This window comes from Falco cherrug, chromosome 15 (assembly GCF_023634085.1).
Source record: "Falco cherrug isolate bFalChe1 chromosome 15, bFalChe1.pri, whole genome shotgun sequence".
Taxonomy (NCBI): domain Eukaryota; kingdom Metazoa; phylum Chordata; class Aves; order Falconiformes; family Falconidae; genus Falco; species Falco cherrug.
Genome location: NC_073711.1, coordinates 7036082 through 7324439, shown reverse-complemented (window position 1 = coordinate 7324439; position 288358 = coordinate 7036082). Strand labels below are relative to the sequence as shown.

The 288358-nt window shown below is 41.5% G+C and overlaps 2 protein-coding genes and 2 long non-coding RNA genes across 12 annotated transcripts; 2 read left to right on the top strand and 2 right to left on the bottom strand.

Annotated features, from left to right (window-relative positions):
* The first annotated feature begins 50210 nt into the window (after positions 1-50210).
* GRIA3 (glutamate ionotropic receptor AMPA type subunit 3) lies at positions 50211-204280 on the top strand. Of its 5 annotated transcripts, none has more exons than XM_055727411.1 (16): positions 50214-50897; positions 51590-51748; positions 85188-85427; positions 118619-118806; positions 137277-137330; positions 138835-138996; positions 142623-142790; positions 146208-146312; positions 147672-147779; positions 148889-149095; positions 158742-159118; positions 166431-166629; positions 181998-182245; positions 182807-182921; positions 201841-202058; positions 202715-204280. In XM_055727411.1, exons 1-16 carry the CDS (start codon positions 50807-50809, stop codon positions 202725-202727), a joined length of 2652 nt encoding a protein of 883 aa, XP_055583386.1. In that variant the 5' UTR covers positions 50214-50806; the 3' UTR covers positions 202728-204280. The 5 variants fall into 5 exon arrangements, 4 of the variants coding, with proteins under 4 accessions (XP_055583387.1, XP_055583386.1, XP_055583385.1 ...); XR_008735233.1 differs by lacking the exon at positions 202715-204280 and adding an exon at positions 199568-199682 and having other exon boundaries at positions 50215-50897; positions 201841-201979; XM_055727410.1 differs by lacking the exon at positions 182807-182921 and adding an exon at positions 199568-199682 and having other exon boundaries at positions 50215-50897; positions 201841-202088.
* LOC129737410 (uncharacterized) lies at positions 182932-196969 on the top strand. Its single transcript, XR_008735235.1, has 2 exons — positions 182932-194167; positions 194430-196969. It is a non-coding gene; the product is annotated as an uncharacterized LOC129737410 (long non-coding RNA).
* Positions 204281-205155: 875 nt separating the features above from the next.
* Positions 205156-212861, bottom strand: LOC129737409 (uncharacterized). Its single transcript, XR_008735234.1, has 6 exons — positions 212728-212861; positions 212448-212623; positions 211276-211361; positions 210946-211181; positions 206297-206385; positions 205156-206039 (listed from the first exon to the last, which is right to left on the bottom strand). It is a non-coding gene; the product is annotated as an uncharacterized LOC129737409 (long non-coding RNA).
* A 2587-nt stretch (positions 212862-215448) lies between these two features.
* On the bottom strand, positions 215449-270968 carry THOC2 (THO complex subunit 2). Of its 5 annotated transcripts, XM_055727151.1 has the most exons (40): positions 270811-270968; positions 263864-263922; positions 261550-261641; positions 260316-260367; positions 258218-258288; positions 257398-257519; positions 256444-256577; positions 254599-254765; positions 253885-253977; positions 251232-251387; positions 247596-247768; positions 247249-247444; positions 245435-245476; positions 244698-244739; positions 243356-243486; positions 243167-243268; positions 241853-241937; positions 240829-240922; positions 240273-240353; positions 239899-239995; positions 238072-238189; positions 237117-237296; positions 236282-236446; positions 235319-235594; positions 234727-234868; positions 232197-232354; positions 230725-230853; positions 230100-230231; positions 229834-230018; positions 228917-229101; positions 228525-228627; positions 227705-228141; positions 226814-226872; positions 225245-225280; positions 220913-221050; positions 220494-220563; positions 220256-220413; positions 219543-219619; positions 219395-219442; positions 215449-216308 (listed from the first exon to the last, which is right to left on the bottom strand). In XM_055727151.1, exons 1-39 carry the CDS (start codon positions 270870-270872, stop codon positions 219415-219417), a joined length of 4827 nt encoding a protein of 1608 aa, XP_055583126.1. In that variant the 5' UTR covers positions 270873-270968; the 3' UTR covers positions 215449-216308; positions 219395-219414. The 5 variants fall into 5 exon arrangements, 3 of the variants coding, with proteins under 3 accessions (XP_055583126.1, XP_055583127.1, XP_055583128.1); XM_055727152.1 differs by lacking the exon at positions 245435-245476; XR_008735190.1 differs by lacking the exons at positions 215449-216308; positions 219395-219442; positions 219543-219619; positions 220256-220413; positions 220494-220563 and having other exon boundaries at positions 220948-221050; positions 226083-226872.
* Between the last annotated feature and the right edge of the window lie 17390 nt (positions 270969-288358).

The following is a 288358-nucleotide window of genomic DNA, read 5'->3' as shown; positions in this document are numbered from 1 at the left end:
TGGAAATGCACACACAGGAAACTTTAAATCAGCTCAGCCATGTATGTGTTTTTGCAAACCTCTGTTTCTCTTATTTAGCTAGGAAATTATACTGTTTTTTTCCATGGGCATATGTATTTTTAGTATTTCATGTCTTAAGAAAACCTGGGAAGCAAGCATTGGATGTATCAAATTAACTGTGGAGTACAAAATCAAGCTTACTAATACTAATAATGAAGTAGAGGCTTCAGCCCCACATTTATACGCAGCAGCAAGGCAGTGGAGTGGTCTCAGAAACTTCTGTTAGGCGATAAAACATCTGCAAAGGTGGCTTTGGCTATTCCTCAGAACCGTTAAATATTTATGTAGGGCCAGTGTCTCCCTTCACTAAACTGATCAAAGTAAGTGAGATCAATAATGACCTTTCCTCTGATCCAAAGCCCTTATCATATTGCAGAAAACTCATAGAGATGTAAAATGGAGACAAGGTCTATGAGGGACATAAAGAAGGCAGACAACAGTAGAACATAATTTGGAGATTGTGTTATTCACAGTGCCCGGTGCAGCTGCACGCGGGGAGGACCTGCTGTTGCTGCACCTGGTGTACGTAGCAGCGCATGCGCTGCCTCCTCTCCCACATGAACCAAGGCAGGTCCCACGTGCACCGGTGGCCAGAGGATGACTCAGGTCCTGCACCTGCACGCAGCTGGGTAGAACTGTAGTCCTGGCCCATCCAGTCCAAGGCTTGCCAACCCCCAGAGCATCGGAGCTCTCAGCAGGTGAATGAGAGTGTGTGTATAGGAACGAGTCTCCTGCTGAAGCCAGTGCAGAAGTAGCCCCGCAGAGGAAGGCAGGGATGCTATGAAGGCCAATCTTTTCCTCACATTTCCTGCTCTCTGCACAGTTATTCTTAATGCTCCTTCTTTTCAAAAGGAACCAAACAAACCCAACAACAAAAAAGGTTGCTCTGAAGAGAGAACGACTTCATTCAGGGCAATTATTCAGAACTTGGGGATATGAGGGAGTCTGTTTAAATTTTCAACTTTTCTGGGTTGGAGTCTCGGTATTCATTCTGTTTCCTGAATGACGTTTGTGAATCACCAACATAAAAAATGCAGAGGAAAAAATCATCCATAATAAATAGATTAGACAGCAGTGAGAACTGGAAAGTACTAATGCTGGGAGAGACCTGCTGGAGAAGGCAAGCAGCAAATTACATTTGCGTTTGTAATTGATATAGCAGCATGAAAGACAAATGCAATTTGGGGCAGGATATGGAAAAACATCATGTGACAGAGCATGATGAAATGTAATATTGTATTTAATTCTGGGCACCAAATAACCAGAAGGGTCAGTTAGGAGTTAATTAGGATGCAGTGTATTGGTTCTTAGAGCCACATTCCCCTGGGACTCTTCTAACTTTAATGAATTTAGCACCAAAAAACATTTTCTACCTCTTCAGTTTTCTAGTCTTGCCACAGATTTTGCTTCATTAGAGTCTTTTTCACAACTGAAATTCCAGCATGATTCTCTCTTTGCACTTCCTGCATTTCAGTCTCTTCCTGGAAAAGCAGGTGGATGGTGACCACCACACCATCATTCCAGGACATTAGACCTCCGTTTGATCTTTGGGGGCCAAAGGTGCATATTCCTAAGTCCCCTAAAGTTTTTCAGTCTTTTTCATAAGCGTTTCCTGTGCTATTTAGATCGATGTTGGAATCACAGCAGTAAAGGAAAAAGAGGCTCAGAAGGGTTAGCAGCTTAAAAATGATGGTGCTGACTTTGTACAGTCTCTCCATTACAACAATGGCAAAACTGCAGTCTGAATAGCCCTAAACTTCAATTTTAGTTGACGTAACATTTTTAAACTACTTTAAAAAGCCTGCTTATGTTAACTGACAAAATCTTTGTACTTCTATACCAGATGGTAACTGTCACCTTGAAATTAGCAAGGAGATAGATAATTTGAAGGTACAGATTGAGTGATTTATGGGCTTCCCCTTTTCATTTCAGTGCTACTGCAATCTCACTCGAGATCACGGCTGTAATCTAGATGAATGTGAGAAAGGTATTTGATAAAACAGCGTATGGAATCTGTAATTATATTTTGCCAACGCATCTTCAAGAAAGTGTTATTTTGATGGAACTTTAAACCAACCCTATTGGCTGTGAAATTATAAAGGAGGTGCTCAGGGCTCATCTACAAGAAAGCTGAGTGATACAAGGTTCTCTTTGTTCTTTTATTTATTGTCTCATCATACAATCTCTAGAAAAAATATGAGTTTATCTTAATAAAATATGCTAATCTGAGGTAGTGAGTGTGGTGTTAGAATACAGATGAAACAGATATGTGTGCCTATGACCCGCAGCCCAAGCTTGCTTCGGTCTATTACCAAATGTACTGTAATGTTCCAGCCTGATTATATACAAATACAGGTTTTTAACAGGTCTGTATATCCAGTTTGGGTATCTGATTTTGCTTGATTCATTTTTGAAATGTATGCTCTTCTTCTTGAACCAGAAATACTAGTTTATGAGTCCTTGCGAGTACTTTGTACTCAAGAACGTAGTTTCAGTTTTCTATTTCTGTGTATCTACTTTGTAAATTAAAAAAAAAAATGTGTTTATTTAAAAACAGTAGCACTTAAAATTTCCTTTTGGACTCCTGGGATAGGATTTAAACAGGAACTAACGAAATATTGGAAATCACTTGGGCATGAATTCATGCACACACTAGTTAGTCCTCTTTAAGATCTTCTCAGGTCTTAGCTGAAATTTCAGGCATATTACCGAGTCTGTAGGTTTAGACAAATTATCTTTCCCTTTTCAGAAATCTCCAATTACTGTGAATGAGTGCCAGCACCGTAACATTGTGTAACCCCTGTGCTTTTTTACTGGCCTTTCTTGAAAGCTGAATACCTAAGGAAATAGAACATTTCCGCAAAATGATCAAATATCCTCCTCAACTATAAAAAGTACTTTTGAAAAATTATTTTAACCCAGCATTTCATTTTAGTATAGTTATAACTTCCTGGTATTTAGTAGTCTAACAAGGAGAGAATGAAAAGGGGTCAACAGCTGAACCTAGATCAGCTTCATGACAATGGAAATTGTTGCTCTTTTTTTCTTCAATTAGAGAACAGTTTCCCAGGTCTGTGGAGTATAATTCATTTTTGCAGTTGAAGTGTGATTATGTGTTTTACATATCTGCGAAGCCGTCATCTTATTTTTTGTTTTAAAAGTTCTTTTATACCAACCATCAATTGAGAAATCGCTCTTCTGCCCTGTGTTCTCTTCCTCTTTTCCAAATCTAACTACTTTCAGGTATAATTGGAAGACCTCTCCACCTTTCTGTTCCTCTGAAAGAAATTTAGAGTAGGAATAAATCTGTCAAAACTCCCATCAAATGACATAATAATTTTGCCCATTTACTTTTCCATACCTGCGCTCAGAATATATACAGCAGAGTGTATGTTGCGTGATAGCTCCTCCTCTGGAGACAGGCCATTGTGATTATATTGGCAATCCTATTCCATTATAGTTGATCTCATGCATACAAATAAAAAATAATCTAATTAAATTTTTCATTAAAGTAAAAAAAAAAAAAAAATTTAAAGGAGGCATTACAATACAACCCTCTAAATTAGTTTTTCTCAACTGTAAAGTTCTTGTGTCTGTATTGAGCCTTAGTCTTCCAAGACGGCATTATCCAGTGATAGTTGACATGTGGAAAACACTGCAAGTGTTGTTGTTTTGAAATGTTTTTACCGTCATCGTAGGATTAAAATTGTGGAGCCTCCACAAATAGGTACTTTTGAAAGATTTTTCAAAAGAGAGCAAGTACGCATGTGACAAAGTGAAAGACTTTGTGTGATCCCGGAGTTTTCCTTCCTTCTTCCCATGCACATTAAGCAGGGAGTAGGCTGGCTCTCTGTAGAGCAAGTAGCAAACAGGGTTTGTGAGAAGGATCACAGATGTCTTTTCCTCAAGAGGAGAGAGGGTGCCAGGCATCAGCTGGTGTGTATGTTGAGACCATCTGGGATGCGATCAGGGCCCTGGTTTGATCCCCACATCCTTGACACAAGGATGAAGAGGGAAGGTCAGTCACTGCCAGCCTAAGGAAGCCTGTGACATGGAAGGAGCCAGGAGAACAAAGATTTTCCTCCTCCCTAATCTGAAGTCCAGCACAGAGCACAGACACCTTCCTGTGCCCACAAAATTCAAGGGCAAACTCACTAAACATGCAGATTTTCAAACACCTGGAGAAACAGCCTGAAGAAGGGAAAAAAAATTCAGCTTTCACTGCAGCACAGCTAGTGCTGTCTTGTCGTACTGTAAGTGCTGGTGCACTAGGGAAATAATTTTCTTTCTACAAAAATGTCACAAAAACGGGAACATCCCCATCTGACTGGTATATTTGTCATGGCTGGAGATCAAACAGCAGCTGCCTAAAGAGCTGGCAAATTTCACCAGACAAGCGCAGAGATGATTGAGATCCACGTTGTTTGCATACAAGTGCAAAACTGGGTACGGGACTGCTGACAAACTGCTGTTGGGTCTGCTCAGGTGCTTTTTCCAAGGTTAATGTAGAGCGAGCAGATCAGGTCGTGTTTGCCCTGCATCCCAGGAGGCCAGCGGTCCAGGGCAGGGCATTTGGGCTGGATTCAGCAGCCCGGGTCCCCCCCCTGGCCCGAGGCTCCAGCCAGGGTGCTGGCAAGGTGGGTGCGCATGGGGACTTGCCAACTGGTGCAACTCGCTGTTCCTTAACATGGCAAAAGGTGAATTGAAGCGTGTAGGTCGCCACTTTACACACCTTTGCAAATACTTTTGAGCCAGTGCACATTAACAGCACAGAGGAATATCTGACAGTAACAACTAGTTATTCTCTTTTTCCAGTGAAAACGTGAAGGAAAAAAAGGAGGATGTATTATCCTATTGTTGGCTACACAAATGTGTATTTGTGTTAGGTAGAAAACATACTTGCCAACTAGAAAAGATCTTTCACTTGTCATGAGGGTGGCCTATGTTGCCAACGTGTTTTTAAAATCAGATATTGCTTTATGTGCTGTATATCAAATTGCTGGCTAACACAGCTGATCACTTACCAAACAAATACAGTGTTAAATGATTCCTAATGTAATGACATTCTCTGTTTACACCATAAAGATTTTGCATAAAATTCACCGGAGGACTTATTGTTCTGGTTTACCAGTTTTCCCCTGATAAACAACATTAGGGATATGAACAGCAAGGAAGCCTCAGAGTGCATTTGCGTTAAAATGAAAGAGTATCGGCAAACATTCATCATAGATAGCTGAGCTGATATAAAAGCACCTATATCCCAGACAAAAACGTTTTATACAACCGCTGGTATCAACTGACACTTTTTAAAGATACTTTTTTCTTGTTGTAAACAAAGCATTAGAAATTACCATTAGTGGTGTATGATATGTGGTAATTATCAAACCATAAGTCAATTCCCTTTAAAAAATGACAGTTTTGCTCAACCACAGAGTTTGCCCTACGAGCATGCACTGAGGAGAACCTGTTCTGAACCAGGACACAGTTTTACTCAGCTTGCTGATTTCAGGAGAAGCCGGGACTCAAAATCAATGAAATCAATAGAGGCCCTTCCTTTGACTGCAATATTTTTCACTGTGGAACTTCAGTGATGATTGAAATATGTCTGTATTATTGAGATGTATTTATTTTTAATTGCTGTGCACATTTACTAGACATGCGATCCCCTCGTTAGCCTAAGTAATCCTCCTCTGAAAGAAGGAAAGAAAGCAAAAAAAGAGAGATCAAAGGCAAGGAAACTTGCAGCTGCACTGCTATGGAATAAGCAATAAAGTACACAATGATACGTAAAGAGTTAGGGTGACAAAGTCATTCAACTTCTAGCATTATAATGGAAATAGTTTATCTGCAATTAGAAGACCTACTTGTTTTGCTATAATTCCAGATAGGTTAGTAATGAACCAAAACAAATAACAGCTATGCCAAACAGGTAATGTTCAATGGTATCACGGCAGAAAACAAACAGTGCTATAAGTGCGTTATTACCCTTAGTAGTCTAAGTGCTTTATTACCTGATTTAGTTCTCCTGTAGCGACCAAAGCATTATTTAGTAGAGCAAGCCCAGAAATAAAGCGACATCTTAGATCCAGAATGGCCAGAGAGGTCCCCCCAGTACACAACCTGGAATGCGAAATACACCTGTCCTACTGCTGATGCCAGTCATTTCAACAATGTAAGGTTCAAAGCAGTCAACCATTTTCAGTAAGATATATCTCCTTCCGCCAGAGCTTCATATTCCTGTTCATGTATTCAGCACAATAAAACACGGGCTGTGAATCCTTAATTATGGATACATATGAGCACTGTTTGGAAGATGGTGCATTGTATTGATTTTCCCTTCTACTTACCTAAATGTTTAATAGGAATAATAAAAAGAAACACAATAATTACAGCTGCCGTGACATTAAAAACTCTTCACACTCTGCTCTGTTAGTCCCAGATTTTCTGATTTTTTCTTTAGAATGACCCCAGTTCATTACGTGGGAGCCAGGGCAGAGGGAGCTTTTGTTAAGCTTTTTATTTGAAACTATTCATTTTGATTTAAGAGCCTGCTTTGTAACAGAAAATTCATTGGGTTTTTTCTGTGTTCTGGGGCAGGGACACGAGTCTGAAAAATAAGTGTCTTGCTGCAACACTGCTGCTTCACGTACGAACTCTACGTGCAAATGAAGTCAAGCATAGTCAGTGTAAGAGGAAAATTAACTGAAAGTATCTATAGGTTAGTCAAACAGAATCTGGAAATTAATCTGTTCATCTGAGCATCCCAAAGCCCAACCTGAGACAACAAAGCTGTTGCATATATCAATGTGGCTGTAAACAAGCTGAAGAACATTTTCTGCAGGGGCTGCAGCTGGAAGAATCAACACTTCATGAATGTGATGGCTGGTGGAAGGTGTCCCTTATCTCCACCTCATCGTCCTTTTTTAGTGCTCTGAAATTCAGAAGCAGTATGATGATAGGAAGGCAAAGAGTGCTCTGAACCTGATTCAGCAGCACTTGGTTCTTGGAGCGGTAAATAAACGATAATCCCTCTGTTTGTACAAGTGCACAAAAGAGATGTAGGCACTGCAGCCAAAACAAATGTAAACTGCACCCTTCCCCAGAGACACCTGAGTACTAATGTGTCATCTAGTTAATAAGGTCGTAGACTACAAGGCCAAGAGAAACCTCTGTGCTATTATTATCTAGCCGTGTTAAACAGCCTTGAACTTATTCGTGTTTGAACTGGAGTTCTAAGAAAAACATCTGCTTTTGATTTTCAAATTACCATTGATAGAATTCTTCACAACCTTGATTAAATTGTTGCAAGATCTAATAACTCCTGCTGTTAAAACTGTGCATCCTATTTTTAGCCTGAATGTATCTGTCATCCATATCTAACCACTGAGCCTTTGTTAAGGCTGTTTGTGGGTGGAAGACAGCATTATCAGAGTTCTGTTCTTCACATCGGTCCTGATACACAGTTGTCCTCTTTCCCCTTCATCTTTTCACCAGTAAACTAAACAAGCTAAGTTCCTTGTGCCTATACATTCTCCAGTCTTCTATGCATTCCTGCGTCTCCATAACATTTAGCAAAAGCCTTTTGAATGGTAATTTTCCCCTACAGGTCTCACCAGTATCAAATAGAGAAACAGTATTTCCTCCTAATCAGTACTTCCCTATTTATACATCCAAAGATCTCGTTAATCCATTTGGCCTCAGCATCACATCGTGATGGTTAGCTACCAGTATCAGCCAGCTATTTTACTTCCACACTTTTTTTTTTTTACAAGTGCTTCCACCTTGGTCTTCTATCTTGTAAATATAGCTTAACTGTATATGTAGGACTTCTGTTCGTGTTATGATTTTTGTATCTTTGGAAGTCCTAGGATGCAAACTAGCACACTTAGCTAAGTAATCTATTTACACTGTGTATCAGCAATTTATTTCCACTTCACTTTTACTCACCATTACAGTATGTTCATTTTGTATTAGGTCTTAACTATCCAAAGATGTAGTCCTAGTCCCTGAAGATACTCGCTGAAGATACTTGCTGTGCTAAGGAGTCACAGTTTGCAGAGTTAAAAGTTAAGGGACAAGCCTTTTAACACAATTGATTTAAAGTGTGCAGCATTTACTTGGTATTTTCTTAATCAAGAAGCAGGATTGTATCTATTGTAGAGATGCTGTGGCTCAAAGAATGGTCTTTCTGCTCGGTTTCTCACAAGTTTTCCTCCTTGTTTCCTAAAGCCAGCATAGGAAAGTGTGTGTTTCTGGCCTGTGCTGCATGCTCTGGCTGGTAGTTCCAGCTGTGTGGGAAAAAAATGTCTCTGAATATAATTACTTGCTTTCTGCTAGCATGAAATTACAAGAAAATAGAGGAAAGTGTATTTGTAAGGTTCATCACCAGTCATTAGTGCCTACTCGGTTCTGGATCTCAGACGTTTGGGCTAAAGGAATAACCTCACTACTTCCTCTGCTACTGTCACTCTTGATTAGCTATCCCAGGAAGGGAGAAAAGAAAGCATGAGGAAACTGTCCCGATAGTCACAGAACGTTTTATTATCTGTATTAAATCTATCATGTTAAACCCACCTTAAAAAGCTAGCAGTGTCAGCTTGCCTCAGAACCTCAGAGGCAACACAGCTCAACTGTTTCTCCTGTTTCAGGAAGAACCTCAGACCACCTGAGCTCTATAGAAAAGTCCTTCAGCACCTCTAATTGCAAAAATCAGTAAATGATCAGCCAAGGCAAAGGGCTGAATGCATATTTTCAAGTGTACTTAAAACCTTTTTAGCGTATAATATTAAGTGATCTGTGCTTTGTGATGCGTGGTGGGTTTTTTTTCGTTTCAAGAATGAATTCATGATATGTAGTGAACACCCATATCATTGTGCAGCTCATTGGTCCACTGTGCAACAAAGGCAGAAGATTTTCTCTTTAGTTACTAGAGTTTAGCACTTCGAATGTAATTGATGGTAGCTCTCTGGACATCTATTCTTCCCTTTAATGTTACTTACTTCCAAGCTATCCTCCTGCGAAGGTTGCTTCCTGGCAACTCCTTTTCATGTAGACTTAAACTTGTGGCTAAAAGTCATTCCTATGAAAACGGTTCATTTCAAGGGTTCAGGTCTTTGCTCATTTTTCATTAGCACTGTGTAAATGTCATAACACTATCCTGGATAATCTGATGAGGAGCTCATTGGCTTAGGCCCAAAAAAATGACAAATAAAACTTTTATAGTATATTTATCAATTTTAAATGTTTTCTGACAATATACGTTCTTGTCTCTCAACATTTCATGATGTCAGTTGCTAGAATAGAAGGTGAGCCGGGACAAGAACATGCTGTGGAAATGGAGTCAAAGCAGGATATACAAGATGAGGTTTCCCCATTGCACTGGCCCTTCACAGACACCTGCACAGTCTCTTCTGCTGCCTGGTTGGCTTTACAAGCCCCACTTGGCACAAAAGAGTTAAATAACTTTTGTGTTCAACAGAGATCTATATATCGGGGGGTGGGAGTGGGCTTTTTTTTATGGCAGCGTGTGATTTAGGGATTGTTGAGGCCACAGTGGCAGAGGCTCTTAAATCATAGCAGAGCTTGGTGTTAAATTACACAGTGCCGAGTTCTGTGCTTCTGGGTAGTTTTTCTTAATTGTGCTTGTTAAAATGTACTTTAGAGTTACATGCCTCACACAGTGATTTACGGGTACAGATCTTGCTTCTGTTCATAAATAAGAAACCTTGCCTCTCCCTGCAGCTGCCTGGCCCACTAAATACCTGTAAAGGTATATACCGTCCCAGTGAGTCACGGAGCTCATTCCCTGAAGGCCGTTACCAGAGGCTCTCTCAGTGTCTGCTTTAGGGGTTTTGTCTAATCTGTTGCCCTAGTATCGCCCTCATTATCCACTAAATTAAACCTACATGAGGAGGTCGTCAGCACTTTCTTTCTGGCCAGTCTTTTATGCGTTGTGCCCCAGGCCAAACCCTAGCTGCAGCCAATGAAGTCTGTATGAAATTGGATTTGCACCTTTTCTTCTGCCTGTTTTTTGCATGCTCCCACGGCTGCTCCGTTGAAAGTTTGCCTTCTCCTTGTTGTTACCCAAAGAACTCAAACTCTAAGCCAGCCTTCATAAATTTGGCATATTAACCCTCAAAAAGATCAGTCTTAGAGACTGTTCTCCAGCTCAAATGAAAACCAAACACTGTTCTCATTTGCTCTGGCAACCTAGGAACAGGCTATAAGAGGAGCTTTTTCATATTTCTATCCAAAATTTCTATCCAGATGTCTAGTTCAGAATTCAGTTTCAAGGTTTTGTTTTCCTGTAGAATTTATTCCTTTAGTATGTTAGTGCAATTAAATTCTCCAGTGGTTTCTTTTTTCATTGCATGGAATGAATTTTGCCTGCCCAGTGATTTTTCTTAAATACTCAGAACTCCAACAGAAGTCTGATACCAGCCTTTTAACAAAAATATGTGCTCACTAGGACATTTGGTGGAACCACTATAATGTTTTTAATTAAATATTCTACAGATGCAAGTTTTATAAAGAACATTTGACTGGTAAATACTACATTTCTACCAGTGCCGGAGGAGTCTAAGCTTTCCTAAGCCTCTGCTTTTCTCAGATTTTAAATTAAGCAAAGAAGCTGCTGCTACCTGTTACTTTCTTGTTTGTTTTAGAATATTTTTTTGTCTCTGAGGTGGGTGTTTACATGCTATAGTATTTTACTGCTCCCGACCATGCATGCACACATTCATAGCAGACCAGTTTGGAGTGCTATTGTTCCCAATATAGATTTCGAGAGATAAGGCACAGGAAGAAAACAAGACAACTTTAAGTTGCAGACCAATGCAGAGATACTGGAGCCAGCTCCAAGGAAATTGCTGAGATCTGCATGGTACAGTACAGCAGCACAGGCTCAGGTGCAAGTAGAAGGACTAAAATGCCTCATGCTTCAGAGCCAGCTGGTTCAGCAGTAGCTCCAGGTTTTCTGCAGGACACGGCATCACCAAGTATAGGCATGCTGAATAAGATTTCTCCAAGGTTAGACAGGAAAAAAATCCGTGTCTCCTGTAATAACAGTAGTCGTGAGACCCTCCTTCCTCCTGTTATTCATCTCCTGGGTGTACAGATCTCTCCACAGAACAGGAGGACTGAGAATTTCAGACTAAATGTTCTGCAAGCTTTGCAAGTTCATAGCTGGCAGGGAAATAGAGATAGTCAATGCTATACAGTATTTCAGAGACGAGTGGAAGAAAAGATACCAGTTACACAATGCTGCTGTAACCATTAGACTATACTGTTTCAAAAATACATGATTATTATTGTTTTTCTGTCTATTTATAGTTTTTAAACAAGCTTTTCTTAGCTGCAGAATATGTAAATTCTTGACTTTCATTTTCAAAGATCCATATTATTCTGTTCTACTAAATATCTTGAAATACTTCACTTAAATGAAAACTTGCATATAAATATTCAATGAGTTCTGCTGACCAGAATAGATATGCTCATTTATCCTTCAGGCAGACATTTTGGAGAGTCAGGAACAGTTATGCTTACTTGGAGTTCGGTCCAGAATGTACATATCTCCATCAACGTCAAGCTTTCCTGTTGCTCTGAGGGCCAGTATCCACTCAGCCCACCTAAAGTTGACGCAAAATATTGTATATGAATCCTGTTATATAAACTCATTCTTTTTTCATCCCGTTCACTATGCTGAAAAAATTGTCCTTGCCCATGGCAGGGGGCTTGGACAAGATGACATGTAAAGATCCCTTCCAAGCCAACTATTCTGTGATTCTACGATTACTCCTGTCTTTCAATTCCCTGTAACGTTTCTGATCTTGGTTTCACATCTCCCTTCCACAATCTCTTTTTTTTGTTGTTGTTTTCTTTTTGCTCACAGGCTATGTTTTCTAGGCTTGTTTTAACATCTCTTCTCTGAGAGGACAGGACAAGGTCTGTAGGGAAGCTACTGCCAAGAATCCAGGACCCAGAATTCCTAATTTCCTACTCACTGTATATCAGACTATCGCCGGGACACTAAACAAATGGTTTATACCACATCACGTGGGTGAATAACACTTAATAATGCTAGTATTGAATGATACATATTATCAATGAACATTGAAATTTCCTAGAATCATGCATATGGAAGTACAAAATATTCTTTGATAAAATTTATTTATTCTTTGGGAAGCTCGTTTACCTTGTTTTTATAGAAAGAGACCTGGGAATCTTAAAAAGAACAATGTAATGATAGAAGAAGATAGACTACAAAGAGGCCAAGTTAGATTTATCTCTGACCAAACATGAAAACCATCAGTGGATGGTAGGTCTTTAAAGAATACAACACAAAATGAAACAAACCAGGTTACAGTCGTTTCTGTATTCAGCTCCTGTAGCTGCAGTCATGGTTGAAGTCCACCATTTTTCCTGGATATCTCCATAAATTCTGTTATTCTAGATAAAATTTATTTTAATCAGGATTGTTTCCATTACCAGCAGGATCTCTGACCTCTGTATTCTCTCTTGCTTCTTACAGCACAGCACTTTCAAGCAGATCAGCTCCGAGGCTGGCAATATTGCCTCCTGAGATCATCAGGTTTTGCCAGTAGTTTTCCTGAGTATGAACTATAACACAGCAAATAGCTTCCATGTTATTGGAAAGACCTTACATATTTGTGATCAATTCAGCTTTTACAAGAGCTCCCTAAATTCAGTATTTGCACAGTCAGCCTGAAATTGCTTAACTGTAATGAGCAATGAATATCAATTAAGTGATTACTAACCTAGCCTAAGCACAATTAATTTCTGTTGAAATCTGAACCCTCAAAATGTAAGTAAATTGACTTGGTTCTGTTTTAACGGAAAGATTTTCTTAAAATTTAAATATTTTAACAAGTCATGTCAACTTGATAAAACAGGCTGTCCAATTGCAAAAGCTTCCTCTTTCATTTGCAGATGCATACATCTCGGAAAGTTAATACACCATATGTAATGAGAAATTTCTGCAAAGCAATTTAAAAGCATAGAGAACTATTTGTACCCAATGGCCCCACCTTAAAAGATGTGAAATACTGATTGTAATGTCCCAGGTGTACTCTGTAAATCAAAAGGCTTGATCCTTCAAGTTTCTAGAGAATTATGGCACCTGATCTCCTTACCAAGATCCCTTTAATGAAGGGGATCCCCTTCCCTAGAGGATGACAAAGCCCACTGCCGAGAGAGAAGGCCAAGAACAGAGGACCATGACATTCAGTGTCTATGGAACTGAGGTATTAGTGCTATAAATCCTTCTCAAGACACGACAAGGATCGGAGCGGCTCTTCCTGTTGCTTAGCCTGATCTGTTCTGCATGGTCCTCTAGAGTTCAAAATATGTGAAGTAGGTGACACAGATGTGAAATAAGTGGAATAGGCTTGTTCATTTATCTCAGCTGCCAGTGAATTCATTGTATTTCAGTAGGACTGTCGTACCAAAATATCTGAGATGACTTGGGGCTATTTCTTAGATCAGAACTGAATTTTAAAATTTACTGGCCACACCAAGCTGAACAAGAAAAGTTTGCCCTGCAAAGCTTCACGACCCATCGAGCCATTATGAGACATTACATGGGTTACCAATGATTTCTTGGCTCTTGTATCTGGTCATTCACCAGTTCCAGCATTTCAGCTGAACATCAAAGACCGGTTTCAAATCCCTTGAGAGGGGCTTGGCCCCACAATTGGGATGAATATCGCAATCTCGAAGGCCTGAGGTCTCTCTTCTTTAACTCTTCCAGGTCTGTGAGGAGCGGGTAGAGCCCCTCCTCCAGCAGGGGGGCTGGGGACACTGCTCTGGCCCAGCAAACACTGAACAGCTTAGGACAGGTTGGGACAGTCAGGTAGCAATGCTCCTCAGGCTCCCATTGCCCAGTGCCTTGTGCTAACCACCGGACCACTGACTGACCGCTAGCTGGTTGTAAATTTACCATTTTCATCTTCTTCCAATTTACAATGATTTGTTGCACACAAATTAAATTTGCGGATTTTGATTAGCAGTAGTGGCCAGCATTTTTGGGAATGAATAGTGATTCAGTGGTACCTGTTCCAGCATGTTCATTCATTCTGTGCTTGAATTTAACTGATCGCTTCACTTTGAAAGGAGCTCTGAAAATCAATCCAATAAATAAATACCAGAATTAAGCTCTATACTTGTTTGTTATGAAATCCATTGTTTTAAATGAAAATTTCAATACTCACGCATACTACAAAGTAGGATCATTGTAAATTTTAACCCAACATTCACATACTGCAGGGTAAACCCATAAAATTTGTAGAGGTTATTAGATGTTTTTACTTGTAGGTTTCTTTATTATTGATTTAAAACTTGTTAGCCAGAAGGCTTGCTGACATCAAGCTTTTTTCTTTTTTTTACAGTGAGGAAAGCAAGTCGGGACTCTAAGTCTTCAGACACTGATAATATGAATAATTTTATGTGCAGCCTTTTAATAATACAGGAAAATGATATGTAAATATGCTGATTTCATTTATAGAGTTGAAATCTGCTTCAATAATTCTTGTGAGATAAGAAGAGATAAACTATATGTATTCATTTGCATCAAAAGCTCATGGACAGCCAGCTTTTAGTCTTTAAAAAAATATTCTAAATAATAAATTCTAAAAAATAAAAGCTCTGGTGCTTTCTTTGTCCTGAAGTACAAGGTGGGATTTCTATTTTCTAATAGAAACAGAACATACAAATGAAAATGGGCTATTATATACTGGATGCTTCCCATACCACGCAGCCTGCACTGGTGTCTAGCTAGATGTCTATCATGCATCCTCTTCAAGAGCCTAGAGAAAGTATTTTCACACCAGTCATCATTTATGTAGTCCTTCTCCCACATCTATCAGCCATTTGGAAGTAACAGTCAATGTCGTATAGTGGGGATTATAACCTATATATTTAAAATAAGCAATTTGACTGACTTTTCCTCATGAGATTGGTCCCAAGAAACAACTGAGATGCAGTTACTGCTGAGGTGGGCTGCCACACTATAGTGAGACGGTCCTGCAAAAATCTTTGACTCCTTCAAGGTGACCCCCTCAAAAGTACACACTGGTAAAGCAGAGATAGTATATACATTTTAGGACACTCTTACAAGCATGCCTGGCACAAAATGGCCTACAAACCACTCTCTGATACCCAAGTTAATTGACATCTACTGTTAGTGTTCAAAAGGCTTGTAGCAGCAAAAAGGATAGATTATTAGTGAGGTTGTTGTGGGTCATTAAGGGCTTTTTTGCTGTGGGAAAATGAGTCCGCCTAACTGTACTGGTCTAGAGATTAACCAGCGAGTGTGAAAGAGACTTTTAGCCAATTTCCTTGAATCAGTCTAGTTATTCTCCAGAGCGTAAGTGTACCACTATTCTCATGAGTAACAGTGCCACTTTTGCAAGCTAGTTGTAGCAGTACTTGTATCACCAGTCTGTTCAGCACGCTCTCAGGATTTCAGCACAGCAGCAACTTGGAGGGACGAGGGACAGCTACAAACCCTCGGTGCCATTCCTGTGGGCGATGACTATGAGCCCAGGGTCTCCACTCAGCTGAAGATCAGAGGACAGTGCTTGCCTAGTTTGTCAGCTCTGATAAAATCCAAGGAAATGTGTGTGTGTTATCTGAGACAGGCAAATCTCTCTAGGCAATAAAAAGTCTTGATTTAGTCTTGCACTTTTTTCTTATTATAAGCAAAGTGTTCTTCATTAACACAGATCTGTTGTTTTTGAAAGGAAAAAAAATTCTCCTGTTCTAAAACTGCTAGAAACTGCCTGTACATATTTATGCCAGAGGATTAACGGAGGCCAGGCCAGCTATCGTTGCTGAGGTTTTGTTCCACATTAGTTTCTTTAGATGTTACAGTGGTTGAGTTTGCTTAAAACAGGTAGGCAGTCACAGAATCCCTAATGTTATTGGTATTTACCATCCAAACACACAGCTGGGCATTCACTGTGTGCTACAAATGGCTCTGGCCATGCTCTTTGTCTGCGAAAGGATCCTGAAAGTGACATTTGCTAGAGATTTCGCTGTTTAAAGTAAGAGAAACCTGGGGGGTTGGGGGGAAATGACATGAAAAAAAAGAAGTAATTTTCAATGCCTTTCTAGGTAGTGTCATTTTCATTCTTAAAAAAAGGCATAAAGGCATATCGAGGACAGGAGGAGTGACTGGAAAATTTAAGAGGAGACCATGAAGTTTAGCAGATTCTGCCTAGGTTTACTGCTGAAGCCGCATAAAATATTTAAAAGTACTGTAAGAGGCTAGAATAAAGTACCTCTAATAGTGCTGTTTAAATCTGAGTTTATGGAGAATTAACACCTGGCAAAACTGTTAAAAAAAAAAAGAAAGGAAGATTAATAACTTCTGGGTCTTGACAAATGGCAAATAGAAACAAAAGATTTTTCCATGCCCTCGTTCTGATTGAAACCTTTATTTCCCACCCCATTAAAGCTGGGCAGTAGAACAACCGGAGCATTGAAAACAAAGATCTAAGTAAAAACAGACAGTGAGTTACCTGGGTTTGATCCTGTATTTAATATAAAATGAGGAAGATGTTCAAAATAGTGACTCAGCTTTCAGTATTCAACTTGAGACAAAAGTGTGCATGTAAGATAGTACTTGCTGAAGCTCTTGACCAGCTGAGATGCACAGTGATTTTGATTAACTAATTTCCTTGGTCATAGCAAGGATCTTGAATTTGAAGCCTTCAGAACTCAAGTATGCTCTGAACAATGAGAACTCTGACACATGTTGCTGCAGCAGTTAAAATTACCATTGTTTTTTATGTGCCATCACTACAAGTTACCACTTCCTTAGAAAAATACAGGGGGAGCATCTGCCAGGGCCTTGTCCTTGCCTGTACCTAACCAAGCGTCTTAGAGTAACCTTATCAGAAATGGAAATGGTCCAGGTTGGCCAGATCTGGACTGGAGCCATTGAAACACGAGTGTCATCAGCTGACTACCATGAGGGTATTATCTATCAGCAAAATACCACAAGTGGACTGCTGGGAAAAACTCTTTCTTAAACTTACTTAAAAAAATTATCTACAGCTCACGTCATTGCCTGGTTTTAATACTTAAAGTTTCTCCCAGGATTACCTAACCCCATGTTTGATTATCACATTAGTATCTCAGTCTGTAGAAAGCAGCAATCTTCCCCAGACTCCATCAAACAAAAAGGCTTCTGGGAAAACTTCCTGATGGATCAGCATGTGGTTTTTCTTTTCATTCTCCTGCCTCCCTATATTGGCAATACACACAAGATCCTTCAACTGATTTCACAGAGGGGTAGTATTCACATAAATATGACTGCTATTCTATACACATAAATGTCCTATTATATGCGCATTTTAAAGGAATATTGCCTGCAGGTGTTACCCAAGAATTGAAAATGCATCAATTTGGGATATATTTAAGCAATAATGACTGATGGAGAGGCTGTTTCTTTTCAGCTAAGTGTGCCAAGGCAGCTTATCTGGTAATTAACTGCTGGTCCTCCCTGTCAGTAATCACTGCTTAAATAAGTATTAGATGGGGGAGGGGAGAAGGCATGTCATTAATCACCAGGAAATTTAAGACACCTGCTATTTTGCTGTTACAGAACATGCAAGAATTAAGAAAAACCAACAGTTACCTTCCAAGGTATTATATTTATATGTTGGCCTGCAAGTTGTCTTAGATAAGGCTCATTTATATATAGCATTTAGAGATCAGCATAATATTTGATAAGAAAATAGGATTTTTTTCTTATATTATTTATATATATAAATATATTCATATATATATATAAAATCTTGCATATTATTAAAATATTTTTATATATTAGATAAGAAAATTGGTATTACCAAATCTGTAATTTTCAGTACAGACACTGTTGCACTTGGTTGCTTTCACTATGCTTTCAAGTGAAAAAACAACAGCATTTGCTAGGGACAGGCACACATCAACTTTCAGAGACTGGAAAGAGCTAAAGTTATCAGCCACACATACAGGCAGCAAGGTGCCTGTTCTGAGCAAGGAGCGGGATGCTCATTTGGTATTTCAGGCTGGTACTGTGCTTCATTGCAATGTATAAGAAGCATAATAAATAAGAAATGTAGCAGTAATTATAAATTACTAACAAAGTAAATATAGATTTCATATTTATATAAATATCTCTTTCTTAAATGTATTTAAATATAAAAAATTAAAATGTCACTTATACAAATATGCCAAAACACAATAAACAAATAAATATAACCTAACACGTAAACAAAGCATGACAAATTATCTCTCATTTCCACATAGGCAAAGGGAGCTCAGTTCATGATTGGTGGTCCTTTAGCTCCAGCTTGCACAGGAACAGTTGCATGAATTCCCTCTTCCGTCTACAGCAAACGCTCTCATACAGTGCTATTAAGATAGAACTTGACCTCTCCAGCCCTGTGTTGCTCTGTAGACGTACTCCTAAGAGCACAATATGCCAAGATACGCATGCAGTCCTGCCCCTCAGTTATTTTGCTCCTACTGTGAAATCAATGTGAGCCATTGGCAACTAATCCCAAGTTACAGCAGCCCTAAAAACTCTTCTATACTCAGTCAAGTGTCCCTACACCTGAGATTAAAAGGGACATTGGCTCCCTCTATCACCCTGTGTACGTTTGTGTATCTCAGGAAGGGATAAAAGTGAACCCCATCTTTCCACAAAACAGCACATACAGTTCATTGCTGTGTCGGGGGGGCTCTTAGTTTCTGCCTGGCACATACTGAAGAATTGCATGCAGGTTCTAGTGCTTTCACATTAGGAACTAAGTCACAAAAAGGCTTTTTTCCATATTACTAAGAGAGTGATTCATGCCACTTTTCCCGTTCTAGGAGCAATATTCAGTACCAAGAACCTTCAAAGCAATAGATTCCAGGATGAGCGATCACCTAGTATAGTTTACCGTGGATGTTATAAATATTACTAGCTTTTCATGACGGTACACATATGGACTGAAGTCCTAACCTCATTGAAATGGGTGGGAGCTTTGCCAGTCACTACACTGTGATCAAGATTTCACACACTGCATCTTAAAATGTAAAATATCACCATATGTGACAGATGCAGAACCCTGCCTATCTGCTGTACCTTTGGCAGGTATTCTATATAACAATGTTAAGATCATTTCTACATGAATTATTTTCTTAAAGTCATGTAATTTCAGTGGAGTTATGTGTATTGATGATACCCAGATGAGATTAGCCGCTTCTAGATACATTACCAAATATATCTAGTGTAAATCCTAAGATTTCAGAAAAAGAGATCTAATAAGCCTTATCAGAGAATCTAATAGCATAGCAGGCTGCCCTGGGGCAAGGAAGAACTAATGAAGCCACAGTATTGGTATTTTAGCCCAGCCACAACGCAGACCTCATTTGATGCAGACATATTCCCCTCTGCAGCAGGATGGTGAGCTCGCCTATTGTACAGCATTTATACATCGCGTGTTACACAGCTCCCTCCTGAGAAAGTCAGCCAGGTTGTGTGCACGCTGCGGAACACCCACAGACAAGATTGTACCCCGGCTGGGAGAACCGCCCTCACAAGGAGACAGGAATGGGAGAATATTTAGCAGAAAGACAGCCCGCGGCAGGTAACGAAGATCAGTGATTCAGAACTTGGGTTTGCAACACTGAAGACTGATCCTAAGGCCAGTAGAACAAAAGCGTACGCTTGTTTATGGTACACGTGAATGGGAAAGCACGCTTTTTTTTCTGGTAACCACAAATTGTCATTTAGGGTTAAGAGGAAGAGAGAGAAAGGGGCATTCCCACTGAGAAAGTTCATATATTGGTCAATATTTGTTGAAAGTGTGTGATTCTTTTAATAACTTTAGATCTTTACAGACTTATGTATATACATACTACAAATTATAACAGAAATGCTTCACCCTAAGTTTAAGGCTGTCTTGGATTAAGATTCAGCCAGGTGAGCTACCAGCTCTGTCCTGTCACCAACTTTCTGTGATTTAGGGCAAGTCCAATTTTCAGTCTCAGCTTTTCACCTGTAAAATGGGAATAGCAGTGATCGTACCTTCGCTTGTCTCACCTAAGCATCTCGCTCACATATGCACAGAATTCTGACTTTTTAAAAAACGTGATGTTATAGATATATATCAATTTAAAAAACGATCTTACAAACAGTAAGATGCCTTGGTACCTTCTCTGGGGAAGTATTTGTTTTCTTTCTGGATGTACTGTATATCCATTTTCCTAGATCTCATATGACCATACTGCTATTGTATAAATGTGAAATAACGATCATTTTACAAAGTCGGTGTGTAAATAAGGTGTTAATAAAGGTGTCCAAAAAAGAAAAGTTGTTTCTGAGGCAAAGTTAAAATTTAAACAAATACAATAAGCCAGGCTTATGTTTAAGCACTGCAGAAGAATCACTGTCTAAAATTAACTTATGTATATGTCTATACATTATGCATTTCTCTGGTGTCTGGTTTACCTGTTTATCACTTTATCTTGAAGACTTCTAGTTATTTTTAATTTTGTTAGGTTCTAATTTGAACTAGGACTTAATTCAAAATTATATCAGCTGCTTCTTCATGCCACAGTTGTATAGTCTTGGTTTCTACCATCAAACAACTCTTTTTATTTTTTCTACTGTGTTAGGAGTACATTATTGATGGTTGCTTTGGATTGTCAAAAATAAGTAAAGAAAAGGATATGCTGCAGTTATTTGTAAACTTCTGGTTTTAGAGCTCTTTACTAAAGGGAAATTGGAATAGAAATTGCTGGTTCAAAGCAGAATAGTTAAATGAAAAGATCTGTGTTTGGTTTCAGTTATCCTCAAGATGTAATCACATCATTTATCATTTTATCGATACTATAAGCATTTTTAAAGTAAGAAGCACCTGAGAAAGTACCACTGTAATTTTTTTTGGTTACTTTTTTATTGGTTTTGTTACAAAAGCCTTTCAGGCATTAAGAGTATTTCTGCTGAGGGTTGGGGTTTTTTTGTCATTTACAGCAGCCCTTCAGAGACTAAGTAATTTTAGTTGTTTTATGTTGGGCAAGTGCTTAGAACGCAGTTTAGGAAGGAGCTGGTTTGCTTTAAAGCTGGGCAGGACCAAAGTGGGGCTGGTAGTCACCAGAAAGCGCTCTGACGGACCTGCAGCCCCCGTGGGTGGAAGGCACCAAGCCACACCGGTTCAGCTGAGAGCTCAGGAGTGTGTCCGCTCAGCGGCTAGTGCTGCTGTCCCACACTCCAGCTTCTGTCCGTGCCATTCTCCAGCACCTCTACGCCTGCACCTGATGGCCCACACCACAGAAGCACTGCTTCCTTTGTGGGTTTAACAGGGGAGCAAATTAGGTAGCCATCAGCGCAACTCAGTCCACAACACAGTACCTCTACCAGCAGAAGGCTGTAGGTATCTATTTTGCCTGTTCTTATTTGTGAAGCAGCCTCAAATTGCCCGAGAATGTCACAATAAGCAAATGAAAGACAAATTAACTCAATTAAAGATAAAGGGGGAAGGAGGAGCCGGCTTTTCAAAACGGCTTATATGATTTAGAGCCATAACTCCCGTCATAACTCCCAATTCACTGGGAATTGACTGTCTAAATCTCTCAAGCTCTTTTGAAACTACCACCCAATAATTTTTCCCTGGGCAGATATCACTAGCTTTCGCTTTTCCCCAGTGAGATAAGAGTATCATAAATAACATTCAGAAAAATAACTCCATAATACGCACTTTTTTATACACTTTTATACACTTTCACAAGGGTAAAATACTGTCTGTATAAAAAGTTTAAATGGTTTAGTTCTGCCATGGATTAATACATATTTAAACTGTAAAATATTGATTCCTCGCCAAATCTCATCTAGGGTAGTGCCTTCCAAGTCTGTCTTCCATTTCACTTTGGTTTAAAGGATCAAAGAAGTTCCATTACCCAATAAGCCAAATAAATCAGGATGACTGGAATCTTAGATTCAAAATGAAGTGTATCTAAAGGCTGAAAAAAAATTGTATTATGTTACAGGTAGGTAAATACTGTAAAAATGCATTCCTCTCACTGAAATTAAATCCATGCCCCACCTCTATGTCCTACAAAGTTTATTTTCGAGTGCACGTGAACAAGAGGCTTCTTCCAAGCCACGATGAACTTCATTGAATATTCTGAGGAGTGTCAGCACTTGTGTTTGTGCAACCCAAACTGTGTATGGGGGTGCTCTCCCCCGCTGCAATGCACAGCTGCACCCAGTGTGCAGCTCCCAGTCAGACCTGCTCCCCTTGCAGATGTATGGAATGTATAGTATTAGATGTATCACTTTTTGTTGCAAGATTTTTCCTGTTCTTTGGTTTGACAATTTTAAAGTATTGAGTGTATAAAAAAAAAAAAAAAAAGCAAAGAAAAAAAGAAAAACCAGCTAAAACGAAACTGTAGAGAATATCTGCTCCAGGCTGATGGGGTTTTGGGACATTTCCACTAAAACAGTATGAATGTGTCTCAGAGAAGCAAAACAGGAGAAAAATATCGGTGAGTTTGATAATGTAAACATATTTGTGGTCATTTCACTGAGTAACACTACTAATTCCATGGTTTGGAGAAGATATTTAGCATGGGGTTCATCTCACTTGACTTCATCCACCCAGAAACTAGACAGTCCAAACTCACCTAAGTTGCATATTGGCAAGAAGTGTCACAAAATCATTCATCCCATCTTTTGGGAACCCTTAATTTAGGGGAATATGGGTTGCCTTCTGGTGGTACCTATCTCTTGGCAATGCATGAAGCAGATCATCAGATAATTTAACTTTGACTGATGCTGATCTTTTAGATGTCTAACACTAGGTGAGAGGAATTCTAGCTTTAAAATTTGCTCTGGGAGATGGCTTACAGGCTGGAAATTGCTTCCTATCATTCTCACTGTTTCACACATTCCATGGGGACTACTTGTGATATTGAAGTTTCCAAAAATTCTGTCTGTAGCTCCTCCATACTTCTTAGTTCCTTCATTTTCTCTGACCACCACCTGTGCCTGTCCCATCCAGGCAGTCCTGAGTCTGAGTTGGGCTTTCCTACAGTTATTTTTTGTGCTTACAAGAGCTGCCATGTGCAGAGCACAGAATGGTTCCGAAGAAGCAGATAAGATAAACAGACATTTGGCAATGTGCGTTGGGGATCATGGCATTCCTGGTCCCATCAGATGTGTCGGTCATATCAGATCACATCATATCCTGTTTTGCTCATATTTATAAAAAGCAATTCTCCTCACAAGCTAGGGAGGAAGGAGAAGGCTCAAAAATATTTTGAACAGTCTTCTGCTATCTGGTCTAACATTCTGCATACACATGTTGAAGAGTTTCCATATCCTAGACAACCTGTAGACTAGTATATAGTGTTGCACGTTAGAAAAGGTAATTGCAATAAATCATATTCTTAACAAAGTATCTAATCTTGTTTTGAAGGCTCCAGAAATAATGAGTCTACCACCTGTTTCAGTATTTAATTACCCTGCAATAAGAGGGGCTGGGGTGGGTGGGTGGTTAGCGTCCTAGTGCCATGGCTTCCCTTCACTTTCTTAGGTGGTTTTAGCATTTCTGTATCTTTTCTCAAATGTAGATGCTGGGCTTTAATACTGCTTTTGCCATTGCTGTTAAGAAGGATAAGATAGTTTGATAATTCCTCCTCCTTTTATTCATCCAAGGATCATATTAGACCGTACGACTACAGAACAGCAGTAAGAGTTCATTTGAGGTAACTCAAGAGCTTCTCTGCATCAGGTGGACAGTGATGAAGCTCCTAATCCTTAGGTATCACTTTCATCCATGTTCTGGATAGTTTGCTGCATATTTGTATAAAATTAAAAATATCGTGTTCGTTTGTGATCATGTTATCAGGTGACTCAGATCGCCCTGTAACATCAGCCTCTCCTTACCGCCAACTTTAGTGTTAATAAAAACACTGGAGTTTGTTGGAACACAAATTAGTCCTAAGTGTTACCAACAGAAGCAAGAAAGTTGATATCCCCTCAGTAAAAAATACCTCCTGCGATCTGTCAATAGGCCAGTAATCCATCTAAATTGTCCCGTTTCATTTTGCTGTTATAAGCATTTTAACAGCAAAATTTGATGTGGTTTTAAGTCAAATGCCTTGAAGAATTCAGTACCCCACCTCAAGAGAGTTGCCATTATCAACCAGGCACACACCCCTGCCAAAATAACACAATCTGCCTTCTAAGGATGCTGACTGGCATTCATTATGGTTTTAGGTTTGCGTGCTTTGCTGACACAGGCCTGAATGAACTGTTTATTCTTTCAGCCAGTATTGAGACCAGACTAACGAATCTGTTATTCACTACATCGTCCTTCTAATATATTGGGAGCATGCTGTCAATCACCCGTTGTTTGATATTTTCTCAAATTGCCAAAGTGTGTTAAAATTAAGATTACTGGTTGTGAGACAGCTCATTCACTGTAAGATTCCTTGCATGGAGTTATGTGTGTATGTCGGTCTGAAAACATTTCTGGTTTGGAGATCCAGCAGATGTGGTTTCACATTTTGGTTTGCTTCATTTGATAAACTTTTGTGAATTTTTCTGCTTTTTAAGCATACTGTATGAGGTATTGCTATCTTACTTGATACTAGAGCATGTATTTTGAGCTTTTCCTTAAGAAATCCTGCACATCGTTTGCCTTTCTTATTGGGGAATACCATTTAAATGAAATGAGAGCATAAATATTAGAAACATTTGATCAAGACTTCAGGTTGTATTTCCAGAACAAACAGTACCCAGTTAGAAAAGCTGGATGTGATTTATCCGTGAGCTATCTCCAATTTGCAGGTGCATATACACAGGGCTCTGATCTGATATACTGATACAGATGGTTACGCTATTCATTTTAGTATCTGATCTTCCTTAGATCTTAATATATTTGAGCAGGGCCAAGTTCTAATTTGTACCAACAACTAAGACCTTTCTGGCTTTCCGTTCTTATCTGCTCTGCAGGAGAAATAATATATGAGAGTGTGTGTATATATATATCATATATACATCAGAAACTAAAGCAGCAAAGAAGAGAGGGAGACAGAAGCAACGGCCACAATAACTTGTGGAATTCTGGGGATGATCAGAAATTTTAGAAAAAGAAATGGAAAATGAATCAAAATTCCATCCCACATCAGGACATATTTACAGAATAAATAGCCCGACGACTGTGGCCATAAGGCAAAGCAGGTGTTTTGTGGAAGTGGGAATGTTCTAATGTTCTCTGAGTGGATGCAGATTTCTCATGTGTCATCCTTATTGCTCCTCAGCCTTAACACAATGTGATATTTTAAAGGAGAAAGCAGACAGATCAGAAATAACAGCATTCCAGCTTGAACATAACAGTTGCCAAATGATACTGTAAGATTTACATGTGTATGATAACAAACCAAATATGTCCACTCAGTCATGAGAAAAGAATATTAGAAAGGTTGATATATTGTTGTTATTATAAAATAAAGAGTGAAAATACATCTGAAAGTAATTTTTCCCCACTTCATTATAGTTCACCATATGCACACTCAATACTGGGCATTAGCCCTGTAAACTATGATCGAATAGCTTCCTACCTAATCCTAAGCAGTGCCATTACGAGCAATTTTAGCGTATTTTATTGGGTCAGTGGAAATTTTATTCTCTGAAAGATTGTAAGAGAATAAATTGCTTTATGAAAAAAAAAAAATAATCATAGTACCATGTGCAGTTTGGAGAGCTAATCCACAACCAGTGAGATTCCCTGGCTTTAATAAACAACCCCAGTTCAGAAGCTAAGTGTTTCTCTGTGTCTGGGTGGCTCTTTGGTGTGCAGTAGCCAGGGAAGGCCACCTCTGGTAACAGTGTCAGACCTGTTGCTGAAGTTCACGGTCTCTAGGAGTCTTAAGAAATAGGTTCTTCTGCAATTGAGTATTTTTCAAACAGGTTAACTTGGTAGCTACTGCTAGGTAAACTATTTGCTGGCAGGTTATTTCCATCGGAGGAAGGAGGCAAGCAAGTACTAAGGAGAGCTTATGTCCTTTCCATTTGAACATTGATCAAGATATGGAGGGTTTTATCTCCCTAGCTGTAAGTCCCACATAACGAGAAGAAGGGAGATGCAGGTGTTAATGGCAGATTGAGGGGCTGCGGCGTGCGTGTGCTCCTCTGCAACCTGTGCAAGGCTCCTCTGCCCACGGGATCTCACGGTGTGGCCAGCCTGCAGGCACAGCACATTGCTGGGTCTTCTCTACTCCGTGCTGTACTACTGGGAGTGGAAGCAGGCTAGGGCGAGACTGGTGTGTAAGCCTGTGAAGCAGTAACTAGATATACAAACTGATGTGTCCCAGGGTGTTATAAATTATAGGCTTGATTGCGGCAACCCATATGCAATGCTTTTCAGGCTTTTTCAGTATAGAGGCCCTAAGCACTTTCCAGAGGAAGCAGAGATCTGTGGGAGGTGAAGTTAAGCCTTTTTTTTTTCCCTTAGTTACCATTCCTGGATCCCTTATAGACCACTACCCTGTGGGGCTCACAAACCATAAGCTGAAACCCACGGCTGTAAACACACACACCAACCAAGCAGTGGTACTAATGCTGTTCGTGTGCTGCCGCTCACTTCACGTGTGTTTTGTCTCTCTGGACCGCAGGCTTTTCAGGGCAGGACCTGTCATTTTCTGTGCATAATGCTGTACACAGCAAGGACTTGGTTTCAGGTGACAATACTGGCACCCCAACAATGAATAGAGGTAATGAAACAATGCTTGTCATCTAGTGTCGGGAAGGATTCCTCTACAGAAACCCAGCAAGTCAGAGGCCTGATTACAATGAGGCAGAGAAGAAGGTGAAAGTTTTCCCTTTCACTACTGACTGACTAATTTTTCCAACTATTCCATTGTTACAGTAGGACAACGAGGTTGGGTGAAATGCGCGTTTCTTCCTACAGCTATTGTACTTGCAAAAAAGTGCAATATAAAATGTTGCAGCCATGCCTGCTCTCTTACATGTGGCTGTCTAAATACTGACACAAATATTGTACCCGTGCTGTTCATTCCAGAAATCTGACATTTCTGAAGATGAGGCCAAATATGTTTACAGATGGATTTCTGAGTTTATTCAAGCTGAAAGGTGCTTCTCATCTTCTGAAATGTCAGACTGCTGCTCCAAGAAAAATGAGTACAAGAGATAGGGCCACTGTTGCACAGCTCCATTTTTAAATGAGCAATATCTGATTGAAGTTCCCAGCACTCATACAGCTCAGTGTTCCGCTATGATATATTGGCTGCACTGCCAGAGTGTAGTTACTTGAGCCCACTGATTATTTGCTTCAATTGAATGCCCACAGCAGTCCCACAATTCTAGTATCCTTTACAACCCTTATATCTGTTTCAACATCTGTAATATCACCTCAATTTTAAATGAGTGATTTAATAAGCTAGAGGGCACGGGTTTGCTATAGAGCTGCACTGTAGATAGGTAAAGAGAGGCACGCAAGGAGAGCCCAGCGTAGTTAAGAGTCTCACTGTGAATCTGCAGTGGGAAGGCTCCCCGTGCATTGCAGGAGCAGACTGGGAACAGCAGTCCTGAGAATGTCAGAAAAATTACGATCTAACGTCTCCTGATTAAACTCCCAATACCTATAGCTTTCATACAATTTCTCTGTTTCTCCTCTATACTTCTCTCTATACACTGAACTTTATATAGTTCTCTATACAATATACGTGTAATACCTAAGCCCTCATACCATAGCTTTGTGTATTTTCTGTACATATATATATATATGCTGGCTGGAGATGTTTTTAAACAGAAAGCATCTGTTGAGCGTATGGAATGTGCCATTTTATTTTCATCCTAGATAAACTCAATAATTAACTCTATTTGCCTCAAAATTGCGTGGATTTAGAGAATGTACCACACCAGAAAATCAAACAGAATAGGAAGACATTAAAAATGGTTAACAAATCATTTAACTGTAACAAAAAACCATTCTGGTTCCTCTGGTAGCACTGGAATCATGTTAAGAGCCTGCTGTAAGATAGTAACGTGGATTTGCTAGTGCTGTTGAAGCCTTGATTGAACCTCTGTGCCGGAGTAAAAATTACCTAGGCTGCACTTAGCAGTGGAACCACTCTGACCCAGCTTTCTGCTACAGCAAGACGACTTTAGTTTAATATTGTTCAGTACAAAATGAAAGGTTAGAATATATGTAACAGGTGCAAGTTTTAAGTGTGGCAAAAGCACTGTGAAGGATTGGGTCACCTAGCTTCCATTAAAAGAAAGTGAAGCGGCTTGGAAAATCTGCCTGTAATTTTTTGATGTTTATCTTTAAAGTTTCCCTTTCCCTTAGTGAAGGTGACTATTGTCAGCACATCACTTATTACGAACCTCAGTACTTGACATAAGCTGTTTTATTTTCACTTGTCCCTTCAGACAATTTGATCATAGCCTCCCTGCTTTTTTCCCACACCGCACTTTTCTGAGAACAAATATCAACATTAGACATTTTCTGCTTGTAGGGAGAAGAGAGATATAATGATATTTAAATGACTTTTAAATAAATCTAGTACTGTTGCTTCAGACATGCTAAGGGTATGTGGAATTTGTTCTGAAGAATCTACTTTATGGAGAAGTTTATTAGATAAGATTTGTACAAACAGGCTGTAAATAATACCTAGCTGTAAATAATAATAAATAAATAATAACAGTCCCTAAATAGCACTCTATGAAAAAAGATCAGGCTAAGTCAAGGAGAGTAAGGTCCATAAGAAATCTCTGGACATCCCCAGTGGACATGGGAGAAGAAACCCAACTTGCAGTCCCTCTGTGGTGCTGGTATATCTCTACAAAGACCTCAATTCTTCCAGCATCTTCTACATACCTGACTTCAAATGTCTTCCTCTGGAGACACCCATGAAACTTGCTGGGAAGTTCAGCTTTATGTAAAATGCTGCTTTAAACAGATGCTAGAGATGGTGGAAATGTTGTTCCCTTCTCTCCCTTGATTTTCCACGCAAAGAGGGAGGCTGAAGGCTGTTACCCCGTCAAGAGGTGTGGCCTCTTAGTCCAACAAATTTCTGTCCAAAGGAGCAAACAATATTCCCTGTAACGAAGAGCGAAGACAGCAGTGTGGGGCTGGGTACTCCCCAAGGCTAGGTGCTGGTATGAGACCCATCACAAACCTAGGCAGGAAAACCCAGGCCTTCCAGCCTCCCTCTGGTTAATACACCCACGTGTTTAACGAGTTCAGATGATGTTTATTAATGCAAACTTGTGGTCTCATGTTGAATTTGTAAAAATTACTATGTTTTAAAAATCTGATTTGAAATAAGGACAGTGTTGGAGGAAAGGGATTAAACTACAGAGTCCTCAATGCAGTACCGATGCCTAGTAATATTTTCTTAGTGCATTTTTTTTAATAGAGACTATGATAGTTTCATATAAGATGGAATAGATTTACTAAATACATCAAATCTGGTATTGGGTAGGATTTGGATACACATCCCCCCCCCCCCCCCCCCCCAGCCTCTCAGAGGGCCTCAGTGTCTCCCATTTATGAAGCTGTGTGTGGTAGGCTGAGTCTATATTTGCTGCTGCAGCAAACATTTACACCTAATGATGACAAGTGTATCCTCTTTATGCCATAAACAATTGATTTTCAAGCAAAGATAAGAAAATTATACATTATGTATTCCATCTGTAAAACTAATTAACTCCTTTGACTTAGCTGAGAAAGGTGATGTTTTCTGAAGCTCAGCTTTACTGAAAATTGACCTTTCCATCTACAAACATACCATTTAATTTACAAGAGAAACAAAACCTTCGGAATTGTATTTACTCAGTAACTTTAATAAAGGTCAACCCTTTTCAGAAACAATTGTAAATGTGGCATTTAGCCTTTCATATTTTGGAAAGTGTTACTTGAATCTCCACATCCAAACAGAACATTGCCTTTGAATTAAAAACAACTAAATAAATACAAATGAAGAAATTTTACAAAATTGCCTAGATCTAAGGTGTTGTAATTAACCCTTAGCTTTTATACTCCCCCAGGACTATTTTCTTGAGTCTTCTGTGACTAAGGTCGACTAATGTTCAATACCTATAGTACATATACTAAGGATGAATATAATGTGTTTTACAAGGTCCACCAAGTTCAGCAGGAGATGGAACAGGCTTTTTCTCCTACCTTTAGGAAAGAGACTTGGCAAATTCATTGAAGAAAAGCTTGTTCATCTGAGATATGGAGGCCTCAGTCCAGCAAAGCACTTTAGGATATGATCGACTTTAAGTGTGAGTCGTCCCACTGCAGCCAACGGGTCTACTCCTGTGCTTGAAGGCAAGCAGCACTAGTTATTTATTATATGTGTTGTAGTTGAGCCCTGGGATGTCAAGCTGGAGCACAGCCCTGCTGTGTAATGAACTAAAAAAAAACAACAACAAAAAACAAAAAACAAACAAAACCCAAACAGTGGACTATGCTAAAAAGCTAGTAATTTCAGTGTTGTGAGGTATGGGGGTTTTTTTATTTTATTAAGACCTTTCTGAGATCAAAGAATCTAATTGCTCTGGTCTTCAGGTATAGAAAGTGGCATCCAGACAGAATTTCCTTGTTCCTTCTGTCTCTCATTGCTTACCTGTATAGCTGGAAGGAATGAGTTTTTTCATCTGCCAGTTCTCAAATAGAAACTACAACAAATGAAAGCATTGGGATAAGAACCCCTTGAAGTTTGTACAGTCTGAAGAGGAAATAACCAAACAAAAGAGCTAAGACAAGCAGGGATTTAAACCTGTTCTTTTCACTCCTCGTTTCTCTTTGCCTTCTTTCTGAAGAGTAGACAGTGCTAAAGATACTGCTCAGATGATTTCTGCCATCTCATGTGATGCTGTAAAAGGAAAAAAGGGTTGGAAGTCTGCAGTGGACCTGAAATAGTCGTTCTAACTCTTGGACTTTCTGAAGAAAAGCCAGTCTCTCACAAGGTATTTGTGATACTTCTCACTGTGTGGATCCTACAAGCACCCACGGAACCCTTCCAACAGCTTCAGTGAAGAAAGGATTTACATAAATCCAATAAAAAAGCTTACATTTGTCATCATATGATAACATTTCAAACTAGCATGTGGAAAATTCTGCCTAATAGAATTAACCAGAGAAGTGGATGGCTCAGGACATTTCAGTCAGATTAATACTAATCTTACAACGATTTACAGTGTGAGGAAACGTTCTCTACAGAATAAACATACTGAAGTCAGTTCAAAAATGTTATAATTGCTGACTTCAATACTCTTACACCTGGGATGTATTAAAATTGTCCTCCTAAGAGCCCTTTTCAACAGTTTTTAACCAATATTAAGTCCCATTGCCTTTAAGAGCCTAAAATAATAGTGAATGTATCCCAAATCGTTGTTTCTTTGATCTTCTTCAGAGTTGCATGCTAGTCCTGTGTTTTGTGGACTAAGTGCTGTAGGCTAAAATTTAAGTTCAGGAGCTGCTGGAGCAAGAAATTGTTTTGCAGAGGCAGCACAAAAAAATCCTCTAAAACAAACTCGGTGTACAACCTATAACAGGGCTTAAGTCATAAATATCTTGCTAGGTGCAGAAACTGTTCTTGACTGCTGACGTTCCTTGTGGGTTCAGTAATAGACAGGTTCAAAAAGCTTCTTGCCTGTAAAAAGTTTGACCAAAGGGGAACCAGCTTCCAGCATCGCTCATTCAAGACTAGCACCATAGCCTTCAACCTTACCATCAGCATCTGACCTGTGCTTCTACATGCTTGAATCTCACGAAACATCTCAGTTAAGAACCAGTCTCAACCATGCAACTCCAGTGCGTTACCTCGTGTGAATGATACCAAGAAAACTCTTCACCTCACTACACCAAGCAACCCTGAAGAATGAGCCATGTGAGCTTACTCAGAAAAGCAGAAGGGAGCCTACTTCACAGGACTCGGCAAATAAGCCAGCTAACATAAGTAAAAGTGTTATTATGTCCTGATAGAATGAAACAAAACACATCTAGACTGGGCTTGGGGGTTTTCTAGCAGCTTTTCACAGGGAGACCAATTCCATTTTGTTACCGAGCATAAGCACCTTCCCAAGCTGCTCGGATCTTGCAGGCATACCTACAAGAGTAGGTGGGCAAGCCAGAGCCCGGACAGATGAAAAAGGACAACTTCTGTTTCCTGGTGCCTAATGCCTTATCTAACTGAAAGAGGACGGAAAGCATGCTCATCTTTCCCTTTGCTCCTGACGAGGAAAAGCAGCTTGTTGGGGTTCTTGCAGCACAGTGCAGGTTCAATCAGATGCTTTTTGTGCCATGTTATGTTCCTATTGGAGGTTACTTTAGGGAGATTCAGTTGATTCCTACATGTGGTTCCTAAAATGTCTGCAAGCCTTCACCGACTACAGAAGTCAGTCTCACTAGATTACTGTTAATTGTGTTAAGTATGGTAGGACCTCCAGGATCAACTAGAAATAAGGTCCCGTTTTGCTAGCCTCTTCAAAACACAGGGATAGTGTGTGTAGACAAGGCAAATTGGAAGAAAGTAAAGGTCCAATACACAAAGTGAACAGTGTCAATGCAAAACCAGACGGGCTGGAAGTGTTGCTTTGTTTGGCTTTGGGCTGGGGAAAAGGGACAGGCTATGAGAAAAGGAAAGAAGGCACCACCTAATACTAAGTATTAATCACTGAATGACCAAAGGTCCCTTACTTCAGCTGCTCTATACCTGCTTTATTTAGTTGAAATTCCCAGAGAACTCTCTCTCTCAGAGTTTTTGACAAAAGCTACATAGAAAGAAGGGGTGTTTGCTGCATCTTACCTAACCCTAACTCTGTATAGTTTTGCACTCAGAGGATTTTGAAGTCTTGTTTGAATTCAATTCCTTACTCTTACTATAACTAAGAGTACCAATTGTATCCTCTCAGTACTACTAGAAACTGTCATCTCTTAAGCCATCAAAGGTGTTAGATTCTGGATGAATTAATAGCCAGAGTAACAAAAAGGACTAAATGAAGTACTTGACAGACTTCCCTGTAGCAGAGATCAGTAACGTATTGGCTATACGAATTATTTCTCTCGGTACCAAAAGAGCCTAAATTCCATCTCATTGTGAAATGGTTCTAAAAATGTGAGTTGATGGTACAAGTTCAGTTATTCCCACACTTACAGCAATGCATGCCTCACCTCCATAAACTGTGTTCTTTCAAATCTTTCAGAGTCCTTTGCAGTGTTTTGACTAAAAATGCAGCTTCTCTCAACAGAGTAATAAATCTCAAAGCTAGCTAGAGAACTCTTTTTAGTGTATTTCAAGTGACACTTCTGTCCTGTCATGTGTCATTTGGACATAATTAAATGGCAATTGTTGGCATGAAGCTATAAGAATAAGACTGTATGTATTGGATCAGGCAACATATACAGCTTTGTTACAGAATAAACCCATGCATTTCTAGCTAGGAAAAGAATATTATTTTGTAGAAACTATAATGCTAATAATAAGGCAGACAAATCAGTCTGTTCTAGTCAAATTCTAAAATTCTGTTAGCATATACTTTCCCTTTTCTAGAACAAATTCTGTTCTGGGCTTAAAAGGTGAAATTGTGACGTTTGAAAGCCTCATTGCTTTGGAGATGAAGTATGGTGCAGCTTAAACATCAGAGGGAAACAAAAAAAATGTGTGAATATGAAATGTGGGTTTAAAAAGGTGAATATTAAGTCAATACATTCAGTTGTCTAAAAGAAACACTACTAACTGCATAGTTACTTTCTGACTTTAACTCTGAAAACAAATATTTATTGCTTTCACCGCTAACCATTAAAATTTGGTGGAACTTCCTATGTTGAGAACATATTTAGTAATAAGCACTGCCTTGAACCAAGTAGTAAGAGCAATCTGAGAGTGAATACTAAAAAGGTTCTTTTACCAATGAAGGAATCTCCTTAACACAAGATTCCAAGAGACAAATACATCCACTGTCAAGCACCAGCTGTGCTAGAGTTTCATGTTTATCTTATAGAGACAGCGGGTACTAAAAATGTGCCCTTCACCCTTTCAGACTGGGCATAAATATTTCAGTCAAGAGAATTCTGAACATACCTGATTCTGTTTTTTGATAGAAGTGTAAGAAAAATTCCTCTGTGTTTGTGTGAATGCGCTCAAATATTGCAACAATATTTGTTATTTGTAATGGTATTTGTGAATGGGATTTGTCTTTGAAAACTTACTCATAAGGGACTGCAGATACTGCACTTGCAAATGTAATGCTGCTGGCTGAAGTTCCAATGTTCTAGCAGCATGCCAAGGGGCTGATTGGGAAGCGTTTGGCGCACAGCATTATCTAGCTCTGTTCACACTCCCTCATAGTCTCCTCCTTCCCTCTCTTCCTCCGTGCTTGACACAATTTTCCACTAGCAATTTAGAAACTGAAGAGAAAAATAACAAGTTCCCATGTATTCCTTAAATATTCAGAAGTCCCACTGATCACAGTGGGAAGTTTGCATATGAAAAGATGACAGGGTTGGGTTGTAACCAAAATTCATATTTGAAAAATGGCAAAAGCTTATGCTCTAAGCTTCAGAGATTATTGGAATGCAGCAATCCCATGTTTCTGTTCAGTTGCTATTCCAGGCAGCTGGACAGCATAGAGAGGTATAAAACAGACCAAAAGTTCCCTATTAAAACCACAATCTTGCTTAACAGGTATTTCTTTGTTCTTTCTTTTCATGTCTGTTGAGAAGAAATAAGCAATAGAGAGCATCCTACCTAAGAAAAGAATGCAAAGGACAAGAAAAAATTAAGCTAATCATTGCTGTCTTGGTGATGTCATATTCCAGTGCCCCAGTATTTTGTATCCCATTTGTGGCTTCTAAGTCACTTCAAGCTCCTTGCTAACATTTGATTAAGACATCACATGGTGTCTTGAAGGTGATATGGCAGCTGCCCCCAGGCAATTTGAAACAAAAAATAGAGGTGTGAGTGCGCCCACACACATATGGATTGTATTGACTTATACAGAACCAGTCTTCTGAGCCTGGTGACAGATAGCCAATGAGTCTAGGTCTTCGATGTGCTCTGAAAAACGCTCTTCTGACTGTAGATTTTGCTGACTTGTTTGGAGCAGTGTATTAACTCTCGCATAAACTGCCTGCACACATTTCTCTATTTTAAATGCGGTTCATTCTTTCATGGTTTTGTGAGCCTCTGTTTGATGACAAAGTAGCTCTTCGCTTGTCAAAGGCTGAATGCCACTTCTGTACAGCGCTGGAGCTTTTTGTGCCTAGCTATCAGTGCATGCCAGTGTTCAAAAGCAAAGTGATGAATTCATAAAATGTACTAGCTGCTCAGCATTAAAAACTCTGCACCACTAGGAAGTGATAATTGTACTGAGTTTTGAGAAAAGGTTTTGGGGTTTGGTATTACAAAAGGTCTTTGTGTGTGGGAGTTGGTGCTCTAACCCTTACTACTATGAGGAGACTTCTGCAGCATCATCCTCCCTCCACCCCAACCAAACAGCATACTTGCCTATGTGCTCAGCTTTTGTCATGGAAGTACTGGTGAAAGCTTCCTTTCCCTTTTTACACATGCTGGTGACAAAATAAATCTTCTTTCCCTCCAAGACAGTTTTTGGTAAGTAAGATATCACAAGGATTTGTGCAAATAAGCATTCTCACTAGAAGTATTCACAAAGCTGTTTTGAAAGCGCTGATGTGTTGCAAATCACCCAGATAGGGATCAGAAACAACGGTATGTGATGGAGGTGACCAGGAACACAAAACCTAGAGAGCCAATACTTCATTCATTCAATATGTAAGGAAGATGAACAGTGCTGTTGCCTTTAATTCCTCTGGAGGCTTTTTAACATGAATATGTATGTGCAGGCCCTGCTGTTCTGTTTATAGATTAAGTTCTGGAAAGCTGAAAGAGTTTCGTATTAATGCTAAAGCTAGAAGGGGAAAGCACAGGCATTTACTATATGTGGTTACAAAGTATGTATTTTATTGCATGCCATCATTAATTTGCCTAGATCTCTGAATATAGTGGTAAACAGTTGGTCTTAGCAAAGTTTCTCACATTTGTGTGACCACGTCATTTAAGAGAGGCAGACGAAGGAATGCCAGAGAAATGAGAAGAGCTACTCTGAGTATAGAGTAGCCAAAATTCCCTATTCTAGACCTGCTTACATACAGGCTCCTGTGTCTATATTTCACCACAAAGTAACCAGGTTTCTCAGAGTTATAGAGCTTCTGCTGCTTTCACTGATTTATATTGTTTTCAGGTACCTAAATTAGACACTTGATTTCAGAAGGTATTATTCACGGTTTAAATGTAACGCAAAATGCAGCTACTCAGTGCAGTTATTCTGTCAGCTTTTAAGCTGTGTTCAGATGTAGAGTCAGTTGCCTAACTGGGGAATCAGAGTTTGTTTTTCACCTCTCTGTTTCAGTTTCTTTATATCAATCAGTCATCCCTGGGTCTGAAAACACAAAACTGCTAAGCCCTTTTTTAAAAAACATGTACCACATAATGTGTTCTTTGAGTGTTTGAGCCTGTGCCCATTGAGGTCAATGACAAAGCTTCTATTGACTTCAGTGGTACAGAATCAGGCCCTGCGGCTCAAAGAATTAGTGCATTGTTAATCCCTTGGTGCTAGCAGGCAAAAGGGGCTTGTAAATGCACATCCCCCTGCCAATAAATGGATGCCAAGCAGTTAGCATTTCTTGCACTCAAAGCATATGCACTTGATATCCATATAGGTTTTTAGAAGCCTAAAAGAAGTACGGTCCCTCCTCAGAGCTAACTCTTCTACCTTTGGATAAAAGCATCATTAATTAGCAACCCAAATTTTGCTGAATTAATCGGACCAAACCCAATTCCAGCATATTTACGTATGGAACAGGGATATTGTATTGTCTGCTTGTTTTATTATCTCCTCTGTCATCGATCATGTACAGTACATTTTACAGAGTAAAGTTGTGAAACGATTAACTGCCCTGTTCCCCCATAGTACTTCGCACATCTGATCGATTTCTCGTCATTTCATTCAGCCCTGACCTTGCTGTGTTACAGTCATTTCTATAGCTCCAAATCCAGTTCATCTGTGTTCAGTGCCTGAATTGATAGCTGCACAACCAAAATATTTAAATATTAACCAACTTTTGCTTGTGTCTATACTCTTTGTGGCTTCCTAAATTGTTAAGGTGTGATTTCAGTACCCTGCATACAAACTATAGGGCCAGATCCTGCAGTCTGTAAGCCTTGCTTCGGCAGAAAAAAATCCACTGAAGAGGGAAGTACACTCCCAAAATTTGCAAGGCTGTTTGGCTCAATCCCCTTTTTTTAGAAAACAGCCTATTTAGAGAATGCCTATCTGTGTCTTTGAAACACTGAAAAACATTAGGCAAAGGCTGGTGAGGGCTGGGGAGAATATAGACAGTTTCCTAATAATCTGAGTTTGGAGGTAGGGAACATTATCATGCTTCTGTGAAACAGCGTTCCTTTCCATGCTGCTCCTGGAATAACAGAGCTGCTTTTGTGATCAAACTACCTTTCATCTCTAAATCACTTTTTGGGCTACAGTGCAAATCAGGTACTCTACTGAACAGAAGGAAAAGCCATAGAGCTGAAATACATGGTAGCCCCCACCTGAGCCATTTTGCCCAGAGTGGGGAATCTGTTTATTGCATATTCTCACTCAGCAGTCCTCCTCACTTTTTTAAGAACCAGTTATGCTGGCTTTTGTCCCAAAAAAAAGGTCTTTCACTGCTCTTTTGCTTCTGTTTTTCAGAAAAAGCCAACATAGCTTGCACATGCAAGCTGGATTCTTATGAGCAGCTTCAACAGGATTGAAAGTTTTGCAAGTTTCAGTGTGTTACACCTGATAAACCACACTGACAGGCTTCAGGCTGCAAGGACATCACTGGGGGTGCAACTGGAAGGCAGTGGTATCACACAGAAACCATTGAGGGCCTTCTCTAGCCTTTAAAGACTGAACTTGGTTGTGAGATTGGGAAGGGAGAGAATATGACTTGACTCTCAGGGCCCCAGATGAGTTGCAGAACTGAGAGCTTGAAAGTGCATTTTTAATCTTAAAAGGAATACGTTTGGTGCAAGTAATCAAGAGATACACAGGACTCCACAATACTGTTTTCACAAAGCTGCTGTGAAGTATTTAATTTCTGGGTCAGTTGGAAGTATTCAACCTTCTGAATCAGAAATATCTTTTCTGTTATGCACCGCATGTTTTTAAGATGTGACAATCACGGCCTAATCCAAATAAAGTTAGAATAATATTTCTTCCTTCTTTTTGCATTTGTGATCTAATGACTTAGGAGTCCAGTCTGATGTCCATTGATGTCAGTGAGGGCTTTTTATTCACTGGGCATGGGATCAGAACTGTATCTCAAGGCTACGTCTTTCCAGGCTTAATGGTCTGCTGACCTTGAGGCAGTTTGTGAACTCTGAAAAATGCTGTTGCTACTGAGCTGCCGTTCAGTTTCCCTTTGGCTTGAGTAGCCTAAGTGGTCTTGTATGTTCCAAAACCTCACTAATTCAGCAAAAGCCTTTTGATGAACACCAACTAAATTGAGAAAGTAGATCTTCCCTGATGAACCGATTTGGGAAATTTTAGTTATGTTTTGTCATCAAAAATGAACGTTGCTGACGGATGTGAGAAGTGCTGTCAGCTGATCTTTGAGTTTTTAGCTTACAGCTACAGTTTTGAGAAAATTATTTTCATGTATCTATTTTAGAAGATCACTATCAGCTTATTTGAAATGTATCATAATCAAGGCACACATGAGTGTCAAGTTATGGGGACTCTGCTATTGGATCAAATGACTCTTTGTCAATATGAGACCGACAGGAATAATCTCTTAAGAAAAATCTGGTACATACATTGTATGCTGTGCTGAAAATCTGCAGAAATTAGTTGACTTTTGGTTCATTATTGTGCAAAGTATGGAAAAAGCATTCACTGAGAGCAAGTAAAACAGCTGGATTCTGGTCTTGTTTTAAATACAAATCTCAGAGCTTACTACGTTCCCAATGTCATCTCCAATGTGAAACAGCTGGTTTAGCTTGGGCAAAGCTCATGCTGCAGTTGAGGCTGTGGCCTGAGCTAAAACAACAGAATACATCTGGATACTCACACCATGCTGTGCCTATGTGGAGACATGTCCATCGTGGCCTGACATTTACTTGGGTTTGACAGCAGGCCTGCAGGGGTGTTTGTCAGGCTGCTAATTGCCACTGACTTGAGCTGCTTTATATATTGACTCATGGAGAGTTCTAGAACAATGTCTCCCTTATCTGAATTAGTTTCATCCTCTGAACTACGTTGTCATCCCCAAGCCTTCCCTACCCTAGTCAGGCAGGGTCCTCTACCCAAAAATTGTATGTGAACTGACCTGTTAGAGCAACATCACTGGGCTGATAATTATAATTTATCTGTACATAGATTTACCATTGACTATTGACTCAGCAGGATCTGAGAAGGCTCCTGGCACTCCGAGCTGTATTTTACAGCTAGCCGTAGTTGTATTTACAACAGTGCAGCCCAGCGAGGTGACATCTTTCAGCGTTCTTCTGCAAAAAGAGATAGAGCACGTGGAACAAAGGGTCAAATGCTGAGCAGAGGTATATAAACTGGCAGGTAACTTCTAGCAAAAGCCAAGTGGGAGACAAATGATTCATCAACTACAGGGTCCAGGAGAGGCAAATCTTGAAAAGCTGTGGTCATTATGGTCCGATTCATAAAGAATTAGAATAATGCTCTGTCCCCTTCTTGCTTACTGCAGATATTTTATTTGCTTTTCATGCTCTCAATACATTAGTAAGTCCATAAAAGAGATATTTATCCTTCAAACTGAATCCATAATCCAATCAGGTGCATATAGCAAACACATGACTTCATGTGTGCCTTAAAGCCAAACTCCTCACTGAAAACTTTAGGAGTGCTGATCTCCTTAGAAGACAAATTTAGCTCTTAAAGGCAAAGCCAGGCTCAAAGTTCACATATATCTAGGCATAAGGGATTGTGTGATGCTGGGTGGAATGGGGTGGCCCTAAAGCTATGAATAAGTCTGCAGTGAAAACACATCCTTTGGTGCTGCTGACATTTGGATTTCACCTTTGACAGCAGAATGTTTCCCTAAAGAATAACAGAAACAAGTGCTTTCCAGAAGATTTCTAGCATGTCGCTTTTCATATATACTTAATACTTCAAAACCTTATAACACCACTCCAGAAATTTACAGCACCAAGGAGCCCTACTTAGCAACGCCTTTCCATTAATCTGCTTTTTTTCCCCCTTCAATGGCATAATTATGTTAGAAATAAGGAAAGCAACTGCGTATTCATGGTCCAATTTCATAGACCCCAGTACTTTGCTAAAGCACTGCAGTGGATCAGCTGGAGTTAATTATTATACAAGATTACATTGCAAATAACAACAGTATGTCAAAGTAATGTGTAAGGTCTGCCTTGCAACACAAAAGCAAGAAATTTCAAAATTAAGTCTAAAATTATGTGTTTGCATTTCCTCCTTAACTCACTACATCACACCTAAAAGTATTACAGCCCCAAATAAACCTTGGGTACGGCTGGCCACTTCTTAGCTAACCCTTCTGATAACTGTGTACAGCTAATTAACAAGAAGGTGTTAAGGACCGTTCTGAATTGACTTGCTTTTAGAGTTTTAGGGATTTGCCCTTGACGTCCCAGTGATGTAAAGGGCAACAAGAAAAGCTTCCATAAGTACATCAGTAACGAAAGGAAGACTAGGGAAAACATGGGCCCTCTCCAGAAGGAAACAGGAGACCTCGTTACCCGGGACATGGAGAAGTCTGAGGTGCTCAAAGACTTTTTTGCCTCAGTCTTCGCTGGCAATTGCTCCAGCCACACTGCCCAGGTAGCAGAAGGCAAAGGCAGGGACTGGCAGAATGAAGAACCACCCACTGTAGGAGAAGATCAGGTTTGAGACTATCTAAGGAACCTGAAGGCGCAGAAGTCCATGGGACCTGATGAGGTGCATCTGCAGGTCCTGAGGGAACTGGCAGATGAAGCTGCTAAGCCACTATCCATCATATTTGAGAAGTTGTGGCAGGCCAGTGAAGTTCCCACTGACTGGAAAAGGGGAAGTGTAAGCCCTATTTTTAAAAAGGGAAATAAAGAAGATCTGGGGAAATACAGGCTGATCAGTCTCGTCTCTGTGCCCAGCAAGATCATGGAGCAGATCTTCCTGGGTACTATGCTAAGACACATGGAAAATAAGGAGGTGATTGGTGACAGCCAACATAGCTTAACTAAGGGCAAATCATGCCTGACAAATTTGGTGACCTTCTATGACGGGGCTACAGTGTTGGGGGATGAGGGAAGAGCAACTGATGTCATCTACCTGGAATTGTGCAAAGCATGTAACACTGTGCCACACAACATCCTTGTCTCTAAACTGTAGAGACATGGATTTGATGGATGGACCACTTGGTGGACAAGGAATTGTCTTGATGGTCACACTCAAAGAGTTGTGTTCAACAGCTCAACGTCCAAGTGGAGACCGGTGATAAGTGGAACTCCTCAGGGGTCAGTACTGGGACTGGCACTGTTGAACATCTTTGTCAGTGACACAGACACTGGATTGAGTGCACCCTCAGCAAATCTGCTAATGACACCAAGCTGTATGGTGCAGTTGACATGCTGGAGGGAAGGGATGCCATCCATAGGGACCTTGACAGGGTTGAGAGGTGGACCCATGCAAACTTCATGAAGTTCAACAAGGCCAAGTTCAAGGTCCTGCACATGGGTCAGGGCAATTGAAAACACAAATACAGGACCAGGCAGAGAATGGGTTGAGAACGGCTCTGAGGAGAAGCTCAACATGGTTTGACAATGTGTACTTGCAGCCCAGAATGCCAGCTGAATCCTGGGATGCATGAAAAGAAGCGTAACCAGCGGGATCGAGGAGGGTGATTCTCCGCCTTCATGAGAGCCCCACCTGCAGTGCTGCATTCAGCTCTGAAGTTTCCAGCATAAGAAGGACATGGACCTGTTGGAGCAAGTCCAGAGGGGGCCACAAAGATGATCAGAGACTGGAGCATCTCTGCTGTGAAGACAGGCTGAGAGAGTCGGGGTTGTTCAGCCTGGAGGAGAGAAGGCTCCAGGGAGACCTTAGAGCAGCCTGCCAGTACATAAAGGGGGCGACAAGTAAGCTGGGGAGGGGCTTTTTACAAGGACAAAGGGGAATGACTTTAAGCTGACAGAAGGCAGATTTAGATTAGATATTAGAAACAAATTCTTTACTGTGAGGGCGGTGAGGCGCTGGCACAGGTTGCCCAGAGCAGCTGTGGATGCCCCATCCCTGGAAATGTCCAAGGCCAGGCTGGATGGGGCTGGGAACAACCTGGGCTAGTGGGAGGTGTCCCTGCCCATGGCAGCAGGGTTGGAACTAGGTGATCTTCAAGGTTCCTTCCAACCCAAGCTATTCTGTGATTTAATTGACTGGTAAATCACTGTGGAAGTAATTGTAGAGTTGGATGCTGCTCACAGTCAGTGTCATAACTGACAGGCATACGGAGGCAGAGCTACTGTTTCTGAAAGAGTGATGGTCATGTAAACAGGTTTCAAGGTAGAACTATAAGGTGACCTCTCTGCCACCTTCTTAACAAAAAGAAAAAATAATTAAAAAACGATGGTCTTTTATTTTATACTTTCTGATGTATAAAGAACAAACACCTGACATTAAAAAACACACACACACACACACACACACACACAAAAACCCCATCTAGTCTGGTTTTTGCTGTTCTTCCCTAGCCTCCCATGCACCTCAATGCTATGGGTATGTAGGAACATAATAGGCTATTACTTTACTCAAAGACCATTGAAGTCAATAGAATGATGCTTAATGAATATAATGGTTTTTAGATTAAATTCTAGGCTACTGCATCACAAGTACCAAGGAAATAGCATCTGACGCATAGAAAGGATATTGTTTTGCATTTGTTAAGATACACAAATTATTATCTGAGACTGAGCATCCAGTTATGGTTTGATGTTTCAAACAGATCTCTGTTTTACCAGAGAGGTCCCCAGTAGAAAGGAAAACAATCAGTTTTGGTATCCCTAATATTCAGAAAGCAATAAAAAAGATAAAATTATAATTTAAGAGTAAAATAATCTTTTGTGATTTCTTTACATAATTTGAAGCAAGAAAAATCGCAGTGCGTCTTTTTCCCGTTAAGTTTTGCATTCTTGAAACATGATTCTTCGGGGGTACATATGTTTAGCTAAGCTAAACAGTAAAAACAAATTTTAAATTTAAGATTATAGAATCATTTCTAAATGAAAGGAAATTCTGCCTAAACTTTAGTCTTAAGGGATGCCCAGGATTGTGGGGTCTGCTACCTAGTTCCTAAACAATACGCATGGAAGGGTGAAAAGCGTGAAGTCAAATATATAGCTCATTCACTGGCATGCAGGCCTTGATCGGAATCTTTGTGCCATGCAAAATATGATAACTGCATTTACGTAGCAGAAAAGTCAAATAGAGTCCGTTCATCCTGCTTCACAGTAGAATTTATTTCACTGATCTAAGGTGCTTTACACTGGGTGAGGATTTCGTCCTGTATATTTTGAAAAGCAACACTAAGAACCCTGGGACTATGAACACCAGATAGATGGGTGCCTCTTCCTTGGCTTTGTTCGAGTCAGTTACACTGTGAAGCCTGCTTTCAAACTGACTGAAATTAATGGTTGTATATGCGACACAGAGCTCCATCATGGTTTAGGCAAAGTTCCCAAAAATAGATGTTCAGTGATAGCAGTGATCTTACTTTCAAGTTACTGCTTGAGAGTGTAGTTATTATTGAGTGCTTATGAGGACACAACAGAACTCAAAACGGAATTCGAGCAGTTTACATGTTCAAGAATAGTTCCAAGATAAGCTGATATTAAAACAACATTTAACAGATGATACTAAAAAAATATCTCTTTTCCTGCAAATCAGGTCTGTTGACTCCTTGGAACTCATAGGCTACTTCTAAAGAGTCTTCAAAAGGTAATTAAGGAGAGTAAATCTATTGCCAGTCAACTTCAACTTGCTATATAAGGACCACTGCAGACCTATTGGAAAATTCTTAAGACTCTTCAAAGTGATATAAGGTGAGAATTGCTATTACAAACCCCTTTGGCAGTTATTTTTTTTTTCACTTCTTATACCTTCTGTTGTGCTGAAAGAGCAATCAAATAGTCAGTCAGTTTTATACTGTAATTATCAAGATCCAGCACAATTGCTACAAGATGTGATTTACAAAGCCAAACAACTTTTAATTAGGAATAGAGGCTTCATAAAGCTTGAGAACACTTCGGTTAACATTGGCTATGTTGTTAATATCAGGTCTTTTCAAATGAGCTGCTTGGTTTCCAAAGGATTTGCTTGTCTCTCAAACATTGCAGATTATCAGAACTACACTGTGTTGTTCACATCAGTGTAAGTGTACAACTATAGTCATCTTTGTACTCTCAGTTAATCCTACTGAAATCAATAAAACAAATCACGTTAGGTGAAATTCATCTCTGTGCAGATGGACAATGCAAGTCCTTCATAATACAACAGAATATGATTTAAAGACTGTGAATTCAATCTTTTAGTATACAAGGATCAAAATCTCCAGCCTGTGGGTTAGACTTCGGTGTTGCAATGTGTCTCTATGATTTTTCTCTATTGCTTTCTCAGATTCTGGACTGTTCTGCCCTGTATTGACAGTTTGGTAGTATCCTTGGTGGTTTTCTTCAATTTATTGTCTTGTTAGACCTCGAGATGCTGTTGGAATTGGATGGTAGTTTAGGTAGGTCTCTAAGTGAGAGGAAGTAAAACAGTCTTAAGGTACCAGACCTGCTCATTCTTACCACGTATGCTATATGCACCTCTTTTTTCTAAGGAAATGCTTTCCTTTCATGGAAGTTCCAAAGTGAAATCTTTTCACATTCAAGGTGACATTTCTTGGGTAGTGACAAAGCAAGGGAGGGACCAACACTCCACAGGCAACGTGCTCCCCAGGTGTAAGGGAGACACAGCTTAAAGTTCCTTTTCTCCCTAATTTCCTTCCCATGTTAACTAATACCTTATTTATATGAATTGAATAAAATATTTATATGAATTGAATAAAAGAGAGTGAGTTGATCCCATACCCTAGTGCTGCAAAGGTTCATTCCAGAGGTAGAACACGTTCTTTGATATTTGCAGAGAACTGAACGTCAGTTTTCTGCATAGCTCTTAAAACTTTGTAACTACCAGACTGCTGGTTTAGGGGAGGGTAGGAATCTCTGTCTGATAAAGTGGAACAGAACAAATCCGAAATCCTTAAAACTTCACTGAAAAATGTAAATTCTTTTTGTCTAAACCTCCATTTATAAGAATCTATGTGCTGTTTTCCAAAGACATTTTCATTAAAAGATACTGCTGCAGATTTGAACTAAGATGAGGTAAGTTATGGTAATATACAAACACACGCTGGGAGGAAAATAGACTTTTGATTGGCAAACAAGCATCTGAAATGATTATTCACTACTCAGAGCCAAAAAAGATTGCCTTTAAGAAGAATATATTTCAGTAATTATATACAGAAATTAAATATGCAGTGGTCAGATCTTGCACAGTTGAAGTGAGTATGAACTGGATGTAACTCCCAAGATTGCCTGAAAACTGTACTCAGATATAAAACAGAGCGAGGATTCACTTTATTAACAGTATATAGGGGATACCATTACTTTTTTATTTGATTTACTGTTTCCTGAAGTAATAAATATAGATGAGCACAGCAAAAGTACAGGTTTAAATAAGAATTGCAGGGCTGTGTTATGCCAGCAGTGCCTAGTGTACAGTTAATCAGAAAGCAGAAGGTAATATAAATTGTTTCTGACATTATGGGACTATAATAACACTACATTTCCACCAACCCTGTAGCTCTTAGAAGAATTAGAAGTATGTATCCTGAAGATACCACAAACTCCAAAAAAAAATGAAGACATTTGTACATGCTGACTGTTTCCACATTTGTGTCTTAGTTGTGCAATTGTAATATATATAGGTTATTACTGTAACAGTCCATGTTCAGTTCTGATAAAAGTTGCTGCATGAATTTGCTACCTAGAGTCGAACCAGACTCCAGTAGTGGAGTAATGACTTTTATTTGTCAACAAGTTTCCTCTTTGACCTTGTTCCTATACAAATCTTGATCATCCTTCCACATTCCTATGTGCCAGACTGTATTTTTCTGCCAGGCTGTATTGGGTAAAATCCTAGGTCCGATGATAGGGGTAATAAACCTACCACACGCTGCTGTCGTTCCAGGATTTCATGTGTTACCTGTTCTTAGAAAAAAATTAATAAAACCAGATTCAAATAGTCTCCTATCCTGTCTGTAATGCTGACCAGTACAAAAACTTTCAGAGAATGTTAAACATACTATAAACTTTCATCATGCATAAGAAAACCATGTCTTTCTTGAGGCACCTAGGAGCTACTTTTTGCCATGAATTCTGAATATTAATCGCAACAACTTTCTACTAGTTAGTCTAATGTATTTACTCTGCTAATTCACATAAAATTTGAAACTTTTAAAAACAATTATTTTTGCCAAGAATACTGTGTAGAAGACAGCTTTATCGGTTAGCCATAAACTATGCAACAGAATATTTCTGTTAAACTGTCTCTCGTCTGCTGCCTTTTAATTTCATTTTATGTCTCTTATTATTGCATGGTAATGAAAGGTAAACAGGAGAGCTTCAATAGTTTGTTCTATGCCCACTCCTAATAGAATCAAATCTTAACTAGATGTCCTTTTGACTTGTTTTCCAAAATGTATTAAACTGTAATGTCTGTATTCATTTTCCTTCTTTTGACACTGCACTTTCGCCCTGATGCCTTCTATCTGTAGTTTCACCTTCTCCCTGAATCCCTTTTCATCTTTGTTTCTGTCTCTCCCCACTGTCATTCTGTTAACTGTCTATTGTAAATTAATCAGTAATGCTGATATTAAGTTGTTAACTGGGTGTCCTTTGTTTTTATGAAGAAATAACCAGTTTAAAAAAAAAACCAAACAAACAACAAATCAACCAAAAAAGGTACACAATTGGCAAAACATTTATTGGCAATTATTAACCTGATTTGGTTGGTACTGGGAGAAGCACAATGATTTCTAGAAACTTGCTGCCTGAGCTTCTCTTTTGCAATTAGAAACAGGAATGACAAAACTGTCAGCTCAGTGCAGTCAGGGTGGTGAAGCTTGAGCCACAGAATCCTGGTGTAGATTTTGCCATGACTTTATGCTAACGCTATGGGTTTAGCCTAGTAACATCAGACAGCTCAGTGAGAACTCTGTGTCCCAAATTCCATAGTATTATTCTAATCCACTATTAGACATTACAATGAGAACACATTAGCTAATTATAAATCATTACCTCCTCCTGCTCAGGTAGATAGTACGCAGAATCCCCTAGTGCCCCAGAACACTACAAATCATCTAAACATGAAGCTCTGATTATCCTGCAAAATCTTGGTTGTATTTAGTTAGGGAAGGTTTGGGAAAGCATCTGGTAATACCTCGGTTACCATGGAATTCATTAACTTGAGTCACTGAGCATCCCTAGCAAAGTATATAAACTATTTGCATGGCATTAATATCCACATAAAGCCAACTGATCTCCTACCATTTTGTCCTAGTGCACACTGGGTTCATTGTAAGAAAGATAAACTGGGATGCGGTCTCTTTGGGTTTCTCCAAAATCTGTACGGGACAGCTGCTGTACCATTTGTATCAGAAAATAGTATCCCAAGACTAATTGCCTAACCAAAAAAATCAAAGTGCATATTGAAAATGCTAATAATGATAACAACACGTATATTAGGGGCTTCAGGGGGAAAAATGCGGGCGATAATGATAATTTATTTGTCTCTTAGAACAGATATATTTTGGATTATAACGAGACTCTCCATTTTGAGATGAGGCTGTGAAGCACCATTTTAGTTGAGATGAGGCACCCACCCTACTGGCTGAGTATGAAAATGAGATTCTGGCACATGCCACCTTCATTCATGACTATTTTATCTCTTCTCTTGTTCTAACATCTATAATGCTAAACATAATTTCTTTCATAATTTTTTCAATACATCATCAGCTGTCAGTGTGGCAGGTGGCAGTCAGCCTGGAATACACAGCTGCAGGGATGGAGAAAAGAACTTTGTGAGAGCAAGTGAACAGGAAGAAAGTAGGGCCAGTAGGGAAGGACACAAAAAAGAGGACAGCAGGACTTTGTGGAGAAGGTGTTAGAAATCAGCTGGAGGTGGGTAGAATGGGGAAAGATATTTGCAGCCAGAAAGATAAATTATTTGCTTACAGGAATGTGCTTTTCACAACTATCTTGAATATTTAAACTTCACATACCTGTCTGTAGCTTTCAGATCTGCTATGCTTACCAAAGGACGTATGAGAGAAGAGCTCTCTACAGTCAGGGCTGCTGCTCATGATCTTAATTCTGGTCTGAAATTTCCTGCCTAGGTGAGCTGGGCCAGTTGCCTTCCTTGATTTTTAAGTTTTTACTCTGTAAGAGCAGAATACAATCATGCTTCAAGGAGATGTTTATAGGAATTCAGAGGCAGTACTTGTAGAGTGCTTTGAATGTGAGGAGTGCTGTAAAGATGGACTTTATACCCCACCTGTGCATACAGATAACCATTTCTTTAAATAGAGAGATAAAGCGACAACTGCAATCTCTAAACGGGGAACATTACCAGTCACCCCACAGCCTGATCCCTAGCCTTGCCTGAACTGGAATGGACTCCATCTTCTGGGCACTATTCTCAAAAGGAACACACATGGAGCAACCAATGCATGAATCTAGGAGTAAGTATGAGTTTCATATATGCTGGTAAAGGTATACTTTACGCTCCCATGTCACAAATGTGATGGTTTGTTCTTCACCTGTGCCTTTGGCTTCCTTCAAGAGTAGTGGCTTGAGTCTTTGATGTTATTCATTAGTGTATGTGCAGTAATCTGCCACCACCTTACATCTCCAGTACTTATACGACGCTAGTGGCACTGGTTCATTATTTTGCAAATGCAAGGCCAACTGCTTTTGATGTTACCCATAACTCAGCTGAATGTACCCGAAGAACATTAGAGTCTGAGACTAAGATAAAAAAAAAAAGCAAGCAGAGGAGGGCCAAGGGAAAGTGACCTGCTGATCTCAGAGGAAAAGGAAACATTAAGCAATTGAGTGAAAGAAAACATTCCCTGGGCCTATGAAATAGACGAGGTGACCTAGTATCTCTTTTCTGTCTCCATCTTGTACAGTTTTGTGTGCCTCAAAGCAGAAAAAAACCACAAAGACCTGCAGGATCTGTATAGTCAGGGGTCAGGGAGGTGGGGGCAAGATCAACCCGTGGGGAGGCTTCAGGCAGAGGCGCGGTGGCTCCCTGTGGATGCAGGCCCCGGGGTGGCGGGGCTCCGCCGAGGCAGGGGTGCAGGGGGCACACGGGGTGTCCCACACCCACCCGCGATGGGGCAGCCACGCTTTGGGCTCCGTGCAGGGGCCACGCCGCCCCCGACTGATGCTCCCCGCCTGCCCTCTTCCGCGCACGGGCCGGCCCGGGAGGCTGTTGGATTCCCTTCCTTCGGAGGAGGTGGGCAGGGACCCCACATTCCCTTCTGCGGGATAACCTCTCGTCTCTCTCCACTTCGCGGCACTGTGGGCGGCGGCAGGCGGGAGCCCCCCCTCCGGCGCTGGCGCTGGGGGCACCGGGGCAGGGGGGCAGCCCCGCCGGGCCACGCGCTCCGCGCCCCCTGCCCCGCGGCCTCCCCCAGCCCCCCGCCCCACCGCCCTCAGGCGGGGCCGCGGCCGCCGCGCAGGCCCTCGCCCCCCACCGGCGCCCGCCGAGGGGCAGGCAGGCAGGCCCGGCCCGGCGGCACCCGGCTGCCCCAGCGCTGGCAGGGCCGCTCGCCCCCGGCCCCGAGGCGTCTCCGCCGCCCCCGGGCCTGAGCGCCCGCACCGGCCGCCTTCCCCGCCGCCGGGCGCGGGCGGGACCCCGGCCGCATCCCCCTCACGCCCCCCGCCCGCCTCCGCCGGCTCCGGCTCGGCTACCCGCCCCTCCCCCGCCGCAGACCGGCGCACGCACCGCACTCACACACGCACTCACACACACTGAGGCGATGCAGCTTTAAAGGGGCCAGCTGCAGCCCAGGGGCGGCCCACGCCAGGCCGCCGCGCTCCCGCGCGACCGCAGCCCCGAGCGCTGCCCGCCGCGGCCGGCAGACGCCAGCGCCGGGGCTGGGCGGGCCGAGCGGCGGGCGGCTGCCAGCCCGCCTCACGCCAAGTTTGATCGATAACCCCCTCCCGGCCCGGGCGGAGCAGCCTCGCCGGCTCCGCTACCCACCATCTTTGGGGGAAGTCCCTGCGCTGGGGGGGGCTGCTGGAGACGGGGGGAGAAAGGCAACCTCGCAGCCAATGAGCCCTCCCAGGCTGGGGTGAAGACAAGAGGAGAGGGATTTGGGGAAGGGAAAAAAAAAAAAAAGAGAAAAAAAAAAAAGGAAGAAGGGAGAAAGGAGGGGGACCATCCTCCCCACTACCTCCGCCAGCATCGCCACCACCATTGACACTACTCCGAGTCTCCCGTTGCGCCCATGCCTGTGCCGCCAGTTTCGTTATAGGGGCTGAACCGCAGGGGCTGAAGAAAATGGGGCAGAGCGCGCCCCGGACCCTCCTGCTGCTGCTGGCGGGGCTGCTGGGGGAGGCTCTGGCGGGGTTCCCCAACACCATCAGCATAGGTAAGCGGCAGCGCGACCCGCGCCTTCCCCCCGCCAGCCGCGGGGCACTCGTGCGGGGGGGAGCGGGGGGCGAGCCCGGAGCCGCCGGCTGCCGCGGCCGGGAGCGAGAGGGAGCAGCGGTGCGGGGCTGCCCGCTCGCCTCGGGAGCGGCGGGAGGGCTCGGTCCGCTCCTGCGGAATCGCGCCCTGAAGCGGCGAGGGCAGCGCGGCGGGGCCGGCGCGGAGCGGCGCGGAAACGGGCTCGGGAACGCCGCGGCAGCCGGGGGCTGGGGCCGTGGGTCCGCCCGCCCCCCGGGCCAGCGCTGCCCGCCGCCCGCTCGCCACGCCGCGCGCCACGCGTGGCCCCAGCAGGTCGCCCTAGGGGCGGCGGGCAGCGCAGGAGCCACAGTTGGCCGCGGTGGACTTCTAAATCTGCGTGTGGGCACCCGTGTGTGAGTGGCCTGGTTCGCCAGGTGCGGTGGCCCGGGGGGCACTGGTGGGAAGCGTGGCTTCCCGAGCCTAACTTTGGGCTTTCAGCATGCGTATTTCGGGTACGTGCTCCGTCAGGATTCTGTGCCCGGGCTCAGCCTGCTCCTCTTCATTCCTGCCGGAGACGTGCAGTATGCATATGTCACTTTTTGCCACTGTTCCTCCTCAAAATCCGCTCTGAAATACCTTTTCCCTTTTTTCCTTCTTTTCCTTTTCCCATCCTAGGTGGACTTTTCATGAGGAACACTGTTCAGGAGCACAGTGCGTTTCGATTTGCTGTGCAGTTATACAACACAAACCAAAACACCACAGAAAAGCCCTTCCATCTGAACTATCACGTAGATCACTTGGACTCCTCCAACAGTTTTTCAGTGACAAATGCTTGTAAGTACACGCGTTTTAAAAGAAAATATTTGTTCTCTGACCTTACGTTCAATTTCTCCCTGGTAGCCCAGAGTTCTTGCTCATACAATATAGTGCAACAAATGTGTGCACTGAGACAGGGTTTAGTAATTTGCAGCATTAATTATATGGTTGAATAATACCTTAGGGAAAGTTCTCCCACCGCTTCTTCTCACCCCTTTAGTTTTGATTTCCAAAAACCCAACCGTGTTATTTATATGGTAGGGCTGTGTAGCTGGGATCAGTGAATTACCACAGAAGTGACATCCCTTTTCTGTTGAGGCTACAACCTAGCCGTGTGAAACAGCATCATTTGCAAATAGTACCGTGTAGGAATAAAACAGAACCAGCTGTTTACAAGTGACCTTGAGGGAACAAAGCTAGAGGGGCTTGCTTGCCTCTTCTGCCCTGAAATACTGGGTTGTTTTCTTACGGTGAAAGTCCTGTTAAAAGCTGACGAGACTGTAAACTGACAAATGCCGTTAGAGCTGAGGGGAGAGAAAATGGAATCGGAATGCTCAGCATTACGAGAAATAGCTCTGCACAAGCAGCGCATAACATATAATTTGAGCCTTTATTAACAGAAGAAGCAGAATAGAACTTTGAGTAGTGTTAATGTGGTGTTAAAATGTGAAATATCTTTCTGAAAGACTGGTGTGTGTTCCGCATATTAAAAAGTGTGCCTTTACGGATAGTAGTTCCTGAATACATGTTTTACTCATGTGTCCACATTCAGTTTTATGCAGTTTTTGTTGTAAATCTTTGAAAATTAATGGAGCTGTCTCGTGAGTTAGTTGCACGTACTTTGCAGTATGCAGAAATACATCTGCACACGATCTAAAGGATTTCTGAATACAATGTAGTAACTTTATGTTATGAACAGGATTCCCATTCATATATAGTCACAGTATAAAATCTTCAAAGAGGAAGCATAGTACTATAATAATGAAGTATTGGATTAGAGAAAACTAGTATCTCTTGCTTCAAAACAATTCCAGGTTTTGAACATTTCATTTCTTTAATTTTTTTGTTTGTTGGGGATCGAATAGTCCATACATTCGTGTCCCACACTGTATAATCAGAAGGCTGGTCAAGCAGATATTTTATTCCTCTAGGATTTCAGGCCTTTTCTGAGAAAGTTGATGGTTAAAAAATATACAATAAGGAAATATTTGGACAAATTTCGGATTGATATTCTAACGTATCCCCCATGTGACTGTTTCTTGCTAGTGCAGCGTTACACTTTTTAAAGGGCTTTGAATTAGGACCTTTGAAACTTTTGTGGGGAGGGGTTAATTATATAATATCCAATAAAAATATTTGGTAAAGTGGAAAAAAATGGTAAATAAAAGCATGTCTGTACTTTGCATCTTATTTTACTAATCCTATCCAGCCTCAACAGCTCTTACAACAAACATCAGACTATTAATCCCTAATCAGTGTAATCCCTTCAAGAGGCTGTATCTCAAACATAGTTTCCTAAATATCAATTATATGGATTTAAACTAAATACATTAAACTGCTTGGGTGATTAATTATTAATTGGTTTTTTTAAGTTCTACCAGCACTTCTTTACAGATCCCACCAAGACGAGTGAACCACATACTCATTCAGAGGCAGTCGGTTTATTGTTTAGTCAGAGTGCTTCTCATCTTCTGACATATAATGATTTTCATCATTGCTGAGTGAAAGAAGTGGTGATTTTAGTAAGGTGAGATGGTTTTCTATAGTATAGGGCTGCGTGTTCCAACACACATATTACCAGTGTAGTAAAATTGGGAAAACTTAAATCTCTGGAGGAACCTTAGACCAGAGAATACCAACCTACAGTAACCTATTTAAAAATAGAAGATGTGAAAAAAGAAACAGAAGAAAATGAAAAGGTGACCTTGTCTGTAGCTATGTCAACCATCTAGTAATACTGTTGGTTGGAAAAGAATATGGTGAGTCCAAGTCACCAGTCATGTAGGTCTCAGTAGCTCAAAATAAATTAAAAAAAATAGAGTTGCCCTTTTTCAGTCTGGAAGTGGTTATCTTTGAAAGTCAGAATGCTCATATGTATCAATGCGTGAGGATGAACTAATAGCTCCTCACGCTACCTGGTAACATGTAAACCGTCCTGACCCAAGTACCCTTAATCACATCCTCACTTCCCGGTGGAGTGGCAGATGATTTCAGGGTACTGCCATATCCGTGAAAGAATTCTTTCCACAACATTTTTACTTCTCTTGGACGTAAGCATAAATTGTCTCCAGTGCTGTCACACAGCCGTTTGATCAATATTTCCAATTGGCAGGGATCCACAGGAGAGAAACCTGCAGTGACTGCCTGCCTTCACTGGAGAGGGAGACTATGACTGACTTTGTGGTGGGATAGGTAAAGGAACTGAAGGGAAATTGGAGAAAGTAGCATGTGTAGCTTGAGCGTAGCGCCTGTACTAGTCAGTATCCAAAAAATAATACCTTTCATTCTTCTTTGGTTTGATTTATATGACAGTGACTGTAGTAGGAGTTCATGTGTGCAGGAATTCGGGGGGGGCTTTGCTCAGGAAAGACGTTCTTACTGTACAGCTGCACATCCCACTTGGTGCAATCTGGTGCATTCCAGAGGCGGGAGAAAAAAAAAAAAAATCTCTGCTCAAGTATCCTCATGTGCCAGAGATAAAAAGCCCACCTCTGGTAGGGCTGATTTGGCAATATCCCAACATGGGAACAAACTTGTTTAGAAGCAAAAGAAAATTCCTGCCCTAAGCCCCTCCCTTTCATTCCTTTTTCAGTTAAATGATGCATAATCTGATTTATGTACGTGTATTCTCTGCTTCACTGCTAGCATCGAGCCCCTCTCTGTACATTTAAGTTATGCATACGGTATTCATCCACTCTGTATTTATCTGCCCACCTATTTATTTGGCTGTATGATATCTTAACAGAGAGCAAATGCAAAGACAGATGAAAATTCCAGTGTATTTAAAGGTGAATTGAAGTTTATCAGTTGGCTCTGAGGGGATTTATTACATCTTTTAAAATATATCTTTTTGCTATTGGAAAAAACAGAAAGGAAGAAAGTTAACTTGACCTGTGAATGAATAGAATCAAATGAAATATGGATGTTATATTTTCCTCAAAAATGCTCATGTAGAGAGTGAGCTGGCTTTTTCAGAACAGTATGAACGTAACAACTCAAATGTGTAATTTCATCACTGAAGCACCTTTCAGGCTTTTCTTATAATGTCTAATGAAGGATGTTAGTATTAATGTTGAATTATGTGTACAGTTCTGTAGATCATATTCCCTAGAAATAACCCGCGTATGTCTTTCTGCTCTGCACTTGTAGTGCACTATACTAACACTGCTCTAGCCTCTGCAGTGTCAGCTCATTAGCACACAGATCTCATATTCCCTCTCTGCACTGTCATTGCAAAAAATTGCTGTTGTACACCTTTACAGCCAACAAATGTGCACTTGTGTTATGTACGATTTTCAAGAAATATTTTGAAAAGTAAACTCAACCTTATACGTAGCCCCCATGGAATTTCTCAAAAGAAAGCATTAGTTTTCATTAAAATCTGTTGATCATGTAATGATAGTGGTGGGATGTGAATGGGTGAAAAGGGGCTGTGATTGCAGAATCTAATTAATCTACAGGCAGATTCACTCTCTCAGCTAAACCTACCTATCAGCTGCAAATTCTTCTCCTGTTAATTTTTCTGAGTCATTTCTCATATATCTTCTGAACCCAGAAGGCTTTTTTTGTATTTTACCAAATGTTGATGTGCAGTGTTTTTTCCACAGGCACTCATTCTTTAAGAGACCAAAAAAAGAGGGAAGATACAATGACATGCTTACTTTAAGTTGCTAAAATCCTTTAAGTGGTTGTATGGTCACTTCCCTGAAGGGGTCTGATTTCAGACTTTCTTAGAAAATTTTTCTTTAGCATCCTTGCAGTCATTGTGTTTAATCTTTGAAATGCAACTTGGACGATTTTAATGGAAAAAGTGTCTTGTTTGTTGTGAGAGCGTTGCAGAAAGTGATACCACGGAGCTATAGCAGACAGTTTTTCCTGTTTAACTGTATTAGTCGCTTTCCCAAAGCACAGGTGCGTATATATATATATATATGCTCACCTGCGTACTCACTTGCACACGTGCGCACATACACGCTTTTTTCCTTAGGTGCTTCTCAGCATTTCTTTTTGCCAGCGGGCAGATAATTTGCTTCCCTTGCATCTGTGTGCTCTTTGGCCAGCTGGCAAAGGACACTGATGCTGAAAGTGGTCGGCTCCCTTCTGCCAAGAGCATAAGTATGTCTTGCTAAAAGTCTTGCCAAGTTTGGGCCGTGTACTGGTGGTTTTGCATGAGTAGAGACCACAGGGTAGATGCCTTATGCTCCCGATGAGCAATGCACTGTGGTTTCTCCCAGAAATCTGTGGTAAAACACGGGGAAGTGTGCTTTCCACACAACTCTACTCACAACAGATCCCTGAAAATGCCCTTTATGCTGTGGAACATGCTCGAGTATGTGTGTATAGCTTAGGTGTCAGAGCTTTTGCAGTATTGTACTAGGTTGAAAGGTGAAGGGCTTGTTCCAACTAAAGTTTGTTTCCACTTCGTGGCAGAGCAGATGATTTGTTGTTAAGCTGAGTGAGATCTCAGTGTTAGCAGAAGGAACCTTGCTGCTTTCAAGTGTGTCTTATTGTTTCTTGAATTAATTTTAAAATAAGCGGGCTCCTTTCTCACTTCTGCTGCACCCATAGCATTTACGTACTGAATAGATGCTAGGGTTCCATTTAACTCACACTGCAGAGATGGGGAAAAATCTTGTATGAATGGACACTTTTGAGAAACTTTCAATTCACCCAATGAATGAAGAGTGAAGCATGATGAAGAATGCTGTTTAGTTGTTCAATTTCAGAAAGATTTTTTGGGCGGATGCAGAGATGCGATTGTTCTTGCTTTCCCTATATAGCACAGGGTCTGGTGGACCCGTGGGACTATTGGTATGGGTTGGAGAGCTACTGATTAGCTACACGTTCCAGTAAAATATGTAACAGCTGTAGTTTATCTCTGGGAGGAAATGGAGATGCCATGATGGGAAACAAGCATGTGACAGTAGCTTTTAACAACAACAAAAAAACCACAGTTTTGTTGAAGGCTGGCTTGGGAGCTTGTCCAAGAGCCACAGAAGACAGTGGGTTTCTTTCCTCTGGGTTCGCTGTGTTCAGTGTCTGGGAGGTGGGAGGCCGTCCTACTGCAAGTGTAGGACTGTTATGCAAGAAGGTGTGAACTGAGAGAGCTGATGTATCTTTAATGATTCTTTATTGTCATAATCCAGTGATTTAAGATTTTTCCATTTAAAGTACATATTTTGTCATTACCGATTTTGGAATGCTAATTTTGATTTCGCTAGGCATCCTTAAAGGGTTTTAGAATATGTTATTTTTAAAGCAGCGACAGTTTGGTTTCATAGCTTAGTTTCAAACCAAGCCAAACCATACAATTGAAAACTTGTGTTCATTTCTTGTGAGCAAGATGTTTATGTTGATTTAATATTTGACATTTAAGTTAAAGCCTAAGATCAGTAGTTTCTATGCTGCTGTAAAGTATAGATCACTATAAGCTCTAGGGGAGTTATAGCATAAAAACTCTGTACCTGTTGTCATGAGGTTTGCTATACAGGGGCTTGTACCTCCACTGGAACAATGTAGTGATCCAAAAATAGAAATCTAAAAATTATTGATCTAGATCAAACCAGTTTCTGTGAAACTGTGTAATGATCACTGCAGTGAAGCAATTTCCAGATTTCATCCATGGGGATTCTTTTTCTTCTGAATGTGTGTGTTATGTTTCCTATCAGAGGCAGGCGTGTGCTTCCCTCCATGGTATCACCTGCTCTATATTATTGTTGATCTTCAGAATATCAGAGGCCCTAGAAAGCTTGAACTTTAAATCATCTTGGAGTTTTTCCATGTGCAGTCATCTGATGAAGACTCCAAAGTAGATGCTCGTGTTCGGCTGTCTGTAGTCGCTGCAGTGTGGATGCTCACAGCTATTACTCAGCCTCACAGGGTGTACTCTGGCCTGACTGTACGGGGAGTTTGGAGATATTTCTATAGCACCAGAAATGCAGAGTTAATTTATCAGTGTGTACCTATATGCGAAACATTCAAAGGTAGCGTGTGCCTGCGTGCCTTTTTAGTTGATCTCCTCAGGATGTAATTATTAGGTAAAACTATCATATATACACAGAGCCAGAGTGAAACAGGTAGTAAGGTTTTGGTGTGAAGAGTTAAGAGCGAATGTAGGAATCCACCTATCAATGAATCCGCTAATCAATGAATCCACCTAGCAGTTGTTCCTGCATGTCCTCCTCGTGGTGTCTCTGGGTGCTGTTTTATCATCTTAACCGCCTCTGAAATAGCGAGTGGTGATGTGCCACTCACACGTACACTGCACAGGTGGCACAGAAGCCCTTATGCATGAGGATCAACCTGCAGGGATGCTGTGCTGCAGATAGCTTGTCTAGGCACTTGTAAAAAGGGTGAATTGCTCTCCTAGAATTAGTTAATAGCCCAGGTGAGCACTCTTCTGCTGGAATGAAGCGACCTATCTGGTCACTTGTATGTAATAGTTTTGCTAGACCATTTGCACATTTCAGATACGCTGAAAGACTTTTGGTTGGTTGGTTGGTTGGTTTTTTTCAAATGCAGTTTACAAGAAGTTCACTTTCAGGCCCCTTGTGAGTTATGTGGTTGCCTTTGGATGCTTGGTCCTGCCCATGTGTTGGACTTGTATTTATTAGAGTTTATTCAAATGGGATGTTTGAAATTCTGATCAGGAATTGTGAAAAAAAAAATGCAGGGCTGCATGATGACTTCACTGTCTTGAGTCCTTTTTAATACAAGAATTGTCTTTAAAATCATAGGCAGGTGTATGGTAAAGGTATATCCACTCTCTGATGGTATCTAGTAAATGCATACATACTTAATTCCACGTATACTTCATTATTTTCATACCTCTTTCTCATGGACTCGTGTGTAATGGTGCTTGCTGATTTCACTGTCAGTAGTTTTATTACATGCAAACATCAAGCCTTTGGGCCCAGCCCATGCGGTAAAGGGACTGAAGTTGGGAGACTGTGGTCTTTCAATGGCTCTTAGCATGATTTGGAGTAAGTCAATTTGTACTTTTGGTAGCACAGTTTTACTGTGTCTTATACAAAGGTAATAAAGTTTGCCTGTATCAGATGGGTATTGCAGAGGTAGTTTGCAGTGAAAAATGTGGAGAGCTTTGGCTAACAGTGTCTTTTTCACGTTATTGATCACTCCTTCCACTTCCCTTTCTATAGAAAAATAATAATTAAAAAAAAACCAAACAAAGAAACCAAAAAAACCCCACCAGAAAACCACCCAAAACTGAAAAACAAAAAGCACCAAAAAGCAGCCTACTATTCATGCTTTCAGAAAGTAAATTGAAATTAGCACTTACTAATTTGCTGTCCTTGCCAGAAGACGACTTACATTCTCACTGACGGACCTGGGAGAACGTGTGTCGCAACTCTACAGCAAGCCAATCTATCACTTGACAAAGGAGAAGTTTTCAGCTCTTTACCTGAAATAAGCAAAGCTGGAAAGAGAAGCAAGCTTAATATCGGAGAGTTCTTTATCTCCTACACACCCTGGATCTTATATTATAAGTATAGTCCATACTTCTGCGGTACAGCATGTGCCCAGTTCTTGTCTACCTGACCCATGCTCAGACAGATTATTTGAGTGATGGGAGAAAGAGCCATCTTTGCTAGAAGTGGTGTTGCCTGTTGGTTTCCCCCAGTGAGGTCTGTAGAACGTGCCGTAATCAGTATCTCACAGCTGCCAGCTTTGCCAGGAGATGTGTGGCAGTGCATTTCAGGGGTTCGTGCCTTCCATGATATCTCTGTTTGATTTTCATTTCAGAGATCTTAGTCTGAGGTAGGAGCTGTAGCCCACTTAGTGAACATGGATCACGTCTTGTGAATCAAGGGATTGCTGCATCTTGACTGGTCTTTGTACCCTGCTGTGTGTGCTAAATTCCTTAAAACGTTTTGGTGCTTGTTGTCATCGTTCGTGTTTTACTTGTAAGGAGTAGGTGTAGGGGGAGAGATGGCTTGGGGAGAAATGGTAATTGGTAAGTTTTTTCAGGTGCTTGACTTTACGTAGCCTCTTTACATGAGAACATGGTAAGAGGCTAGGTTTTAGCAGTTAGAGAGGTTTTATGGTCTTAGGCTTTACCACTTAAGTCACCAGGTTTGAATTCTAATAAAGTCTGATGGTCAGTAAACTCAAGTTCATGTGCATTCTTTTTTCCTGGCGGTTAGATGAGAACTAATTAGTGTCCATTGATTTGCAAAGGACTGACCCGGGGTCTAACCCTGCATTGAATTGAAACTGTTAGGGGGATTCTAAATGGTCTGACAAGTTTAATGTACTTGACCGTCTTTCTCCAAAGTCTTTGTGCAGTGGTCAGGTAGCATCTCCAGAGAGGCTTCACTACCATTGTGGAGTATGTCAAAAGGGGTTGGATCTAAGGAAATACTGAATGAATAAGCAGTCAGCATCATAGCTGCTATCCTACTTTGAATTTCCTTCTTAAAATGTTGGGGTTTTGTGCCTATTTATTTCTGACTTCTTGATTAATGTAAAATAATACTAAAGAGAAAAAATGTGTGTAGTCATCCTATGCCAGCTAATCCTATTTCTTCCCTATTTCAGCCATGTCAGCAGAGTGACTCTCATGATTAATGGTAGTTTTCATATATTTATATCGAATGCCTTGGCCAACTCAGACCAAGTTCCTCCATGGAACCATTAATCCACTGCTGTTCTGTGCATCCCAGAAATGGATTGTATATCCCAGAAATCATGCTGTGTGACTTCAAAAACACATATGATTGGAAACGATGGGAGCTGTGTGATGTGCTCATCTTTCATTTCACATATAGTTCCAAAAAAGTTTTAAGAATTAGACTGAGGTCACCAGAAAATTAGAGAATTAAAAATAAAACCTTCTTAGATAGTTTCCGACTTCAAAAAATTGACTCTGTTTCAGTTGAAGCCAAATGTTTTGTTTTGGAAATTATGATTTCTGGGGTTTGTACATCTTTTTTCTTGACTGAAACAATTGGGTGAAGCCTGTTCAAGTTAGGAAGATGTTTCTGCAGATAAGAATCTGCCTTTTTCAATGTAAAAACACCTGTGCTGTTCAATTTTTATAATGACATATAGATGATGGATGTGGGGAAAAAATTGTGTGTGTTTTGGAGAAGCTGTCTGCTTTTTTCAGGGTATATAGTTCAAGCTGCTTGTGATGGATTTTATGGATAGGCAATTTTTGTCAGTTAAAGTATGTATAGCGTATCTTTCCACACCATCTACAGGCAACTTACTTTATTACCTGGATAGGCAGTGAGATGAGCCCAAAATTGATCAAAATGAGATCAGTTAACCCTCCTGAAGTTTTCCAGTACTCCAGTTCAGCACTCCCAGTGCAGAAGTTGCCTTGTTTAAAGTGTGAATCAGTACAGCTTTATTACATGCAGTGTAGTAAATGTAGAGATGGTTTCAACAACCACAATGTCCCGTTTCAAAGATGTGCATTTGTATCCATCGAATGTGCTTTTACCGCCGGTTGTTTGGTGCTATACAACACAAAAAGAAATCACAAGCAGTGATACTGAGCTGTGCATATCTACAATGACCACTGGGACCACCATGTTTTAGTGCTTCGTTGTTCTGTCCTAACAGAAAGAAAAAAGTAGAAAAAAAAAGGCCTCACTGTATCCCATTTGAGAAACAGGGCCGGCCAAAATGCATAATGGAGTCTTCCTCTGATCTGATTTACACCAGGGTAAATTTGGAGTAACTCTGTGGGAGTTTGAAGGCTGGAGCCAGTAAAGGGTAAAACCAGAGTGGTCCCTCATGGGGTATTCATGGCTTTAAGCCTCTGGGTAAGTGAGGGATGTGGGTCCAGGACAGCCAATGGATTTTTCAAGGGAAACTCGGAGCATCTGAATCAGCAGCACACCTCTTCTCCAGGACTACCCAGGCTGTCCAAGCTCTTGACTTTGACAACTAACTGAATACGCCCTTGTGTAATGTTGCACATATTTCCTGTTGGAACTTTGGGAAATTTAACAAAATATTCATGTTCAGCAGTAAAAAGTGTCCCTTTATAAATGATGCTGGGTATCTCAGAAGTATCAGTAATAGACTGTGTAGAGCAGAATCTGCCAAGGAAAGATTTTGTTTTTCAATTGAAACAAAATAGTGTAAAACAAATAGTCTCCAGTGGAAAGTGCTGACCTTGCTTTTTAACAGGAGTCACTTTCTACTTTCAGGTTTTTGTTTTTCTTTTTTTCCCTTTCCCCCAATATGTATTTTTGTAGCTGTGAACCTTTGACTACTTCTCTCTTTGCATCAGTTTATGGATTTTGTAATTCTTGCATGAATGGAGGCTGTGTGACGTTAAAGACCATAGGCTCGTCTGTGAAATTTAACTCATTGTGTCTCTTATGTGCTTGCATGAATAGTGATAGTCCTGATTGAAAAACATGGCACCTTTTTCTGGGTTGCTCTAGAAGTAATTCAAGAACAGATCTCTGTCAAAGCAGGGTCTTTTGGCTGAAGCATAAAGCTAACATTTTAACCTATTTTCATCTGTAAAAGCACCCTGTTATTTTTCATGAATAGTGAACCTGTTGTGGGTAGTGATGCTGCTAACTCCTGCATCCTGGTCAGGTTCCAGCTTGGATCATTATCAACATAAATCAGTTATTCTCCTGGAAGCTTTATTCAGATAAATTATCTGCACTTCCTGTCTTAAATTCTTATTGTGTTGCTCTGCAGTGCTAGCCCCTGTTTCACATAAGATGCATTTGAGATTTGAAGCAATCTCTGCATACACTGGAGGATACAATTTGATATTAAAGTATAGTTTCCTTGAGGGCTTTTCTGAAAAGATTCTGTGCTTCCTTGGTAATGTCTGGAGATTCCCTGTCTTTAATAAGAATTGTTTTGTTAATTGATTCCAGAATCTGCTGCTCTGGAATAGTCTGCCTTAATACGGATCTTCACATGAATTTTAAAATGGCATCGTTCTGGACAAAATTGCAAGCAGGATTAATATGATTCCCCCTTTCTACTGTGTGGTCTCTAAAAACGCTTAGATCAGTCCTGTGTATTTCTTGTGTGCCCTAGGTTGAATTCAATCTATTGCAACATTCTCTGTAAGGGGATTAAAATCTTCTTGAAAATAACTTAATCAAAATCGATTATTAATTGTGCTTTCAAGAAGCCTGGGTGAAGCTGTGTGTGAAATACGAATCTTATCATTTTGGTTTCTGTGTAATTCAGTGTATGTGGAGTACACTTGAAAGAAGTATCGGAAAGTTCCAAAGTCAGGAGGCCTCTTTCTGCAAAATGGGTGCGGGAAGGGCAATAGCAGTTTAAGATTCTCCCATGCTTTCCTGCCTGCCTCATCCCTGGATGAAAGATGCTATAGAAGTGTAAAGCATTAAGATCAAACCTCCTGAATAATCAGGACTGTGACTTTGTTCTGCATGACAGAGAAGGGCCTGCAGTTCAGACGTGGCTGCCTGCCTTCTCCGCGGAGCCTGCCAGCAAAAGGGTCAATGAGTGCCAGCTGCAGGAGTGCAGCTCTGGTACAAAGGCCTGCGTCCACTTAGAACTGTTCATTTAAGCTGTCATTATGGACTTGAGGTTAATAGCAGTGTTCACCGCTACCTAATCATTTACCTGAAACTAAGAGACTTTATCTGTTTAGCCATCCTCCTGCCCAGTTTGTTTGGGGTGTTTTATTGTTGATGAGTCCTACTTCACATCTCTGAGAGAAATGTATCATGTTGTGCTGTGATGATTGCAGTTCAAGTGTGTTGAGATTTATTGCCAATATAGAATAAAAAGTAGCAACTTTAAAATATTGATGATCAAAGCAATAAAGATCTGCAGCTTGATAAATTCACGCATTCTTAAAAGCTGGATTTTCTCTATGAAAGTCCTGCAGACAATTTTAATTTAACAATCTAATCAAGGCTTTAGTTTTAAAACAGCCACTGACTTTGTTTGCAAAGGTGACTTCCACAGTACAGCCTGCCTCATTTCCCAGAGGTGTAGAGTCACCAATGGGGTTGTGAGCTTTCCCTGTTTGTCCACTGGAAAGTGAGTGTTCTCTTTTTGAAGCCACTGGTACCATTAATCTTTTTGCTGCTGGCCATTGTGCTAGAAACATCCCACTGAAATGCTTTCTTGGTGTGGCTGGGTGTGATGATTGCTTTTCATATTATAGTAGCAAGAAGCTTGTAAATTGGATAATACTACAGCTTGAAGATTATTTAATTGACAGGATACAAAATTTCTGAGCAACAGGCTCTAGGACTGAAAAGTGATTGTTTATGGCTACAGATGGAGCAACATGACTTTTTGAACTTGGTCCAGCAGCGGTTTGGTTACCTGGATGTGTACACATATGCTGTTGTTTCCTGCTCAGTAGTCTATTCAGAGGGCTTGGACGTTCCTGTGGAGCTCATCTGATGGAGTTTCTTTGGAGTATTGCACACTGTGAAGGAGCTGAGGTGATGGCTTTGGCTCCCATTCATGGTATCAGCAAGAAACTGCTGCAGTCCGGTGGTGTATTGAGCTCTCTGCAGTGATGTCTCATGGCAGCACAAATCCAGCCTGGAAGCAGACCAGTGCCAACCTCCAGGCCCCTGGGAGAACTGATCATCCCTCTGTTTTCCCTAGAGCACACATGAGGCATCTTGTGTTTCTGAACTTGTGAAATAGGGTAGAAAACCTAATAACAATTCCCAACGGTTAGGAGATTTTCCTGTAGGAGCAGGAGATACATTCAGAGCCTCAGGGCTGGTGACCCATGGACCTGCAGGCTCGCAGGCTGGGCAGCAGTGGTGCTGCCGTGCTAGCCCACACCCAGCAAGGCTGCCAGGGGAGAGGGTTACTTAAACCACAAAAAATTGGATCTTTTTTTCACTTCAGGGCTTTGGAAGTTTTCTTTGGGATCTGTACTCTGCAGAGATGTGTTTTTTCCCTTTAGTCAGCTGTCTTTATTCTTTTCCCTCTGTTCTCTTATTCTTGCCTTGCTTTGATAGATAGGAGCAGATAGACCATAATTATTTTTTTTTTTAAAAAAAAAAGCTATTTCACTTCCCAGAGACAGTGAACAGGCCTGTGAATGGCACCTTCTGTTCCCCGTCTGCCTGAGTTCACCTCGCACCCATCAGTCTCAGCGTTAGTCTCATTCACATTGAGCTGTTAGGTTTGTTTGCTCTCAAAAACTCTTTTGAGAGATGGCAAATTTCACACTGAAGTAGTTAAAAATCCCAAACTTGCTCGTGTTACCTTGAAAGTGACATTAGTTATTCCCAGAGTAGGTTTACTCAGATCACTGGAGCTTCCTCTGAACCCAGTTTGACTTTTGAGATGGTTACACATCCTTGAGATCATGGGAGTTTCCTGCAGAGCTGGAGCTGCTGCAGCACTGGTGGGATCCTGGTGCTGTCAGTGGAGCCTGTATGTAAATACAGTAACTGGGTGAATGAAAAACCAACAGCATAATTCTTCAGCATTTCTGTAGTTTCTTGGAGCCTGCTGTGCCTTTTGCACTGATACGAGACTTCTGCGTCTCCTAGTGATGAATCCCCTAAAACAAATGACTGAGATTAGTGTTATTTATAGTTAACCACAGAGATCATTCATTCCTCTCAAGCTGTTTATTTTTGGGCAGCCCAGTGAAACTGATGAAATTGCCAGTTGTCTGAAATGCTACTGCCAGTTGTTTGAATGAACGGTATTGATTATAGTTACAGGACTATTCATCTCATACTGGCACGCATACAATACATGTATTATAGAAATGTTGTCTCTGTTGACAGCTGGGTTATGAAATGATACACTGAATTGTACATCCTTATAGGCAGTGTATACATAGACTTTTCCTGATCCTAATTCAAAAGTATTAAAAGTTACTTGAAGGAATACAGAATGCGGAATCAGGCTCTGAAGAGTATTATAGTACCTTTGTTAGAAACAACCAGTTAACAAATTTATGCTGAAATGAGCTGACACAATGAAACCCCAGTGGGTGCTAACTGGTCTAAACAGTCTTCTGCTGTGAAGGTGGAGAAAATTTTATTTTATTAAATGAGTAAAGGATTTCTTAGAAGATGCAAATACAAAAGAGACCATTTATATCTACTCTAGCACTGAAGTTTTCTTTTAAAATGAAAGAAAACCTTGAGGCAAGCCCTGTTTGCAGTGCATATAGTAGCAGTCTCATGGCTTCATAGCAAATATCTTCATCTGTCTGATTTTTTTTATTATTTAAAAAAAATGCAGTGATGACAGTGATTGTGTTCTTCTACAGTTACCCTCAAAGTTTTCCATCCTTCATTCTGTTGCTTACTTAATGGTGTGTATCCCAATTGCCTGGGTCGCTCCATCACATTGCCTTTTGCAGTGGAATTCACTGGGGAGAACCTTAGCAGATGGTCCTTTGGCTTCAACTTCTGTCCCTTCACTGGAACAATCTGCTGTTCTAATGCAAAATAGGTTAAAACAAACCCCAAAAGTTGAGATAAAAGCCCTTCTTGTGTTTTAGAGGATGTGATCTTTCATTGATGCATTGCTGTGTATTTGAAGGATTCTTATTTTGAAAAACTATGAATGTTAAATAAAGGTACATAGATTTCTAAGTACTGTGATTGAAAATTTCCATTGTCTTGCTCTGTAGTCATGAGTGGTCAAAAACGAAGTGCTCAGAGCATTTTTTAATATATGTACTTTTTAAAGTTTTACTAATGCTTACTTGGTTATATCTGAAATAACACCATGGTCTCCAGCAGCTGCCCAGTAGCAGCTGCCCTGAGAGCAGACTTTCCCCGTATTTACCTAAACTAATTGGTACATTGAACATAACTTCAGTGGTACATAGTGGTGACATGTAACTGTGGAATGCTTGGGTGTGTTTTAACATACGCTTGCAATTGTAGCAAATTTATTAAATAACTGCATTTAAGGTTTTATAAAATATGTATGTCCAGATCACAGCTGGAGTAGATTGAGCTAGTGTGCCTGATGTAATCACGTAAGCGATTCATGTCACCATGATTCTTAAAATGGTATTTAACTGTTCTTTTTGGCAGTGTAGTGGATAGAAATCTTTACAAATTTGTGTGTTGTTCAGTGCCAAAGGATCATATTCTTCTTCAGCTTACATTACGTATGGAAGCTTTCAAATGGAATTTTTTTATCATAATTTCAGTTTTCCACGGCATAAACTATCAATTTCCATGAACAGAAAAATATTTTTCTCTTGTTTTTTCCTTCCTTTTTTTTTTTCATAGCCTGAGATTTATCTTTACCAATAAGTAATACATTTGTAACAGTGAAAAAGTTTCATTTGATCATCTCTCGTCATTGGTTTTTCAGATCCTAGCAAGCCACTTTTTATCTGCCTCCTACTTTCCACTCAACACTTTTTTTCTTTGTATCAGTCTCTGCAGTGAAGCTGTTGTAATACAACCACATTAATTGATGGTGCTTTATTTTTAAATTCTTTCTCTAAAAAATTAACCTCCTGTTGTGAGACAGGATATTTACATGCTCATCCTCTGTAAAAGTGGGTGAGTTAGTGGAATAAATATCCTACACGTTTATGGGTGAATAGACATCCCCACCCCCATGCTGTCAGTATAGAGAGAGATGGATTCTGGTGATAATTTGTGTGGTGCAGTGGCTGACAAGATACAGTAGCAAGGATAAAACACTAGCTACCACACTTGGCAAAATTTAGGGGTCTCGTCAGCTGTGAATGGCTCTGCTTAATTGTTACCGAAACCTCCCCTGCTGAAATGATGCATCGGAGCAGCACAAGCTGAACAGTTGTGATGGCTGAACTTGTTCGTGCTGCTCATGAACCACATCTACTGTAAATGCAAACAGTAGGTGCTCCCCTTACCTCTCATTAAGGCACGGATGCAAGTTTGGTTACTCAGCTGCAGTATGAAGTTACTCAAAAAGCTAACTCTGGAGTTGAAAAGCAGGTATTTTTGCTCGCTACGTGTTCTCAATACCTTTGCTTTTCTGGCTTCCTTGGCAGAAAGGACAGCTTGAGGGTGAAAAAAATGTACAGTGGTGAATCTCTCTTTTTTTTGTTTTCTGATATTCTTTTTTCTTTATGGAAAACCGTGATACTTTCAACTGTTCAGTCCAGAGTGAAGATGAAAATTTTCTGGGAATCCTAAGGAAAGGTGGCCTTCCCTAAGCAGTATTTTCTCATTCTTTGGAGCTGCAGTATGACTGATTCTGTCCTGCTTGTCTTTTAAAGATACAAGATCAATTATGATAATAAGGATTACATGTGATGGTTATCTGGATTCTTAAACAGTGGCGGAGGAGGAAATAGGGAAGGGCAATATTGTCATCTGAAAGGATGTTTGTATATGGCTTGGAGCTAAAAGTCTTTATGTATGATAGTCTACAGTATTCTGTGTGCTTTTCTATAAAGGCATTAACAGCTCATTGGAGAACTCAGATGTTGAAATTGAACGCTCTTATGTCCAAACTTGCCTTTCAACAGCCTGCTCAGCTGTATAAAATGCTGGGTGGATATTCTCATTCGGAACAACCCTACTTTGTTCTTCGCTAGTAGCAGTATCCATTGCAGAAGCCAGTGTGCCCATGCACAGTCTCCACCGTTATCTTCCTTTAGATGTCAGTCAAATATCTGCTTCTGGGTGGTTTTATGTCTTTCAAGAGAGTGAGAACGTGTGGGCTTGCTTAGCTTAAATAACTGGTTGTTTTTCAGATCTAGTTAATCACAAGCCCAGGTTCTTCACCTGAACAATCTTTCCAGGGTCATCTATTCACCTAGCTTTTTCTAATCTCAGGGAACAACTCAAATTTTTAAACACAGAAACGCTGATCATGCTGTTTAGAGGAAGAACCCTTACCTTCTAAATCATGTTTCTTCTCATGGTTGATTTTCCTTATTTTTAAAAAGTCTTGATTTATTTTTTTTCCCCCTTTCGGATCAAACTTGGTTTTATTCTTTTTCCACTGCAACTGGATCGTGGATTAAATTTACATCTCCTGATTGTGCAGACAACATCTGCTTATATTGAGGACAAAACCTGAAAAATGTGTGTACAGCAGCAGTGTTGTACAGTATCACTATAATCAGTAATATTTCTTAATAAGCTACACAGCAATATGATTACTTGATCTGTGAGAAGAATCTTACAAAGGTGAGTTAAGTCTTGTGAGGTGCGATGTCTTACTTCTTCCCCCTGGTCTTCCAAAACTGATATCAGAAATAAATCTTTCAGGAGAAGAATTTAATTATCTAGCATTTCCCACATCATTGGCTCTAATGAACTGACTGCACTTTGGATTCTCTCCCTCATTTGGGAAGTTTGAATGGGCTCTGTAGATACAAGGGGGTTAGAAAGAGACTTCAGAATGCGGCTTGTCAGAAGGCTACAGCTCTGTACAACGTGAATAGTTTCACTTATTGGCTTGACCCAGCACTTTTATTTTGCTTAGCTGAAGTCATGAAAATCCTAGATACTGTACTTAATTACATTTGTTTGAACCGTCCTTTTGGTAAAATGAAATGTTTTTATTGTGGCGGTTTGATGGTTTCTCTTTATTCCCTAGTAATATACTCCAAATTGTGTGATAGCAGGATAATTTTTATTTGAGGGTAGTTGGGGGGGGGGGACGACTGGGAGGGAGGATGGAGAAGACCAAGCGAAGGAAAGCCACAGCTTAGGAAAAAGGATTTGGAACCAAGGGAGTTAAAATGCGCTCCTTTCTAGGATGTAAGATTGCTTGAAAGTACTCCCTTCTAGGGCACAAACTTGGTGTTTGCTGGTGCTGTTTTGAAAGATTTTCAATTACTGTATCATGGGCAGATTTTATGGAAGGGAAGTTTTATTTCTGAAGAAGATAAATTAAATCATACATGCTTCTTTTGGAACTAACGTGTGGTATGTATCCATACGTTCGTGGCTACTGAATTACCCTGCTTCTGTCATTCTTTCTGTTCCTGTAGTCTCTCAACAAAATAAGAGGGCAGATTCAGAGTATTTTGATTCCTCCAGAGTAAGGAGGTTCCTATTAGCTGGCCACTGTCTGAATCCATGTATAACCCGAGAATTTTGATGGGATGAAAGATTTTTGTCTTAACAGATTAAAACAGAATAAAATCCCAAAGGGTCTGTGCTTAAAGAGACACTGAATTTATAGGTTTTAAATATTCTCTGTAAAATTGTCTTTCCTGCTGTCCTTACTCATAGCACCAATGTGACCTGTCGTTGGAACAAACCGGGGGGGAAAAAACATTTCTTCTTTTTTTCCCTCATTTATTTTTGCAGGTAGGAGCAATTCCTGACATGTTGCAGGATCACATCCCTGTGTTAATTAGTCCCATCACTTTCTGTCTTCATTTTTTTATACAGTAACAAGAAAAAGAAGAGGAACTCTATATAAATAAAAGTATGCTGTTAAGTCTGTAAACATTTTTGAGAGAGCTAGGCTAAGTGTAGGGCCTGAAACTGACTTGAAAACGATCATTAAAAACTGACTTTGTATCCAGCTGAGGGTGGAACAAATACATTGAAGAAGATGAGAAAAAGAAACTGAGATAACAACACAAATTTACTACTTGAACAAAGAAAAATAAACTATTACAACACAGTAACTCAAATCCTGGTTGCTTTCCCTAATAGGATGGCTTTAACAGGATTTAATTTAGGACTAGTTGCACTAAGCTGTGCAAAAGTGGAGAGCCAGGAAGGTGTGTTTTTGTTTGGTTTTAAATTATTTTGCTGGTTACAAAATAATTTGGGAATTTTCATTCATGGAGTTCGTCATTTGATTTGTTTGAGGTACTTTCTGTAGGTCTCAAGACTTCTTGAAATATTGGGCTGACAGTGCTTAATTACAGCTAGTGACAACTGTGATTGCATTTCTGGCGTGTTTGTGCACTTTTCTTGGTTTAGTGGAAAACAATAAAGGTCAGTAGCTTGCTAAATGTCTGTACAGTAACTTTGGGGTTCACAACCATGCTTCTAACCAGAAAGGGTGTTACAAGTGTATTAGTCTGAGAAAGATTAGAAACAAATAAGAATATTTTAAATGTTTCACATTTACTTACTGTAGATTCAACAGTGAGTTTAGCCCCAGAGGCAAAGAATGGCTTAATAGAGGCACTTGAATTCCTGTTTTTCTTTTATAGGTGATCTCTGTAGAACAGGAGGTAAGAAATATTATCTGGGCTTCTTTGGGGAGCTTGGAAGAACTGATGAATTCATCAGTCCTTTTTATGCAGCTCTACTGGAGGATTTAAATCTTCATGTCTTCAATTTATTAAATTATTTTGAGAAAGTCATGCTATTGTTATCAAATTCATTTTTCTGATGCAAGGTTCTATGCTATTTTTTTAATAGAAAGGTATTGTCTCACTGATAACATTGCCAGTGGGAAGGAGGGCTCGGACTGGCTCATGTAAATGGAAAATATACAGAGAAAATCAGAGTACAAAGAAGTCTTCTGTGCTTATAACTGACGTTTCTTGGAAAATGAGGTCTCTTATTCCTTCTATTATAGTCTGGAGAGACACTTCAGGTAGTAAAGCTTTTCAGATAGATTAATGGACTACCTGAGTTCACCAAATAAATCAATTTCAAGGCCTACAAAATTTTCAAGTCCAAAAATAATCTGTTGATGGGCCATTTTGAAAAGATTGACACTGTCAGGGAGTCTGTTTGAGAATCGGAGTAGGAAAATTCAGTAACAATAGCTTAGTATTAGCTCTGTACGATGTGTTAGTTTAAACAAAGACACATTATCACAGTCCTTTCTGTTGTCTGCTATTTCGATAGGCAGTATAGAATTGCACAAGATACGTATATATGTGTGGGTGTGGTGAGAGAGATTTCCTGTTTTGGAACCTACGTTTGTGATCAGGTACTTCTTGCTGAATGACATGAATGCCAGCTACTTTTTGCTGAGTTACATAAATACTTCTCTTGATGGTTTTAATGAAAGAAAAATATTTACTTAAAATTTAAACTGAAATTGGCACTGACATTTGCAAGTTAAAATTCAGAGCCATTAATCTATAAAACTTGGAAGAAATTGTGAATTAATTTATAAGAAATGAGTAAAGCATGAATTTAATATGTTTATATTTGGTAGGACACAGGTACATGTAAGGTAAAGTGTTATGTAGCATAACTGGAGTCACATACCATTTTCTATTCTGTTACACACAGCAAACTGATTTTTTTTAAAAAAAAGTTTATTTGAAAGGGAGCTGAACAATTAATTGAGTTCATTGAGTTAATGAAACAGTTCCTCCCATGGTTACATCTGTGTCTCCTGTGAATAAGGACTTCCCTACCTACAGAGCCTAGTCGTGCCACCCAGAGCTGGCAGTTTGTCTCCGGGTTGTCATCGCCCAGTATGATCCTTCCTGTCCTTAGCGCCCTTTTGTTTTGTTCAGTGGTTGACCTCCCAGAGCAGGTGGTGCTACAAACCAGCAATGGGGACAGGCCATCGGGGTGACGATTGTCTTCTGGGAAGAGCTCATCCTGCAGCTTACTGCAGAGCTAGAGCAACAGTACAACCAACTGAGAACTTTCCTTAAGACAGAGTTCAATGCCAACTGCCATCCAAACTGCTGCAGTTAAGCTGTTCAGCGCAGGTAGATTGGCTATGGGGACTATTGTCACAGCGATAGACATTGCCATTTTAAGGCTGTTTCCCACAACCTTACTGATCTGGTATTGCAGAGTTGTGTTTGAGGCACTGGAAGGACTCATCTGCTTGTTCCTTGGCTGAAGAATGCCCCCTAAGTGGGCTAATTCCTTCTGGTGTGGGCAAGAGCTGATTGAGAGCTGGGGAAGGTTCACTGAAGTGACTTAGTGAGAGAAGGATCCCCAGTGCATTGCTCTTTAGGAATTCATATTTATTTTTTGCTGTAAGGATTAGAGGTTTCTTCCCAAGACCTAAAAGACTTGGATAGTGTTTCAGTTCCTTTGTTGTTTTGGACTTCCCCCTGCCCCAGTTTCTTCTCCCTCCTAAGTTTACACAGTGTCTTTGCAGGATGCTTGGAATTTGTTGGTGTGTTCCAAGCAAGGGGTTAGCAGATTTAGTGATTGTGTGAAAAGCCAGAGAGGATCATTTTTTAGGTACTTCTAATAAATGCTGCTATTACAGAGAGATTTGGATTAAGGATGTTAATGAATCTCTGAGGATGGAACACCTCTGTGAACCAAGAGGCTAAGGAATGAGTTGGAAAGTAGGCCTGATATAGATGATTAAAGAGTAGATTGAAAAAGTATTTATTTAAATAGCAACAGTCACCTAAATATGTAAATTTTTTTACATGCAAAGAAACATTACATAAAAACAGGCCAGTGTTTGGCATACAGCACAAAATTATTATGTCCAATCATGTACCAGAAACTCGTAGTGTGGAAATATCAAGAAGTTTGCAGTGAGCAGAGCGGTTAATTGTACATAGGAAACAACAAAACTTCGTTACATCAGTGATACTAACCTTTGTGAGTATTTGATACACAACACATGCAGTCTCACCTATCAGATTCCACTTTTTCAACCAAAAGAACTGCCAACGACTTCAGATGTTGTTTGCAGTAAAGATTAAAAAAAAAAAAAAAGGGACAATGAAGATGCTTTTGCACATAAAACTTCATTCAGTCTGTGTTGTTCATCAGAACTCCTAAGCATGTGCTGAAATTTGTGCATGCAGCTTTGGGATCTAGGACATTTGGTAAAACCTTGCTGGTGTCCGTGAAGCAATTCTGTGCACGTAGAATAAGGTTGACCAAGCTGTGGTTCTTCAGATGTGCGTGGTTCTAAAGAAATTCAAGTGCTGCCCCACACTGTCACTGTCTCACGGCACACTGGGTTTCTGGTGAGGACTTCTAGGACCTTTTGAACAGAACCTAAAGAGCTGTTAGTCTGACTTTGGTATGAGGCATTTAGCTATTCTCTATCAAGAGGAGATGTGGGAGGAGTCCCACTTGTCTGTCACCATCACGTGTACCTCTGCAGGCCACAGTCTTATGCTGTTGCTGATGATTAACGAGATGCTTATGAACATAGCAGGGTCTCGTGGAGCACAGAGCAGCGATGGGTTAACATTCCGCTATAGAGCTGGCCAAGAGCAGACTTTGAACCAGTATTTAAAGCTACAACAATCTGTCCAAACCCTGCAAGATTAACAAATAATTTCAAACGAGGCCTGTCTCACTTGGCTGCCCCCTCTTCCCCTGAAAGGGTAGCAGTCAGTTAAGAATGAACATGTAGTGATCTGACTTTTCTTTCACAGTCAGGCTTTTGCTGTACCATTTCCATCAATTTTGGCTTCCACATTATTCAGCTGTGCACCAGACAAATCTTTTGTTATGTGCCAATTAACCCAGCTTGATAAATAGTGATTATGCATAATTTATACAGAATAATATTCTTGTTGTTCCCTGTAAATGAGGCACTGCCTTAGCTGAGGGTACTGGTCTGTGAATTACTGTCAGATGGGATCGTGATGGTCCAAGCGGCTGGTGGCAGGAAGAACTCTTTGGACTGTAAGGCAGACAGAAATGATACCAAGAATAAAACTAGATGGGGGCATGCTTTTGCTTTTGAAAGGGAAGTTGGGGGTTTGATTCTGCAATTCTGTAGTTTGCTCTTGCAATGTGTTGAATAGGCCTCTCAGTTCTAGTCCCGCTCCCACTGAAGTCCATGGGAGCTTCTCCAATGATGTTGGTGGGTACTTTATTGGACCTCTAGGGAGCATCTTCAAATGATTTTCCCTGGCTGCTGAAGACAAGTTTTCGTAGCTGTTCTGTTTCCGTCTCTGCGCTAACTGATCTGAAGTATCTCAGACTGATAAGCTGGCAGCAGTGGGACACGAGGAGTGGGTGAGAATTGCAGAGCCCCGTGAACCTTGAGTAAACAGGGGGAGGAGGTATGGAAATGTGAAATCCACTCTACTGGTCTGAGATTTACTTGCAGTGACAGCGCTTGCTGGAACACGATTGCAGAACCTCCAGGAAAGTGTTAGGGACTGTTGCTTTGGGTAAACTGGGCTGTCTGTCAGCCACCACCATGCTCTGCATACATGGAGCCAACTGGAAGCCCTCCAGAGCCGGAGGCTGCTTGCACAGCTGCCGTTTTGGCGATTACATCCCCTTTCTCCTTGGACAACCTTAATCCTGGTCTTTGCCTCATGGTGAATTTTACCCAGTTCAGTGATTCCAGGTGTGTTTGCTATTTTGCCTCTTCTATTTCATCCTCTGTAATATATCCCTGCAGGCCTATAAATGGCACCACCCCAGCAGACTCGGCTCATCTTTCATCACGCTGCCAGAGCCTTGTTTTGATTTATTGCCTTTCACCACAGTGGCCCAGAATGAAGTCAACTTCTGAAATCACTTAGGGAAGGATCTGCTGAACAAGCATACTTTTAATAATATGCCTCTGCCTTTTTACTTCCTCCATACTTGGATGTTCCAATGAAATGAGAAATCCCGTCGGAGCGCTGGAGATAGCTGCTGCTGATTCGCAGCTCTGAGGCACAGCATTGCCTTTAGCTGCTGTGCTTTGGTTCAGCCCTACGTTCTGCCTAATGTCCTCAGCTGTGAAATGCTGCTGTTCTCTGATGGGGGTGACATTCATTTTTTTCCTCATGCCACAAAGTGCTTGCTTTTCTCTTAGCCTGATGTTTAAAGTATTGAGGAAGTACGTGAGAGAGATTGTTTCAGAAGACGGTAACAATAGCTACTTGAATACTCCCCAGTCTACCACATCTTGTCAAATTCATATTAAAAACACTTTTTTAAACATGTCTTTTTGTTCCAGGGCAGAGTGCCTAATGGGTTGTGGAACTCTTATTACTTTGAATAAAATTATAGAAACATTCATGCTTTTATGTTAAACTATTAAATGTTACTATGTGTTTATTAGAATATGCGTATTAGTAGAGTATATGGGCTGCCTGTAAGTAAATGGTTGCTAAATTTCCTTGTGTTTTAAATCTGAGTAACTTTTGAAAGAATAGGGCTTTTCGTATTTCTCCTCTGACCAATGTTTTTGGAAAAATTGCTGCAGAAAATGAGACAGTTACAATCCAAAGCGATCACAGCGTGCTGGCATATCATACTAGATTAAAATGAAAAGCATTTCAAATGGTGCAGCAGATGAAAACAAGTTATTTAACTCAAGTGTGTTACATATTTGTGTTACACGCATGCTATCCATGTTTCTGCAGGGATTAGTCATGAAATGGGAGTTGAAGTCTGGGATGTGAACACAAATGATCGTTGTTTGCTATGAACATTTAGATTCTCCTGGGGAAAACTTTGCCACGTCCTCTGGCTTTCTCACACAGGTGTTAGCTCATCTTCCATGCTTCAGGGAGAAAGGGGTGTGTGGTTATGTGTATAGGATGGACTAAGCCTTTTCTCAAAGGGCAAAAGCTCAGTGAATAGCTGTGCATCCACACTCACTGAACTTGAGGCCAGTGCCTGAACTCTTAAATATCCAGGATCATGGAGCTTCCCATCAGAAGCAGAGTGCTGGCTTTGCACATACTGCTGTTGGCAAGGCATTGATTTTTTCCAGGAGAAACTGGGCAGAAACATCTCTTCATCAAAGCACAAAAGGCAGATACTGATGCCTTTCCATTTCTCTCCAGCAGTGAGTTTAACTGTCTACGGAGAGAAGCCTCTTGCTGCTCCTCCTCAAAGTATCTCCTTTGGTGTGAGGACCAGCATAGACAGTAAGTGCAAGAGCTCCCAAATAACACGAATCCACAGCATTTAAATCTGAGTTCTGCAACATTTGTTACAAAGTCTTTTTTCTAAGAGCTTTTTGTTTTAAACTGTATGGGTATGTATTGATGTCTTCCCTTTAAAACCAAAAGGAAATCTTCTGTGTCAGCGGCTTGTGGGGGTGGTGGGCTCAGGGTGGAAAGAGGGCTGTTAGCAGTGTAAGATTGTGGATTGCCTGGTTGGCTTTAAAAATAGAAAATTTGTCGTGCTTGATATGAGAGTTTGAACTCCATCTTGTAAAGACACACGCAAGATAATATACTGTTCTGATCAACACAAACTTCAGTATAGTCCTCAAACACCTAGCATATTTTTTTTAAATCATCCTCCAAAAAAATAGTTGATTTGTATGGCACATATATATCTTCTCTCACCTTTAATCCGATTTAAGCTTTAAACCCCTCTTTTGATTCCCTCAAACTGCAATAGATTATACTTCAAATTGAGTCATGATAATCTGATTCATAGTCTTTCACAAGGAACGTTCTCATAGAACTCCAAATCCATGGTGTTTTAAAAAATCAGTATGTAATAGTGATCCATATATAAATATCTTTGTAATTTGGACCTAATGATAAGAGGCTGACACTTCTCCTGGGAACTTGGTGGACTTGGGGATTCCTGGGTTTCTTCCACCATCAGAAATGTGTTATAAATCTGTAAATACAGAGATTCTGAATAGCAAGTGGTTTTATTATTTTTTTAAATGAAAAGTGAAATATGCATTTTAATTTGGTGGGTTTGCAGGACAAGGTGCTTGTTTATTGCTTGAGTTTCATCAAAGTTCTACAAAACTATATTAATTTATTATTTTTTTTAGAATTGCTGCCAGTAACCTGAAAACAGGGGTAGCTCAGACTCTCCATTATCTTGGGTTTGGAAGCAGCTTGGGAACTAAGTAGTAAGCAAGTAGGTAAGCCGCACAAGTAGCATAGCCTGTTCCAAGCCACTAAGACAACCTGCAGTACATTCTCTGACTAGATGAACACCTTTCAGAAAGATAAGTACAGCTTTCTTGGGAAAATCAAGGACACATTCAGCCTGCCTTTGTCTTTCTTGGTTTGGTGTTGTCCTGGTTTAGCCCCAGCTGGCAACCAAGTACTATATGGCCACTTGCTCACTCCTGGCCTGGGGGTGGAGAGAAGAATCGGGAAAAAGGTAAAACTGGAGGGTTAAGATAAGAACAATTGAATAATTGAAATAAAATAAAATATCATAAATGAAAAAGGAGAGAGGAATAAATTTCAAAGGGAAGGGAAAAAACAAGTGGTGCACAATACAACTGGTCACCACCCACTGGCTGATGCCCAGCCAGTCCCCCAGCAGCGATCGGCCAGCCCCAGCCAGCTCCCCCCAGTTTATATACTGAGCGTGACATTCTATGGTATGGGATATCCCTTTGGCCAGCTGGGGTCAGCTGTCCTGGCTGTGTCCCCTCCCGGCTTCTTGTGCCCCTCCTGGTTTCTCGCTGGCAGGGCCTAAGAAACTGGAAACTCCTTGACTTAATATAAACATTACCTAGCCATGACTTAAACCATCAGTGTGCAGTGTGTTACTATTCTCATACTAAATGCAAAACACAGCGTTGTACTAGCTACTGAGAATTAAAAAATAACTCTATCCCAGACAAAAGCAGGAGAGGTGACCAAGGATGTCCTTGTTGCTGATGCTTTAAATAAGTTGGCTAGGTTTTGTAAATACCAAAGCTTTTATTTGTATATACGTCAAATTGGCAGTTTGGGGGAAGAGAGGTTTTGGTCCTGGTTTACCTTTATCTCAGTAAAGTTACGCCAATGGACACAGTACGTCAGACCTGAAAGAACTCCAGCTACCTTTCTCTGAGTGCTTCCTGCAACTGTGCCTTTTGTCAGCCTGTCTAAAAGGTTCTGGCATCATATATACACTTCTTTCTCATGAGCAGTCATTGCAGGTCTCGACAGGCACCTACTAGCATCATGGTGTGCATGAGACTTGGTGGTGCTGGTGTTCCTGCTAGCACTGTTACAGCCTAAGTGGCCTGTTTTTATTGTTGCAAGCTGGTATTTTTCATACGGTCATAAAAATCACACAATGTTTCAGTGTGAAGAGAAGATCTTGCATGCAGCAAATTCATGTACATTGTTAGGGTTTTATTTGACTGTAGTAGTATATAGAAAGGCCAAAACGTGTAAAGTTTAATGAGATGAGTCATGTATGTCATAAATAATTGGGCATACTGAAGGAAGCCAAGGTTGTGGTAAAGTATTGTACAGCACCCAGGAGCCGTGATTGTGATCCAGTTGGGTTCCAAAGTCATGCTGAAAACCAGATAAGAAATAAAGACTCATTTAATAATGTGTAATGGAGTTGGAGTTGTGATAGGGTGACAAAAGTCACCTTGAATGAGATCTTGCCCACAGAGTGTTTGGGGATGCTTGGATCTGGACGTTTGTTTTGGATTGCTTTCCAATAAATGGTTTGTAAAATCTGAGTGGATTAATCCTTATGCCTTTCATTTGCAGTTTAATCATACCCCCCCCCCCCCCAGTGCCTGAATGTACTGTTTTTATTTTATTGGCTCTTTTAAAAAGAAATGCAAGCTGAAGGAAGCGTGTATGTTTGAAGAAGGCACTAGATAGAATGAAGCAAGCTGAGTAGCTCTTTATAAAAAGAACTAGATAAAAGGACACTGCAGTTACATCACTGAGAAAACTTGCCATAAGTGAAGTAACAAGAGTAAATAATAATTTTGTTTTGTGCTCTACTGTGGTGTTTTGGGTTGGATGGTTTTTTGGGTGGTTTTTTTTCTTCTTTTGTTTGTTTTGCAGGGACTTTTTTATGTTTGTAAGGGCACATTCTTTTTTAGGTAGGATGGGAAGTGATGTTAGTCATTATCTCGGGAGGTTTTTATCCAATTCCAAGTTGTAACTTCTTTGGTTTCCTCCCACCCCCAAGAGTATTCATTATTAACTATTTCAGAAGTTGATGTTTTCAGAAATGCTTCTTTTCTCAGCTGAATTTTAAACAACGCAGTGGAATATTTTCTTCTTGACAGAATTCAGTGTTCTAACAATTTAAAATTTAAAAGCTAGTTTTCTTGGCTATAGGTAAATGCAGTTCACTTAATTTTTAATTTTTAGTATGATGAGTTTTTCTTTAAAGGAAGCTCTTAAGTCTGATTGCCTGGAGGCCTCCAAAAGTAGCTCACTCTGCATTCAGGGGCACTGCTGTGCTGATCTCCTTAGGGCTGAAGGCAGAGAGAATGTGTATTAGAACGAAAAGGAAGGAATGCAGTAGAGACATTGTTGGTCTCTCTAAGAGCCTGTATGCTTACTGTAGGAAGTGACATTAATGATAACCCTTGCATTATTACAGCAAGGAAGTCATGGTATGGGGCTTTAGGTAGAAAATAGCAAGTGCTCTGAGATACGCTGCATATTATTCCATTATGAAGTAGTCCCATTAGCCTGTTAGCAGAGGCTGGCAGTGAGAATTGTCTGGAATCCAAGACAATTGGCAGAAGAAAGCAGAGGGAATAAAATTATTTCACAGCTGAGGGAAACACAGAACACAAAACTGAGGAACTGGTGTGGGCAACACGCGATGATGTCCGTTGTGATCACGCTCCTCCAGTGCCTTTCATCCCAAAGAGCTGTATGTATCGGTGAGGCAGGCCCTGCAGTGCCCCTTGGACAGAGGTTGATTTTGTCAGACCTACTTTACAAGAAATTGATATGAACAAAAGGGAAATTACTTGTCATGAAGAAGGAATAGTGTCTGAGATACCATAACCTCCAACTCCTGACTCCAAAACTACCAGGCTGGTACACCCTGGCACAAGTGTGCTGTGTGCCACGCAGACAGGATCCTGCCGACTTCTACGGGTCAGTGTTTAATGTTATCATCTAGTGGAAACGGTGTATTAAAATCCACCCATTAGCATATTTATTTTGTTGGGTTTATATATCTTTTCTTTAAAGAAGCAAAATCCAAATATACTTGTAATATGTTCCTAGTAACGCTTCGGTTGTTTATAGTAAGAATGGGAAGTAAAAAAAGAAGAAATAATAAAGGTGTCAGAGAAGCTTTGACTTTAGCTTCCAGGTGGTAGACACTAGAAATGTCAGAACCTATTCAACCTTGCTGTGTCAGGAATACTCACAGTCAGTAAAAGGCAAAAGAACTAAATACCACTAGAAAGCAAAAAATAAATTTTAAAAAGACACAAAACATCTAATAACATGTGTGAAATGGGATGTCTTTTGAGATTCTGGCCTGCAGCCTTCCTTGGGTCTGAGTGAAAATAAAAAAAGCACATGTGGTTAATCTTAGCAAGTTTCTGTGGTGGGCCTGATTTGACTGGAGGGAGGATGGAGCTGCTAACGGAAGGCTGGGTTCACTGAGTTACATGCACATTTAGGATGCCTCAGCTGCCGTTCAGTACAGAAAAGAGATGTTTATTTATTTGGGTTGGGTTTTTTGGTTGCTTAAAAAAAAAGCAAATTCAGCTTACCTCTGTGATAACTTTGGCTCTGAGCTTTTTCCTTCCTTGGCAGTAAATGCCAATCTGTCATGACCTGGAAGCTCCTGATCTTCTTTCTGACATGCCTGAGAATTTGCAGGCTCTTGTCATACCATCCCTTCCTCTCCTGAAGATGATGGCACGTGGCAGCTAACTTACTCTGAGAACAAGCCCAGAGTTAAGTCTCGGTTAGTAAATACTCACCTTGCACGTAATGCCAAAGTAACACTTATTATGACCCCCCGTTGGGTAACTCCTGCTCAGGACCTCTGTCCCTTGTTTGTGGAGGTTGCAACTTTTTCAGATGAGGTTATAAAGCTACATGGTTAGGTATCGTCTTTGGAAACAGATGTGCATCCACAGTATTAATAAACTATAATTCAGGGCAGTTCCACAAAGGCATAGCTCAATAAAAAGAAATTGCATTTTTTTTTTATCATTATTTGGAGGAATAAAGTTGCATCAGGACTTGTCCAAATCACTTCTTTAACAGCCAAAGTATGTGTTTGACCATCTGCATTTTTCAAATAGGCAAAAACAAACATAAATCAACTGTGATTAATTACAGAAAAATACCAAAATTCTTACTCAAATATGAGGATTGTTCTGATTGTCAGTAGAAAGTAGTTTGTAAAAAGAGCTTAAAGCTAAGGTTTAGTTAGCCTTTTTTCAATTTTGCTTGTGGCTCAGTGATGTTAGAATAATAATGTAATTAAAATTATTGCAATTACATATTTGTTTTTTTGAAAACAAGTAACAATGTGACTGTGCGTTCATGGATGTTCAGGAGGTTCATCTGATCATGTAGATTACATCACAAACTAAACAAAAGACCTAATGCTACAAAATTGTAACAAAATCCCGAGTTCAAAAATGCAAATGAACTTTGAGGACCAAGATAATTGGCCTTTTAGCTTCTCCTTATAAAAACAAAGGTTTATTTGCCTTTTAAATGGGCCAATAAAATTGAATGGGCACCCTACAGTGCATGCAGAATAGACAGTCAGGAAGAATAAGCTATAAGAAACAAGCAGAGGAGCTTTTAAGAGATGAAGTTTTTTCAAAACTAATAGAAGGCAGATAGTCTGTAAAAGTGTTAAAGATCTGTAGTGAATACAAATCTGAATCAGGGGAATTAAGACTGGGCATGGAGGTGCACTTGTTAGAAGATATTGTTGGTGATCCTCCAGATTTTTTAGGAAGAAAAGCTGCAGAGATCTGAAAGGCCATATCAGAAGCTCTCATCTGTGCTGGGATGTTCCATGAAGCAGCAGAAATGTCTTGGCTGTTAGGTGTTGTTTAGAGAATGTCCTGCTTACGGTTGGGTTGTTCACACACTCTGATGTCTTTTTTTTTCTCAGGTTACTTACAAATTGAGAGTGGGCTCTTTGCATAAATGAGCATAATCTGCTATGAAAACAGATACACCTTAATTCAGTGTTTTTAAAACAGCCATGCAAGATAGAATTTTGTCCAAAGGACAAATACCCTGAACCATTTTCAAACTGTTGACCACAGAGCCTAGGTGCCATATCTGTTAAGAGCAAGAACGAGCACAAACTGCACCAATTCTCTGCTGGTCCCCAGCACAGTGCAGGGGAACTGGTCCATACTGGAGCCAGTTGCTGTTGGTTACCTCTAGCACTGAACTGTTCTTGCTGCTGGCTCTGTGGGATGCAGAACTAGCAGTCCTAATAAGAGCTAATCTGTATTCTTCATTATAGCCCTACACTTAGATAGGGTGGTAGGCTTTCTGAGCCCCTTTGTGACTTGTCATTTCAGATACTTTGTCCCTGTAAATCTGAGAGATTTCAGTGTAGTCACAGTTCAAATGTATTCCTGAGCCTTACACCTGATAAGGAATAACATGTGAACCCAGGATCTTTTGAAATGCTCTGGGGTTTGGGGGTCAGGAGACATTTGAGAATATGTTTCATTTGCATTGCAGGAAGGGATGTTTCCTGGAATACTTGCTCTTCACTGCTTTCTCCACAGTACAGAATTTACATAAAAATCTAGTAAACTAGGCCATTAATAAATATGTAAAAGAAGGCTGATCTGTGAGGTACTGACTCGGTGTATGTGAGGACACCCAGCTCTGCTAGCCCCACTTCAGTTATTATTCCCATGGAATTAGAGGGCTTACATGCCATTGAAATGAAGTGGAGACTGCCAGGCTTTCTAATGTTGTCTTTATTTTTTTCTTTTTTTTTTCACCTGTAAGTTAATGCCTTTTATTTGTTACTTCAGCAGATTATTTTTATGGTAGCTTTTCAACTTTATATCCTGCTGGTATATAGTTTAACAAAATGCCTTTTGAAACAGTGTATTTAATTCCTCAGTCAAGCCTCTGGGAATAAATTCTTGCTGTATTATAACTGCTTTTATAACTTCGCTTTACTGTGGTTGAGAACTTCTGCAAACTTTTCTTTCAGAAATCACTACTTACTCTCTTTCTGTGCCTCATGTACGTCTCTTTTTCTGTCTACACCAGCTGTTATTTCCTGCTGGTATCCACATCTGGCCTGTCCTGTTACAGTGGCTTAAGCACTTAAAGGAAATTCCGTAATAACATTTCTATTTTTGCATCTGGATCTCCAGGAAGAAAATCAAATTTTCCACACCTGACTAGCTCTTTGAGGAATTATCCATGATGCTGTGTCAATGAGCTGATATTGTAGAGAATCCCTTTCAAAATTACTTTAACAGGCTTTAGTGATTCTGAATGTTAGCATTTATGGTAGGAAATGTTTCATGATAGTACTTTCAGAAGTAACGATGCTGTATATTTCTGTGTAGAAGTCATGTCGTCTTTACCGGTAATTACTTCCCCATGCTTTTTGCAAAGTTAAATATGCAATGTTTTGGCAGAAATTGTTAATGGGGCTCGTTGAAAATTGTTGTTAAATCCCATTCTTGACAAGCAAAATTGTTAATGTTGAATGAACACTTTTCTGGGAAACTTATTTTAATTACAAATGGGAGTTGCTCATCTCAGTCCAGAAATTTTTTTATTTAGAAGTGCTGCTAGGCTGCAGTATATTTCAGTTGTACAATCTTTTTTGTGGACTAAAGCCCCAGCATCTCACATATCAGTCTCTGGTGCAGTCTCCCTCCATGGAAGGAACATAGGGCTACAGCCAGTTTGCTCAGAGTTGAACAACAAAGAAACTATTTCCCCTGCAACTTCCATGAAGTTGACCATGTTTATAAATTGAAATACTTTCATTTTTGTCCAAAATGGTCATTTTGTATGGGAAATAAAGTGTTTCCCTAGGTAAGTACAGGTAAAACAAAACACCTTTGACTGCATTTTGATTTTTTTCTGGTACTAGATGTGTTCCTCAGAAAACCAGAATGGTTAATGACTGATAGCCTCCAGGTTAAGGGGTATCAACGTTCATCCCATGGAGCAACAATGTGTTGCTCATTTGTGTTGTCATTAATCAGCCATAGCTTTCGAAATTGCTTCTGAAAGATTTTAACACTCAGTTAAATCACCATAATTTCTCACTGAAAAAGGCCACACCCAGATTTCATACAGAGATTTCAGAGTGGTGGACTAAAAGGAATAAATCGTCCCGGTTTCTTTGAATCAGATTTGAAGCAAGGTGAGATACCAGGGAAAACAGCATCTTAATGTTTTGACTTTTAGGCAGACCTGACATTTGTTACAGAGCTCTCAAGGTGCTGCTCAAGGGAGGGAAGGTATTTTACAGACAATCAATATAATCCCATGTTTGGTTTTAAAGAATACAGAGAGATTAGGGGATTATAACAACATAGTAGGACACATCGGAACCAAAAATGTGCTCAGGCCAGTTGTGACATAGTTGGTACACTGAAATCAGTATATATTATCTCATTCATTCATTCCATCTACTGCATCATACTGATCAATTTCAGGACTACTTAGAAGGCTTACTTCAAATATACTTTGCAAGTTTTTGTTCATTCTATGTCAGATTTTAACACCCCTGTCTGTCTTTGTTAGTTTGTTCACAGTTTTCCAGAGGAGTTTATGCCATCTTTGGATTCTACGACCAGATGTCAATGAACACACTGACGTCATTTTGTGGAGCCCTTCACACATCCTTCGTCACACCCAGCTTCCCAACAGATGCAGATGTGCAGTTTGTCATCCAGATGCGGCCAGCATTAAAAGGAGCCATCTTGAGTCTCTTGACTCACTATAAGTGGGAAAAGTTTGTGTACCTTTATGACACAGAACGGGGTAAGCACTATCATTTAAAGTGATTTTTCTGTATGGTAACTTACTATAAGCATTACCAGAATCAGTATGTGCAGCAGCCCATCCCGGTTTTCTTCTGGATGCAGGCAGCGCATTCTCATCGTCCTAAAAAACAAGTTTACTCTGAAGAAACTAAAATGAATGGATAATTGAAAAGAAGGCATTCACATTACTGATCATTTGTAAAGAGATTGTCTGGAGGATAGTGTTAGCAGTGTAAGCATTCAATTTGGAATACCTGGTTTCCATGGAACTGCAGACTCAACACTTGTCAGGGTTTTTGAGTCCTTGCAAAATAAGTTAAGTCGGCACTATGAAGGAGGCTGTTAAGCAAGACCATCCACTGTGCGTGACACTGCAAATCCCACACCACTTTACATAAATGCGCATTTCTCCTGTCACTGGACAAAAACCAATCCATGCTAAGATACAGTCTGGAGATGTCTAGGCATCAATAATGATCTAAGAATATAACGCATGAGATGCTTTAGGGCTCTATGGGAGAAGAGATGCTCTAGATATGTCACATGGATATCCAGAGATGAATTTAGATACATGACAAGAATGACTAGAGGTATGTTTTACTAAATGAAATCATACTAAAACCGATGTTTTCACGCTTAAGCCAATTGTTAACTACTAAGAAGCACTAAAGGTAGCAAATCCTCTCAAAAAGATACCTAGGTATCAGAAACCATTTCCTGTGAGGAATATTGCATATTTTTGTGGAGCAGCAGTTGCCACCTGCTCTGAGTGTACAGAATTTGCGTCATTACAGATTTCATCCGGGTAACATTTTTTTCATCAGACAGATGTGCCACTGGCCTTCTCACCAGCTTTATGATTAACATCTCCAAGACGTTCTTTGGATCAAAGGGGTCTGGATACAGCCAGAGAAGCTTAGATTCCATTCCCAGCTCCCATGACAAAATTCTCATACCCTGGGCTACTGCATATTGATAAAGATCAGTAGCTGTGCTTTTCACACTGAAGATTAATAGTATCACCCAACTAAGGACATACCATATGTTGAAAGAAAGTAATATTTAGTCTGATTTTAGGTGAACGCCAAGAGTTCAGAATTTTCTGACTGATTTGGAGATGTTAAACATTTCTGGTGTTGAAAAATGCTAATTATGAGATCAAGTAAGAAAGTATGGAGAAGATAAGAATGCAATTGGTTTTTAAATCTTTTAAAACCACTACCGAAATATCCATATTTCTGGTTTAATTCACTTTTAAATAAAAGCTCCTGTGAATATGTCATTTGTCTGAATAAGAAAGGTTTGATGTGACTTAACGTGATAAGCTTACAGCATGTGATAATGTAAAATGTCATACGGTCCAGGACTGATGAAACTTATCATGATTAAGGCTAATAAAGTTTGCTTTGGAAAGAGATACATCAGTCATCCGATATCATGCTAATAAGAAATTTGGTACTTCAGACTGGAATAATCACTTGGGTTTCACTAGAACTTGTCTAGATTATATGACTTATCAGACTGAGATAGTAACAGAAGTCATGAGGGAAGCCTTGCAGACTCAGGCTTGCATTTTTCTACAGTTCTCAGCATGTACAGTCTTTAGGTAGACACAGGCTTTATCATGACCTTATGATGATGACTAATCCCTTTGGAACAGTTCAGGTTGTGTCTAGGCTTCCTTTTGCCTCGTTAATGCTAAGATTTTAATCACGGGTTAAAACACAGTTCTTGCTGGTGAAATTAACCCCAGGAATCTGACTTTACCTCTGTTGCCTTCTGCCCCTTGTCTTGACTTCCCATTCATATCCTGCTCACAATCTTACAATTACTAATCAAAATCATGTTGTGAACCTGCTGTGGCTCGCATATATGTTGTGCTAGCCATTATGTTATGGCAGTCATTCAAAGTGTCAGGGTGTGAAATCTGAATTAGATGACAGTGCAGGTGACTGTAGGATCATAAAATGTGGCTCAAGGTTAGAAGATAAGACATCTGTGTCTTTACATTGGAAGAGGTATCAGTGCATATAGGTAGCTTGATGTTAGGCTTTGAGTTGTTTGGGATAAACTTACCATATTTTATCAGTCCTTTCTATATTTAGATCCTCATTGCTGCTGTTTGATAATATTTCCCATCTGCTAAAACAGGAACAAAAATGAACAGCTAATTATCTCCAGTTACTGCTGGCTTAGTAAGGTTAAAACAAACTTTGTAGCAGTTTTATCATAGTTATAGTTACTGTATTCTTCCAGCATTAAAATAAATAAGATTCATGTAGGAGGCAAAGACAGGGCAACTAAGTACTGAGAAATGGACACTAGATTCCTTTGTTTGATGAGCAGTAATCGTGGGTGACAGCACCTGAAACATCTGGCGATTCCAGTAGGCTGCCTAATTTCTTGTTATAGCAAACCAAATACAGAAAAACAGCTCAAGAGGTTGAATGATGCTGATGGGGAATTACTCCTTGTGTCAGGTAATACATAGGCTGTACATGTTCCTGTGCTGAGATACCATTGGAAATGAAAAAACTAGAGCCGTCACAGTTTTTAATAATTTCTGTCTTAGATACTTAACTGCTTTGGGGCACAAACACTGTAGAGAGAAGGTGTTAAGCAGTTTAGTGTCAGTTCCTGAAATAAACTATCATTTAAATACTGTCTTTCTATGAAGATTATTATCTCACTAGTTTGTTCTGAGAATCTGAGAAATTGCAAAACATTAGGCTGCTCTTTGTTGTTGACTATTAGTTATGGACTAAATTGTTCTTGCAAGTGGTTTTACAGTGTTCTGCTGAAGCAAAACACTGCCATGTATTAAACATTGCATTTACTATTAATAAATACCACAGCATATTACAGATGCCATGCAAAACTGAATAAACCTTCTTGTGGTATTATACTGCTTATTGAACTGTTTCAGTTTAAGCTTAGGAGAATGGAGCATCAGCTTTATAGAATTGTTTTCCTTAAGCAGTGGCTTTTTTTTTTTTCTTTGCCATCAAATCATATAATCGTATAATTTCTGCCTTGGTGACATTAGGCATAATACTGTGATGTTTGGCTCCTGCAAGGAAGACAAAAGATAAATCTCAAACAATAGAAGTTAAGATCTACAATTACATAGATAGGTGGTGAAGCTTTTAATCCAGTGAGTTAGAGTGTATGTTGCGTATGTTTATACTTGTAAGTACATTATTTTCTGTTGCTATGAGATGACTGAATGTTGCAGATTGTGCTCTCAAATTATATTTATGTACAGGTGCAAAATTCAGTTTCTTAAACTGCTGAAAGACACAGAAAGAAAAATAAAATGTGAGATTTATGAATTCCAGCAGCAAAAATTATGTCTTATCATTGCTTATTTCAGTTGCTGGACTTACTCTTCTGTGAAGAAACTGAAATTCAAAAGAAATATCAGATTGCATGTTCTTCTCCTAGTATGAGCAGAAAAATAAATTATACTTTGCACAGAGTAATGATGCATTAGGAAATGGCTGCTAAGGGAAGAAAGGGCATTAAGCAGCGTGTAGAAGAAATAGTCATGTTCATTTGATGCCACATGCTTTTAGTTCATGTGAAAAGGAAAGGCAGGGTTCATTTCTGTTTGTATTAACTCACATCAGTAAGTTGACACTGTTGGTTGCTGTGATGCGTGCAAAATATCTGATTAATTATATGGTGCTAACTGCCTCAGTAGGCTTCTTCGCAGTAGAACTAAGACTAATTAAGATTATGCCAGGAAGAAATGAGATGGGGTTACATACAAGAAGCTATTAAGAATCCGGGTAGCACTTGTCAGGAAAGTCACCTTTTGCATCTCATGCTGAGGATTATGTTTCGTCAAAAACCTCGGGTTTATTTCCAGTCTTCAGGTCCATTTTTCTTCTTGCGTTACTTTACTGTAAATCAGATGTTGTTCCACTGAAGTCAGTGGGCTGGAGTAACACTAGTGGGAATGTGTGGAGAGGTAAGCTTGTGGTTTTCATAGTCATCTTAATGTTGCGTGAAAGTGTGAAGTACTTCTCATTTAATTACAAAAATGGCATGGTACATTGTAATACCAAAACTTTTGTTTATTTAAATTTCCATAGTGTTTCTTCAGTGATGTTTCTGTTTATTTTTGCCTGAGAAACATTGTTTCGTACAGATTGTTCGCTTCCCATCTGTCGGTACAACACAGGCATTTTGTCCTAAGTTACTTTGATTTGTCATACCTGCTGTGCACAAAGACAGTGATTTCTGTCACGTAGATCATTTAAACAAAAGCACACCAAGTGGTTTCTGTGATGTGCATCAGGTCTTCTTGTTCTTCCTTCAGATCAGAGGAGTCGTCACAGGACAGGGAAGTGACTTTGTTTGCGTAGGGCCTACCCACACAACGGGAGCTCAGGCTAGGCACACCTACAGATAGACCACAGTCTTCATGGCTTTGTAACCTCTCTAAATCTGAAATTCTTTTGTCAGTTGTTCTTTATTTAGTCTGTCAATAGGTATCTAGTGGTACTTAAGATAAATAAAAAATTCAGTAAATAGGGTTATTGCTGGCTAATTTGTTGGTTTTTTGGGTTTTTTTTGTAATTGGTTAACACTGGGTAGTTGAAGGCTGAGGCATGGAAGTGTTTGTCTAAAGCCCCAGGTTAAGTGGCTAAGAAAAGTTTGAAATATTTGCTTTAAAAGCAATCACATCTTTAATCCTTACTGCAACAGAAACACAAAAATTTGACCTGAACATCACGGATGGGTAAGGATGCAGAAGGCCTGAAAATATAGCTTCAGAAAATGTGATCTGTCATACTCCTTTTAAATATAAAACTTTCTGGTACCCTGTTGCATAAAGAAATGTCAGGTAAAGAGCCAAAAAAAAAAAAAAGGTACAACTGTAAGCTTCTCAATGATTATGTGTAAAGTACGGGATTGCCTTAAATTAGGTTCAATACAAGGCAGTGAGGTCTGATTCACTGCTTCTGCTGAAGACAAAGAATAACTCTTCTGTTTAGTTCTGCTTTTACAAAATGAGGTTAGTTATCTATTGCTACCAAAGGACAAGACACTTCTGTACTGCTTTCCCTGGAGAATGAGAGGTTGGAGCTGATAAAAGAAGTGGTATGTGGAACCAGGCTCATTATATCTTCCACAAAATTATATTGATGGGTGGTTTTTTAGGTGTTTTTTTGGTGAAGAGTTGCACTGAAAATTACTGATATGTAGAACATAACATTTTTTGCAAAAAACATCTAGGGTAAGATTAATTTTTGTGGAATCTTTAAAGACTCTGCTTTAGTACCTGGTAGATTCCTAGGGATTTTGGAATGTCGGGTTCTGTTGGACTGAAGACAGCAGTGAAAATGTAATCCAACACAGAATGACTGACTCCTGTTTATAAGCACCTTCCATCAGCAGACAGGTGCAAAAAAACACCTCCTGCCACACAGCTGGTCTCTTAAATTCTGTGTTGTCTTTCTGCATGTTGGGAACTGTTATCTTTGTTTATAAAGATCATTTTTCATTAAAGCACAAAAATGAAAGTAGTGGTAGTAGTTACACCAGCATTAGTAAACCCAGAATTCAGCATCTGCTGATCGGTCAAATGCCAAAAGAATCAATAGCTGAGGTGTTCATTAACATGTTTATTCTTCAGAGCAGGAGGGTTATTCCACTAGCTGAAGAACTGGTCTGAATCCATTGCATGAAGGAAAAAGGATTTAAGGCTGGCTCACCGTTTTCTCAGAATTAAACATGGGCTTGTTTCATTTTAGAATCACAATTTCTGTTTGTTAGTACGTTTATACCTCTGTATTTCTTCTCAGTTGCACCTTTAGGATTGATGTGGTATATTTTGCTTACACTTTCAAAAGTATGAAAAGATTTAAATCTTGACATTATCTTCTGTAAATATCAGTGTGTGGTGAGGTATAATGGAGCATACAAAGCATGTTTAGACGCCTATAAAACACCAAAGGTGACATAACAGGGAAGAGTTACTGCAAACCCTGATTTTTCCGAGTTTTTTGACTCTTTTGCAGGAGTGTTTTGGAGAGCTGCCCAGGATTATGGGGATGATGTGTAGACAATATCAGCTGCTAGCATTTGGGTAGCTATGTAGATAAGCTATCTCATTCTTTTTTCCTACTTCTTTATATACTGGAAAACGCACAGCAGGGAATCAAATTTTGGCAAGACCTCCTAAGCTGAGGCTCGGCCTTCATATCAGAGGAACAGGCTTCACAGGTCTGTGCATTTGAAGAATCATGTGCCTCAGTAACTGCCATCCAGAAATTTTTTCTAAGTCATGATCTCAGCAAAAGGCAACCTGCAGCACGGCCACAAAATCAAAATGTTGCATCTTTTGCATGGCTTTGCTTGAAAGGATGTGATACATGTTCAAGTTTCCAAGCTCTGGTACGGTAGAGAGCACACACAGTATAAAGGCCCTTATTGGTAGGAAATGCATTATTTAGATTTAGAGAACAATCATACTTCATGTAGTTATGTGCAACAAGAAAATGATCTGTTTCTTTCACTATCAGCCTTTTGGGAATGAGTGATTTTACTGTCTTATAATGTCACAAATTTGTATTTATATAGAATGGAAAGTCGTAGATACTGCTTAGCAATGTTTCTATGAAATATAAGTAATTTACCCTGACAAAGACACAAACCTTGACATTCTTCTTTAAGGTGCATTGCTTCACTGCTTTCAGCAGTATAATGTATGAACTAAGGCTCTATTCAGGAAACATGCCAGAACCTTAACTGAAATATTCCAGGATTGCTTTACTGTTTGACTTTACTCCCAAACACTTTTAGGCAAATCTGAGCCTGAACAGTTAAATCTAGCTTTTAATTATCACTCTCCATTTATTTCCTCTGAAATCTGTAGTCTCATACGGGCTCCTTTTATCTTGGTCTCTGTGGTACACAGATACAGAGGAAAGCCCCTTTACTGATCGTTCCCCAAACAAACACCAAGACCCTGTGTGGGAGAATGGATGTTGGCTGGTTTTGGGGTGGACTGAGAGCCTTAAGCATTTTTCTCCTGATCTTTTTCATTAGCTGCTATTTGTTTAGCTTTACCCCGGTAATCACTTTAAACCGTTTTTCTAGCTTATGAGCAAGAGGAGTGAATCAACTTTGAAAGTCATCCAGCACAAGATGTATCATACTGGCAAGACTAAGATGAAGCTGAAGACCAACGGCATAGGGTTCATGGTGGTATTCTGTACTGCAGCTTTGTGCCTCTGTGGAAGTTTTGTGTTTACACAGTGGTTCAGTTTGGTGTTGAGATGCCCAAGCAAAATGCCTGAGCGTCCCCTGAAGCTGTTGGAACACATGCTGCTGTCAGCAGTATTTTCCAGCCACAAGTGGAGTAACTGCACATGTGCAACAAATTTGTGTCTTGTTTCATGGTGCCCCTGAGAATAAGGAAGTGTGTCAGCTCATTCATGAAGAAAAGCAGGAACACCAGGGCAAGAGCATGGTATGACAGAGCTCCAGTACTGCTCCTGCAGTGATAATGTGTTAACATCCATTCTTCCATCCACACACTGGTGTCGTGGTAGGGTGTTATGGTAGCCTCACCTACACTGAGTGTGAATCTGGCCGTGGCTGGAGGGCATCAGAATCTGATCTCACTTGATGTAAAAACAGCTTGTAAGACCTAGTCAGAACGTTCAGGGTACAGAGTATGTACAGGAAGGTCCTGTATAAATAATTTCTGGAAGCCTAAAGCAGGAGGTACCCTTGTGGTCCTAGTGAAAACAAGTAGAACTCTCAGGAACATGAGCTGAGGCCCTGAATATCTTGCGTAGTAAACAGAACTGGCAGCATTGCCATTCACCCATGCCTTAGAGATTAAGTCTGCAAACGGTTGTATTTATAAACTGACTTGTGTAAATGCATGCATGTAAATATTTAGCTTTTCATAAATATGCATGTTTTATCAACTTTTGGTATAGCCATAACATTTAATGTTTTTTTATTGTATACACAAGTAATTTAAGTCGCAGAAGCTTTGATTCTCAGTTAATTTTATGTGTGTATCAGCAAAGCTTAAATGGTCAGAATCTCACACTTCCAGATTTCTTGAAACAAAGCTAAAGTTCAAGACCATTTCCAAGTGCAGGTGGGGGGGGTGGGCTGAAAAGCTACATGATAGGGGTTGTTGGCCCTTCTGCTCCAAGGCAAGGGCAAGGACTTGACACAAAGCCAAGCCTTTGAGGTGATGCTTTGAACCAGACAAGACAAGATGGATTTTGTTCATCTTGGAGGAGATAGGACTTTTTAGACTAGAAAGGAAGGCTGTAGAAAATAATACCTGTATGCAAAGGACTGCAAGTAAATTTTTATCAAACCTATTTCTTTAACCCACCTCACCCAAGAGATCTAGGAGTTTACATAAAGATACTTTGTTTGAATTTATTGTTTTGCATCTGTATATGCAGCATAGCTTAGAAGACTGAAAGCCTTTGGTGTTTTTGGCATCCAGATGCTCAGAGCAAGGCAGGCTAGCTTCACCTGGGGAGTTGTGCTGATTCTATTCATGGAAGTGAACTGTCTTGCTGACTTCAAAGTCTGCGTAAGGGGATTGGTACTTTGAGTGGGACTGAAGAAAGCAACACTATTTAGTAATGGAATCCAGATGAAGCCATTTTCAGGTATCAAAAAGGGAGATGTGTAACATTGCATTAGTAGGTGAACTTTACTACATATTTCAGTGGAGTAGCCTGTTCTGGTTATCCATGTGTTTTCCAAAGGAAGATTTTGACATCCTATACCTTAGTGCAGTTAAGGTGGAAGTATTTAGCATGTTAGTATTCTTACAAGTTTGCAAATTTTATCACCCTTCACCTGGGTCTTGACTGTGTGTTTACTCTTCCTGTGCATCTTTCTTCACTTAGAAAAAGTTCATTCTTGAGTGGTAGCTATTGTTGGTGGCCTGTGGTACTTTGTGGAACAATGGTTGCGTTTTATTCACGATGCGGGAACAGGTTCCCTGCGTACCCTGTGAGAGACCACACAATTTTGTGAGCCTGGCATGATGCAGTAGTGAAAAGGCAGCCTTCAGCCCAGGCAAACGAACCATTCACCAGGTGAAGAACTTCTGTGGAATGAGCACAGGCTGTCGTAGCTTTATGGCATGACTATAACAGTTGCAAATGGTAAAAAACCAACAAACACAAACTAGATTTCTCCAGTGCTTGAGGAGTATATGAGTGAAATCTCAACAATTCAGTAAGTCAGAGCTGCTCCTTTCATGGAATAGCCTCAGATGCTCCAAAGCAGGTTCTCAGCTAAGCAGTGACATGTTCCTTTCTTACTACTAAAAGAGAGGCCTCATGTGCATTTTGAATTTCTTTTTATACAGGACTATATAGCATGCTGGGTGAATGGTGTGCAAGATTTTAGCTTTGTTAAAGGCTTTGTGATTTTGAAGTTATTTTCATTTGATAGTCTCAAACAACAATGAATGAAGATTGACAATATGTGTATCGGGCATGCAAGGCTTTTCAGTCCTGTTTTTCAGATGGAAGGTGGATGTACTGATCAGTAGGTTAACAACCTGATCTTCTACTTACATATATGGAAATACCTTTATTGAGTTGAAAGCACAGTGAGCTTTGACTTCGAGATGTGCAGAATGTCATACTGGAAGTCAATGGCCATGGTTACTAATTAAAAAGTTTTTCATATTCCTACACAAGAATTTCCTCAGATTTTACCATTAATTTCTCTTCTCACCTAGAAAAAAAACTTGAGCCTTTGAAGAAACTCATAATTGATTACTAAGAAGCTTTACATTTAAGGTAGTTATTTAAATGGTATTTGCCATGGAGTTTATATAAAGGAATCCATAGGTTAGAGGTGCAATATCTTCTGTCATCCATGACACTTAGCCCTTTTAGATGTAGTTTCTTTTTTCAGGCTTCAGAGAATTTACCAAACTAGTTTGACCACATGTCTTTTTCTTCCCAGAAAATATCAGCTGTCTCAGTAAGCATAAAGATGACTCAAATGCTTTGTTACAAGAAAAATAAATGTGAATGCATTCATGACAAAATCACTCAGCTGGCAGGTAAAATGACCTCATATTGTATTTAGGTTAAGGAGTTTTTAAAGGATTTTTCTGTTGCTGAGATACATTTTTCTCTGGTTTCTCGTGAGACATTAAAATCACTTTTATTTTTTACTTTTTTTTTTTTTTTAAATCTCCTTGCAATTCACAGTAGGACAGAACTGTAAGCATGCATTTCAGGAGGTATATAAGACAGTGTACTGCTATAGTACAGTGGAATGAAAAACAGCTCCATAAAGTGATCAAGTATTAATCTCTAAAGAGAAAAAAGTGGAAAGTTCCTGACATGAATTTTATACTCGGTAGCAAGTAATTATTCATTTCTTCAGCTGTAGGTGCATAGCTTTTCCTGGCCACCTCTTTTTTGTTGATTCATGATGTAAAGACTCATCGGGAGAGAAAGGTGACCTAACGTTTTATTCCTCCTGATCCTGAGCTCATCGTCTTCGCAGCCTGTTGCTTTGCACTTGGCAGTATTTTTGGCTTACCTTGGTTAGCAGCAGCCCAAAGAAACAAATGGCCAGTCAGTGAATGGCACAGCATGGCAGTATTTACTCGGGACCCCTCTGCAGTTCCTTAAGGTGATTAAGCGCAGAGTTGTCATCTCTTACAACAGCGGAGTATCCCCTTTATTGCTGAAGTGTTTCTCCTTCAGTGTTTAGGGCCAGATTCCTCAGGCACCGCCCTGTGAAGCCAGTGTGCCGTGGAGTCTGGATTTGCACGTGAAGTACATCTGTGCTCCCCCCGGGTGCGTGGCATGGAGCCTGAGCAAGGTGAGGTGCTTTGGCCAAGGTAGTAGTAGTTTAGAGAGCAGTGGGCTAATGCAGTGTACCTGAAACAGAAGAATTTCATAAGCCAAAACTGCGACTGCTGGAAACACAACTCCCGTTCGGTTCTCTGCCCCAGTGCGGTGATCTGTGCTACAGCTGCGAACGCTCGGTAAGCTGTGAGCATCGCAGTTCCATGCTGACATGATAAAACAGCATCCGTCTGGAAAGGTTAACAGATACCAAGCAGTGGTTGTTAAGGTTTCTTAGGAGCTCCTGAGGTGTTGTTTGCTTTGGGGATATTTTTGTCAATGCTGATAATAACAATATGCAGTGAATTGCCAGGGCTGTGCACGTACCAGATATGAGGACTGTTGTTATGTGCATAAAGTGCTAATATCTTTATGCCATTTCTTCTGCTGCTTATGAAGTTGTGAGTTATTTCTCTGCTCTCTATATTCATGTTCAGGAAAGCAATAACTCATTTTTGATAACTCGGATTTTGATAATCTGCCCAACTGTACTTGGGAATGGGTTTATAAAGGAGTGCAGACACTCGGTACGCTGCACTGAACCATACTACCCAAGGCCAAAGAAGGATCTAAATTGCTTTGTTCAGTTGTGGTGGTTTTTTAATTGGCACTTAGGTGTTGTGAGCATTTAAATGAGGCTCCTTTCCCCTTTGTAAAGTAAAAGCCACTTCTGGCTATTCTAGTTTAGCCTAATGAAATAGCAACCTTTTCTCCTTTCATGTTCTTGTGACCTAGTGTACAAGGCAGTCTCAAAGGCGATGGCCCTGAGCTGCTCTTAAGCTGTCCAGATCTCAGAGTCATGGTTAAGAAGACGTTTCCAGAGAAGAAAATGCATGACAGTGGCCATTAAAGATTTTTGGGGGGACACTTTAGAATATTGTAAACACTCTGAAGCCATCAGATAAATATGGCAAGTAATGCAGGCGCTTTCAGGTGTCTCTTTTAGTAAGGTTTTTCATGCTGATCACGCTAGGGGCATAATATTGTCATTTTTGTAGCAAAGGCTATATACGGCCTTATAAATTTATACTATGATCCCCTTGGTGATATAAAACTAATAATGTAGTCTCAGAATTAACATGGGAAAGCATTTATTAAAACTCTTGGGTGCCTTCAATTCAATATGAGTGGTGGTGTTAATACCCAGGTATGGGTGGTTCTAATGGGTTCTACATCAAATAAACTAAAATGTTGGATAAAGTTCTGATATAAACAATATATTTCCTTTATTGGATATAATTTCCAGTTGCCATTATGTCCTGCTGAGCCATCTAAAATATATGAAAGAATCCATAATTGTCACTCTTCTTTATGAGATGTCAAAGTCATATACTACATTGACCTCAATCTATGTGCATTAATTCATGAAGAATTTAATTCGATGAGTTTAAGTCAGAACTGCAGTAGAAAATTCTTTCAGTGCAGTTTAATTATTTTGCCAGCATTATATACGCATAACACCATGTAGTCTAGACTGGATTGTGTCATGATCCACTCCTAAGACTTAAGATATTATAAATGTGTTTCTAGATTAAAGAGTGCTATTTGCTGCAATGTTATTTCTTACTGGTGGTTTTCCCCCTGCTTAAAAAAGGGGAGATTATGATTTTAGGAGCAAATATTAGTCTTCAGTTTGTGTAGTTGAGCATATCTTTTATTAGCAAGATAAGGCTTTATTCTCTAAGAGGTAAAAAAAAAGTGAAGGACAAAAAAGAGGGAAATTAAAAATGAAGAAACCCATCTTCTGACATTGTTTGGCTCAGCAAGATCAAACCTTTCAGCTGACTACACCGGTGTCAGTAATTGCTCTGTAGATAGAATTGCCTATTGCTTAGTAGTACTAGCATTATTGATCAGTTGGTTTTTGTCCATGAACCAACAATGATAACCTCAAATTAGATCAAGTTTTTATTTAAAAAAAAATAAAATCAAATTATGCCTGGCTGTAGACAAATAGTAATGAGTTACATGGGCACGTAATTATTGTAATAACATTTTTGCAGAGATTTTTTGAAAATAAAACCCCAACTCTCCTGTTTGCTTTCGCTGCCATTTGTTATGCAGTTCTGTCTCCCTCACCTACACACTTAATGGGCAAGCCTGCATATTTTTAATGACATTGTAACGGTTGCCACAAAGGGGTGGAGAGATGGGGGCGGAAGGGGAGATCTGATTTTCCCTTTGAAAAGGAAGGTATATGAGGGGGTGAATACAAGGATGCATAAGTTATTGCAGCCTCAAGGCAGCAGTAATTTATGCACTGACAGTTTGAGTTTCATGCTATGCTATTTTTAAAAAGCCTTACAAAGTAACTGCCTCTCTTACATTAGTGTATGTGTTGGTTTTAGAGATATTCCACATCGTGGAGACAGTTTGAACACAAACGTTTGAAACACATTCATTGCAGTGTGGCAGTTGTCCTGTTTCAGTAAGGAAAAAACTAGTATTATAAAAAGGATAGTTATTTTCCACATTTTAACATGAATTTGGGTGCCCTGAAGGATTTTGTAGGGTTGTTTCTTTGCTTATTTGTCTAGTTTTAGGTTTGTTGATGAAAGTGAAAATTGTGGCTTTAGATGATGTATGTGTATTGTATTATTTTACTTAATGTTGTAGTTGTCCTCTCTGGAACCATTTAGCTGCAGCTCTCAAAGCAAGCAACAAAATGGATGTGAACAGCATACATATGAATGATGACCATTTTGGTTTGCATGTCTTCCTTATGCTACAGATCCGAGTCTAGCTGCACACAGCATGCATAGTGTGTAAGACCAAACAATGTTCCCCTTTTGACATCGACCCTATAGAAATGTTTATGCATTAAAGCACCGTTTCCTTACACAAGGAAGTATTCCACTTGGCTGTTTGGTTATGAATTCCTATTTATGTAGCAGTTATTTTCATTAATAATTATTCCAAAACTACACACTTGCAAGCATAAATAAGAACAGTGGCTTCAAAAGTGTGAAGTATATAGAATTGCACAGAGTTTTCATTAATAATATATATGAAGCCAAACATATTAAGTGGAAGCAGCTGTAGACTATTACAATTTAGATTTAATTTAAGTAGTATCTGGGTTGACCTTAAAAAAACTGGCCACAGTAGGCAATAAAAATACATCACCATCTCTCTTACAGTGAATTTTAGATGCTGGCTGCATCCTCATAACATTTTATTTGGTCTCCTATGAAAATTATGGATAAAAAGATAATAGGAGCAATGATGTTATTTGTTGTTGAGTTTTAAGTGCTATTCATTGTGCATAGATATGGTCTTGGTTTATGGGATATTCATTTACATTTTTCTGCAGATAGTGTTTTTGTGACTTTAGTGACCTCCCCCTGACTATGAAGCTGGATTTTATCAAAATGTTTTTAACATTAAAACTTTTACTGCAGGGAATTCAGACTGCTACTGAAAGTAACCAAGTCGGTTCAGTTGTGTAAAAACCAGAATATGCCTCAGAGCACTGCAAAAGCCGTTCATGGCATTTCTTTGAAGGGAAGCAATGCCGTTTTGCACAGGTGAAGATTTGACCTTATGTGTTTAAAAATAATTTCTTGGCAGGTACATTTCAAACAACAAAATCATAACACAGAGACAAAAACTCATACAAAGTCATTAAAATAAAAGATGATGAAAAATTCTCCTGTATTTTGATATTCAAATGTGTTCTTTTTTCTGAATCCCAGATAGGTAATTTTTAGTACTTCACATGAATAACGGATGGTATTTAAAATGTTTGCTTAAGAACAGTGAGTTCATTGTATCAATAATGAGAAGTTTTGTCGTGGGCCACTTTGTAGTATTTTGATTGTCATGTTTTATGCAACTCTTGAGGTCAGATGGTACAAATCCACTTCATTGTTTTATTTAAGCTGCAGTCGTTACTGAAGGTGGGGGAGGAATACATTTTTCGTTTCTGTTCCTACAGCATCTACCACAATGGGAATTCTTGAGAACTACTTTAAACAAATAATTGCTGATCATTACACTAGAATGAAGGGGAACACAGAGGCTTCAGTGGACATTTTGCTAGAAAATTAAGAACTAGCTTCCGTTTCATTGGAGGTATATTTCTATGAGTTACAGTATGAAGAACGGCAGCCTCAATTGTCATAGGGAGACCAGAGTCTAGAAGCAATGAAAACGGAAATCACGGTGTCACAAGGGAAGCTAGTTTTCTATGAACTGATAAAAATTATGTTCTAATGCTTTCTCTGTGATCTTTCAGGGACTTTTAGGGACATATCTGTTAAAGCAAAGCTGAAAGCTTGTGTATTTCCACAATTTTTGCCTTTCTTAATGACCATCCTTTACAGAATATTCCTTGGTGTGTGGTACCTTCTTCTCAAGCTACTAGTCAGTCTTTTCTCATTTCCTTTCCAGGGCTTTCTACTTTATTCAGTGATAATATAGCACTAGTTTCTTCAACAGAAGTAACAAATGTATATTTTCACTCCTGCCTGACAGAATTAAAGCTTAGAAAGAAAATCTTGTTCAAGTTTAAGTCAAGTGGAACCTGAGCAGGCGTGGGAAATGTTGAGTGAAACAGAAATTGCAAAATTCATTTTGGACCAAGCTGAAAAATGTTAGTTTATCTGGAAGAAACCTGCTCCATGTTATTTCAAGACTAACCTTTAATTTAATCTTTGTCGAGATATTGAAAGTAAAAGTCACTAACTCTCATTTTGAAAAATATTTTCATTCATTTTTTTCAGCCAGAGCTATAAATTCAGCTTGGTTTAAATTAGCTTGTAGCTGTGGTCTCCTCTCCTAAAGGTCTGTTCTTCCAGTAAAGGTAATGTTAATTGAAAAAAATTCACCAGCTCTATTACTGAATTAATGGAGCTGTAATTGTTAACAGGACACTTTCCTAAATGTTAAGTGGCGTTATATGCCCATATGTGACTCATGCAGGACATCAAACATTTTTTTAATTTATTTCAGAGTGGCCAATGGCCAAACTTTACAAAAGAAAACCAGCCAGCAATAAACACACTGGATCTTGGTAAATGTATCAGGACTTTATTTTAGCAATCTCTACATCTCAGTCAAATACTACATCATATTATGCTGTACAATGATATAATTTTTCTGAGACTAGAATTATTTGCTTATCTGCCTTCAGTTATCATTCACACTTTGTTTTATTTTATTAGTAACCATTTTAAAAATATATAAACATGTAATAAATATGTCCCTGTGTTAAATTTGGTCAAAAGCAAAACGGATATTTAGCAATGATTTTTAAATCAGTACATTTTGGAATTGCTGCCCTTCTGCATTATATAAAATTATTTGGCATTCATGATTCATTTATAAGTATTCATAAACATGTTCTAAATAAAAGGCATGAAATTATCATTAACACATTTTGCTAAGACAAATATAATAGGGTTTGGTTAAAATTGTTCAGGTGCAGAACAAACTTTTTCATGTTTGTCCTCTTTCCTGCTTGGTGTAGTCTTGTCCCCCTGAATTTTGCATACTGTTGTATAGTGGTGATGATGCGTTATCTCTGTAGACTTCTTAAACATCGTTCACTTAAGCAAGAAGTTAGCAAAGTGCATAACAACTTACTATTTTATTGATATAAATGAGAGATGCTTTCCCTTTGCCCCAGGTTTTAGTTTGTGTTTATGTTAGGAATGATTATCAGAAGCGGATGCCTGAACTATGCCTATTGTAAGGAGCTATTTAACAGCTGAGGCTATTAAGTTCTACCCACATGCAAGAACCATCAGACAAGAGCAGCCAGGTTTGCTTGCTGTCATATTTCTTGCACGGTGCTTTCCAGACAGCCTAATCTCTGTTATTTTTGTCTTGTCTCGTACGGAAGACGAATAGTGCTGTGGCACCACAGGAGTCAAATGAAGCCACGGTGCATAGTTGCATCTTCTAGTGGTGACAGTATTTTTGCTGATGGAGTAGATGAACCTAGACAGAATCTAATGTTGAGAGTCTTGTCTCTGAGCCTTGATGGCATGTGTTGTTCATTCTCACACTAGTCCTTACAAATACCATGATAAAAATCCCATTAAAGCTGATGAGAGCTTTTCCTTTGTCCTATTTGGTTTTCAAAGCAAAAATCCTAAGCAACAGGATAAAGGCTCCAAAATCCATTAAGTTGGGAACAAAGAATTACCATGCCAGGAAAGCGCACTTTTTTGTAGTCCTTTTGGAGGTTGGAGAATTTGGTGTCTCTTCTATCAGCTGTGGCCCTGATCATAAAGCACCACTGCATACTATTTCATTTTAGCAGCTAGCTCTGCCACAGCGTTATAAGGAGAAGTGGCCTCTTCCAGACCTATGGTCTATTTAGATGAAGTCAAATTGCAAGGAAACCACAACTTTTTTCTTCCGCAGTTAATAGAAACATGCAGTTTAAAAGGCAATTCTTTAGGCACTGGGGTTTTGTTCTGTAAGGGTGCCTGGAAGAGACTTGGTGCATGAACCGTGATTGTTTCGCTAATTGGAATGTTGCATTCAGCCACTATGAATTGCTTTGACAATACCCAGTGGAGCCTCTACCCTCTGTGGGCAAGGGTGCAATTGCAGGGCATCAGTTCCACTGCAACAGTAGCTCTGTTAAAACCATCCCATTTGTTGACCGTTCAATAAAGGTTGTTCTGTTTGTGTCAGAACAAGCAAGCCAGAAAAGAATGACACAGCTTCTGGCAAAAAAAGACAAAGAAAATTAAAAAAGGAGTAAGGGCACCTTAGGAATATTTTGTCTTTTAAGATCTCTTCTTTTTTTCCTTGGGATTCTTTCCAAAGTCATGAAGTGTGTCATCCGTGTGACACTTGGGAGAAAGGATATTTGAAATGGTCTTTTAGCAATACATCACTGAGGTCAGTGTGATATATGTCAGACACGGGTCTTGCAGTTTTATTGACTGTGTAGTGTAGAGGGATTAGTGTGTATATCCAGTGAAGTAAGGAAGAGCTGGCTTCCACCACGTTCCACCTGGTTGTAAACATCTGCTTTAATGCAGTCTGAGTGCTGCCACATCGGGGGCTTCATCTCCCACCTTTCTTTGTGCTAGTAATGATATTCTGGAACACTCGGGAGAGAAGCCACAGTTTTGGTCTTCAGATGCCAAAATCTGAAAGATTTTGCCAAAAAAGAAAATTTGTCATTCTTTGGATGACAGCTGCTGGTGCTGAAGCTCACTGAGTATTGCAAGGCAGTTCCATGGCACTGGAGTATTAAAGGTGGATCCAGTGTGTTTGAAGATCATGCTCAGTATTGTTGCTCTGAGGAACTGTGTGAAGGATAGAGGAATGGAAGCTTCACTAGGGAGTGAAACCTTTCTCATATTGTCAATAAGGAATATTTATATAAGAGAGAAACCAAGCAAGAAAATACAAACGTCTGATAGTAAGAAGGAACTTTCCTGTGCCACACCAGATACTCAGCTCCATGCAAAATTCCTAGAGGATTCCGTGGGGGGTATTTCTGATGTATTAGACTTTTCCATACTGCTTGAATCTCATGTGTATTGGCCATGAACTGGTCTCTGTGACTTCCGGAAAGATTATAATTTGGATTCAAATTTACCCTTTCTCTCTTCTTTGGCCATTACAAAATCAACTCTTTTAAAATGTCCAAGTTACTCATGACAGTGCTGTGAGAGCTACGTACTCTTTCCTTACCAACAGACATCAGTTCACATTTTGTTTAAGTGCTACTGGTAAGAAAGAGTGCTGGTGGTTGAAGACATTCAACAGAAGGAAGCTAAGAAAGATAAACTGAATATGTAAAGCTGACAAATAGAGCTGAATAGACGTGGTTTCCAGTTTTTTAGGTACAACAAAATATTGTTTTGCTTTATCTTTAATAATTTGCTGCAGTTGGGTAGTACAGGTTGGTTTTTAACTTCAAGAGACAAGCCATATGCAACTAGAAATAACAAGCCACCAGCACAGTGGCAGATCTATGGTGCATGTGGTGCAAAATCACCGAACCATCTTGCTGATGTGTGTTTAACCCCATAAGCAGTTCAGTACAGCACAGCGGATTGCAAAACTTCTGGAACTCAGCGGTGTTGGAGTTTGAGTGACTGGCATTAGGTGATTTACTTTGTGCTTACTTTGCTTTAAAAGAAGCATTTGCAGGTCTAGCCTGTAAATAATAATAGTTATAGCTGTTGACAGGCTCTGTGGCCATGGCCTGGTCTTGCCGATGAATTGTATGAAAAAAGAGCAAGTTGTTGGCTATTAAGTCCTGAATGGTGTGGGATCCTTTCTGTCATTCTGCTTTATATGCTTAGATCTAAACTCGGTGTTTTTGTGAACTCTTTAGGAAAAACATGTACTAATCTCTTCAGAAATATGTCTGGAATAGTTGCAAGTGATCTATGGCTTCCCACAAAAATTCTATATGGCTTTAGCTGAAGCAGATTTAGGCTGATGTTGATTGCCAGCATTTTAAAACTTTGCAGGGAATGGAAAAGAGCTGATCTAGAACATACAGAGTGAATTTAGCTCTCTTCCTGCTTCGTTCCCAAGGTGTTTCAGCTCCAGGATGTACCAGGGAGGATAAAATATTATGATATATGGAAAATAAGGTGTTTGTGGGTGGAAGGCTGAGGAACTGGAAAGTCAAGTTGTTTCTCTTCTGCTGTTCAGGATAGATAATAGCATAAATCCCCTCCTTTCCAGAGTCCTGGGTACAGAGGACATTTGCGAGTGTGTTTAAGTTAGGCTGAAGGTCCAAAGTAGTTTATCCTGGGGTACCTGAACCGCCAGTGCAACGTGTAATCGGTGGAGGTATAGGTGAGACCTGTGCTCAGCATGTAATCGGTGGAGGTATAGGTGAGACCTGTGCTTAACTGTGTGGTACTGGGACCAGGGTCTCAGCCCCGTGTCTTTCAGCATGCTTTTGTTTTTAATCCTCCCTCAGTTCCACATTATCCAAAGGGATTGAGGTGAATCACAGTGGGGAAAGTGAATGAGCAGAAGCCATGAAGTGTAGCGGGGGAGGTAACAGTGCTATTTCTGAAACACAGGAATGAAGACACCAAGACTTTTGTTACAGGCAGAGACAAAAGGGCTACCCAAAGAACAAGGGCGGGGGTGCACAAACTTTTGCTGCATAAAAAAATAAAAAGAATCAGTGATGTCATGGGACGTGCTCCAAACTGTGAGCAAGAAAACCTGGCATTGAGAGCTAAGACCTCAGTGAATGTGGCAGTATGGTTAGAATGTCGTTCTTCACCTCTTGATATGCTATGGTATATAGCACAGCCATAGTACTCCAGTGTTTAAAGAATATGCTTTTTAAATGTTTGCTTTTTTTTTGTTTGCAGAAACCACAATAATAGAACTTTTTGCTGTAAAAAGAAAGTCGTTGCTTTGATATTCCACTGCAGAGGGAGGGTTAGTTAGGTTGAGTACAATCAGAGGGGACCGGATCCCTGGAGTAAGCACAGGCATTATATTTTGAGCCTAGAACATCTGTACATTAATAATTAGTAAGGTTAGATGGAAATTTTTTATTGAAGTCAACTCCAGTTGCTCACAGGTATGAGCGACCTGATTTTCCCTTGCTTTTCATACTTGCACAGAGGTAATTACAGAGGCAGAAAGTGTTAAAATAAAGAAATCTTAGTTTACTTGGGGGAAAAATATATGACTAAACAGGTGCCACCCTGCTGAAAGAGGGCAGTAGTGGAGTGAGAACTCCACTTTTGTGTTGTCTTTTGAAGTATTGATTCGCACAGAACACTTAAAACCTTTCCACTCTATATACCAGGGACCTGTCCTGTTCTGTGAAATCTTTCTCTGCCTGAATGACTACAGTAATGGTAAACCGAGTGATCAGAACTATCAGTGCTTGTGCTTCTATCTGTGTGCACCATTCACTGTATATTTTCTCTTTCAGATTAGAGAATACTAAATTTTTTGCATATTTTATCATTGTAGTTTGCTAACCATGCAATCAGATTTGTGAGGCTTTGGAGTCATGGAAGAGTAATCATGCGTCGCTATAGTATCAGAACAAATGGAATAGAAGAGTTCTTTTGTTACACTGAATATTGAATATTCAAATAGCATATAAAGATTTTAAATATTAGTAAACACTTGGCAGTGTAATTGGGTGCAAAGCTCAACTTAATTGGAGTACTGAGGCAGACTGGTCCCAAGAATGTGTTTCTTACAGCTTCCTAATTTTACAAAACAACTCCAAGAAAACGTTAAGGACAGTTTAGTTCAAAACTGTGAAAGCAGTGAGAGTTTGCAGTTTACATGCAACCCCTTCCTTTTGTAATAGATATTCTACCACTCTGCAGCCTTGGAGGGGAATTTCTATCTCCCTTTTCTTCTTCAAGCTAATAATCAATAGTCTGTCTCAGGTATGTGTACATCCCATTTAGTCAGGCAGTCCTTATCTCTGCACTTTCTGAACATGTCGCAATGAATTAACTAATTAACAGTGTATTCTGTAGAGAATTCTGTGCCACTTTTTAAGCAGGCCACAAAGTACCTATCCTATTTTCATAAGTAATTTCCAAAGGCACACAGGACAGTCTTTCAGAGGTATTTAGGGTTTCAGCATACCCATACCCATAGTCACGTTGTGAAAAGCACCTCAATGAGGTCTGTACCTGGCTGCCATTTAAGTCAGTGGAGGGCAGGTACCCCACCTGCTGCAGCGCTTCAGCATCTGCATCTTAATTGCCTCTGAAAACCTGCTCCTACCATCCTACCCAAGTCACTTTTGAAAATGAAAGACAGGTACCTGTGAAAATTTTACGTCTGCTGCACTGTGAAGTGAGCCCATTTCTGAGAGGACCCTAGGCAAAAGTATTAGTCGTTTCAAATACTCTGGTTATCACCATTTCTAGATCATTTAAGAGAATCTTTACCATTTACCATGGGCACATGCAAGAACAAGGTTTTGGGGTTTTTTCATGTTTATTGCTAATATAAAGCTAAGAAACATAGTTTTTAAGTGTTCAGTGATTTTGCTGTGTGGTCATGAATGTGTATGGGTGTATGTATAGTCCAGCAGCAGTTAATGAAGACCTCGTGGCTCTTGGTCCTTGAAGGTCGTGTAATCTTTACTGATATTTTTCTGTGTTCATGGTGATCCATCAGGGTACACTTCCATTGTGCTGATTTTGGGACACATCTTGAGGGTATATGCCTGTCTGTCGGCAGGTCCTTTATATGCAGGACACATTTTTGTCCTAGGTGGTCAGGTATGGTAAGGTTGAGCCTATGTTGAAATTGCCTTTGAAATCATATAGGTTATTATTACCTGAGTCTGGTTTCTCTGTAAGGCCCATCATACTGGTATTTCTAAAACATCAATTATCAGAGCAGTAAATTAAGACAAACTCTGCCCATGCCTAGGTAATGTTACTTTTTTTTTTTTTTTTTTTTTTTTTCCCTTTGATAGGCGCTTTATGCCTTCCTGTGCAAATTCCAGTTGTGGACCATAAAAATGAATGAGATGGCATCTTGCGGGGGGTGGGGGAGTCCAATCCATGGGAAAAATGTCCTGGAAGGGGGAGTGCTGTAGTCACAAACTATCTTGGACGCTGTGGAAAAGTCTGGATCTGAACCCTTGCTGATGTGCGGTGCCAACTCCCAAGAATGCTCTCCCTCTCATTTCTTCCCTAAATGAACACATGGAAACTTGAGAGATGAAGCCAGAGCTAAACTTTTTAATCACATTCCTGTCTCTAGCGAATATTTATGCTGAGATGTTTGCACTTTTCTATATAATCCAGCCTAATATTTCACCTGAGCTGCCTTCCTGAGCTGAATTGGGAATAGCATATTCAGTAATTGACCACAGATGCTTCAACCTGGATGGTTTTTTGCCCATCTAAAGTTACCGGCTCCAACTCCTGTATTTAGAAGTTGCAAAATACAAAGCAGCAGCCAAAAATATATTGTGTATGTTAGCAGAGAAGGGATAGCTAACACTAAAATTCTTAGTGATTTTTGATAGAATGAAAAGACCTCTAATGCCCAAATAGGATTATAAGGTTGAATAATAAAATCAGGGCTTCCCCTTTAGTCTGTTTCTTCGTTAGCAGGTAAAGACCCAGGGATTTCCCGACTGGCAGGGGGTTGTCTCTGCTCTGTAGGTTGTGTGTCACCACCCTGCAGAATAAACCAGGTCTTGCTGATACACAGAACATAACGCTGCAAGAGCTAACGGTGCTCGGGCCACTGAAGCCGAGCACTGAACCAGTGCGTCCTCGTTCTGCCACCTCATTTGTGTGAAATGTTTTGAAAGGTAACTGGTTACCTCCTAGCTTCATGCTGGGTTAGCTGTTGTCTATTGATGTCACGCTAATTCTCGGCTAACTTTGTCAGTTGTCATCCTGTGGTCCCACTACAGGAGGAATCGGTACAAAGACGACTCTGGTTGATGCAGTAGGAGTGTGCTTCTGTGTACAAGCCCAATTCAGACCAAATCTGTATTGCCAAGCAGTCTAGGAGGTATACAGCCCTGTTGTGAATTAATATGAGGCCTTGTAATTAACAAATACATCATTGTTATGAAGAGAAATGCTGTTATTGAAAAAATATAGGCAATAGTGCTCTATAAAAGCTCCTTGTTACTAGCCATTGGCAAAAAAGGGGCAGAAATAGCCAGCTGAGTGACTAGAAGGAAACATGCATGCAGACTGTGGGTATGGATCCATAAATTATCATTTATATTATCATAAAAACTCATTTAAATTTCAAAATATTTTAAAAATCGTACTCACCCTTTGATTGCTATTTTTTTTTTTTTAGTGTTCAGAATAAATAAAAGGAAATTAACTTATGGGTTGAGACATGAGACACATTCCAGCTGCAAGGGCAATTAAAATGCTGGATACCAAAGGGTGAGATGTTGATGAAGAGAGACTTTGAAAGGCTGATAGCATCTGTTAATGAAAATTCTCAGAGGCAAAAGATTTGTTTGCTCAGGTAGTTTGAGAAACAGAAAGTGTAGATAAAGGTTAGGGAGAGGAATAAATATTTTTGTAACATGATTGACTGAAGGTCAGATAGAAAGAATAATTTTACTATGTTTGAGGACAATTCGTCTAGCATAATTTTTTTCCAAGACACATATCTGAGGTGAATTCAGGGGTTTTTTTTGGTGATGAATATGTATTTCAATTCATAGTCTGATTACCATAATCTTCTGTGATTGTTTCTTCAAAGGAATAATATTTATCATTTTTTAGACTCAGCAGTTCCAGACACGTTTTTAAGAGAAGGCAGTCAGCAATACTCTTGCAGGCTCATGCTAAAAACACTATACATATCATGGCAAAGAATTAGCTTGTTATCAATAATTTTAAGTTTGAAGCATAAACTGAAATTACATTTTTAGCTCTTTAGATGAATGCAGTGATATGTGAGGCCAAGTTTTAGCTATTTCCAAAATCCTCTGCTGTTGATAAGTGGATAAGTTCCCTTTTTTGAGAATATTTATTGCCTGTAACAGAATAAATGCACTAATGTCCTCTTTGGCTAAAAAAGTTATTTAAGCTTAACAAAACTCATTTGTATTTCCTTTCTCAGATGATAATGCCACACAATACTTTCTTTTTTAACTCCAGTTGAAATTGTACCTCAGTTGTGCAACTTTACCTGGAATAACAAGTAACACTTTCCATCAGTATCCCAGTTCACTGGGGGCTAGGTAGCTATTCCATTTTAGTCTAGCAAATAAGGTACAAGGAAGATGTCTTCTGAGATACCATACTGATATTTTTACTATATAATTTCAGCAGCTAGTGTTTATAGGCAGTATAGGAATCTTTACAAGTATATGTTCAACTATGTTACAGTTTGAAATAAAAATAAATGTAGATATGAATCAGGAGAACCTGAATTTGAAAATCAGTTCTGTTACTAATTCTCTGGATGGGATAGGCCAACTCATCTTTTTATTCTATGTCAAATTTATTATTTGCCTATTTCATGTGGGAACATTGACAATAAATCTGTTAATTGGCAGGGCTTTGAGTGTTAATTGGGATTGTTGTTGACGTTATTAATGTTTTTGTAAGAATTTTCTGAAAGCTGAATGACGCAAAAACATCTGGTGTGAAGTGCACTGCTTTGTGTTAAGTGTAGACCACTCTGGGGGGGCCACCTGCCCACATGTGATGTGCTTCTCAAACAACGAAGCTGGGCTAAAATGTGTCCTTAAGGCAGAGACACCTCAGGAGTTTTGCAGACACATTGAAGAGAGGAAGGAAAGCCACGCAGCTGTACCAGCACCAGGGGAAAGGCCAGCATTACCATTCTGTACAGGAGCAGACCTTTTGTTTCTGAAATAACAGTGTTCCTGTACCACCTGGCTCAGACTTACCTTGAGTAAGGTGGTTCAACAGCTTGGCTCATCACTGAGCAGCAGGACGTTGTCCCGTTATTTCTTGGGTGGCTTTTCATTTTCTGTTTTTCTCTAGGTCATGTGGCAAGCCAAATAGACCTCCTCAAAGTCAGTACACCAAAAGATGAGTTGAATTCTCCATGTCTTGCAACATCTCTGCTTGCTCTGATTTTGGTTTTTGTAAGCTTTCCCTTTGAGAACTAGCTTCACATGCAATGGACTACACTTGTTTTGCAGACAAGTTAGGATTTCTTTTCCAGCCTGATAATTGCTAACTCTGTGTTTCCTAATTAGAATCTTTTTGTTGAGATAAATATGTAAGCAGAATCAGATACGTATTTTTAATGTGCAGTAATTAGCCCCATCAGTTGAGTGCTAGCCAGCACATTGGGATTTTTGTTCTCTTTTAGTTTTTTAATTGCAGGTAAGGTTTGTGAGTGATACCTACGTGGTGATGCTTTACACAGTTTTGTTCTTTCATGTATTTTCTTCTGTTGATTTCCATGCATGTTGCAAACACAGAAAAATTACACGGCTTCTCTCTCTTTCTTGACTGGAAAGAGAACCTAAGAGACCATCATCCAAATGTGTCTGGAGCTAAGGACAGAGTAAGACCAAAGCATCTCACTTAGGCCTTGCTATGGTCAACTTTATGGCATCTGACATCAAGAGGATTATGGCTGAGATACGTTCTATCCATGGTGGCTAGGTCTGATTTCTTCAGGAACAGATGCACAAGAGTAATGAAAAACCCAGCTCTGTAGGTCTGAAGGAAGTGGTTGGTAATATCTGTGTATCTTGGGTTCTTGGGTTCTTCTTTTTTGCCCAAATAAACTGCTGCTCTATCATTCAGAGACTTTTCAGCTGAAGGCTGGTCTGTTGCGAGGAGCAGGGCTTGGGGTGGGCCCTGTTTACCTTGCTCCATCTGAGAGGCAGTAAGTGAGGCTGCACAACAGTGTGGTCGTGGGATAGAGGTGCTCCAAGGGGAACAGAGGGGAAGGAAGCCACTACAGAAGGCTCCATCTAGGCAAGGCTATGATACTGGGCTAAGGTTATGGTGTTGCTTTCCTGATACCAGCAGGATGTAGGATGGTACTCAGCAAATGGTTTATTTTGAGTTTGCTGATGTCACTTGGAGCGTGTCCTTGCTGGAGAAATCAGGGCACTCAGGGAAAATTGGTGCTGGGCAGGAATATCATTGGGATCGAACTGCCTAGATTTGCATCCCGCTGTACATGTAATGGTACTGTGCTTACTACATAGTTTTAGGTTTTCGGCTCTGCTGGGCAGACAAAGCCCTAGACTCACAGTACTTAAGCAGTGTTTTCGTTTTGGGGCGCTTTTTTTTATTTATTCAGATCTCCTAAAGCTTGGAAATTAATTATTTTTAATGCTAATAAAAAGTTCTACAATTTTGCCATTTGCATGTAAAAAAGTTCAGGACAGCTCTTCACTACTCCTAGTAGACCAATGTCTCCCAGATCTCAGCCTCCTTTGGTGACAGAATGCCCTCACTACCACCTCTATCGGCTTTCTGATAACATCAGTATCAAGAGTTCTTAGTAATAAGTACACAGAGGATACCCTACAGCCCATGCTCCCTGGACAACACAATGCTCTTCACCTTCTGTCACTTCTCAAAATACATTATTCATTTCTCTGGTTTTCTGTGGTTGTTCTTCTGCCTTCTCTGCACAACTGTTTACCTGTTATATTTTCCTCAAGCAGAACATACTCTGATTTAAAAATGTGTTTCTGTCTCATCTGTTTTGTTACCCATCTGCATCCAGAAGCTATAATCACTCAAATATTATTCCTTTGGAAATTATTTAAATATAGATTTGCATAGTAAAGCTAAAACTAGAACACAGCTCTTGTGGTAAACCTTGGATCATGTTGTTGTATTGAGGTATACCCATCTGTCCTACACCAGGAGACTTGCCCACATAATTGTGAAAGGCATATGAGTATGTCCTGTTACGGAAGTGACAGCATTGCTTGCGGCATCTTTATGTCTGTCCTTTGTTATTGTACTCTTTGATCCTTTACTACATCACTCTCATTTTACACTGCCACAGCTTTATTCAAAACCACTGGAGTTGCACTGACCAAAAACTTGAATAGAATCAGGGGTGACTTAGAAGCAAGGTTGCTATGAAAGAACATACCAAGGTGAAATGCATTCAGAAACAGTCATCTGGGGGGGAGGGAGAAGTCTTTCTTAAGTGTATGTGCATTCAACTCATCTGAATTACTGCATGTTTAGCTGTAGCCCATCCGGAGCAAATGCAGACCAGATGGTTCCTGTAAATTCTCCTTTAGAGCCAGGCAAGTTCACGTTCACTCAACCAAGCTGACATATCTATTTGTGTAGATTTCTCTGTTTATGGATGACAGGTTGCAATAATGTAATATATGTGCAGGGCAAACTAGAGGTTTACTGAATAGAAAAGGCAAAAATAAAAAACATTATTAAAGTATGTTTGCTGCTTGGTCTAGAAGGTTGTCTGCTACCAGAACAGTGGAGTGTAACACTTTATGTGCTGGTTACTAGATAGAAGTGATCAGGTCAAAATGGAATGCAGTTATTCTACTTCCATTTAATAATTTGAACTTACACGTGTAAGACTGAAAGAGCACTCCAGCGTAGTCATCACTTGCTGCGTCTCTTACTGGTGACTAATTTAGTAGCTTGTAGCCTGCTTCTTCCCCTACTATAAAATTGTTAAGCGGGTATAGGTTATGCAGCGCATGCTTGCCTAGCTGACATGTTTAATTTTTGAACGATGGGGAGTGTTTTAGGTTGGCTAGGTGTTTTTTACTCACACCTAAGATGTTGACCTGTTTGCTTTAAAATTAATGCTAGGCTCAGTGCCAAACACACAGAATATCCGAGTATATCTCAACGTACAGACCTCTGGTGCACTCGCATCACAGAATTTGTATTTGTCTTGGGGAAGCACGTGCCTTGGTGGCCTTCTTTTTGCTGAGTTCAATGTGCCCTTGTCAAAGACAGCTCCATACTTAAATCCCTGAAGTTCACTCGTAGGCCAGAAGCTTAGTTTTTCATATCATGTCCCAGATAAATAGTTCAAAACACAAATATTCAGATCAGAGCTGCTGCTCGTTCAGCTGGCATAGGCATGCTGCGTGCCAGGAAAATAGCCCCCTCAAAGATCTTTGGTACTCAGCAAGGCAAAAGAAAGAGGGACTACAAGCAAATGCTCTTTCATTTCTAACGGGAGGCTACGGTCCAAGATCTTATCAGGAACATTCAGGAAAAGAGCGATTTACATAAGTGGTAATTTTTTCTCAGTAAGTACTTTGGTGCCAACTGCGAGTGCTCACGTGGTACTACAGATGTTCTAGTGTGATCTTTTACTCATGACAGATTAATGATTGCTCTTATTTAAATGAGTAAGTTCAATGATGTAGTACATAGAATTTCATATGGCTGAGCAAACTGCACAGATGAATTTTGCTTACATGGATGTGGGAAGAGTTTCATGAGCTTTCATGGATGCAAAAGAGTGAAATGTCCTCTTCACCCGTGTTAGTAGGGTCAGTTGAGAGATGCTTGTATCAAAGGGATGATCTGAAAGACTGAGGTACAGGCTTTGCTTCCCTGACAGAAGTATGAAGATGCTGGCTGAATTTGTGTCTCGGCCCAGCTGCAGGGAGGACTGCCTAGAATGTAATTCTGTCAGGGTTGTTTAAAGTACAGAGATAGCATTGCAACAAATAACATTTTCCCTGCTTTGAGGGAAATTTATATTGAATATTTTCTCTCTTTGTGAGCTTCAGTCAGCAAAACTCAAAATAAGCCAGGCACTTGTTTTGTTCTAGTTTTATTACTGTATCTACCTCCATCCCAATCAATTGGCAGACTGTTTAGATGAGGCTTAGCTCTTTCAAATCATCAGTATTTTAAGAATAAGCCAGACAGTGACACATTTTAATATTAAGCTCAGGATTGTCTAAGCTTTTAGTAGCTGCTGATCGGACTGACGTGAGATTGCAAAGAACACAGGAGCAACCCCTCCCCTGTACATGGCTAAAAGGGACCAAAACGTAATATGGGTCTGTTACATGACCTGGCAAGAATGCACATTGCCATCGTGTGACCAGACAGATTTATAAATTGGTAACACCATCACGTTAATAACGTAGTGCACTGAAAGGATGTGGTGCCATCAGATGAGCTAGCCTCAGAAGCAGTGTTTCCAGAAAAATGCATGCCTTCCATCCTGCTGCTTTGTCACATCCAAGGTATGACTAAGAAACAAGAGGTTGAAAGATCAGATTGCGTCGGAATGAATTTTTCCTGTTGTCTGTATTTGTGTCAATCACTATAGAATGGACAACCTCTGAATTTTAGTAATGCTATTATGAACCTGTTTGGGGATGATCTCATTGCTGTCATCTTCTAGGAGGAGGTCAGAGGTTTTTGTCTTACCAAATATTTTTTGGCTTTATCAATTGAAGTAGTATAAACCTGCAACAGTATTAACAAAAGCCTTTCCTGCATGGCATCTTCACAGACCTGTGGTGAACTGTCAGTCCTTCAGTCTTCTGGGATCGATGTGATGCAGACCATAGAAACACTACAAAATAGAGATAGTTGCTGGTTTCCTTGAGGGTGAATGAGGTGAGAGGCACCCGTGAGAGCTCAGCACCTCCAGGGTGCTCAGGGGCAGGTGTCTCTTGCGGAGCATTCACATGCTTGTTTACTGGAGGGCAGGGAACGGAAAACCTCAGTATACAGGTCTGGTCACTATACGCACAGAACAGGGAAAAAAATTCCCCAGTCATTACCCAGCAATACCCCCAAAGCATCCCAGCTTGCATCGTTATGCTAAGGCGAAGGAAAAGTTCACATCTGAAGATTAAACAGTCCTTTTATTTAAATAATAGCACTGCTTATGTAACAGCACCCTTATGGTAAAGTACAGCTGGAGCCTGGAATGTGGCATTTACAGAAATGTCACATAATGGATAGCGATGTAAATGATGCTGAAGGCAGTAGGCACGGAGAGAGGTCAGAGGTCGGGAACAGCGGGCACGTGTATCTGACCGAAGATGCGAGTGTGCTGCCTTCCTGAAAGCAGGAGGTTTGAAGCATGCTCTTGCAAAGCGAGGGAAATGGGCTTTGTAAGGGCCGTCAGAGCCCTGGCAGCTGTTGGAGGAAGGGCAGCGGTGCTTCTCAAAGCGAGGACAGGAGAGGGAGACGGCCCAGGAGAGGCGCGCTGGCACAGCGCAGGCGGCGAGCGCAGGGAGGGTTTCAAGGACCAGCAAGGGCAGAAGGGACAGTGACTGTACAGACTTGGTGTGACAACGAGAAACAGGAGGTAGAGAAGACAGAAATTATGAAGCTCTGGAACCGAGATTATTATAATTGTATTTTCATGCATAAAAGAAAGGCTGCTGAGTAACATTGCTCTTTTTCATGAAGCTGTAACCACTAATACACAGGGAAGCAAAAACACACACACACGCACCCACACAAACATGCAGTTGCACAAAATAAGGAAAATTACCCACCTTTCACCTGAGATAGTCAAGATTTGACCAAGTGAGCTCTGACTCAAACACTTAACTGAAGCTGGGTGCGTGGCAGTCAACCAGTGGCACCTGCTCTCCAGCATGTTCATTTTCACTTCTTTCCTTGAGACGACACGTAGGTTTTTGTATATGTTATTAGCAGAAAACAGAGCTACAGATTTTTTTGAAGTGTCATCTTTTTTTATAATATGTTGAACCATGTTGTTCAATTTGGAGTGAAAAAAACAAACTTATGGACTGTTTACTGTTGTTTACAGCAAGCTCAAGGTTTGTACTTAGACATTATATGAATGATGAAACAAACATGTAAATATTCATTACTTAGTGAATCATATTTTTTTAAAGCACATCTTTGTACACAAAGCATTTGTAAATCCCCCTTAGTGGTATTTATTTTTCCACATGAAAATTTCTCGTTTGCAGCCAACCAAATATCTTGGGCTTAGATCTTTCTCCTACATGTAATGGAATCACAGTGCTGTCACAGACATCACAGCCATTTTTGTGAAATATGATGTTAAGGAAGACTGAGTTCATTGTACTATACATATGTAAATGCCTCTCTTTCAATACTCTCAAGGGAAAAAAGATGCCAGAAAGAATTCCCAACCAGCATACATATTAATTGTCACCACCTTTCATGGGATAGTGAAGTGCATTCGTACAAAGCAAAGCATTAACAATCAAGGAGGCTGCACAGGGAAAGTGAGGGCATTTGAGTGAAACTTAAGGAAGTGGCATGGTAAATTATAATAATCTAACTGCAGTCTAGAAAATCACACTCTTTCCTTGTTTGTGTCTGTAATGAGGTAGGGATGCAGCTCCTCTACCTTCAGCCAGCCACTACAGATTTACAGCAGGCTACGGAAGCTCAGACTGCAGCACCAGTTCTTTGTTATTGGTATACCCCTACAATGATATCCCAGTTCACAATGGCTGTTGGTACAATTCAAAGCAGTGAACGTGTTGTTCTTCTGTAGCTGAAACTCCTTTCAGTTCCAGAAGCATAGGGGGCTGGTTATCACAGAGCACAATTAATTGGTTGTTGATCCTGTATGTTTATGTGTTTGTGTGTGTGAAGACATGCTGAGCTTTTCCCATCTGGCTGTGGATAAGAAATCCACAGTATGACTAAGTGATTGGACTGAAAGTTTTGCAAATAAATTATCCGGACAGAAATACAGCTCATGTAGATGCTTCTGTACAGAGAAACTCCACTGGAGACTGCTGTGTGTGCTTGAAGTAGATGACCTCTGTCTTTGACTGGCATCTGCCTAGATTTGAAACAATAGCTATGAAAAAAGCCTAATTTCCTGAATCAAAACAGCGAATTCACCAACTTCCCAGCTACCTACTATAACAAAGGGATGCAAATCAATGTCTGATGACTCCTGCATAGCATGACTTGAAGGAGGTTACTGTTCCCAGTTCCAGCACCTTTGACTTAGGGACTTGACTTGAGTTCTGTCAGCTGCTGAGGCACGCTGTTCACAAGAAATGAAATGCTGTTTGCTTGTATAATCTCTCACTGTGCATTCTTTGGTCATTCCGTGCTGCTTTCTCTCCTCTGTTGAGGTTGCTAAATGAGGTGGTATTACCTTAATGAAATCATTGAAAGTGTGGTTAATGCTGCTAGACTCCATATTTAAAAACATTTTTTGAAATCAAACTGAGTATCAGTAAAGTATTCTCCTGTGGTTTGTGGCCCCAATAACCAGTACAATGACTTAATTGGCATTCTTGTGCAGTGCTTGGATCTTTGCCAGTTAATGACCCATTGCTGCAGTCTGCACAGGCAAATTACCCCTTCTGTCCAGCTCTTCAAGCTGATGGACTTTTGCCCAAGTAATGGCTGCAGGCTCCTATTCTCAGCTGGCACGGACCCCAGCACGACCATAAACATCCCTGAGAGGATCATAATATGATATATTGGACAGATTCTGATACGCCTCACAGTCGTATACCACCAAGCAATTCTGCTGAAGTCAGTGACTTTGGCTGTGGCATAGCTGAAAGAAGAAACTGGTCCCTACACTGTTGCTCTCTCAGATAATGGAGCACTTGCAGGCTGTTAGCTAGTCTGTGTCCCTTTAGACCAGGGGTCCTCAAACTTTTTAAACAGGGGGCCGGCACGTGGATGCAGTGGCAGGCAGTCATCTGCGGCTGCTTGGTTTCCACCCCCAACCCCCGGGCGGGGGGGGGCGGGGGGGGCGGCGGGATGTAAATACCAGGGGCTGATTGAGGACCCTGGGGGGCCGTAGTTTGAGGACCTCTGCTTTAGACGATGCAAGTTTTTGGGAACCCTATGTCAAACGTGTCAAACGTTCAAAGTAGTTTTTATTTTGTTCTGGTTTTAAATGGTTACATTGTCTCTTTCCCCTACAGGATTTTCCATTCTACAGGCGATTATGGAAGCAGCAGTACAGAACAACTGGCAAGTGACAGCCAGATCCGTAGGCAGCATAAAGGATGTTCAAGAGTTCAGAAGAATTATAGAGGAGATGGACAGGCGGCAAGAAAAAAGATACTTAATTGACTGTGAAGTGGACAGAATCAACACCATTTTGGAACAGGTATAAGCTTTTCAGAAACTATGATCTCTCTGTGACAGACATTGTTAATGTTTCCAGAACTCTCTGTTTCTAGAAATTAATTAAATATCCATTAAGATGTGAGTCCCAACAACTGAGTGGTTGCCTAGTAAAATTAAAATGCCTCTGTGATGCTTATAGTTGGTGGCAGCACTAACACATAACCTACCAGGAAGTGTCTCTCTGATATTTTTTCCCAAATGTTAATAATGAATTATTTTTAAGTAGCTTAAGAACCTGAAACCTCAGCTGCCAGAGTAACATTACTGGCATCAGGGCTACTTGTAGGGATTGCAAGACAGGTGCAGTTTGTTAAGTGGAACATGAAACAAGAAATAAAAAGCCAATGAAGTAGTTCTGAATCATCTTAAAGAATTCCCAAGTGAAAATATTGCTAATGAAAAATTCAGCTGGTAGTCCAAACGGCTCATCAGCACTTCTTGGTACGTAACGCTCTTCGCACTGCACAGCCAGTGCTGTTGACAGGCTTAAATTGTGGGTGATAGAGTCTTTTGGGTGACTGTTTTGCTATGGCATGCCCTTTCCAGGGTTTGCTTTGTCCCAGAGGAATGGCCATACCCTCCGGCTGTCCCAGGGTGCTACCCAGGACGCCTGTGCCACTGGCTGTGCTGGGCAGTGTACTGGAAGAGGTGTGATAACAGACACACATCACAGGGAGGAGAAGCAGGACAGTTCCCTGCTACCTGGGCTCACAGCAAAGCTGGTGTTGGTATGAAACCAAATCCATGCTGCTTGTTTATTCATAGGCATGTGGGAATTCACTTACATTAAGACTGGAAAACCCTCTGATTATTGCCACTTCATAAATTTAACTGTGGGTTTATAGTATGGGATAGATCAAAAGTAACATTTAAATTTCATGAAGCATTAGCACATCTCTTAGAAATGTTGTGTTGTAAACTAGCGGCAAACTGACCTCGCTGCCATTAAACCCTGGGAAATGCAAAAGCTATATTCACTGAGTTCCTTCGCAAAACACTCAGTTCCTGTCAAGTCTTGAGGTGTATCACTGAGGGCCAGTCTGCAGGGATGGAATCACTGGAGTCCCAGCCAGGTCCCATAGCTGCTGGTTACAGAGGGCAGCAGGAAGGAGAGAGGTGCTCAACAGAACAGCGCAAGCCAGGGCTGGTCCGTACATCTGAGAGCTAGCATGGTTGTGATACTGGTACATAGCTTTGCAGTTTACACTGTATTTAGTCAATCTGGTGGGTATTCTCTTGAGGGAAATTCATACAGCAAAGTGTAAGAAACTACTTCCCCCACCCCACCCCCCACCCTTTCCTGCAGAGCTTCTTGCTCACGTTCTTGCAAAAGGTGCAAAATGCCATACCCACAGCCCACTCTTCTGAAAATGATGCAGGAGAGCACTCCTGAGTCAAGCTTAAATAGCTCTTTGGGCCCACTCAGCTGAAGGACGGGCCTTTTGTTTGATATTTCTAAATCCATTTACATTTTGTTCTCTCTTTTTCTTACATTGTGCAAGTGAGAGGAAAAAAAAACCTAAACCATTCCAGCGCCTAAAATGAAAGCTATACACCGAGCAAACCATATAGTGAAAAACGAGTGAACTCTTTTCTTCTGTAAGAATTCTAAATTCAAACCTAGTGAAGTTGTAATTTTATTAAATGTTTGATTCGGCTTTCTATCAATGTGATTAAGCACCTGTGTAACTAGAGATTTGCTACTGGGGCCTCCAGGTTTCCCCAGACTCTACAGTACATTGTGTGTAATTTTGCGTAATTAAGAGCCTTTCTTTTGTCATTGTTGTATTGTGTAGAGCTCATCTCTGTACTGTTAATCTGATACTGAAAAACAATGACTTAAGTTTCTGCAAGGAAAGCCAGTAATGGTGGACCCCATGTTGATAGCTGAACAATTATTAGGTTTTGGCTTTTCTTTCCCTCTCCTCTGCCTACCTTGTTATCTTCTCATAAAGTAGTTAAAAAACTCACAAATATGTGTGGTACTTAAATCCATCCATCCAGTGTCCTCAAGGGAGTGGTGAGTTGCCTTCTTTTTAGCCAACTGTGTTTGCTGATAGTATGCCGCTGAGGGGAAAGATAACTCTGGATTTGCATAATTCAAATCTAGCATTTTATTGCAGTTTTAAAAGTCAGATCGGTGCTTTGTGTGGAGTCTAGAAAGTCTGCTCAGTTAACGAGGCAGTAACATCTGAGCATGATAACAGCATGCTGACTGCAGGTGGCTTTGGAGAGCTTGTCCCCAGTGAGAGCAAAGGGAAGCCAAGACACTCTACCTGTTACTGCAGGATACTGATGGACAAACTCTGTCCTGCAGAGGGTTGGCACAGGCTGCCTCAGCCCGGCTGCCTTTTCATCCCTCTCCCTTTTTTTGGCCTCCTCAGGAGCGCATCCTCAAAGGCTGACCCTCCCATCACCGTCTGGGAGTGATGCCTCCCTCTGAGGGGTTTGCTATGGTCACGGTGGGGATGTGACACCTGCCGTTTCCTTTTCTCACGGACAACAGCAGCGCTTGCCAGCAACCCTGGCTTTCAGAAGCTTAAATAGGACTTATTCAAGAACAAAAGTCATAGCAGAAATAAACAGACTGTAAACCACTAAACAGTCTACACACGTGCTGAGTTTGCTATCAGACTTTTGGGCACTTGGCCAGGCCATTCAGCAAGCTTGTCAGTCCTCTGCTCCAGAAACTGTGTGTTGTGGCTTTGTGTTAGCGCTTGGATTAAATAAGAGCGACCTCTTCACCTGTATCAGGCTGGTCAGCGTGTGCAGTTCTGTTCCTTTGATGCTTTTTTTTCAACCAGTTCAGACCAGTGTGTACCTCTCTTCCAAAAGTGTGGGCTTATCTAAAGACAATTGCGCATCTGAGGATTTTCTTCAGACTTCAGGGACTACTGGAATATTCTGTACCTTCCTCCAGTGATGTGCAGACAGACATGTGAGTCAGTGACCTTGAGTATTCCATATGTCTTTAGCATCTGGCACATCTGTATGTCCCTGTGTTTCCAAGATCTGAAACCTGTCATTTCTCTTCTCAGGGCTGGCTGGTACCCAGGAAAGGATCTCTCCCAGGTGCCCCCCCTTGTACGTAAATGTAAGGCAGGGGAAAGAGGGCACCCCAGCTCCTGCTCTGCCTGGGTAACCTGCTTTGTGCCAGGTTTCACTCTGCAGCACAGATGGTTTCATTCCTCTTCCAGAGAATCTTGTGATGTGCCCCATATTGTGTCCTAGAGGTGGATGCCCTGCCCAGATCACCTCTGGCCCTGACTTTTCAGCTGCAGAGTAAGGGGAAGCAGAGAGATTAATCGTCATTCTGTTAAGTTACCATCTGTTGGTTCACTTGCCCTATGGTTCTATAACCACTGAGCATGTGGATCCATATCGCTCCTTGCACAACAAAACTATATCCAATTTAATCATCTAGTGGCCTCTCAAGCATACAGATAGCAACACTTATGTCATGCAAAATTCATAAGCTCCCCACACTTCTTGTCCCTTGATGCTAAAATATTCCAGTGTTCCTTCACAGATAGATATAAAATTTTGTTCTCATAAACAGAAGAACATTTTCTTCTGAGAACTAACAGTAAGCTTTAGCCTGTTCAACCGTGTATTTAGAGACATGTTTTTGAGTTAAGAAATATGTTTTTCTTATTCCCAAGATAACAAGCTGTATTTCAGACTAGAGTGGCTTTATGTCCATTTAAAAGAAAATCTCCTGGGGGAAAATAAGGAGGAAAAAACTCCATTCAGCATTAAAATGGTGAAACTTTACAAAAGACCTGTTTATTCCAGAGACTGCATGCTTTTATCAAAAGGACACTATCTCCAAACATTGTCATAAAGGTTAGGCTCCACGGCAATGTCTGTATTGAGTGGAGGCATCTCACAAAGCCGAAGCAATATTACAGTAGAGAATGCAGTCCCCAAAATGTTATGACGACAGTCAAACTGTTAGAGAAGACTTGAAGTAAAGCATCCGTAGGATTAAGAAGGGTAATCTGGTTGACTGAACTCTGTCCAGTGCAAGCACTGACTATGACTTGACCTTAAGTTTGAAATTAGGAAGATGGTGTGCAAGTTTCCAGTACAGCTGCAGCTGCATCCCTCTGCAGAGCTGCTGGGATCTCAGAGGAGCGTGCTCATTGCACAACAGCTTTTACATTTGGAGTGTCATAAGAATAAATATAAAGCTGCAGTACTGAGTTGACCAACAGTCATTAAAACCAACAACAATAAGGAAAAATCAACACTGCTTTCACGTAAGCCTCCTGGTTTATGTGTTACGTTATAAACAGGTAGTCTGGTGTGGGTTTGCCTGTGTTCTCTGTAACAATTGAAAATACAGTAACTGCCTACAACCACACGAGGAGGAGCAGAGCTATGGGTAGCTTCAGCTTCTGCTGTGCTTATGAACCCCATGCTGCCGTGGCCTCGAAGGTACCGCGCCGCGTGGAGCGCAGCCTGCAGAGCTGTGTGCCCCTGCCGCCTTCTCCAGCCTCGGTGCCATGGCCATGTCACAGCCCAGTTTTATCCTTCGTGCAGAGCAGAGGAGGGGGTTCAGCCCAGGCTCCAAGGGTATCTGATACGTACGGTGTTGTGTAACGTCACTGAGAAACTGGTACAGTTCATTCTTAGGTTTCCAATCAATTAGAAACTTAAACATTTAGGACATTATCTTCGTTAGGCGCCCATGAGTATTGTTGAAACCAGGATCTAAAGCAGGATGAAAGGTCACTTCTGTCCCTTCGCATCTGGAGGGTTTCAGCAGCTCACAAGTCCATGTAGGCGTGTGGGGAGGAAAGGGGAGTTCCTTAGGTCAGTCGCCCTCAGGACTGTAGCTAGTGGAAGGTAAGCAGAAAACGGGCATGTGCCAAAAGCGACAGCTGTATCTACCTTAAAGGGCCTGCTCCTGTCAGCTCTGAAACTAATAAAGGACTGAAGGTGGATTACTAAAGCAGAAAGAATTAACATCGTGAGTTAATCTGCCCCACATATAGCTCATTTCACATATACCCGAGGACAGAATTTCTAGTTTGTAAATAGTAACGTCTCTCCAAAGCCATCATCCGGACTTCATAAAGCAAGGCAGGTTCCAAATGACAGGAATTTAACAGAGTATTAGTCATGCTGCAGAATGACTGAGGTAATGGCACACAAAGCTTAAAAGTGTTCAAAAGACATTAAAGCACAGTTTTAAATGTATCTGATCAGTAATAATAATAATTAATACAGAATGTCTCACCGTAAATGTGCAAGCTGCTGTATATAGAAGACCGCTGCCAAGCAACTCCGGTTTCTTATGCCAGAGGCATATGAACCTGAAGTCACCATTAGAGTTTTTATTTTTCTGTGATAGTAGCAATTACTCATTTTATGTTTTATGATAATTCATGGGATATAAATGCACACACCAATGCACACACATGCATCTGCTTTTGGTATTTTGCATATTTTTACCACAACATTTGTAGTATGCTTTTATGCAGTTAGAGGCACGTTTATACAGCAACCTCTGCATTGCCATTAAACGTACAGGGAACCAAAATCTTTTCTCAGTTACGCTGCTGCAAGTATAGAGTCAACCATTACTCTGAACATTATCCTGGAGACAGTATTTAAATTGATACCACTGTGCTCATAGAGAGATTGTATTTGCTTTGAACTTCAGTTAATAGGTAGCTGTAAAAGCACAATTTGCCGCATAGTTCGCCTGCCTTTGCAGCTTTTCAGTGCACAGAATCTGTGCGTCTGTGTTTGCCCTTAGAAAGCCTTCTGAGGGTCCCACTCATTATTTAGCCTGTGTCCACACCGTGTGAGCTGCTTCTGCAGCTGGCAGTAATTGTTACCCTTGTTGACAGGAGTCTCAGGAGAAAAGTTGGGTCTGAGGGCCATTTGCAATAGCCTCTCATTCCTACATTTGATGTACTTTGGAAGCAAGCGTACACGCTGATGCTTTTCACGCGATACCTGGACCGTGGGGAGAGGATTTGGTCTTTCATTAGCTGTACGGGTATTTTTTGAAAACAACGTTTACAAGGAGTCTTGAAAAGATACACAGTATTTGAGGGAAAGGGAGAGCTGGCTGGAATTTGCTCGACCCATGATCTCCTGAGGTTTTTGTCCCACTGTATTTGTCCATCTCCCCATCTGTCATAGCTCTAGAAATTTTTCTCACCTCTTGTAAACCCCTGGCTGATTTTAAAATCCTTCATTCACACATCTCCTCCAGGTTTTAAAAGTCAGTGTTGTACAGAAGTTGCTTTGTTACAATCCTAGCATTTAATGTAGCTCTTTCTTCTCCATATAAAGGATAAACCCTTTCATCTTAACAGACATTACCTTAATTTCTGCATCTGTCTCTCAAATAGTTTAATGCTTGAAACTCTGCTTCTAACCAAAGGCTTTCCTTAATTAGTTTCCAAGGCAACCATCTTGGCGACAATTCAGATGAACCAACTGCAGGGAGAGGAAGGAAACACACTATCAAAATGAATAGTAATAGCACAATACCACTGTGCAAACAGGCGTTGTACATCACCAGAGACAGCGTGATAGTTCTGGTGTCTCATAAGTTCATTTACAAGGGGACAAGTCCTAACTCAGTAAAAGAAGAGCTGCACAAGAGCGTATGTCTTTTTCTCACAGCTGACTAAGCTGGGATTAATGGCTTTGGTGCAGTGTGAATCACGGTCTCGGGGAGGAAGAGAACCACTGGTGCTTGCCAGGGCCCCTCACGCACCAAGGTTTTCCCAAGTGCATTTCATAGAGCACATTTACGCTGCCGTTCAAACAGCGAGATTTTCGGAGTGGGGACCACCCCACTGGGCTCTTTTAGCCCAGATCCTGGTGATGCAGAATATGAGACACTAGCAACTGATAGCTACAGCCTGGCAGGGGGAAGTCCCTAAATACGAGGTCCCTAGGTGTGATGCAGAGCTATGGTGCGTTTGCTCTGGGCTACGGGTGGGTTTGGATCAGGCCGTAATATGGCAAAGCACTGCCCCAGTGGAAATCGCTTACTGCTTGTAATTATACATTCCTATGGGATGCCCGTCTCTTATCCCACCTTCGTGCCAGTGCGATTCCAGTGGCCTCTGTGGAGCAGCTTAAAGCTACCGGGGGTAGCCTGGGCGAAATTCATGAAGAATCCGGCCCTGTAAGTCATCAGCTCAACTTCAAACACAAACTCATCCCACAGTATTCAACCAGTAAGATGGAAAAGAGCGTAACAGTTATAGAGGAAGTTAAGGTTCTCAGGCTTAAAAAAATCCATATTACTAAATATAATTTTTTTTGTGTCCCACTATGGGCGTGCCTGTGTCGATGTTAATGGCATATGTACTATTGGAGGCTTGTTCTTCCAAAACATGTAATGAATAAAATTATCAACAATATGCATAGACCCTTAGAAATACCCTGAGTATCTTCTGTCATGGGAGAATGCATGTAAAGAATCAGAAAAGAGAAATATTGCTGTAACTTTATTACCTCCTATGAGTAAAATGGCCTCCCCTGCTGCATAGACTAAGTCTACTAAAAAATAAATTAACTCTTCGTAATCTCTTTCAGTTCATGGTTTATGCACCAAGTTATACAGGGAATATTGCAGCGTGCTGTTTATAGTGAAGCAGAATAAACCTTTCAAATGCCTTCAAAGCATTGAAAAGAGCAAATTGAATGCAATTCTAGTCACAGTAAAATTCCATTTATAATAAAAAATTTAAGAAAAAGTAACCTTGTTTTTCCTAGAGGACGTTGCACTGTTGTGTTGTTGGGGTTTTTTTTGTAATTTCATAGGGCATTTAAAACAGAAAGGAAATGCTCAACAAGGAGGCGGGGGGGGACGTGGGGGAAGAATGCCTACTATTCAGTATTTTTCGATCTGCTTGAAGGCAGTGCTCTGCAATACAAAACCCCTTCCAAAAGATTCTCATGTGAGCATTGGGACTGAAATACTGCGACACTTCTGGGTTACATCCAAATAGTATTTTGAAGTGATCCTGACATGCAGTAATGGTTTATATAAGCAGAATTCTGTTTCCAAGGACTCTTGTTCAATTCCAGGGAAGAATACTGAATTTTTACTCTGACATGCCAATGGGCAGTGTGAAGAAAATGGGAAATTTATGTGTTTTTAAAATTAAAGACTGTGTGCCTTAGTTTACCTCATTCCTTCCTGTCTGCCCCAATGGATGTACATCCTTTTATATTTTGAGCAGCTAAGACTGAAGGAGTTTCATTTACCCTATGGGATCTGAGAAGTAGTAGTGAGCATCAGTTATGTTTGTCGGTGATTGCAAGAGCGTACTCTTAAGAATGTTCAATATACAGTTTCACGGTATTGAAAGCCAAAAAGGACAGTTGGGTATCATCTCCTGTGTCACAGAGACTAGGCACGTGATGCAAAAATCACTGAGCACCTGCTTGTTAATGATGTGGATGTGCCTTCAAACTGTGTGACGGTGCTGAAGCATTTGTGAGTCCTGCATAAGGTTTGGAAAACTAAGAATAAATGTAAGATTACTATTATTAAGTCTGTGTGAAAGTGACTTTAGGTGTTGCGAAACTTAGTGAAGGATGCTAGTCTGGAAGTCAGTTCTGATAGCGCTGATTTTGCTATACCTGATACAGAATTGTAGGGAGCATTCACAGCTGCCAAGAAGCAAGGAAGAGACCATACATGAGGTTGGAAGCGAGGACGTTATTGTGGTGGGACCGTGTTATGTGGGATAGGAACTGGTTGCCTTGTAGGCTGAAGGAAATTTAACCATGAACGCTGCTAGGGAAAGGCAGTCAGCTCTAGCAGCACACAGCTCTGAGCTACGAAATGACTAAGAAATACTGGTGTCTTTGAAGAGGTGGTTGTGTGTCAGTGAAAAGCATGTGATGGTTACTGAGAAGCTTACCCATCTGAACAGTTAACAAAAAACTCCTGTTCTTTTGGGCTCTCTGGAGTATAAGAGCAGAGATAGCAGCGGTACCTATTTGCTCTCAGGTTAGCAAAACCTCGTGTCTCTTCTCAGGGGTGGTGAACTGATGCCTAAGCAGCAGAGGACTTGTTTCCACAGGGCCTTGTCTGATGAGCAAGTGCAGCCCTTGATGGGGTCAGATGCAAAATAGACGGGTATTTCAGAATTTATGAGAAGCAGAAGGAAGGCAGAATACAGCGAGGACCTTTGTGTACCTTTTCTGCCAACTAATATGAATTTCAATTTCCCTGCACTCTTTGGAAGACCAGGGTAAAGAAACAGAAGTTGTGGAGACCCAAATATACTACCAAATGAGTTGTCTTTAAAAAGTTACTCAAGCTTGTATGACAGCAGTGCATTGAAAAACTTCAGACCCAAGTAATTTTTTAACATCGTACCAAAACTTCGTGTCAGAATAGAGACCATAACCCTAATCCCTTGATGTCAAGGTTCTTGCTGACCTTGTGGTTGTTCTCTGACCTGAGAAGGGTTAGAGCCAGGAAAGAGAGAGGAACACAGAGCACTGAACCGGCAGATCTAGAAGGTGAAAACAATGAGGAGAGTGCTGTAGCACAGTTTGTCAGTGTCAAAATTAAAGCATTTCTGGCACTCAGCACAGAAAGCTTATGGTGATTTGAAATTCCCTGTCCACATTTGGGTTTTGTGTGAGATCTGAAGCCTCTGTGAAATTTCAAGTAAGTTTTGAATATATGATTTCACAGGGGCTTGAGAAAGTACTGGAACCTCTGTGAAATTACCTTGGATGTAAAATCACTCCATTATGATTAATTTTCAAGGGACAATATTTCTCAAAGAATATACTAGAACTGCATAGACAATGAAATGATCTCTTTCCTAAAATGACGTATGTGTGGAAATCACTGCTGTGCTGCTGCAGGGGAACATATTTAAGTCATTTCCTTCACATAAATACAGTTGCAAAAATTCCTCCAGAACACAACTGGATTTTTACTTTAATCTCACTCAGGAAGCTAAAGAATTCACTGATGAAAAATTTCTACAAAACATCTCTTCAAGGAAACTTCCTGCGAACAAGTATCTTCTCTTGAGAATATCTTGGCAAAATAAGGGGCAAAGGTCTTGCAATTTTGATTATCCCTTTCATATGCTACAAAAAATTATTGCTATGATTGTAACACCCCCCTGTATCTGATCTTGGGTTTGGTGAAATAGCTTCAAGTGATGAAAGACAGCGTAAGTTTTGATTGATTTTGACATGAAAGTCTTTCTATTGAAGGACATGACTTGTGAAGAGAGATGCAGTCCTGAGAGGGAGAGCACTGTTCTCATCGGTCTAAACAGAGAGATTTTGATATAAAGAAAAGTTTATTTAATGAATTTTTATTTGGTTTAAAGAGTAAATAATTGTGATTATGGATGTCAGTTACCAGGATCATAAACCTCTTCATCTCAGTGTCCTCCAGGAACTGATGTTTTGCAGTAGAATATGTCCTTTAACAATAGCTGTGCCAACAGATTAGTTAATCTGACAATATTGCTAAATCATACCAGGTAGAATCAATTTAGGCAAATTGTTTAAGTGCACAGAAAATTCACAGAAAAATTTGTCAGCACACTGAAAGAAATTAGGAGAAAGCATCAAACCCTGAGAACCTGTGGTGTTGCGGTTTGCAATATTTTTTCCTAAGTAATTTCTAATGTAACCTTTTATACACAAATTAAATGCATATTCCACTACACAGTTTTCAACGAGCAAATGTCAGATTAGTATGGGAAAAGAAAGTTTAGACATATGGAGGGAGAATGAAGTACAATACAGCTTTCAGATGTTGCATTTAATTACTCTCCAAGGACTAACATGCACAACCATCATCTATCTGGAGATTGCCTAGAAGTAAAATTTCACTCTTGATGTGACTATCATCAAGGAGAGAGGCAAGGGAGAGAAGGGCAGAAGAAGGGGGCCAGATGGGGAAAAACTTCAATAAAGTGCTTCAGAGGCAACTCAGATCCCTGCTTCCACCGTGCACATTTTCGTCCCCCTCTAGGAGATTCCTATTCTCTAGGATATCATCTCCCATGAGAGATAACATTGCAGCAGAGCCAAAAGCTGTTTGAAAAATGTTTTATAAGCCCAAACAAATGATCTTGATACTGCGCTATAGAGGAAAGCAGGATTTTGGTTATGAGGTGTAGTCACAAATTTATAAGGTGGCAGTTGCATGGAAGTAAAATCCTTAGGTCCATATACTGGACAAAAGTACAAAATCTAGCAGTTGGGACTGTGTATGGATTTGTGACATTCCCTAAAGGACGTGAAGCCATTGAAATGGTGGGTGAATTAATCTCAACTACATATGGAGTTATTTTTATCTGCAACAAATAATACATGTATGAAATCTTCATCTTAATATTTAACACATTCTTCATTTAATATTTAGCTCACATTTAATATAGTACTCATTCTTCATATAAATGAAATCATTGTTTACTGCATATTTTACAGCACCACAATCCCTGGTGGCCAGATTCCCATCCCATTAATACTAAGGCAAGAAATAAATCGCTCCATGGGTTTGCACCACTGTTACAATCATTAGGTTTTTACCCTTTGTACGAGGGAAGCTGCTTCCGCCGAACGTGGAAGTCATAGAACCATAGAATCATTTAGGTTGGAAAAGACCTTCCAGATTGTCAAGTCCAGCCATCAACCTAACACTGCCAGGTCCACCACTAAGCCACGTCCCTACATCTACGAGTCTTTTGAATACCTCCAGGGATGGTGACTCAACCACTGATGGCTTTATCTCTGTTGAATTGAAGGCAGGACAAGTGTCACTTGTTTGCTGTGACAGGCCACCGCTAGCTGTGACAGATCTTTTGCCACCACAGGATTACGGTTCCTTTGGAGCCTCATGTATCAGTGCTGGTGTTGGTGGTGTGATAGAGACAAATCATGATGCCAAAAAAGCTACTTTTAATGCATTTATTGAGGGAAGATTGAGCCTTGTCCAGTTTTTATAACCCTCAGAGGGAACTCACTATTTCTGCAGGAGCATGTGTGAAAATTGAAAAACAGAGGAGTGGGCTCTGCAAACTTAATAGTAAAATGGATCTACTGAGATTACAGGGGATCTGATTTTTACTGTGTATCATCTGGTTCAATGAAGAAAATCCTGTTCATATTTCAGAGGAGCTTTTATTTTCCGTTCTCCTCCTATTGATCCTACCTCTCTCTGGAAAACGTACATGACAAGGGGTGACCTGTGCAAACTAAACACAGTGAGGAATGATTATGTATGGCTGTCAAATGCGGTTGCACCTTTGCTCACACTGTAAGGCTGCAGAAGGTAACTACGCTGCTGTTAGCAGTGCGCTGGCCCCAGAGGACTGAGGTGCGGTGGCTGCAAGCCCCAGGGGCTGCTCCCCCACTGCAGAAGGGGCTGCCGGAGCGGGAGGGAGGCCAGGGAGAGGACTCTGTTCCAGCTGGAAAGGCTGTTTCGGTTTCTCCTTTTCTTGAGTGCAGTACGCTGCAGGTGCCACTCAAGGCAAGTTAAACATCCTTGCTAACATACCGACAGTTCCTTTTTGGGCCTTGACTTCAGTTTGTATTTAACTAATTGGGTTGTCACTCTGACACTGTGTTCGTCTGCTTTCTTAAGTGTGTCCTGAAGACCAAATTAGCCACTGCCGCTGGTCCGATAGGGTGCTGCATCACAGGGCACAACTTTCCGAGCATTTAATTCAGTATCAGGTAGGAGCTGCTCAGATCTGAGATAAGCTTTTAAGTAACTCCATCTTCAGAACAGAAATGCTGTCAATAGGGATAGAAACTAGAATAGGAGAGAAGACAGTGTGCTCCACAACAATTTCGGCTTGCCAGACAGTTGTTGCTGTGCTTGTTATCCATGCTGTTCCCATGAAGTGCAATCAACACTGATAGCTGATCCTGATGATGCTGTTGAAATTTTTTTAGACCTGAGTCCGTTTATCTGTTTTGCTTGTTTGCTGCTGAAAAGAAAGAATTGTGCCATGACTTCTGGCATTTGCACGCTGCTTTGAACGCAAAGGTGTCATAATTGTATTTTTATAGCAAAGTATAAAGGCATGTTACTGCTCATGTAGCTGGAGGTAGCTAAGCTCTCCTGTCCTTGGAAATATACACGTATATGTAAAAGTCAGTAGAAATTAATGAAGTTAAATGTGGGCTTTTTTTAAAAAAGTGGAACCCAAATCAGTAAGCTCAACAAAGACAACAAAATCCTTTTTTTACTCTGAGCTTATAGAAAATCTCATTTTTCTTAATGTCTTTTTAAAACCTAGGAAAGAAGAGCTCTGGAGTTAAACTGCCTTATTGTTCCCAGATATGGTCAAAATGGAAAGACACATTACAGCAGGTCAGATCTCTGCCTGTCATTCCATTTAAGTCGCATATTTCTGCCACTTGTCAGGTATGAAAAGCACAGTAAAAATCTTTAGACCTTCTTTGTGGCAATACTGCCTGTCAGCATCAGTATTTTATGTTATGGAAAGATCTAATAGACTCATAAAATATATCAGGGTTTTGAGCTGTAGATGAGGGTAGTCTGTACTTCTGTAATCTAATTTTTTTTATTTCTTTTTTTCATTTGTAAATAAAGGATGATAAATAACTTTGATTAAACAGACTATACTGACCAGATGGTGGTTGATTCAAATGAAGGGAAAATGAGCTCCCAACAGGTATTAATTGGATATGGTAGTTTCCTTTTCATTGCTGCCAAAATCATGACAGCTACTTCTCGAGGTAGAAGTGCAAGCGTATCCTCTTCGTTCGTGTTTTCCAATGACTCTTTAAAATCAAAGCCTGCAGAGGCAGTAAGGTGGATTTAAAAGTGACTGAACTGCTGGGCTTAAAGGGTTGTGATCAGCAACGCAAAGACCAGCTGGAGGCTAGTTACTCTTTCGAGTACCCTAAGGGTCCTGGGGCTAATACCGTTTAGCCTCCCCATTAATGATCGGAAGGTTATGGGGTGGAGTGCACACTCAGCAAGTTAGCAGATGATACCAAATTAGGAGGAGTGTTTGATACACCGGGTGGTTGTGCTGCAGTACTTTGATGGGCTGGTGAAGTGGACAGAGAGAAATGTGATGAAAGGGAAATGCACAGCCCTGCACCTCAGGAGCAATGACCCCATCCACGCACCGGTCCAGACTGGGGAGAGGCTTCCTGGCTGGAGAGCAGCTCTGCAGAGCAGGAGCTCGGGATCCTGGCAGGCAAGTTGAGCACAAGCCAGCACTGCACTCTGACAGCCAAGGCTGCGTGGGATTAGTATGGTCAGCGGCTCAGAAGGGGTGATCCTTCCTCTCTGCTCAGCACTGGTGAGGCTGCATCTGAAGTTCTGGGCTCACTGGTGTAGGAAAGGCATGGACAACCTGGAACAAGTCCAGTGAAGGGTCCCTACGACAGTTAAGGGGCTGGAGCATCTGATGTAAAAGGAAAGGCTGAGGAACTTGGGTTGCATAGCCTGGAGAGGAGAACGCTCACGGGGGGATGTTAGTAATACCTCGTGGGAAGGAGTGAAGAAGATGGAGCCAGACTCTTCTCAGAGCCTCGCTGCGTTTCAGTATCTCGGCTGTGCTGAGTGACAAGACAGGAGGCGAGGGTGCAGACTGAAATGCAGGAAATTCTGTTTAAATATAAGAAGAATCACTGGAACAGGCTGCCCAGAGAGCTTGTGGAGTTTCTGGCTTTGGGGATATTCAAAACCTGACTGCCTGTGGTCCTGAGCAGCCTGCTTTAGCTGCCCCTGCTTGGAGCCTGGGGCTGGAATAGGCAGTCTCTAGAGGCCCCTGCCAGCCTCACCTGCTCTGTGATTTCCTCCATCCATAAAGGAGAAATTACGTTTCCCTTTCATGAATCAGAGACAAGCCATGGATATTTTTTAGAAGACAAAATAGGACTGCTCAGTCCCGCCTACCAGACTTGCACTATTCTTCCACTACTTCATTTCTTCCGAGCCCACAGAGTCCTGTCTTTCATTAACCCATTCTTTCCTTGCCTCTGGTCTGTTACTGCTGTTCACCTACACACTCTGTTCTCACCATCCTAGTTCCTAGTCAAGTCCTGGGAGAAATATTCCAGCAAAACCCCTTGATCTGTCTCCATCACTACTGTCTAAAACAGCTTCCCTGCCTTGACTTTCATCTAAGAGTTCACCAGTCTCCTTGTAACGTTCCTTTCACCTTTAACTCCATTTAATTTTCATGGCCAGAAAACCCAGATCCATGTTCTAGACCAAGAACGAGCTGTGCTGGTGATTTTGGTAGGGAGTAAAACAGAAGATAACAGAGTAATTATGAGGTTAGTATTAAAAGTTATTTTGCTTCCTCTTCAGTGTCCTTCCTCTTAGGTGTTGGGTAGCCTTTGAACTACATCATGACAGATTAACATTATTACTTTAGAAATATCACAGTGCTCCATACCAATTTAATATTAGCCAGTTAATCTCTGTAATGCTATCTTCCCAAACTGTACAAAAAATGTAAAAGCTAAGGCAAAAAATTGTGGTTGTCTGTTTGTTATTGTGATGACTGATGCAGTGGAAATCAAGTTGTCTTTGTGCTTTCATTCAAAAAATAACTTCCCCAGGCTAATGAAAAAACTAAAATTGGCAATGCTGACTTAATTTCTTAAATCTGGCATATAGGTCTGCACTTCCAGTAAGCGTGGTGCTGGCCAGCAGATTTTACTTTTATTTTAAAACCAGATACATTTTAATTATGTTCCCTCTAGATTTTTACTTAATTAATTGAAAATATCCAAAGAGTTAATTAAAAATACAAACTTCATTTGATACTGTATCAAACCTGACATTATGATCTTTTTATCTACAAGGCAAGAATTATGTGGAATCAGAAGTCTGAATTATTCATGATCGTTTCCAGTCATATTTTTCTCTTCTCCTTTGTTCAGAGTAAAATCTTATAAGCTTTTCTTTCAGTCAAGGTGAAAGCAATATTAAGTCTCGGAAGTGAAACTTCCCAAAGACATGTAGCTCTGTGAAATCCTTGTCCTGTAATCCTGGCTTTCTATTCAGCACCACTATTCAATATCCCACTTTCTGTATAAGCTTCACAATATATCAGCTGTTGATGAGATTTATTTGTTATACTCCTGTTTTCCTTCTTCATAAAAAAGCTTTATCCATTCCTTTGCTCCCCTAGGAGTTACACTGATGTCTGTGATTGTTTCGGCTGGGCTGGCTAATCCAGCAGCTCCATTCAAGATGCTGGACAGGTGGTAGAGGGTGAAAGGGAGGGAGGAGAGTTGTGCTGATGAAGATTTAGGACAGCGCATGTAGTGAATTTTAAAACATTGTTAAGATCAAGTTAAATAATTATGAACTAACGCGGTTGATTGTGTGAGCAGAAATGCTGGCAGGTCACTTCTGAAAGATGCTTCATGAATTAAAGCTTGTCTGCAGTATGTTGGACCTCTCTAAGGGACCAAACTATCATTTCTGGTCATTTTTGGAGACATGACAACAGATGAGACAGAGGTTGGGTCTGATCTATGCTAATGAGCCCTACATTTCCTATTTGCAGTATTGCTCCTGATGCCTGTAGCAGCTCCGTGTCTGTTTTTCTTACAGCCTCTGACTTCATCTGTCGTGGCATTTTTCTCTTAAACACATTTCTGGATAGAAATGTAAAAGCCTTCTTATTTTTTACTAAGGTTAAAATTCCAAATAGTATTACTATTGTTAAGTTCTTGGTCTCTAACCTTTTAAAAGTAAATCGCTGCCTTTAAGGTGAAATTAAAACATACAGAGAATTCAGTATGCAAATAGCATGCGCACCAGATGATCTGAAGGAAGCCTGCACATTTCTGTAGAAAACAAATGTGAGTGTAGGAAATCAGATGCTTTCTACCAACGGAGTGTACATACAGTTCTCAAGAGGACCTGAACAGCAATTTATTTTCAGACTGCTGAAAGTATGCAAATTCCTACAGAATTAAATGTGAATTTGAAAGAAATGGCATCTATTAAGGACAAGACAACCCAAAGAGGCAATTGGGAGCCTAATAATTTATCAAGAACTTTAACAGGCTCAGCAGCATATCTAAAGTCAATGACTCAAATGTCATCTGTTTTTAGCAAAGACGTAAGTGTTCATGTTGAAAAGATGTCTTTTAGAGTATGGCTTTTGGTTTAGCTGTGACCAGAGAAGTACACTAGTATGGTGTGCATAGATTTTCAGATGATTCTCCATCAAAAAGCATCATCTGTTCCCTTGAGCTGCTCACAGGAGATAGTCAGTGATACACTTACAGTGTATCGCCAGCATGTTTGCTATTTTTAACTTCTGATAGTTTAACCCAGCAAGTTTGATTCTGTCCTGACACATGTGATCACCACAATTATTAATTAAATCCATGCTGCTAGGCATCGTTCCACCCGATGGCCATGGGACTAGGTGCATGTTGCTGAGATTATAATCTGAGGGCAAGGGAATGGTGCTAAATGCAGTGGCATAATCTTGCAGAAAGGGTGTTGCAGGTGAGCCAGCAGCCAGCTGCACAGACAGGGGAGGTGTGGGTTTTCCTCCTTTCTGCAAAAGCACGATATTACCGGCGTGGGATGAGCACCCAGGTGGTGGAATTCAGGCAGGAGTTCAGGCTTGCCTGGCAGTGCTTCCCCACTCCTCCCTGTTACCTCACGGAATTCAGCTGCTCGGTTCATCCGGCTGCTTTTTCTGTCTCTTAACGATCCCATTTAACGATCCCATTTGTACAGAGAGATGCCCAGGTGGGCTCAGGGAGGGTGGGAGATGTTGGTTTAGTGGAACGTGCAACATTTTTAGTTTTAGTATAAATTTTGACGAAAGGTCAGACGTATCCCTTTAGAGGCACTGGAAGCAACAAGTTTTCGGGCCTTTTGAAAGCTGTCAAAAGGCAATGACGACCACTGCTTGTAACTTCAGGAATTTAAGCTTTCTTGTATGACAAGGCTTGGCCAGGGTTCTCATGGCAGGAACCCCCCCTTACAACCTGGAGCCCACCAAGCCCTGCTGTGCCCGTGCAGTTTAATAAACACAGCGAGAGGCTGGGCCATGCCACCCGCCCCTCATACGCTTCACAAACAAGGAATGATGTAAACAGGCGCTCACTGAGTGGGCAGATAGAGCGTTATCGTTTCAGAGCAGAAATACTTGAACCAGTAACTAAAATGAAGCTGGGCAGCAGGGGAGACACTGCGGTCACAAGGGTGAGTTTGCCAGGTAAGGTCGTCTCTGTGAGCAGAGTCTTCCCAGCCTTGTGAGTTACTCTTTGTAACCTGCCCGTGTGTTTTAAAAGCACAAATGAGTGCAGCCCTCCACAGATCTGTAATACTCCTGCTGCCCATGGACTGGGCATGGAGGGTTACCAAAATGTTAGTCCTCTGGCTGGTTTCCGCTCGTTAAGAGTCATCCTGTTACAGCTGAATAATATGTAATTGTTTTCTTCACACAGGTTGTAATCCTGGGCAAACATTCTAGAGGCTATCACTACATGTTGGCTAACCTGGTAAGGACTTCTCTTCATTACAAGTATAGCTACATTTTAGAGGGTAATCTATTCTGTTCAGGTGGTGGCAACTTTAATCAGCAAAAGAGGAAATGCATGAATGAGTTCTTGGATTTTGAGAAATTACTTCAGTAAATGCTAAAACGGGTATGTTACAGTCATTTGTACTCAATTACGGTCTGTCTTTTGTCTAAGAATCTCATATCCTCTACTAATTTTAAAATAATAATTTAATTGTATGTTTTCCACTAATTTGTATCCTCATAAATAAGACACTTGATAACCGTAATCTTCTGTGTAACATATTTGAAATGTAAGCACCGCAGGAAAAATAATTGTGGCACATTTGTGTATAAAATAAGTAGCAAAAAGCTGCAAATTAGAACAATTCCATCAAGTAAACCAGCCAAGCTGTTTAGCTGTTCTTTTGTATTTCAGAGTGTAGGAGTGTGCCTGTGTATGTGTTGGCCAACCAGGACAAGACAGTACATTTGTATCTGTATCAGAGCTTCTGGATTCTAGAATTGACTTTCAGGGCTGTTTATTACGCCTTTGAAACACCATCTGGTAGAGTTCTGCAGAAGAAATGTTATAGTGTAATTGATCCTGTAGCAAGACTAATTTTGTGGTTCTGTGTCTACTGTCAGACAAAAAATTTTTTTCCAAAACTCACACTTTCACATTAGCAACGCCACTTACTAGAATATTCTCTGTATCAATTTTTTGTTGTGATGAAAGCAGAAAAGACAAATTTTAAAATACTTCTATTTAGTATAAGTACTGTATGACTTAAAGATGTGTCATTTTGCATTATAAGAACCAGTCATGATCTCACTGATTAGTGTGTGCATAGAAATACAGGGGTTCTTATTCTGGGTTGCCTTTTAGCATGTATAACCATTAACATTCAGATAAACATAACTGCAATCAAGTCATACTAATCAAAAAGACACCAATTTACTGTCTCGGGTATAAATAACAGAGTGGGAGAGCATCATACCGTGAGGTTTGCAAGTGAAATGTTAAGTAATGCTGTGATGGAGAGCTGCCTATCAAGAGGTGTGCGCTTTGCTTCCATGGAACAGCACGGGTGTTGAGTCATTTTCTGCTCCCAGCGCTGAACCTTCATGTGCACTTTGCTGTACAAATGGGATTGAGGTCTTCAACCGGTTTTTACCGTGATGAGGAGAAAAGAAGAAATAGTACTTCAAGTTTCCCCCCTGTTTTCTTTCTGACCAGTGAATATTATGTGCCACATTCCCACAGCACAACAGGGCAGTTTTCTATCTTAAAAGTCTGAACAAGAAGATGTTTTAAATTCTGTTCTGTGCCGCTGTCACTGTCGCAATTGTGATAGTAATTGTCTCCTTGGTAGAATATTTTCAGCTAACAAAAGGGAAGTCATTCCATTTCTTTTGTGTTACGCTTGTAGCAGGTAAAACTGAGCCAAAGAAAAGGGACTTTGGGTGGCAATGATTCTTGTTTTCTGCATGTGTCCTCCCAGGGTTTCACAGACATTGTTCTGGAGAGAGTGATGCACGGAGGTGCCAACATTACTGGATTCCAGATTGTTAATAACGAAAACCCAATGGTTCAACAGTTCCTACAACGCTGGGTGAGGCTTGATGAAAGGGAATTCCCAGAAGCTAAAAACTCACCGTTAAAGGTATTTATTTTACACTGACAGTGATGGAGACTGTATGAATTGCTTTTAACAGTTATTTGGGGTTTTTTAACCCCAAACGATACAGATCCCTGATTAGAATATGTTGCAACGTTCCCTGCCCTTCTGGAAGAGAGAAAGAGGCGGAGGCTGTTAGCTGAACGCAAGTGCCCGCTGTGGTGGCAGCTCCTCGGAGTTCCTCAGTTCCTCAGTTCCTTGTATCAGTGTGATACAAGAACAGATGCTGTCATTGCGCATCAGATGTAAAAACTTAAACTTCATCTCTTTGAGTTAGTCTTGGGGTGGTTGAGGAGGCTAGTTTGGTTAGTTTTTAGTTGCGAACTGTGTGTTACCAGTCCTTTCTAATGCTAATAGAGAATTTCACATGCAAAATAAAGTAGCTCTGGATTCACTGAGGAGCCACTGCTACCTCCTAGTCGTTGCTGACAGTTGCCCTCATAATCTAACCCTGTGCTTTGCATCCCTGTCCTTTACTTAAATGTTCTGGATATTATATCTGCAATCAATAAAACTTTCGAAATTTTTTTGAATTAAAATGTCAGGCCATAGGTTGGCTGAACTAAAGGCTACTGTTACTGGGAGACTCGCAACCTGTTAATATCTCCCCCAGGTTTTTTTCTGCTTCAGCGTCTCTAGAGTAGAGGGGGATGCTATTCACTGTCCAGTTGAGGAGTGCATCAAAGGTACTCTGTCTGATGATGGAAGTCATAAAATCTTCTAGGACCACTGCATGTTATTGATACTCCTCTATTATGTTCCTTCCTCTTTTGGTGAAGCCTGTTCTTTTTCATCAATATGCATAGATGAATAAAACCTGGGACTGGTGGTGGATGAGAGGACCTTAAATTCTGTCCCTCCCGGGAGTTCAGTCCTCCACATCATGTACACTGACTGTCTCAGGGAAGCCAAACCTGTCCAAGAACCACAGCCATGATAAGACAGTTCATGTCTTTCCTCCTTGATTTGGGAGGGACACATACAAACTGATGAACAGAATTGGAATTCAAAATTATGCTAATAAACAGGAGTAATGTGTTGATCTTAGTAAGACACAATTTGGGGAAGCATAAAACACTAGCTAGGAAGGGAAAATCTAGTCCAGTCCAATGGATGGGGGCATACTGTGGGGGGCTACAGCCAGAACGGGAACCAGTTATGACGTTCTGCTGTGAGGTGGCCAATGCCGTTCAGGGACATAGTTCTCCATCTCTGGGATCACATGATTTCATGGGATAGTTTTAAAACTATCTTAATCCCATCCCGCATCCTCGCTGGCATTTCAGAGGAAGCAGAGAAAGGCAAGCAGAGGACCGCAAAACTCAGGTTAGCGTAGTGCTCCTTGTTGGTTAGGACCAAGACGGGCTTTCTAAAGCTTCCTAGCAGTGATGCAGAAGTGATGGTAAGTATTGCACTAATCTTAAAAGCTCTGAAATATATAAAGTTAACCTGAGAAGATTTTATTCCACTTGAAAGCAATTTACCTTGAGGGAAAAATGATTCTCCATCCTTAAAAAAGAATCTTAAGTATATGGTACAAACACAAAGATTACATTACCTTTCCACAAATGTACTGCTCATTATAGAAATGTGCACAGTATTTGTCAATCGGACAAAAAGCATACTTAAAAATTGATGTACAATATTTTTGATTAGGAAATAAAATTGCCTAGAGATTAAAGCCCTGATGTTTAATTTATTCTGTATTTTATCAGCCATTCCCTTCTCTCTCTCTTTTTTCTCTTTGCATGCTCATGCATTTATAAGTAGAATTCAAATAAAGTAGAAAATTAGATAGCTCTCTTGGCATGACTTGGAAGGGACTGCATTAAGGTTACTGACAATTGACGCAGTCTACTGAAAAAATTATCAGCGTGTAAGTTTTGTGTAGCACTAGATTGGACAGCTATTACAAGATCTTTTTAATACAAGAACAAATACCTTAAAATTACTATCTGGTTCTATATTGTTGTGTGGAATGTGACATGTAATCTTTGTTAACTTACTAAAAGAGGAGAGGGTGATCATTGCAAAGCATCGCAGGAAGAGGTAAAGGTGGGCAGGATCAAAACAGCGCTTATTCCGAGATGCAGGCAGAGCAGGAACCACCCACACACACCTGGTAAGCATTTATAAACTGCTGTTGTTTAAAACTCAGTAGAATGACTGCTGTATAACCTTCTTCACAATCCTACCTTTGCACTTTTTTTTATCAGATATGAATCTCTTGGTCTGCACATGCAGACACGCCTCGTTCTGTGCAGATTCCCTAAGGCTTTATATCAAACTGAAGAGCTTGCCATAAGATAATACACCTTTTTAAGAAATAAAGATCACCTATTGTCCTATCCTGCCCTATAGGATAGAATTAACTTCTGAATTTGTTAAGTCTTACCCAGACAGAGTAGCTGAATGTGCAGCTGACGGCTGGATTTCCACCCTTCGAAGCCACGCATGGGCAGCGTGTCTTCTGGCACTAAGCAGCATAAGGCTTGTCGGGAGCCAGGAGCGCTCCAGTCTCACACAGACATCCAAAAGAAGGGCAGGCACCCCTTACGTTCTTTTTTGCTTCTCTTCATTCCCTTACAGTCACTGGGGAAATACGAAGGGTCAGTTACAAAGGGTTTGACAGCTAGTCTTACACACTGAGCATATTCAGTTGCTCCCAGTACGTATGTGTTGAGGTGGTGTCCTCTACACACACCCTTGACTTGTAGGTGTGCTGTGATGCTGCTGAAAACCAGGATCTCCTACACCTGGGCCACTCTGGGAGGGAAGAACTTTCAGACAAACACATAAATGTGGAAAAAATGTGGAAAAAAAACATCCATGACATTTCGTAGGTGATTCTAAATCTGTAGCATTGGGGGATGTCTCACCAGATACATAGGACAAGCAGTGGACGAAGCTGACAGCAACAGGAGCAAGTAGTTAAGGAGTCTGGGGGTTTTGTTGAAGCGTTGCTGCTATACAAAGCTTATCACCCTGCTCAGATTTACCTGTAAGTAAGTAAGTAAGGAGTAAGAGAAGGCAGATGGGGAATTACCAAGGAGATGTAACGCCTGAAGTGTATTTTGTGATTACTTGCTTATATAGTTGTCTTCTAAGAAAAGCAATCTGATCTGCTTCTTGCCACAGATGCTACCCAGTCAGGATTGTGGTCCAAACAGAAATCATTTATGTTAACTTGAATTCAAAACTGTCTTGACAATCTTGTTAAAAAGAAAAACAATACTCCAAGCGAAAACCAGCTATGAGCTCTTCTTTGCTATCGGTAGCAGTATGGGTCAGCATGGAATTGCAGACTTCTGTAGTGACCTTATTTAGATAAGCAAGCTTTCATTTAAATACTTTATGCAATGCAAAACTGTGTGGGTTTTTTTGTTTTGCTGCTATATGCTATACAAAATGAAAGTATTTTTAATTTGTTAATTGAAATAGATGGAATTGTTAAACTACATAAAGCACCTGAGGCAAGACAGAGAGCAAGCAAAAGGGCTTGCCAGCACGATTCTTCCAAGCGCATTTTAACAAAGAGGACTAGACCTGATAAACCCGAGGCAATTTTAAGATTGCAATTTGTCACCGTATTTTATTTGCATCAATTTTAGTATACGTCTGCACTGACCCATGATGCAGTCCTAGTCATAGCAGAAGCTTTCCGTTACCTGCGAAGACAGCGTGTGGATGTCTCCAGGAGAGGTAGTGCTGGAGACTGCCTGGCTAACCCCGCAGTACCATGGAGCCAAGGAATCGATATAGAAAGAGCACTGAAAATGGTAAGGGCAAACATACCAGCTAATGAATGTATATATTCCACAACAGCAGCAATTCTGCCAAGACTGAACTTGCCTCCCACTCCATGTCCACAGTTTCTGTACCCGCACAAACAGCTGCAGCTCCTCAGGAAAATAAAAGAAAAAAACAAATTTAATGATGAACTCCAAAAGATGGCTAAATTATATTCAACAGAGGGCAAGGCATAGCAAATCAGCTCTCAAAACTTTGGCCAAAATTGCATCCCAGTGGCATCGGTGCAGCAGCTGCCTGATTGTCTACACCAAAGCACCTACAGTCCGACTCCCCCGTAACACCCAAGCTTCCCATGAGAGTGAGCGTGAGCCGTTTTCCAAACAAACATAGATTGGGGGTTTCTAAAGTCAGGCTAAGGCTGAAAATGTGGCCAACAGACCTAGACTGGGTCCTCAGCATGTGTATTGTGAATCTTGCAGGGATATGTGTGTTTATGAACTTAAACACATGTATGCCGTTTTGATAGTTTGCCAGTAAAAAGTGACTCAGGTTGGTTTAAAGCAGTGAAAAAAATGTTGTCATTCATAGCAATACTGCTGGCTTTCAGCACCAGCCTGAACCTTGACACAGTTTAGCCTCAAACTAGTTCTGATTCCTGGTGTAACTTTGCACTCAGCCTAATTACCTTCTGCGTGGCCTGTTCTTTATCCCTAACACTGCTTAGTGCATGGCATCCTACCTCACTTATATTGCTAATTTTGTTTATTTTAACTCTTTTTAAGACTGCTGTGTGTGTTAAAGCAAGTGACAACAGGAAACATTTGATAACATTTTGGTAGCTATAAAAGACAAGAAGAATATGTGTCCCTGTCCATGGCAGGGTTGGAGCTAGATGATCTTTAAGGTCCCGTCCAACCCAAACCATTCTATGATTCTATGGTCTGCTTTTGATCTGGCTCAAATAACTCTGAAACAAACCTGTTAGAACAGATTCTATTAATGCAAGCGTAGAACTGGAGTGAGTGAGATCAGAATTAAGCCCATGTTAGGTATAAACGAATCCTAGGTCAGCCTTCATACACTTAGCTTAATTACTGCTTTTTCTCAATTACTAAATTGGAAGGATTATAGCAGAAAGTCATAATGATTATAGAAGGTTATAATCAGATTATATCACTCTTAAGATGGTTCAGTCTCACATTGCCAGAGCTCTTTTTATGCATGATGTCACTTCCTAACAAATGCCCTAACTGCATGTTCACTAATGTACCATTACACATTTTAGAAGAGAAGTTGATTAAATTCAGCCTTCACAGTAGTTAAAGAATTTGTACTGTCCATTTGAACTTTATTACAAGCAAACCAGAAAAGTCCTATGAATGAGAGGTGAGGTATTCATGTCAGCAGAACCAGCACTGCTACAGGACACTCCCTTATTTTAAAAACGTAACTCATTGAATATACAAAGCCGAACTTAGGATTAGCAAAAAATGCAGAAGTCTGACTTTCAGCTGGTTGCCTTCTATTGTTTTAGCTATTCAAAATCATCTAAGTGAGGTTTATATACACCTCCAACAAGTGCTACCCAAGATGATCCCACACTGCCTTCCAGACCCCATCCTATCCATCACACTCTCTCCCTCTACTCAAGCAGTGATCTTGAATCGTTGCTTCAGGAAAAAAACTCTGATTCCACAATGTTTCCTCTCCGCTCTGTAGCAGCAACTCAGATGAGAATATTTTTTCAAGACATCCTTGAAATACCTTATGCCAGCAGAAGGTTCAGTGCTACGCTCTAGTTGTCCTGCTGGCAAGAGGAAAATAGGCATTCCCTGAGGCTGCTTCCCTACAGCCTTGAAAACTGTGCATGTCTGTGTTTCTAAAGCTGATTCTAAGACATCAGATCAGTGGCAGGCAGTTTACCTGAACAGATCTGGGCACTGTCACTCCATTTGCGATTGCCTCCGCACGCTACCAGAAGCATTCTGAGTCCTGGTGAGTCTGCCTGCCTCAGTGCAGCCAGGTTTTGCAAACTGCTGAGTTTTCCCACCAAAGATAGAAACAAATTAAATTTGAAGTCAAAAGATGTCAAGTGCACAATGCTCACGTCTCAATACGCATCAGGATGAAGCCGACCTAACAAGCTCTGCTGAGACACGCAGTCACTGCTGTGCTAAGGTAGCCAGACAGCTTCCAGCAAGTGCCAAAAGCAGGCGCAGCCGCTCACATCTGGCTGCGAGTTATGTGTCAGCTACCCTACAAATATGTTTACTCGGTCCACAGTTGGTAAGACATCTTAGGGGCAAATTTGCTTTCAAAGTCCCGTTCACCTCTCCAGCTTTCTGGAGACAGGAGTAACTCACATGTTCTTCCAGATCCCTGAAATGATACGAGCCCTTTTAAGAAAGGTTCAAATCCACTTACTCATAAAAAAAATCGCACTCCTTATATGTCAGCCTGAATTTGACTCACTGGATAATTTGGGGTCCAAGGAATTCTGGCTGGTTTATGTGGCCTTGTCTGCCATAACAAGTTTGATTGCACCATCTGTAAACCATAAATAGCATATCAGTCATCAGCCCTGAGCAGCTTCCCTTTGACTAATCTTCCATCACCTCTTCCTGTATCTTCTACAGCATTTCGCTAAATAATAAAGCTGATTTACCCCTGCGGAAGTTTCAGACTGTTACCCCTTCTGCCTGAGATGACAGCTTGTCAGCGTTGATAAGTGATAAATGGAAATATCTCACCCTTTAATACAGGGAAATAAGAAAGATATTTTTTTTCTTTGAAACAAAGTACTTTATACTTCCCCTTAAGATGATTCATGTGAGTAGGTAATGATAATGTCTATACACCCATCCATCCAGATGGAGACCAGAACTCCATAAGCAGTAGAGACAATTGTCTCTGCTCATTCAGAGAAGACATTCATTCCTTTCTCCTACACTGGGACTGATCTTAAAATAAAGCCCTTCCCAGAAGGAGCATTGATACGGGATTCTGGTCCATATTGCAAATCACTAAGTACCATATTGTGAGGGGTTTAATGGCACTGAATTGTTGCATGTGCTTCACGGATACTCCATGCTGTATCAGTGAACCCAGTGTGACTAAGCATGGCAGAATCAGTCTTTCTTACATTTAACATATGTGCAGGGTGAATTTCACCTATACTTAAACGCAGCTCACTCTGCCGTAGTGAGTCACCAGTTGAGTACTAACTAACAGAATACGTACAGCTGAAACTGAGAGAGCTGGGGTTGGTTCCATTACCGAGAATATAACTGGCCATGTCAAAAGCGCTACAAGTCTCATACAGATAAAAATTGTACTAGAACTAGTGGATTCCTGCAAAATGTAACAGAGAGGAAAAAAATGTTTTTATTAAATAAAAGAAAATCTTTTATTAAAATGGGTTTTTTTCTGTTTATTCCCTTAAGGTGCAAGTTCAAGGAATGACGGGGAACATCCAGTTCGACACCTATGGGCGGAGAACAAATTACACAATTGATGTGTATGAAATGAAAGCCAGTGGATCACGGAAGGTGAGTTTCAAGATATGCATCCACATTTCACATCTTCACAACTATTGAATATATTTCATGAATAGTTCACAAACTAATGAAACTCAAAAATACCACACAGACACTGTAATAACAGGACCCTGAGGAAACCCCACCTTCTTGCAGTCTTCCCTGTCCCAGGAACCTCATTCTATTCTGTTCCTGGACCAAACAACTCACCCTGCTTGATATCTGCATTGGTTTCCATGTCAGCTTCAGACCCCGCTTCTTCTCTTAAAATCCTTCTGGAGCTTTTCCACTGCCAAGCATAATACCTGCTGTCATGGTCCTGTGCTCAGCCCTATCCCCTAAACTCCCCTCCATCTTTCCCTTCCTCTTCGTAACAGGCCTTGGAGCTGTGGTGAAGCTGGAGCCTGTGTATTTCAGAAACCTTCAGAAATTAACAGAAAATAAGTTTGGGTTTAATTAGGATTTGCTACTCGCATTCTATTGTCTCCTAAATAAAGGGTAGATCCTAGTGGGATAGTTGCTTAGGTCCCTGTTATAAAAGAAATTCAGGGCAGATTTTCAAAAATCATTAGGTAGATGGGATCTCAGGAGTATCAAGAGAAGAATCTTTGTGGCCGAGGCACATAAATCCGCCTGATGTCACCTGGCTATAGGTACCTGACCTGCTTGGTCACTGCTGAGACTCCATAAACTCCTCTGCACATATTAGATAACAAAATACCTCTGGTCCTGTCCCAGCCATTCAGCTTAGGTTTACAGAGCAGGCAAAAGCATTACTTCTGTGTTGTGCAGAAATGCAAAAAGGAGTGTAGTAGCATAGCAATGTAGCGACCGCACCACGAAGGTCAGCGCAAGGCAGCCGACAGATAGTCCCCTCGTGGGTTTTGTACCCCACGCTGAGGGTAGTGCTGCTGTGCTGGCATTGCTAGCGATGTCTGTGCACCCTCTCTAAAGCTAGCTCGGGCGCCTCTGCAGGGACTGCCTTCGCTGGCCGAACCGCAGCAGAATACGGACAAAAATCACAAAATCAAAGAATTTTACTCAGAGTGCTGTGCAGTTTATTCCTAGTTTACAGTATATTATTATGCTGTGGATACATAGGATTTTTTTCCACAGGCACCGTGATGATGTGGATTTAGAGAGAACTTCGTATGTATTTTCACTTGGATTTGGCTTGTATTTATTTGCATGTGGGCTTGAGAACATTGTTTCTTTAAGGAAATTAAATAAAAGGTAATGTAGTCCTTTAATGGCAAAAATGTTGCATGAATAAGGGTTGCAAAGCCTTATATTTTGACAGCTCATGTGACAAGTGCGTGCACCACAGCCTTGTGAACATATGTAATGAGGTAACAATCTCTATTTTTATAGGCTGGTTATTGGAACGAATATGAAAGATTTGTGCCAGCTTTAGATCAGCTTCCCTCTAATGACACTTCATCTGTGGAGAACAGAACTATAGTAGTCACTACCATCTTGGTAAGTTTTATGTTCTTAGTGTGTTTGTGTTTAGGAAAAAAGACACATGGCTCCTAAGGTGTGTTAGACACCTCGCCAGGAGGCAGATGTTGAATGCGATGTGACTTCAAGTGGCTGAGAAGTTCGGCATCTTTGACCCTGCAAACTCCTATGTGTATCAGTAAGTTTACTCACAGGAGGAGCTCGCTGAGCTTGACATTGCACTTTGCTGCTTCTCAAACACTTGAACTCAATCAAATGCCTCACAGAACTGAAGTTATTATGCATGTATGTAAATGACTGCAGGATCTGGCCTTCCTGCTGTAGGGTCAAATCTTGCACCCCTCACTCAGGTACAGCTCCTGTAAACTCAACCCCTGTGGACTGAGTAAGGGTGGCACAGTGGAGCCTGTAGAGAACTGGAACTGCTCTAGCACTGGGTGAAAAGCGACCTACACCTGTGCAACTCCAAAGGAGTAAAGCTCTTCCTCTTTCTCATAAACAGCAGCACCTGGGTCAGCCCCAATGCCTCTGGCAGATGTGTTCTGTACAGCATTGTTTGTGACTTTTATGCCTGTTGCAATTCTACTAAGCATGAGCCAATTTTATGTTCCTGAAGCATTGTATTTTATACTCCTATGGATTTAGCGAGATATAATCAGCGTTTCAGCTAGAATTTTCTAAGAAAGCTGAGGGAATTTAGTGACAAAAATTGCTACTGAGGATTTTAGCCTAGCTTCCCTTGGGCTGCTTTGAAAATATCTCCATCAGAGCCCCATTCTAGGCCACTGGGGCCTTAGGAAATTGTTTTGATGGTACAGGTGTTGGGTATGTCAGTTCTTTGAACGCTAAAACCTGAATTATTACTACGGTGATGCTATTTGACTGTCTCATCAGGCCTAATTCTGCAAAGAAAAGTGTAACTTTGTTAAGTGGAATAGTCCTGTTGTCTGTAGGATCAGCCAAGGATTTTTAAATTGCAGAAGTCTGTCTTTCTAATTTCTGTACCAAAGCAGGAGATATTGTAAATACTTGCCAGTAATATAAAGGATAGTAACAGCTCTCGTTTTGTATGTTTTAAAGCTGTATTTTACATTCATAGACTTTTGATCTTTACTTTTGTTTCAAAGGAATCACCATATGTAATGTATAAGAAAAACCATGAACAACTAGAAGGGAATGAGAGATATGAAGGATATTGTGTAGACTTAGCTTCTGAAATAGCAAAACATGTTGGAATAAAATACAAACTGTCAATTGTTGGAGATGGGAAATATGGAGCTAGGGACCCTGAGACTAAGATATGGAATGGCATGGTGGGTGAACTGGTCTATGGGGTAAGTTTCTCTTAACCTTCATTTTAATGTTCTTCATTAAAAAGTTATGCTCAAAGTTAATAAACTGCAAAATAAAGATCATCTGTTTGAATACCACCTTTAAAATTCTAGATATTTCTTTGTAGTGCCATTTTTATAGTCTGCTTTTCTAATCGTTTCATTGCAGGAAAGTGTGACTTTTTTACTGCTTGCTGTTGTTCTCCAAATCAGAGTTCAGAAGTGGCACTGGGCAAATTGCAAATTCTTGTCTACAGCAGAATTTCCAATTTGCCCTTCATATGCTGCTTCTGCATTTGCCATGTCTCCTTTTTCTCTGTCAGTCTTGTAAGCGCTGGGAGGGTGCCCCTCCCGTTAAAGGTCTGATCCTATGATGCTGGCCCTCATCGGATCACTGATGCCACTTTTGTTTGAGCAGAGGCTAAAGGCTCGGTTAGCCCCATGGTTGCTTTTCAGGGTAAGAAGCAATGCAGGTGTGAAATCACGGACATCTTTCTTTCTTTTTAAACCCTGGGTTTGGCTTTAAAAATCAACTGTCAAACCAAAAAAAAAAAGTCTTAATCGATTGCATTCCTCCTTATATTTCTATATTGGGTGTACATTGCTTTGTTTGGTAAGAACAAAAACAGTCTGGAATTGCCATTTTAGAAACTTCTTTGAAAATGAGAATTTTGGAATACAGATAAACCAGATGGAAGGGGGAGAAAATTGGCTTTGCAGAAAAGAATTTACAAGCTGATATTTCATCATTGCTTTTTTTCCCCCAAATGCTAATGAGATGATTTGTGATTCCGCCCAAATCTTCTTTACAGTTTATTTTTAACAAGCTTTCCTTTATTAAAAATATCTGAGCAGAAGTGAGTATTTCAATTGCCTCCTTTTGTTCCATGGCTGAGTGTAATTTCTAAAAGTCACCTCAGAATTTCTGTGGTATAACATAACATCATTCTTGCAAAATGTTTGGTGAGATAATTCTTTTCCAATGAATCAGTCTTTTTAAGGTAATTGCTAGATTTGCAGAATTTTATTCATTCTGGAGCAGTCAGTCCTGATTGGCTTATTACATACTTGGTAGCCTATTCGACTTCAAAATATTTTATATAAGCAACAGTGGGTTTGTAGTCTTGTGTTAAGGGGAGGGAGGGGAATCTACTGATTAGAGACATTAAACAGGGGCCTGGATCCCTAGGTTGTATCTTCATTTCCCTGTTGCACTGAGGTTTGACGTTATGCAAATCTTCTGAACTCCCCATGCCTCAGATATGGGAAACCAGTGTTACCTCTTGGAGAGTACAAGTACCTCGAGAACCTCAGAAGCAAGGGTTTAGTTTAGTTGCAAGCATAATTACACCGCAGTGCAAACCTAAACCCTCAGTTTCCCCGTGTGTGGTTCAAGAAATATCAAGAGTATTAGCTGTAATTGGATCCTTCTGATATATTTGCAAGTACCAAGCAGTGGAATGGTTTATTCCCTTAAAAAAATAATCATACCATATGCAAAAGGCATGAGAAAAGAGAAACTGAAATTACTGCCAACAGCCAGGGCACAGGGACCGTCTGCACCAGGGGAGGAAAGGTGTGATATGGGGTGCTGCCTCTGGGACTTGAGCTGTGTAGGATTGGCCAGTGTAGCTGCCATACCATGCAAGATCCGTCCGGATAAAGGGCCACAGAAATGATCAGAGGCTGGAGCACCTCTCCTGCGAGGAAGGGCTGGGAGAGTTGGGGTTGTTCAGCCTGGAGAAGGCTCCCGGGAGACCTCGGAGCAGCCTGCCAGTACTTAAAGGGGGCTTATAAGAAAGGTGGGGAACAGGGTTTTTAGCAGGGCCTGTTGTGATAGGACGGGGTAATGGTTTTAAACTACAAGAGGGTAAATTTACACTTAATATAGGTAAGAAGTTTTTTACAATGAGGGTGGTGAAACACTGGCACAGGTTGCCAAGAAGGTGGTGGATGCCCCATCCCTGGAAACATCCAAGGCCAGGTTGGACAGGGCTCTGAGCAACCTGATCTAGTTGAAGATGTCCCTGCACATTGCAGGGGTTGGGCTCGGTGGCCTTTAAAGGTCCCTTCCAGCCCAAACCACTCCGTGATTCCATGATAAACAGGTTGGCTACAGCTGCCTTTTCCACAGCGCCCTGGGACGAGCCCAGCTCTGCCTCCTTAGCATCACACTGAGCCCTAGCCGCTTCCCCTTGACCTGACCGTGCTTGTGACCTTCCCACACCACCAAAAAACAGCCTCACAGGCACAATGGACCATTCCTTAAAACAACCCCAAGCCCACCCTGCCATTGTCATTTTCCTTTGCAAAAAAGCTCTGATCCTTTGTATTCCGAAGCACAGTTTTCATCTGTATTTTCTCATTAATGAAAAAGTGAGGAATGTTTCCCTCCCTGACCCCCAACAGCTCCTCTCCTCACTGCGAGCTCGGTTACTGAAGCCTCTTCGCTGCAGTGCTCAATTATTCAAAGGTCAGATGCATCCCGTGAGGTTTGACTGTAGACCCAGGTTAATGCTCACAGCCCAGCGCTGCTGAGCTAGCTCCCCATCCTGCCGAGCTGAACTTCTGAGCCAGCAAGCCACGCAGAAATCCACCTGGCTTTCTGTAAGCAGGGAAAACAGCCCTCCAGACCCTTTCCCAGCCCTGTCTGCAAACATCATGAAATACCCTTGGCCTCTTTCTCCATCTGTCGAGAGAGGGCTGTGTACCACACTCACAAGGATGTGCACGCAGCCCTTTGAAGCTGAAAAGTGCTCTGGAAGTGCTAATTATTTGGAGCGAGCACCTCATTTATGTGCTGATTTTCCTTTATGTCTCAGGGGCTTAAAACTCTATTAGGGAGCTAAAACTGTACGTTACCCCTAATGCCCCTGTGAGCCTTGTCTGCAAAATGACTATCATCTTTGGCTCCTCTGGATTCCATTTCGGGAAAACAAGAGGGAGATTAGGTTATAAATGCCTTTATTAGCATGTATGGAAGACAGGCGTGGGGAGATAAAAGAGGCCTGATTGGGTTTGGTACCAGGTACCCAGCAGCTGAACTGTGGCAGAAAACACAGTCTTTCAGACTGCGTTTCTCTCAGGTGATAAACGGTGACCCATCATCTGTCAAACACAGCGTTTCCTGACCCAGCGAGCTTCTCACCACCACCTGGCGCTGCTGGGGGATCTTACCAAGCTTTTTGAATACTGTGCCCTTTTTTGCATAGCCCCATGCATGCAACTCTTCTGAAATAGCTCTTAGGACAGTCACAGGAAGTGAATGGCTTGTCATTTTAATGCCAAACCCCTAATTAACTGTACTTAATGTATACTGTGTGCCAGTTCGTTGTTACTGTCGCACTTGCCTCCTGTGGGATGCGGTGTAGAGGCAGGACAGAACGTGCAGCCGGGTCCTTGCAGCCTCCACACCACTGGGTCGGAGGGCTCCGGGTGGCGAGGGGTGGGAAGGGGCTCCGGGTGCAGGGGTGCTGTGTCACAGCCCTGATCCCGCTTCCAGACTAGCTGGAGGTCTGCATTAACTCGGTTAACTGGGACAGTCCCAAGAGTTGCACGTTACTGGGGATACACACACTGAAATACTTCCCATTAGAAGTTCTCCCTCCCCTGTCTCCCATCATGTCAGGGCTGGTTGGAGGGTGTGGAAGCCTGCCATGCCCTAGGACCCCCCCAAAGGTGAGGACAGGCTCAGCTGGCCCTCTTGGACCTTTCCTTCTGGCTTTGCAATGGAAAATCTGTACAAATGAACGTGGTTACAGAGAAGGGCTTGCTCTGTGGCAGCGTGGGGGACGCAGCCCTGGAGGCAGGGAGTTCTGGCCCAGCAGGTATTCCCAAACCGCTTTGCTTCCAACAGGAGAAGCCAGGAATTGTGTTAGAGAGTACACAACAGGACCTTGTAGTTTGTTAGCAATTTTCGAACAGCGGTGGTAGTAATAATAATTGATAATTATAATAATTAGATTTGACATTAAAATGAGATTTGTTTGATTTTTCATAAATCAAAAAATGCCAGTTCAGGTGGAAGAAAACCTTAGTTTTGCCATTTCACACTGATGGCGCCGAAAGATTCTTCTTCCTACCAGGAGAAACCTACCAATTCAAGCCCTATTATTTTTTAAACTACGATAGATTCCTAAAACACAGTCGAAATTTTTGACAGCATAAAAAGAGGAAAAGTGTAAAGCTTTTTTCCTGGACCTTTAGAAGAGGGAAGTAGGTAAATCATTCTCAGACTGGGAGACTGAATCACTATTGAAATCTAACCAGTGAAGCAAACCAGCAAGGCAAGTGCTGTGTCCCCCTGTGATGCCCCGCTGGCGACATGCCGGGGGCTGGGGCTGCTGAGCAGCAGCACCTCCCTCTGCGCCCACCCGCAGGGCCGATGCTCGGGGCTTTGTACCCACCAGCTGCTCAGCACCAGACAGTGCTCTTTTCTCCTCTGTAGGCTTTTAGTTCTTCTTTCCCTTTTAAAGCAGGCTGCTGTTCTTCCTTCCCTGTTCAGCCAGGGAAAGCAGTCCCTCCCTGGGCCTGATGCTTTTCACAGCGCTGAGGCTAATTGGTAGTAGGTTTAACACAGATCTTAATTGTAACTACAAATGCTTTGGGAGTGGAAAGAGCAGCCAGACCTTACGGCCTTTAAAAGCACTCCTCAGGTAAAAAGACAAGGTCTTTACAAAAACCTTTCAGTATGTAAAATAGCGTAAAGGAATGAAGCAGGGATATAAAGGACAGGCAGTCCCCCGAACACGGGCAGCCTCCGCAGTCTGTCGGAGCGGGACCACCTACACATCTCCCCGCCTTGAACAAACCAACTGCCTGGCATGGCGCTGGCCTCTCGGCAGCAGCAGAAAGGCTACAGACGGCGTATGCACCCTCTGAAACGTAGCGGAGAGGAAGACTTTAATTTGATTCCTAATTCTCCTCAATTCTCTTAGCCTGTGGCAGAGCCTGACGGTGCCACGCGCGGGAGAAGCTGGCCCTTTGCCCCTCGCCCTCGGCTTCTGCACGGGGGAAGCCCAGGCAGGGGGCTCAGCCTCTTGTCCTGCACACACGCGGACAGATGCAGGACCCCTGCCCAGGCAGCTGCTGAGCCGTGGTGGCACCGGCCACGTTGGGGGACAGGACCCCAGCGCTGGCACAGAGCTGCAGACAGGGTGATGGGCTCCGGCTGACCCGTGTCCGAGCACAGGCAGAAGCAACACGTGCATGTCTGCAGCTGACAGAGCAGATGTACCCTTAATTACTGCATCTGCACACAGCAGTAGTGTCTCAGAAGGAACTGTGGGCAGCCAGGGAAAGCATGCGTGGGCTTAACCTTGGCAAACTACAGCAGGCAAGGCCAGCTGCATTCTTAACACCTTAATGCCTTTTTGCGCTGCTCGGCTACTACACGTTAAGACTTCAATGCAGCATGTTGCTGGTCAGGTATCAGCTGTTGGTTTTAAGTAAGTGTGAGCTAACGTGTTAAAAACACATTGTGCCCATGACCTGGCTCCTCAACACGCCCTGATATCCTTGGGTTACTGGACCCTACAAAGTAGCTTTTACCAGCAGCTACTATGGGTGATGTGTTGCTCTGACACCCTTTCTGATACCTGGGAACCTCAGGCTGCACTGAGAAGTCCTAAAATGTGCTCAGTCAGTCATCATTCCATCTTCTGACACCACTGTGTACCTGCAGGCAGCACTTCTGGGGTGCCTGGAGGTCTGGTTCCCCATGGAAATTGGGCAGCATCCCTCTGCTCTGCGCACAGGCTGAGTGCTGGCTGGCTTCCCGTCACACAAAGGTCTTGCAAAGTCACCACAGCTCAGACCCACGGCTTGAAAAGTGACCCACTAGCAGAGAAATTATTCCGTTTGGCAAGCATGAATGGCCAGAAGCACGTAGAGGCAGGAGCACAGCCGGTAGCTCTTGCTGTCCCTGGTGTATGGCTTTGAAGTTAGGAAGACTGATCTTTAGGTCTGTAAGCAGACGAATTCGATCCCTCCTTTTGGATTACAGAGGTGGAACATCCCATTGTTTTTCTTTCTCCATGCAGAGGGATATTTCCATTTGCTGGTTTTTCTCCCTCTCCTTAAGAGTCTTGAGGTTTGCAGCCCCTGGGGTCAGCTTTGAAGAGAGTGGTAGTGCCTCTGTGCTGTGTCCTCTCTAAATCCATCCCTCCCACACTACCAGGCAAAGACAGAACAAGCCTCAGAGGAATCCATGACATTTCTCGCCCGGCTCAAATGCAGTGAAGATGATGTTTGAAACGCCATTAGTCATGAGTGATTAGCAAAGCTTAGTTGTTGAGGTTCTCAAACCCCCCTCCAGTTCAGGGCACGGTTGTGCTTGTGTTCTTTTTCATCGAGCTCAATTTTTATGGGTTCTGCTTATCTGCAGCCATAACAGGGAGGGAAATTCACTACTGTGCTGCAATTGTTAATGATCCTTTAGGGTGCTTAGAGCTCTCCATAAGCTCTCCATTTCAAATACTATATCTCCAAATAAATAAGCAAAGAGCGACCTGCTTTTTAAGGTCTTTAGTGCAACTAACATTCAAGGGAGTGGTGGGGGAACTGGATTGTATCCAGGCTGGGGTGCTGGATTGTAGCTGGTCCGCTCTCAGTGCCCTGGTTGTTGATGGTTTCCTGAAACCCTGTGTCTGAACCCGTGCTTGTTCCCTCTGCAGAAAACAATTGCTGCCGTATTCACTTAAGGCATGAGGGTGTTTGTTGGTGTTTCCAGTATACTGGACACCTATCAAAAATGGGAGGAAAGCAGGAAGACAGAAATGTATCAGAAAAATAAATAGTTGTAACCCTTGTAATATTAAATGAAATTTGAAATCATTTACAAAGAAATCCACACTGTGTGATACAAACGAGGACACGGCAACAATCAGGCCTTTTAAAAGTGATTTGTCTGTGCTTCAGCACAGCATCAGCTTCATCCCCTCAAAGACCCCACAGGAGCATCCTGCATGAACGCATCTGCTCAGGAGGAAGATACAGGCTTTATTGCATGCTGCATCAGCACTTAGGAAGAGCTCCGCCGTGTCTACTTTGGCAATTAAAATATTACTTTGGGAGAATTAAATTTCTCCGAGTCCAGGAAAACCCTACAGAAACCAAATGCTCTTTTAGCTGATCCAGCCGTTTGCGCCCTGATGAGCTGTTCCAGGGCTGGCTGTCCCTGTGCAGCAGTGCCCAGCAGTACGGCACCCGCCTGCCCGCTAAGCTTCGCCTCCTGTGGAATTACTGCTAGCTTTCCGCAGGGGTCCGGATCCCTTAAGCTTCCTTTAATAAGGATTAATTTGTAGGTGCCTCATGAGTTCAACACAAAATACAGTAGCCATGGTCAAAGCGCTAGCCGTGGACTCTGACTTTGTTTAAAGGTGATATTCTGTGTGGTTCTCACACTTGCTGGCTGCAGGCACCTGATGTTTAACAGTAGCTCCGCAAGCAGCAGCTACAGGACAAATACATCTGTTGGGGGAATTATCAGTGAGCAAGTCCCAACATAATCCAGTCCCTTTACCACGCCATGCCCACGTCCCTCCACGTCTATTACTTCGGCAATTAACACATTCATCTGCAAAGCCAGTAGGCACCCACACCCAAAGGCAGCTGGCATTTTCAGGTTTTGTATTCAAGCCGGGTGAAGCTAGATTTTTGCAGTAAGTGGCCACAAATGAGGCGAAGGGTTTCTCCTCAAGGAAAGCGGGAAAGGCGATGTCCCAGTATGCCGTGAATGTCTGAAGGGGGGGAGAGGGGCTGTGAGAGGGTGTGCCAAGGGCCACGGTTTCCCAGTGGCTTCCTCATGTGCACAGGCATGGTCTGGCCTGATTATTCCAAGCAGGGAACTTGTACCCTGTGGCTACACGTACCAGTACAAACTGTTGATGCTGCGGAGTGGCTGAAGCAAATGTAGAGGTGGTGTGCAGGGGGGGACTCCCCGGTGCGGGGGGCGGCTTGCTGCGGGGAGGGCCGTGGGGGACCAGCACATCTGCCATTAGCTTCAGCCCTTAAACTGGGAGAGTGCCTCGGGCATGGCTGCACAGTGCCACCGAGGCACCAGCTGGCACAGCCTGTGGCACTGAGCTGAGCCTTACGAGAAGCCTTCCCCATTTCTGCTTATTAAACTTAAAAAACCCAAAAAAATAGACCCAACTAACTAGGAGGAGGAGCAAGTCAGATATTCATGGAAGTCACATGCATCATCATCAGATTTACATAAAGGCATATTCAGTTACTTTATGGCACTGATTTTAATCACTTCTTGTGAACGTTCCCTATTTTATTCAAATTTCTACTGAGCCAGGTTTTATTTTTCCACCAGAAAGAGAGGCATACTTACTAGTATGGAAACAAAAATATGATTTAAAAGGTGCACAATGGTTTAGGTACTAGTAAGTTAAACTGTCCATAAGAATATTTTTTTCTTTCTCAAATTCTTAATTACCAATGAAAGGCCATCTTTATAACTGTCAATAACATGAGTTAGTGTTTAAAATAGAACAATACAAAAGAAGTGTATGTAGACTCCCATAACAGTAATTTTTAAATGGAAAGGGCTTTTTTTTAACATTCTAGTCCACTCCATTGCAAATACTGACCCCTGCTTTGGTACTTGGCTGAATCAAGGCTGGATTAGCTGAACAGCATGACTTGAATCTTTCTGGCATTAGAAATACAGATGCAATTAAATATCTTGAAAATCTGTTCTGGAATGTTATTTTTCATCGGGTAACTAAGTAATTTTTTTACTTCACATTCTTACCCTCCCATGGAGTCCAACAAATCTTGATCGAAGGGAAGGGTATGGGTTCAGGGTATACCACCACCCTGGTGAGTGGCAGATGCAATGAGATGAGATTTTGCTTCCAGATGACAAAGCCCCAGAGCATGATCTGCGTTATAGATCTATGGAGCTAAGTTCTGTAACATCGGGTGGTATACGTTGTACTGAAAAATACTACTCAGCGTTCTTCTCAGATAACCCAGGCTGTTTGCTTCTCTGGGACTCACAAATCTGTATTACTGTTCTTCAGTGACCACAGAAAGGGTGGACTCTCTGCATCCTATCCCCCCGCTATTTTACCATCTTCTGTTCTTCCTTGCAATGGGGTTTCAAAGGAGTATATGAGCGGTAGCACCCAAATGCAGCTGAAATTCTGTAACTGATTACTTATCTTAAGTTCCTATTAAAGATCCTGGACTAATCTGTAAGGCAAGAGAGTTTGCTGAGAGAATGGAAAAGAGAAAATTAAAATACAGCAAACGTAATTTGCCCCAAGTCTTCAATACAGGTGGATGGATAGAGACCATTACTAGAAATGGACATTTTTGTAGTTGCCATCCCTCTCCCTGTTCAGTTTGTGTAGCGTTTATTCATCCATTTTAACTAATAGAAACATAAATACATGTTGGTACATCATTGCCTCGTTGTGAGGCCCTTGCATAGATTTGATTGTAATTTTTCTTGTTAATAATCTTCTGTCAATATCGTGCAGTCCTTTAACTTCAGTACTGCAAAACAGGCTGCAAAGAAAATGTTTCCTACTTACTCTTGTAATTAATCATCTTATTAATTAGCCTGAGACTCTAGATTGTGATTATGTTGTAACTGTTCAGTGACTAACTTTGGTTTGTTTTCCCTTTTCAGAGAGCAGATATAGCTGTTGCCCCCCTCACCATTACATTGGTGCGAGAAGAAGTCATAGACTTTTCCAAACCCTTTATGAGCCTGGGCATCTCCATCATGATCAAGAAGCCTCAGAAATCTAAACCGGGCGTATTCTCTTTCCTGGATCCTTTGGCTTATGAAATTTGGATGTGTATAGTCTTTGCTTACATTGGCGTCAGCGTAGTTCTTTTCCTAGTCAGCAGATTCAGCCCTTACGAATGGCACTTGGAAGACAGCAGTGAAGAACCACGTGACCCTCAGAATCCTCCCGACCCTCCAAATGAGTTTGGAATATTTAACAGCCTTTGGTTTTCCCTGGGTGCCTTTATGCAGCAAGGATGCGATATTTCTCCAAGGTTTGTTCCATATCACTCCATCACCTTTTTGCATTTTATGGTCATTTTCTGATGCCATGGTGCATATATGTGACTTTTTCAAATTTCTTTTTAATTCCAAATTTTTTTTATTTTGACATTCCATTCAATGCTGAGCATCATCATCAAGCCACCATGCTTGCTAGCATTTACCTCCAGAGTGAGTAGCATTGCTTTATAATGCCATTTATGCATTTCTGCCGAACTTATATACACCATGTTGAGGCTGTAAAATGCATGGGGTTTTCTGTTTTCAGCAATGCTTGGAGGGCTACCGTGTTTTTGCTGCATATCTCATTTTACGGTCATCTCCTTGGTGCATATAACATTTTCTGCTTTGCAAAATAAGAATTGTTTATTTTAAACACTCACATGCAACAGCACTTTAAAACACTTCCACTCCCGTCATGGCTTCTGCTAGTCTTTTTACTTGCTTTTGCACCTGATTTCTCTAGTTTGTTCTTCCTGAACCATCCTTTCATCTATTATTAATTTGCTTACCACTGTCTTTCGTATGTTCGGGTCTCCATATGTGCCTCTCTAACAGTTACTGCGTACTGCCCTGGATGTGTATTGTTATTTCAGTCCGATCTAACCTGCTGTCCCTGTGTTCGTAGTCAATATGGTTAATAAGCATTGCCGGTTTCCATAAAGATTTTTCTTATTCATGAATACAATCTTTCTGAATAAGGCTGTAGGAAAACATGTTTGATATTAGTTCCAATTTAACAGAGAGCACTGGTATTAACTGTTGTAGAATATTTCTTTTTTAAATGAGTGTGTTGAAAACCACCAGACAATAGCAAAGTTCTCCCTAATTGAACAATACATACCACAAATGTTTTTTGAGTTTTATATATATAAAATATTCCTATATTTACACTGGTGAAATACTTCAGTAATGTGCCTCTGATAAGCAGTAGAATTAACTGGTTTCTTAGTGACGGAGCACTAGTTACATTTTGTATGACGATATTTTAATAACCAGTTTACAGCTATTTTAGTAATTTTAGTAATTTTAGTAATTATACCTATTTAGTACAAAAAATACCTGCTTAGTACAAACAGGATGCGTTTTTTCCCTTTAACTAGGTTGCTAATTAAAGCAAGAGAGAAAGATCTTTTATAATACTGATGGTTCTATTTATATATTGATGATCCTAATATTGATATTTTCTAATATTTGAAATACCCCTTGTTGATGTCCGTCTCTGAGTACCTTTTCAATACCCGAATCATTGAAAAGTTTCCCGGTCCGTATAGCGGTAGGGATCTTGAGTGGCCTCACTGAAGCAGGTCCAGGACAAACCTTCCATGAGCTTTCATGGGCAAGATCATGATTTTACCTGTTATCATGTAATGATGATCCTTTAAGTTCACAGTCACTGCACATTCAAATCTAATGATCACAGCGAAATCCAGGACTTTCAGAGGTACTGGCGTATGCCTGCTGGTATTTGATGCAATTCATGCATATGTTTTAAAAGGCTTGATAGCTGCAATTAGATGTCATACTGATTGACAGATGTGTATAATATGCTGTGTAAAACACACACACATTTTTGCCTAGTATGACCGTGCGTTAGTTTTCGCAGTTGTCGGTGTTTGGGCGTGCTGCCTCACTGTGTAGCTGTTAACCTTCCCCTCCTGTTTGCTTTCTGCTTTGTGCCTAAATTTGGTCTTGAAACTTTGCCCCTCTGCTTGCCATTGAAGGTGATGAGTAGCAATAACATTTAAATTGCTGTTGACCATGTGTGCGCCCAATCTAAAGGACCGGGAAATAAGCACTGGGACATCACATGGAAAGCTGCAGGCATTGCACTGTTTCCGCTGGGTCTGGTTATCGACAGGTCAATAGCAGTACACAGGGGGTGTGAAGCTCTCATGTGACTCTGACGTCTTCGGCCGTTCACCTTATATAACGAGTGGAACATATTCTACTTTTTTTTTCAATACTACGATGATAAGTGCCTTGGAAATACCTACCGGGAAAAAAAAAAAAAAAAAAAAAAAAGAGAGAGCAGTAAAGCTATTTATTTTATCTGTCCATCAGAAGCTGTTAGCTCAGTTATTATGGCCCTCGTTTGAATACATTGCCCAGTTATTTTGTTATCTTTCGTGATAACACAGTCTGGGCAGTTACATGCATCATTACTGAAAAAAAACAAGAAATTTAATACTTTGGTTTAAATTCCAGAAACATTGTTCCTTTGAACGGTATTTAAGTTGATTAAATGTCAAATTTCTTTTCCGTAGAAGGGACTATTCCCAAGTATTCTGTTTTTAATTCGTATCTTTGTAAGGTTATGCCATTTACAGTACATTGACTATATGAATGTTTCATACTATTTTATTGCCATTAAAAGGGGCTTCATTCTTTCATTGTGAGTTTTGTCTGAATAAATTTCTTATATGAGAGCGTGCAGCACTTGTAGAGAGATGCCGACAAGCAGTCTGGAGAGATCACTTTTGTACTTGCTGATAAAGGCTCTTTCAGCTGCCTTTGTGTGGAACAGCTGTGACATCTAATGACTAGTTAGATCTATCCTCGGTGAGTATGCTGTGTGGATATTCCAGAGGATATATCCCTATACTCTCCTCTCTGTATTTAATAGGAGTCATCTAAGCGGAATCAGATAGCAGCCAAAGGATGGGGGTTAGCGCATCCCTTGATGGAATCAACATTTGTTCCAGCAGTTTTGTTCTGCTATCAAAGGCTGCTGTGTTTTCTGCATAGTGAGCTAAAGCATTGAAAATTCACTTTTGATGGATCAAAAGTAGATTATTAAACTCGCTTTAATGTAAGATGTGTACAGCAAATGGAATCAGGAGAAAACACAGTCAAATCTGTAACACTGTTCTGAGCGAGAGTATCTTTGAAATCTCTGTGAGAGCATGTGTTTTCATTTTGCTCTTTATTCATGTGGAACAAAGAGGCTAGATTAATTAATTGCTGATGGAAAAAGACAGGGGGTTCATTAAAAATTATCTCATGAGGCTGGTCATTTAAGAGGGTGTATTTCTAGATCCCTGTTTTCACAGCAGAAGACTCAAGAGACTCCTATTAAAGGCCATGGGAATGACTTTGTGGGACTTTCAGAACAGCAGCGAGAGCTGGCTATGTCTGAAACTCCCACCGCCAGTTCCTATGATGGAAGAAGCATCTCAAGGCAGCGCTTTAGATGCTGTTATTGCCTGTGTCCTGTCCCAGCGGGTGAGGCGAGGGCCGCCTGGCAGCAGAGGTAGGGGGCTGGCCGAGCATCTGAGCGAGGGACCTTGCTGTGGTGGCCACCTACCGTGTGCTCAGAGGGCCAAGGGATTCTAGACAAGGGGAGCTGGCACCACAAAGACCTGCAGGGCTATTTGTCAATATAGCAACCGCCTTGTATCGAGCAGAAGAGCCCGATTAAAAATTGAGTAGTGCGAGCAGCTGTGTGCTATAGGAAATCAAATGCGTTTTGTGGCCATGAGTAGAAACAAAATTCAAGCTATTCTGATAAGTAAATGAGGTTTTGTTCGAATGTATTATTCTCCTGGAAACTGAATGTGAATTTGAATATTTATTTTGTTTTTCTCTTGTTACTAATTTGCTCTTATTTGACTCCATGCTTCCTTTTAAATTTCCTCTCAAGGTATGCACTCTTCCTGTTTACTTGCTTTTGAAAACACCGTCTGACCTTGTTTTGATAATTGAGTTATAATTCTGTTATTCCAGGTCTTTGTTACTGCTCTCATTTGTCAACATGCTAATTTGCTTTAAAATAATGTCGTGCAAAGTACCTGTTTATTGAGGTAATTTGGAAAATGACATGTTGAGATAAAGCATTAGTTGTTTGCTGTTAAATTACAACACTGCACACTTGGACAGGTATGTCTTCATCAGAAAAAGTGGCACTGGTATTAAAAGCTGCGATTGATTTTTCTATAATTATTATCTGAGTAATGGGCAAATGTTTCTGTGATTCACAGTACAAACCATACAAGTATTCTCTTATTACCAGCCCAATGTTTTACGTACTAACCCTTTTTCTCCCGCATTCCTCTACACCAGCCCCTGCAGTGGGTATAAGGAGTCTCCATATCAGCAGATGGACTGACTGGGGGGAACTGGGGTCCTTTGGACAAGGAGGCTGCCAGGCCATGCTCATCCGCGTTCTTGTTCTTTGGCTCTCTCTGTCTGTCTGTCTTTCCTTGAGTGTCAGCTTTGTGGTTCGTTTTGTTTTTCTTTTGCCCCGTCCTGTGCTACCACCGATGACAGCTGTGTCAGCCCCGACTGCTTCATAGCAGCAGCTGTTTCATCTTCCTTTTCATGCTCATTGGAAGACTGGGAGAAACAACTCTATAGTGACATCCACTTCTCTTTCAACTGGCCTGAACTCTTCTGAGAACACCCCTGGTCCTCATCTAGCAAGACCCCTCTTTTGCATGTAGGACCCTCCGGGAAGCACCTTCTTCGTCGAGGGATCCAGCCATGCCCACCTTCCCCTGCCTCTCGGCTGTTCTCCATTTTTTTGTCCTGTATCTGTCTGACTTGGTTCATGCAGGTGGCAAGATACTTTTACCTTTCTCTGCGTGTAGTATGCTGTATGAGCATGCAGCTCAACACAGACTTTTTATTGTTACAGCAGTGTGAGCTTGGGGTTTTGCTGGTTTGGAAAATGCGTGTCTGCTGCACATCTTCATCCCAGCAGCCCATCTGTCCTGCTAACAGAAGGGGCAGCTACCAATGCAAGTAAGACATTTCCTGTGGGAAACTATAGGGAGAATGAACACATACTACTTTGTTCCCAGTAGTTCCACTGAATTTATCGAAACACTCTGGCAAGTCTCTTTTTCGTCTTCCTATTAAAGCCGGAGGGCCACAGGAACCTGGATACCTGGGACAAAGCTAGTCTTGCTGTACGTGGCTGGACGTTCCACATGCTGTACCCACTGGCCAGACTTCTGCTCGAACGGCAGGGTGAGGAATTCAGCTCCAGGTTTTCTCTGAAGATGGACAGTGTGTAGTGAAGGAATGAACAAAAGGGAGATGAGCTTCACCTGGAGTAGCCATCTAAAAGCAGCAGACTGTGTTTTACTTAGGTGTCTCGGTTCCTTCCAAAGTCGTGTGACAGATGGGCACCTTTGGACGTGCCCCGTGCTACAACAAGTGAGAAAAATCTCTCTCAGGGTGTCCATCTCCTCTCTCTTTCTGCGCTGGCTCCAAAGGGAGCCTAACCCAGTGAGTCCAGCAGGCACGGCTTTGTAGTTGGCTACGGTTACGGCAGCCCATGTAAGAGGCTGTTTGCCGTGTAGGGTATCAAGTTTTACAAACTAGCTCAAGCCAAGACCCTAACTGGTAAGGGAACTGGCCAGAAAGGACTTTAGCCATCTGTAAAATCCCAGCATACTCATTTGATACTTACAAAGGATGTAGAGCGAGGTAGAGAGATGCCTTGACTTACTACTTTATGCTGGATTTATATTTCTGCAACTTCCCTTTGCAGCTACTCAGTAGCCATCTGTTAGTAAGCACAGCTGCAGCACAGCCCGGGTTGAACCTTGGAAGCCTTTTATCCTCTTGGGATGCCCGCAGGGAAGGCAGGGAGGGAAGCTGCCTCTGCCTGTCGGTGGCCCAGCGGACGTGTGCCGGCCCTCAGGAGGGCACACCTCTGAGTTCACACCTCACAGGTCACTGTTGCCTGACAGACGAAGAGGTGACGTTGGCTCCTCAAGCTTCCCTAAGCATTGTAACTGCCTGAAGCGCCTTGCACATGGGTACGGATTGATGCAGCCGTCCCTGGGGCAGTGGGAGCGGAGAGCAGCAGGGCTCACCCCTGAGCTTGTTCCTCCACATTCCTGTTCCAGATTGCTCTCTCTGTTTTTATTGTGTCGCTGATTTTTGGTTTTTTTTCTTTGATGTGTTCTTTAATGTCGGATGGATTATTTTCTTTCTTTCTTTCTTTCTTTTTTTCTGAATAATTTGATGGGATTTTTTGAATGGCTCAGGCAACCTCAGGCTCTGGCCAAGACCAGGCACTTTACCAGCGAACCCCCCTGTGTGGGTGGGGTGGGGCACGTCACCAGACTTGCTTTTTTTCCTGTCTCCATCTGTTGGTAGGACAACTTGTACCCACTGTCTGGGGATGGCACTGAGGGGCTTGAAGGAAACAAATCAACAGGTAAGAGTTTTCTTGCTTTCTGTTTCTTCCCTTCACACAAACTGCTGAGGACGACAGCTCCCGTGTTCCAAGGATTTCATGTATCTGGGATTGATTCTTCCTCCACTGGTATCAGCAGAGTTAAGGAAAAACGTATGAAATACCTTTGTCTCAGCTCCTGAAATGATTCCTGGTCGAAGTACTGTGTGTGAGGAATAAGCACTGTACATGGCGGTGGAATTCCCCACCCAGCTGAGCAGCATGGCACTGGTGTCCGTCAACCCTGAACAAATATTTTGAGCCTGTTGTTCAGTTGCTTTAAAGCATCAAGAGCTCTTACCAACAGGATCTAGACCTCCTGACCACTGGTTTGAACACTACTGTGTTTACAAACGGGCTTTTTCTTAGTCCTTTTGGTATCCTTTTAAAAAACAAAACCCCAAAACCACCACAGAAACAGAATGCAATTTTCTGCTTCCTTCTCTGTTGCTCTGGTGGTTCGGAAGCAAGAATACGCCCAACCTGGAACAGTGCAACATGCAAATTGTAATTAACATAAAAGAAACCAGCCTCTCTCCTCACCTCATTATGCAAATTGAGTCTGTAATTCCTCTGAGGTTGTGATGAGAGAAGGATACTGGATCATTTTTCTGTTATTCCATTGCACATTTACGTGCAGTTTACTACATCTTAAATTGTGAGAGCAGATGCAGTAAAAGGTACATTCGTGTCCTCTGAGCTGGGCAGCCCCCGAAGAGACACAATGCTGGCATATCGCAGCAGGCAAGCGGAGAAGGCAAAAGTCTTCCGGCAACAGAATTCTTTAGTAAAGGGTCTGTGGAAGTCAGGAGAGCTTGTTCCTCTCCAGGCCTCTGGTGGTGTTGGCTCAAACGAGTTATTTCTTAATTGACTCTCCTTGTTTTCACTGAAAGATTGGAGAGGGAGTTGAACTGGGTAAGAGCAGGTGCACGCCGAGTTTGCTGTCCTGGGAAAGGCTATCGGCAACTGGCTCACAGTCCGCCTGCTCACAGATACCTGGAGGATCCGGACAAAAGGGTTTTGCATGTGAATTTTTCTTCAGTGAACTAAAAAAAAATTAAAAAAAAATGATGGAATGTCTTCAAAGCAATTTGATGATGTGTGTTTTTCCATAGATCTCTCTCAGGGCGAATTGTCGGAGGAGTCTGGTGGTTCTTCACTCTCATCATTATCTCTTCCTACACTGCTAATCTTGCTGCCTTCCTTACGGTGGAAAGGATGGTTTCTCCCATAGAGAGCGCAGAGGACCTGGCTAAACAAACCGAAATAGCCTACGGCACTTTGGATTCAGGCTCAACCAAAGAATTCTTTAGAGTAAGTCTGTCAAATCTCCATTAGAGCTTTTCTAAACTGTAAGCACCTAATATACAGGTTTCAGCCTCTTGTTTTTACCCAGCTGTAATAGCTGTTCTGGGGAACGCTGCTTTGTGCAATCAGGGCAGGCCTGAGTGCAGATTTTAATATCAAAAGGCATTTTATCAAAAATGGATGGGTTTGCTCAACCTGAAACATCTCAAGATGGAAAGTCTGACCTCTGCTATCATGGTGAAAGGTTTTTCTTACAGTAGTTTCAGAACCTCGGTCTGATGAGCAATAATGCAGTCATTAGCACAATCTTTAGCAAAGAAAACTCTTGGAGGAGTGATGCTCTTGACCTACTTGCTGTGTTTGCCCAGCTGGCAGCTGTTGATGCCATCCAACATCAGTGTTCACTTGCCAGAATGAGCAGGGGCATGGGGGGCGTGCGTCGCCATTGGTTTCTGTATGGTGCATGGATTGCTGCAGTTGTTGCTGTTGCTCACCAGTGTCTGGCTGTGGCCGTATCAAGCGGTCAGGGGTGAAACTTTTGTACCCCAGAACACTGGTGCATATTCACCTTGGCTAGGGAAATGCTGGGTTTGCAATATTTGGGGGTAGGAGGGGAGTATGGACTTTTATTTAAGATGATCCTTTCTTTCTCCACTTTGCCAAACTGCAAAGAGCCTTGTGAGGGTCGTTAAAAACTCTAAAGGAGACCTCAGACCACTTTTATGTATCTAAAAATGTTGCGACCTGAAAAGCTTTTCTTTCCAGCCAAGCGCTGAAATGCTCAGCCCTTGCAGGGAACTCTTGGTTCTCTCTCAGCGGTGCCAATCAGATGCCATTCAAAACAACATTTTCTTGTAAAGTGGTCAGTGCTGCAGGGCTAATTATTGCCTGTCACACACACTGGCCAGGTGCAAGTGTGAGGGAGGAGGGAGAAAAAAAAAAACCCTTGCTGCTGTAGGCTGATGAAATGCTGAGGGCTCCTTGAATAAATACTGAGGGCTCCTTGAATTTGTTTAAAATTTCAATACGCAGCCACACACACACACACATACGTGTATGTGTATATCTGGTATAAAGCTGGAAGTGAATGCAAAGGTGTTTTATGAAGCTTTTATACTTTGCCTTACTTTTGTGTAATGTCTTTATACAAAAATAGGTAGTATTTCTTAATTAACTGTGGTGGCTGGTACGTTATAACAGCTTCTGTTTGTACTGAAATCCTGAAAGATAAACACTGACCTTGTAAGGGTGACATGAGAGTGTAAAAATTTGTATTCTGTTTAATTACCAGCCTGAGGCAGTATTATCTGCGCAGCAAAAATGAGCTGAGTGGACCTGTCGGAAGGGGTAGCAGAACTTGATTAGAAATATGGGTGCTCTTTACAGTCACTATACTGTTCTTAGGGGGCAAAAAAATCTTCTTTTGAGTATGTAGTTACTGTTAATACAGAAAGAGGGATTGTACGGGGGTGTTTCTTCATTTCCTTAATAGTTTGACACAACAAGGAAATCCCTTCTCACCCAGAGATCAAAGGAATGAGTGTTTCATGTGAAAGGATACAAAGTCTAGTAAATGTATGAATACTTTGTTGTGCTGTTAATAGTCTTGAGATGAGCTGTGACTCTCTCCTGGTGCTGGAGAGCAGGGCTGTGAGTGAGGATGATGTGGCAGGAGCTGCCAGCTCCATGGGGCATGGGGACAGAGGGCAGAGTGGGATGTATCACCTGCTCCATGAGATCCCGACGGGCCAGGTGGGAAGGAGAGTGGGCCCCGAGTGGCGCTTCTCTCTCATCAGTGGTCTCAAGGCACACAGCATCGTTTCAGTTGTATTAATTTTTGCAGAATAATTAAGTGGAATAGAGTGATGCAGCCATGAAACTGTGGTAATTAGAGTCTTCTTCAGCTGATTTGAGAAGGGCGAAAGCTTTGCCTTAGATTAAATGCATATGTTCACATAAATACTTCATTGTACAGTCTGTATTAGCTACTTAGTAAGACGGTAATGATAGCTGAAACCTGAAATAACTCTTAGAGGACACTTGGTTTCTGAGCACCTGCTGCACAGACTGCCCCTGCTCTGTGGTTTGAGGTATTTTGCTCCCTGCAAGATCTTTCCCCACTGCTGCCAGCGCATCAGTGGCAGCAAGCGTGTGTCAGAAAAAGCCAGGAGTTCTCCTGGGTTCAGTGCAATGCTTGGTCCCTCTGTGAGGGGATTATCCTCTTCCGCTCGCTCCCCACCAGCATTTAGCCAGTTTGAGCAACAGTCGGCGGAGCGGGTCAGGATCACCTACCCGGTGAGAAACGATGCTCCTCACGGAGGGGGTGGCTGCGGGAGCCAGTTGGTGCCGTTCGCACACTGGCTGCCCTTGCGTACCTGCAGACACTGGCTGTGGCGTGTGAGAGGCAGCTAAATCTTCCCTAGAGATGGGAGAAGTCACCTGGCTGTGAGCAGGAGGTCAGCATGTGTGTGGAGGTACCGAGAGCAGTAACTTGGCTTTGTAGCTGGGCCATGGCTTCACAGAGGGGGCACAGGACAATCTCTCCAAGAGCCCATGAAGGAGCTTGCATGGGCATATCTCTTCCTAGAGCTGAAAAGCTGAACTGTTTCTCAAAGCTCTTAGTCAGATACTGATCTTGAAGGCTGCTGTTGGCCAGCGAGAGGTGCCCGACTGACGACAGCAAGGAAAAATTGCCTCCTAATGACTCGTAAAGGGAGGACATGTAAATGAGCTTCAGATATCCACGATCTTCTCTACATGTGCAAGAAGGAGCTCCTATAAAGCCTTGATTCCATGGTTCCTTTCTGCCAACCCCATTTCCAACCAGGATCACTTTTGAAGGTTTCTTTTAGTGTGGAGACCTATCTGCGAGGAACTGGACCAATACCAGCTCCTCATTTCAGATGAACAGATGGTAATGACTTTCAGCCACTTCAGACCTGGGCAGACTCCAGCTAGTGACCTATTTTATAGTCTTGGCCGTTTCCCTAAACATCACAACGTCTCCCAGATAGACGCCATCCCAGCTCTGTAGGTTAAGCTGGATACACCATTGCTGTTCCAAGCGTGCACAGTGACTGCTGTCAGCGTGACATTGCTCTCGCAGTTACAACAAGAGTTACAACAAATGATTTTAAAACCATTTCACGGCAGGTACCGTTCACGCTCCCCACTTGTTGCTGGGTGTTTGTCCCCCCAGCATATCTAAGAACGAAATGACTTTTCCTGTATTTTCATAGTTGTTGCTTGTTTCTGCTCAGAAACATTTTACATTGTGCACTAATTAGCTTATAAAGGCATTTAAATGGCAATCAATGGATTACATCAATTCCCTTTTGGCTTTCAAAGGGCACTCATCCATATTGAAAAGGAAGAGAAAGAACCTTGCCTTGGATATTTATTAATACGCAGTCTCAGATTAAGGGCTCCAAAATACCTCTTTCTCTTTCTTGAAAAGTGGCAAAGGCCTGTACTAAAATGCAATTTCAAATCACTAAGTTACTGCTTTTAAAGGTGTATCTGTTAGAATTAACATCTTCTAATACATTGAATTAAAGCCTCAGCATATCTGAGCAGCTCACCAAATCAATATAACACCATTTAATCCAAATTCAGCACTGAGCCTAGGTATAATACCACAGTCTAATAGGTTTCACACCTCCAATATGCATATTTTCAAAAGGCATGACCTTTACAACCAATTAGTAATTCTTATGTAAACTTGGCTGTATTTGAACTTCAGCAGAAGCAGAACATGTTTCTAGACATTTAGAAATTTAAATTGCTCTTGAATTTATGGTGGTTTCTTTTAATTGATAGCAGGTATCTGTGTTAAGGGGCTTCGTAAAATAACTTTCAAAGTACGTGTGTGTGATCATGGACAAACCGAGCTGACCTGCTCGTACACTTCACTGAAAACCTGTGGGGTTTTTTTGAAAACCCGTATTGCAGAAGGTGTTCTTGGGGTTGATCTGGTGTGACAAGGCTTTACAGGCTGAGATACTGAGGCAGGGAACGTGTAGCAACATCTCGCATTAGGTCCTTCTGCCTTTTGTGGGAAATTGAAGGCGGCACGTATCACACCATTAACAGTGTAGCTAATCACTGTTAACTAAAACTAAGGGAAAAGGCGTCCTCAAAGGGCTGACATTTTATTGCAGAGCTTTGTATTTTTCTCAGCAGTAGTTTCCAGGATGTCCCTGACAAAACCAGTCTGCTGATGGCTCCCCTGTGCCTCAATGAGATGACTTACTGCTCTGAAGTCAGTTACTGGTTTTTTCTCCTGGAAACGGCATTAATTGCCAGTCCTGTTAGGAGTTTCAGTAGAACGGCCAGAGATCCTTTGGGCATGATGCTTCCCACTCTTACAGTTGGTTGCTCCTACCTGGTACTGATGTTCATGAGTGTTGGGTAGAGTTTGACGTTGACGTTGCTTCTGCTGTCAATAAAGACTTTAGGCTCAGTGCCTGGAGAAGTCACACAGGCTGACAGCCTTCAAGCATGGCTTAGGTACTTCAGATAGTATTTTTAGGAACTTTTTTGCAATGCAGTAAAAAATTCACAGCTAAGGCTAAAGTCTCCATTAGGCACGTGGGCGTGATAGCTGACTTGAGGACACCAAGGAGCCTGCATATGCTTTCCTTGTGCCTCCTGTGTGAAGGCCTTGCCTCTCATTGCCCTTGCATAGTCTGCCCAGATGCTTCAGTAATATTTTGCTCTTAATTCGTCTTTTGCGAGAAGGTGATATTGTTCTTCTACACCTTTGTGGGCATGTTCAGCACTTGAAATTCCTCTTCAGCAGTTTCCTCAAAAAGCAGTTCTTCCCAAACCAGGTTCAGATGTGAGGCCATTCTGGGCTTTGTGTATAGATAACATATGATATAAAACTACAGGTTTTAGGATGCAGGAAATTGTGGTTTTATCAAGTCTGAATTAGTTCAGAAAGAGCAGATAGAACAGCACAAGATGCCCTGGCAGGAGATTTTGTGTTTCTGTCCGCAGTACTGGTTGCCCATGCTGAGGAAGGTGCTTTGACATGGAAACAGGTATCAGAAAAAGCATGTCAGTATGGCAAGGGGACTGGTGGGGCACCCCTTGAAAAGAATTTTAAGTACAATTTGTTTAGCTGGTAAAACTGAAGCCAATACAGAAAACAATTTGTTCAAAAGAAAAAAAAAAAAAAACCACCACTGGGCAGATTACGACCAAAGCAAAAAATAAACATTTATCTGAAAAAAACAGTGAAAGAACAAATTAACAGACTGACCCCAAATTCCTTGGAAATTAAAACCACATTCCTTAAACCCATCAAAAGGGTTTTGAAATACCTTCCAATAAAAGCTCTGGGCATAACTCAGCCCTCCCCTCCTGTTCAGGCTGTGCTCCGTAGCAGGCTGTAGGAGGTGGGACTGGTGGCACTGGTGATGCCAGCGCATCCCTCCCGGCTCCCAGGGGCAAAGTGCGGCTGGATCCTGCCCTGGCTGGCAGCATGCAGAGAGGACTGCCCATCACGGTGTCCCCCGAGAGGACTGCCGGTCACAGTGTCCCCCGAGAGGACTGCCCATCACGGTGCCCCCTGGGCAAGGGCAGGCTGTGGCAGACAAGCTGGTCCTGCGGGCGCGCAGCCAGGCGGGAGCACGGCACCATCCCGGCCCCAGTAGGGAAAGAGGGAGAAATCCTGACCGTAATGCGCTTTGAAGCACTACCATGTTACATCCAGGTGTAAGATAAAGAGCTCGTTGCTTTCCTCTGATGGTAAGGTTGTGTGAAGACAAGAGGTAAGGGAAATAAATTCTATCAGCGAGCGGTTTAGGTAAGGAAAAGCCTTGAATTATGAACCAACAGCTGCCGTGTGATCATTATGCATTCTGTGCCATGGAACGATATCGGGATCGTCATTAGAGCCTATTAAAAACACCATGGTGAGCTCCGTGCATGCAGCGCTAAGGGCTTCATCTGTAGTTAAACTCTTTGATTTTTAATTTCAAAATTTATTTTGCTAGTGAAGATGAAGGACTTGCTTCTAGCTCAGCATTCATACAACTGCTTTGCTTTTGCCTTTGGATAAAAGTATGATTAGCAGTCTTAAGCTTTGTGTGTTCTTGGCATCGAGCAAAACAACATAGTCATCATAACAAATGTCTGACAAAAATATTGAAGTGTGATTGTATTTATGGACTTTAAAGAACAGAACATCACAGAGAAGTGATAGCTTCCAAGTATGAGCTGTATAGATCTTTGATAAGCAGTGTGGCAGCGATTAATCAGAAAAAGGGCTGCGGTTTAACTGTTTTTCAACACTGAAAGTGTGAAAAACACATTCACCCATATATCCTCACTCCCTTCCCTGTTTGATATAGGTGGGGGTGTGCCCAGATATTAAAAGGTGAATGCATGTGTGCAGAGAGATCACAGCCTCTCCCTTGTGTGAATGATAGATGATCTACTTGGGGGGTTTCTTTTCTCTTAATCTGTTGAACCTCCTTTCTGCCACATGGCTAAGAGGCAGTTTTAAAGCCAGCAGGAAATCAAATGTGACATAATTACAAAAGAAATGCTTTCCCGTGAGGTGATCTAATGTCTTTAAGCCTATAGATTGGAGAGGAAGATGCATCCTTACGGGAACTAGAATTAACAGCTCATCCATCATCCGCTCCTTGGAAAGGAAGCGTTTGGATGGTGCTGGGGTTAAGGTGGCTGAACCGTTCTACTGATTTCAGCATCCAGCCTGGATTTAACAAAGCTTTCAGTCAACACTTGATAACAAATATTTGCACAAATCTTTCCTTTATCTTCAATAACAGATGGCATTTGTCTATCCACTGTACCCGTGCTTGTGGTTGAGGCTTTCCAGCTCACCTATGGCTGGATACTGCTGGGAAGTTGATCTGGATAAGCAGGGGGCTGCCGGCGAGGCAGTGGGGGTGGCCGGTGTCCCTGGGCTGGGCGCGGGTGGGTGCAGCCGGTGGCAAAGCCCAGTCCAGCAGCTGGCAGCGGGTTAACGCCGGAGCCGCGGCTGCACCGCAGAGGCGAGCAGTGAGCGCCACGGGGAGAAATCACTGGCTGTTGGAATGCTCTACTTCTGGGAGAGCAGCTCTGTGATAATGATAATGACAGCGCTCAAGACAGCCAGGACCCTGGTTTTTCAAGTCTCTCCCTAGTTTACGTAATGCTGCTGTCTCACATTAATACATGCTTATTAGGGATTCATTTAAAATACATGGGTGCTGATAGATTACTCACAGCGCTGCTACCGTTACTTTTGCATAATTAGAAAATACATGAAGGTTTAGAAGCTCTAATGATGTGAATATGAAACATCCCCTCTTGCAGTCCACTGGGGTTTCTCCATCATTGCCTGTATATTGGCCTGTTCTGTCTGGAGCTGAAAGCTCATTAGACCTGACAGTGCTCAGATCGTGTGCTGGAAACGCCGTTCTCTGTTAATTTATTACGGGCCAGATCCAGAGCAGGGCTGGTGAACTGCTCAGCTGCCCAGGCGAGCCTACCCTGCTGAACACGTCACTGCTGGAAAGGTGCCCCTTAGCCTGCAGGCTGACGTAAGCCCTCCCTCCAGCCGGCTGGGGTGTGCGCTGCCTTCTGCGCCCCAGGCGGGCAGGGATGCGGGCAGGGATGCAGGCAGGGATGCAGGCAGGGATGCAGGCATGGAGGCAGGCAGGCAGGGAAGCAGGTGGGCAGGGAGGCAGGCGGGCAGGCCGAGAGGCAGGGAGGTGGGCAGGCAGGCAGGCAGGCAGGGAGGCAGGCAGACACAGCACCACCGTGCTGAGCCCCAGTGGTGCCGCCCAGCCCCACGGTCTCCCCGCGCTGCCCAAGCTCTGGCACTGGCTGTGAATCACAGAGGGTTTACAAAGGCGGCTTGGCTCTTGGTGAAGGCTTTCATTTTAATTTCCCAGTCAGCATTGCAACGAGGACGAATGGGTAGCAGCAGTGAAGTCAGGAGATTAATATAGGCATAGTCTGAAGTTCAGTCTGGTGCCAGGAAAGGACATCTTCAAATCTTGATTTACGTTCTGCTGCTCAGACTGTTACTGACATGTCAGCGACGTCTAGTTACCGCCAGAGCGACTCTTTGCTTGTCTGTTTTTGTGAGTGGAGCTCACTCCAGAAGAGATGTCTACAGCTACATGTCTGCAGCTACGGCACATTGCCTGCCTGCTGCCAGAGCTCACCTTTTCCAAATGACCGTGATATGCAGGGAGAAAGTCTCAGAAGAAAACTCCTACAGTTGCGCAGTATTTTTAGAAGATGAAGTTTCTGTTGTAATTGGGCCGCTATGTCTGTCAGGTGTGGAAAAACTAGTGTTGCTGAATCCTGGAGGGGTTTCTGCGGACTGCTTCCCCAGCTGCCATTGAGTCCCCCTCCCCAGCGCCGGCGGACCCCCACCCCAGCCCCAGCAGGGGAGCAGCCTGGGGGGCTGAAGGGGCTGTCTGCCAGAGGCAGAGCTGTGCTCCCAGCCCTGCTCAGGGGTTGTCTGAATCTTGATGGAGGGAATCCTGGAGGAAAGCGGGCAAATTCCCCGGGGTTTTGGGTCTGATCCTTCAGCTCTCTGGGCTTCATTTGCCCCAACTGGGAAGGGAAGGTGCCGTCCCTAAGGCAGAAGTTACATCATGGATTTGAACAACAAAACAACATCTCCCATCACAAACTTGACGGTGAAATACTATTATTCACCAGCCCACCCTTCCTTTTACATTTATGCTTTTGTTACCAAAGATTTGTATATTCCTACAAAGACACAAACTAGTTCATATACACATGCTTGAACCTTGCTTATCTATGGCATCCCACAGATTCATAAACTGTGGGTAGAGGTTGGTAAATCTGGGGGTTGGCCTTGCTAAAAGAGAAATCCCTGTCCATGCTCATGGCATCTGACCTACTTTCTACTGCTGAGAGTGTAATAAAAACAAAGGGTTCATGTAATGATGGCATTGATTTTTCTGTCCATATAGGTAAGTAAATTGTTGGCATGGCAAGTTATCTGTGGCTAAAAGCTGTGACATTGATCAGTTACACTTCACCCTATGACCTTCAGTAAATGACATCCCTGCTTTCATGTCCGCACTTGGGAAAGGAGACTAATGGTGCCCACTGGCCTTCCACCTGTTTTTACTTTTTCAGTAAAGAGCTTGGAAAACTCAGGCAGAGGGACATTACTAATAATATTTATCCTGTTCTTCTTACTAAGGTAGCACCACTGGGCTGGCCTCCATGTGCTCCAGAGCTGGCGCTGGGCTGGGGGCTCCAATCGCTGTCCCTCGCTCCTCCCAGAGGCAGCTGTGGCAGGGTGGCTCGATGTCAGGCTTGCGCAGGAGCGGGAAGGCAGCAAATCAAAGCTTTGCCCAAAAGACCAAGGCAGTGGTAGCCACTCCGTTGCAGTTTGCCATATTGAAAGTCCAAGAAAGCAACTGCCTAAAAGTGATGGATCTTAAGGTGATCCCCAAGCCAGGCAGCAGCGCCGCTACCAAGGCGGTCTGCTGGCATTTTTTCACTCCTGTTTAGTAGCTTGCTTTTTAATGGTTCATAAGCTACTCTATTCATTAGCTGCTGTGGAAGAGCTAATTGCACACGTGGAAAAAGAGCAATGAGTGATGATAATGAAGCTAAGGTTCACACTTAACTACCTAGGTTCATATCAGTGAGGTGTGCATCTATATAAAGGCAGCATGTATTATTCAGATTAAATACCTCCACTGTTTTTAGTATGGACCTTTGTGTTTTGTATCAGCAACATCTGTCTGACTTAGGGCTATAAATTTCCCTTGTTAAAGAGCTGTAAATTGGTCATAGGGGTGGTGCAGCAGAGGAGTGTGTTAACTCTGCTGCTTTAGGTCCCTTTATCGATGTCTCTGCCCACCTCTGGGTGCATGCCATGGTGAAGATGCTCCATCCACGTTGCACTTGTCTCTCTGCCATTTGCTGCCCTTCCCTGTTGGGTTTACTGCATTTCAATGTGTGCTGCCTACTCTAAAGCATATTAAAGTTTACATAGCCTGGACCCAGCCCTGAGACCAGGCAGTGTAACTGGCTTCCTTCTGGGTCTTCTCCCTCTCCAGTATGCCTGTTCCATTTCTTACGCTGATACTGCCCAGCATGAAACATTTTCCTGTTCTTCTGTATAGCCCAGCTCCTGGATTCGTGGGGGGACATTATCTCTTTCTCTCCTCCTTTTTTTTTTTTTAAGCTTGTTTATCAGGCCTCTGGTTGTGAAGACATAAGTAAAAAAAATAACATCAGTATAATCTAAAATGTTAAACGTACAGAGTAAAAAAGGGATAATATATAAATTAATTTTAAATTTAAAACTGATTTGAGCGAATTTGGCTCGTGACTGGACCAACAATAACCACCTATAAGAAAATGGGAAATAATTTCCTGGTGCCTGTCCTAAGAAACAAAGGACCATTTTGGCCATTGTAATAAAACATCCCAATGGGGTGCCTGAGGCGGGCATTTTGAAGAAGACCTGCAGGTTACAAAGAAGGCGGCAGAGAAGGCAAAAAGGTCTAAAATAGGCAAAGGGCATCCTTGTAACGTACTTTAACTATAGAGGGAAAATTCTGTTTCTTTCAACTACAATAGCTTCACTGCTCCTCAGTAGTGGAGGAGGTGACACGATGTCACTTTTAGCAGAAGTGTGAGACAGATGTCTGCAGAGGGGGAAAGGTAATTTGGTCAATGGGAGAAGGCTTCAGCCACAAAGATATTTTACAGCTAAATTTAACCAATGTCAAAGAATCGCCCAACATGTGCTGGGTTTTGCAGTATATCTCTAGGCGGTTTGGGGCATGCAAGAGTGAAACCAAAGCATCTGTCCCGCTCAGCTGGAGCCAGGTTTGTGGGTGCTGGGGTTTTTGTTGTTGTGCAATCAGTTGAAGAAATCACTGCAACTGAGAGGTTAGAGCTGCCTCCTTCCCACTGCCTCTAACGCACCCCAGCCCCATCCAGCTGCACTTTTCGATGTTGTGGCATACTGTGGGCTTGTTTGATTTTTCATTTTGGTACTGGAGCCAACAACACATCAAAACGAAGAGAATTATAATGAAAGACGGTGTTAAAATTGGGGACTGATTGAATTGGCACCTTCTTCTGAAACGAGCACGTTGCTAGCCAGAAGCAACGTGTATTTAGGTACTGGTGAGTAATGGGCTAAGGGAAGCGGCTCCCCAGCGTGAGAGCTGCTCTGCGGACACGGAAGGGAGTTGCCTGCCAGCCCCATGCTGGGTGTGTGTGGCTCCTACTTCTGCATCAACATCTCTAAATTAAAAAAAAAGCCAACACTATTGGCAAAGCAAAGGCCGGCTCTATTTATATCTGCAGTAAGGCTGCGGTAATGAAAAGATGCTTTAATGTGTCCCAAGGCCTAGATGAAACACTGAAAATGTTGCTTTTAAGAAAAAAATGATAATAATATCCCCTTGAAATCCCATGGAAATGTGCGTGACGGTCTTCTTGAGAGCAATATCAAAGAAGTGAAACAGGAGTTGCAGAGCATGGGGAGTTACTGCAGTTATGAGCTTTGAATTGGTCTAAGTCTTTGCTTTTAAGCTTTTTCCCTAAATATCTCTTTAAAAGTAACACTTTAATGAGAGGGAGAATGTTTTACTGCCCCTGAACTCCAGCGGTAGTGCCGATCTGTCACACCTTACCTTATTTTGGAGTGTAAATCCTTTCCCTACGGTTGCTCCTGCTGTCTGGCCCCCCTCGCAGGTGTCAGACTCCTGGGGGGGCACATGGGGGCTGGAAGGGGCGGCATGAATGTCTGCAGAGCAGGACAGATGGGTGAAAATGTTCTTTCAGCACAGGATTTGCAGCTTTATAGTTAGAAAGGAAAGGAATGTTCCTTTTCCGAAAGTCTTCAGGGGGTTCTGGGGTTTGCTTTGTGGCAATTGGAAAATAGGAAAAAGGGAAATATTTACTCAAAATACCATCTTTCATCACACTGACTCTTTGACCAGCTTTAGTCAGTGGGTTGTTTCATGTGGTTGAGCAGGTGTGAAATGTGCCCCCTGGGGCACAAAATGCCCTTGAGCACTTCTGAGGGGGTCTGCAGGTTTTGCAGCTCCTCTGGTGGCACTGTCCCTTTCTCTAAGAAGCCTCATCATAAATCATCATTTTGGCCTCATTGCAAATTTAGGGGAACGGCTGCAAAGAGTGGCACGAACTGAGCAGGACACAGTGGCCAGAGCCCATCGCCTCGCTGGTCCCCGCTGCCGGGACATCAGCGGGACCTCCCCAAGCCCCCCCAGCCCCCCCAGCCAGGCTCTGGCTGCTCCCAAGCCAACGTGTGCCCGAGGCATTTTGCCCCAGCCTTTCCCTGTCAATACCTGCTGTGTCCATTTCTAGCTTGCTTTTTTGTCTGCTTCTGCTAGATCAGACTGCTATGCTAATTTAGCTAATTTGACGATAGTAACAAGGTATTGCAAAAATCCCGCTTGGCAGAAGAAAAGGGAGGCAGCGATCATAGAGAACTGCACTGATACTTATTAACTGCGTCATCCAAAAGAGTTAAATGAAGGGAGCAAACGATAAGGCTTAGGCTATTTGTTCAAGTTGAAGAGAGATCTGGTTTTGAGTCATGGAATTTGGTTTTTTGAAGCATGAATGATGGCATTCACCCTTTGCCCTTGGAGCAGGGAACATGCTTTGTTTGGACCATTTGCAGCCCTGAGCGTGCTGCTGGCACTCATCAGATAACTGTTATTATTAACAATGCACAGATGTATTGGCAATTGCTTTTAGGTAATCAGGCCAGCTGGAAAGAGTATGAAAGAACTTATTAAAGACAGATATTCTGATGTGAGTTAGAAGATGAAAAGGAAAAGAAAGTCTGGTTTATCTATGTAATTAAAGGCACACTCTGCAGAGGAAAACAAACAAAAGCATACGTAGTGCATGCACAATTTTTGAAAGCTAACCGCTTTAGTTTGCTGAGAGGTAGAAAGAGAAAGAATAAAGCTGCATTTTTACCTTCCTTTTGTCCCGTAGATGCCCATTTGCAAATATAAATGGGCAGGTGCTTTTGTATTATTTATGTTAAAAGAAGATGAAGGTTGTAAGGACAAGCAGCTTGAATCTAGGGCACGCCAGAATTGCCATTGCGCAGGCAGCCTCTGGGTTGGCCAGCCAGGCTGTTCCTGTCACCGTTCTGCACGAGGAAACCGCACAAGAGCAGGCAGGTCAGCCGTGGGCAGCGCCGTGCCTTGGGCTGTGCCATGTGCTGCCCACGCTGCCTGCTCTGCTTCTCGTGCAGGTGGGCACAGCTGCCAGGCGGGCTCTGCTGCCCACAGGGCACGGACATGGTGGCAGCCGCTGACAGCCACCATCTCCTAGCACCTCTGGTAGCCCTGGGGTCCCCATGGCCCCTCCGGCAGGTGCCCTGGGCAGCTCCAGCAGGGAGGGATGCGTGAAACGCCCATGTGCAGCAAGGGGGCTGTTGGCAGAGCCGGAGACACAGGTCGGTGCGCTCTGAGAGGGTGCCTCGGGTAATGGCTGACAAAGCAGCGTGTTGTAACTGCTGAGATGTCTCTTCTCAGCTGGGGCTGGGTACTGCCCCTCTCCAAGCACGCACACCCCCCAGCCTGAGGCTGGCAGGGGCAGCAGCGGTGCCGGTGCAGGGCAGCAGGTGCACGCTCCCCCCAGGAGCTGGGCTGCCGCGCATCCCCATCCCAGGTTATTTGGTGTTTGCTGTTGCAGGGGGCAACCAGGCAAACCCCCCAGATTCCTTCTGCTTACCTGTGTAAGGACCATTTCAGGCGCTATTTATATCCCCTTCCTCCCACCGCTGCTTCGCTCCCAACGCTGGACAGACGGAGCCGTACAGCCCATGTTTAGCCAAAACCAGCTCCCTGCTGAAATCCCTCTGGCTTGTTTTTCACACCCACCACCCAGCCAGCTCCTCACGAAGCCTGTATTGTCTCTCTGATTTCCTGTTGTTAGCTGGCTTGCATTTTCAGTTGTTTTTTAAGCTCATCAGGAAGGATAATTAAAATAAAATCTTGCCCTCCATGCTCCTCTCCAGCCGTCGTAGCGCACGAGCTGAGCATGGTAATCTGAAGAGCAGTGAAGGCAGGACTTACTCCCTGTGAAATGTTTGGCGGCTGGTTGTTAAGCTTTTCATTATTCAAAACAGATTATATTGTCCTGAATGAGGAGGAAACATGTCTCCATCATCGAGCTGATGGACATTAACGGTCCTCTGCCGCAAGTTTGTTAAATTTGGACTAGATTTAGCTACTGCCTGCCTCATTCCCGTTCTGCAAGGAAGGCTGCAGACGGGGAACTGGCAAGGAGTAGGAGGCATAAATTCGAGATACCCACAGCTTGGACCAAAAGCCTTATATAAATCTTTTGGATTTCCATACTTTAGAGAAATACCATTGGCATTACTGCCTTCTGTCAGCCAAGCAGGAAAGTTTAACCGGTAGTCCAGGGTACCAATGCTTAAGAGTCTGGAGGTGGCTTTAAGATCTGAGGGTGGTTTAAATGTTCCTGGTGAGGAAGAGGGAGAAGGGGAAGTAACACATTTCTCAACATTTCCAGGTTTGCACCTGTACGCAGAGCTAGAGGCTGTTAGGATTGGCTCAGTCTCAAAGCGAGGAAAATGGGAAAAGATCTATAAATACATGAGACACAAGCAGTTCACCAGCAATTCTTTCAGCTTATTGCTAATATTTTTGTTTGCTATCTTTTAGGAAAATGTAAAAGTGAATTTTGGAAGTTTAACTATTGACGCGTAAAGGATTTTGTAATTGCTATTTATACCTCTTATATGAGCGTCACTAGCAGAAGCCACTAGAGCTGTCCTGATCTGCTGTACCATAGACCTGCCATCGCCGCTGTGACGAGTGGACTCCTGCCTGGCTGGGAACTTGTAATAAGCAAATGTCGGTGTTTCCCAGCTGTGAGTTAGCACAAAAAAAGATGCTGAGGATCTGTGCAAGGAGGAAAGCCTTCTTGTGCATCTGTTGGCCATGATGGATGAGCGGGGATGTACCACCCCCCCAGTGGCTCGGAAGCGGAGCAGCGTGCAGGCAGATAAGCCCGTGGCAGCACAGGAGCCGAGGCGCTGGGACGGGCTCGTGCCGTTTCTCATCCTGACGGCCGGGCTGCCAATTACATGGCAATTAGCAGAATAAATGCCTGAGATATGTTTCCCCCTCCCCAACCATTTTATGGTTTGGTCATTGTCCAGGGGCAATGTGTCTCTCTCAGAGCTACTTTGACTTTTTTATTTGTTAGCTTTAATCAGTTGCAGGGTGTTAATTATACCTCTAAGCCGACCAAGCCCAAGGAGCTGGGTCTAGTGCCCTTGCCAACACGACTCTTCATTTCCCTCCTTTCGTCTCTCCCAGAGGTCAAAAATAGCCGTCTACGAGAAAATGTGGTCGTACATGAAGTCGGCCGAGCCCTCGGTGTTCACCAAAACGACGGCGGACGGGGTGGCGAGGGTGCGGAAGTCCAAGGGGAAGTTTGCCTTCCTGCTGGAGTCGACGATGAACGAGTACATCGAGCAGCGCAAGCCCTGCGACACCATGAAAGTTGGCGGCAACCTGGATTCCAAGGGCTATGGTGTAGCAACCCCCAAAGGCTCAGCATTAAGGTGGGTGGAATAATATAACAATATCCATGTTGTTATAGTATTCCACCTACCCTGATGTATTGTGTTGTCATTTTCTTTCTTGTGGATTTTGAGGTAACTTTAAAGTTTAAAATCTTCAATATTCCATGGAGTTAAATAAGACGGTAAATTATGGTTTCATTTATTTAATGCATCCATTTTTTTTAGTGTTCTCTTCGTGTTGTCCTTTCTGATTGTTTGTTGCTGTTTTAATTTTACAGTTCAATGGCTTTTTCAATTTAAATGGTAAAAGCCGAGTTAACCTGCCATATGTGACGAATGTTAACTGCATGATGTGGTGTTCTTGTTACTTTTTTTCTCAAAGACGATTTCCCCATCCCGCACACTTCAGTTTTGAGCAAATGTTATCCTCCATGCCACCTTCCAATATTTAACCCTGTATTTGCTGTACAGACATTTTGATAGCTCCACGTTCTGTGAAATTTTAGCCAATTTGTCCTCTTGTGCTCCTTTTTTTATACGTTACGATTTCCTAAGCATTTGTGCATTTTTTTCTTACAAGTTATGTTTTATCGTTTCAAGAAATGCTGTTAACCTGGCAGTATTAAAACTGAATGAGCAAGGCCTCTTGGACAAATTGAAAAACAAATGGTGGTACGACAAAGGAGAGTGCGGCAGCGGGGGAGGTGACTCCAAGGTCAGCCTCAATGTCACCACAATCGGGTACCTTAGCAAAGAGTAATCGGCAAGGCTGTTATTTTACTTCTCAAGAAAAAAACCAAAAGCAAACAAAAAAACCCAAAAGGAACGCAGATTAAAACCATTTGAATAATTGTGGTGGGGGAAAAAAAAAAGCCATTTGCTTGCCCAGTAGCTCTTTCAAAGAAACGGTCTTATTTAACATCGTCAGCAGGCTTGGTCGAGCTGGGAAACCTGATTTAACTAACAGATAGAAAGTCCAGCGTTGGTGGGACCGATGAAGAGCAAATGGGTGCTTGTAACTGCACGAGAACCCAGCGATCCCAGCTGGCCACCGTACTGAGCCCTGAGGACGGGGCTTGTCCTTCGCCACGATCTGACTGCGATGCAGAGTGGGGGTTTTGGTGAGGTTTTCTTGGCCAGGATCAGCTGTGCCAGCGCAGACCTGGAGGTGGGAGGGCTCCCTTCTCCTTTGCTCTTACAGGGAGGAGCCAGGCAAACCAGTACCAGCACGGGCTGCATTGCTGGCCCAAACTGGTGCCACCAGAGCCCTGGGAAGAAGCCTGGTCTCTGGGGAAGAGCTGCTTGGGTGGATCTGTAGCTCAGGGAAGGAAAGGGTGGCTGCTCATCTGATTGAAGCGTGGAGGCAAGAGTTAAGCAGCAGTCACAGCAAAGACATGTTGCACAGAGATGGCAGTCGCCCATCAATGGTAAAATAATAACAATAACGGTAACGTGTAAGGAGCTAGAGCTTGCAGTAGGCAAAGCTGAAATGAGATACGTTGCTTGCAACGGGGAAGTATATTGATGCGCTAAACTAGAAATGAATCTTAAGAAAAGAGATTCTGGTAGTTTTGCCTAGCATATTCAAACGTCACCTTTTGCATGCCGCTGACAAGTCTTCTGCACGCAGCTGCGCAGGAGCACTGTGTCTGCGTTCGCTGGGCTTTTGAGCCTGATGTGGATTGAAATCCTGGCTGTGGAAAAGCCTTCTGCGGAGCTGAGGCTTCCCCCAGTCTTTCAGGCAGCCTGTAGCTGCAAGACTCTCCAAGTTGCTTTAATGAGCTTGTGTATTGCAAAGGTTAGTGTGCTTTCATATTGCCAGCCTTGCCCTGTAAAACTGGCAATTTCTGCAGTCATCAACCTGGTGAGGAGAAGCTGTAGCTAGAGTAGGCTGGGTACGCTTGGTCACCTTGGGTACAGGAATTACCAAGAAAATTAATTTAAAATACATTGTTATACTGAAAACTACTGAGATTCATTTTCCTAGTGACACTCTCCTACAGCTAGTAAAACCAGTTCCTTAGAGAACAGTAACTCCTAATCTCTCTTATAAAAATGCTGCAGCTTTGGTCCAAAATCAATAGCAACAGTATTTTCAGTAAACTGCGGTTTCGGACAATTACTGCAAATTACTGCTGCGTTCTATTAATGAGTTGCTTACAGTTGGCTACGTAGGAAATGGCTCATCTACTCCTCTCTGACGTTAGCAAAAGCCACTGCGTAATAGTAAAGGGAGGAGAACTCTGGAATTCAGGTCTGTTCAATAACTGGAGGTCTGCAGTGCTCAGCAGCTGCCTGGATAGATGAGCACAAGCTTTTTTATGCTTTTCAGCTCTGCTGCTCATCCCTCACACAACATATTTATATAATCTTATACTTGCCAGTATATTAAATGTTTAATATTCTCCTGGGACCCAGCAACTCGTTGTCTGCTGCTGCCTCCATGAAAGAAAACTCTTTGTACAAACCAGCTTCAATGAACTTCATTGCTTCGAGTTCATTGAATTAAACCCAGCCAACTAATGCTTACAGCCCTAAGGAAACTAGAAAAGCTTTTTTAAATGGTCGTAATTAGGGCAGGGCATCCTTCTATTTTTGCTTGTGCTGAAGGAACTTTTACAAAGAGCGATACCCTATGTTAGCAAGCCCTTGGCCCTGGTCCCTGGGCGTTACGGTGGGCTGTGGGACCGTGGGTGGGTGTCCAGTGAAGAGGAAAGGGTACAGACACGGTGGCGTCTGTTTTGCTAGTTTAACGTGTCCATCACAAGGCGCTGCCTTGCTGCAGTTTGTCACAAGGTGCTGTGATGAAGGGCGACTTGTCTGAGCTGCAGGCGCTGGCTCTCGGGGGCACGGCTCAGCCGGCGGAACTCCCCAGGGAGGAGGACACAGGTGAGAAAGACCTCCCGTGGCACCGCAGGCTAGGGGAGGCAGGGAAGGGCTTAGCTGTTGTTTTAGAGACGTCGTAAATCCAAGGGCTTTTGTTGTTCCCAAGTGGCTTTTCTTTGGAGGTGGCGTTTTGTAGGCACTGAGTGCTTCAGGCTGCGATGCTGTGGCACTGCAGCCGATGGGCAGATGCCTTCCCGGCAGTGCACACCCCAGTCAGCCACTGCTGCCGAGCTCAGGCTGTGCCCAAGCCCCCCAGGAACCCCTCGGGAGCCCCTGGGGAAGGCGAGCACCCATGCTGCCTGCTGGGCACTGCGGCCCCGACACTCTCGCTGGCCTCTCTCTCCTCTTCTCCATCCTCCCACCTGAGTTGCTCTCGCCATCTCATCCCACCTCACCAGCTGATTGTTTATATGAACACGGCTTCATTTACAGAGCGTTTCATGGGAGTCACTTCAAAACTTCTGTTTTTCCCTTGAAGGAGGTGGTAGCTGCAGGGGGCATCAGAGAGGACGGGGGGTGAAGGTGCCTCCGCTGGAGAGATGCAGACCTGGCACCCCCCCCAGGGTGGCACGGGGACCATTACTCACTCGGAGCGGCTGTCTTTACCGGCTGAGCTGACAGACCACCTCTCTTAGCTTCGCCAGTAGAGACCCAGGCTTGGGAAACTGCTGCTCCGAGTTTGTGATCAGCCTCTTCCCACCTGCTGCCAGGGAGCTGTGCGTAGCCGTGAGGCATTGCGGGCGGAGGGTGCCGGCTCCTTCGGCTGAATTCTGCTGTGCAGTCTGGTATTCTAGCTTGTACTGAAAGCCAGAGGTAAGTGTGCAGCCTGTTCAACTGTGCCAGGGCACATCGTCGTACCACAGAGAACCCCGTCGCCAGAAAATGCCCTCCCATGCTCCTCCTCCCCGCGGTGCAGTATGCGGTTTGCCTCTGCCTGGGGATGAAGGATTCTGAGTTGTGAGCTCACCTCGTGTTATTGTATCCTCATCACCACTGGAAAGTTGAACAGTGACTTCAAATTCACAAGGATTCTGAGTCTGACAGCAGGAAAAAGAAAAGGTATTCAATGGACTTTCTGCCAGTTCCTTAATCACAGTTACACAGACTGTAAGGTTAGTCCTGTGAGCATCTCGTGGTCTTGGGCTCCACTCGTAATTTAAGACTAAAAAGATTGTGCTGTTTTAATGAGATCGTTTTAAAGGCCTCAGCTGACATATGTCTCATTTCCAGTGCTCCCAGTATATGCCGGCGCTGGTGTGGAGCAGAGGGTGCCAGGCTGCCCTGCAGTGTCTTGGCCATCGGTACCGCCCTGGCGAAGCGCGTTACCCCATTTCGGTAGGGTTTTTATTTAAGAAGTCCGAAGGGGAACATGCTGCATCCATATGTAATTTGCCTGTGATGCATGTCAATATGTTCAGGCTGACTTGGCTGACAGGTGCAGACATTCGGGTACGTGCATCAAAATTTGTTCACTTCACTCTCCTAAATGAGCGTGAATTTAGTTTCGTCTGTTGGATTCATGGCAAAATTATACTGTCTTCAAATTCTCTTATGCATGTGAGCTGAGTTCTCAATCGTGAGAGAATGGGAAATAGCAGTTATAAAAAAACATATTCCAGGAAATATGTTACAGTGTATTACGAGTTTGGAAACTAATTATTTTGTTTATTATACAATCCTGTCATCTCAGAGCTGAGTGATGGCTGAATAGGAATTTAACAAGAAGTAGACAAAAGGGGATGCAGGCAGCGGTGGCAGGCTGAGTGACTTAAGTGAAACTAATTATTCAGTTGCATAGGAACAATTTTCTGCTAAGATAGATTTCTGTAGTTCTGCTGTTGATACATTTCTTGTATTCTTATACCTTCACGGTAACATCTAATGACAACCAACACTGAAGGAGAATGTTTGAATGCCGCATCTCGCCAACTTCACACGCCAAGATTCCTTGCTAATTATTTGACTTCATTGCTTTAACATATTCTTTTTTAGGGTGATATCTCTTTTGGAGTACATCTGTGAAATGACGTACGATGTAATACTACTTCATTTTTCAGTTGTTTCTTTTTAATCCCAGGATTGCTTTTCCAGCGTGCTGGCTGAGTTCTGCCCTCAGAGCCACGCTCCGTAAAGCATCACGTTCCTCAGCCCTTCCAAGCTGTGAGCGTGGCCATTAGCAGATGGGATTTGTTCCCCCATTCCTCTGTGCTATTTTGCTTTGATACATTTTCAGCACAGCCATTAGCATTTGCGGCATAATTTTTTTTAAGTGGCATATTTTTAGAAGAAATCTGTTACGCATTATTTTAGAGGGTACCTGACATCTAAAGAGCACCATTGCCAAACATGTTGTGCTTTAAAGAGAACATTTGGGGAAATGGCTATCTTAAAAAGATGCTGTACGATTTATTTGAGCAATTTGTTTGAAATTATGTTCATCAGTATGAATTTACTTGCCACCCATTCTATAGGCCTGGGTTATGATCTGGAAAAAGATAAAATGGCTGGTCAGAGCCAGTGATAGTAACTCAGAGCTAATTCATGCTCAGATCTGGGAAAGTAATATGAAATTATCGTATTGTGCAAATTACTGACAAAGCAAAATAATACTTTAAGAGGAAGACATCAGAATATTTGTTTAATTGGCAGCTATTACTTTATAGCATATTAGGAAATAACACGGTGTATGTTTTGTGCCAATAATGAAGTCTTAATGCTCTAGGAGTTCATCGGAGCATCTCGCTTAGAGCATTGCCAAGAAGGGCAGAGAGCCTGCTCTGCTTTGCAGAAATGTCTGTGCTGTTGTGCAGATCGTTCGAGGGCACTTTCCTGGGAACATAACCAGGAGACGCAGAACAGGAATTTGGGGTGAGCCGGTTGCCCAGGCTGGGAAGGAGCTGGTGGAGTCAGGGCTGGCATCTCAGAACTGGGAACCGGTTTGTTTTGCCTGTGTCACCTTTAGCATCGTGAGGAGTAGCTGTGCTGCCTTGAGGGAGCTGGACCTGAGGGTAGAAGGAGACGTGCTCGTGCTGGGGGCTGAGCCGGGCCCTGCAGGGTGACCGGGTCCTGCCTTTATGGCTGCAAGAAACCTTCGAGAAAGCCTGGTGACTCATGCGCTCATCCTGGTAATACCTGTGGTGCTTAACGGTTCATTTCCATAAATTGCTTGCATGAGTCATTTATCCTGCATTGTAAGCATCCATATGGGAAAAGCCGAAGCAGAGCTCCTTGGGACTGGAAGAGGAAAAAGGAAAGCCGGAGGCTGGAAGTGGGGCTGCCAACAGCAGGAGCAGGGCCCTTCCTTTGAGCATCTCCCTGGGGGCCGGGGCTTGGCTTGTTTCCTCTTTAATGGTAACTGCTGTCACTTAACATACAGGGGGAAAAGTAAATGCCTTTCTTCTTCTTCTTCAAAGTAATTCTGATGTTTCAGCCTTGAGCTCGTGGACGCAGGCACTTGTGCTGCCCTGGTGGATTTTTCTGGGCTCGCCGGCACTGTAATCGTGGGTCGGACACCTCTAGATTTACACATGCGACGTAGCTGCTTGCGGAATGGCTTGTGTAGCCTTTGGACTAAGCAGCGCCTGCCTGCAGCCTGCTGAGGAGCCTGAGCACAGGAGTCGCAGAAGAAGCTGCCCCAAGAGGAAAATATATCATAGAAGACGGGGGGAGAAATGGCTGTGGCTAGAGGCGAGAGAAAGAGAAGGTGAGGGGATGGCCTGCACGCAAGGTAAGTTGAGTCTCTTGCTCATATCCACCCAGGTTAGAGAGGATCCAGGCAATGGCAGGAAAGATCCACGCTGCTGTTGCAGGTGGGGTAGGTTTGAGCATGACAGCAAGCATCTACCCTCCCCTAACCTGCCTCCCTGCGGGGGCAGCTCTTCCTCCCACCCCCTCGCCACGTCCGTCTGTCAAGGCTCGGGCACCGCTGTGAATGAACTACAGTGCCTTGTTACAGCTTGCATTGCCTAATCCAATAGGCATGTATTATTGCATTAGCACTTGGCACTTCTATTAAATTATGATCCTGTTAGTACAGAGTTTAATTTGAGCTACATTTATGAAACATATAAATATACTTTCCTAGAGACAGTTGCTGCTACCAAACACAGGCTGCAAGCTCCCTGCAAAGAGTGGAGGAACTTGCGGTCCCAGCTGGTAGCACATCTGGCTCTGTGCAGGTGTACCCAGCCTGTCTGTAGGTGTTACAATGGCATCATGCATCTGTGGCCGTCTTCCACGTTGCAGCAAATACAGCATCGGTTAAAACACCTGAATTTCAAATGGCATACCTAGTTGCTGCAAGGAAAAACCCCGTGGCTTCCACAAGGATGCAATGGTTGTGCCAGCCTGCCTCTAAAAAAACAGGCAAGAAATCTTGAACTGACCAAAGAACACTATTTATGGAAAAACACAGTAACGAAGACTAGAACAAAGTTCTGTTACTGAGAACTGTTGCAGCTATGAAATACTCAGCAGTAACTAAAACAACCCCCACCCCCTGATGATCATTTGCATTGCATTTCAAATGGCCGTTGCCAAACCCCCCTTGAGCAGCCTTTGCAAAGCCTCCCGTTTGCCATCCGAGCAGAGCTGAGAGCCGGTGTGCCAGCGCTCTGAACCGAACGAAGCCACGCTCGTAGGCTGGCGCACCGCATCGGCACGGCAGGAGAAGCCACCGCCCGTCTCCATCTCCCACAGCCGCCGGCTCTGTCACTGCCAGTGTCCCAGCAGAAGGAAATTTGGAAAATTACTCGGTGTGCTATTTCATAGCTAAGATTTCTTGTCATCCCGTGATGCCCTTCGGTACCGAAAGGCACAACAGAGGCAGAAGGTGCCGTGACCTGCTGCGAAGGAGGGTCCCACCCCAGCTGCGGGTGACAGCCACGGCTGAGCCCACAACCCACACAGGCAGCTGGGGGGCTGCAGTCCCGGGGTGCTGCTGGCCAGCCCCCACCCCACCCACCCCCCGGCCCCTGGAGCACAGGGAACCCCTCTGGCTCTGCTGTGGAGGAGGAACAACATCCTCCTGCCAGGGGATTTACCGCCATGCTCGACGCCTCCAAGCTCTATCCCTGCCATCAGCCTGCTGTGTATTAGGTGGCTGGGGGATATATGGGGCTTGAGTTGCCAGGTTTTAATCTTCTGATTTTGAAAGCTCATCTTTTCAAACTAGGTGGCTTCAACTTTTTTCCTCTGCCCACCCTTAAAACATTTCAGTGCCTCAAATGTTAAATCTTGTAGATGCACAACTGCTGGTAACACAGGGCAGGGGAAGAATGGTGCGGGTCTGAAAAGGTAGCAAAGAGCAACCAAGTGTTCATTTCTTAAAGAAATGCCTGTGCTTTTTCCATGAATATGAAATGTTCAGTGTGAGGTACAGAAGATCGCATTTTGAGACAGAAGGTAACAAATGGGAACAGTGAGTAACCATTTGTTTTCATGCCTGTATTTCCAGGACTCTGTGCACCCCTGCTTGAAGTACCAGGTAACTGTAGTCCTTAAACAAACACAGTGGGTTTTAGTAATAAGCCCATTTCTATCTGAAATCTTCCCCATCCCTCACACGTGGGTGCATAGCAAAACGTGAAGTTGTGGTACAGAGAGATCGCTGAAGTGGTAAATCATGACAGGCAGATAGATCTGCTCTCGGAAAGAGCAGAACATTTGGACAATGCATTCACCCAAAGGTTTTGTATCTAGTCAGAAGTTATTTCGGTAACAAGATCTGACAAAAAGTCCATTCAATAGTTGCAGATCAGGCTGGGATTTATGGAGCTTGGGGGAATAAAGTGCCTGATTTGATTTAGATGGGTCTTTAACCTTAAGCAATGCCCTCTAGAGAATAATGCTGGATTTGGTATTTCTTCCTGGATTGTTTCTATCTTTATATTTTAAAGATACCAAGATGGTTGTTAGTGAGATTTTTATGGTAACCTGTCAAATTAAGCGGAGTGCTTGGGCTTGATGGCTGCGTTTGTTGGTGCCCTGTGCTGCCGCATGGGCCAGCTCGGGGACACAGAGGTGGGTCACTTGCAGTGAGCAGGACCAGAGGACCCGTGAGCATCCGCTCCCTCCTGCCGGAGCTGGACTGGGAATGCTGGTGATCCAGCGTGGTGCGTGGCTTGGAGGGGTTTCTCCATGGTGCTGGGTGCGCGGGGGCTGAAATCTCAGTGCAAGGCGGTGGTACAGCCGTTTGGTGGTGGCATCCTCCCTGTGCCCTTCGGATATTTACCTCTCGGAGCGTGGCAAAGGTGATGCTTCCCACATGTCCACAACAAGCTTCCTGCTCTGCTTCCCCTGAAGTCGGCGGAGATTTGCCAGTGACACCGACAGGAACGATTAATTCAGTGTTTTCAGTAGCTCTACCCTAGAGGATTTTAGGAAGCACTTTGAATTAAGAAAACGCTTGTTTGCCTGTGCCTTAGTCCACTTGCCTTTCCTCTGACACTATGAGGTGGATTTTAGAAACTCAAGCACTTAACGTCTAAACTCTCTGATGTTACAACGTTGTTGGTTGGGGTGTGCTGACATCAGCAATCACAGGGATGCTCCAGCCAGCAAGGACAGCTTTGGCTGCAAGAAACAAGAGGAAAAGAATTCCTGCTGCAGAATTGAAAGCACTCTAAATATGTCAGATTCCTAAATTAAAGGGATTAGGTACAAAATAACGGGGATTAAAAATAAAATAAGTCGAAAACCACTTTAAAATGTACTATCGGAGACCTGGTACCACCATGGACTTTGGCCTCTGTCCTGTCGCTGGGATTCAGACGAAAGCGTGAAGAGCCCTTGGCAGGGATGCGGCTCTCGGTCCGACTGCGCGGCTCTGGCTTGGGGGGAGGACATCATGCTGCATTAATCTTGCCATCTTCAGAGGGCTGGACTTGCCAGGAACCTCCTGTGGCTTTTTGTGTCTCTGATCCCACAAACCAGCGATAAACCTCGCCTAGCCAGATATTAGACCAGATTTACAGCTGTGCTGCGCCCGGGCGGTATGACACAGCCAGAGCCCAGGGGTGTCTTTGGTGTTGTAATTTTGCTTCCCCTGATGTTCCCAAATGGCCAGTGCCAGGGTACATGAAAACACAAACAGCTTTGCTGCAAATACCACATCCCTAGTGGTGTGTGCCAGCATTTCTACAGCGCTTCTCCAACTGGAGTTATTTGGCACCTGACGTCGTGTCATCGTACTGCTGGGGAAAATGCCAAAGGGCATGTCAGTGACCGTGCGGGATTCCATGTCACGGCAGATGCGTGTTAAGGACACGGGGCAGCGCGTCTCTGGCCTTCTAGCCAGACCTGTTAGCAAGGGACAAGGCTCCTTTTGGCCATGTTTGCCACGGGGCCAGCATCCATCTGCCTTGTGAGGAGGATCCCTGTTGCCACTGGCCTTACATTTCTTAGCTTTATCACTGCGTAAACCAATTGTCCCTGGGTGAGGTGACATACATCCCTCCCCACTGCGGCTGGGGACGCAGCCATCCTGCCTGTGTAGCCCTGCAGAAGCCACCAAGCCCTCCTGCACAGGGACCGCTCATAAGAGCAGTGGAGTTGTGGTGGTGGGAGGTTTTGCCCGGTGGTTGGCACCCTCCTGGGCTGGCCAGGCAGCTGGGCATCCCTCCCTGGGCTGAGGTGTTCATCAGCTCTTCCACAGCTTGTTCTCTGCTAGCCTGAGCTTCAGCCCCGGCCGTGAGCGGAGAAAGAATGTTTTCAAGGCCAGAGAGCTGCTCTCCCTGCAGATGTTCTCCTGATTTTCCTTCAAGCACGTGGGTGATTTCTTCACTCCAAAAAAAGCTATATTTGGACTCTAGATTCCGCAAGCAACAAGCGCTGAGAAAATGCCCCACTCTATCCTGTACACCAAATATTCTGTGGACCGTCAGAAACTGGCTGATGATGGGTGGAGGAACACCTGCAGTTTGTAAACCCCACGTGGTGAAAGGTGCCAGGGCAGCCCCACCGCCTGGGAGATTCAGTGCAACCCGTGCACTGCCCACCCCGTCCTGCACAGCTCCAAGGAGGCCCTTTAGTTAGTGCTTCAAAGAGCCTGTACTTGTTAGAACTTTTCTTTGCAGCTCCCTTTTCTGAAAGATTGCATCTAAAAATTCTGAATTAATTCTGAGCAATCTGGTTTGAGGGAACAGTGTGCTGTCTGCCGTGTTCATTTGCTCTCCTTGGCAATGATCGTTTTGGGGTATAACATTTATATTACATCCATTAGAGCACAGAATGGGATGTGAATTATCCAAAGCTGTTCCAATCACCACTTAAATCTCTATTGATTGCAAGTAATAAACATAACTACAGTGTTGCTGAGACGTTATGCCACTCAAACCCTGGTTACAGGCAGCTGACAAAAGTCTACAGATTGTTGGGTGAGATTTTTGAGTCCCAAAGTGACTTTTGCTCCTGAATCTCACCTGTAGTGGTCACCAGCTCTTCCCTGTATTGCCTGCTGTGACTTGTGAGGATCAGCCCAAAAACTACAAAGCCACTAGCATCAGTACATCCCATCGCTTGTTCCTGGGAAAAATGGCTCTTTCCAGGAAAATGGGTGTCCTTTTCTTAAATTAACAGCATTAACAGCACTTATGAAAGTGAACCTAAAAGGTCATTAATCAAATTAAAAACCTGTTATGATTTATAATTTGAGAGGGGCAGAAGTTATGCCTTCTCACATTCAGACTGGTAAAGAACTATTTCTTTGATGATTAGTTTAGTTTTGTTCTACTTCACACTTGTTCTGGCCAGAAAGAAATATAATGCCACCGGTTTTCTCAACGAGGATAAAAATTACTGCCACTAGCCCCAAACTGGTGCTGTGGTGAGGAGGTGGGGCGAGAAATCCCTCAGACAGGGTGAGGGTATCTCAAAGAGAAGTAAGAAGAGGGAGCAGATGGCTCCTGCATCATCGTGTTCCCTCTTCTCCATATTGACGGTATGGATGGAAGATAGTGATGAAATAGAAATGTAATGGATGCTCTACAAAGGGCATACGGCAGCACGCTTTTCTGAGGGTTGATCTCACATGTCGGCGTGGTGAGCATCTTCAGCTGGGAAGCAATGCTGCATTTTGTAGGAGATCAACCTTCCCGGCAGAGAAGTGCTGTGGCAGTCCCTGAATTTGGAGGGAGAGGTGGCCGGGATTTTTAAACTGAGCCCAAACCTTTGGGGACCTAGTTCAGGGGTGACGTTTTGATGAGGGAATGCCTGTCGTTTTTCAAAGATCAGTTTGCTCTGTCAGCATCATCCTGTCTCCTGGGGCCACCAACAGCCAGGGGTGTGGCAGGACCTTTGGGGCTGGTGTCCTGTGCCAGGCGGGGCTGAAGTGCAGCAGGGAGGAGACCCCAGGCCACCCAGTGAAGGCAAGAGGTTCCCTTTGAGATGGTGCCACCTTGCCGTTGAGAAAAGACTGGCATAGCTTAGCTTCTAGCAGTAACTGATGGCTGATGAGGGGAAGGTAATGCTGCTGGCACCCGAGAGGGGTCTTCTAACAGGGGAGCAGAGAAGCAAAACTGCTGAAACACCACTAAAACCCACCCCTGTCCCAGGCTTAAGGTCATGTTGGTAGCAGACTCATAATAATGCCATAGGTGGGCACCGATCTTAAAAGTCGTGCCTCTCTTAAATAAATCAGCCATAGCAAATGGCTTCATTTGCCACTGGGGGCAATACTGTTGAGTGTGAGGCTCCTGGTACTGTCTCTCCAGACTCAAGTCTTCCAGCCATTCATAGACGCCAGCAAAAAAAAATCTCAGCAGGTTTGGTAAAGCTGCTTAACAGATCCAACCTTGCATGGGTAAGCCTGTATCGGCCATACCTAGCACATCTGAATGAAAAACACAAGCAAGTAAACAAAAAAAAATCCTTTCGTTATGGTGAGGAATTAAAACATGGCAGGTTTCTGCCCCAAGAATACCATCCGGTGGCATGCAGAACGCTGACATCCCGATGCTAATTGCTTCCACTTGTTTTCTTGGGTGTACTGAGTGCAACAGGAGAGCACGAGCTCTCAAACCTCTGAACATTTTACTTTGATAAAAGCAACCAAACTAGTAGAGAGCTGGTCTGGAAACCACACAGGAGGAGATGAAAAAGAAGCGGGTCATAAATTAAAGCAGAGGAAAAACAGCTGAAGCCACCCGGGAAAGGGCTGAGGACCTCATAGGATACCCCATACAGCCCAACAACAGCAACCTAATTAAAAAAGCATCTGGAAAGCACAAAACTGTTCCAGGAAAAAGATGAGCAAATGGAAGTCTTTTGAGGTAGAGACCCAGAAACTGAGCAAATGATCCTCTCAGCTGTTTTTGGAGCGGCGCAGCTGGCCGGGGAGACAGGCAGGCAGCTGGGACACATCCTTCCCCTAGGGCCCAGACCAGTCATTTAGTTCTCTCAATTCCTCTGCGTCTAAGCAATAAAAAAAAAAAAATCCCCCTTCAAACAAACAGTGTCTGGGCAAGCTATGAAAAATCCCTTTCCTACATCCAGCAGCCCTCGCTCGCAGAAGAGCCCTGCGCTTCCCTCTGGAACAGCCAACAGAAAGCTTTGGAACTCAGTAGCCTTCGACCTGCGGCATGGGACAGGCTGGGTTGCAAGCCTAGGTGTGCACGGAGGAGTCACATCCATCCCACGTGCAGCGCTGAGCACGCGGTGAGGAAAGTGCCACGGTCCGGAGTTGCCCTCCTGCACCTCCGTGGGGACCTCGGGCCAAGCCACGCAGCAGCAAGAATTCCTTCCCGGCATCTTCTGTTTAGGAACACTGTTACACTTTTCCCAACGTGTTTTTGGGTTCTTTACAAAAGTGTTGGGTTGTAGAGCAACGGAGGCAGTGGGTTGATCAGCACTGATAACATGCAGCTGTGGCCTCACCTCAGCGGCAGTAGGTTCTTTGACATGGACGATGTGCAGGTGTAGCTTGTTCCTGCTAAGTGGTTAAATAGCCCTGAGGAGGGGGGAGGGGTGGTCGGATGGAGGAGGAGCAGTGTGGTCTGACCTCTGGAGGAAGGAGAAACAGCATGGACAGTAGACTCTGACCAATGGTAAAAGCCTTGTTGCAGCATACTAGTTTATGTTGCAACCCCATGTTGGACTGTCTGATTGAACAGGGCTAGATAGCTCCTTGGAGACCAGCAACTGGAAAATACACCAGCAGCCAGGGTCAGTTTTCAATGTATTTACTTACCTGGGAGCTGAGGTGGCCGGCTGGCACCGCATCCTTGGCATCAGCTGGTGTCGCATCCCTGCGGGTGAGATGCTGGAGCAGGGGCTGTGGGGGCATCGCACTGTCTCCCACCCTCCGGTTGCTCAAGCATGGGGGCGCAGCTCATGCATTAAGAGGTTTGGGGATGAATTTCCTGGAAGCAGACAAAATTGTTCCTTAGGAATTGCTCAAACAAGCTGTGCTTTGCGCTCCACAAATCGGTGCCTTTTCTAGCATGCCGAGAGGGCGTCTTTGCTCAGGAACATCCCAGCGCAGTAACGGAGCCAAGGGAGGCCGGGAGCTCGCTCCGGCAAACCTCCCGGTCATCTGCGCTGGGGGGACAGGACAGGTGAGGGCATCAGCTACTGCTTCATGGCAGACCGTCATCCCCTGTCCCCCCTGACGCAAGCGGCCAGGCAGGGGGCTCAGCCCCGGAGCACCCCTGAAGGCTGGCACAGGCACATGGAGCAAATCACCGCTGCCCGGGCCGAGCCATTGCTGTGCCTCACCTGACAAACAGGGCAGTGACAAATGATAGCGAAAACCCCAGTTTAGGCAAATTCCCATCTGTTTAGTTAAGATAATTTTAGTTTACTTTTTTTTTTGGCAGTTGTGTGTGCACAATTAACTGCAATCTTGGCTTTAAAAAAAAAAATAAAGCACCCTAATTAGCATATTAAGCCTCCTCATTTCCCAATACTGTATAATGTTGTGAAAGCTAATCTATAATGTATTGGATGTTATGCAAATTTTCTGTACTCCATATGGGGTTTATAAAGGTATGCAAATTAAAAATAGTGTTTGGAATAGGACTGGGGGGAGGGGAAAATTTGCACAATAAAATATGCGGGTAGGAGAAAAGGTGTTTATAACCTTCTCCCTATTGTTTGTGTATTCTCAGCTGCACAATGCTTTTCAAAGCGGAGAGATGCATTGCATAAAGTCTCTCCAAACTGGGTAGTTTTTAAATGAAATTTAAAATGAGAACACTGTTCTTTAAGCAGTAATCCGCACAGCTCTTTCTGCTGGGCTTGTAACAAGTAGGTAAAGGCACCGTGGTTTGCACTGCAGTCCTGCATGGCTGCTTCCAGCACGTGTGCCCGGGGGTCACCGGGGGGTCGGCACAGCACCGCTGCCCAGGAGGGGCCACGGGGGTGGCTTGGCCAGGACCTGGCTGGTCCCCATCCGCACCAACCAACGGGGTAGGTGCATTACCTGCAGCACCCCGGGCGTTTGCGGTGTCTGTGGAGCGTGCTTTGAACCCGTTGATACTTTACAGCCCTGCCTATAGGTGGATGCAGAGGGAGCTGCGGTACAGCTGGTGTTCAGGGTGCCCCGGGCTCTGGTGGAGGGGCTCCGCGCCGCTGCCGGCCGAGCCTTCTGCCGTGCGCGGCTTGTCACTGCCGCCCGTCGGCTGCGGCCGGCTCGCTGCATACAGCCTTCCCGGGTTGATACTTCATTAGATTACAGCTGCTCCTTTAAAACAGCCATCTGACAAAAAATAAAACCTTGGCTGGTGCCAAATGCCCTGTGCAGCCCAGGAGGAGTGGTGCTGCCTCTGGCCAGCCGGGAAGCTCTGCGGGCGTGGGCAGTGCCGGTATTGCCGCCGCTGGGGACCAGTGGCTCTCCCCACCTCGGTGGTGGTCCCCGTTTTTGCCCTCCCTGCTGGCCTGGGTAATGCCGGGCTGGGTCACGGCGGTGCAGCCTGTGGGGTGTTCAGCTTAGGAGCTCCGGGACATGCTCGTTTCCTCGTGGTACCCCACGGGCTGCCCGGGCTGGGCTGAGCACGGGGCTTGTCCCCTGCTCCGTGGGCTGCTGGCACCTCTCACCTGCTCTCCTCCCGACGGGCACGGAGCACCTCCGAGGGCAGCGCCATCCACATCAGCCACCCACAGGGCTCACGGCCACCTCGGAGGCAGCTTCTTGGCAGAGAAGGGAACGGGGCTTTTCTTCACCAGCTGCTTCCTCCGGTACCTACCTGCCCCAGGCACGGCAGGGCGCAGCTGGGGGCCGTGCTGCGAGCATCTCCCGAAGTGCCGCCGTGTAGTAAAGCTTGTAATTGAGGTGGTTTGTACAGGTTGTGCTGCTCTTTCCGCCCGGTCTCTTCTGCTCTGCAGAGTCCTGCGCTTGGGGCAGGGCTGGGGGAAAGGTGAGGGGCAGCGAGAGCGAGGGGTGAGGCTGGCAGCGGGGCTGAGCCGAGTCCCCTCCGCCGGCAGCAGGCGGGGATGGCTCCACAGTGGGGCATCTTGCAGGGCAGCCGTACAGTGTGTCTGCCTGGTGTCATCCCGTGCAAGGTGGCACAGCATGGCTGAGGGTAAGGACCCGTCCCTTTCCTCCCCACCAGCTGCCTCGCACAGCCATGGAGCAGGGATCAAAAGTTCAAGCAGGAGCAGGAACTGAAGATGGCCCTGATGTAGGGAGCCCTAGAGAACAGGCAGGAAAAACCCAAAGACATCACATGAGGAAATGGAACTGACAAAACCCAACCAAGGGCTCCTCAGGTGCTGCTTTCCCGCAGGGAAGGGACAGGCCAGCTCTGGTCTCCCTGGGCTTGCAGGCTCTTAGCAGACAGCTAACCTTCATCCTGCCAACATTTCCCACCCAGGGCACTCTCAGCCACAGTTTCCATGTTAATTTGTTTCATAAAGGTCTGCATTTGCTTATTTTCTGCTGCAGCTCCCTGGACCGGCGGTGTTCAGGATGCAGCACTCACGGAGACTCCCAGCATGGCCCCTGCACAGCAACTGCAGGAGTGGGAGAATGGAACGGCCGTGATGGCTGGTGACACCTCCCTTGGTGGCATCCACCCTGGGGTCCTTTACTTTTCAGAGGCGGACACACCCCTGCACCCCCGGGTGTGGGGGGCTGCTGGGGGGCTGGGAGCGCTGGCCGACCCTGGGAAGGCAGGCTGGCTGGGCTGGGGGGCTTGCTCTCTGTTAGTGCAATACCGGGGTCCGGTTAGATCAAAGCCACCGTCATCCCTAAAGCTACTGCAGGCACCTGTGATTGTGCCAAAGTGGGAAATTGGCCTTGCTTTGTTTCTGCTACCTTCATTTAACAGTGAGTGCCGATTACTCAAAGCGATATGGGCAGGACCTGGTAATATAGCGTTGCTCTAGCGTTAACTTAAGGGGATGATCCAGTTGCCTGCAGTGTAAATATTGTGGCCAGGAACCCTGCTTTATCGCTTTGTATAGTTTTAAAGTAGTTTAAAGATTGAATAACATAAAATAACATAATATAATGTTATTTATGTTATTTCCCACGTGAAGAACTCCTGTAAACCTTGCAGTATTGAAACTCAGTGAACAAGGCATCTTAGACAAGCTGAAAAACAAATGGTGGTACGATAAGGGTGAATGTGGAGCCAAGGACTCCGGAAGTAAGGTCAGTCGCTGAAGGTCTTTTTGTACTGATTAGCAATCACATTTTGACCCACTGTTTGTTTATACAAAGAATGACTCTCAAAAGTTGATATTTACATTTTGAAGGTTGAAAGAAAAGCAATAGAAAAAAAAATAATTAAGTCTCTGAACGTGACAGCATTTTTCTTTTGTGCAGTAACAGACTGTAGTTGTAAGTATGTTTTACTATTTGAGTATTTGGCTAGAAAAACACAGAAAGAGAAGCCCCCAAAGCCTCCCAAGCTGGTGTCTTCATTTAAATGTGCACGTTTCAGCACAGCCAATGCGTATTGTTCAGGCCAGCATCCTTTCTTATTTTTAGTTTTATAGAAAAAAACACATTTTTGTTTCAAAATTGTGACTTAGATTCTTTACATGTCAGTTTGGGAAACAGCCACACGCTTGCTAAGGGTGGACGATTTCAGGACAGACCTGTGATAAGGAAAAAAACCCACCCTTCCTGCCCTGGTTCCCAATTCGATTTGAAATTGGTTTGATTTAAAAGGAAAAAAAAATATCTGGAAATACTATTGGTAACTCACAATATAAATGTTGTATATTCTTTTTGATTCTGCTTTGAACCATTTTGCTGCTGTACTGCCCTGTCCCACGCCGGCCACACTGCAGGGCCAGCCTCCTTGTGCAGGAGCGCTGGAGACCCCAGTGGAGATCCCACCCCTGAGGTGTCCGCTGGAACAACCCCATAGCCGCACACTTAAATGCAAGAAATATTTCTTTACACATGTCAGTTAAAAGAAAACACAGAGGATTATTTATTTTTTTTAATGCTTATAGAGCCATTGAGAAGAGCGCTGTAGAAGTGCTGGGCTTGTTGGAGTAAAGGACATTATCAAGGACACCAAGAGAAGGAGAAATCCAGCTCCAGCTGAAATCAGTCGCAGCCGAGTGCCTAACGCCTCTGGTGCCTGTGGAAGAGCTCTCTATAATCACTCAAACAGAAAACTATAATTTGGAAGCACCCTCTCAGTGTCAGAGGACGATTGCAAGTTCCATCAAAGCCAAAAATAAAAATTCATTGATTTCAGCTGGGCTGGAAGTTGCTTAGGGCATCACCCTGTGGCTGTTGTACGAGGTAAATTTGGGGTCATGGGACATCCGAATGCACAGCAGCTGCAGAAGGCAACGGTGATTGAGAAGGGGTGTAAATGAATCATACCTTTAGCTTCAACAGCAGGCTGTTGGCTACAACCGCATCTATCCAAACTGCCTGTGAAACGCACAGGCACTTACAAGGTAGATCCTATTTTATTCTGACTACGTGCAACTTTTGCTGTCCCTGGAGATGCTCATAAACCAAGCACCATCAGCAAGAGTCTTCCCAGGGCACAGCCCCTTGCCACAGGGCTCCGGCCAGGCACCCTGCCCGCCGGCATCCCTCCCGCACCCAGCCAGCCAGCCCTGCAGCAGCAAAAGGGTTGCAGCTCTCTAATCCGCTTACAGAATCCCGGTTTTACAAATGCAAGCCTTCTCCCCCATCTGACATGTATTGAAGGAAGGTAAACCCTGGGCAGCATCTTTTTGTGTTGCAATGACCAGTTTTATTTGGTAACTCACCCTCCCTCGGTCACCACAGGTGCTAGTTTAGCTGAGGGCTCTGCTGCTTGACCTTAAAGTAACTGACCGTCTTCCTAGGGTGGTTTGGTGTGGTTTCTTTTTCATAACTGTTGGAAAAAAAAGGTAGATAAGTTTAGCAGCATCTCAATAATTTTATCTACATTCACCAAAACCGAGCGTGCAGTGGTTTGGGTTTTCCTTTGTCTCGTTTTATAGTGGCCTTTGGTAAAACCTGCTGTTCTACACAGCCACTGCTTTCCCCGTCGGAGCCTTCCCAAGGTGCCTCTGCCACCAGGGATGCTCGGCCGTAGCCAGGTTTGCTCTGGGATGCTGCAGGCCTGGGGAAGTCAGTGGCCAAAAAAAAATAAAAAAATCTCATCGCCTTGGAGTCGGCCAGGGTTTTGCCCGCTTTGGGTGGGAGACGGGGGGACAGCACTGAGCCACGAGCGGGACACTAAACGCTGTGAGCGTAGCTATTCCAGCTAGGGCTGAGTGCACATAGCCTGTTGTCTGTCTGCCTGCCTGCTCCTGGGTGCAAAACTAACAGCATGGCTCGTTTCTCTTAGGACAAGACGAGCGCTCTGAGCCTGAGCAATGTGGCCGGGGTTTTCTATATCCTTGTGGGAGGCCTCGGGCTGGCCATGATGGTGGCACTCATCGAGTTCTGCTACAAGTCGCGGGCCGAGTCCAAGCGAATGAAACTCACCAAGAACACGCAGAACTTCAAACCTGCTCCTGCCACCAACACCCAGAATTACGCTACGTACAGAGAAGGCTACAACGTGTACGGAACAGAAAGTGTGAAAATCTAGGGGTACGGCTACGGGCCAGGAACCGAAACCCTCTGGGTTTTCTTCCTTCCTTCTTTTCTTTCTTTCTTTCCTTCTTTCTTTCTTTCTTTCTCTTTTCAAGGGGTGTGTGCTCTTTTGTTGTGTGCCTCCCCCAGCGGACTGCTGCAAAAGGGCTTTTCAGACATCGGCCGGTGGCAGCCTCAGAGCTGGTACACATGATTTAAATTCCTCCCCTGCACAGAAGTAAGCTGGGTACCTTGGGCCTGCATTACAAACAGCGATAGCTGGCTTTGTGCTGAAGTAACTCCTCTCTCCAGCGCTGGGCTAGTTTCAGCACATAAAAAAGTGTTTTGTTAATTGCTTTAAAAATTACCGTAAGCAGGAGGCGCATCTCTCTGGCCAGTCACCTCTTCCCCTTTATTTTTCAAGCTATAATCAGGTCAGGTAAGTGCTTTTAGGAAGTCTCAAAAAAAAACTACAGTAGAGCAATAAAGTCTGCGCTAGAAATGCCATTTTCTAAAGTGTGAAAGGCAGAGCTGAACTGCCGAAAAGCAACTCTGGCAAAGCCTGGTTAGCCCATCGCCCACAGACTGCGCCTCCCTGCCCCTTGCTGCCGGGCAGTGATGAAATCTTTCTGGTTTTATTATAGATCCTCACCCTGACAGCACGCAAGAGGAGAAGCAGCAGAGAATGTGGCTACTTCATGGATTTGGACCACCTGAGCCAGTCGTACTCTCTCTGAGGTGTCAGGCATGACACGCATTGATGATGGTGCAATGTACTTTTAATAGGGAAAAACTGATATTTTTTCCTTCAGTGCCTTATGGAAGACTCTGAGACTCACAACAATGCAAACCATCACCGAAATATTCTTGCTTTGCTTGAAATAAGAAAAAGTAAAAAGAAGAAAAGAGAAAAGAGGAGAGAAAAGAAAAAAGAAAAGGAAAAGAAAAAAGATTAAAAAGAAAAAAGGAACGAGAAAAGAGAAAAGAAGGAAAGGAAAGAAAAGAGAAAAGAATAAAAAGAGAAAAGAGAAGGAGAAAAAGGAAAGGAAAAGACTGGTAACAAGATATTAGTATGTGAAAAAAATTTCTTGTAAAAAAATCAGTGCAACAAAAGCCATTCTTTGATACCACTGCACAGTAAATGAACTTGTGTCCTGAAAGCAAACCGCAGCTGGTTTCATCAGCCACCCCAATCGTATCAAATTATGAAACTCCTCCTGACACAAAGCCTCAGAAATCTGCTGCGTGCGAACATGGACTGGCCTGTCACTGCTTGTATGAGCTGATGTCAAGATGTTTCAGTATTTACTTACCAGTGGTGTGATTTTATTTTTTTTCCGAGCCACTCTCCAGCTAATTTGAGCAATTTTGTATAGCAGTAAAAGGTGTAACACCTGAAGAAAAGAATCTGTGCATTAAAGCCAGTTGAGGTCAATGACTGTGAATCTGTAAATCCAAAAGAAAGTAATTTGTGGAACTGCATGTCTTGCTTCCAGATCAGTAAATTAATTTCTTGACAAGGTAGCTAAAGTGTGGGCAGAAAATATTGCATTCCTTTTTTTTTTTTTTTTTTAAACTATCATCAGGCATACCTACAGGTGCTTTATTAAAATGACATTGGGTGGCTTTTAAGAAAAAGAAAAAAAAAAAAAAAGCTACTTGCTGTTTAGGTTCAGACCATATATCTCTTTTCTTGCTGCGCATTTGCATTTTAATTCACTATTTAATATCAAGCAATGAAGCAAGAGAAGTGCAGGTTAGTTTTGCCCAGCCTGCTTCTGCTTCACCCGAGTTCTCCCACAACTAGCACTGTGCTCAGCTAATGCTTCTCGGTAACGGTCCTTTTACAACAGAAGTAAGGAAAGAGGATAGTAACTCAAATTAGAGCTGCAGTTCCAGAGTAATATTAAGCGATCTAACATGACTCCTGCTCGTACTGTTATATTATACCGGCTCCTGCCAACTCTTGTTTCATGGCTACTGGTGAGAGGATGCTCCCGTCCTTGCCCTCTCCTTGCAGAGAACACCGCGCTCCAGCCAGCACTGCTACAGGTAGGGGCTCACTATTACTCACATCCAACGTCTTAGCAGCAGCATTTCAGCCTTGAACCTCTGCCCGGAAACTACTTAACTTCATCTTTTAAATAAAAATAAATAAATAAATAAATAAATAAATAAAAAAAGCAAAAGACAAAAAAAAAAAAACACAACCACACCTTTAAACATATTGTCAGTCACCTGGGAAATGTTCAATGGAATATCTGCATACTAATTACCTCTAATCGACAATATGTATTTTCTGTAGTTTACTATAGAGTTTTATTTCATCAGTAACATACAATGAAAAAGGAAAGTCATTTAAAGCAGTCTGACCCTTAGGCATTTAGTTTGCTGATGATAGATTTGAACTTTTAATAGGATTTAAAAAAAAAAAAAATACGGGGAAATTCTTGTTAAAAATAAGTATTTCCAACAAAATGTAATATAAAATAATTTTAAAAGCTCATAGGAGAATAATTTATTGATCAAGTTTTTAACAAGATATTGACAAAAATTGTTGGTTTGTTTTCATTTTCTTTTCATGAAACTGTGATTTTTTTTTCAACTTCTGAACGCAATCACGTCCCCAGCAAGGGCGAGCTAAAGCTGTGCAGTTATGAGATGTATTTAAAACAAACATTTTTCTTAAAAGCTGTATAAAAGATGTATGTTTATCAGATCAATTTTTAAGAGTGGAGGCTTCACACCGGTGAAGGGAGTTTGGTAAATGGTTCGATATTTTTTAAACTTGCATGTAAAGCTAAAACAAAACGTGTTGAGTGCTTACCAATTCCAGCTACCAACTTCAAGCTATCGGAAGTTCGGCAGTAGTCTCACGTTGATTTGTTTCCGTATATTTTTTCATTTGTTTTGCTTTGGGGGATTTGGGGGTTCTTTCCTTTTTCTACTTTTTTCCCTCCTTTTTTCTTTTTTTTTTTTTTTTTTTTTGTTTTTTGTTTTTTGTTTTTGGTTTTTTTTTTGTAATTTAAGTTCCTATTTTTGGTCGTTGAAACTGCACTTCAGTGAGCAGAAAAATTGCCAAGCAAACTAATGGCTGTAAAAGCATAAACTGCATGTGTGGGCATCAATTACTGAGCCTCATTTTAATGAGGTGTTGTACAAAGAGTTTTAATACATTTTGTAAATAAAACTGTAAAGAAAAAAAAAAAAATGAAAGAGCCCACTGATCTTTTCACCAGAGGAGAGAGAATCCCTGCCTCCTGATATCCCTTTGGCCAGGAAGCTCACCTTGCTCTCTTTGGGATGCCCTGCAGGTATTTTGTTTGGGGCAGAGGATGCCACTGATGCTTCACCCACACCACTGAACAGAGGATGCTGCTGGGAAATGTGTGTTTCCGTTTCCGTGCCCTGCAAACTATTTTTTTTTTTTCTTGCTGAGATAAAACTGGTTGATTGTGGCCAGGTCTGAAGGGCATCCTGCAGGGAAGGGGGGAAGGGGCAAGAGAGAGCCCCTGGGGCTGCAGCCAGGGAGGGGGATGCTATGCCCTGCCCCTGCAGTGGGCACCAGTGCGGGTAAATAAATTCCTCAAATGTTGACTATATAGATGTCTTTTCCTGCAATTCCCACATTTTTAGCAATGCTTTTTTAAAAAAAAAAAAAAAGAACAAAAAAACCCACCCAACACCCAACATTGCAGCTGGTCCTGACTCTAATTTATTGAGCTTACCTCTGCCAGAGTTCGGTTTTTCCAAGTCGCCACAAGCAATGAACCATAGGAAGTAATCTCAGTACGAAAACAACCGATGTGCTCCCAATCGCACCCATCAGGGGTACCCCCAGCCAACCAACCTCGTGGTCCCCATCAAGAACCAGCTCCCACCGTGCTCCCTGGGCACCACAGGCGGTGCTCCCCTGTGAGCTGGAGCAGCACACGGCTTCATTTGGGTGGCTGGGGATGTAGAGATCATCTGAAAAAGAAAAATCCAACATCAAAGGGCTTGGGCAGATAGCGCTGCTGGTGGGCATGGGACCTGAGTCACCACTTGGTACCTGCTGGCAAAGTTCACCCTGAAGCCCAACCAGACAAGCTGCCTGGACATCCCTTTGGTGGGACCTCAGGGAAAAACATGCATGGCGGTCACATTGATACCTTTCCCCAGTGGGCAGCCTCTAATGGCAGAGACATTAGGGTCTTGTTTAGGGTTCTTGACATTTAGGGTCCCACCTTGGCTCTTGGTGCATGTGAGCGCAGCGGTGGGATGCAGGGGCTGAGCCCTTCTGTGCGTCTTCAGCCAGGTCTTCAGCAAAACAAGCCTACGAATAAGCAAGGGCTAAGTAAAAGCAGTAAACAATTATTTGACCCTAAAGGGCTGAAGGTTTCAGGTTGTTTAGGGGGTGAGAAGAGGGCTCGGTGCAGGGCCAGCCCTACTGCAGGGACACAGCATCCCTCACCTTGGCCTTGGGGGGAGCCCTCGCTGAAATGAGCCTATTTATATGTAAAGTGCCCACACAACGAATGCAGGGAGGCATGAAAAAAATACTGTTCTGTCCTTTATCTTTCATTTCACATTCAACGACCAGGCCAACATGAGTGGGCTACACTTTTCTAGAGCGCAGTCCTGAGCTGCTCCCGACGGGATGCTGAGCAATGCTCCCATCGCCGGGTACCCACCGCAACGTGCCGCTGCTGGCGGGGCTTGACTCGCCTGCAGAGCCCCAGCATCGAGCTGGGAGAGTGAGAGCCACAGGGCAATGGAGGCTGCTGGCTAACTAACCCTGGCACGGCGCCACCAAATCCCAGCAAAATGGGTGTGAAGTTTTGTCCATAAATATGCATCAGGCTGAACGAGGGTGGGGGACAGCCCCACGCGGGGCCATGGCCACAGGGATGAGGTGCAGGAGCAGGTCCTGCCATCCTGGGGCTGACGGGGCCCTGGAGCCTCCCTGGGCTGCAGGGATGGTGCACGTTGGGCCAAAACCCTGGACTTTGCAACAACACGCTGCAGCAAAGGCAGAACAGCTAGTGCCGCAGCCCAGGGACGCGGGCTTCTAACACACCCCAAAGTGGCTTCGCCTCTAGACTTTTGGAGGGAAATAATATCAAGAAAAATTCAGAGTGAGCCATGCAGCTTCCAGAGCCATCGTGGGAGCAAAATGAGCCCAAACTGTGTTCAAGTTCAAACCTAAAAAAACCCAAACTGGTAGCAGCAAAGAGTACATCCGACAACAAAATAACACTAACAAACCGTAGCACAACTCCCACTGTATTATTATGGCGTAGTTTTCCTTCCAAGGTTTTGTGCAAAGCACTACAACATTATTTTATTAAAAAAAATATTATTTATGGTTATTAAAATAATAATACGTCATGGTTATTAAAATTAAATTACAAAATGTCTTCGGTGCTCAGATTCATCATCTCAGTCTGGAAAATTGACTCTATTTTGCAGGCAGCAATACATAAACAAGCTCCAGATAATGATAGCTCTATTCAATTAAACTCAAGGATTTAAGTACAGAGATAATATTTTCATGGATATTATAAATTTCAAAGTAATATTAACTCATAACGTAATACATCTAAAATTGGTGTCAGGAAGGACAGTGCCCAGAGGAGCAGCAGCGCCCATCCCCAACACGCGCTGTGCTTGGTGCCCCCACGTCACCGGGGCTGCAGGGGAGGCCCAGGCTGGTGTCACACCATGGGCTAACGCCGGTGGCGTTGGGGTAGCCACTACCATAGCTCACCTGGCCCAGGAGCCCCAGGCTGGAGCCCCACCACCCAGTGTGGTGCCCGACAGGGAGGCTCAAAGCCCACCAGCAGCCCTGCTCTGGCTCTGCGCCCAGGCTCTCTGCATTTCACGTCATCGCTAGAGCAGGGTTTGTAGCATGGCGGCATTGCTGCAAGAGCACCGGCAGCACGTTCCAGCTTCCCGCAGGGGCATCAGCGGCAGCTGCCCCGCGAGGAGAGGAGCAGCCGGGCACCGTGCTGGTACCTGGGGAGGGGAGTTGGAGCAAAGGAGCTGCCATCCCCACCTTAAGGCCAGCAAACCCCCCGCCCCATCCCTGCCACCAGGCTCTCCATCCCTGCTCCTGCCTAGCATAGCTGCTAAGGCACGGCACGGCTTTGGGGGCCACTGGGGCAGCGGCAGCCTGACGCGCTGGGTGCCCGTGCGGCCGCAGGCTGACACCGAGAGCGGGATAATGAAACCTTCGTGCGCACACCAAGTATTTATTTATTGCCTTTTCAAACATTGAAGCGTTAGCCCTAAATTATTTATGATAGCTATGGCATTTTAGGATGACAGGCCATCTTGCAGAAGAGCAAGAGGACAAGCTCCTACTCCACGGTAACTTGTAATCAGGAGAGCAGGAAGGGCAGGCAGAGCGGGGAAGGCGTCAGGAGAAGCGGGGAGAGGGGAGGCCAGGATGAGCAGAGGCTTTCCAGCGGCACAGAGGCTTTCCTGGCTGCCGAAGAGGCTGGTGACATCGCCAGCAGAGCTGACAGCTAAAGGTGAGCTCCGAGCCAATTTGCAGCAGCAGACAAGGATTGACACAAGGATGAGCAGCGGCACCTGCTCTGTCCCAGCAAACGCTTACAGGGGATTCTCCCATCATGTTTGTTGCAATTTCAGGCCTTGCTGTCTTTACCCCAGTGCTGCGGCAGACACCAAGCATGGGCGACAGGCGCTGGCTCTGGGAGGGGGCTGGGGCTGGGAGAGGGGGAGCTGGGTGCAGGCTGGGGGGTGGGGGGCTGGGGGGCGGGGGTGAGCCACCCTCCCAGTGTGGGGGCCTGAGCTGTGGCTGCTCCCCGAAGGGTTGGCAGGGACCCAGGCAGGTCCCCCAGCCCTGACAGCAGAGCCGGGGCAAGGCACATAAAACCTATAAAAAATGCACAACACAAACCACAGCCAGGACGCCGGTAATGACTGGTGCTTTAGATAATGTTTAGCATATAAATAAAGTAATTGACCAATTAATGAGCGCGTGGCAGGTGCTTGATACGCTGCAAGGAGTAGGAAAACGTATGATGTAACATCAGAAATCGATGAAAGGCACGGAAAAGCGGCGCTGCAGGCAGTGCCTGCCCGCCGGGGCTGGGGGGCCGGGGGCCGCCCTCCTGCGGGCACCGAGCGGGACAGGGGCGGCCCGGGGGGGCGCCTGGAAGCCGCGGGGGAGGGGCCGGCCACCCCCCTGGCCCCCGCTGCCCCGTGCAAAAAAGCACCGTCTGGGCCCCGAGGAGCGGCGTGTGGCCCCGGGGCTGCCCCCCCCCCGCGGTGCTCTGAGTGCCCGCGGTGCTGCCCCCCCCCGCGGTGCTGCCCCCCCCCCGCGGTGCTGTGCCCCCCCCCCCCGCGGTGCTGCCCCCCCCCCCCCGCGGTGCTGCCCCCCCCCCCCCCGCGGTGCTGTGCCCCCCCCCCCCCCCCAGCGGTGCTGTGCCCCCCCCCGCGGGGAAGCCCCTCACAGCCCCGCGGGGCAGCAGCGGGACGCGGCCGCTGCCGGTGCCCGGAGCAACACTGACATGCAGCGGCCGCTCGGGGTGGGAAGCGCCGCTGCCCCCCCTACCCCCGGCCCCCGCAGAGCCCCCGGCCCCCGCAGAGCCCCCGAGCCCCCGTCGCTGCCAGCCCCAGCCCCCAGAGCCCCCCCTGCAGCCCCCCGCCCCCTCCCAGAGCCCCAGCACCCCCGAAGCCCCAGCCCTGGCAGGCTGAACCCCCTTGGAGCCCTGGCCCCTGCAGACCCCAGCCCAGGGGTCTCTGTGCCCATCCACATGCTTGGGAGACCCCCAAGCCCAGCAGGACCCCATAGGAAAGGGGGGTCCCAGGAGCCCATCCGCTTCCAGTCCAGCAGCACCCAGGCTGGGCACCCGTTCAAGCCCACCTCCATTTGCCCAGCGCCCCCCCGCCAGCAGCTGTCACCCCTTTCAGGCTGGCATTTTCGGAGAGGGAGGTGTTTGCTGTGTGCTCAGGGAGCAGATTTTAATATCATTCAAAGCTTTTTAACAACTACTGGATTTGAATTCCAAATATGGACTGAGCAGACTAATTACCAAAAACCTACAAAATTAATGTAAGAGCCACAGTTTGATCTGAGGCAAATAAATATAAATGATATTTATTTAATATTCCCCTGCCCTTTAAACAAGGGAAGTTTGCCATAGTCAGGCAAAATAGCTTATTATAAAATAGCTGAAGCTATGACCTATCACAGATGCTGCCGATTACACGGAGTGATTAGAACATCACATCAGACAGGCCACACCACAAATGGGGTTTAATCCACGGGTGCTTTGTAGCAGGTTTTCCCCCGGACCGTGCGCCAGGACGGTGGCAGGGTGCAGTGCTGGAGCTCCTCTCTCACCTGCCCACTCCATTCAAGGTCTTTGGACTGCCCCCCCCACCACCACCACGAGCTGTATACAGCTCCCACCACCAGGCACCCCTAAACACTCCCTGGTGTCTCCTCACATCCAGCTGAGTCCCTGCAGAGAGCCACACAGGGGAGAACACACAGCTTGGTTTTGACAAGTTTTTTTGGGGGACACACACACAAAACCCTCCCATAGGCATGAACTTGGTGAGACACTGTCCCCACAGCCCCCCTGGGGCAGCCAGGGCAGGGCAGGGCACAGCTGGAGTTCTCACCTACAACGTGCTGGCACAAAGGTCAGCGATTCCTTTCTGCCCGCCGCAGTTTGCTCCCAATGTAGCTCTACGCTTGCCACGCCAGCAACAGGGTGAGCATCCTGCATCCCGCATCCCTCATCCCACATCCCTTCTCCTTGCCCACCACCGCTGAGCACCCCGCCAGCCGGCAGCCCAGGTGAGGGACCAGCCCTCCTGCTGGGGCAGCATTTTTTAAATGATTGTTTCAACTCACCTTTAGGCATCTGGGCTGACAGCTAGTCCTCCTGTTCCATTCGGAGGTCACCGCAGGAGGTCCCAGGGGGACCTTTTCTTCACCCATCTCGGTGTGACAGCTCCGGGGGGGGATCGACTGCTGCAGCCCCAGCTGGCTGCCTCGTGCACACCCGACCGCAGCCTCAACTTACTCACATACCAATAAATTCCAAGGACTAGGGTGACTTTGATGGAAGTATTTCATTTTAGACTGCCCTAATGAGTTAATTAAAAGTGCCTGAGTATTTAGCTTGGATACTCACCTTTTTTGTAATTCTTCCCCACCTCTAATGAGGTGGGTAACTCTCACCTGATTCCCTTCCCAATTTGTCTGTGTCTTTCTTGCACTGCAGGACAAAGGTTTGTAATCTTCTCTGATTCATTCAGAAGTCACCTCTAATTAATAAGGACAAAGCTCATCAGAAGAGCTTTACCAAACAAGTCTATAAGCACCGCAATTTCTTAATATTCGGTATTTTCACATACAGCCAGATTCCCAGATTACTGAAGGCACTAACTGACCAGATCACAGAGGCACCGGGGATGCTCAAGTTTTGGTCCAAGTTCCCTTTCTCTGGATTATATTTAAAACAAAACAAAACAACCCCAAAAAAAGACCACAAAACCAACCATCCCAAACCCACACAATATTTAAAAGACAAGTAAGTCTCTGTGTTCAATAGTACTAACACTCGATACAAAAAGGCTATTTTTTTATCATTATAGTCAGCAAATCCCACAATCACAGAACGGTCAGGGTTGGGAGGGACCTCTGGAGACCACCCAGTGCAGCCCCCTGCTACAGCAGGGTCACCTACAGCAGGTTGCACAGTCACGGCCAGGCGGGCTGGGAACGTCTCCAGAGCAGGAGCCCCCAGACCCTCTCTGGGCAGCCTGTCCCAGGGCTCTGCCACCCTCGGGGTGAAGAACTCCTTCCTCCCGTTCAGCTGGAACCGCCTGTGCTGCGGTTTGTGCCCACTGCCCCTCGTCCTGTCGCTGGGCTCCACTGGGAAGAGCCCGGCCCCATCCTCTTGACACTCGCCCTGAAGATGTTTGTAGGCACTGATGAGACCCCTCTCAGCCTGCCCTTCTCCAGGGTACCCAGGCCCAGCTCCCTCAGCCTCCCCTCACAAGGGAGATGCTCCAGCCCCCTCATCGTCTTTGCAGCCCTCCACTGGACCCTCTCCAGCAGTTCCCTGGCCCTCTTGAACTGGGGAGCCCAGCACTGGGCCCAGCACTCCGGATGTGGCCTCACCAGGGCAGAGCAGAGGGGGAGGACCACCTCCCTGGACCTGCTGGCCATGCGCCTCCCAACGCTCCCCAGGATCCCACTGGCCTCCTTGCCCACATGGGCACACTGCTGGCCCATGGGCAACTTGCTGTCCACCGGGACTCCCAGATCCCCACAGAGCTGTCCCCAGCAGGTCAGCCCCAGCCTGTACTGGTATATGGGGCTGCTCCTACCCAGGTGCAGGACCTTACACTGGCCTTTGTTGGACTTCATGAGGTTCCTCTTGGCTCAGCTCTCCAGCCTGCCCAGGTCTCACTGGATGGCAGCGCAGCCTCTGGGGTATCAGCCACTCCTCCCAGTTTTGCTTCATCCGCAAACTTGCCGAGGGTATGCTCCATCCCTTCATCCGGGTCACTGATGAAATATTCTATTTGCCAAAGGATTGGTTTTGTTAATGTTGAATCCATGCAAAAAATCTATTTCTAAACACTCCTGGGAATAAACCGAATTGATTTGCTTTGTGGACGGTACCTGTAGGCCAAGATCATCTCCTGCAATTAAAAATGCATCGTTAGCACACCTCACAAGGCAGTAATTTTTAAGCGTGCACATGCTAAATCTCCTCTCAGTCCTGTCATCTACTTTAGTGTCAACAGTGTCACGCACTCAGGCGTGGCCATAGCTCAGATCCCCGTCACCTCTGAAAACACCCAGGCTCATCGCCTCAGGCAGACAGGGGCACGCCAAAGGAGTTCTTAAACTGAAAAACAAAATTCTCAAGGAAGAAAAAAAAATTGCTATCTTGCAGTTATTGAAAAGTTAAGTTGTCAGCAAAACACTTGCCCCACCGCGCCACCGATGTTGTGAACCGCCCATTGTTTCAACCACCAGTTAAAACAACTAATTCATGCTGAAGGTTCATTAGGCTCGACACTGTTAAAAGACACTATCAGTTCAGTACACAGCATAGCTCACACATTCCACTGTTTTAAAATAGTCATTATAAGCAAATTCTGAACAAACAGCAATTGAGCCCCATCAGCTTGACCTGCTGCTGATGTGCAGACAGACTCCTGGCTGTCACTGAAGATGGCTCCTCAGCAAAGAAATGACTCAGAAAATCAAGCTCCTTACATATATATATATTTTTTATTTTATTTTTTTTTTGGATAGGGGAGAGCAGGGCAGGAAAAAGCAATACAGGTGTGGTGCTCCATACAGAGCAAACCAGTGTTGTTTAAACACAGCATACAGCAATCAACTTACCATTTCAAGTAGGATTTAAGTTTTTTATGTCCTCTTTATCTCCTTGTGGGTTTTATTTTTAAAGTTCACATAAATAGAACATTGAACATTCAAATCTATTAATACAACTCTGTTCTGAGAAAAATGCTTTTATACACTTCCCCTGAGCAAGCCCCATTTCCCAGACCTGTTCAATAAGGACCAATCTCCTCGCATAAACTTAAGTTGATTTGTATCAGTTTCACTAATGAGCATCAATGAACTTCTTTCTGGGAGGACATGGCCAACAGAAAGCATTTATGGCATCACTGCTGCTGCAAGCACGGTGCTCAGCAGAATTACGGCAACGGAGCCCGGTGTGATGGCAGCGGTACAAACCACCGCAGGCCAGCAGGCAGGATGGATTTTCTGCTTGCCAATCTGAAAACGTAACCCTGAAAAACATGATAATCCCCTCCCATTAGACATCATAAAATAAGTGAGAACACACTCCTTTTTCTAATAATTCCAGTATTATAGGGCCTGGAATTCATTACAATGCTGGGAGAAGTCATACTGACAAGAGCTCTCACTTTGTTACCAAGATCACCACTTCACAACACTTAAGCCACTTAGATCCCACACACCTAAGAAACCGGTCCTTAACTTGCATGACTTCATCTTTTTTTTTAAAAAAAATTGAAATTAAAAAGTGATTACAATTAGCTTTCTATTTGCCATGCCTGTTAAAAATAAAGGAAAACTTCACCCCAGCTTTTGGGCAGCGGCTGTGGCAGCTCTCACAACTTCTGCTCACCGTCTTCTGAAGCTGCACGAGGACCAAGGCTGTAAGGCTTTGCAGTTTAACTAATACTGCAGTCTCAAGTATTGTGGAACACCTCCCACTGGCATCAGATCCTCTCCTCTACACCCCAACGCACTTTTATTGTATCAGTTCTGAAAAGAAAGCAGATCCCTACCAAATGGATGAGCAACAGAATCTGAATTTAAAAAGGAGACAGAAGGTGCAGTAAACAGAAGAGGCTGAAGAGGAACTTCTTGGTGCAGTCTCACACTGCAATTCAGCCGACTTGGTGTTTAAATGGCACCAAAAGGGAAGTTTGCTTCCCTCCTGCGGGTCACTTCTCCTCCTGTCATACCTGCTGAGTGCAAAGGGGCGCTCAGCTGGGGCTTGCAGCAGCTGCCTGCTTCACGGGGCTCCGGGAAAAACGAGACACAAGCCCACTCAAAGTTTCAATCGCTCCTGCAGTCCCTGGGGCGAGAGCTGGTTGTAAAGAAAGAGCATGAGAGATGCACCATCTTCAAAACTTAACAAGAATGCAGCTGCAACAGCACTCCTGCTTTTTGGTAAATACACATTTATTGGGCATATGAACTGCTGTACCCAGGCCACCTTCTGCAAAGAACACAGAACAGGGGTTCTTTCACAACCCACGTTTTCTAGTTGAAAACAAAACAAAACACAAAACTAGTGGTCGTTTTTACTGAAGGAAATCCACCCCTTTGGTAAGGACATTCAGTCATGAATGTATCTGAAGACTTCCAGAGCCGAGGATTTCTTACCTATGTGAACATCCGAGATGGCAGCTTCACCAAAGTGACCTACCATGCTACGTCAGAAGAGAGGCAGCGTCCCTTTCTTGTCAGGCATTAAACTGGTCAAACTAAACCAAGAAATTTTTGAGACCCTCTAAGGCAGTCTAACTTGCCTAAGTCAGGAAATGGGGGGTTGGTTGCCAGAGACTTCAATGAGCTTTGGATGAGGGACAAATGCCTCGGAAGATGTAAAACTGACTGAAGGCAGGAAGGCAAAACCCCTGAGCCTCTCCAAACCACGGCGCACACCCGTCCCCTTACAGCAGGCACCGCGCCATGCAACGAACCCTCTGCATCTGCTCAGCCAGCAGGTACAGAGCACCGTAAGCAAAACCACCCTCCCGCAATTCCAACTCACATCACATTTTCATAGCGATACAAAAAGCAATAAAGTGACCACACAGAGAATGATTTACGACCCATTGAGAAAACTATTGTTTATTTAGAAAAAAGGTTACACTGGTAGAATTCAGCAGATAAAAAAATTCCTTTTTTTTTTTTTTTTTAAAAATGTCATTGTGAAACTTTTCAGACTAAAGTTCAGCAATACAAAGCTCCTGTAGCTGTAATTGAAACTTAATTTATTTCAGTTTTGAAGAGAGCATTTCCAATCAATCTAAAAACAACATGACAAACAAAAGGTGTGGCAAGGGACAACTGAGCACAGGTTTAGGTGGGGATGGAAGGGATAGGGTTCATTCTTTTTTCTTTAAACAAGTCAACGTTGTACACAATATACAAATAATCCCTAAGCATTGCATGAAAACAGTGCTCCCACTTGACTTTTTTTTTTTAGTTACTGATATTAAAAACAGGCCAAGTAATAAATAAAAACTGAGTTTAAATGAGGTAAATCCAAAAAGGTTCAATAACTGTTTATTTGTGGTTTTCAAACATCTAAAAGAATGCATTTCAGATTGAAAGAATTACTAAACTCAGGCAGTATTTTTGACAACCTAAAGTGGAACTCTGTACACATGAAACCTCATTTGCACTATGGCAACTGTTTGTTTGCAGCACATTGTGCTAAAATATGGAATAGGTAACACTTTCAGCCAGGTACTGAAAATAAATGTGTAAGAAACTAAGCAACAAGTTAAAAATACAGTAATGTACAACAATTAAATCCTCAGCATGGGGAAATAAAGCAGAGAACTGAATAATTTAAGGAGATGCAGATGGGTCCTCTTCATTCACAAATTTCTGTGCAATCTATACTCTGGAAAATACATTTCTGGTCACAGCTGGATATCTTCCCATTTCAATCTCACCTGCAACAAAGGTATACATAATTGAAATTAGATGTAGTTCAAATGAATACTGATCTCACAGCTTAGCATTTTATTTCAAAGAATGAGGGGAAAAATGGAACTATTTTAATGAGTCAGTCATTCCCTAACTCTAGTTTAATCTACAGCAAGAACTGTATTTAATGTGAGCACTGCACAGTAAGTAGCGGAACACTAATGTAAAGATAAAAGTAGTCGCTTATTTCAGAAGTACAACCCTCTCAAAATGTTACTATCTCTACATTAGGCAAGAAATAAATGTAGTCAGTAAGACATTTTACATTAGGAAGAATGTTCTAAAAGATTTAACAAGCAGAAGCACAGGATTAGATTCCACAACCATGTCGCTGTAAAAAGGATTTTTTCATACTTCACTACACAGATGATGGGGTGCGGTCAGTACTCGAGGCCAGATGCTCCAGTTTAGCCCACTGCACAGCCAGTGGTAGGTTTTACTGTGCAACTGACATTTACTTAAGCACTTGTTGCTTAAATGATGATGATGCATTCGTAAAAATGCAGTTCTGCTTTTTTAATTGATGGCAATCGTTACTTTACATTGAACTGCTGATCAAGATAAAACTTTACATTTTATTATTAAAGCTGCAAGTCCTCAGTAGTGAACTTCACCTACCAAGATGACCTTTTTTTTTTTCCCCTCTTTTTTCCAAAAAGTAACATTTAAAGAAATGGGGTGAGGGGAACCTCTGGGATCCATCCACTCTGAAGGACAGAGTAAAAAAATTCCTTGAAATGCCCTCCAAAAAATGCTCATAATTTTCAGTTTGGAAGTTATTCACAGAAGCATCTTCTATTATTTCAAGAAAATAAACCAAAAAGAAACAGTACTAAGAAGCAATAACCCGAACTCATATCCTTTTTTTTACCAACACCCTCCAAGGAGGGCAGAGTATCGGCATGAGCTTTATTACCCAAAACCCCTCCACACATCTGCCCTCCGCTTCAAGCAGTGTCACCAAATGGAACTTGAGACCCTTTTTCCAACAATGCTCCCATTTGGTCTTTTGAGGCCACAATCCATGTGTGGAGACTTTTTCAGAAAGCACTTCCAGATGACCAGAAGATTTCAGAACTCAAAATTTTGTTTTCTGTTTTGCTGGACCTCATCTAAACACTCCCCTGTAAGCGTTCTATAAGCCATCCTATAATCCTCAGGCCTCTTGAGAAGAATTCCCAACAGCTATGTCTTTACACCTTTCAGATTTGGTCCCTGTTGGTTTAAGTTAGAGGCAAACAGAAGAACTTGGGACTGTGTCACGGTGTCTCTCTCACACCTAAAGCAAGTACAGCCACTAAAAGAAGTAATGTTCATTTGAGTCCGCAGCCAATAAGTATCACTTAAGGTGATATTATATGTCAAAACTTTCAAATATTTTCAAACACGACACCCATATAATTGATTCACAAAAACAATGAGGTTCAGAAGGAATCTCGGAAGACTGAGTCCAAATCTGCTGAAAAGGCAGAACTAAGTAGAGCAGGTTGCTCAGGGCTGTGGCCTGCCAAGATCAGTTTTGGGTACCCTAAGCTTGGCAGCCCCATCACCTCTGTGGGCAAACTTAGTTTTTGACCACCCTCACAGCAAAAATTCCCCTCCCCCCACCTTTAAATGGGATTCATAACAAATCACGTCTGAAAAGTAGTGGCACTTTCTAGATCAGCAAGACAGTCAATGAAAACAAGGTAAGTTTTCAGCCTCTTCGAAATCTGAGACAAAGGACTTGCGTATTTAAAAACAGTCTTCCCCCCTCTCTGTAACGGTATTGGTTTGTCTGATAAAAAAGGAAAACCACCTGCCTTATATGTAGTTCAGTAGTCAGAACAGAACTACTCTATGCAAGCAAATAATCTCAAGCTGCGAAAAATGTGACCGAATCAAAAAATTGTTTCTACTTCACTTCAGCTTATCATCACTTCTGAGTGCTCACAGAACCCACAAATTTTTAACTGGAACAGTTCATCAATTGTAAACAGAGAACAAACCTAAGAATTATAAAGCACTTGGACAATTTGCAAAAGGAGAGAGAAGCCATATTCTTCAACATCTGTTGAACACTATCGGTTATTTTCATGTTTACCCAACATATACACACTTTCTAAAATGTAAAATTGTCCGCTGCTTTATGCAGAAGGATTGGTAGTGGTGTACGGCTCAAGTTGGGTAGTTCAGGTGAACTAGTTTTAAGTTCACTGGGGCACTTTCCTTCCCACATCACTGAAAATGAAACATTCCGAGACTTTTAAAATGGCTACATACAAAGAGGAGAAAAAACCCCACTCTCATATCCCTAGAACTAAATTTAAATACCCATAAGTTTACATAGGTCTGGAAAAAAACCCTCTGTTAGCTTCAAAGAACAATTCATTGTTCTGAAAGCTCCAGGTTGAAGATGGGTTACTCAAAATACTCTGAAGTTGCTTTTCTTTCTGCAGATAGTCAATGTCTCCATGTAAAACTTTTCCTTTGGCTTCCTCCTTCTCAAATCTGATCAGACAAAAGATTAAGCAGAGATAATGAACTGACTTACTACACTATGTAGCACTTTGGTTTAAAAGCTAGCGCTTTTGTTAAAGATCAAAGAAAAGGATACAAAACTAGAGTTTACAACATATTAGTTGAGATATTCTTAATTAACAGGTAGATTATCAACAGACTGATGGCTGTCAGGATCACACAGATTCGCCTTTGTTTTTGTACAGCAACCTTTCTTGGAAAAAGTGCCAAACATGCAACATTGCTGACGCCCCCACCTTTTTTTTTCTTTTTTTTTCCCCCCCTTCCTTTTCTTTCCCAAAAGAAGTTGAGCACCTGTACAATCATTATGGGGGAAGGAGAGGAAAAACCCAACAAAAACACCCAACCAACACACACCACCACAGTGACCCTGACTCAAAAAAACCCCCCCCAGAACAACTGAAAAAATCACCCTGGATGAGTTAAGTTCAGCCCTTTCACACTCAGGCTGTTTTGTTTTATATCCTTTACCAGTAAATAGAAGCCCTGGGAGATACCAAGTCAAAAATAGGAAATCATCACAATTTTTTACCTTGGCTGGAACAAACTTCATTATCTATGCTTGTCTGAAGATTTATGAGTAGATTCAGTGTTAAGAAAAAAAAAATTATTTTACTACATATGATAACAGGAAGCTTATTTTCTGTTTTTTTCTGAAATGCTAATGTGTAAAAGGATATTGTTTCTTTTCCTCCTTCCCTCCAGTACTGTCTCGTTTTTCCTTCTTTTCAGTTTTTTCTTTATCATGTCTTGATTCCTTTAAAAAAATGCACATATGGGAAATAGTTTATTATAACATACACTGTACAGTCAGATTAGAAGGATTACGTGTATTTAAAATTACACGTGGCCACAGCTAAAAAACCTAAAAATAGAATGACAGTAATCTGCTTCTGTGATTTCTAAGATTATTCTAACTTTGTCTTACAGTTCTATGGCAGTTACCTTCACTGAAGAGTTACAACTGGGAACTACTGTTATTTTACACATATGACTACAACATACCTGTTTTCACAAAAAACACCCCAAACATGTTGACATGCACTTGAACACCTGAATACAAGTAGCCTAGTTTATATGTAAATTAAGCCTGCTTTCACATATTTACTCAGCAAACCAATCTGCAAATATTCTAGATTATTCAAAAAACTACAGCATAAGGTTCTGAATTTTCCTACCTACTGCCAAGATGAACTATTCTTCCAATTTACTTATCCTTACAGGAATGACTGCTGAAATATTCAGAGCTACACGATACCAGAATTTCCAAGAGTTCTCCTACACATTCACAGCATATCTTTTTAATTTAGGCCATTAAAGCAGCAATCAAATTTAGGAAAAAGTAATTGACTTGTTCTGTCAACAACAACAAAACCATAATAGCTTACTTTACCTTTTTGCTACCAGAGGAGCTCTTCTCCATCTTTTCTGCTTTAATTGAATCACCTTTCTCTTTTCCTGAAGATTTTGACTTACTCTTCTCCTTCTCCTTTTCATTTAAGCGAGGGGAATCAGAAGGACTTTCGCTTTTACTATGTTTTGAAGAACCAGCTAAAAACACAAGGAGAAAGTTGCAATTCACAGCAACAAGTAAAAGCCTAATACACACACACACAAAATAAAATACATACTTGTCCCATTTTCCTCTTTGCGTCGTTTAGTAGAATCCTGTGGTACCTCTCGGTCACTGTTTGAATGATCCTGGCACCAAATACAATTACGCAGATATTAGCAGATTAAAACATACTCCTGAAGTAGCACCTGCTTATAATATTGTTTTGGAGAACTGATTTTTGAATGCTTAAAATGTAACTGAGGCATTACATCCTGCATCAAATTTCTTGAGATCGGTTCTGAAGGGAAAAAGTTTTGAGTACATTACTGCAAACCGACCTTTGAAGAAGTAACGGAATAAAAGAAAAACAACCCTGATATGGATCACTTCTGCATGGCTGGGCTGCACAACCAATTATTACCGCAAGGGCTTTGAACAGAAAGCTTTCCAAGCATATACCAACTTTCTGAACTAGTTCATAAAAATTCTACCAACCCTTTTCCGATCTTTCCTGTCCTTGTCATCTTTCTTCTCTCTCTCTCTGGATCTTTCCCTTGACTTGTCCAAATCTTTCTTGTCCACTTCTCTCTCCTTACTCTTGGACAGTGTTGGAGTAGTGTGGTTAATGTAGTGCTGTTAAATTAAGGCAATATCACCAAATATTAATATGTACTCCTAGATACGTAAATAAGAAGTCTTACTCTAACATAACAGATCTAGCTCAAAGAGCAAAATTAAACATTTAATACTTCAACTAGGAAAAAAAGTGATTGAAGACACTTTCAAACTTGTGATCTATAATTTAACCTATAGCTCTGTTTTCTCAACGCTGGCTATTCAAGAACATCTTCTCCTAACTGAAACACATATTAAATACACACAACATTGTCTACCAGTATTGTTTGAAACATCAGAACAAATCTGACAGCGGTACTGTTGAAACAGGATATGCAGATTCCTGGACTGACTTAACCACTTGCAATCTTGCCTGGAATGAATGAATGGAATCAACTGCTTAAACAGATTCTAATTAATTTTTAAAGAATAATCTTAATCCACGAAGTATTTAAGACTCTGAATAATGGGGTTTTTCACCTAAAATAATACAAATCTCCATCTTAAGCCTAAACTTCAAATGATAAAAGCAGCTGAACATAGAATTGGTTTTGCTCTGTAATGTGTTCTAGACTGTTATTCCACTCTCTTCTAAGCAACTATATACTAGTTTCACAAAACTGAATATTCCTAATATAAACTGGGGCTGCAGGGCAGGAGAAGAGGAAATAAGTCACAGTAATTTCAAGTGTAACACTTGACAAAGTTTACATGCTACTGCGTGTATACATATAAAGATAGCACATGTATTATATAAACCCCAATACATTACAGTAACTAATCCTATCTTTAATACAATTATACAGTTCAATCTTTAAGAAATATTTTCCATAAAATACCAATAAAAGCATATCTTAATTTAAAAACCTTTCCCTAGTATTTCATATATTACTTTAAGTTACAGCAACACACAGATTTAAATCAGTATATTTTAATCCTTCCCCAGTTCCATAAGCTATTAATTTTGTTTGGGGGGGAAAAAAGCATCTTCTAACTAAACTGTTCTCTCCATTTCTTTTTAGACATCTTACTTAAAAAGACACCAAAAGAGAGAGCTAAGTAGAAAATTAGTTTAGAACAATCTAGAAATCACTTGAACAAAAGCAAGTATTGTTTCAAATAATTTCATTCTTTTCATTAAATTAAGTCTGTCCTCCTCCAGTTCTGGTCAATGTTTAACTTACCAAAACCTGATGTAACTAGTCCTATGTTAAAAGTCACACTGACAAGATTAGGTCTCTTTTTCCTTTTATTACTTGAACTGGAATTTTATTATCCTCCTAGGCCAGAGACTGAACCTTCAATACTCCTTTCACTACTTTTCTTTCTGCTCTTTTCCCTCACTCCCTTTTCCTTGTTTGATTTCCTACGTTGCCATTCCACAAGAAATTTATCCTTGCTCCCTTTTTTGCTGTCAACCATTAACAGTGACTTGCAAATACGGGGTTTTTTCTATGTAGCCCCATTCAGTTGTGTCCCAGAGACACTTTCCATGTGAGAAAGCCAACATGTAGCTCTGCTTTCTCCTATTCCATTTCTTGAGTTCACACGGCTGTTCCTGACAGATTACTCTGCTCTTCTACCATCCCAATGCAGAGTTTTGGAAAACTCCATCCTTCCCACTGCCCTTCACAAGTGAAGGCTGGAACTACCTCATTAAGCTTTATCAACTTGCTTCTAGAAATGCTGCTAACAGAAACAACGTCAAATTTGGGGCCCTGCTGTATGCAGGGAAAGGCTAAAGCAAGAATAAACACAAACCTAACTCAAGTCTGGCACCATTTCTTTTATAACCTGCAATGTAAACCAACATTTCAATGGTCTGGCCCCGTAAGTTAGGCAAAGGCAGCAACAAAGAAAGCCTGTAAGCATACAACAGCACTAGACTTCTGCTATCTTACAGCGGGAGCTGAACTCATCAATCTTACAGGCTTCTGAATAGCTCATCCTTTCCCCAAACAAGTCCATGGCCGCAAAGAAAAGCATTTAACTTGTCTTATACCATGTATAGGGAACATTGACAACAAGTGCCTTAGGTCTGTTAGAATGGCACTGAAGAATGAAAATTAATTCATTAAGTGAGAAAGAACAGAAAACAGCATTTAGAAGAAGGAAAGGGTTGGACATTGCCCAAGCACTTAAACAATAAATCCATGGAAAAGTCACACAACTGCAACGCACTTCCTGCTAAATCCATACAAACACATCACAGTAATTCTAAATTTTAACTTTTCAAAGTGACTAGAAAAATAAAGTTGTTCATTGATCATTTAATTACAAACACCTCCACTGTCTGCTTGATTACCACAACAATGTGTTAAAAACTAAAATAGTTTTAAATAACTAATGAAAACTTGAGTGAAGTTCAATTAACCAGTCGAACCTTGACTAATACAGTAAGGGAGGAAAAAGCAAGATTATATAGACTTCAGATACACCACACTTCAGATAGATGTGAACTCAAGACAAATACAGTTTTCTGATTTCAAAAAATATACGAGGTGTCATGACACTTATTCATAAATCTTTTTTTGAAAGTACGTAGATTCAATCTATAGATACTATTAAGAATCAAAGGATGCTTCCTATATATATGCTCCCTATAAGCGGGTATGGTTGGTACTGGGAAGATTCAATTAAAAAAACTTGATCAGCAAGCATCCACTATAAAATCAGAGCTATTTTGAATTAAAACATATAAAGCGTTCTGCATACTTTGTTTATGCAAAGAGAGCTACAAGTAAAACAGCAGTGTAAATACAGTATAGGAAGTGTTAACCTATCAAGCATTTTTAAATTAAGTGAATGTCTAGATGAACCTGTTAAGTTATCCAGAAAGTCCAAATGGTCAGCATTTTCCAAGTGATAAATGTCTGTGCTATTTAATTACATGTTGATACTGACTGCGTAATCAAAAACCTTAGCAGCACCTTCAGAAGACTTGATCCATTTCCTATTAGCCACACACCCTAATATATTAGCAAGTTTGCAGTATCTGTTGTTACTATGCAAGCAGTTGAGTTTTTAAAAAAAGCAACAGAATAGTTGCAGAACTTTCTAGAATACAGTATTCCAAAATGTCATTCAACTCACACCCCACTCCACTCTGCGCCTGTCAGGCCACCCCTGGAATTCTGTGTCCAGTTTTGGTCCCTGCTATGCAAAAAAGGTACGGACAGGCTGGAGAGGGTCCTGGGAGGGGCCACAAAGACGGTCAGAGGGCTGGGAAGCCTGCCATAGAGGAAAGGCTGAGAGAACTGGGTTTGTTCAGCCTTGAGAAAAGAAGGCTTAGGGGAGACCTTATCACCATGTTCCGGTATTGAAAGGGTGGGTGCAAAGCAGACGGAGATTCCCTTTCTACAAGGAGTCACATGAAAAAGTCAAGGGGTAAGGGGTACAAGTTACTCCTGGAGAGATTCTTACTGGACACAAGACAACAATTTTTAACAGTGAGAACAATCAGCTATGAGAATAATTGCCCCAGGGAAGTGGTGGATTCCCCAACATTGTACACTTTTAAGACTCAGCTGGACAGGGTGCTGGGCAGTCTTGTCCAGATCGTGCTTTTGCCAAGAAAAGTTGGACCAGATTATCCTTTAGGTCCCTTCCAACCTGGTATTCTATGATTCTATGAACTCTTGAAAGCATTCTTCAGCATACGTTCTCCTAGATACTGAATCTTAAGCATGTTTACAGGAATCAAACATACAAAAATGATCATCTAGGTGCTTGTCTGTGATGCTTAGAAATACAGCCATAAATACAACAGTAGTAAGGGAAAAGAGTATTAATATTCCAGAGATAAGTCTCTAATGTTTTTGTTTTTAAATAACTACTGTTTTTTAAGTGGTACCAAAGAAGAACTATTGTAACTATTCTGTTATGTCTTCAGCCAAATAAATGGCTATTTATAGAAAAGGACTTTTCTATAACTTTACGCATTTCAGACAGGATCAGAAAAGATACTAACCCATAAAATCTCATAAGATCATTTACAAAATAGTAAACTCGGGGGATTTTCATTGTGTTGCTTCCACGTAGCTATCCCTCTCTTACGTACAGAGGTTCTATATCGCAGACTGCAAAAATCCCTGTTACTACACTAGCATTTACAGGAATGAAATTGATGGGGTTTGCCACAAGACCAAAAGTTAAGTTCTCTCTGCAACAAAACATGAAAGTAAACTTTGGTGGTGTCTAAAAGATTCAAACCTTTGCTGAAGAGTCCTTGAGTTCGTTGAGGTTGTCCTGTAGAAAATGAATGGAGATGACACGTAAGCTGGAATAGTTTTCAGAAACCAGAGGAACTTTGGGAAGCATGGCCGTACCCTTGAACCAAAAAACAGCTACTCCTTCTGGAATAAATCTTATGTTAATACTGTACACTGAATAAAGCTAGGAACTGAAATATTTTTTAAAAAGAAAGAAGGAAGGGGGGAAAAAAAAAAAAGACACAGTCATAGCTATGCTTTAGACCCAATTAAGTAAACTACAAAATGTGTTTATATCTAATTCTTCATTAAACAATGAAAAAAAAATAAAAAATTCTCCCACCAAGACAAAATCTAAAGAAAAAATAGTCTTAATTCTACATACAGCTAAGCCACAGGTGAATCAGGTTTAAAAATATTTTAAACCTGTATCTTCTCCACTTTCAGCTAAACGTGGTAGAAGTAACTCTAGAATGACTTTAGATTGCCATTTATAAAAACCAGGCAAGAAAAACTTAAATCATTTTGATTACTTATCAGTCACCTGCTTACTCAAAACTAGTAACATCTATCAGAGTTCTCCAAAATTAGCCTAAATCTTTCAAGTATATCTTACATAGAGAAAAAGATGTGCTCTTGGAAAAAAACAGGAAAAAAAGAAAAGCTTGTTCTAAAGTTGGTAAAATGGTGAAGTTTAAAGGCCCACATAATCCATCACAGTGCTCTTGATGAAGTATTAGTAACTTACAGTTTTAAATGTTCAACGTACTGCAAATTCAAAGATTCCATGAACATAGATGGTTTACAAATAAAATAAATATGGAGCAAGGAATGGCTACCCTGAGTCTTCAAGTAGGCTACGCCCATGGTTTTGTGCTGCGCTTGAATGCTTGGGGTTTCTCTTTGCTGGGTAGTAGGCTTGGTTGCCACATCTGGTTTTATCGTAACGCAGGGCTCAACACGGTGGGAACCCATTGGAAATAAACAAACCTCGAAGGGAAGGTACAACAGAAGCTGCATGCGCACTGATTATACACAACTACAGGAGAACTGATCACCAAGGAGACTTTAAAATGGAACTCCTTTCAAGACTCCTCCTTAGAAGGCACATATCGGTATGATGCTCATCAAGAAGCCTGATGAATTCAGAGGTATTGTACATCCCGTATCATCCAGGAATCTTCAGTGCTATAGATTCTTCAATAGAAGTGCAGAAAAATATGCTCCACTCTGCTGCAAAGACTCATTTGCTTGTAGCTACCATTGCACTCCAAAAAAACTGACTGCTTAAAACAATGAGGCACTTCTGTGTAAAAATTCTCTTGCCATTTCCAAACACTATTTACAAAATTTGTGCTAGGTCCTTGAAGCATTATTTTGGTTAATTAAAAATATTTTTATAGAAAAAAAGACAGTCCGCCAATAAAGAAAAGGAATGCATTTTCTAATGCAACATAAAACCTCCAGTGGTTCCAGTGTATACTTGGCACAAAACTTGAAGGAAGTCGAACATTGGCATCCCAAACTTGTGAGCCTAACATGGGTGCTGCCTTCCTCAGGCTATACTAACCTTTACTGTTGAGGAATGTGATGGAGAAGAATGTGTATCAACTTTACGGCGTTTTTGTTCTGAGGAAAGAAAAGAACAATAGCCTTATTAAAACACATTTCAAAGGGGATAATCTAATAATGTGGTTTTCTGAAGTACCAAAATAATTTAAGCTAGAATTCAAATTATACCACTATAAAAATTTAGTGTTTAAGCTATCTAGAATTACCAACATGACAGCACTGACGCTCTTTATGAAAGTTTGCAGGAAAAGTGTAATGTAAAAAAACTGCTGCAAAATTATGCTTGTTTCAAACTCCCATTTTGATTAAGTCTGTATCTGAATTTGAGTTGCTATGAAGACCCTGAAAATGTCAAGCCTTATGCAGAGCAAGTATAAAACTCAACAACAGCCTCAGATTACAAGAACTAAAAATATCAACATTAAGGATTTGTTCACCCTTAATATAAGAAGGGACTGTGTCCTTAAGAAGGATACAGTAACCTTTATAAAAGGCCTACGCCTTTCACATCCCCTCTTTTCTTTCAAAATTCAAAGGTTATGATGAAACTCTCATTGGGGTTTTTGCATTAATTTTTTGCAAAACTTGCAAGGCCAGTTATACAAATACACTTTAATAAAAGACCATTTAGACTCATACTAAAAAATAATAGGCTTTATGAAAATGAGCATTCACTGAAGAAGCAAAGTTCACACATTCACAGCCTGCCTTTTGGAGATATCTTGACTACCTACTTTAGTACCCGACTATTTAAAAGCCAATGCCAAAAGGCTAGCAACCATGTAGCAACTCTTCCTCACCATCTCTAGCATTTTTTGATATTCAGTGATTTTCCAGCAACACATTCTAGTTTTTTAGACAAGAACAGAAATCACATACACAAACTTACCCCTTTCAGATTCTGATGTTTCTGATCTGGGAACAGGTGACTTCAAGGACCCAGCTACTGGCACCTTTTCTCCTCCTTTAGCATTTTCCTTGGATTTAATTTCCTTCGCTACATCTCTTTCTCTGGACGGCTCCTTTTCTCTCTCCTTTTCTGCAGTTGACTTTGACTCGATGATGGTCACAACTGTCTTGGATTTTTCTTCTTTTGAAGCTTTTTCTTCTTTCTTGACTTTTTCCTTCTCTTTGTCAGATTTTGGTGTTTTCTCCTTGATCTCTCTTGCTTTATCATCTTTGTTTGCCCTTTCTTCCTTTGGTTTATCTTTCCCATCCTTCCCAAGTGCCTTCATCTCTGGAGCGGCAGCTGGAGTCTTGTCTTTTTTTTCTTTCTCTTTTTCCTTCCCACTTTTTTCTTTATCATCCTTCTCTTTAACAATTTTGCTGCAATAAAAATAAAAAGGCTAATTAGCATGCATACAAAACCAGCTCTAGTTTTATCACATAAGTTTTACTTCTGATGCTTTGACAGAATGTCCTGAAGCAGTCACTCTCAGATTTTGGAACTGATGTCTCTTTATCAGAGCAGCAACAAGCAAATATTCTCATTTATCTTTGTTTAGCTAAAATGGAATGCATTTAACAACAGTGTCAGATCAATACAGCTGTATATTTGGGAAGAAATAATCTCATTATTAAACTTTGAAGAAATTGAAACAATTTATATGCAACCTGAAAGTAGAAAAGAAAATGCAGGTCAGTTTCAAGTGCAAGTCTACGGTTTGGAAGGAAGAAAACAGAGAATGTTTAAGAGTATTTTTTCTCACCTATTAGAAGCACTGTTTCCATTGCTTGTTGTCACCTTTGGTGCAGCGTTGACAGCTTTATTAATAACTTTCACCACACCCTGAGACTTCTCCTTTAGTTTATCTGTTTAAAAAAAAAAAAAAGAATAGCTTCATTTCAACAAGTTAATATACATCCTACTGGTTAAAATAAAACAAGTAGCTAAGTATATTCATGTAAGATCATGTGTAGCTAACAGAGTAAGAGTACCTTCTCCCAAAACCAACTAGAAATAAAAAACACACACTAACCCTACATAGCATTGCATTTAGATTTTTTCTTTTCAGTTTAATAAGCCAAATTTTGAGAAAGTAACACGTAATGTCAGAAGAATTCTACTAAATAAGTAAATAATGATTGTAGGTTTGTTTACCAGTCTCCTCAGTAGCGCTTTCTTCCAGTCTAACTGTATTTATTGTGAGAGATGTAGGCATCCCAGCACCACCTGGCCCATTTTGTACTGTTGCAGCTACAGCATTCCTGGCAGGTGGGTCTTTGTGGTGGAATTCATTTTCAGGTATCATGAAAGGCTTCCTACTTTTCAACTGCCCAGAATAGCTGCAAGTCGCACAGATTGTTAAATATGCACAAATAAAAAGCAAAACACGGGTTGAATTTTAAATGAGGATCTAATCTAACAGTTCATCTGTTATTTATTTCACAGTTTTTCCCAACTGATATGCAGTTTCTTTCCCCTTTATCGATGAGCTCAAAAGAAAACAAAATAACAAACAAAAACCACTAGACACAGAAACAGCCCTACCTCCACACCCTCTTCACCACCACTACCACACACACGCCCCCCAAACACACAGAAGAAACAACCTACTGACAAAACTCAGAACTGTTCACGCAACCTGACCTGACTTGCCCCATAAGCATACGTGGATGAGTCTGCATTCATCACAGAAAGATGCAGAATATAACTAAGCATTTTAAAATCATACAAACTTCTAGAAATCTACGCAGTGTTGCATCAATAGCCCTTGGTGTTCTTTGTTTTACTCTCCCTCCTATCTACTTGCTGCTACGTTACCTCTCTAAAATTAAGCTGTATTCTTGTGAGTGGAAATCTTTACTATTTTAAGTGTTCTACTAGAGTCTTGTAAAGAAAATTAGTGAACATCCAGCACAAAATGCGTTTTCATTCACACCACCAGCCCTGAGATGCAGGATACCAAATCTTCTGTGATAAGGTAAAAATCAAACGTTAGGACTGTAACAGTTCCGAGTCTTTAGAAGCTTTTCATGATCCACTTTAATCACTTTCTTAAAGTAAGGTGTTGTTACCCCATAGCCAATGCATATAGATCAGGTCTCTTCTCTTTCTCTTCCTGACATATCTTATGTACTCTTCTTTCCAAGGCTTGGCCCAGGTTCAACACTTTTGGGTACCATGGAAGGATCTTGGTCAGCACAATCAGGATATTTCTGATATGCGTATATTCACCTGTTTCAAGGCAGTGCACAGAAGCCTAGAACACAAATTAAATCTAATGAAGTTTTTTTTTCATTAAATCTTCCAGAACCCTAAGTTTTTCAGCATCTTTATTTACCTTAGTTAGTTTATAGTGCCATTTGTGTACCACATGTCTAAAATTCTCATAATCCAATTGATCAGCTTTATTTCCACCATCAAATCCAGTTGCCCGTAATATAGTTAGGAAACCTGGATAGTTGCCACATTCCTATATGTGCATATAAGAAAAAGAAAAAAAACTGGGAAGCATAAAAACAATAATTCTGCAAAAATGTAACTGAAGCACTTCACTGATTCTGCTAAAGACAGACACAATCACACTTCACAAGACTTACACACATACTTTTTTAAAAAGCTTATTTCTCTTAAAATCTTAGTTGTGGGTGACAGGAAAGATTATTTGTACTTTAGCTTTTGCAAAGAGTATTATAAGAGTTTCCATATGCTTCCTAAGTTATTTTCAAGATATGAGAAAATCAGAAATGTAAGATTATTTTGGGGGGGACTACATGTTTTGATACTATATAAAATTATTTCTATTCAAATTACATGAATTACAGAAACTCAATTCTAAAGATTACACCACCAGAAAAATTCTGTGTTTTTAAATCTAATGATTTCACCAAGTATATTTTTATTGGGCCAAATTACAAAAGCGGTCATTATATGTTCTCATGAGCAAACTTAGTAACTTCACATACCTTTTCATATATGACTCTGTCACTGTGCCACCTAGTCACAGTCTCCAGCATACAGCATAAAAACCTGCCGTATCTGCTAGCTTCATTTTCAGTGCAACTTGCAACTGTATATATAATGTCAGAGAATACCTGCAAATAACAATAAAGGGTTACAGTGACTTTATTGAATTACAAAAGGAACAAGAACCAACAAGACCTTCAATTTCTCTCATCTAAACCATCATTAAGCTCATTTCTAGAATATAAAGGAGATCTCTTATAAAATATTCTCAGTTTATTTTCAAGACTTTATTACCCAACTTGTCCTTCACACTTAGCCCAGAACCTAAGCACTGCACACAGCTGCTGCTGACACAGTTTTCCATAGTTAAAGTGTGCCTTCATTGGCACGTAACTGTCTTGTTTTCACATTAATCGTTTCTTTGAGCAGGCAGAAGTACATACCTAGCCAAGCTGATGCAAAAGCATTTTTTTCCTGGCCTGCACAGGTTCATCAGATAGAGCTCATGCAACTGCCTACTTTTATGACATACAACATGGTCTGAATGTATGAGTAAGAATGCTCATTTGGATCCATGAAATCAAAGCAGATACCTACTTCAGATGTCCCATCTCAATAAAAACCCAGACAATCTAAACTGAATGTTCATGTGAAAACAACCTTCATAGTTTTTTTCACAATACAGCCCCATACACATCCTTTCAATGAAAGCTCATAGTCAAATCAGTAATAACTGTCCAGATGATGCAGTAACTTAGTGATTTGACTTCTTACAGCACCAAGTGCCAGACTGGTTCTGATACCCCGGAACAGCACTGTCAGCTGGTACCGCAGGGTCCAAATGCATCCTGCAAAATTCTTCCATCTACGTGCTCCAACTTTTTCCTCCACAGAAGAATGGCTATATGAACAGTGAGAACAAACCAAACAAATGCCTCCTCCAGCTGCTGCATTTGACCCAGAAAATCAGGCTGCTACTGTTATGAAAAGTACTTCCCACATCGCCATGCGAGTCCCTTTCCATGTCTCAGCAGTAACACGAACTAGTCCACTGTCTGTAGTACAATTTGCCAGGGTCAGAAAGGTCCTAAGGATGGTGTTTGTGTGGGGCAAGTATAAGAAAGCTGATACTACAGCAACAGGGTGCATACGGCCAAAATGGGAGGGTTAGATGAGGCCACAGAAACGTACACCACTGGAAGGTTGCAAAACCTGAATGCAACTCCTGTGAAATGCTCTGAAATGCTAGTCTCATTAGGGTAGATCAAAAACAACATTTCTTGAAAATAAGCCCCTGAAGCTGTAGGAAACCTTGGTTTGTAGAATCTGAAGTACAAAAGGGAACTTTTGAGTCTAGAATTAAACATAGGTAATGATTTTGTTGACCTCTTTTGGGAGGCAGGAGGGATACTAGTTTTGCATGCTCATAATAGTAATCAAGTACATACCCGCAACAGTTCTAGCTACTTACTCTATCATAGCAGAGAAGCGTGGAGAAGTTGGGTGTTTTCTGCTGATGCACCAGTTCTACAAAGTGAGCACAATAAACGGCATCGATTGCCGAAAAAATGCATCGAGGAAATATACATAACTGCAGAAATTTTGTGATAGTCTCGTTTTTGGTAGACTCTTCAGAGAAAAAGTTGAGAGACAAAGGGAAGAAAGAAAAAAATTAATGGGTTAACACTCAACTACTCTTTTCCCATGAAGTTGAGTATCATACATCCATATTCCCAAGTTTGTGCCTTAGGCCACCTGTATTCCAAACACACATTTGGCACCGCTCAAAATAAGTCAAAATAAGCCCAGCTGTTTAAGGATGGGGGGGAGGGTAGGAGGGTGGTTGCAGCAAATCTTTATTTCTTATTTGGAAAACTCTTCTATTACACAATGTGGGGGATAACAGGCTCAGAAAACACTTGGGTAAACTTCTTCAACTGCTAAGTCTCTGCACCTTAGCGAAAGGAACACCATCTGCTCTTTCTCTGGAAAACCTGTTTTCTCCTTTCTAGATAGAGCTGACAGTCAGCTCTATCTCCTTAGAAATGGAAGAACACACTGTCTACATATAATCCCTTAATCATTTTTCCAATCAACCAAACAATTACAGGAATTTAAATAGAGGAACAGTCTTCAGTAAACCACCATCCCAACACACACACATTTTGTGGAAGTTTCATTCTACCACTGAATAAAAGAACACACTGTATGCTCAGACGTTACCCATTCCAGTTGACTAACCACTGGTTAGCCAACACAACAGCCAAACACATACCCAAACCGGTCCCATGTAGGTTCTTGCCCAGTTAAGAAGGAGCATAAAAACAAGCTGAGAGGGATGGACAGCACAAAAGGAAAGTAGGAAGAAAATAAAACATATGGATGAAAGCACAGAGCTGAAGACTGCAAATGGATGCCTTTGAGAAAGAACAGTCACGATCCTCATGAGGGTAACTGGTGGTTTTGCATCGAGATTCTTGCACAGGCTGCAGGGCAAAAGTTGTAAGACCCAGGATTTACTTTGTTTGATTCTGTGATGCTCATGGAATAAAGCTTGCTCAAAAAGGGACTGTCAGCTTTTACTTAACTAAAAATTTTATCTTCACTTTATTCAATTTTAGTATCTGCTCCGCAAAGGTTATAATAAGCCTTTGACACTTAAAAAAACAAACTAAGAAAATCACAGCTCATAGAAAAATCAAGTGTGTAAGGTTTACTTCAAAAGATTAAAAGTAAAGCAAGTAGGCATCCAGTCAGAATATACAAAAGAAGCTAGTCTTTTAAAATAATTTAAACATTAACTGTTAAAAATAATAATTAATAATATCACTACAGTGGATGTACTGTTCAATTTCCTCACATAGTATAATTACAGATAATTTCTTGCAATGGGGAGACTGCTGAAAAAGTTGTTTGTCTCTGGATGAAATGCTGGGAAAGTTCTTGCAGCTGAACCCTGAGCACCCCAGAGCCAACAACAAGCTGTTCCCCATACCCCACAAAAATGTATTATCAGGAGCATGTGTTTACACACAGATCACACCTACACAATTTTCTACAGACTTTTGGCTGGTTCCTTAAGCAGACGAATTTATCAGCCAACTCTAGATCAAGCTTCAGTCAGGTAGCAATTTTTCAACCAGTAATTTCATGTAGCTAATTAGCTGTCTGTACCAGTACATTAAATATTGATAGCGAATAACCTTTCTTGATTTAACTGTCAATGTTTCTTCATTAAATCAGTTGGCTGCATCTTACATGAGTCGGACAATAAAAGGCTTTTCCACTGGATTATGCTAGGCTCCTTGGGACAGACGAACAATTACTTCCAGTTACAAACTGAAAATTCTTCCAGAGAAGAAAACTGACCAGAGAAAAACAATTCAGATTAACCATACTAGGAGAGCTCACAATCAACATGAAACATTACAGAGGCTTTGTCAGAGAAAAAAGTTGGTTCTTCCTCCTGCATATCTGCCATACGAAACACCTGCATGCTGTTTCATTTCACGGTGCTGGTCGGCTGGCACAATACTTTTCTTGTCATTGGAAGAGGGTTTATGTTACTGCCCAAATACTGGCACACTGCTCCTAATCCCAGGACTCAGTTAACTCAAACTACTCACTGAAAGTTTACATACATATTTCTTGCAATGTAGGCAACTATCCTAACTTAGCAACATTCTAACTGCAGTTAAATAAGTGCAAGCCTTCTTGCAGTTACACCTTTCCACTGAACTGGTCAATCTCTTATTTCCTATATCAGTGCAATATTTAAAAGGTCTTGACATTGCAAGAAACAAACAAAACTCCCTGAAAACCAACTACTTGTCATTTGCAGCAAAGACATAACATTTAATTAAAAGTTTACCTTACTAACAGACCTCAACATAAAAAGTGATCAAATTTTAAAATCAACATCCAGTGCAAGCTGAACTTCTAGTTCTGGGGACAGTGATGACTACAAAAACATCCAGGGTGTTTCTCCTACACACACTTACTTGCCAGAAGCCAATTATCCTTCTCTAGTTTCAGTCTCTGTAGAACCCTCTGCACATGCTCCAACTGCTTCTTCTCTTCTTCAAGGAGCTTGTCCTGAAGAGCTGTGCAACGTTCTTTTTCTTTTTTCTTTTTATTTGGAGGCTATAAAAGACCAATTCAACTTACTTAGTATTATACTAACACTTGCTATAGATAGAGCAGTTAAATTCCCGATAATGCTAAAGAATACTTTAAAAGCTTTGTATTGCACTGAAACATGTTTTGCTCTAGTAATCAACTGATTTTATGATAACTGGCTGACTAAAGTTAAGGCAAAAGTGAACAGCTAAACCACAGATACAGGTGCCAAAGATGGCTTTCTGAAATGCCGATTCTCCAGGAATTTTCGCTTAGTGAAGTCAGTGGTACTTTTAATGTGGGAATTCTAAGGAAGAGTCAATCCAAATTATGTGAATGCGACAAATCAGAATGGATGAATCTGGTCACAACGCCCTCAGATGTAAACAGCCTTAATATAAGATTTCAGGGGAAAAAACCAAGTCTTTCAAGGTTAGAAAGTTTAAACTGGATCATAAAATGATATAAACATACCATTTCCTGATTGTCATCTATGGCTTTCATCTGGACTTTAAGTTTATTGACTTCTCTGTCATAGCTACTATGTGGGACAGCAAGGTCATACATCGTCAAAGACCAGAATGTAGCATAAAACTGAGGACTGATGTCATCCCAAACCTTGGGAAGGTGCAGAGAAATCACAGCATCATGGACAGGAGCCATCACCAGCTCACACGATGTAATGTATTTGTGAACTTTGTGCTGCTGTTTGTTTCCCTTCTCAGCTTTTTTCAGTTCATCATACTTTGACTGTACATCAAAAAAAAGAAAAACGAAGAATTTGTAATCTTTGTACACTAACAATTAATTTGGCTTTTACAATATAGTTTAACTTCTCTCAAAAACCTTTCTATATAAGAAACATTTACATGGGTAAAATGTCATTTATGTACATAAAGCACTGAAGAACATTGTACAGAACTTTTAGTATTCATCCATGTTGGACGGATTTATCTTTCTTCACTGATGTTGCTACCTGTTGTTATTATAACACATTATACTACACCAAGTAAAAATTACTCTCAATACTTCATATTTTAGATGCAGGGGCAAATTTAATTCTGACACTTCCCGAGACAGCCACACCTTTTGGCAGCTGCAACATTTTCCTCCACAGCAAAAATCCATCTAAAAGATCTGCAGGAGAACTTACACATTTGGGGGAACAGGGAGGGAAAGAACTACTGATCACTCAAATCATTGGAAGAGATGACTTTATTAGCTACAACTTCCGTCAGTTGTGTGAAAGTTGACACAGGGCCCATATTTTCTACGAAGATAAAGAAGAACCTATTCCAGCCCACAGCTTCTCCTTTCTACCTCTACTCGTAAAGCTTCTGCAAGCTTTATTTAGCAAACAAACTTCAGCAGGAATCAAACACATATATTGGTAACATGTAATACAGCAGCACTAAAAGAAGGCGAACAGCTACTTACTGAAATATGGTGTGCATACATGGGTCTTGAGAGGAAAAATGCAGCATCATGAGGTGTGTGAAACTCATTACAGAGAACGTCGATAGAAGGCACTCGCTTAATGTAATCCTCTGTGCTTAGATTGGATGCTAAAAACCCACCAAATTGTACCAGGGTGTCATGGCACTACATGCAAAAGATACAAAAAGTTAGCAAACGCCATTATTTTGTTCAAAAGTGAAGTTAAGGAGAGCTTGAAAGCTTGTGGAGTTGTGGGTTTGGGTTTGTTTTTTTAACAATTTCACAACACACAGTAGAGCAAGAACTTTCTCATGGGAGAAGAGATGCTAAATTCTCCTTGACACATACTTCTGTCACTCCACACTGACTCAACTCTACCTGCACCTAAAAGAAAAGAACCCTCCCAAGCCCTAACAAAAAACAACCACCACACACACAAAAAAATCCCCCAAATTCCCCACCTACAATAGCCTGCAAAACTCTAAGACCATTCTGTTCTACCAGAATGAAACAAAACTAGTTCCTAGTGCCTAACTCAGCAAAAGTATTCAGGCTGTTGCCTTAAAAAAATAAAGAAAAAGAAGGTCCTCTAACAAATTAGGATCAGAAAATTGTAATAGCTGGCTTAAAACTTTTTTATGACAGAAGATGTTTTTATCTTTCACTTAGAAGTCACTTGTCAATATAATATATAATACATCTGTATATTTTAATAAGGTCACTGCAACTAATTTTGAAAATTCTTATATATTGCACCAAATCCTTATATACTGTGCTGATACGCTAGAAGTTACCAAAGAAATTGAGAGGTTCTTATAAATGTGTTTTTACTTGCCTGATCATACAGTTTTCCCACCAGCTTCAGATGTTTTTCCCCTCCCTCCTGAAAGATGACACCATTTCTCTGTTGAGCCATAAGCAGACACAGTGGAAGGGCAAGATCATGGTCCAATAATGCATCCTTCAATCTCTGAGAAGATTTTTTTGTATTCCTGATTTGGCCAAAGTAGCCACCCTGCATAGAACAGAAAAAGTTACCCAAGTGTGGATACAGCGCATCAAATTGGAAACAATGTGTGCTTCTGGACTGATGTTACTTCATCAGTATTTCTGCAGTTTCCTGTCCATTGGTAAAACTCTCTCTGAATCCTGTACTGCAGCACACATGTAAGAATCAGAAACTAGTCTTGCATGCTATCTATTAGTCTTTTTACAGAAGAAATGAAGTGACATTTCGGCTTAGGCATCATGACCCAGCATTTCAGATCAAGGTCTGCTGTGATGTGCTCAAAGTCTCTTCTCTGTTCAATACAGACATTTCAGAATTTGGTTCTGGTTATAGCTATTCGAATCCCTACAGAACTGAGTCTAGGTCAGCCTCAACCAGGTCTCTGACACCAAGACTGCAAGAGTTTTGGCTGTTAAAATAGTTTAAGATGTTACTCCACTAAACAGGGAGCTGCTACACCCAGAGCTGAGCTAAAACAGCAGGACTGCACAACATACAAGCTCACTGGGTGCTCCAAGTTGCAGGTCTGTCATGTAACACTGGCTAACAAAGGCTTCTATCGTTAATATGAGATGCTGGAAAGCACAACAATTAAGGCTCACACATAGACTGTCTTGGCTGTCTTTCTGCAAGGCTTGGAAGCTCAGTGGTGCAGGGAAGCTCTCTGATGAAAGCAGTAACAACTTTCTCTGTTATGCTGCCATAGTTCAGGAATCAAGAGTCTTTAAAACCACCGTTAATAAGCAATAGCTATTATTAATTAAATTTAACACAAACACACCTCAGCTTTTAGTTGTTCTCCACCAGTCATGGCTTCCAATTGTTCCATTGTCATTTCTTCTGTAATTTCTATCCCTGCCATTTTCTGCACTACTTCTTTTAAAATGAGCAAATCAAAGCTGCACAGAAAACAGAGAAGTGGAGTAAAACCAAGAAAATTTGTTTAAGAAATGGAAGCCATGAGATTCAATATACGGCACAAAGCAACAGTACGATGCACGTTAAACAACATTTAAATTCTTTTTTGAAGAAGAAACAAGTGTTTCCTTATTGCAATTAAAAAGTTAGTACTCAAAAGCAATGCAGGCATTCAACAAGTGGATTTCAGAACCCCTTCAGAACAATTTCTTTGTTTTTCAAAATAATAGTGTGTGGTGCTATTAAGTACCAAAAAGTTAAATTCCATAAATTTTATTGGTCCCCTTTGTTGTTTTACATGCTTCATACTATATACACATAGTTATTTCATGAACATGGAATATTTAAAATTTTATTAAAAATTTTGAGAGTAGTACAGCCTTAGAAATTGACTGGCAAAATTAGTCTGGAAAGGTTATCTGAAACATGGAAAACATTTTTTACTTAAATTACAGAATATAAAAAACACTCCAATAGTCAACCTGTACAGAGACTAGGCTTTACTTCCTGCTCTGAATTCTGTAAAGGCAAAGACTTTTTCCTCAACAGACATAAATTGTACCATAAATAAAACACCTAAGTTTTATATTTAAATAATTTATATTGTTTATATTTTTGTTTGCTGTTCCAACTGTAAGTATGTTTTCTGTTTAGGAACTATGCAATGCGAGCATATACTTCAATTGAATACTCCAGTCCTATGGAACTAACTGGTCATAGTGCTAAATCCATTTTATTTCTACAATCCCAAATACTGAACTGAATATTAAAAATATTGGTTTTCCTCCCAAAACACTTTAAAGTCTTAATACTTAATTCTGGGGAAAGACAAGAAACATTACTTACCCTTCCTCGGTAGTTCAATGTGATTGTACCATCATCAGAATACAAAACAAATTTGGGACAGGGGAGCACATGAGACTGAGTGTCTACATTGCAGGGAAGGGAAAAAACTAGACTTGAACATAAATACCCTAATATAACACGCTGCGTTATCTCCACTGGTAAGCTGTCTTTCAGTAAGCATATAGGGATTCGTAATGGAAAAAAGTTGGTACTCACCTATATGACAAAAATAACACACTAAAATTAAGTAAGTGAAACAATGCTACTGAGCCATGACAATGGAAGGACAAAAGAAAAAGGAAGATTCATATTGCAAACCTTTTAAGTTGTTTTTTTAAAATTATGATTAACATTGATGTATCAAGAAGCTATTCAAGTGCCACTAAATAAACAGGACAAAGTATTTAAAATAATATATAAAATGTTAAGAGCCATTGTTGCAGAGAAGAGATTATGAGAAAGAAAAAACTAAAACTCTAAGTCATACCCTTTTTTATCATGGATGCTTATTTTGTAAATAACAGTACGGTGATTTCTACGACAATGCTACAGACTGGCAGGGCTTTTTCCCTGTCCGGTTAGTTGTTAAAACAACTGTGTTAAAATAAGTCACAGATGAAAAATCAAGTACTTCAAAAATAATATGCAACAGCTATACAATTAGAGAAAAAAATAATGTATTGAAGAGGGTATTAGTCTTTCTGCTCTTTCGATTTCTTAACCTTCCTGGTATTATGAATGGAGTTTTACCACCACTAGGGTAACTACTATACTGAGTGCCTGCACATCAGCAAACAAATAATACATTATAGAAGTTTATAAAGATCACTTGTGCAAGACTTGCCTTTTCCCAGCTTTCAGTTGGTTGGCTACATATTGAAGTAGACCAGCAAGTTCAATGGGGTATTTTCGGAAAACTGCACCACAAAAGCTAGCCAGACCTAAAGCAAGGAGAAACGGCTGTGACTGCACCTCGGGAAATACTAATAATTAAAAAGCTTTAACAAAGCACATGCAAAATGTTAGCAATTTATGTATTTTTATAAGGCAAAGAACAAATATATTTTCCTATTGATCAAACTTGCCTGCTCTATGTTTTCCTTAAAAAAATCAGCTGATAGATTCAAGTGAAATATTGATCGTAATGAACAATATATGGTAGACCACAGGGAAGGTGAAGTATTTTAAACATTAAAGTAATAAAACAGGAATACTAACTCTGCAGCCAGCTTGAGATTGTAGTGTCATCATGCTTCATTCTCTCCTTCTCAGGGTTTGCCAGAGCTTCAATGATACAGTCTTTAGTGGAGTTAAAGAGAGTATTTTTCCTCAATTTGTAAAAACAAGTTACACAGACCCGTTTTTCCAGCTCCACAATTTGTGATATAAGAACATGATATGCAAGTAGAGCAAGCATGATATAGGCAATCCACTAACATAGTTACGGTACATAAAATATAACATCATGAAAGAAATGGTAACTTACAAAGCAGTTTTACTTCATTAAAATAGTTCTCACTATTTACAAGATCGCTATGCCTTCAAGAACAGGGTGAAAGTAGTAAAAACACCTTTAAAAATGCAAGTATAATTTTCATAGTGTGAAACAACAAATAGAGGGTTCTGTAAACTACTAGAGCGCAAAGGTATTTACAAACTTCACTAAAATGTCTAGCAAAAAGCAGCAAGAACAGAAAACACAGGCAACAGATTTAATCTGGCTACAGGTGCAATTATCTCAGTAACAGACATATTGAGTTACATAAAAGGATACATGCCAAGACATCGTAGTTCAGCGAAGTGAGGTATTTCAGTGAATCGACAACTGGAGTTATTAAGTTATCGTATTTTTGTATTTGTGATAAAATCTGAAAGTTACAGAAGACACTCAGCTGAACAGGAATGCAATTCCTTACCTTTCACATAGTAAATTAAAACCATTTTAACACCTGTCTTCAAAACCTACACAAAACATGCTTTGAAGTCAATTTAGGAGAAGGTCTTAAACCACTTTCAAAGTAATAGGTAATCTCATTGATTTATTATGTACCTTAGAGACAGTGAAACATGTCTCTAACATGTCAAAATAATTCTGTATGTTTTTTTTCAATGATCAGAAAATAAAATCATAAAAACATTTAACTCATTTTTCTAAGAGAATTTGTTTCTACTTATAATAATAAAAACTAAAAAAAACCCCTATGTCATGAAAGAACACAACTGAACTGTACTAATCAAATTTTAGAACATTCACTTTGATACGTTATATGTGTGTGTGTTTCAGTATTAATTTCTTCAGGCAAAATCTAAAAACTAGTAGATCAATAATAAATCACACTTGTGAATAAGGTGGAGGTCCACCAACATACTTGTACACATCTCAAGCATTCTGTAACAGCAGGTAATCTTAAAAATAATTCCCAAATTCCTATGTGTATTTCAGACTTTGAAGCTTTGTTTTCTACCCTGACATATCTTCATCACTTACATATACAACCGCCCAGGGCGACCTAACCTGAATCTGCATTATGCATAGCCTGATCAGTACATCCTTGTACCTCTGAGGCCCACCTGAGTTACCTCAAATTAAATAATCTGCTCCTATAAATAAGTGGATGTAACTTTCTGTGCAGCTGTGGTTAATCAAGAGCTACCGTCATATTTATTATCTCAGACCTGTGCACTACCACGTTTTACATCAAAAGTAACTGCCCTCTCACCAAGACAGCAGATCCCTTCCTATACTTTAATTTCCAAAGTTAAGATGAAAGAGTATTCAGATACATGTAACTACATACATAATCAAATAAAATTGTAGGATTGCTGTGGCTGAGCTTCCCAATTTGTCTTCCAGAGGGTTTCACATTTTCCTTAGTTAAACGCCTGTAAAACAGAACATATTTTATTGCAACAGACAGGCTAAAAGAATACGAAAACGACAGGTTAGTTCCATTGAAGAAAAACCCATTTAGCTGCAGAGATTAAATTCTCACTAGCAGATGCATTTTTAAGAAATCTAAGCATAGGAATATTACTCCCATGGGAATCTGAAATTTTTAATCCTGTAACGTGCAGATAGTACAAACAAACCAGGTGCCCCTATATTACTTTGGACTGCATTCTGATTTCAGTTCTGAACATTCTGTTTTCAGAAGTTGTCAGCGGGACCTATACCACATATAAAAACAGTACGTGATGCTGTTACTCTCCTGCAGATTTAATTTAGCCACAGACCATTCATCTTGCATTTGTTGCATTCTGTTCATTGAAGAACAGTAGTAATTTCTTTGTTACACTTCCACAGCATTCTCTACTTGAACACACAAGCTTAACGCGGAACCTGAAATCTGTACACAGAAGTAAATTGCACACATAGCAACCTCAACAACTGACAGCATTGTGGCTCATCTGCACAACTGAAATCCACTGTACAGGAGAAGGGATGTAAAATTTTATGGTCTATGCTAGCTACGCAGCAACTTGGAAGAGAATCAAAGTCATTGTTTCTAGCTTTCACAGCTGCAAATCCAAAGTCTTCCACCCAGTAACAATTATTCTGTCTTGACTATGTAGAAAGGTTCTAATTATCCATATTATAAAACCATAGCCTTTGCTTTTGGCAACAGCAAATGGAGAACCCAAATCCCTGACAAAGATGACAAAGACATTAGATGTGAGGTAAATCTGAAATTGTTGTGAGAAGATGAGAATGAATCATCCCATTCAGTTCAACTTGCTGCCCTACTTTCAAACCTACAGAAACTGTGACAAGGTTTTTGAGACTCTGGATTAAAAGAGTCTCCATACCTAGAGAAAATACGTTGCACACTGACATTTCCATGAGCAAAGCTATACATCAAACAATAGCACAGCCATGGAAAAGGTTTTAAATAATTTAATGGGACATTTTTCACAGATGAAATACCATTGTTGGTGAGAAATTTGTCTTTATCCTTACTTATTTGACAGTTTCTAATCACAGTACATTAAATACTTCATGAACAAAGATTATCAGTGAAATTACTGAGTCATTAGAAAGGGAATGTATTCATCAAGTTTTTGTCTTCAGTTGGTGACAGTGTATCACAGGTGATAAATATGAGATTACTTACTTCATGATATATTTGGCTCTGTCTATGGTTTGAGCTTTAACTTTCACTAGAAGTGGGTGACTATTGTACGTTTCGTTCTTCCATTGCCCATAAAGACGGTACCTTGAAAGATTATAAAGGAAAACTATTTTTAGGACTGTCAATTTGAGAGATCAGTTCCAAAGAATGGAAGCAAGTTGTTCTACTCACCGGTACTGGTATGGAAAAGTTTTGAACATTCCCCATAATTCTTCAGACATGCATGCATTGCAGTCCATCAGAGAGAGAGATGGAAGTAAGACTTGATCAGTAATACTCAACAAACAGCTGAACAGTATCTCCTGAGATTAAGACAAAAAGACTTGAGGTAACTATCAAGTAAGTACATCAGAAGCAATGCTATGCACGCCACGCACAAATCGCACATCTTAGCAGACTGATAAAATACAAGTTTGCCACAAGGTTAATAAGACTCCCCAAACAAAAACAACAACAAAAATCTAAGCAGCACTTAAAAATATCTAATTAATCTTTTATTAGATAATTTATGGACCATATATACTGTTGATATTTTGCCTATATATTTGAGCAAAGCTAAAGTTTTCAGTAAGTTGCACTCATTTTCAAACCAAATTTATCATTTAGAAATGGATATACTGTGTACTTACACAAAGTGCAACAGGAGAAACTACACTAAAAGCAGTTGCCAAAATCTATTAAGGTATTCCTTGCCACTACTTCCATTTTCAAAATTCCAGAATAAAACCTGAAGGCATTATACATGCTCCCAAGGCACAGAACCCATTTTCAGGTTTTCAGCATCCTATCCTCACTCTTCTTAAACATTTCTCTTTCCCACTGAGGGATGTCAGAATGACCATAGCAACAAAAAAAAAAAAAAACCACAAAAACAACAAAAACCCACACCCACACAACGAAACCCATGCACAAAACAAAGCAAACAACTAAAAAAACCCCAAAACACACATAAAACCCCAACAAACCAGAAGAGACTAATTTTCCCTGCCATGATTCAGGAAGTCAGGAAAAGTCTCATGACGAAATGAGAAACAAGGGTAGTAAGTAATAATGAAAACTGCGCACATATTTTTTATCCTTTGTATTGAAAACTCGCTTGTTTATTTAAAAAAACCTTTTTTTTCTAAGTTAGATCTCAACTGGATACTTGGGTTTCACTGTGATCAATCTTGATAATTCACTAAATTATAAAATTTTAAAAGAAATTAGCTAATAAAGAAAGAGTTGCCATAGTACTATAAACACTTCCCCCATTTCCGATTTCTCTTTTTCTCTATGCTTTTCCCCAGTAAATAATCCTTAAGAAACATGGTGCCACCATGAAAAGTGTATTTATAGAATATATAGCTGGAGGTATTCTAGCTGATTCTGAGAAAATAGGAAGCAGAATGCACTGGACTAAAAGGTTTGAGGAACACAAGACTGTACAGAGAGAGAACAGTTCTACGGTTACGAAACATTTGCTCTCAATTACCATCTCCCATGAGAACCTCTTCCTCCAAAGTAAACTCACCATTTTCTCTTTATCTTCCTGTTTGCTTCCATCAGACTGAAACTGTAACAAAAACAATCATGTTAATTGTAAAGTAATTAATGTAACAGTTTCAAAACAAGGCTACCTCAGCAAAAGCATAAACCTGAAGGGCCACATGCCTAGTAAATGTTTAATTTTCCAGATTTGTCAGCATTAGAATATTTTTGAACAGAAATTCAAACGCATAAATGAAATGCATTACTTGCATATATAAGGGCTTTGTGCACTGTTGCTCAAAAAGAGGTAATAACTAAAATATTGAGGAAACTTACTATTATGCATGAAATACTGTACTTTCTTACTGGAGAGAAGAAAAAAAAATGCCCTAAGCATTCACCTTCTACCTAAAAAGCAACCCCAGGACTTTCACCCCAATTATCAACAGCCATAGATTATTTTCCCAACCTTTCACAACAATACACTCATAAGCTTTTAGTCTTCATTACAAAATTACTTTTTCTCTCTTTTTGATCCGCTCACCATGAAAGCATATTAAGCTATCACACCAGTTAAGTGCACAATTATTTTGAAGGTACACTTGAGCATAAAAGCTGCAGTGCAGTGTTAGTAATCTAACTTTTAAACTACTGTACAGGTTAACTTACAGTCAAATTACCTCCAGTTATAAGTATTTCTACTGTGTGTTAAATGTAGTTTCATAACTAGAACATGCTGATGGCAATAGTGCATTAAAAATAACTTTCCCTATGTGTTACCTTAACCACTCTGTCACTGACGAATTTCTTCATTGTTCCAACCTAGAGCAAATAGCTAAAATGTTGCTCATTCTTCTCAGAAACACAATAAACTATCATATTCATATATTTACTGTAAAACTGCACAAGATATTCCTATAACCAAGTAATCTCTATTCTACAGTACATATCCACAGAAACAAGGGCTTTCTCACAGACCTTCAGTACTTGAACTTAATTACAAAGTAGTCCTAATAGTCTGCTGACAGCAGTGAAGTTAATTACTCCCTTGACATTATAATTTCCAAACTAACCACATTGTCACTGCAACATAGCATATCACTCAAGTATCAATCATCTCACAGGCCAACAAGACAGAAGCATGCTATAAAACAAGAGTATTAACTATTGGGAAATTGCATCAACATGGATGACAAGATGCTGAGAAATTATATATCCTACAAAGATAGGGAAGTAGGGGAAGATGGAAAAGCTTGAAGTTACTGTGACTTTACTACAACAACTACTTGGAACCCAAACTTAGCGTAGGTTCCGCCACTTTATCATTGCATCTTAGAACCCATCGAGAGCAAACTTGCTTGCCAAAATCTGTTAAATTAGACAAAACGACCTTCAATCCCAAGAATTATCTGTGTTCTCAGCTCTGCATCATCAAGTGCAGCTGGACATGAAAGCTTCCTCCCCTCAGGTGGCATGTAAATTTTGCACATTCCAATGTTTGTTGTAGTTGGAATAAAAAAAACACTTTTAAGAAAAAAAGGTTATAAAAGTGAAAATCTTCCCTCCATTACCACTTCAATCAACCAACCTCTCCAACTTTCAGTTTTAATTTAAAATAATAAGCTAGGTTACAAAACCAGTGATTTTTAAGTTGGGGGGTATGTGTGTGTGTTTGGTTTTGATAATAATAATTCAAAAATTACATCCAAACCCATTAATTCCAACGTTTCTCTAAGGTGGTATTTAAAGAAAAAAAAAATTAAACTCCTATTTTTGACTTGAAAATAAAACAAAAGCTGCTAGACAAATAGCAAATTGCTGGAAAAGCAGCAAAAGAAATCCTTAGCCTCAGTCTGAGCTACTGAGTACATTCCAAGGGAGTTCAGAATATAAATGTGACTTGCAGCCTTTTAAGATAGTTCACACTACCAATCTTTCAATATATACATGGTAAAGAGCCACAAATCTCAAGAGGCCATTTTATTTCTGAAGTTGATGATTTAATGCTTTATAGGGTGCTTTCTATTTCCACACTGAACTCAGCCTTAGGGGCATCCAGAGATTTGTCACAGCCCCAAGTTCAAGTGCAGCATTTTAACTGGTAGAACATGGGGGCAACCCACTAATTAAAAAGATGCAACATCCCCTTACTTCCCAAGTAACCTAAGGTGGAATAAAAAGTACTATTTTAAGCACTGGACATGTATTAGGTTATCTACAACATAGACATTGCCTACACTGTCACTTTAATAATGTAAAAGCTTTCATGCACTTAATATCACACATACCTTTTCTATAAAAATATCATACACAGATAATGTTTTAAAAGATGAAGACCATAATGAGAAATGAGTTACCACTAAATATTCCTGGTTATAAACCTAAAGTGCCGTAAGTTGCTCATTAAAATGTTTGTTATGTTCGTTTATTGATCATAAAAATGATCAAGAATTAAGATTCTCCAAATTTGTCATTACTCAAAGTATTATGTTTCAGTATTTGAATATATACACAATTAGTAAGACTTGAGCAATTTTTGACATCAGGAGAATTGGTATTTTTCAAGTTTTGACAAGCTGTTCTGTCATACACACCTCTTTCATAAATGCTTTTCCAAGGCGCACCACTTTTGCAAATAAAATAGGATCATGGGAGAGATGAGGACCAAGGTAACAAAGCATGCTGAACGCTTCCTTTCTCAAGTCCTCAAAGCTGTCTGCTTGTTTTGGTGCTCTCTTGTTTGGCAAAGAAGAAATTGGTGACCCTTTAGCTCCTTTAGGTACACCAACTCTGAAAAATAAGATGTGCAGCATTTCACATGAAACAGAAGTGATAATTTTAGAAATGTATCAATACAGTTAGGCTTATCGATGAATTCATGCTTATAAACAAACAGTAGTTCTCCCCCTACGTACCAACATAATTCTACTTCTCACTTTACCTGCGGTATAGAGGTTCAATTGTCACGTGTACAAGCTGGCAAAGGGCAACTGCAATAGGCTTGTGTGAAGTAGCATAAAACGGAGGCATCTGATCCATAATACTTTGTGCATGCTGCCAATCACCAATTTTTAATAAAGCTTCCAGTAAACCAAGCTTTTGATTATCAGGAGGCTGCAAGATAACAAGCAATGAAAAATTGTATTCATAAAGTAGTCTTATTATTTCTCCTTAAGCAGTTTGCAGTTGTAATCCACAGCTAGAGAAAAAACCTAGTATTTCAACTATGTAATGAAAAAAATACGTAAAATAAAATCCAGCTAGGCATTCAGACAATAAGCACACTTCAAAAGCAATAATAAACCAGTCCACATAGAGTCCAACATCTGGACCAAAGGAAGTTAAAAATAAAGTTCAAAATATAAGTTTATAAAGTTGTCTGACATATATCTGATCATGTACTTTTCAAAAGTCACAATCCATTGCAGCTTACTACTTTACATGACATTTTAAGAACAATGCGAGCATTTAAGAATCTTTTCCATTGTGTGTTGCTCTGGATTTAAAAGTACAAATTCCTATTGCAAAACAAACAAGAAAAACTCCACTAAACACAACACCAAAATAAACCCAGAACCTTTACCTATCTTAGTTTGACTGTATCCTAAGTTTTGCATCAGCACTAGGAGAGCCTAGTTTTAAGTGCAAGTCTAAGGAAGTTTTCCAAACATCCCGTTTTGCAATATATACGTAAAAGAAAATAGGAGTTTACGATTAAGATCATGCCTTGAAACATTTTTGCATGGGCACGGCATGGATACATTTTGTTGTTACAAATTGATTAACCCTCACCCCCAAGATAAAAGTCTATTAATATATGACCAACAGCAAAGAATAGTGACTGCAAACTAGCTGTATATAACAAGCCTTAGATTACGTTCACACCAAGGGAAGGAAGATTGTAAGTAAGACAAAACATTTAAGCATTTTAAGGCATAAAACCAGTTTTATTTAAACCATGCAAACAAGACACACTACCAAGAACAAAAACTAATTAGAAATCAGATGGTTCTGTGGCTCTACAGTTTGCATAGATTTTATAATTTTTTTCCCTTTTAAAGTTTCCTCGTAACACTATTTTTCTAATTGTTTTGAAAACAGAAAACAGTCTAGTACACAGCAACATGCAGAAGAGTTTCAGAAAACAAAAGGCACAGATCTATTCTAGATTCATGTTGAACTTATGTAGTAATGAAATTTCAGCCTTTCCTTTGAGAAAAGTATGTATCTGCACATCAGAACAAGATGAGCCTCTGAAAGATTAGTGTGCATTTCTGTTTGCAGATGTATGTTTTTAATGTTGTATTACCATGTAACTAGTTCAAGTTCCTTTGATGCCAATGGTCGTCTTTTTGTGTCAGTATATACTATCTTAACAACAGGGTATGCTGATCCTTTACTGAAGTGTTTAAAAACTTTGCTTGTGCAGTATACGCAGGAAGGTTGAAATGCATAGTCAATACAATAGACTTCTTAAATTAGAAATAATATTATTACCCCAAAAAATCATAAACCAGTTACTAATAGGAAGGTAGCAGTTAAAGTTTGATACCAAATACCAATTTTTTTGTGATCTGGGGTTTTTGGGTGATTACTAATTATATTAGAGTCCGTGTTTCTACTCATAAAGTCTTTCTAGGCCTTATGTGTTACTATGCTATTTCATGTCCAAAGCGGTCACTGCTCACACGTGCATGCCACTTGACTGGGTCTCTTTAGGTAAGCAAGAGAAAGCTTACATGGCAGAGAAGAGCCAGTCTCTAACTGCTGACAAATCTAGTCAAACTGCCGAGTTCTGTGACTTCTCAAATATCTCCCTATTATGTGGTTATGCCAAATGGGTCTTAAAAAGGCAGAAGTAGATAATGCACTTGCCAATACTAAATAATTAATATTAGTCATGAGACAATGCTAATTTTTGACCACACAAAACAAGCACTTTGTGGATTTCAAAGAAAAGCTAGAATCAATAATTGTTTAACACCGTCTTCCTTATGGATAAGAAAGACATTTATTCCATGGTACCGTATCAAAAATTGTACATTAAAACGGCATACAGGATACAAAGCACTTGAATGGCTTTCACACATAGCTACTCCGCTAACTGCTATGAATTGCACAGCTAATCACATACAAAGATGCTAACACAGAAACAGTTTCAAGAAACAGCACGCACCGCAACAGTGTGCGGTCACAGAAACTGTTCTTGTTAAGTACAGCTCTCCATTTTCCCATCACACAGGCTCAGACTTTGTTATTTGTCATCGTAATCCTTCAGAAGAATGTTGCCATTTCTGCTAGAGCTTAAAATTCCCTAGTTCTTAATTCTAAAGCTTAGCCATAAAAACAGACTTAATTCTTCTAACACTACTTGCAATATATACACTCCCCATGTCCCATCAAGAGTTTAGTTTTCCATCAGAATGTGGTAACATGCACGCTTCAGATAATACCAGGCAGCCTCATCTGACTGCAGATAAGGTAGACCAAAGCAATGTGGTATAATCAAAAGGAATATTGAAATAATGAGTGGCAGGGAGGTTAGAAACTTAAAGCTAGTGAAAGGAATGAGTTTAAGTAGCAGATGCGGCTGCAGTTGAGAGCCAGAAAGCAGTGCCTACATCAACTGCCTGAGGGAAGAAAACATAATTAATTTTTCAAGCTAGATAAAAAAAATGAAAAAAAGAAGGAAGGAAGGTCAGAGATGTACAGAATCAAGGTGGGGTAGAACAAACAGGGGTAAGTAGACAAAACAGATTGATATAATGAATCCAGGAGGATACAGAAAATTAACAGCAGAAACTGCCAAGACTGATGGACCGCTCCCCCCTTGCCAGTACACCACTTGTAAAATGCAAATATCAAGCTTTTATTTTATTTTCCTTTAAGCAAGACATTTAAGCATTACTTAAGACACTCAAAGATGACAACAGAAAGGCTGCTAAGAGATTAAGTAATTCTGTTTTTAAAGTAAAGCTTGGACACACTGAAATAAATTAGACCTAGGGCATCATAAGCAATATCTGACATCATAGCACCTTAAGAGTCTACATTTACATGTATAAGATGCAGGTCTAATGGAAAGCACAGCAGTTACAATTTAATATGTTCAGTTAAAACCTTTTTCTACAATGCAGAATAATTATAACAGCATTCATAGGTCTGGCAATTCTTTACATCCCAATTCTTAATTGGGAGAAATAAAGAATAAACTCTTTGTAATGCCCTTATTTTTAAGAAATCAACTAGGATATACTATCTCAGGTCCTAGAAAACACAGTTATTAAAGATTGTAGAGTATATGAATGCTGGGACATACTTAGTGGAGTTGACACAGTACAAAGGGAGGAAAGAAATTAATTAGCCACTGAATCAAGCACACCAAATCTAGAGAAATCCAAAAGCCCAAACCATGCATTTTTGCACATTCAAGGTAACTGCATCAGAGGGCAGAGACAAGCCTTCCAAGAAGTACACACCTGTCTTTGAAATATAAAGATGTTTCCATAACAGCTACTATGTTTGAAGTAATTTAAAATCATTGTATTGGAAAGGAAGCTATTGACAAGACACACACCTTCTCAGTTTTCTCCTCCTCTTTTTCTTTTTCCTTCTCCTTTTCCTCAGTCTTTTCAGATGATAAGACTACCATCGTAAGTTTTCTGACAATTTGCTTAGCTTCCACGATCTCTCGCTTGTGTTCCTCAATGATGGCATTATCCCCAGGAAGCAGCTAAAAAAACCAAAAAACAAAAAAAAACAACCCACCAGAACACACATTACATCTGAACATTAAAGTGACCTACTGCTACTTTTGATCACTAGAGTTTGAAGCAGAAGCTTGTCCTTCCTTGTTACTAATCAGATAAACTTATTCCCTGAAAGGTTCTTTTCCTTGCTGCAATCATCCCAACAAGGAAGTATACTATTAACAGACTATTCTGAAATCAAGGACTCCTAAGAAACAATAGTATTCTACTTCCTCACAACCATTAGTTGTATAAGCTCCCCTTCCCCTCTCCAATTTATCATTCAGCTATAACTATATGGTGACAACATGCACATACTTGATGATAATAACATTTACAAAATTCAGTGCCTTAAACCAAATGTGAATATACAAAAGCACAAACTTTCACTCGATCATCTAAAGGGGGAAAAAAATTCCATCACCAAGAAAAACCAGGTCACCTACTTAAGACACACATTTTGACTGCATCTTTATTTTAAAGGAATACCATGTTTAAAGCTTACCAAATTTCCTATTTATCAGCAATGTGGGTTAAACACGTGTAACATCTGTTACTTAAAAAACATCTTAGATTAAGAGATACCTAGTATGATAAAACCTCAGCGTAGTCTTGTGCTTAAGAATGATCAGGATAAGGAACATAACCATACACAAAAATTAAAAGGTCAAGTTGGGAGACAGAAGAACAGCTGTTTTTCTTAAAAAGCCAAACTTCCATTTGATTCCTAAAACCATGCTCAAACTTCAACTATAAGTAATCAAAACTTATTGTAGAATCATGAACTCTGATACAGTAATCCTTTCTTCCACTGTTTTTAACAAGGGAAGATTTTTACTGTTTCTTCTCCTCCCAAACTGACAGTAGAAGGAGAGACTGCGTCATCTTCTTCAGAGAAAAGACAGAAGAATTCCTCAATTTCACAGAAGCGTGGGGAAGAATCCCACTTGGAAAGGTAAAAGGTTTAAAGAGCTACAATATTCTCCTTTGAAAACACAGTAACCTACTAAGATTCACCAAGAAATACCTAGTGCGGAATTTCAAGGGTAAATCATATCTTCAGGACACAAAACATTACATATGGCTTTGTTTGTATACATACACAAATAGAAAACAGTTCTTACAGGCTTGGAAGGGGGCGGGAGGGCAGAGGTGGGGAGAACATTCTTGATATGAATGATAATCCTGACAGCTGCCATTGTACAGGAACCACACAATATATACCAGTTACGACTCAACACCTACATGCTAATTATTTTCTTGAAACCCCCATAGCAAGTGCAATTAAGCCTGAACTGAAAAAAGGAAAAAAATCAGTCCCAAACATGCAAAGACAGACTGGTAGAGAGATTCTGGAATGAAGTAGATTAAAAATGAGACCGAGAATCAACATGACGACGGTGAACATGTTGATGTTCATATATTATATATATCATATAGTATAAATGAATGCAGGGACCATTCTAGCTGTGAGGCTGTCAGAAAACACGCCCACACTTACACAGGTCTGAGCTGGAATTGCACAGGCCACTGTAACTCTGAGCCTGAGCATTTGTTTTGTAAGCTTACAAACATTCCCTAACAAACTTGCATTACTATCACGCATTCTTCCCTCCACACTAATTATCCGAGACATGCACTCCTACTCATGCTCCGCCCAACGCATTTTAAGCCAAAATACTCACACGAAGTCAGAGACAGTTACTGACAAGTCAGATTGTGATTAATGCTATTAACTGCCACACAAATTAATGGCAGGACTACATTCCAAAGTTTCCATAGCTGTAACTAGAGCTCATTTCCTTCATTTCAGTGGAATAGCTGAGTCTTAATAGGTATTATGAAATTAAGAATTCAAGTATAATGTAAAATTATGTTGATAACTGTAACATTCTGTTTACTATCTGTCAAACTTCTATGTTGGTCAGTAAGACTGTCAGACTGGAAAGGATAAGAGTGTCTGACTAAATCTGAACATGTTAACTCATTTCCTCTTTCAACCTAACAAATGCTCAGATTGTAGATGGAATGAGAGGCCTAATCAGGAACATGTAAGAGTTAAAAAAAAACCCAATCCTACTATTAAACTAAACAAAGAAAGTTAGGAGCCAACTGCCCTACCACTTTTTGCAAAATTTGATCTTGTAAAGCAAAACACTCAAAGGGTCTAGGTCTTAAGCAAGGTTACTCAGGCATTTAAAGCATACTTAGGCATTTACCTCCTACCTCCTATTCAGACAGAAGGTAAGCAATCTGAAGGATGCTACACAGATAATTCAAAGAAAGTGTATCAGCATTCGTATTTCAGTGTGTGTTTATTTGAGTACGTAGCATTAGAAAGCACCGGAAATTAAACACATATATATATACAGGTATGACACAGATGTCCCAAATCCGCAGCTTTAGGAATAAGGTAAAAAAAACCTGGCTTTTTAAAATTTTCTTAGTTTTGGCACCTGACAGAGTAGGACTGTCACTTACATGAACATAAAGATCCTCCAAATCTATGAGATTATGTTGCAAAAGGACAGCAGCAACTCTGTATAAGGAAGAAGGCGTCTCACCACTTGGATCCTGAACAGGACAAGATTGTAAATTTAAGAAAAAAGCAGACCACTGCAGAAGGTCATGAAACAGAGAAGAAACTACTCAAAGTTCAGATGCAACATACTAACCCACAGTTCTCCTTGTTACCATGCCATTTAACTGCTACTACTCCAAAGCCACTAGACTTTACCACAATACACAACCAGAATTTTCAGAAAAAAACCCATTCAACTATCTGCACACCTTGCGCTGCTTGTATACAATTCCTAACCATACATTTAAAAAAAACTTGACTATTCGATATATCATGACTCCCTTGCAAACATGCTCTTCACTAGTGGGGACAAGTCTTTTGTTTATAAGGTACAATCTCTGTTAATTCCAGTCCTTACATAACTATGCAAGTTCAAATGGCACGTATCAAGATTGTTTGCAGCTGTCTTGGAGAATGCTAAGCGTTCTCCTCTAAAATACATTAGAGACTTCCACTCAAATAATGAAATTACTGCTTTCAATACTAGAATTTCACAACTTTAAAACTACTTCTAAGTACAAAAAAAAAATTACAGCAAAAAACTGTTATCACTGGCTGCAGTTCAACACTGAGTACAACCAAACACCAAGAACAAAAGAATGGAAATACTTTACCTGATAAAATTTGAATTTGAACCCAAGGATATGGCATAGAGTTTGAGGTTCACACATGTACATGTAAGACTCTATCAGTGGTACAAAGAAGTCATCATATTCAGGCCTGCACTCATAGACTTCTAGGATAATATCCAAAACTCTGTTAGGATCAAGGTTAAAACATCCTAGGTAGAGAACAACAGAGTAGAAAAGCTTAGCATTACTGTTTTTAATCCCCATTCTGTTACTAAACCACAATGCATTCGTTTTTAAAGTTAATTCTTTTCAGTTCAAATTGAACCTGGATTTATGTACAGCACAGTAATCTGGATCATCTGTAAATACAGCATCGATCACCTTGACTTGTGCCAAATACTGAACTAGGCAAAGATACTAAATAGAATTTTCAATTCAGATTACAGAAAAACTAGAAATTACTACCTGAAGGCAAACATTTAATTAGTAAAAACCCAAACTCACTAATACCACGCTGCCAGCAAAAGGCATGGGCTGCTTCCTCTCCCCTTCTGGTGGCACACGTATTCATGCAGTCACACAAATCAGACAGCTATAAACGATTTTACACCCAAAGACTGTTCTGGTTTAAGCTAGACCATAATCCATGTCGTACTGTCCTGTCAATTCAGTATTATTGCTAGCATTAGGGAGAACAGTTTGTTTATTTTGAGGGGAGCAAGAACAAAAATATAGATCAGGTAAGCCAATGTTGTAATTTCACCTGTATTATCTTATTATATACATTTTTCCCCGGAGACATGCTCGAGAGAGAACTTTTACCTATATCAAAAGAATCCAGACCTAGACTATTTTCTTCACTGCGCCATGAGAAATTTTATCCAGGCACATTCACTATACAGGTATATAAATGCATCAGTCTTTCCTTCCCAAAAGCTATTTCCACTACACCAGGACCTACTGCAAGTCAGTGCGTTAAAAGAATTGACAATTTATAGGAAGTCTTTGCAATTCCTAAAATTCCAGAAGATGGAAGAATGTTTTGTCATAAAGTTTGTCAAACTGTATGTATTTTTTCCTGTAATAACTAGCAAAAACATCCTCTTCTCTAGCTCTGTTCTGAAACAAGTAGTATTATTACAGGGATTTGACTGTCTCAGGCAAAACTCTGTGAAAACAAGTGAAAAAACAGATGAAAAAAAAATTACCTTTTATAAAATAGCAGCATAGCCTTTTGACCATTACTGCACTGGCACCATATGAAACAGGCACCAGTGCAAACAATCTATTGTATAAAATTCCATTCAAAAATGGAGTGTAAAATATGGGGAATTACAGATATTTCCCATTTTTAACATACTTTGCACTTTGATTGTGACACTCCCCCCAAGACTCAAACATGGACAAATTACAAAGTAGATATAGGAAGAATATTTACTATTTCTCATTTCTTTTCATAAGGAATCACTTATTCAACTTCTTTAAGACTAAAAGAATATTCATGCATTGAACTGAGTACTTTAAAACAGCAAAAAGTATTACTTTGTTACACTCCAATCTGCCTGCTAAGAGATGAGAAGCACACCCTCAAAAAATACTGCTGAAATGAATCAAAATCACAGTGTGCATATTTGAGCAATACCATAAATTCAGTATCTAAATTAACTACACAGCATTCCCCAAATTAATTATGCACAGGAATAGGAACTTCCAAGTGTCATAATTCTATGCAAGGTGATATACCAACATGTTACAATTGCACTACACACCCTCATGGCACATTATTGGATCCACAGATGATCTCAAGCAATAGTCTGAAATCACCATTTGCACTCGTAAGACCATGTAGGAAAACCAGTGCCCATATTCCTTACACAAATTCCTTACCTATTAAAGATTTGATATTTTCAAGGATTAAATCACTAGTGATATTTCCAGATAAGTCTTGCCCCAGTTCTGCAATGAGTTTCGCATAACCTTCATTCTCCTCTCGTAACAAGTTAAACTTCTGTTGCTTATAACTGCAAACACACAGAAATTAAACACTAATGCATTACACAAATGTACAGTGAAGCGTATTTATGCCTTTATCAGTATTAAATTTTTTATATAAAATTCTGATTTTGCACAGATTTTTAACAATCTGTAATTTAACTGAGCTATTGCAAAAAGTATAGAATGCAGCACAATGAATACCTGCAAGGTAGCAAGTGTTCTCCAAACAAATCCAGCTCTTCTTTTCTTTCAAATGCAGACCATTTAATAGCAAGATTATGCTTATACGTAACAGTAAAGCTTGATGTTGCACACTGTGCTGGAGAACCGCCCTGTAAAAGTCTGTGCTTACAGACCTATTCTAGTTTCTAGTGGTGTTCTTTGAGATTGAGACTAAAACACTGGATGCAGAGACAAAAACTAAACACACATCACAAAAATATATCCTGTGTTGCCTAAACTATCATAACATTTGCTTATTTATGAAAACAAATGCCTCTGCTTAACTGATGCAACAGCAACAATTAATTTTCTTATACTTGATAATTTTGTGACAAATGTGAATTTAAGTATTAATTATTTAATCTGCAGATATGGAATCACTGCAAGCAAGAACCATAGCAATAGGTCACATCAAAAAAGATGTTGTTTCTCGAGTTTGAAAACCAAGAGAGCTAACGAGGTTCTTTTGTCAACAAGTTCAAGTGTGACAAAACATATTTCCCAAAGAAAATCTAGTATTTTATTGAAATAAACATTACACACTATTAGAAAACATTGTTACCAGACTAAATACCATTGCCCCTTCTCACCCACTCCCCAAACAACCCCTGCCCCAATACTTACAACAGTTTTGTCTTTATTTTAACAGATTTCTGATTGAATTGTTGAGACTGCTTGATAAGTCCTAATGACTCCAGGGTCTCTGGATCTAAACGCTCCTTTAGAACAGTGTCAGATACAAGATACTAAAAAACACCAAAACCACAGCAAATTTGTCAATTAGGCTACATGATTCTGAATAGAAAAAAAACATTCAAATATCATGATATACCATGATACTAAATGCATTCTGCTTCAAACATAGAAGTGGACAAAAGCAAGAAGCTATTTAACTGTAATTGGAATTTTACAGTGGTAGATTTTATATGCAAGAGCACCTTGAAGAAACATGTCCTAGAATCTAATTGCTGGTTACAAAGTATATGTTGCATAGCATCTAGTAATATTACGAAGAACTGCATACTTACAAAGCTTATACCCATTATCTCCCATATTCTGGGAGAAAAGCCTTATTATGAAAATAATGCTGAATTATCCTACTAATCACACTTATTCCATGTGGTTAGAAATGCCACTTCTAAAGACAGAGAAGGCTGCATAAAGAAGAAGTCCAACTCAAAACATACTGTGGAGGCGAAAGTTCTGTTAAACTGACAGTGGGAAAAATTTAAGTTCCCTCAAAACTCTTCAAATCATTCAAGAGGCAACTATATTACTCTACCACAACACTTTGAAGATGCATTCTTAAATTATTTGGGAATTTATTCAAACATTCTAATAGCCTTTTTTTGCAAAAGAAAAAAAAAAGCAAGCTTCAAACTCGCTGATTTTTGTCAGATTTTGACATATACTTTTACCAAAAGACTTTCTAGGTGGAACTTACCAAACAGGCTAATACCAGTTGGGTAAAATGATCCCTCTTACTTTTCTCTTCTAAACAACTTGTCTCAATATCTAGTATAAAAGAAGATGAAAAAAAGGGGAAAAAGAAATCATTTACTTGTGGAATTTCTAAGTTTCTTCTTTTTCTAAGTATTCAGATAAATGCTATTGAGAACACAATGCAAACAAAGCAGCTTGTCTAGCTTCTTGTCACTTTCCACCTAATCATCTACCTTAAGGTCCATGTTGTATTTTCATGACAACTTAGCCACATCCACCAAACTCATTGAAAAGGTAAAACAGAAATCAGAAGAATGCCATAACATTTCTTTCTTGCCCTTCTCTGTCACAATAAGGCTTACAGCAAGCATTCAGAACCACTAAGCATGAAGTGAAGTATGAATTGCTGAAAATAATCCTAGCCTTAATGTAATGTTCTAGTCTCTTCCTCCGTGTCTTCAGAGTAACTACCATGTACCGCCTGGTCTGCAGTCTTTTACTATCTATAACTCTGGATTTCCATTCTTTTCTTTTGCATTGTCAACTATCAAATGCAATTCACAAATCCACTCCTATGAGAAGACAAGCCATAAAACAATGGCCAAGGAAGCACACCTGTCTAAAGTAGTTTTAAAAAGCATGTTACAGGAAGCAAGGATCTGCAGAAGGAGTGCAAAATTCAATAGAAGAATGCAAGGCAAACAGACATCATGAAAAAATACATCCACACCCAAAAAAAAAAAAAAATCTCACAAACCAACAGAAAGACTAGACCCACAGAGAAAACATGAACAACAAAACTCTTGAGAAAGCAGCCTCAAAACAGACTGAAAAACAATGCTGCAGGAGGACGACAGTGGAGGCAGACTTGTCACATCAGTCTGGACCCTAGCAGCCAAGCCTCTCAGCCAAAGAATCTGCAGAAAAAAAATCAGTCTAGGGATGCGGATGAAGGGATAAAGTGGGTAAATAAAAATTCTCACACATTGAAGCACATTAGCTAAGTTGACGACATTAGGGGGGGAAAAAAAAGTCCCGACAGTAGCAGTTACCGGTTAGAGGGAAAAAGTGTCAAGAGAAAACTCATTAAAAACAAGCAAGAAGTTTTCAAATGTCCTTTGTCCCAGAGTCTGAAACATAGCTTCTTAGCCATATATTTATTGCTCTGCTGCTAGTGGAGGCATGGCATTTGGTACATACTAATTTGAAGGGAAGGAGGGGGAAAAAAAATATGGAAAAAGAGGCAGACAAATAACTAGTTTCAGTTATTCAAGTAGTTGAAACAACTAATCAAAGTTTTCTAACCCAGCTCAAAACCAAAAGGGTATCGATGTAATACTACATTATAAAAACAAATCATTACAAAAGATGATAGAAGTACACAGAACGAAACATTATGAATAAAACAAAGTCAAAATTAATCTTTTACATGTTACAGAACTGAGGCTGCATATGGAAACTTAACGAGGTGCATCTCTGCACAGGCAGCCACAGCACAGAAGATGCCACACTCTTTCAGTATACAGAACAAACCAGGCTCCATGATGAAGACATCACAACATAAAAATCCCAAAGTTAATACCAGAATAAGTACATATCTTTAAAACCTGCTCAGCTGGCAGACAGTGACTTGGAAAATGATACTGTTTGCCTTTAGATTTCTGGACAATTAGCACAAGCTTCATTTCACTAAGAGTGACAGTACAGATACAAATATTTACAGAACACATTCTGAGAACAGAACAGAGGATGTCCCTACCAGGACGTCAACTTTGATTTAAAGCACTTAAAAGAATGATAACAACACTAAGTCACCAGTTCCATTAGCTAACACCCAACATTCTTAAAAGCTAGCTCCTTTAACTATTCTTGACAGATCAGTTTCCACTGCCTTTAATAGCTAAGTTTCTGGAAACTATAACAGAACAAAGCAGAATGAAAACACGTTAACAACTGACATACAGATACACCGAGGAAGAATCAACACATACTTTGTAAACAGAACTCATGCTTTACAGATTTAATGAAGTTTCCTGAAGAAGTAAGCATGTATTTCTCCATATCTGAGGCAATGCTGAAAGGAAGGAAACCCAACTTACCTAATATACAGAATACATCAGCTAGGATGGAGGGCATGTCTTCCCGGAATTCCTAAAAAGGAAAAAGTTCGTGCTTAGTGAACACACAAATTCACATGTGTACACTTAGGAAATTCTTAATCCATTACACAAAACAACACTTCATTATGAAGTAAGTTCACATTAATTAATAATATATATTATTGCTGATACTAATAACAAAGTTATGTTAATTAATAATTCAGAGGCTCAATTATTGACTAACGTTAAGTGCTGTACTAATTATTAATATGTAATGAAATAACATAACATTTCGATGTAATTTAAAAGAGTATCTAGTGGAGAAGGACAAAATCCTCCAGTAAATGCCTCCACTTCTCTACCAAAGCGGAACTCCCTGTGTAAAGATCAGCACCAGCCCAAAGAGGAAGCTACACTTTCTCAAGCAGCCAACAAATTACATTTTCCTACAGTAACTAAAGATCAAACATTAACACATGCTACCCCAATAGCATGTGCACCTCAGCTTTGACTTCTCTCAAACCCAATGCAGAAGTTTAAAAACCTAGAAAGGTTATCCTAGAATAGATCACTGCAAAACATTTTTTGTAATGTTCTACACACAAAACAGCAGTCTAACTTACAAAGAAAAAGAAACTATTGTTTTCAATATTTTAAAGCGTATTTTTTTCACTTTATTTTTGAACACTAACATTTGGTAATCTTAGAAGTTTAGAAGAAAATACTCTTTTCCCTACTTCCTCTATTTATTCAAAGTAGTTTCTGTTTGAAAAAGATTTTTCTTAAAATAAGTCTAATGCATTATTTTAAAGGCAGACAGGGGACTTAAGACCTCTCAATAGTAAAATGGCACACACACATTGTTACACTAAGATAGACGTAAATTATAAAAACCAGTAGGTGGCATCACAGACAAGCTGCATAAGCTAGTGAAACCTATTTTTAGCATTTATTTAAAATGTCAGTCTTCACATGCCTTTTAAAAAAACATTTAATTTCTCCTAAAATGAATATATCTATTCCTTCCCACAAAAAGTAGGGAAAAAAAAAACCACTGACAAACTACATATATTTCAAGTGCACACAAATGAAGAAAAAGAAATTGACAAGGACAACAACTTTTTAGATATGGAAAACCAAGTCTGTTCAACACTATCCTACTTGATTTTCATTCAGATTTTTATAACAAACTAGAAATTTGGTAAGCATGCAACTATTAAAAATATCTACTTACTATGACATCACCAAGAACATTAGAAGCTTGATCATGCTTCAAGTTTCCTCTGACAACATGGTATGCAAGCTCGTACAAAGCCTGTTGGATATCTATTGAAAGAAAACATTAAGGAACATCGTTAGGTAATCTTTGGTAACTTTTAGAGCAATGTTTACAATAATCCTGTAGACTTCAGACACCCTGCAAGTAGAGAGGATATGCTTCTTTTACCAATGACTGGGATTACTTTATTACTGCTGATAGATTAAATATAGCATCAATATCTAAGACTTCACACAAGCAGACAGAAGAGAGACAATACACTTTCCCTAGGGAGTTTATGTAATAACAATAAAATGAAATGAAAAACTACAGTTCTGCACATAAAAGCTTAAGTTAAATCTGTCTTTCCTAAACCAACTGCCAAGACTCATAATTCACATAAATATATTATACATACGCATAAAAATACAATACACAGGAAACATTACAGTACTTTTTCCTAATCGTATCTCAACACAGATATGCTCTCAAGAACCACTTCTCTTGGAGAAAGTAAAATGTAATTGGAAAAAAATACTTAATGAGGATTTTTTTTTTTAAGGGAAGTCTCCAATAACTGAAGAATGCTGCTTTACAAAAGCTTACATTAAGCTGAAACACTAAACTGAGATACAGCATTTGAAAAAATCTTGCCACGTTAAAAATAGTGGTTGCAAAAACTACTATGGTAAACTCGTAAGGAATTGTTCTTGAATACACCACAATGCTGCTATACTTTTTTAGTATGTGAAAAATAATCAAACCCAATACTTTCACCTTGCACTTGTACCATGTGGTTTACTCAATATTCACAACGGGTATAAAAGTTACAGATCTTAATGACTTAAAGCAGGTACTTGATAACTTGGTGACTGCAGAGCACTGTAGCTGCATTAAAAGTAGATTTATTTCTTTTTTAAATTGATAGGTTAATTTTACCTATCACAATGCTTTTGGCAAAGAATATTAATTGCTGAAGATCTGAATATAGCAGGATTGGTTTAGCCACCAATGCTATGTAAAATATAATTCTACTATTTTGAAGGCAAATTCAAGCAGTTTGGTGCAGTACCCAATTTAATAATTTATGATGAACCCAAACAAACTATAAGCATAGCCCCAAACATGTCTCTCTCTGCAAGTGGCTCCCCACATGATGGGGTATTTGTTACATAGGTACACCACCAAAACCTGGCCTGTCTCCATAAGCTTGTGGTATATGGGACCTCAATAAATGCCCTTCTGGAACCGTAAAGGCATAACAGCCAGTGCAGTTTTCAGAACTGGATGTGGGTCATGTGGACTCAAATTCTTAGCAGTCAGCATCTCGGTACCTCACTCCAAATTATCTGTATTTTCAGGGTTTTCTTCCATGACCAGAAGGACTTAAACTATTTCTGTATAGTAATTCCTCCAATATAGCCACTGCATGTATCTATCTAGTAATTCCCACTGGATATTTTAGATCCTGACAAGGACAGATTTAAAAAAAAAAACAAGCAACAGCATATAGCGATTGTCCATCTGCATCTAGAACAGAGAACATCTGCTGACCTTTCTTCAAAAACTTTGGGAATAATGGTGTAGCTTTGTTCAATAGTAAGTTCTTTGTACTTAACAGTATTACTTATAATTTACATTGAAACATTTTGGTTTCTCTTTTCTTCTATTACAATTGCCCATTATGACTATTCTAGCAGGAGCTCAAAACACCATCTGAACAGCATAGCACATTTGTGGTCTTAGTAATACGGAAGCTTTTCTTCCAACAGATTCAGCAATGCAAAGAAAAATTTAATCTTTCTGCAAAGACCAAAGATTTTTTTAAAGTGAGAATTTAAAACTTGAAGACAGCAGTGTCGTTCACTAACAAAGGAGAAAGTCTCTAACTCAGGCATTGCTGTAAAAATTACTTTCTGCAGTATACAAGTACACTTGCATACGGTAGTGTTCATACATATAACTTTTAGAATAAAACTGTATTTGAGTCTGCAAAAAGGAATTGAATTTTCTACAACACAGACCAAATAATGGACTACCCCACCACCACTTAACTACTGTCTAAGAAATCTCTTACCTGGACATCTGAAGACAAATTAGTTGTGGATGTTTGTATTGCCTTACTATCTGTAGTATTCATCTTTAGCATGTATTAATGATCAATGATCACCGTACAGGAATATTCCAACCAGATACATGCAGATGTACCATGATCAACTCTTTCCAAGGCCTTTTTTTAAGAACCACCTTTTTTTTATTTTAAGAACCACAAAAAACCCGCACAACCTACCTCTGAAACCCATACTATCATGGCTTTTGTTTTCACTGAGAGTGCGACATAGTTGCACACTGAAACAGAAAAAATATTAAAAAAATTAAAAACATAAAAATAGAGATTAGCATACACACAAAAATGTTTGGAGGCTTTTTTTGTTGTTGTTCTGGCTAAAATACTTTAAATTTGGGTAGTTTAAATGGCTGACTACATTTTAACTTTCATAAACACTAATTCACAGAAATTGCACAGCAAAGAAATACAAGTTTCCCAATAGATCTCACACATATATATCATATACTTCAAAAAAAATATTATTCCTAACATTACACATACTTACACACAGAAAAGTGAGTACACTAGGCAATTTTAATGTGAAAGGAAACATGGAAGCGCTAGCATTAACCTACTGTTGTTAACCAATAAGGAAATGCTTCTCATGGAAGTACTATCACAGTTTTCAAACTCTGGCCTGTAAAAAATTTTAACATTAAAACACATGCATGACTTCCTGATGCAGTGTTTTATCAGTGGTGAGACAGTCACTAAGGGAATCCATTACAGGATGCAAAGACCTGTCATGTTACATTGTCTCCTGAGGCTCCCTCAATCAAATTAGCTATATGTAAAAAGTACACTAAATACTGTACATATGGCTCCATGAAATAACAGCTCTGTGCATTATAAAATAAATGCTTAAAGAGCAGGCCTCTCCACTACACTGATGGCTTAGAAACGGAGATGCTTCCAAGCTACAAGGATTTTCCCTCTCCACCACAGTCACCTCAGCACGAGGTTTCAAAAGCAGTTTCGTACTTCAAAAATAGTAGTGATTTACCTATATTATAACATAGGCCAGTTAATATCTTAACAATTTTCTTCACACTTTCAAGTTTTCAACCGTAAGTTTCACATATTTTTCGTCAAAAAGTCTTTCATGTGCAGAAACTGAAGCTGGTATCAGAGCTACATCGTATTCCTACATAAGATGGCAAGACCACAATTTCCTGTGGGAGCAATTCTTAAGCATGTTCTCAAGTAAAGCAGGTGTTTAGAATTATTAGAGGCTTATCATCAAAAATAAACAGTAAAAAAGGATTCTGTAGCAATCTGTCATTCATTCTATTTGCATCCTATGCCGTTTATTACCTCTCTAGCAGGACTGAACAGCTGTTCCAGCAATCAAAGGATTGTAATTAGCAAATACAAGGTATATGCACCCTTTAAAGACAACTGGAAAATGGGCAGTTTCACATACAACGTAACCAGCAGAAATGTGCTAGCTCCGCAAAAAGCAATGGTATGGCTAAGATGTTCTAAATGCTGTTGAAGAGAATGCACAATATTTGGAATTAACCAGAGCAAAGATGGCAAAAACAGAGGAATGGGTAATTTAATTTATTTTTCATTAATGATAAGTGCACTTTTTTTAAAGCAGCAATAGATTTTTTTCCCAGCTATCCCCAAACAGTGTATCAATTTGATCGATCAGATTTTCTTAAATTTTAATTACTCCTCCTCCATAAATAAGTTACCATATAAGCACTCATTTCTAAGCTCTGTATACAAGTAACAGCAAAGTGAAACATCCAATTCCAAAAAATTATCTACTGAGATGCACACTTTGACCCCTGTGTCATAAGGTAGTATCATCAACCACATTACACGAGCAACAACCCTGTCTACTTGGACAGAAGCGTTCACTTAAGTACATCTTAATACAACATAAGAGTTTTAACCTCTTCCAATTCCCTTTTCAGGCAATACCAAAACAGTACTATCAACTTCATATTACTTCAAGAAACAAATCTGTTTGATCAAAGTAACAAGAAACCTTATTTAAAATTAGTCTGTAAAACAACTTGCTTTATGTTTGTAATTAAAAAACCCTGAACTATTAAACTGGAAAAAAGAACCCTAAAAATTTTCTTTTCGTGAAAGTCTTCATGAGAAAGTTTTGGTAGCAGAAAAGATGACTCTGATATTACTCTTTGGATCTAAATTAATAATTCTGCTTATATTCTTTCATACAGGTACTCCAAAGGAGGATGACCTTTTCTGAAGGTGCTGTCAGGCAGTACAGCTGACCTGATTTAATGGTTTGATGCTGCAGAAATGCACATTCACCAACGCTTCTTCCCTTCTTGGCCACAGAGTTCTAGCCCTCATGTCAGTTAAATCAGTTAAACTGACAAACCTGGCAGAAAACTGGTAAAAAAAAAAATAAGTCTTCTGCCAACTTTGCAAGCTGAAGCATCTTACCAGGAGGTCAGATAAGCATCAGAGTAAAGAGAGTCCTCGTGAATGAAGGCAGAAGCCCTCCCTTCCAGTACCAAGAAACTGTGAGATTAACTGAGAGCATCAAGAATTAAAATCGCAATACTTTCATGTTCACAAGAATAAAAACGTCTCTATCAGTACAACCAACCAGCTTGGGAAAACAGCCACACAATACCTTCTCATTTAAACACTGCCCATGACAATGGAAATTTATCAGGTCCACTTTTCAGTTCAACAGACTCAAACTGTCTGTTGTCCATTAAGAGTTCATTTGAAACATTTATTACTCTAATCTTGTAGTTCCTTACTGCAAGCTTAGGACAGAGAGCTTCCCTACTCCACTAAAACCTACATCGCTTCACGCAAAAATAAAACTGCAAAACGTATAAGATACAATAAAAAAACCAGGATAACCTAGAAAGTAAAAATAGTTTTAAAAAGTTATAGAATCACCTCTGAAAACCAAAGTTTTAAATTAAATTTGTTTTGGACCAAGATGGGATAGATTTGCTTAAACAACAAATCCTGAAGCAGTGTTGAACACCTATCAAACAAGCTTGCATGGCAGAGTCATCAACTGAACCCAAGTTTCCCAATTCATATGCAATGTTCTACAGCCTCAATTACACTCCCACACATAGTATATGGCAGTAATTGTCACAAAGTGCATGTGCCTGCAAACATTTAAGTATATGCTTAAGTATATGAGTTTAACTGATGCGGGTGGGTAGTTCTCTAATTGAGATAAAGTACAGTCAACTGCATTTTGCAGTCAGGATGGCAAAAATACAACTAAACTGTTTTCCTGACTCTCAGCCCTTCAACTCAACACTGACATTCTGCGTGGAAGTAACAAACCTATCAGGGGTGCTTGAAAGATCAAGTCTCAAAATTTCACAAACTGTTAAGCTTCTTCAGTTTATCCTGAGGCTTAACATATTGCATAAACTGCCAGCCAAGTATATTATTAAAACCTTACTTCTACATTAAAGGGTCCTCAATGTGTTTATCACAAAACAAGGTACCAGTCTAATACTAAGTCCTTGCCATTTAATGCATATTATAAATGTCCATATGGGCTACAATCATAGACCAGCATCTTATTGTGGAAGACACTCTACAAAACAATACACAATTCCACTACAAAGGACAGTGTAAGTACACACAAATAGGTGTACAAGGAGTCTAGACTGATCAGCATAATAAGCAGTCATACACAGATCCCAACTCAATCTCTATACAATATAGAGTAGCAAAACAAACACACATAATTTAATAAACTATATTTAGACGAGGGTCTGAACAAAACAAAGTGACAGATAAGATGACCACATCCTCACCCATTTACAGTTTTGACAGCTAAGAGCACTTGAAGCTATCATGATGTACATTTACATATCGGTGTTAGATATTATTACAAATCAATAGTTCAATTAATCAAATTTAAAGCATGTACAGTTTTGATCAAGGTCTCTGAACAATTTCTAGGAACAGACTGGTCACTGCTACCCAAGCTCTACAATGTTGCCTTACTATCTAACATGAAACTCTAAGACACATACAAAATCCTTACTTTCTGGGTTTGGGATATTTCTGTTTTATCGTGATGAACTATCACATCAGCAAAAATAAAGTTTATTATTTTCCACAGCAAAAGATCAGTCAGTTGCAAACTGACTTCCTTGTAGGATTTCTTTAAAACACCCCTATATTTTGTTTTCTCCATAAACCAAACTTCTTCCTTTTTTTCTCCTTCCTTGCCACCCCAATAACATCATCTCCCACAGACTACAGCAATATTACAGATCTGGTATGTTTTCAGGTATAGGCAGACCACCACCATACCACTCGGAAAGCAAACATACAGAGATAACCTTAAGCATCCTATATTAATCACCGTAGAAGCTGAAATACCAAATAAACCCAAATCATTTACTTCTCTCAATACACTTTCACATTCCCCCAAAACATAAAACTGTTTTTATTTAGGTAACTAGTAAGTGCCAAAACACTATCTTGGGCTTTTCTTTCTGCTAATTATGAAGGCGTTTTGTTCAGGTTTTTTTTCCTATAATCCTCACTTTTTAACAAAGTTGGTATTTGCCTCCCTCCAAATGAGCCCACCCCTTCATTTAAAAACAAAACAACGGCCCTCTACATAAGAGTGAATTTCTCTGACTTCAATGCACGGGCTTTATTAGACCAGGCTTCCACAGAAGAAGAAAATCCAAACTTCTGAACTTTTTGCAAATCCTGTATTTACTATAAATATCAGGTTTGTCCCTCTGCAGTATCCTTCCCCTTCCCACTACTCTAACTTGTTTATCAATATCATGCATTGTCTTAACTTTGAACCACAAACTCTGAGGCTGTAATTGTGTCTTAGATGTAAGGCCGAGACCTAATTTATACTTCTGGGCATATTTGCATTGGATAAATAGCTCAAAAATAACAAGTATCATTACAGGTATTCCCCTTTTACTTTAAATAATGCTTAAAAAATTTAATGTGTTTCATTTTTGAAAGAAAGCATCATAATTTTTTTTCCCCAGTAAAAGAGTAGATAGGAAGCTCTGGAAAAATAAATGCAAATTTACACACTGAAGATTCCCCCCAAAAAGTTGTTTCCTAAGAAGTTCCCTAGATAGTGGCTACAGATTCTTTTGCTTCTAGAAAGTAAGTTTGTATACTCCACATACTTACAAATCTACCACTGCAAAAACTGACAACTGTTATCCAGGCACAATCATTTCTTTTTTTCCCCCTAAACGTATGGCTTCCTTTGCAAGCCACTCTTGAAATCATGCCTGGAACTGCATTTAAGCAGCATTCCAAATGAAGTGTAAATGCCACAAATACAAGAACTAGCCTATAATTTCGTTCTATTGGTTCCACAACACTTTCTTCCGATCGTAGTTAAGAACTATGCTCTGGGGGAAGGTGAGAATCATAAAAGGTTCAATTCGGGCCAAAAGCTAAGGTAACTTGCCTCTTACATAGATAGAGGTTCTGAGAAGTCAATGCAAACAATGCAGCTGCCATTATGTGATCAAACTATGGAATTTCTATCCTTGAACACTCCATACATGGTGAACTCCATACAATCTCAATGACGGCAACAGGGTAAATTACAAAAATTATAATCATATGTGACTACTTCAGGCAAAAATGACTTACCTATTACAGAAAACCTAGCAAGTGCATCCACATGTATATGTTATGTATAAAAGTAGATGTTTTATTATAATCATACGGGCATTTTTCAAACGTATCAGTATACCTTTTTTATTCTTTGCTATTCATACAAACATTTCTAAATTCTGAAGTTCAATAAAAAGGTATCTGTGTTTATTGCATAAATACTGCCATGGGTGCAAATTCAGCTACTGCCATAAAATCCTAAGCAGTAGATTAAAAAAGCAATGCAAACCTCAGCATTGTTCAGGGGCTCCTGAACACTTTTATTTCTGTTGGAAATGCAGGTACTGAAGACATTTCATTGGCCTTTTATCATTAACATCAAAACACGTTGATCTTACACGCTAAAGTAACAATAGTTCTAGCACAATTCAAAGCCAAAAATGACATGGCTATAAAAGGGGGGGGCCTTCACTACAAAATGGAGGGTCTGGGGAGAACAGTGCTTCATGCAGGGAGCCTCTATGTTCTCTGTTCTCTACCCCACGACCTTTTTCTTCATGCACTGAATGCACACCATTACCACACCTGCACAACGTTTTAAAACAGATGAACAAAAGAAAATAACAGAAAGCATGAATATCAAAGAGCGTTTCTCCAAGTAATCCCCCAAACACCCCTATTTGGAACTGTAGTGTTTTTTTGGTTAAAACAAAAAAAAGACAAGTGCGTGAAGGCATCAAAATAACAGCATTCAAATACATATAGTTAGTACACAGGATGCCCTTGCCCAAACTAATACAGTAACATGAAATGGACAAACTGGTTAACAACCCCCTGAACAGATGCACTCCTGAAACACAGCATAGTGAATCTGCCAAGTTAAGACTGCTTAAAACACATACACAGAAGGCCCTGAAGGGGAAAGCTCCTAGCACACCTGCATTGATCTGGGAAGCTGCAAACAGCCCCCTGAGTGCACAAAGGTTACCTCGCAGGATAAATAGGAACAACTAGCTGATCCTACCTTGCCTGAATGAAAGATTACAGCGCTAGTGCCCTCAGAAAAGGTATAAAGGTGGGGACGGGGGCCGAGACCTCTGCCAGAAAGGTCAACATCGCGGAGCCAGCGAAACAACGCTTCAGGCTCCGTGCTACCCCGGGGGGGCGGCTAAAGAGGAGCCCGACACCCGATAAATATGACTCGGAGGCAGAAAGGGGGCGCTCAGGGCGCGGGCAACGGGCGCCAGGAGAGCTAGGCCCAGCGACGGGGGACGAGCTTCGGCGGAGGGCGTCAGCCACCCCCGAGGAGGCCGAGCCGGATGGGAAGGCGGCCTGCGCCCCCCGCCCCACCAGGTTCCGTCCCCAAGCCCCAGCAACAAGGACGCAGCCCCGAGCGGCGCCCTCCCCGCCCGCTCCCACCTCCCCGCCGCCCCCCCCCCCCCCAGCCTCCCTCGGCGGCGAAGCCCAAGTCTCTCCACCCTGCCGCAGGCCGGTGGCCGGCGGCGCCCCATCGCCTTCCCACGCCGAGGCCCCGCACTCACAACTCGTTCTTGCCCCCTTTCTCCCAGTTCTTTATCCACTCGGCAGGGAGCAGCGCCGCCATCTTCCCCGTATGGCGCCGAGAGCCCGGATGGTGGAGCAACGAGCCCGGGTCAGAGGGGACGCACGGCCCGCAAGGAACCACGGGACGCGGGCGCGCCGTACCCTGGGAGACGGGGCGCGCCGCTCCACGGCGCCTGCGCGGCAGCCCCGCCCCGCCCCGCGCCGCTCGGCCGCCGCCTGCGCTAAGTACGGGCCGCGGGGTGCGTCAGGCGGCCTCTGCCAGCGGCTCCGGGCAGCGTCCCCCGGCAGGGCAGCCGCGGGGGGAGCCCCGGTAACGGGCCGGGGCAGGCGGAGCGCGGAGCTGGCGGCACCGCCGCCTCTGTGCAGGGCTGATTGCAGGCACCCTGCAAGGGCCCCAGCGGGCCGGGCCTGGGCGGCCTGGGTGGGTTAACGCGTGTGGTGCGTGTGTGACACCGCGAGTTGCGTGACCGTTCCATCAGAAGAACGTAGACGGTACGAGCTGTTAAAAATGGTTCTGCTGCTTTTCGAATCTTGAGCTCACGATTCCAGCATCACCATTTTGAAAACGGCGAGAGTTTTAAAGGGAGCTCTGTAAATGGGAAAGCTCTGCCCTTGACCAAACCTGTGCCGGGCTTTGCATCGCTGTTCCCCGAATTCTGCCCCACCATTTTGAAAACGGCGAGAGTTTTAAAAGAAGCAGCTTTTCCAATGGGAAAAGCTGTGCTGTTGCCCAAAGCCATGCGGTGCTTTGCATCGCTGTTCACCGGAGTGCTGTGGCGGCACCATGTAATGGTGTGAGTGAACGGGGGGGGGTGGGGGGGTGCGTGGCCTTTCCCGATCCACCACCCCTCTAATAAAGCAAAGCTGAAAATACAGAAAATCTTCCTGTGTAATCATCCTCCTAATTCACCATGACCCAAAGCAAGGCAGCGTGTAAGTAGCGTGTAGGCTCGTACGCATTTGTGAGCAGCTGCCGTGGGCCAGCGTTACTCTGACCAATTGGGAGCCAACACACCGAGCGAGTGTTTAAATCGAAGAATCTAAAAGCCCTAAACTGGTTGGTATGATTTTCAGAATGTTGTGTGCATGAAGCTCATGTGTCCCTCAGCTAGTCCTTCAGGGTGTTTGATTAGTTCTTCAAGTTCTGCGTAGCTGGAAAGTGCTAAGCAGAACAGTGAGTGGCGGAGCAGTGCACACACATGTTCCATGTTCTAAATGTCTGCAAGTGCAAAACCCTCAACCCTCGCCGTTAAAATGCAGAGACCCCTGTCTGTGGTGATGAACTACCTCAGCATCCCTTATGAACCACGTTGCAAGCTGAGGTCTTGTCTTTCAAGATAAAAAGCAGATTTTCTTTGTCTTTTGTCACAGCATTTTTGCCAATAAAATATCAAATTAGTTTTTCAGTTGCAATTTAGGTAATATTAAAAAAAATCATTGCACCCTCACAAGTTAATACCATTTGAATAAATGATGTTATTTATTAAATCAGGTAATTTAATTGCATTTAGTAAATTCAGTAAATTTGTTTAATAAAAATTGTTTAAAAATGGGTTTATGTAGCATTACTATGAAAAGTTTAAACCACCTCTAATTATACGTTAATCTTTCTTGGTCATTTTTAACATGGTCACGCTAATGTAAGATCTCTGTGAGATAATTTTTTATGAAATAAGGTACAGTATTGAACCCTAAACCTGCAAGTACACGTAATTGATTATATCACATTATTTATTCTAGTACAGCCTCCAATAGAAATTCAGAGTGTCAGTCATACATTGTACACAGTACAGTGATACATGTGATATGTTTGAAACTATCTTTTTGCAGATGGTACATCCTCTTGATTACGAATATAAACACTTAGGACAAACAACTCTGTAGGTGTTGTCTTCTGATTATCATTCCTAATACATGTGCCCCTTTTATTACATGTTATTCATCTCCGTAAGTCTCTCCCAGCTGCTCTTAATTTCCTTCAGTTGCTAATCAGGATGTATGAGTTAAGAAATACTTTGTTTGGCCAGGCAGCACGTGTTTTCAGTCTTTCCAGAAATTCCTCTTGCCTGTCAAGTCTTTCCTTCATCAGCCTTCTCAGTCTTGTACATGCTCCCTTCTCTACTGAAGTGTAAATCATTTCACAAATATGAAAGCGAAGAAAATTGAGAATTTGAAATAAAATAATTAAAAAAAAAGATGAGGCCTAAGTGCACTTGTGCCCATTTCAGTGCTAGTGCTGTTGGGGTTTCTCTGCTGCAGGCTGTATTTTCCACGTTTAGCAGAAACATACGTCTTGCAAGGGCTTTGGGTAAAAAGGTTGTTCTGCTTCAAAAATTGCCCCAATCAGAAAGTCTGTAGAATTTCAGCAAATCCGTATAACTGCTGACTGAGAGGGAACAGTGTTGTTTTAATTATTATTCATAGCCAGTCCCTGTGCAAGCTGTATAATGTATAGAATGCTGTTGTTCTGGATCTGTATGTACAACACCTACTATAAAGGGACCCATTACAGCCACTAAACTCTGCAGTAACACAAGTAATAAAGGAGACAGAATCTCTGCCTCCAGTACTTAGATTTTAAATAAGACACAAATACATTTCAAGCATATAATATGCAGTGTGATAAAAGATAAACTCAGTTTAACAGTGCCTAATATATTTATGAAGTGTTATTTTTAAAAGTTTTGTGGAAAAAATGTATTTAAAATGTGAATGATAAAAGGCACAGAACTGCAAGCCTAAGGAATAACATGAGAATGTATTACAAGAAAGTGCAATCGGTGTATTTACAAGATAAGCCTAAGAGATGCATAAACAGAAAACAAGAAGCTAGCAAGAGGTATTAGGAACAAGGATTTATGTAGGTGCAGAGCTATGCAAGGTGTCATTGTGAACATGTGAAAGTCTGCCTTCATGATGAGGATGAAAAGACACTCATGGAGAAATACAGAAAAATAAACCCGTCAAGTCATTGCAGGACCAAAAGGGCTTAGATCCCAAGTTTATGCAAGGAAACTAAACCACTTCTTTTGTGAAGTGTATTGGTAACAGACTGGAACAGGCTGAAGATAAAGGGAGCTATTACACTCAATGAAGAAATGTATGTGACAGAAACAATTTGAAAATCTAATTGAGGATAGCCTAATAATACCTATCAAATCTCTGAGAAGCATGCACTTTTGCTTGTTGTGTTTCTTACTAGAAGATCACTTCAATACAAAGGTCATTGGGTTTGAGTTCTAAGTGTAGGAGAAGTCATTTCAGGTCAATATAGCAACTTCATGTTACTTTTTATTAATAAGACCAGGATGTTTGTGTCTTCATATGCTAATACAAACAACACAATGGCAGTGTCATAGCTATAAAATGCAAAACCAACTTTTAATTTGATTTTGTTATTCAACAATGGAACAAGCTAACAGAGACAAATTATTGTAAACTGAAGTATGGGCGTACATAATTGAATTTTGGTTTAAAGTGGACAAGTTACTCAGTTGTAGAAAAGAGACAAATGTTCAGTGTTGCACCTTCTTGCGAAATACTGACTGTCTCTGCAAATGCTTAGATCCCTCGACTATCATTGGGAGTAATTTCACTAAAAATAGTCTACCTGGTCTCTTGTCCAGAGCTATGAATTTCTTTCTAAAGATCCTGTATGTTTTGGTTTTTTAATGTTGACTTTGTATGGTGCCAATACAGTGCAATGCCGATTTTGACTGTTTCAAAGTCTGTGGATTTTTGTAGCAAATGCCTTTGCTCTGAGTCTGTGTCAGCAGGAAAGCGCCATGTAGCCCTAATAAAAAAAAGTTGTATTCTATAACATTCACTTTTTAGATAGCAACAACAATAATTAATGGCATGAAAGCAGATATTCAAAGGTGGAAAAATGCAGTTGGGACCATAGAAAGATTTTGCAGAAGTAAGTCGGATGTCTGGCTTGCACGGCTTTCAGTGCACGTCTCAGAACTACCCACTTTCCGCACATCTCTTTCACAGGCACTCGCCTGCAGCGTTGTACCTACAAATATGCCTGAATACGTGAAACTCTGAGTATACTCACTTAAAATATAATTAAAGTGTGATACAGCTTTTAAAGGATGAGAGTTTTAAGTGGTTTCATGGTTTCTAAAGCTTCCCAAAGTGAATGTCACTGAAAAGAAATTTAGAAAACCTTTAAGTGTTGTAGATCCACCAATCAACAGTGACTCAGTAAAAGAGTATTTTGTTGTTGTAAGGGTTGGGCTATTAGTTAAATAGCTTATTATATACTTAAACAGTTAGGGAATAATTAGGCCTGGGATTAAAGTACAGCCAATTATTGTTAAACAATTTACCAAGTCAGCATTACTACATTTTCTGTATTGTCTATACGTTTCATTTATACTAAATGCTATAGTGAAATTGTGAATGGTACAACTTGCACAGTAAATGAAATGCACTAGCTGTGGGCACCGATAGTTGCAATTCTTTTGTGTGGTAGATAATTTTAAAGTTATTTACAATCCATTTAGATCCTGTTCTTATAAACACTTATGCTGGTGACTAATTTTACCTGCCAAGACTTGTACAAACTAGATATAAGTAAAGTTTTCCTCTTATATAAAGGTTTGCAAAGTCATGTCCTAATATATTACATTTTATATGTGTAAATATATGGATTTGTAGCTCGGAATTATTTACACTTTTCAACCCATTGCAGTTCTCTCTTCCAAGTTATTCTTTTCAGGTTTTTAACAAAAATAATTAAAAATACTAAACAAGCATAGGTAATGAAAGAGTTTTCTTGTAAGTCCACATGAAGTGAAGTCTTTCCACAGAAATGATCATCAAATGAAGCACTATATATTTCCAATTTCATTTTTAGAACTACAGCATAACAAAAAAAAGAATGAAAAGCATATATAAAAGTATAACTATGAATTAAATATACTTGAGTTTTAGAGATATATTTGTCCTAGACACAGTTTGCTTGCCATTTTTCCATTACCTTTACTGACACAGTTTAAGATAAATATAAAACAGACACAGGTTATAAAGGACCTAAATGAAGTTATTTAGCACTTGGCTGAAATGCATTTTAGATATCCTCTTGCAGACAGTTTAGCTATTAGACATTTCCTGTTAGCTATTATGTATGAAAATATACATATTTATGTCAGCCATTTGTATTCTATAAATATCACTTCTACAGTCAAAGAATCATAGAATACCTTTAGGCCAAAAGGGACTTCTGGTGGCCACTGCTCCAAAGCCCTGCTTGAGGCAGGCCCTAAAAAGTTCAGTTCAGGTTGCTCAGTACCTTATCTCACAGCACTGTGAATACTTTCAAGGATGTGGCTTCTCTGTCCCGGTGTTTGAACACTGAAGCGTTTTTTCGTTGAGCAGACTTAAGTCAAGGAATTTTCCTTCCTGCAACCTGTGTCTGCCCTAAGAAGAGTCTGATTCCACAATGTTTCTATAGCACTATAGAAAGCGTTTCGTGATAGGATTTATATAAAATAAGCTCTACTTAGTAAAGATACATGATATATTACCTCTAAAACATAGAGACTCATATATTTTAATAAATTAACACAGGAAAAGCAAGATGTTTTGAAAGTAAGTATGTACCAGTTCCTCTTCAGATTAATATATTATTGACAGAGTAGTCTTCACTCCTAGACTACAAAACTTTATTTAGCTTTGTCTTATCCTTGCTTATGTGGTGGATATCTTTCTTAAAACTACCTGCTTTTGCTGAATTGTGGGGAATTCCTAGGTTAAAAAGTAAGATCTATCTCTTAGTCCTATAAAACAGCGTTTATAGTTTATGAGGCTTTTGTGTGCTAGTAGAAGTGTCATGGGCATCCTAAGATTCCTATAGAAGAGCCAGAGACCCTTGTTAAAAACTAGGATGGTTGTTTCCTTCTGTTATTTCTAGAAGTTGACACTTACCTTTCTAAATATTGGAATAAAAATAAAATCTTGAAAAAAAGGAAAAATTATGATGAGTGCAAAGGCATGATATGTCACACTGCAGCCTTAAGTCACCTACTGTCCTTCATGCCTGAATAAAGAAGCAATCTGAGTGTTTTTTTCCTAACTACATTAAAGAAAATGCCTGTGTTAGGCACTGTGGTAACCGCTGGACAGCAGCAGGAAGGTATTTAGCTTAACAACAAATACAAGGTTTTGAAGAGTGTAGTATATTATCCAACAAATACACAGCTAGGAAAAAATTCAGTGTTAATTTAATCTTATAAAAAGTATTTATTCTTGATTTTCTAAATAAATACTAGAGACGCCAATTAGGAGAGCTGGAAATGTACAAAAGCAGAAGAAATAAAATGTCCAGCAGCTCATTTCCTCTGTATCTACCCACTCCATGAATTTGTGTGACAAGGCACAACTTTATTATGTGCTCTGAGGGGTAAACAACCCAGTCCTTTACTTTTCTTGCATAGACGTTTAAGAATGACTCTTTGGAATAAAATGTCCTTTATTACTTGGCTTTTATGTCATGTCCATGTAAGAATTAATTGGTCTAAATTCCTGATATTTTCTTTTACATCAGTCATTGTTTGACAATTTTTCCTGTTCTTTTTCTGGGCACATTTCCTAAACTTGCATGCAGAAGAAAAAGGGTACAAAGAAGGCATGCTTCCACATTTTCCAGATTATTCCCATTTGGTAAATGCTGTTTAGAAAAGTAAGAATCTTAAACATTAGCTAATACCAGCTGTTTCTATTCAGCTGGACAACTGAAAGGAGAAACATTCTCAGATAGTGATTGTCAAACAGATCTTACAGCTTTGGGCATTTTTTAATAGCTAAACTCAGTGTCACTTCATCATCCTGAGCTATAAAATGTACTAGATTTAATTAAAGATCAGTGGACGTGGAGTAGCATACGGTTAGGGAAAAGTTTGTTTGTTTTCAGCTCGCAGAAAGCAGGGTTGTTTCAGTAAGAGTCGATGCTTGTTTGTCTTTCTTACCCACTTCCCAACGCAGGCAAGAGCCAACTGTAGACTGAGGTTCCATTTCCAGACCCTGGTGGCCTGAAGTCTTCTGGTCAAGGTGCTGGAACAATTGCATTCCTCTCTTAACTTGTTGGTTCTGTGTATGTTCATGCGCTTGATGGTGAAGAATGGAAGGTAGGAAGAGTAATCAAACTCTTCCACACAATGTTTGTGAAGAAGGGGCTTTGTCTGTTAAAAATGGTGCTGGGAGCAATGCGATCCGAGTAGCGTTTGGCAGACAGCAGACCAGTTATTTGCTTAACGATATATTCACGCTACTTCAGTGTGTATTTCTTTCTGATCAGAGTGTATAGCTCTAAAGAGTGCTGTTTGGTTTGTTCTGACTAGCATGAAAAGGAAAGACAAGAAGACCCCCCCAAAACCTCTGGTTCAGGAGTGACTCTGCACAATGGAGAAATCTACAAATGCAGGAAAAAAAACAATTGTTTCTTGAATCACAATCTCACCAAATGGCAAAATGTTAGTGCAAAAGTGGAGACCTGCAAGTCATTTGCTGCTGGGATTTGTCTGAAGGGTGGAGACGAGCTGGTTTGAGGGACTTTGCTCCCAGCCTATGCTGGAACCATTGCATGGGCGATTCCCATTTGCCTGCTCTGAAGAATGAAGGCACACTTAAAACCTAATAAATTACTGAAGAAACATTTGTCTTCTAGCACATACACCTTCCTAGCAAGTGCCTTATCAAGGTTAGTTATTGGAATCTCAAGATAATAGTATGTAAAGTGTGAAAACGTGGAAAAAACTTGGATTTTGGCATGTTTTGTAAGCTGAGCAGTGACAGTATCACTGGCAATGCAATTCAGAGTCTCACACCAATGCAGAAAGGCATAGTACAACTTGTAAAGCAGGTATTCCTGAACTCACAGCTCATCACCCACTTGTTTGTCAAACAGCTGGATATTCTTCAGGGTGGGCCTGGATCATTACGCCTCTTGGATTACGTACACCCCACAGAAAATGGTATTTGACTTAATGTACTCTGCTGACAAAATCCCTTTGCTAACTTCAGCCCATAATTAGCCTGCAGTCATGCATGCAAAGGGTCTGGTCTAACAGCTCCTTGGCAGTGGCTGTCCAGCACTAGGAGAGCCAGGCAGCCCTTACTGGTGTCCAAGCAGCTCTGCAGCACGTGCTTACATTTGTGCTCCTGCTCCTCTCTTCTGAGATGTGTCCAGAGAAGCTCCAGATGACCGGAGCATCTGCAGAGGGTTGGCTGGGTGCTGGTGATGCATGAAGCGAAGGGAGCCAAAGTTTGCAAACAACGTTCAGCACTTATCAGTGGGTGGGCAGTAACTGCAGCTTGCTGGAGATGATTGGTGTGGCTGTTACTGAAGTTCTCAGGCACTTACCCCATGGCGTATGTGAGAAAAAGGTTTGAACACCATAGGTAACTTGTGCTGGTTTATTGTGAGAGGCAAGGGTACTAATGCATTGAGAGAATATGGAAGTTCGAAGGTAAAACCCGAATTTGATAAATAAAACTCTTATCATCATGGTCCACACCCTTGTTTGGGTTGGGTATCCCATGTGCCAGGTATGCTAAAGTGAAAGTGTTTCTGTGGCTAATGATAATCATGTAAGAGAAAACCTGCACCCCCACCTAAACGTGGGGTTTACAGGCTATTAGGAGTCAAAAGAAGCTGTTTCTGAAACTGTCTTGATTCCTCGTTCTTCATCCCAAACTGGAAAGCAGTCTGGTGGCCCAGTGTCCATTGTTCTCTGTTCTGATGTTGCTTCTCCTTCTGGTACTTTGATTCTGAGTGAAGTCCGAAGTCAGAATATACTTGATTAAATACACCTGCCTTTGACATGTAAATATCTCTTTTAACCTGCTACTTAAGCAGCAATGTAAAGCATTTAGGAACTACAGAAAAATTTGCCCAGCTAAGATTTGGGTGATATCTTGAGTTTCCCCCTTACATAATTCTCAGACATCATCAACATGATGCAGGGAAAATGAATGACCAAAGCGATGAGTTAAAAGGGACATGTTTGTTAACCATAGCATTCCCCTTCACTCCTCTCTGCCTCTTTTCTCCCATCAAGATAATGTGTGGAAGCCTCCAGGGAATAGGCCAACTCGGCATTTTTCTACTTATTGTATCACTGACTTACCTGGTACCTGCGTGCCAGCACTAATATTCTGGCACGAAGAAATTAAGGAGTAGAAAACCATGTACATGGTCATATGCCACATGTCGCCAAGTCCAAAGTCGCAGCTCTAGATAATTATTTCTTGCATTAATCAGTTCAAACAGAACTAAAATAAATCACCAGTTACATGTTTACCATTTTCCTCTTCATTTGGCATTTATGTTTGCTTGCCTGCTTAGTGAGTTGTGAAAGAAAGTGAACACTGTGTCCCTCATTTGACACTACCTGCAAGTGAACTTAGGAGTAGTTTCAGCTAGCAGTGTACCAAAACATCAAAAGAAGATTGAGTTTTTACATGCTTAAATACTAACTTTTCCACAGGGCATGTGTTACTGGGTTCAGTACTGCCACCATTATCTGATGCTTTTAATGTTAATGAGAAGGTATTTTATTGCATTGACTGATCAGCAACAGGTTTGGGACTTCCAGGGAAGTCTGTCCTGCCTAAGACTTCATTGCTGAGATTGAAAAGGCTCATCCTGTTTTTTTCAACTTTTCTTATGTCTGTGCTATGATGATTCCTCAAATTATCTCTAACTTCCCTTTGGACTTTTCCACTACCTTCACTGAAATGCCATGAGAATGATATTTATCAACTGCTTGCAATGAAAGGAAACAAAGAATGTGCTCTAGTAGTAGGTGCTGTGGATAAAGGGAATGGGCGTCATACTCTTTTGGAAGACAGAATAATTTAATTTTTTGTGGACCAGCATACCAATGCAAGGCTTTCCTATTCCCATCAAATGACGGCATCTCTTCTTCCAATGGTAGCAAGAACTTACGATATAATTCAAAGGAAAAACACAGATTTCAGGCATCTGTTGCTTATCAGTTATTTGATTTTCTATTGTCATATTAATGCGAAAATGTCCCTAGTTAGGGGACTGTTTTGTCATTTTTCTGCATTTGATTTTCTTTCTGTGCTGCACTCTAAAATTCCAGCTCTATATTGCATAGCTTTTTTCGCTCCGTGCATTAACATGATGGTAATGCTGCAATTAATGAGTCAATGAGATTAGTAGGAAATAAGAAATTACATTAATTTCTTAGGGAATATATCGATAAATACAGTTTCCCGTATGAACCTCTGTGACTTGTGACCCCTTACTGACTAAATAGTTTGTGTCAAAGAACAGTTCACCAAGTCAAATTTATATTTATCCGTGTCAAGCAGCTTGGAACTGATTGAAATTTTTAACATGATTGTGTAACGTTTCAAAGAGATTATACTTTTGGTACGATCTGATTTTTCAGTTTTATATGATTTGTTATATTTTTGAATCATAGAATAACTCTGTAGAAGAATGGCTGCAGAAGCATGGCCTTAGAATCTCTGAAGATCTGCACAATCCAGGCCTGGTATTAGAATAGGCCTGTAATCAGAATTGTCCTGAAGTTGCTGTGCTGAAGTTAACAAGAAAGGTAGCCTTGAGCTATTCTTGAATCCTGAGACCAAGTAATTATGTTGTGCCAAGAGGCCGTGGCTGTAACAAGCTACAGCTGCTGGGAAAGCAGGTGCAGGGCCAAGAAAGATAGGGACCGGTATGGGAAAATAGGGAGTAACAAACTACAAGGCTGAAGCACAGCAACACAATTAGCTACATGGATAGAATGCTTATTTTAGTCATGATAATTAGGGGTGTGAGAACCACGCGTGTTTAGAGACTACTAGCCAATTATATTTCTGCTTTACAAATATGCATGTGTATCGGTTCTATATAAGTAGTGTTAGAAACTAATAAAGTTGAGCAAGATGCATAACTCATATTGAGCGTCTTCTTGACTCTGGCAAACCCTTCTTCCAACAATTGGTGCCTGAACGACGGGAAAGCTGGTAATTGCTGGAAAAACTCTGCCTTTGCATTGCAACGGTGGGCTTTGCAAAATTGAGAGTTGCTATGAAGAGTTCGAGCAGGAAGACGTCCGTAAGGAGTAAAGGCGTCTGAATCCGGCATTGACATCGTGCGCGGACCTGCACCGGTAAGACCATTTTTCCCTCGATGATGGAAAGGGAAGCGGCACTCACGCTATTAACTGATACTCTTGCTGAGCGAGAGGCTAGCATGAGCACGAAGAAGCTCCATGAGCTCTGTAGGTGGGCGGCGGACACTTAAAAGACCCACAATTGCTGTTTAGTGTGACTGAGTGGCGAGAGGTCAGGGATTCCCTTTGTGATACGATCCTTAGCAGCAGCAAGTCAGCCAAGGACTTGGGGACTGCCTGCCGGGAGGTCATAACCCATTTACGATCCCTGGTTGCGGAGAAAAAAATGGCTATGGCTGCCTCAGACCTCCTCGGTCGGGAAACCGAGTCGCAGTCTACCCGATTATTTGGTCTAGGAACTCCGTCTGCAAAAGGCATAATTGTGCCCATTAAAAAATCTGCGACCAAGCTGTTAAACCCGACACCATCTCCGGAGGGTGCCGCTGCATCGGGTACTCTGCGCCACCCTGACAGCTACCAAGAGCCGCCCCCCCCTGTTAGATGAGGACGAGGGTACTACGGCGGGTCCGAGTGTGCCTCTGAATGAGAGCGCGGAGTCTGATAAAGAAAATGAGCCCACCCCACCTGCACCTGCCCCGATCCCCGTCCCCAAACCAAGCCCTCCGACCGGCCCCTAAACCGCTTGCAGCAGCAATTGACTGAATGCCATCTGCCTACTGCTGGTCGTGATGTTCAGATCCTGACCCAGGAAGGTGTTATCCTCCACCCTGCCGCTCCCCAAAGCCGTTGGTCTGGGGTTGTAAGAGACGCTGTATTGGAGGGAGAGTGGGAAGCTGCTTCTGCTGTTGCTTGTCCGGTGCGGACTGCTGCTTTACTTGCTGGTTCAGCAGCCGCTGTGTGGAAACCTTTTGCTTGGAAATCTATGCAGCAGCTGCGACAAGACGTTACACGATATGGATTACAATCTGAACCAGTCAAACACTTGCTGAATTATTTGTTTGACTCTGAAGTCTTGACACCCAGTGACTGTACTTCGCTAGCCAGATTGCTTCTTACACCAGCACAGTTCCCTGCAGCCCGCCAGCGTGCCGTGCTGTGCCCCGCAGCTCCCCCCCCTCGCCCACCCACCCACCGCCACGGATCCCCCCAGCTGCTGGCGAAAAGGGGAGTCCAGAGTTCGGTGTGGAGCTGCAGATTGCACCCCTGCCGGTGGTAAGACCGCGTAGAGTAAATCATGGCAGGACTCTACGCTAAATTCCCCTCTGTGAGGGGGCGGGGGGGGGGGCACTACGGAAGGCCGCGACGAGTAAATCGCAGCAGGGCTTCTCCGCACTGATATCCTTTCTGTGAAAGGGGAGAGCTCTGAGAAGACCGTGATGGAATTAGACGTGGCAATTAAGCTGTTAACTGGCATCCTCCTTAAGAGAGGGGAGGGCGTTAAAGAGACAGAAGTGGAGACCTTAGTTCGCTGGGCACGAAAAAAGGATAAGATCCCCGGACCCGCGTTATTGTTTAGTATTGCAGAATGGAGAGAAGTGGGAAATTGCCTCTGGGGTGGCGGTCGATAGTTAACACTCTGGAAATTATGAAAGCGGAAAAAAAAAAAAAAAAAAAAGTAGCGGTGGCAGCCATAGAAGCGTTGGGGAGAGATGTGGTAGAAAAGCCGGTGGAGCAGAAGGGTGATTCACCTAAGCCTTCTCTCTTGGTTACACTTTTTGGAGTTGGGCACACTTGTCCTATGAAGGGTATGTCCGCCCCGGCGTGTTCAGCAGTGCCGGAGCTTTTAGATAAGACAGCGGACAACCCAAAAGTTCCTCCTCATCCTGAAACATCATCGGACGGGTCTGAGGAGGAAGGCAGGGAGAAACCTTGTGATAACAATACAGAGAAATCCTTACAAGCGGTAATAGATAAACTAAGAAACCTGGTAAAGCGAGTTGGAATGAACCTGCCTACTACTTCAATACCTGTAATTCCTCCAGTTAGCCCAACTACCCCTCCGATGCTGAACTCGAGAAAAGATCCAATTCTACAGTGTTGGTCTGGTGTTATTCGTGATGCTGTTTTGGAGGGTGATTGGGAGGTGACCAGCTCGTTAGCTTGTCCAGTACTGATTAATAATCTTGATGCACATAACTGGGACATGATTTATGGAAGATTAATGATCAGATTTTAGCGACGGGAGTGTTGCAACCTGCTCTTCCACCTTTTATGATGATGCCACAGATTTGGCAAATTGTTGTGATAGACTTGAAAGACTGTTCTGTCTTTTTCACGATTCCCTTACACCCTGATGACACACAAAGAGACTCGCTAATGATGATTTGCAACCATTCCGATCCTGGTTGCATGGCACCGAAGCCAACAGTCCTCAAACTTGCTCACCAGAACAGCGGCTGCCCTGAAAGTTGTATCCCGCAAGATTCAGACTGGCTGGTGTGGTCACCGAATGGCAAATCATCCGTTATCTTTTTTGGTTTGTAATGTTGCTACTTCACCTTTTGCCCTTTTTTTGCAATGGCAAAAGAAAAAGGGGGAAAATATGGCAATTAATTTGGAGTGGTCGTTTTTGCCATTGCAACCCAGACATCGTATTTTAAGTCACCCTGAAGCAGTAGCGGCCTTGCTGAGAAAAGGAAGAGACAGGATTGTTGAAACTGATGGGACTGAACCGGCAGATATCAGTATTCCAGTCCGTGGTGATGATTATGAATGGCTTCTGAGACATTCAACAGCCATACAGGAAGCCTTGATGGGTTATACAGGTGTTGTACACAACAACCGGCCAAAAGGACCTCTCTGGAAGATGTTAGAACATTATCAGTGGATTGCGAGACTGTTACGCTCCAAAAGACCAGCTGAAGGGCCAACGGTGTTTACAGATGCAGGATGAAAGATGAAGAAGGCTGCGTGTGTTTGGCAATCCGATAATCAGTGGCAGAAACAAGTGATCACCGGTGAACCACGGGACAACCTTCAAACCTTAGAACTGAAAGCAGTTGTTGAAAGGGCAAACTGTACGCGGAAGGATTATCTTCAGAGACAGAAAGAACTGCAGGACATAGACGTAACTAAACGGTTGACTAAGGTGTTGTTTACCTTAAACTATCTCTCCCTTACGGAGGATAGAGAGGGACCACCTGTTGTTATACATCACCAAACAGCACGAGGGAACCAAGCAACTACAGTTCCTGGTTTGAGTGTTCTGTATAAAAATATGGCTTCAGGTGTATGGGAAGGGCCTAATCCGGTGTTATTTATCGGTAGAGGTTATTTTTGTATCTCCACAGATAAAGGACCTATATGGGTCCCTAGCAAGTTTATGTGACCTGTATGTCAAGATCAGAAGACAGAAGACAAGACTCAGAGCGAGCAGACGGAATAAACTGTCTGTGTTGTAAGGGATGTAACCCGTGGGTATTGTGCCAATGTATGCTATGTGGGGTAAAACGGTTCTGTAAGCCAAAGCTTAAATGTAAATGGTGTAAAGAGTGTATGTGTTTGGTTAGTAACTGGGCATGAAACAAGAGAAAGCATACGACTAGTGTAATACTACGCTGATTGAAGACGGTATACATCATCAGAATCTGTGAAAGTACAGATTTGTAGGGTGGTATGAAAAAAAAAAAAGGGTGGAAATTGTAGGACTAAACATGTTTAAGTGGTGGACTTGGTTTACGGTCTTGACGAATTTTTTACCCATTGGCCAAAGTATTTTTGACATCTTGCCTAGAACAAACATATGGGTGACATGGGCAAATATCACGGGGGTAACAGACTTTTGTTTGAGTTTGCAGCAAGCAGACAACCCCTTTAGAACTTGTTTAATTGTTATTCCCCTGCAAGAGAATGAAACAAATTTTGATGGTTTTTTGAAATGTTAAAACAGTGGATCTGACTTCCAATCAGAATGGTACATGTATGAGTCCCAATGGGCAATATGTTTGGCCTTCTATGCGTAATGCAGCGTGGCAGAAAACGGTTATTGAGAATTTGAATCGACCATATAATTTGCCATTGCAGGAGTTAGACCTATTAGGTAGCATTGCGCCCGTGAAATATGTTAACGTGACTGCAACGGGAATGCCAGAATGCGAGGACACGGTAGCACCACTTCAACCTCTAAATGGCACTGGAGTAATTTGGTTTGGTGAACCGTGGCGATTGTGGCTAGCACGACAGGTGAATGGGAGTTTGATACAAGGTTTCAAAATTTAACCGGTTCACCTAATTGGGGTGAACTGAAAGCTGGAGGCTTACATGTAAATGTATCAGGGGGCTCTCAGTTGCCACAGGGAGTCTTTTTGATATGTGGAGATAGAGCATGGCCAGGGATTCCTTTGAATCCTGTCGGTGGACCATGTTATTTAGGGTGTTTAACTTTGTTTGCTCCACGTATGAAAGACTTACTGAAAATGACTCCACAATTTCATAGATCACGGAGGGCACTGTGCACCTTTGATGAAACATGTAATGACCAAGTTGATCTGCAGTCTGTAACAACAAATGTCTTAGTCTCCATATTTATGCCAGGAGCAATGACTGCATGAAACGCTAAGAATATATGAAGGTTAGCGTGTTGGGGAGAGAAGCAATTTAATCTTACATCACAGATTTTAAATTCGTTATCGCTTGACATAGATAGTGTTAGGCATGCTACATTACAAAATAGAGCTGCAGTAGATTTTTTGTTATTAGCACATGGACACGGTTGTGAGGATTTTGAAGGGATGTGTTGTGTGAACCTTTCCGATCATTCCATATCTAGGCACAAGAAGTTGTCACAACTGCAGGGAAACATGAAGCATATTCTTGTTGATGATAATCCCTTTGATGAATGGTTGAGAGGACTGGGCATAACAGGTTGGTTAAAGACATTATTGATGGAAGGAATACGCTTTGTTATAATCATTATTGTAATGCTTTTAGTTTTTAGCTGTGTTTTTTCTTGTTTAAAGAGAGTAGTTTTTAACATAACCAATCAGGCCCTCCTTGTGCAAAAGAAAAAGGGGGAATTGTAGAAGAATGGCTGCAGAAGCATGGCCTTAGAATCTCTGAAGATCTGCACAATCCAGGCCTGGTATTAGAATAGGCCTGTAATCAGAATTGTCCTGAAGTTGCTGTGCTGAAGTTAACAAGAAAGGTAGCCTTGAGCTATTCTTGAATCCTGAGACCAAGTAATTATGTTGTGCCAAGAGGCCGTGGCTGTAACAAGCTACAGCTGCTGGGAAAGCAGGTGCAGGGCCAAGAAAGATAGGGACCGGTATGGGAAAATAGGGAGTAACAAACTACAAGGCTGAAGCACAGCAACACAATTAGCTACATGGATAGAATGCTTATTTTAGTCATGATAATTAGGGGTGTGAGAACCACGCGTGTTTAGAGACTACTAGCCAATTATATTTCTGCTTTACAAATATGCATGTGTATCGGTTCTATATAAGTAGTGTTAGAAACTAATAAAGTTGAGCAAGATGCATAACTCATATTGAGCGTCTTCTTGACTCCGGCGAACCCTTCTTCCAACATAACTCAAGTTGAAAAGGATCTCAGGAGACAATCTAACACAGCCTCCTGCATGGCCAGTCATGAGGTCAGATCAAGCTGCCAGGGCTTTATCCAGTGTGGTCCTGAAGCCCTCCAAGGACGGGGACTGCTTGACTGTCCTCATGGTTGAAAAGCTTTTGTTTATACCCACTCAGAACCTCTTGTTTCCATGTACGCACTTTGTCTTTTGCCCTTCACCATACACCACTGTGAAGAGCCTGCCTCCATCTTCTTGGTAGCCCACTTATTAGTACAGGAAAGTTGCTGTTAGGTCCCCCAGAGTTGTATCTTCTTCAGGCTGAGTAAGTCCTCCCTCTTCCTTTGGCCATTCTGGTGGTCCAGGAGTGCTGACCTTGCCCCAGTTGAGCAGGGCTTTTCTTGTACTGGGATTTTTAAAACTGGATGCAGTATTCTGGATGTGGTCGAATAACCCCCCTCAATCAGCAGGTGCTGTGCTCCTGTCCATGCTGCCCACCATGCTGCTGGCTGTCCTTGCTGCCAGGGCACGCTGCTGGGTCATGGCTACCAAGATCTACAGGTCCTTTTTCACAGAGCTGCTCCCCAGGCAGGTGGTCCCCAGTGGTTAGTATTGCAAGAAGTTATTCCTTTCTAGATGCAGGAGTTTGCATTTGTCCTTGGTGAATTTCATGAATTCAATTAAAATTCTCTGCATTACTCCAAAATATATATTCAAAGATTTGGAACAGTAATTAAAAAAAAAATAATTATTTGTGTAATAGAAATTGTAGTAGAAGGTACATTAAGTTAATCTTGAAAATGTTACCCCTGGAAGGATGTTAAAAGATCATCTTTGCATGAAACAATTTGAAACATTTGGAAATTGTCCAATTGGAAAATTGTT

Coding starts and splice junctions, on each gene's coding strand:
- GRIA3 (XM_055727410.1), top strand. CDS start 50,807: ATGGGGCAGAGCGCGCCCCGGACCCTCCTGCTGCTGCTGGCGGGGCTG. Junction 118,807..137,276: donor TCAACACCATTTTGGAACAG/GTATAAGCTTTT, acceptor TTCTTCACACAG/GTTGTAATCCTGGGCAAACA. Junction 138,997..142,622: donor CTAAAAACTCACCGTTAAAG/GTATTTATTTTA, acceptor CATCAATTTTAG/TATACGTCTGCACTGACCCA.
- THOC2 (XM_055727151.1), bottom strand. CDS start 270,872: ATGGCGGCGCTGCTCCCTGCCGAGTGGATAAAGAACTGGGAGAAAGGG. Junction 240,354..240,828: donor GAACTACGATGTCTTGGCAT/GTATCCTTTTAT, acceptor ACTCCACTAAAG/ACTGTATCATTGAAGCTCTG. Junction 236,447..237,116: donor TGGGAAAACTGTATGATCAG/GCAAGTAAAAAC, acceptor TTTTGCATGTAG/TGCCATGACACCCTGGTACA.